Here is a 287506-nt window from a genome sequence, read left to right as displayed (position 1 = left end):
TGTAGTAGAAGAAATTACAGACCTTTCTCCAATGTCTAAAGCCAGTTTATTAACCAGAAGCACAATTTAAGGACTCTGTACTTCAAATAAATCAAATCCTTATAGTCTCTAATTTATACATAATCTTTCAGTTCCATTATTTTTCATTTCCAAAGATAATTTTTTTTAAATCCACTAGGCTATGTTTCCTACCTAAACTATATGTTCCATTAAAATAAAAGTATGGGGGTTGCTAAATGGGCCAAGATCCTCTCATGTTCTATCATGTATGTCATTAAAAATAATTTAGAAAGCAATGCCATGTTTATTATCAGATTATGTGTCTGTTATAAAAGATACATTGGAAAACCAGGTTAATCATATGTGGTTTGATTGAGAAATTCAATCTTGATGAAGTAAAAAAATTTAAATGTTTAATTTTTTTTCAGTAACTGCTACAAGGGAAATTTAATGCTTTTGCAGTCTAGACCAAAAACTACATCTAATTTTAAAGAATTCATTTAAGTAAATATATGGACATTTCATGTACGACTATTATTATGTTATTATTTTTATTGGGGGGATATTTGTTCAAAGCAACAACTCCAAATAGCCAAAAAGCTTCCCACATGCTCTTCTCTAAATTCCTGTTTTGTTTAATTATGACCCTGAGTTTAGAATTTAAAAGAAAAAGGGGAAAAGAGGGAGACCCTCCTCTGACTACAAGCACAATTAGCTGCCCATTAGCAGTTATGATCCCGGTCTTCTGCCTCTGATATCAGTGGCCTCTAATAACATGGGATGGGTTCACTCTGTGGCTTCAGCATGGGAAGAGTTTATGGTTCATCCTCATTCTTGCCTCTTTTACAACAGAACAACCCCCCAAAGTGGAAACCATGTCTTACTTCTGTCACTTCCAGCAATAACCCCCTCCAACTTATTCTCTGGGCTACTGTTTGACCGCACTGAGTTCTCTTTTAAGCTCTCTGAGAGTGACAGTGAACTAACTGGAGGACTGGTATTTTTATCATCTCTTACCCAGAAACACTGTTTCTTCTACCAGGTCTAACTGGTAGAACAAATGAAACAAATTTTCAAACAACAAAGTTTCAAACACACAAAACCTATCAAATGATTTGTTTGTTGCTTTGTTTTGATCTCAATAACTGTAGTTTTCATCTCTAGAAGTTAAATTTGGTTCTTTTATATATCTTCTATATTTCTACATAACTTTTTTTAACATGTGCGGTACAATTATAAAAGCTATTTTGACTTCCTTATCTTCTCATTCTAACATCTGTGCCAGTTTTGGGTCACTTTCAAGTGATTATTCTTATTATAGTTCATCTTTCCCTGTCCCTTTGTATGCCTGGTAATCTTTGGTTGGATGCCATAACTTATTAATTTTGCCTTGTAGTAGTGATGAATATTTTTGTATTTCTATAAATATTATTGAGTTTTGCTCTGGAACATAGTCAAGTTACTTGGAAAGGTTTTCACCTTTTTGTGTCTTGCCTTTAAGATTTGTTCTGCTCTCAAAAACTTCATTAGTTAAATGTTTTATATCTATTGTTTAGATGATGAAAATGAAATTCCTAGAGAAAATGTAAAAGCCATGTACCTGGCTGTGGTAGGATCTCAAAAATTATCATTGAATAATTTGAATTCATACCCCTCTGATTCTAAAAACACCATGGTGTCACGCTTCACAACGTTCCTCTGTTTTTAATTAACTCACTTATTAGCTAGATGAAAAGTCCCTCAAAAGTTTCTTAAATATAAAATTTAAATACTGTGCTAAAAAATATATATAATAGTTTTCTTACCACTGGCTCTAACAATTTACTCATCTAATTCAGGCTTTTCACTTAACAGTAATTATATATGGTTATAATATGTGAGAATATGCAACGAGAACTTACGTTGGAAAAATATCTGTTCTTACATTTCATATTATAAAAATGTTTTCACTGTACAGGAAAAGCCAGACATACTCTAAAATATTTATTTGCAGTAATGTCTTAGAGATATATTTTCCTTTAATAATTAATTAAACTAAGAACTGACAATAACATTGATTGAGAAGGAGTATAATTTTGAGGTTCCTGCCTCAGAAATGATGTTAATCTTCACGTTCACATTTCATGTAGTTTAGTTCAGAAAAAAGTTTTCATTTTCCCCTTTGTAACAAAAAGAATTCCCATTCTGCATTCAGAACAGTAACAGTAAAAAACAAAGGCCTACTTTATATAAAGTCAGAATTTATAAACACACACACCCATATATACATATATGTATGTGTGTGTGTGTGTGTGTATATATATATATATATAAAACTTCCTTATTCTTGTTTCCAAAATATTATTGTAAAGAAAATTATGACTTATGTGGTATTTATTCATGAATAAACTCTAATGGAGAGTTCTACTCCTCGTTTTTGTCCAGTGTATCAACCCATATATAAGTTATGGAAATCCCCATCTTATGAGGAAGAATCGGTCTCTCATTATAGAGATTGAAAATGCCAGCTACTTAATCTCTGAGTATCCTTTAAAGCCATAGGCTAGCATATGACCTTAGCTCTGACAATCAGTTATATCCATTCTGGAGACTGGACTAGAAGCTACTGACAAGAAGAAAAGACTGCTTAGAATATATTCTGGAAGTGGAAAGCACAAACTGTTTTCAGTATCCAGAACAAATGTATCAGTGATTCATATTACTGTATTTAGCATCCCCTATCATTGATATTTGTAGTTCTAGCTGAAGTGTCTCTGCCCAGTGACTCTTGCACTAGGTTGTTCCCTGGACCAATTCTACAGCATGATTCCTAGGCATAAGTTTAAACTTCCAAACACCAATCCTGGTTCTTGAATCTTTTATTTAGAGATTCCATAAACTGTCCAATATCTTTTTAATAGTTTATTTTCTACTTAATTAACCCAGAGTCATCGATTGCTCTAACATAAAAATTGATACCAGGAGAGATCAGAGACAACAGATCATTGAGGATATAGGGGAAATTGCCATCACTTATCTAGCCTGGTTGACACTGAAGACAGTAAATCCCTAGTTGGCAATAAGAAACAAATTGAGAAAAAATTATCCTTAGAGGCTCCTGGAACTTAAAGCCTACTAGTGACCTGACTAGGGAAAATCAAGTAGTAACTTACATGTGAAAGTATGAAGGTCCTGGGACTTCCCTGGTGGTGCAGTGGTTAGGAATCCACCTGACAGTGCAAGGGACACGGGTTCGAGCCCTGGTCCGGGAAGCATCTAAGCCCACGAGCCACAACTACTGAGCCCACGTGCCACAACTACTGAAGCCTATGAGCCTAGAGCCTGGGCTCTGCAACAAGAGAAGCCACCGCAATGAGAAGCCCGCACACTGCAATGAAGAGTAGCCCTCACTCGCCACAACTAGAGAAAGCCCGTGCGCAGCAACGAAGACCCAATGGAGCCAAAAATAAATAAATAAATTTATCTTTTAAAAAAGTATGAAGGCCCTGAATATTCCAAATCTGTAGGGTGTCATGGTTACTTCTAAGGGCACTGGGAGAGCATTCTTTCCCAATTGTGTATTCTTAGCTCCCTCGTCAAAGATCAGTTGGCTGTATATGCATATGTTTATTTCTAGTCTCTCTATTCTGTTCCATTCGTCTGTCTTTTTGCCAGTACCATGCTGTTTTGAGTACTGTAGGTTTGTAATATATTTTTTGAAATCAGAAACTCTTATGCCTCCAACTTTGTTCTTTCTCAGAACTGACAAATGGTGTTGGTGAAATTGGATATCCACATGCAAAAGAATGAAACTGGACTCTTGTATCATACACAAAAATCAACTCTAAATGGATTAAAGACTTAAAGATAAGCTCTGAAACTGTAAAACTCCTAGAAGAAAACATAGGGAAAAGATCCTTGACACTAATTTTGGCAATGATGTCCTATGTATATGACACCAAAAGCACAGGCAACAAAGCAAAAATGGGCAAGTAGAACTACATCAAACTAAAAACCCTCTGAACAGCAAAGGAAACAATCAACAAAATGAAAAGGCAGCCTATGGAATAGAAGAAAATACTTGCAAACCCTGTATCAGATAAGGGGTTAATATTCAAAATTTAGAAGAAACTCCTATGACATAATAGCAAAAAAACCCCCCAAATAACCCAATTTAAAAATGGGCAATGGGCTTGAACAGACATTTTTCCAAAGAAGATATATAAATGGTCAACAGATATATGAAAAGGTGCTTGACATCACTAATCATCAGGAAAATGTAAATCAAAACCACAATGAGGGAATTCCCTGGTGGTCCAGTGGTTAAAACTCTGTGCTTTCACTGCTGAGGGTGCAGGTTCAATCCCTGGTCAGGGAACTAAGATCCCACATGCCACACAGCACAGACCAAAACCCCCCCCAAAAAACAACAAAAGAAAACACACAATGAGATATCATCCTGAACCTGTTAGGATGGCTATTATAAAAATAAATAAAATAAAGTATTGGTAAGGATGTGGAGAAATTGGAACTAGTGGGTACTGTTGGTAAGAATGTAAAATGGTACAGTTGCTATGAAAAATAGTATGGAGGGGGGCTTCCCTGGTGGCGCAGTGGTTGAGAGTCCGCCTGCCGATGCAGGGGACACGGGTTCGTGCCCCGGTCCAGGAAGATCCCACATGCCGCGGAGCGGCTGGGCCCGTGAGCCATGGCCGCTGAGCCTGCGCGTCCGGAGCCTGTGCTCCGCAACGGGAGAGGCCACAACAGTGAGAGGCCCACGTAGCGCAAAAAAAAAAAAAAAAAAAAAAAAGTTTCCGGATCAACCTGAACCTGATCATTTGGGTAACCCTAAGGCAGGCAGCTCTTGCAGTGCTTGTTTTAGCCTTGTAAAAACCTGCTTATGTTTATCTTCCCAAGCAAAGGGTTCAGGAACTAAATCTTTAATAAGTTCATAGAGTGGAAGAGGTAACAGAAAAATTTGGAACCCAGAGCTTGCAATAACCAGCTAAACCTAGAAATCCACAATGCTAGCACTTAGTTGTGAGTCTAGGAAGTTCCTGTATCAGCCTAATTCTCTCTGGAGATAGCTGAATTCCTTCAGTGCTTAGATTACGTCCTAGGTAATGAACAGCGTCTACGGATAACTGTAATTTTTCCTTTGTGTTCTTTCTCAGCTAACTGTTGCAGCAAATAAATGGAATCTTTTATGAAAGCCTTATGGAATCTTTACAGTAGCTGAGTACAGCAGGAGGTTATCTCCATATGGTAAAAAGGCTGATTTCTCAGGGAACTAGAGGGTACTTAAATCTTGGTGAAGTACTTGGGAGGAAAAAAGAAGGGGTCCCAGTGAACCCTTGAGGCATAAAAGTGCAGGTATACTGTTGATTGTTCCAAGTAAAGGCATGTAGATATTGGCTGTTGGGCCTCCGGGATGCTGAAGAAAGGTGAACAAAGGTCTCCAACAGTAAACCATTGCAAGTCAGTTGAAGCTTGTGACAGAATGGTGGCTAGGTTTGGAACAACAGGAAAACAGGGAAAAACTATTTTTATTAACAGCTCCCAAGTCCTGGACAAATCGCCATCCTGCCAGGTTTCCAACCAGGCAAGATTGGCATGCTGCAGGGACGAGTACAGGAATGATTACCTCCTGGGCAATTAAGTCTTCTACAATAGCTATGAGACCTTGTATGACCGCAGGCTTTAATAGCTGTTGAGGAAACCTAGGGAGAGGTTTAGCTACATCTATCTGAATCTTTATAGGTTTGCATTTTTTTATTCTTCTGATGTTAACACTGTCAGAAGTAGCCCCCCAAATTGCAGGCATCTCCATCCAATTAGGGAACTTTTGTTGAACTTCCGCTTTTATGTCCAGGACAGATTGTAAGGAACATAAATGATCAGGTTCAGGCTGATCAGGAAATTTTAAGGTGAGATCTCCACTGGAGGCAAAATGTACCGACCCTTTTAAGTTAGAAAAGAGATCTCTACCGAATAGATTAACTGGGGCTATATTGCATAGGAAAAAGGAATCTTGGTTGAGATAAAAATTCTCTCTGAACTGTATTAGGTACTCCCACTATGGAAACATCCTCTTTACTCAGAGGGACCTGTTGTTCTTTGAGGGTGGGATTTAGAGTAGAAAGCACAGCTCTGGATAGGGCTAGGGGTAGGGTGTTAAAGGGTTAGGTAATTATGTCTACAGTTAGGGTTAGAGTTTAATGTAGATTTCAAAGTAAAATATGAGAGTGGGGTTTAAAGTAGAAAGCATAGCTCCAGTATCAACTAAAATTTGGCAGTTTTTCATTATATTTTCCTCTGGGCTGTTTAAGGTCATTGCTGGTAATAGTTGACCAGAGAACCTCTGGAGTTCTGCCAACTAGGGGAGAGGGTCATGGGGGGCCCTCCCTTTGAGACAGATATGAGAGCATTTGTGAAGAGTTTGCATAGGACCTTTGAGGACACCTCTTTTTCCAGTGTCCTCACTGATTACAAATGAAACATCAACTTTGGGTCATCGAATTGATCATGGACCCCTAGGAGGTTGTAATGGGGGAGGCCCAGGTGTTATTTTGTGTCTCTTGCCTTAGAGCTATTGTAACTGTAAGGCTAGGAGCTTGGTGGATTTCTGTTTGTGATCTTACTCCAGGGTCCTTTCAAAATGCTCCGCTATAGTCACGAGTTCAGTGAGGCCTAGAGCCTCCCACCCTCTTTTCTGCCCTTTTATCAATCCACTAATCTCAGAAGATAATCCATTTACAAAGAGGGCAGTTAAAGCAGGCTGAGTGGCCTTTTTATTCCTTGGAACACCAACTGCTGTAAAAAGAGAGCTGCCAAACTGGCTCTAAAGTCTTCCACAGATTCACCCCTCTTTTGTTTGTACGAGTGAATAATAGATCAATCATTATTAGGCCAATTAATAATAGACCAAGTGTGAGCAGGGAAGATTTTAGGAATAGCTTATAAAAGGTTAGTTGTTATTCTGCAAGCCTTTTTAGGTTGAGGATCTTGAATATCATCCTAGGGATTATGTCATTTTGCTTCCCACATCCATTCTGGGATTTCACCCAGTCCTACCAACATGTGTACAAGCGGATAAAGATCTAGCAGTTTGGGGACATACGCCCTGACAGTGACTCTAAATTCTTCAAAAAATGTTGGGGGTTCCTCCCTAGGTTTAGAGAGTTCTTTAACTACAGTTCTCAGTTCAATCTTTGACCAAGAGGTAAAGGACACCTGAGGGGGCTCACCTGCAACCTCAGGTAGTTTTACTTTAAATGGCAATTGTTAAATATTCTCTTTGGAATAGAAAAGTATTTCAGACAGAAAATGAGTAAAACAAGAGTACTCAGGTGAAAAAGGAAAGGGGGGGACAGTAGGAGTTAAATCTGCAGTCACATCCGTCCAGTGGTCTTTTGTTTCAGGTACCTTTTGTCTCTTTAATTTTGCATTAGCTTTTTGTTCTAAGTCTCTAAACGAAGCTATTTTGGAATCTTGAAACCTTCTGTAAACTTTTACATACCGAGTAAAGCAGGCATCTCATTCTCCCTGTGCAATCTGTGAACCCTTGCTCTCTAGTGTTTTCCTTAAATGAACAATCTTGTCTAACTGGAACATGCCCCACAATGACCACTGTAATTCTAGATCAATATTAGTATAATTTTGTCATCTTTCTAAATATCTACAACCTCCAGGACCATAGTTCTTAAATATAAAATAAGCAGGTGTGCCAGAAGCTGGCATTCTCAACTCTTTGGCGATAAAAGATCTCATTTCCTTAGCTTTGTCAACCCCAAAGAACACACAAGAAAACTGCGCCTTAATATATCAGCAGTAACAAAGAGATGTTACTATGTCCTGGACAAAAGAAGGCCTGGTATGCACCACCACCAATTCCCAGGGATCCTTGGACTGAGGACAAAGATCCAACCGGCAAAACCCAAGGAAGGGGGACTGCAAACTGATTCCAAACAAAATGGAGAACTATAGCCGCCACCAACAGCTCCAAGCATGGAAACTGGGGGCTGATTCCAAACAGATGGGCAAGTGCAGACTACACTGTCAGCAGTGCGCAGTGTGGAATCCGGGGAACAAATTAGGGGCTGTGGTTTACCACTCAAAAATACACTGGCAATCACCAAGAGATGTTACTGTGTCCTGGGAATTTCCATCTGAAAGGCTAGGGGTTTGGCCTCAGGGAGAATCCTCTACCAGCCAAACTGACCTGCCCTGTAAAGGAAAGCCAATTAGATTGGGAGCACAAACGCAAAGAGAATGGAGCTCAAACCAAGAGGAGCTTACCAACAACCTTCAGGAATGGCCAGAAAGACAGTGAACTCTAAGGAGTTGTGGGCACCACACCTGTTTCTCCTTGTCCCAAATGTTATCAGAAATTTGCTTCAGATCCCATCACTGCCACCAATATATTTACCTTTTTCTTTTTAAAAAGATAAGCATTTAATCATAAAATCATCTTGTTAGCAGTAGCAATCATAAGAGTGGATTTTAGAAAAGTGCACACACATATTTTTATACAGAACATTTCTGGAGGGATACATATTAAACTGTTAGTGGCCACCTCTGCATGCCACCAATGTATTAAAAAACAAAATTTAACTGAGTAAATTGGAAGATTTACTTTGAATTTTGAATAAATTGGCTTTATTAAACCATTCATGAATCAGGCAGCATCTCATCTGATAGAAAGGGAGATACTCCAACGGGTTACACAACATGGAAGGCTTTCTTTTTTTTTGGCCATGCCACATGGCATGTGGAAATCTTAGTTCCCCGACCAGGGATCGAACCCATGCCCCGTGCATTGGAAGCGTGGAGTCTTAGCTGCTGGACCACCAGGGAAGTCCCAGAAGGCTTGTATAGTAAGGAGGGTGGGACAAGGAAAGAAAGTCATCATCAAGGGAAAAAATGAAAGTTCACTGGAGGAAAGTAAAACTTCAGGTGACAATGGCGTCTCATTGGCTAAACTGCGGAATTTTCTATTAGCTATTTCTATTTTCTATATCTTGTTGCTGGCCAGGAAGGAAGTCTTCCCTCCTCCAGCTGGGGTAGTAAAGGGGTTGCACTTCCTCTTTGGGGTCAGTAAATGACCTCTTCCTGTGGGGGTAATTGATGATGAGGGACACGGCATGAGAGCTCCCTCTATGGGCCTTCCAGACTCCAATTCTAGTGGAGGCTTCCTTTTGTTAACATTCACAGCATGTTTTATTGGCAGGAGGAGTCACAATGAGAGAGAAAAGGCCACAAGACTCACCATAAAGAAGGCGCAGAAATGCTTGGGTGGCTCCAAGGGAGGCACAAGGTGGCTGTGGGGTCAGCTGGTGGCTACAGTGATCACATGGTTCCCTCTGATGGGTTTGCAGCTTGATGTAGAATAGTGAATAAAAGGGTCAGTTCATCCTGTCAGAGAAACATGAAACTGAGATAAGCTTCCCACTGCTAGAAGCATCTTGAGCCTTCAGAAAAGAACAGAGAACATGTCTAAAGGGTTTGGGAACATCAGAGCCATATCTCCTCAGAGTGGGACGCCCCAGGCTCTCCAGGTCTCAGTCCCCAACTCTCCCTCAGTGACAAAGCCTCCCTACCTCTGTCCTTGTAAGCTCAGTGATCCCTAGAGGTCCTGCCTATCCGTGAGGTCTTAGGTTTCCATGAGACAGGTTGGTTGAGACCTAGTGATACAGTTGACCAGCCTGATACGCAACAGTTCCCACCACCCTGGGGCAGTTGGGCTCAGGGACACATGGCTCTGGACCCCATGTGGAGGGTGTCCTTGTACGTCAGCTGTGCCACAGAAGAGCCAGTAACGCCTGTAGCTGTCCAACTGATTCTCAGGGGGTTTTCCTGGGAGAGCCCTTGGTCATCTGACCTCCTAGCCAGGAAGCCCCATGACTTTCTGATTGCTGCCTGTCACGCCAACAACACACCTGTGAAGGTTCTGCTCTGCATGGCCATCTGTCCACCAGGCCCCTCCTTCTAGGGACCCAGATGCTAGGACCACACAAATGCTGAAGGAGTGTCCACCTGACTAAGGTACAGACACCCCTGTATCCATATGCATGATTTCTACTGGGAATCAACAACATTTCTGGGGATTCTCTGGCCCTAAAGAACAGACCAACCTGATAGGAGCAATGCAATGATTCACAATTACCAGGGTCAATGCACATATACAAAGGCCCATAGCCCCAGATGCCCCACTCACAATTCACATAAGTGTCCCATACATACCCACCGATGCCCAAATATTCTTGCTTCATACATACATACATCCAAACATGCATATCAGTGGTACGCTGGCAAGTGATTGATAAAAAGCTCTCCGAGAAAGGCGGGAAAGACTTCACTTATGGTATCTACATGGTATAAATATTCCCAGCATGACCAATTTCAAGCTACCCACCTGACATCACTAAACACAGAGCTGGGAAGAGATATGCACCATTGACTCTCCCAAGATACTATGAACCAGTTCCAGCACATCCCATACCTTTTCCTGTGAATATGTGCACAGAATCCACTTACACCCCAAGTAGAACCCTCAACTCCCACCACAGATATATAACCAAAAAGATACCAGATATACATATGTGTTTGTACATATACATATATATATATATATATCCTGAACACACACGTGCATTTCTACCCTCACCCTGAATAAATACACAAACAGACCACCTCTTACTACCTAAATTTTTACAGATGAAACCTTACTCACCCTGAATATTCACATTCCACTCTTACAACTATATATACACACACAACATGGGCCTGAAAACAAACATGTGCAACCAATATGCCATCCAGATGTACACACTGAGTACCTAAACACACAGGCTCACCAAGTACACAACTGTCTCATGTGCAACCCCAAAAAAGACCCATATGCAATCCCACAGCCCTAAAATACATATACTCCAGGATTCCTGCACACACACATAACCTACACAGTCTACTTGTTTCCAAACACACAAACTAAACTCTCACATCTCGCAGAATACATACCCAAAAAGCCCCAGGATCTCAAAAACACACACAGACACAAATAACCTATACTTATCAAATACAGCTGACCCTTGAACAACTTGGGGGTTAGGGCGCCAACCCTCCATGCAGTGGCTCTGCATCCATGGATCCTGTAGTAGTCCTGTAGTATTTACCGAAAAAGAAATCCACTATAAGTGGACCCGTGTGGTTCAAACCCGTGTTGTTCAAGGGTCAACTGTACATATAAGTCCACCTCACTAATACTGAGAACACACATACAAGCAACACCACTAAATTCTTCAGGCATTACATTTTGAAATAGACACATAGAGGACTCTAATCCTCCTGATACACTCACAAATCACAAATACACACACCCACAAACTACTCATGAGTATACACCCCAAATGCTCAGACACACTCAAAACAGAAAAACACCGGCAACCTCTGCACTCTTACTAATATACATACACAATTCTCACACACCTATGGACACACACATGCAAATATTCCTAACCCCTGATCATATGGATCCCCTCCCAAACACTATACATTATGCTACCTCTTCAGAATACAAGCTCCCCACCACTACCCCAACATATAAACTGTATATGTGTGTGTGTATATATATATTTCTACCCTCACCCTGAATATATAGACAGACCACCTCTTACTCCTACCAAACACATGTATAAACACCCTAGCGTTCTCCAAAGAAATACACTTTGAATACTCCTAACAACTCCATACCTTATGATCAAACTTTGATAATGCATGCACCTGATGATGGACACGCACACGGCTTAGAATACACAAGTAAGATACATGGAAATATCTCCAGCAAACCATTTATGAAACAACTTCCATATATCAAATTATCCCTAGCTATCAGGAGCCAGCTCACACATATGCAAGTACTAACAAATACCCGTATCACATATTTCTAATACATATAAATGCAATTGTCCATCTTCCCTGTAGAAACATAGAACCCCCACCTCTCTATCAGATACACATATACTCACTTCCCAAAATACATAAGCCTAAGAGGCTCCTACTGAAAATTACAAATGCACAGCCTCAGCAAATATTCCTCCAAGTGGCCATGCCCCTTGAACACACACACAAACTCATTTAACACACAACTCTCCACAAGTCCCAAATAGAACCACAATTACCCAGTACACTACAAATAGGCAATAATGTCACCCTATACGCCCTTTGTTCCAAATACACACACAGTACCACACTACTGGCGTATACATAACCCCACATTCCCAACCTCTCACACAGAATTAACTCTGCCATCTTGCAGAATACAGGATCATACAAACACAACATACCTACACATTCAACATCCACCAGCCCCATAAAAGAGTCACAGACTTGCCCTCTACACATCCAAATATACATAGACAGCTCCTGAAAATGCACACCCACAAACACCCCATAACCATACAACATGCCCTGAATACACAAATGATCAGCCTACATTCCCCAAATATACAAAATAAACAGACTGGACACCCAAAGTAATATACACCATTACTTTTCCTGACATTGCCCTTATGCATATGCAGATAATCCTTCCAAATCCACCATGAGACACACACAAATCCCCAAATTCATGGGTGAAAAAAACACATGTAAACATATTCCCCAAACACCAAATTACAAACACCTAACCACCAACTCCTTGAGTATGCCTGCGTCACATCTCAACACCCTCCAAATACAACACTCACTCTTACACACTTTCACAAAAACACAGGCATGACCTCCCTTCAAACACAAATATCCACGGACAAAACCAACCCACATATTTGACTACATATCAGATTCCCACCAACCAATTAAATATGTACAGACCCCATCTATGCTTGCAAATCAATCATGATTTGACACCAGACTACAAATACATGTTTATTACCACATTCAGCAAAGTTGCTCGCATCACTGACAAAAGAATGCAGTTTGAACATAAGTGTTGACTGATGTTTTTATGATAAGAAGGAAGACACTAGTGAAACGATGAGTGTGTTCCTTCCATCTTCACTCATTTTCCAATCACCTGAGCTACACCTTCGGAACCAGATGAGGGTTTTCAACTCGCAAGAACTTCCCTCTAGCTTTTGTACTCTTCACAACGCGCAGACTAGAACGGCACCTGTTTAATAGCTCGCACACGCTATTTGCCCCCCACTGTAGGCCCCGCAATCACTGAACCCTTCATGCAGCCGGCTCCCCAGTGGTGTCAATAATCCTGGGGTAAACATCTCAAGGGAATCGAGCTCTATGGGGGCGTGAATCCACATTGTGGGGAGTCTCCTTACAGGGACAAGGGCACAAATAACCCACAGGGTGAACAACAGCGCAGAGCGGTGACACCTGAGGGGTGAAAAGTCCCCGTACCCCTTACCTCAGGATTCCTAGAATTGACTCTAGAGGCCGCCATGACACGCCCCTCCCCCGCCGGACAGCCATTGGGGCCCCACCCTCCGCGCTCGCGCATGCGCTCCTGTCTTCCGGAGCAAACTACCCCAACAGACGCCGGGAGCCATTGGAGGACGGCGGTCCGCTTGCCCGAGAGACCCGCCCCAGTGGGCGTGCGCAGGCATGCGCGGGCGTGCAGGCGCGGGGTGCGCGGGCCTCGGAGGTCTCTGCAGGAGAGGAGAGAAATGGAGGTTCGGGCACGCTGCGGAACTTCTCTGGCCACGCTCCTCGCCGGGAACCTTCGTGACGGTCTCTTCTTAAGACCAGCTCTTGTGAAATGTGCACTCGTGAGTTTTATATTGCACTCGTGAAACCCATGCACTTAGCTACAAAGAGTTCTGGAGAGCTCCGCTGTAAGCACAGTAGCCTCAAATTGGGGCAAGTACTTTCATGCCTTTTGGACTGCAGTTCCTTGGTTCTTGTTAATGCCTTTCAAAAAACAGTAGGTCCTTTTTCCTAGCACACCTGAAGTTTCCGTTAAAGAACAATGCTAGCAAAGAATTTCAGACCTGGGAAACACTCTTAAGATACTGTCTCCTGACTCGGTTCCTAGAGTTTTTCCAACGCATTTACTCTACTGCAATATTTTTTCTCAGTGTTCACAGGTGTTTCCTTTGTACGGTTTTGGTTTTTTTTTTTTTTTTTAATAATTTTGAGAAAGAGTTGACAATCTGGGCCAATTTCAACAGGTAGTATGGGAACAATTTGACTTTCCCTCCCTCCTTTTTTATAATATCTTGCAGAATTTCAGTTGACAATAAAAAAACAACAACAACAAAAATAGTAGCGGGATCAACTTACTGACCTGACTTTGTAATACTTCCCAAAGAAACTTCAATCATCAGATCCGCTTTCTGGTCAAATGCAAGATTAGAGCATTTCTCACTCAACAGGATGCCTCTGAAGACCCCTCACCTGTAACAGCACTAAGCGCCTCCAAGTGCAGACTTGAAAACTCCACAAGACACAAACATGGTATCTCTTCGTTTCTTTAATGTTTCGTGACTGAGTGGAAATGAACTGTCTTCTAAGTTTTGTGATGCATGTCCAGAGATGTTTTTTTGTCAGTAGTCAATGCCCGCCCCCAAATTCTGTGCAGGAATAGTCAGAGATCATGATCCAAAGGACTTTTAGATACTCCCTCCTGTGACTGGTCTTCCCAAATTAGATTTGGTCTAATTTGCTTATCTCTGTCTGTGGGGTGTAGGATTTTGAAGTATTACAAAAGTGATTGCAGAATTGGGACTGGCTAATTTTTGCACAGTGCAATTTTTGTATCAGTGGCCTTGAGAAGAGTCCTTCAAATACTGTATCAGAATTATGAGTGAGAATCTTGTAAATAATTGGTTGAATGACTGAACAAAGGGAGGAAGCAACAAGGAAGCCTGCCTTTCTCGAGTGCCTGGGTACAATATTTTGCCTCACCATTCCTCTAGTATGAAGTTATTGGTTGCAAATCATTTAAGTTTTCCTTCATTATAAAAGCTCCAGGGCTTCCCTGGTGGCGCAGTGGTTGAGAGTCCGCCTGCCGATGCAGGGGACACGGGTTCGTGCCCCGGTCTGGGAAGATCCCACATGCCGCGGAGCGGCTGGGCCCGTGAGCCATGGCCGCTGAGCCTGCGCGTCCGGAGCCTGTGCTCCGCAACAGGAGAGGCCACAACAGTGAGAGGCCCGCGTACCGCAAAAAAAAACCAAAACAAAAAACAAAAAACCTAGGTTGATGGATAAAGACGTGAAAGGAAAGGAAGGGGCTGTCATGGTCAACCTCGGTGCCGTGTATCAAAACAACAGTTTATAAACTGCCTAAAGAGGCACACGCCAATTGTGTTGCCACTGTGGGAGGTGGAAGGAACTTCCGGTTCTTGCCTACCTGCCAGATCCCTCGTGGAATGTCCCCCCGGCGCACGCCACCCCGACCCACGTGCCCTCTGCCCCTCCCCCACCGCAGAACGGTTCAGCCCGCATCTTCCTGTTTACTTTCAAACGTGTCCCTCGTTGACTTGGATCCCGAGCGTTTGCTGAAGCAGGTCGCTCTCTGGCTCCTGGTCTTGACTTTTCTCATTGAGGCTTCCAGGCAGCAGTAGTCCGTGCCCAAGCCTGCAGGATGGCTTCAATAGGAGGTAAGCCTATAGGCTGGGGGTGTGTTCTCAGAGACCCTGCCATCCTCACATCCTTCGGGTTCACACGTTACACTTAACTGTGGGCACATAGTTGGACTGAAGTAGAGGGAGAAGAGAGCACTGGACGCACAAAGGACATTTCACCTGGGGAGACTGGGGAGCCTGAAGAAACCTGAGACTGCCCTGGGGAGGAGGGGTCGTTGGAGGTGGATCAAGAGGAATTGCCCTGGCTATGGAGAAAGGATGGCAGCAGACAGTTTGATTCTTTCTAGAAGGGAGACAAGCCACTTTGAAACGTGTGTGTAAGGATGTGTGTGATGTCCTGGTGGTGACACAGGGAGGGTCATGAGGAAAGCCTAGAGCTGTATTGTGTTCCTGAGGCACCTGAAGCTTGCCTCACCATATCTTTCAAAGGGATTTAAACAGGAGCATACTGTATCTCAGGGGGCCGTGGGGAGAGATGGTCTTGGTGAGAAAACTATTCAATGGGGCTGTGTGTGGCCAGAGCTGCAGTGAAGTGTCCTCTCCGAGAGCTAGGCAGGGGGTTACTCTAACTGCCGCAGCCCACACCTGGTCCACTCCTCCCAGCCCAGAGCTCACTTCTCAGTTCAGGTAACTGTTGCCTTGGATTCAACAGGGGATGGGCAACCGTTACGTGTAACTTCAGGCAACAGAGGGCTCAGGTTCTGAGTTGCTCTGAATTGTTCTTCCTTTTGTGGAATGGCAGTACTTCAGACCTACTTCATCTTGTCCAGTATCTCATGGTGGACCCTCAGGCTGCCTTGAGAGGAAGAGTTTGTTCCTATTTCATGTCACTCCTTCATGGACAGGGAACAGATGTGGAGTGGGGTTGGTTCGGGTGGAATGTCTATGAAGGCTGCTTCCTCTTTTCAAGGGGGAAGGAGTGTAGCCCAGGATCAGGCAGATGATCTTCTGTGTTACTGTTAAACGTCCTATGACATCTGTTCTGGTTCGTTAGGTGCACCGTGGTGTGTACCTTGTTCTCCTGAACGGGGATGTGTTTCAGACAACTTGATCACCATGGCATCTGGCTTATGCCTGCATCTCAGATTGTCTCTCCGTTATTGGGAGCTGGAAGGGAAAGGACCACAGGCGGTCTGTACTCCCACGACCAATGTAACATGACAATTCCCTGGCCCTTGTTTAATCCTCTGCAGCCATCACTGGCTGTGAAATGACAGAATCTAAGGGACACGTGCCTACTTCTGAGACCACCCCAAGCCCCTAGGAACAGAACTCCTGACTGATGACAGTGACTCTGGGCACTGGGGAGGGGGTGGCAGGACCTGGCCCATGTTACGTATCTGCTGTGGGTTGTTCTGAGATGCAGGTGCTTTCTGGGCCAGTGTCATGGGTTTGTATCAGGATTCCATTAGAGATATTTTCCAGCATTTTGTTTTGTTTTGTGAGGCTAGGAAAGAAAGAGGGGGTTTATACTGAGCATCAGGAAAAGGAGGACTGAGGAGGAGGTGGGGCCCTAATATTTCACACAGTGCCTGTCCACAAAGGGCCTTTGGGGGCCTAGAACTTACCTTGCAGAAGGCCCCTACCTGCTAGTACGCCGGCCGAGGGGCATTTCTCACAGAGCGGATGTCCACACAGCTCCAGGTCTTGGGAGACAGCCTGTGAGGCTTAGGTGCCAGGGTGTGCCTTAGGGAGGCTCTCCAAGTGAGTTCTTGCTGAGGCAATTTCTTCTTGGCAGGCAGGGGTCAGGGAGCTTGGTGGATGGGCGTGGGGTCACCAGTGGAATAATTCTCAACTGGAGGTCAGGGCATGAAAATCACTTGAAGACATTTGCACGCTGCAGTTTCCCCTGTCCAAGTGTCTCTCATCTGTGATTTACACTCTGATGCCGCAGAAAGCCTCAGTCCCACTTGCCCATTCTCCTCCTCCATTCACTCCTTTCCTTTGCCTCAACAGCATCTGCAGTGCTGGGAACGGATGTCCCCATGAACCCCGGTGCCTCCTTGTCTACTTTCATGGCAGTGTCCTTTCCTCCACCCATTCCTGGCGCCCAGCACCGGCCCCCCTGGGAGCAGCACCTGCCACCTCTCATCGCCCCCGCATTCCCTCCTGGCAGCGGCCTGCTGCTGCCGGCTTTCCCCAGGATGCCTTTGGTGGCTAACGGTGGCTGTGGCCCCCGTGCCCCTGGGGCTTGCAACTTCACTGTCCGAGTCAGGTCACAAGGGAGGCCAGTGCAGGCCCCCCAGACTCCGACGTTTATCGTTCCTCAGGGCCCCCTCAACTGGAGCGCTCCAGGGGCCCTCAGCGGGAGTGCTGCATGTCCTGCACCCATATTCTTAGCCACCCCTGCGATGGAGACCATTGTGACTGCTCCAGCTGTTGGAGTTACTCAGGCTGGCAGGGGAGGCTGGACCCCAGGCTTTCCTCCTCAAGCTCCACCACCAGCTGCCCAGATGGCCCCTAACATTCGCCCGGTGAACTCTGGGCCATGGCCACACGGCACTTCCAGGGAGGGCAGCCTGGACACCAACCAGCCCTACGCCTCGCAGGAGGACTGCTCGAACCACCAGAGCGTGTACAGTAACTTCCGACGGTGGCAGCGCCTCAAGCCACTGGCCCGGAGACACCTTCCCCAGAGTCCTGATGCGGAAGCTCTTTCCTGCTTTCTCATGTGAGTGAACGCTCCGGGGGTCGTGAGCTTATCGGAGCTCTTAGATAAAGAGGAACTGGGGATGGACTCGCAGGTTAGGTTTCTAGGGATCCTGGAAGCAAGGTGTGAGGGCGATGTCCATGCCATGGGAAGGCACATTGTCGGCCATACGGGCGAGCCTGCCAGTCCCTGACATCATGACTGAAATGTGCCTTATCTCGACTGACCCCACCCCCCTGTGAGTCTAGCCAGCTTGTTCTTCCATGATTCTCAATGTCATATGGCCTGACGACTTGCAGTCAGAGAGGGTCGTGGTGTACGTTGAGGAGCCAAGGAGTGGATGCCACACTCTCCTGTGCTGCCGTCTCCTTTCATACAGGACTTGAGTGTACATGGCCGGGGGAGGTCACTTCGGAGGAGGGGGAGGAGGGCGGGGCCCCGGAGTGTGCTTAATGCACGCCTGGACTTCGTTGTTGTGGAGACTTCCAGTAGGAACAGGGTGATGGTAGAGCTCTCCTAAGGGCGTGGGCTCTCTCCCGCTAGATTTGTGAGCCTGGCAGGCATTTCCATCCTAAACCTGCGGTCCCTCGTAAAAAGGGGACAATCACACTTCACTCAGAGGACCGTGCAGAAGACTCCTTGGGCTAATCTATGAAGTGTGAGCAGATTGCCTGGCACATGCCACGCCTCACTGATGATAGTGATTTTTATTATGAAAAGGCAGCCTTGAAGAGGAAAAGAGCTCCCCAAGGCACAGTGTCCCAGCTCTGGCCTGGGAGTGGATGGTCATCCTCGAGGGAGTGTGAGGCGGTGACAGCGGTAGCCGGGAAGGCTTGTCTCTGCCACGTCCCAGACACCTGCCTCTCACCCTCCTGTGGCTCAGTCATGCTGTGTTGAGTGATGTGTGGTCCACATTGGCGGGTGGGGTCAGGCAGGTGGGGGCTGGCCTGGGCACGGAGACTGACCCCGAGTGCTTACAGCCCAGCGCTTCGATCCCTGGCCCACCTGAAGCCGACCATGAAGCTGGAGGAGGGACTGTGCAGGGCCGTGCAGGAATGGCAGCACATTAGCAACTCTGACCGGATGATCTACTACGAGATGGCGCAAAAGTGAGTCAGCGTCCTGGGCCCAGGGGCTGCGTGGAGGGTGAGGCGAGTGGGTGAGGGCAGGGTCTGGCCGTGGGGGTGCTCATCAGAGAGGACAAAGGAGAAGGGCTGTCGCTCGGAACAGGGACCCCGCAGCCCAGAGGCCCTACAGTCCTCCAGAAACCCCTCCCTCACCTTGAGAGTTTGGGTCTTCTGTCCTTCCTCCACCAGGAGCTCTGCCCTCCCCTGACATGAAGGTCTCAGGACGGGGCAGGGTGAAGCTGTGAGTCCAGTAGGGGTCCAACTCCGGCCATATGGGCTGGGCCGGGGAAAGAGCTCCACCCGCCAGCCTGCTGCTTCCTTAATGGTGGCTGACGGCGGCCACTGACATAGATTTGGGACCCCCTCTCCTCATGAAAAGTGGCCTGAGTGGGTACCCTGGCATCCCTGAAGGGGCTGGGGAAGCCAGCTGTCGTCAGCCCAAAGGTCTCTGGCCCTTCCAGTGTTTGCTCCACGGTAATCCCCTTGGTTTAAGAAACAAAACCAAACAAACAAGCGCCTCTCAGAGGAAAGGAAGGCCTGTCCTCTAAGCTCAGCATCCACATCGTCCAGCTTGTCCTGAGCCCTGTCTCCAGGTCTATGTTCCAGGACTCTCAGTCCCAACCCAGGGTCCTGGATTCGGGCAAGGACCCCTGTGGGGAACACATGCCTGTTCCAGACTCTGGCTGTCAGCCCTTCATGTGGCTCTGGATGGGGGGCATGAGGAGGGTGCCCCCTGGGTCAGCCACGTGTCCCGTTGACCTGGTTCAATGCAGCGACCTGGCTCTATGCTGTTGAATGCTCTCCAGTGCTGGTGAGGCAGGAAGGGTCCCAGATCTTGTATCAGTTCCAGGAGCAGCTCTCTGCTGTGGACAGCACCTTGCAGGGCCTTGACAGCGCCAAGGCACATCCTCTCCCAATCCCTCATTCTTGGCTGCCTTTGTTGGGCTCCAGAACCCAGGCCATTTTCTCAGGGTGGCCTGTGCCTCCGTCACCCCCCAGGTTCACGGAATTTGAGGCCGAGGAGGAGATGCAGATTCAGCAGTTGCAGTGGATGCACTGCACGCAGGGCCTGCCTCCTCCAGCCCCACCGAAGCTGGATCCTCGGGGGCCCCCAGCCCCGAAAGTGGGCCTTCAGCCAGCCACCCAGGTTCCCACTGGAGTTGAACGCACAGGTAACAGGGGCCTAGGGTTGGCCACTGTTCCCATGTGGATCATTTTCCTTCAAGACAGGGGCACTGGTCTTTCAAGCAAAACAGCCACCGAGGCGGGGGGTGCGGGGGTGGGGTGTCAGATGCCCTTTGTCACTACGGGGTATTGACTTGGTCAATTTTGTAACTTCTCTCACACCTCCCTGTCAAAGGACTGCACACCAAGTCTGCCTAAGAAGTGGGCTTGATGGGGACACCCCTGGAAAATTGGAGGTTCCCCACTTCCTTACATGTGACTCTCTTAGATGCCCCCCTTACCTCCCCCCTCCAACTGTGCATGAGGTTTCAGGTGGCCCTGAACCCCCACACCCACATCAATGTCCCCCAACAATGCCCTCACCAGCGTGCGCTCGGTGGTCAGGAGGTGGACCGGGAGCCCCTCACCTTCCTTCCCTTCCTCCTGCTCTGCCTCAGCCTGTGCTCCCAGGATGTCCGGCCCCAGCGCCCAGCCCTCCCACCCGAAGCCACACAGGTCCCAGCGACCCCCGGAGCCCAAGGCACCCGAGGAGATTCCACCTGAGGCTGTGAGGGAGTATATGGACATCATGGAGGCGCTGGTGGGGCCCGTCCACTCAGCCACAGGCGACTCAGATGGAGAAAGGGGAGAGGACGGAAATGAGATGCAGCAGGAAGAGGACGGCACCTACTCGGACCCGGATCTCTTAAGCTACATTGACAAGCTGTGTTCCCAGGAGGACTTTGTCACCAAAGTAGGCTAGGCCTGGAGGCTGGGGTCTACAAGATGCCAGGGCATGGAACACTCAGCACCCAAGATCTGGGTTCTGCTCAGGCCGTTGGGACTTAAGCTCAGCTCCTTGTTCCTGAGCCTGGTGTTAGGGGAGGTTTACGCAGATGTTTGTGTGTATATGTTTGTGTCTATCTGTGTGTATGCCTTTGTGTCTGTGTTTGTGCCTCTGTATATGTGCTCTTTTGTGTGTGACTGTGTATGTGCATGTGTGCGTGTGCGTGTGCGTGTGTGTGTGCTGACCATCCCTGCCTTGTGGAGGAGAGTGGGGTGGGTCTCTGCTTTTCACTTTCCCTCCTGGTCTTCTTGCCTCACAGGCCACTCCTGGCCAAGGATGCTCACAGCCTCTTCTTTCTGTTCTAGGTGGAGGCAGTCATTCACCCTGGATTCCTGGCATATTTGCTTTCCCCAGACCCACAGCTGGATCTCTTGGCCCTGGAGAAGGAGCTGGAGCAGGAGGAAGGGCTCACCCCCGAAGAAGTGAGTCAGGGGAGGGAGAGGGACACTCAGGGAGCCAGGGGACCCCACGGGAGGGGGAACCCAGGTGATCCAGGGAACAGGGGAACCCAGATGACCCAGGGGAGCCAGAGGAGGGAGGGATCCCCGGTAGAACAGGGGACACAAGAGACACCCAGGAAGACCAGGGCACGGAGGGACCCCAGTGAACAGGGGAGAGGTAGGGCCCCAGAACAGGAGGGCCACATAGCACTGTCCATCCCTCCCCTGCCTGGGACGCCTGGCATGGGGAAGGGCCCGTTTTGGGGTGGGTGCAGTGCAGGGTGAAAGGAAGGAGAGGATGGGCATCCGGGAGGGGTGGGAAAGACACAAAGCTGGGAATCAGGTGCAGGAGGATGGCAGGACTGCCACAGTGTCTGTATTTGGATTCGAGTCCTGGGGTCGCCCGTCCCCTCCTCCCCCCCAGGGCCATTGTCCCACTGCCCAGTGCTCCTCCTCTCACACGTGTGTGTGGAGTCGTCACTGTCCTCCTCCCTCCTACCAGCTGGTGCAGAAACGACTCCTGGCCTTGAAAGAGGACGACGGTGTGCGGGCAGCCCCGAGTCAACAGTGCACCCGGAATGCGCTCAGGTCCTTCTGAGTCTGACGCCAGCCAAGGTGCCCACAGGCACGACCAAGACCCCCATCTAGGGGTCAGTGATGAAGCCTGCCCACCAGAGATTGATTCTGAGGCTCTTCATAGGCTCATCTAAACAGACACTGACCTGTGTAGGCCCAAAGTCTTTGTTCCCTGTCGAGGACATCAGGAGGTCTCTCCATTCCGGGCCGGACGGCCCTCCCCTCCCCAGGATCAAAGGCGCACTGGCCCTCTCCTGGGACCCAGGGATGCATCTCTTCTCAGAGAGGCCTCTCCTGTTCGGGAGGCCCGAGGGCCCAGGGACGGGTCCAGTGAGGACGAGGAGGAGCTCTCCAGCCTGGCCTTCCTCTCTGGCTCTCTGCAGAGCCTGCCGCCTTTCTGGCTGTCCCAGAGTCCTGTGCATGCCTCAGGCCTGGCCTCCCCTGGAGGTTGGGGGGCCCAGAGTGCTCCTTAGGCCCCCTCCTCTCAGAGAAGAGGCCTCAGCCCAGCTCCACCAGCCGCTCCCAAGTCGAGGAAGTGGGCTCTGTGTGGACGCCCAGCCGCTGCTGAGAAGCTGCCCATCCCCGGGGCTGGCCTCGGCGTCTCTGGGAGGCCAGCCTTGGCTCTGGGGCTGGCTCACCCCTCACAGACCAGAAAGAGAAAACGTGACCCGTTTGTCACAGAGAAGCGTGGGTGGAGGAAGAAGCAGCACTGCAGCCAGTAGGGAACAGCTGGGCCAGCCCTCCAGGGGAGCCTAGGGCTCCTCCTCCTCCCAGTGCTGATCCTGGATGATGTGGGGGGAAGGGAGGGTGGGCAGGACCACCAGGGTGGGGAGGGGGAGCGGGATTGTGGGGGGTTAGGGAGGTGGGGGAGGTGGGTGTGGCCAGGTGTGGGTGGGAGGAGGACCTTTGGAGTGATGTATGTAAATTGTGAACAAAGATCGTTTTCGTGGGAAATGCTCTCAGGCCACTGTCATCTTGTTGGTGTTGAGCTGCTCCACAGAGAGCGATCCTGAGAGGAAGGAAGGATGAGGGAGGTCACAGGAGCTCTGGATCTACAGGTGGCCACACCTTTCCTCCACATAGACAAGGACTCCTCAGGCTGCTCCTGGGAACGCACAGCTCTCACTTGCCCCAGGGACCCCCTCATCATGCCCTTCTCTAACGCCTGCTTGGCTAGGGCCCTTCTGGGGCACCTGTACCATCTGCTGCATCCCTGAACCTTCTGGGGAGGCAGAGCTGCTTTTGTGCCTTTCCGCCCTCTGGACACTCACCAGTTTCTAGGATGGAGCCTGGAGACAGCCCTTGTCATTATGGAGCTTCTCTCTGCTTCCCTGAAGTGGCCAGGCGACGGCGCTGGGATGACCCTCCGCTCATCCAGGGTTTCCTGTGTGGGTGGCCTGACCAGAGAGGAAAAATCTTGGCCATGGGGACAGGACTGTCTGCCTCATCGTAGCGGGAGCATCCTCTAGTCCCACTGGGATTATTGCAATGTGGAGAGTGGTGGAGGCCGCTACCTCTTAATCCTAATGAGGGTGCTACAAGGGGAATGGGTGTGGGGAAATTCATGGGGCACCCGTTAAAGGTGTGTATAAGGGAAAGGACAGTTGGGCCCCTTTGTGGAACTTGTGGGATTTCTGTGCAGCAGCATCTCGTTCAACTGAGGGAGGAGGACCCATCTGGCTGTGGCTGTGGGGACTGGCGTTAGGGGCCTACGGGTCTGCAAAGACACCCCAGAACTACTGTCCCTTCCCTTTCCACCCATGGCTGGACATGTGTGTGTATTGGTATCAACACTGGTTTGTATCCCCATAGAAAACAGATCCTCCTAACAAACTATGACCACGTTTCACAAGAACAGCTTGCTCACAGGGGCAGCAGGGGGTGGGAGAGGTGTCTGTGGCCCCAGATCTGAGTGGGAGCTGGGATCCATGCTGAGGAGTGTGGAGGCCTCAGTCACCGTCCTGTGGGTGCCGGCAGAGACTTCGAATCATCAGAGCAGGGGAAATGACCCGCTCATTAGAGTGAGAGGAGCAAACAACGAGGGGCAGGGAGTAGACCCCTGCTGTCTCCCAGAAGTGCCTCCCCTCCCAGTCTGCTTAGCCTCTGTCACAGCCTGTGCTGGCCCACCTCTGAAGCCCCTTCCTCCTAAAGCACTGAGATGCTCTGATCTTTTATGGACCGGCCCTGGGCCTCACCCCCCTTCCCTGCTGGCCAAAGGCTCTTCTCCTGCTTCTGAGTTCTGATTCCTTCCCCAGGACCCAGGGGTGTTAGGACAACAGAGACTCCCTGAACATGACCCCTACACCACCAGCATGCAATACTGGGGCCGCAGGCTTTCACAGGTGGCCTGACTCTCTGCTGGACCCTGCAAAGAGCCTGGAGAAGAAAGGGGCTCATGTCTCTCCACCTCCACAGAATCTGTAGGTCAGCCTCACAGGTCCTTCTCTGTCCAGGTGGGCAGCACATATGTGCTCCCAGCCCTCCCTGACCCTTTGTGAAAGAAAGTTTTTGCAGCTTAGTAGTCTGATAGTAGTCAAGGTGTCTCAGGGCTTGTTCCTTTTGAAGCCCTACAGGAGAATCTGTTTCCTTTCCCTTTCTGTCTTCTAGAAGCTGCCTGCATTCCTTGGAATTAGTCCCTTCTTCCATCTTCAAAGTGCATCACTTTAATCTCTGCTTCCCTCATCACATGGTCTCTCCAACTCTGACTCTTCCTGTGGCCCTCCTATACAGCTCTTTGTGTTTATATATAGCCCACCCCCAAAATTTATGATCATCTTTTCATCTCAAGATTTTTTACTTAGTCACAGCTGCAAAGTCCATTTTTCCATACAAGGTAACATTCACATATTGTTATAGGAGGGGTTAAACACGGACGTTTTTGAGGAACCATAATTTACCCTACTAGAAGAAATCCACAAGAATACCTACCATCAGAATCCACATGAATAATAGACTATGACCAGGTGGAATTTATTCCAGGGATGCAAGCCTTGTTCAATGGTAAAAAATCATCAATGTAATCTACCATATTGAGTCTAAAGAAGAAACACATACTGTCACACCAATTAATACAGAACAGGCATTTAACGAGATTCAACACCCCTTCACATTAAAAATGCTCAGAAAACTAGGAATAGAAGGTCACTACCTCAACCTAATAAAGAACATCTACAAAAAACCTACTTCTAACATCACATGAAATGGTGAAAGAATGAATGCTTTTCCCTGAGTTCAAAAACAAGGTTAGAATGTCCACTCTTATCTTAGTTTTCAACTTAGCACTTTAGATTCTAGTTAGTGTAGTACAGCAAGAAAAGGAAAAAAAGAGGCATACATATTAGAAAAGAAGAAATATAACTGTCATTATTTACAGATGACATAATTGTCTACATAGAAAATTCCAAGGAATGTATAAGTAGACTCATAATAAATTATAATAACTTGCTTTAGCAGGATCTCAGAATATAAAATCAATACATAAACATTAATACACAACATTGATCATATTTCCATATACTAGTAACAAACTGAACGATTGAAAACCAAAATTTAAAACATATTAAATAGGTTCCAGTTCAAGATGGCAACAGACGAAGATCCTGAACCCACCTCCTCCCACAAACACACCAAATCTACAGCTACATATGGAAAAATTTCCTCTGAAGAAAACTAAAAGATGGTGGAGCAACCCCTTCACAGCAGGAAAACCAGAGGGAAACCACATCAGAACAGGTAGGAAAGGCTGAGACACAATTTTGCCATAAACCCCATCCTTGGTGTGGAGACACACAATTAGGAAGGAACTCAAAACCTGGAGCTTCTTCCTGAGAGGTGAAGGGTTTGGACCCCACATTGGGCACTCCAAATTTTAAGGCTGGCACCTGAGAGATAGACCGCCAAAACATGTGACTTTGAAGACCAACAAGGCACATCCCATGAGACCCACAGGACTGTGGTGAACTGAGGAACAGCTCTTAAAGGGCCTGTGCACAGACTCACCTGCCCGAGGGCCAAGTGCAGAAGCAGCCCTTTGAAAAGCACTCTGACTTTTTGTGAAAGAGATTCACTTCCCAATTTTAAAGCATTAATCTGAGAAACAGGGGCCTGCTGGAATACTCCCCAGGGACAGAGGCTGGCGGGTGCCATCTTCCTGCGCTCTCTCTGCCTTGATAAAACTGAAAGGTGCCATCTTTTTTCCCCTTTTTCCTTTCCTGCAGGTGACAACTTTGTGCTCCAGCCATCTGGCTCCTTCTTCCCTGCTCTTCCTCTGTCTTGCTATGTATATTATTTTTTCCTTCTTCTTTTTCTTTTTTTCTTTTCCCTCTTTCCCTTTATTCAAATGGTGTCATCTTTGCACTCTTCCCACCGCCTCACTCCAGCCAGTAAGCATCATCTTCACACTTTCCTTCTGATGTGCTCCAGAGAGCCAGAATCTCCAAGACGGGAGATCCCGTTTTTGTGGCCTCCACTCAGGGGATGCTCCTTGATCACCTGGCTCTGGAGGCCAGCAGGGATTTCTTTTCTGGGTCCCATGGGACTGTAACAATTGGAGAGACAGTTCTTTGCAGGATACCACCCCAGGATGTACCATTACAAATTAGACTGAGACACAGCCCCAGCCTTTACATGAAAAAGGCCTATTTGCTAGTAGGGACAAGACTTAAGAGCAGGCTTCAGGTTCAGCACACATCTAGAGGCTACGGATGTGCTCTCAGGGAAGGTAGCCTGGGGGTACCATCTTTCCACCCTCACTGTGCCTTACTACAGTTCACTGGTATCTCCCAGAATGGAGCTTGTACACTTATCTGAAGCACTGTTTTCTTGTGACTGCTCCCCAGGGAACACCTTCAGGTTGCTTGCTTCTGGGGCCCAGCAGGGCTTACACTTGCAATCTCACAAGACTGAATATGTTTGCATTCTTTAAAAGCTGTTACCAAATTTTCTGGCTTCCTATCAACCTGAATCTAGGTGCTGCCTGAGATCCTCCCCTTTGGGATGCTTATTTGTCTTGGCACACCCTCAACTGCTGGGATGGTGTGCCATGTCTATTAAAAATAAACTGCTTAGACAATCACAAAGGTTTGAAAGGCAACCAAGAGTAGACAGGGTTAAATGACAAGGTTCATCTGTCACACAGCTCTTCAAGACTGGGAGATGTGGCTATTTCACTTAATGCATAGAAACCAACACAGAGAGTCAAGCAAAATGAAGAAAGAGAGGGCTATACTCCAAAAAAAGAACAAAATAAAACCTCAGGAAAAAATCTTAATGAAATGAACATAAGTAATTTACTTGATAAAGAGTTCAAAGTTATGGTCATAAAAATGCTCACTGAACTCAGAAGAAAATGGATGAAAACAGTGAGAACTTCAACGAAGAAACAGAAGATATAAGAAAGGTCCAAATAGAAGTCACAGAGCTGGAGAATGCAATAACTCAACTTAGAAATATAGTAGATGAAGCACAAGAAAGAATAGGTGAACTCAAAGACAGGTCAGAGGAACTCATCCAATCAGAGAATAAGGAAGAAAAAAGAATGAAAATAATGAATATAGCTTAAGGGATTTATGGCACATCAAATGGAATAACATTCACCTTATAGGGACTCCAGAAGGAGAAGAGAAAAGGGGGCAGAAAACATTCGTAGAAATAATATCTGAAAACTTTTCCTAACCTGGGGAAAGAAACAGACATCCAGATACAGGAAGCCCAGAGAGCTCCAAAGCAGATCAACCTAAAGAGATCCATACCAAGAAATATCAAAATTAAAATGTCAACGTTAAAGATAACAAGGGAATCTTAAAATCACCAAGAGAAATACAACTTGTTATATAACCTGTTATATACAACTTGTTATACAACTTGTTATATAACGGCATCAACCTAAAAAGCTTCTACACAGAAAAATAAACAATCAACAAAATGAAAGGGCAAGCTACAGAATGGGAGAAAATATTTGCAAATCATGTATGTGATAAGGTGTTAATATCCAAAATATATAAGGAACTCATACAATGGCTATATAGATATATAGATAGATATAGATGTATAGATATAGATATAGATAGATTTTCAAACAATTCAATTAAAACTTGGGCAGAAGAACTGAATAAAATTTTTTCCAATGAAGACATCCAAATCACAAACAGGTTCATGAGAAGATGATCTACATCACTAATCACCAGGGAAATGCAAATCAAAACTACAACAAGATATCACCTCAAAGAGACTAAGAGGTAACAAATGTTGACAAGGATGCAGAAAAGGAAACCCTTGTGCACTGTTGGTGGGCGTGTAAATTGGTACAGCCGCTATGGTAAACAATATGGAGTCTCCTCAAAAAATTAAAAAGAAAACTAGCATATATTAGCAATCCTGCTTTGGGTATATATATATCCAAAGAAAATGAAATCACTATTTCAAAGAGATATCTGCACTTGCACGTTCATTGCAGCATTATTCACAATTGCCAAGAAATGGAAACAACCAAAGTGTCCATACATGGATAAATGGATATAGAAGATGTGGTATGTACATTGATGGAATATTACTCAGCCATGAAAAAGAAGAAAATCCTGCCACTTGCAACATTTATGGATCCTTGGGGCATTATGATGAGTGAAATAAGTGAGAGAGAGAAAAATAAATACTGTATGATATAACTAAATTGTAGACTCTAAAACAGCCAAACCCAGAGAAACAGAGAATAGAATGGTTGTTGCCAGGGGTTGGGGTTGGGGGAAATGGGGAGATGTTGACCAAAGGGTAAAATATCCAGTTAGCAGATGAATTTCTGGGAATCTAATCTACAGCATGGTGATTGCAGTTAACAGAACTGTATTATATACTTTAAAGTTGCTAAGAGAGTAGATCTTAAATGTTCTCATGGAAAAAAAGAAATGGTATTTATGTGAGGTAATGGAGTTGTGTTAACTAGCTCCGCTGTGGTAATCATTTCACAACATGTAACATACCAACAAGTTGTACACCTTAAACTTACACAATGCCGTATGTCAATTACATCTCAATAAAGTTAGAAAAAATACAGAAAACAGACTGTTGCGCAACATTCAAGCAAAAATACTACTTTTGGACTGCTTTTTCTTGAATGTAGTCATTGTTCCTTCTTGAATCTGTTTTGTATCACATGATAGCAGACTCATACAGGCAGCTTACTTCTGATCAGGCACAGCCAAAAAGAAGCAACTGATGGTATATGGGAGTTTAGGGATAAGCTACGAGATTTCTCCCTTTCTTCCTCTACTTTGTGAAGATTCTCCAGCAGCAACTGTGTAACTTCCACGGCTCCAACTCCAATGAGACAGAACTGGTATGGTCTGCCATTGATGATCATTTAACTGGCCCTGGACTCCTTTACAACCCTCTCCTTAACTTTGCCTTTCCAGCATAGGGGTAAAAGTAAATTCCTGTTCCTACTAATCACTCCATTATCTAGGTGGCCCTTCTTTACTTCTCAGAAGTTTCATCACTGGTGTTCTTAATACCCTGTATTAAATTTATTTGCAAAGACTTGAAACAATTTCTATTTTATTTGTTATAGGCAAATACAGTATAATAAAATTTCCAAATATTAAAAAAATTAGAATAGACATGAAATCTCAAAATGGGGAAATATTAGCCACGTTTAGGAAGAAAATGTACTAATATTATTGGAGGAGAGAATTCAGGAATTGGAAGATAACACTAATGAGTTTGGAAGGTATAAGACTGTGGAGAAGTTTGAATGGTGGGCTTCATGCCACAGGAAATAGGGAGTGAGTCAAAGTTCTATAAAGATTGTGCTCACTTCAGCAGCACATATACAAAGTTTTATAAGATTAATCTGAAAGTGGTAGGCAGTTTGGAGTATGTGATGGAGTGATGTCAAAGAAAAATTGCACCAGATGGTTAAACAGGCAAGGAGTACTTTACTCAAGATGATTCTGTAATAGGGGAGAGAGACTGAACTCTGTTCTGCTGAAACAAAAGGCACGGAAGGCACGGAAGTTTTTAGATGCCAGGATGAGCTGTAGGAAAAATAGTAGAGGATGCTGGGGAAGAGGTTGGTCAATATAATTAGACCATCTCTGTTTGCTTTGGCTCTTATCAAAGTTAGGCTCCTATACTCCCCACAGAGACTGGGAACTAGGGGCAGTACCTTTCTTGAAGGTTATATTTCAAAGAGCTGACTCCCAGGTCCTTGAGAAAGACATTTCTGGGTTGGAAAATTATCAAGTGACTAGGAGAAAATTTACATCTCAAAGGGGCAGAGAAAGAATTTACAATTTCAAGTTTCTTAAAGTGAATGTTTTCAGAAAAGGGAGGTTAAGGGCCTATGGTAAAGAAAAAACCTGTCTGAAGTTTAGCCAACTGAGGGAAACATTAAGGCCATCTTGATCAGTAGTTAAAATTAGCATTACCTTCAGGAAGGTTATTTTATAAAGGCATGATCTATAGGAGTAAAGAAAAGCAATGCTTTAGAAACTTTATCAGAAGAATCAAAAGTAATTGTCTGCTAGTTAGATACAGGTCAGGAATAATGAGAAAGGGCAGTTACAAGGTAAACTCAACTAATGTTCTCTGTGTTGTAGCTTTAATAAGAGAGAGAGCCAATTGGATGGATTGCCCAATTAGAAATACTTCTTTATTTTCTAGTCATTATCAGTCAAGGATTAACAAACCTACTTTTATTAGATATACTTCTGTCTAGGGATTGAGAAATAATTTTTTAAACTTAATCACTACTTTATTTCTGTGAGATTTTTAAAAATATACTTTGGGGAAAAGTAACCGAAGAGTGATATAGCACTGAAACACTGAAGTGAATGACATAATAAGATCCTATCTTTCTCAATTTAAGGAGAAAAAAAGAAAGGGCAAAAGAAATGGGCAGAAAGTAAGTTGACCTACCAGTCATTGTGTCAAGTGTTTTCATATATTTATCTAATTTAATACTCACAAAACAATGAGACATAAGGAAGATATTTATCCCATTCCGTAGATGAAACTCTGTTTACAAAGTAATATATCAACCAATTGTAGAGCTGACCCTTGAGTTTAAGGCCTTACGTCTGTTGAAATGCAAGAGCCAAACCCTGCTAGTACAAGGTGCTTAGAATAGGTAGACTTCAGTGAGCAGGAAAATTAGAGCATGCGTGAACTGATGACAAGTTCTGCTGATCTAGTAGCTTTGTGAGATTTGTCTAGATTCAAAGGCCCTTGCTCTCCTAAACCATCAAATTATCGGTGGTCTCCTTCTTTTTTTTTTTTTTTTTTTTTTTTTTTTTTTTGCGGTATGCGGGCCTCTCACTGTTGTGGCCTCCCCCGTTGCGGAGCACAGGCTCCGGACGCGCAGGCTCCGGACGCGCAGGCTCAGCGGCCATGGCTCACGGGCCCAGCCGCTCCGCGGCACATGGGATCCTCCCAGACCGGGGCACGAACCCGTATCCCCTGCATCGGCAGGCGGACTCTCAACCACTTGCGCCACCAGGGAGGCCCCGGTGGTCTCCTTCTTAAACAACCAATATTTGCAGAGCTATTCAGACTTTGGGTCATGGTATTTTTTCAAGGATTAACTATTATCACTGGCTTTTCCAATTTTAACTTTAGAAAGTCCTTGCTTTTGTTGGAAGCAATGTTAAATTTTGATGCAGTTGTTTGCAGGGATGAAACTTGGTCGCCCTCTGGAGGCTATTCTCAGGTCTGACTACCATACCTTAATTTTGAGAAAGAAGTCAGGTCTTAACAATTTAACAACTCATTTTAAATGTGTGGAAATTATGTATATACATTATACTTTTTTTAGAAGCTACAGAAACACTGAGTTCAAAATGCTCAAAATATTTTAAAATGCTGAATTAAACGTTTTATGGCATAGCATGTTTTGAATTCCTGTTCTCCCTTTGGAAATGGAGATGGTCATCATTCCCCTTTTATCATGCAATATCTATAATGGGACTAAAACCGTTATTTTTCCTCCCTTATCATAGGAACCCATGGGCAATTAGTTCTATAAATTGAATGATAAAGCATATGACACAATACTATACACTCAATTACTACCAAGATCTTTCATTTTAGGTTTAAAAAAAAAATCTCTAAATTTCCAATTAAAAAATTTTTTTTCTTTCTCCCAGAGATAAAACATCGGAACTTACAAGAACCCTTAAAAACAGAATGGCTCAAAGGATAAAAATGTTTTGCTCCCTAATTCATTCTTTTTCAGTTTTCTTGTAGAAGGTGTATTATACCAGTTAGTGAAAATTATACAAGAAAAGTTCTTGCCATATACTGGTGACAGCTTTTCTACATAAAGTAAGCAGTTAAGGGGCTTCCCTGGTGGCACAGTGGTTAAGAATCCACCTGCCAATGCAGGGGACACGGGTTCCAGCCCTGGTTCCGGAAGATCCCACATGCCGCGTAGCAACTAAGCCCATGCGCCACAACTACTGAGCCTGCAATCTAGAGTCCGTGTGCCACAACTATTGAGCCTGCGCTCTAGAGCCCATGCGCCACAACTACTGAAGCCTGCGCACCTAGAGCCCATGCTCCGCAACGAGAAGCCACCGCAATGAGAAGCCCGCACACTGCAACGAAGAGTAGCCCCCACTCTCTGCAACTAGAGAAAGCTCACGTGCAGCAACGAAGACCCAACACACAGCCAAAAATAATAAATAAAATTTTTTTAAAAAGCAAGCAGTTATGAGCTGCTATAAACCTACTGTTTCTTCCCTTGATTTAAATGAATTTAATTCTTTAAATAACTGAGCAGGTAGAGAATTTAGACTCAGCCATTATTAGATGTACCTTATACAACCACAGTGGTATAAAAACCCTGTAACATGAAAGTGTTGTGGAGGTCCTTCTGGTCTTCTGAGACCGGGACACCCGTACCTTCATGTCCCATTTATAAATGGTCCTGTGTAATGTTTGGGATGCTGAAATATTTCATGAGATAGATACACCATGCGTATTATATGCCTTCCCTATATCTCTCTCAACTACATCCCTCTAATGAGTTGGTGCAGCTCCAAGGCTCTATCCAGTAACAAGGTAGTGTCAGGCAGTGCTTGTTGTACTCACTGGCTTTTAATCCTCCAACTGCCTTGTAATCTCCTCCTTCACACCTGGATGCTTAGAAATGGCATATTTCCTGAGGAAGAGGTTTCTAGGGAGTCCTGTATACTTGCTTGACATGGGGACAGGAGGATGGAGGAACAGAAGGGAAGATATTGGGAAGGTGAACGGGGTTTTTTTATATAAATTTTTATGCCATAAAAACTATAGGTACCAAGCAAAGCAATCAGGGAAATTTATATTCATGCATTAATTTACCACTTACAATGATGAGTAGATAGAGAACATTAGATAGATTAAGGAAGTATCTAGGAGGTAAAATGGATAAGACTGATAATGGATAGGATATAGTGGCTGATGTGAGAGGTTGAACTCAAGGATTATTGTTAGGTGCCTGGTTTATACAACTGGGTGAATGGTGTCACTACACGCTAAGACAAATGAAAATGAAGGAGGAGAGATTCGGCAGTTTAGGGAGACCATGAGTATTTAGCTTTATGTATATATATATATATATATATATATATATATTTTTTTTTTTTCCTTTTTGCGGTATGTGGGCCTCTCACTGATGTGGCCTCTCCCGTTGCGGAGCACAGGCTCCGGATGCGCAGGCCCAGCGGCCATGGCTCACGGGCCCAGCCGCTCTGCGGCATATGGGATCCTCCCAGACCGGGGCACGAACCCGCATCCCCTGCATCGGCAGGCGGACTCTTAACCACTTGCGCCACCAGGGAGGCCCTTTATGTATATTTTTAATGAACAGATTTAGATGTTAAATAGGCAACTGGATTTACAGAATTCAGATTAGAGGTCTCAGGTACACAAATGTCCAAACTTTATGGAGTTGATAACTGAAGCTGTGTGTTTCTGTGAAATCATATTACGAGTTCTAGAGTGAGAGGACATAATGGCCTAGAACCGAATTTTGAAGAATTTCAACATTTAATGTCTGAGGAGAAGGATATGTACCTGCAAAGAAGATAGAGAATGAACTGCCACAGAGATTAGAGGAAAACCAGAGGAGTTTTTGGGTCAAGGAAAACCAAGTCTCAAAGACAGAAGCTAATCCTACTTACAGGTCAAGTAACTAGGAGATAAAATTTTCACATCGCATCCATGGATTTGGAAATAAGTTATGAAGTAACTTTTTATTGGAGTAATTTGGGAGTGGGTTGAAGCATGAGAAGGAAGTAATAAAGTGAAGATATCAAATATAGATAAACATTTATAAACAGCTTTATGGAGGTACAACTGATGCACAAAAAATGGCACATGTTTAATGTACACTATTTGATGAGTTTGGACATATGCATAAACCCATGAGACAATTAACACAATCAAGGTAACAGACATATCTGTCCCCTCCAAAAGCTTCCTTGTGTCCCATTTTTTCTGTGTGTGGTAAGAACACTTAACATGAAATCGACCCTCTTAACTAATTTTAAGTGCTTAATACTATTGTTAACTACAGACACTCTTTGTACAGCAGATTTATCGAATTTATTCATCTCGTATAGCTGAAAATTCATACCTGTTGAACAACAGCTCCCCATTTCTCCCTTTCCCCAGCCCCTGGCAACCAACATTCTATTCTCTGCTTCCAGGAAGTCTGATTATTTTAGATACCTCATATAAATGGAATTATGCAGTATTTGTCCTTCTGTGACTGGCTTATTTACTCAGCGTATTGTCCTCCAGGCTCATCCCTGTTGCCACAATGGTAGAACCTCCTCCTTCTTTTTTTTTTTTTTCTTTTTGCGGTATGTGGGCCTCTCACTGTTGTGGCCTCTCCCGCTATTATAGCAAATGGTGGGGACATGGCCATTTAAGAACAGTGCAATAGCTGAATCACTTTGTTATACAGCAGAAACTAACACAACATTGTAAAGCAATTACACTCCAATAAAGATGTTTAAAAAAAAAGAATAGTGCAGAGAGAGAGAACGCACTGTAGAGAGTGGGAAATGATGGGTCCAGATTAATGTAGCAGAATTAAAGGGCAATATTAAAGGATCTTTTAGGTTAGTGATCATGAATTTATAAAGGAAACAATCTAAACTATTATACACTTTACTTGGGAAGACTTTGAAAGCTGGAGATCAAGAAAAGAGAAAGCAATGGTTTGGGTTGGTCCAGCATAATTAAAAGACACTGGAACGGGGTAGGGACAAACACACTATTAGATAATGGACATCGGAATGTAAGAGAGTAAGGAGAGATACAAAGGCAGTATCAGGAGAGAGCAAGGGAGTAAACAGACCTGCTTCAAAGTACTATCATAGTGGTGGGGTATTTGAACAAGTGAACTGGAATGTGAGAAGTTATTGAAAAGGGATGGCATATTTGTGTTAATAATTTTTAAAGACTATTTCTCTTTTTCCAGCTCTGATTTTTATTTTAGAGGACTGACTCCTGAAATCTCGGTTTCCCAGGATTCACTGACAACTAGCTTCCAGTTAATTTTGAGTAAAGGAAGGACTGGTGAGAGTTTGGAAGAAGGGGATAGGGGAGAACCCAGAACGACCTCTTTCTTTGAGTTGTACATACAACTGAGGCTTCGTCTCCCTCATGCGTCCAATTCCTCCTGCTCAAGGGCTTCTCCCTCCATGTTCCCAGCACCCACCAGCAGTCTCTACATTCATTACAGTTCTGCTTAGGGGATTCAGTCTTTCCAAACTCTAGGTTGCCTTCCTATTTCATTTGACTCCAGCTTTTATAACTTTTGAAACAAGCTCCTTTTATTAAAAACTACTTTCTAAACTTCCTGAAGCAGATTTCCTGTCCTGCATGAGTAATCCCAGGAAAAAGATGCTCAAGATGGGACTCTGGAATGAGGTTTTGAGCTTGAATGTACTAGTGACTCCATTGCCAATGCAAAGACAAGTGCTTCTTTCGAGTAGTGGAAGCAAGTAGTGGTTGAGAGTCTGCCTGCCGATGCAGGGGACACGGGTTCGTGCCCCGGTCTAGGAAGATCCCACATGCCGCGGAGTGGCTGGGCCCGTGAGCCATGGCCTCTGAGCCTGCGCGTCCAGAGCCTGTGCTCCGCAACGGGAGAGGCCACAACAGTGAGAGGCCCGCGTACCGAAAAAAAAAAAAAAAGACACAGACCTACTAGAGAATGGATTTGAGGATATGGGGAGGGGGAAGGGTAAGCTGTGATACACAACCAAATATAAGGTCGCTAGCTAGTGGGAAGCAGCCACATGGCACAGGGAGATCAGCTCGGTGCTTTGTGACCACCTAGAGGGGTGGGATAGGGAGGGTGGGAGGGAGGGAGACGCAAGAGGGAAGAGATATGGGAACATATGTACATGTATGACTGATTCGCTTTGTTATAAATCAGAGACTAACACACCATTGTAAAGCAATTATTTTCCAATAAAGATGTAAAAATAAAAAATAGAAATGGTTTAAAAAAGCAAGTAAATATCTATGTATTGCTAGAAAAGAGATAATTTAATGATGAGCTTTCTTTATTAGTCATATTTTATACTGTTAGAAGAATGAGACTGTCAACTGAATTCTGTCCCCCCAAAATTCATACATTCAAGCTCTAACAAAGTGATGGTATTTGGAGATGGGGCCTTTGGCAGGTAATTAGATTAAATGATGTCTTGAGGATTAGGCTCTATTAGTGCCCCTATAAGAAGAAACCAGAGAATGTTTTCTGTCTCTCTCCAACATGTGAGGACACAGTGAAAAGACAGTTGTCTGCAAGCCAGCAAGAGAGCCCTCACCAGGCACTGAATTGGCCAGCACCATGAGCTTAGACTTCCAAGCCTCTAGAACTGTGAGTTGTTAAAGTCACTAAGCCTATAGTATTATGTTATGGCACCTTGAGCTATAAGAGTACTAAATGGAAGAGACATGGAGGAACCCTAAACGCATATTGCTAAATGAAAGATGCCAACCTGAAATGGATACATACTGTATGATTTCGGCTATATGACATCCTGGAAAACGTAGGGCACTTAACCTATTCTGTATGATACTGTAATGGTCAATGCTTGTCATACATTCGTCAAAACCCATAGGATATACAACAGAGTAAACTGTAATGTAAACTATGGATATTAGTTAATAATAATGTATGAACATTGGCTCATCAATTGTAAAAAAATGCCCCACACTAATGCAAGACGTTAATAATACGGGAAACTGTGGTTTGGGGAATAGATGTGAGGGGGTGTATGGGAACTCTATACTCTGCTCAAAAATTCTCTTTAAACTTAAAACTACTGTAAATATAGTCTACCAATTTATTTAAACAAAATAAATCTAAGTTGCCTCATCATGTTGTGAGGTTATTAACCATCTTATAGTTTTTCTATTTTCTATTTCTAAAGACCTACTTCTTTAATGTTCATTTCTATCTTCTCTTATCCTTGTAAAAAATATATCAAATGTTTTGTATTATTTCACCTCCCAGCCTATTATCTTTTTAGTTATATGTCTTTCACAAACATTCATTAGAAACTACATTAGATATCCTTGACTTATTACACTCTATGCCCATTACTATTTTCACCACCTCCCTCGTAATGCTTGAACCTTGGCTATGACCCATGGTCACCTCTGGACAAATAGTTTCTGCTCTATTTTCTGTCTTCTGTCCTTCTGGGCCACTTCTGTCTACCATCATTACCCAAAGAACTGACTTTACAGATTCTATATGCCAGTGTGTAAGACTTGCAGTGTTTTAAGAAGTATCCCAACTTCATGATGATGATTTGGGGTCATTACTAAAGCATTCGGGATCATACATATTCTTTTAAGGTAGTTTTACAGGACAACGCACATTGGTATTTTTCTCCTATTAACAGAGTAGGAAATTGTGGGTTGATGTGCAGTTATTTCAATTAAGAAAGCAAGATATGAACACTGCTTCTCTGCTGGGGTACTTGGCACTGCTCTTTCTTGTGCTGGGACATATTTTGCGCCTTTACAGCCTTGCATCTAGGTGTCCTGATCAGACCAATGTTTGGCTTTATTGGATACGTTGACCAGTCTGATTGATATTCTGGTACATACAGGGTACTTGGTCATGGTTGCTCACCTCTGAACCTCAGCATCATCACCTGCAAAGTGCAACTAATAGCATATCCGCTTTGTGGGGTTTTTATGGATTTGGCAAGCGTCATAGTGCCTGGCACATGCTGGAGACTCAGGTGATGCAGTAATTACTCAAATGTGCATTTCCAATGGATCCCTCCCACCTGGACAGGGTGACTTAACAGCCTTGGGGGAGTAAGAGCAGGACAAACAGCAAGGGCAGCATGGGCCAAGGGAAGGAGGTGAGAACTGACATGCAGGGGGCCCTCTTGCTGGTATCACCAGAGGGCCCATAGTGAGCCAGGATGTGGGGAGAGACTGGCCGGTCAGTAAGACCAGGCCAAGAAAGGCCGTGTGAGGGGGCTTAGCTTTTACCTTGTGGTAGAGGCCATCCAAAGGAGAAAGTGGAAGAGGGGCAGGTATAGACTTCTCCCTTAGGAATTGTCCTCGGGGTCTGTTTATGTCCTGGCAGGGTGCATTCAACGAGTTGGCCTCTCCAGCACATTCTAGAGAGCACTGGCCATGTCTGACCTTCTGGAGATACAGCCCTGACCTCCTGGCCACCTCACTGAGGAGAGGGCTCATGGGGGAATCAGCTTCACTCTGCATCTGTCCACCAGTCCTGCACCCTGGACCCAGGACCACTCACTTCCAAGAGGCACACCCAGCTGCCAGAGGAAGTGACATTTCCTGACTCATCTGGCTAAGAATGAGCAGAGTATCACTGACCATTCCAGGGGAGTAGCTGCCACAGAAGATCAGGATGCGTACAAGCCATAGAAGATCAGAAGGAACAAAGGTCAGTCCACGTGGGAGTTCACATGGGCGCCTCACAGTCCCCAACAGGCCCTCGAGTTTCCCTTCCAGCCCAACACACACTCCACCTGCCCACAGTCGCCCGTGCCACCATCACACAGCCCCACAGAGCTCCAAACATCCTCAAACACACAAAGTCCCTACGTATAAGCAGATGCCTGACTGTGTGCCCAGAACCCTCCTGCTCCAATATACATGCACTACAAACCCCAATAAAATCACAGCCACGGTCTTGAATACAAAAACACACCCCCAACGGCCCCTGATAATCAAACACCTAAATCCTCATACCCCACAAAAATCCACCCAACCCCATATAACCCCTCAATGCAAACACACAAACCTTTCAACAATAGCCAAATATATTCAAACCAAACTCACATACTTCTTAATATAAGACACAACCCCCAAAATCCAAATAGAACACATACAGTCCCCACACAGCTGTCAACATCCGCGTATGTACAATGCCTCAGAAGCTGAGACAAACACAAAATACCATCAGAGAGACACAATGTTTCCAACCTTCTCCTATATACTCCCCCCAGAACACATCATGACCTCACACCCCCAATACAAACATACACCCATCTCCCTCTTGAGATACTATAAACAGCCTCTGTCATATCCCCTGATGATACACACACAGCTGGCAGCCCCAATTTACACTGACAACCCCAATCTCTGCAAATTCCTCCGCATCAAAAATACACTCCCTGAACTCTTACCCTACAGGATGAGCATGTGTATAACCCCTGCACTCTGAATACACACAGATCCAACACACAAAGCATTAAAATGCATACCCCTACCTCTTCTCAAATGCCTGCACACATAGCCTCAAAACACCCAGAAGCAGTCCACCACCCAGCCACACCATGCTACACCAACCGTACACTCACAAAGTCACTCATGCCCCTCATCTCTCCCCAGATCACACATACACAGTCTCTACACAGCTTTACTATTACCCCAAACCATCCTATACCCTAAACATACATCCAAGAGTTCCCCACACAGCCCTAACCGATGATAGAGGCAGCTCTACCAGGGGCATCATGGTACCCTGAACGGGCAAATGCCGCTGAGGTAAGTGCCTCCTATGTTGCTGCATTTCTTGCTGCTGTTGCAAATCATCCCTTGACCCCACCCAGGCTGACTGGGACACCCTAAACAGGAAGTGGCAGCATATGAGTCAGGGAAGAGGAAAACTCCCATTCCAGGTGTTCCCTGTCACCATCCATTGCACCGAAACATCGGATGACCAGCATGAACAAGAAACAGAGACGTGTAACTATACCATGATAGAAAGGCAAATTTTTCTAGAAAAAATTTGTCCAAGGGAAGGGGGAGAAGGGTGCTCCCCCTAATTATAAAGCCATGCTGTTACAATTCAAAGAAACGTCAGATACAGTCCAACAGGCGTGGGGCTGCATCCATGTTGTAGCTGGATATGAAAAAGATAATTTTTCTGAAGCCCCAAATCTCGCACGTGGGCCCCGCTGCCCCATTGGCCAGGAACCCAGCAGAGGACGCTTAAGGGATATAGGGACTTCTGGGACCCTTACCGGTCTCCACCAAGGGGTGGTGCCATCACACAGCTCCATCCTTCATGAGATGACTAACAGACCTCGCTGTATTGGCAGCTCTGGAGATCGGGGGTCCCTAATGACGTAAACTCGAGACCGCCCAAGCACACGTTAGAAATTTTTGCTCAGGCGCTGCAGACTCTTCAGGAGACTGGAGTGATGGGCAGCTGTCACCTCTCCGAATCCTGTACCCTGACCTCTGCCAAGGCCTGTGCCTTAGGGACCTGGCAGATCCCTGGAGCGTGGCCCTCCTCTGGGACACTTGCCCATATACTTCTCTAATTATCCGTGGGACACACATAAACAACTTTTCTTATGGCTCTCATTGGCAACTGGAGCTCAAATTACAGTGCCTCCTGGGAACCCCTCCAATTATAAGCAAGGGCCACACTTTAGATTACAAGGCATAGTAGTCAGGGGAGTAGAAAGCATTCAACTTCCATTGAATGTCACTACTGAAACCATCTTTATTAAAAATCTTTTAGGGGTGGTAGCCCCTCTGGCCCTACCCTTTCCCGTTACAGCTATGGATGCCTTGATATACTGCAACGCCATTTGGAACAAACCCAAATTCCTGGCCTTCCTGGTGGAAGCTGAAATTGGGAGCCCATAAGACTGCCACCTAAGACAGTAAATATCCCCCAATAACATGTATGACAGGGGGCTGTGGGATTGCAGCCCATAATTCAGAATTCATGAAAAAAAGAAGTCATTAAACACACCATTTCTCCTTTTCAATTTCCCCATTTGGCTGCTATTAAAGCCTGCTATTAATCAGTGGTGCCTTATAATCAACTACTGAAATATAAATGCTGATCCCCACTCTTAAGGCTCCCATTTCCAACATTGTCCAGTTCATTAAGGATATCCAAAGGGCTCCAGGGAATTACTTTGCTGTGACAATCTAGCTACTATGTTCTATTCAGTACCAGTTATTAAGGAGTCCCAGCTGCAGTCTACTTTTACTTCAGAAGGCACCCAGTATGTTTTAACCTGTCTGCCTACTGGCTATCTTAACAGCCCAGCTATTGCCCACAGTCTTTGCTGGCAAGACCTGGTGTCCCCTTGCACCGTCTGGCACTATACGGATGTTCTAATCCAGAGCCCCTCAGGAGACTGGTACACAAGGCCCTAACATGGTTGGTGACCCATCTATAACATACAGGTGGGCTATTTATTGCACCACATAAAATTCAAGGGCTGTCCACAACTATTAAATTTCTGGGCATTAACTGATCCTCTAAAAGCCAGGAAATTCCTCTTGCAGCTAAACCTCAGCTGTTAACTATTCAGCCCCCCAACACACTATAGCAAGCCCAACACGGCTTACTTAGGTCTCTCCACACTTTGGAGGCAACAAATACCACACTTGTCCATCATTCTTAGACCCATTTATGCAGCCACGTACAAACCCTCCATAGTTTACTGGCGGAGAGCTAAACAATAAGCTTTATAGCAGGCACAAAGCTCAATTAGTCAAGCTCTCCCCCTGGTTCCCCCTGGCTGCTCCTTCTGGGCTGAGAATGGACTATGTGTCCCGAAGCCTTTGGACTAACACAGCTCCTCCTAGCTGCCTGTGGGCTTCTGCACCAGACGGCTGCTCTCTACACCACTACCCCCGCTCAGAACCGATTTGGGAACTGGTTCGTTGGTTTTGGTCTTGGTTTTGTGTGCACTGATGCCAGAATTTGTTTGCGTCTTTTGCGTTTTGGTGTACAAAATGGGAAGTACAAAATGGGAAATACTCCATCTACCCTGAAGGAGAGCCCTTTGGGGCCTATAGTAGATAAATGGGTGTAACATAGCCCCGAGCCTAAGACTAAGAAAGACATGGTATACCATTGTAATAGGGTGCGGACCCAAAATGTAGGATCAGAAGGGCGGTAGCCCCTAAATGGCTCACTCAATTTTTATAGGATCTCGCTAAAGTTAGAAGTGTTTTGCAAAACAGCGAGCTGCACAGGCAGTTCTTCCAACTGCCCACCCTCCCCCCATGCCGCCATCATATTCACCACCTCCTGTTTCCCCTACCCACGGGGATCAAATAGAAGTTTCTGTGTTAACCTCCAGAGCACAGGAGCCTGATTTAGTATCACCATCTAAGACTCCACAGGCCACCCAATTTGAACCGGGAGCCACATCCACAGCAGGGCAAGTTCCCTTGTGCGGACATCCTATAAGAGGCCAGGGGACTCCCTTGGACTTGAGGCCTCCAATTCTAATTGCCCCACAGGAGCCCCAGGGAACTTTGACAGTGGGGAACGAGTTGATTGACTCTCCAATAGATACCACTCCCCAAACCCTCCCTGTTTATCTTAAGAGGCTTGTAAATATTAAACAAAGGGGAAACAAAGTCATCCTAGGAAAAACTTGCCTGTATCTTTGAGATGCAAATGTCCTTTCTGGTCTTCTCAGGAACTCTCATCTCTGCCATCTTTTTTTTTTTTTTTTTTTTTTTTTTTTTTTTTTTTTGCTGTACGCGGGCCTCTCACTGCTGTGGCCTCTCCCGTTGCGGAGCACAGGCTCCGGACACACAGGCCCCGCGGCCATGGCTCGCGGGCCCAGCCGCTCCGCGGCACGTGGGATCCTCCGGGATCGGGGCACGAACCCGTGTCCCCTGCATCGGCAGGCGGACTCTCAACCACTGCGCCACCAGGGAGGCCCTCTGCCATCTTTTTAAAATGCACCTTTTTGAAAGACGGTAAAGTAATTTAGAAACTGACTTATCAAGGATAAATAAAAAACCTAAGTGTCTTTTCTGTAAAAATTCAGCCATCTAGACAAGTGAGTTTGACTTGTTCCATCTGCCAGAAACCTAATTTGAATCCAACCTCTTTTTGTAAACTGGTGGGCTTCACATGGCTGTACCTGACTCTGCTGAAATTCTGAAATGACAACCATGACGTCTCTGTAGGTTTGTGTCCTTGTATGTGTCTTTGTCTTTGGATAACATTGCTGAGGTTGATTTGTGGATGAGCTCTATTTAATTGGCTTAAAGAAAAGTATGCACTTGCACACCAAACTATTCTAAATACAAGAGAAACTGAGCTAAATGAGCTTCAGGTTCATGTGAACTGGGAAATATTCAATATTAATTAAGACCTGGTATTAACGTTCATTTGTTGATCTAATTAATATAGACATACTGTCAGAGTCATCAACATTAAGTACAATACTTTTATTGTGCCTAGCTTTAGTATAAGCTAAATAAAATCTTGTTATATTTGTTGCAAATTTGTCAGCAAGGAAATAACTTGATGTGAAGAAACTTTTAAGGAAAGAAAATGCAAATGAGATAAGAGCTTTAGGTGAACTTTTAAAAATACTTCTCTTTTAGGAAGATCTATCTAAAATTAATCTCTCCAGATATTTGACCACTTGAAAGTCAGAATTGTGCTAAAGTAAGTGACAGAACGTTTATGGAAAGTGGACCCTGAAAAAAAGAGTTCTGTATGTGGTCAGGACTAAGTTTAAAATAAGTTTAATTGAGTAAATACATTTTAAAAGTAAGCTGGTGCACAACTTCAATTTCGCTTTTCTCTCTGTTAAGAAGACAAGGTTTCTTAAGATTTTAGACTGCCTTTGATACCAGATTTTAAGTTTTTCTACCTTTTAAGAGATCTGTTCTGTACTTGCCTTTGAAATCTTTTATTGTTACTTTGGCTAAGTGAATAACTATTGTTTCACAGTGACATGTGACCCTATCTGACTGTTTTAAACTCTTTTCTTATTTTTTGACAAAACTTCCCAAATCAAATTATAATGAAGTTCCTTTGACCTCTAGCTAACTTTGGGGTGCTTCAAAGGGCCCCTGAAACACCCCAAAGAGAGATATTAACTAATTAGGTTGAATTACACGGGAAGTGTTGTCAAGTAAGCAATAAATCTTCTTAGGTTCTATTGTATGCCAAATGACACAGGTATTCTACAGATTATATGGAGTTCCTAAAATTTGGTATGTCCTGGTAAAATGTTACCAGTCAGAATTCTCTTTATTATCTGAAAGTGTTGCATGTCACCGCAGTAACCACGTTACTTTGTCAGTTGCACTGTCATCAGATTTAAACGTGCCTTCTTAAGTCTTTCGCCATTGTACACAGGTATGGTTTCACTCTGATGCCTTTGCAAAAATGCTTCCTCTTCAAGAAGATTTATAGAAAGGACCTTTGGATAAATACAAGTTTCTGATTTTCAAACCATAAAGGTGAACTGGGTAAGAACTTGAAGAATTCTAATGGGAAACCTGATGGCTTCATAAAGCTGTTAACAAAAACGGTTAGTTGCACATGCCTGGGTAAAAGGGTTATAATTACGGTTATAATTTTGGTTATAATTTTTATGGTTTCTATCTGAAAAATGACTGTTTTAAATCTGTGTTTTCCAGGTGTAAGCAAAACGCTCTCCTTAAACTAATTATGACCTACAGTAACTTGTTAAGTTATACCCTTGTAAGCAGAATTGAAACATTTATCTTTTTCTCTCTACATGGGTGGTCCTGCCAGTAGCATATGCTTGTCTCGAAGATTAAGCCATGCATGTCTAAGTACGCACTGCTGGTACACTGAAACAGCGGATGGCTCACTAAATCAGTTATGGTACCTCTGGTCGCTCGCTATTGCAATTGGATTACAAGTAGTTATACTGATCATTGTTCTTTGTTTCCAGATTGTTTGCTCTTTGTGTCTCCCTGCTGTACTGTGTCTTCGTTAATGGTACTAGCTGCATTACTTATATCCTGTCTACTTTATAAGATTGGTGTCTCTTACAGTCTCTTACCCAGTATGTAACCAGGCCTCCAACAATACTTCAATGGCTAAACATCTTGAGGAAATAGACCACATTTATAACATGAAATAATTGTAATAGTGTGATTCTAGGTACAAGAGAAAGCAACAAGGGAAAATGTCTCCTGGATCATAATTAGATAGAGGATCCAGAAGATCTTTAATTATCAATAGGGCCTAATGCAAAAACTAGCACCTGGAGTGGCATATCAAGAATTCTCCCCCTGGGCTTCCCTGGTGGCGCAGTGGTTAAGAATCTGCCTGCCAATGCAGGGGACACAAGTTCGAGCCCTGGTCTGGGAAGATCCCACATGCCGCGGAGCAACTAAGCCCGTGAGCCACAACAACTGAGCCTGCGCGTCTGGAGCCTGTGCTCCACAACGGGAGAGGCCGTGACAGTGAGAGGTCCGCGCACCGCGATGAAGAGTGGCCTCCGCTCTCTGCAACTGGAGAAAGCCCTCGCACAGAAACGAAGACCCAACACAGCCAAAAATAAATAAATAAATTTATTTAAAAAAAAAAAAAAAAGAAGAATTCTCCCCTGACCTGGGATGAGCCTCCCAGCGCCATGGGACAAAATTTGATCCTGAAATGTCTCCCAAATATTGGTCAAAATCCTGACCAAGAGGAGAGGATCTGAGAAATGGAATATTTCCTCACACATCAGTCATTAGCGACTACAGCCCCCCAACGTGAGCCGGTGAGCCCTGACGAAACTCAGGATATGAGAATATAGGATACAGGCCCCGGAGAGCTGAGGTACATATCAAATGACTGACTTCGGTGAGCCCAGACTCTTGCATCTTCCCGTACACAGAAAACTGCTAAATTCCTTAACTTGAGATGCTGCCTCCCAGGCTTGAAGCCCTCAAAATTCCCATCAAAGAGATCGTAACTCTCAACTTTTAGGCTGAGAATATTTTTTTAAGGCTACAGGTGTAAAGGAGACACTTTCCAGAGAGGAACAAAAAAAACAAAAACCCAACGTTTGGAACATTGGCACCAATGGTGGACACTCCCGGAAAGATCCATCTGACGAAGCAATTAGAAGGGCCGTCACCCCCTTTTATCCACAAGACTGTGGGATGGACATTGACAGTAGGGAATTGTAACAGGGAAGAGCCAAATCGGACTCCACATGGGATCTGTTCCTTTTACTTTAACCTTTGCCTTCCGCTGCTTTTGTTCACTAAAAGGATACTGTCTGTACCTGTACATAATGGCCTGCCTCGGGGAACCCTGTCGCTCTGTCTGAATGTTAAACCAAAGTGCCTTTGTTCAGGGAAACATATGGACTCCTTCCACCTGTGGGTGGCTACAATTAAGAAGAAATTAACACATCTCCTCCCCGAGGCTGGCCATTCCAGGGGCTATTCACAAAACCTATGGCCTTCTTACTTTACCTCCTCATCTCCTCCCCGTCTCTGTATTATAAAAGAAACGGGCACCCAAACCCCGATAAGATGGTTATTTTGAGACTTTACTCTGCCATCTTGTCGGTCTGCTGGCTTTCCGAATAAAGTCATATTCCTTGCCTCAACACCTCATCTCCGATTTATGGCCTGTCGTGCGGCAAGCAGAGCAAGCTTGGACTTGGTAACATCTTTACTCAGGACACGGTATCACAAAATGGGACACTGTTTTCTGTTTGTTTGTTTTGTTTTTGTTTTGGGCCGCGCCATGTGGCTCGTGGGATCTTAGTTCCTCGACCAGAGATCCAACCCGCGCTCCCTGCAGTGGAAGCTCGGAGTCCTAACCAATGGACTTCCAGGGAATTCCCATGGGACACTGTTACCTGGCAGTCACGGCCCTCACCTTTGTGAAACAGAGGTAGTAGTGTAGCAGGATTGAGAACGTTGTAACGTTTAAAGATTAGGTGGTGAAAGCAGGATTTCACAGGAAGTTCATCTAGTGATACTTGCAGAGAAATGTTGTCAATTCAGCGTTAAGAAGACTGTGGACACTGTGAGGAGTTTGCAAATAAACTTCATTTTCTAGAGTCAAATCTGCCAAGGCTGCCACTAAATTTGCAGTTGTGGCTATAACCTTAAGACAACCGAGACAGGCAAAAGCAACTGAATCAAGTTGTATGCTATAACAGGCAATAGGTCTATGTTTACTACCATGCTCACACAGTTCTGCGCGGCCTGATTATGCCTTTCATGCACAAATAAAGTAAAAGGTTCTGAATAACCTAAAGTTAATCTATTAAGTAGAGATCTCTTTTCGCACTTAAAAGGGCTAATATACTTTGCCTCCAGTGGAGATCTCACCTTAAAGTATCCGGATCGGGCTTCCCTGGTGGCGCAGTGGTTGACAGTTCACCTGCCGATGCAGGGGACACGGGTTCGTGCCCGGGTCCGGGAGGGTCCCACATGCCGCAGAGTGGCTGGGCCCGTGAGCCATGGCCGCTGAGCCTGCGTGTCTGGAGCCTGTGCTCCGCAACGGGAGAGGCCACAACAGTGAGAGGCCCGCGTACCGCAGGAAAAAAAAAAAAAAAAAAAAAAAAAGTTTCCGGATCAACCTGAACCTGATCATTTGGGTAACCCTAAGGCAGGCAGCTCTTGCAGTGCTTGTTTTAGCCTTATAAAAACCTGCTTATGTTTATCTTCCCAAGCAAAGGGTTCAGGAACTAAATCTTTAATAAGTTCATAGAGTGGAAGAGGTAACAGAAAAATTTGGAACCCAGAGCTTGCAATAACCAGCTAAACCTAGAAATCCACAATGCTAGCACTTAGTTGTGAGTCTAGGAAGTTCCTGTATCAGCCTAATTCTCTCTGGAGATAGCTGAATTCCTTCAGTGCTTAGATTACGTCCTAGGTAATGAACAGCGTCTACGGATAACTGTAATTTTTCCTTTGTGTTCTTTCTCAGCTAACTGTTGCAGCAAATAAATGGAATCTTTTATGAAAGCCTTATGGAATCTTTACAGTAGCTGAGTACAGCAGGAGGTTATCTCCATATGGTAAAAAGGCTGATTTCTCAGGGAACTAGAGGGTACTTAAATCTTGGTGAAGTACTTGGGAGGAAAAAAGAAGGGGTCCCAGTGAACCCTTGAGGCATAAAAGTGCAGGTATACTGTTGATTGTTCCAAGTAAAGGCATGTAGATATTGGCTGTTGGGCCTCCGGGATGCTGAAGAAAGGTGAACAAAGGTCTCCAACAGTAAACCATTGCAAGTCAGTTGAAGCTTGTGACAGAACGGTGGCTAGGTTTGGAACAACAGGAAAACAGGGAAAAACTATTTTTATTAACAGCTCCCAAGTCCTGGACAAATCGCCATCCTGCCAGGTTTCCAACCAGGCAAGATTGGCATGCTGCCGGGACGAGTACAGGAATGATTACCTCCTGGGCAATTAAGTCTTCTACAATAGCTATGAGACCTTGTATGACCGCAGGCTTTAATAGCTGTTGAGGAAACCTAGGGAGAGGTTTAGCTACATCTATCTGAATCTTTATAGGTTTGCATTTTTTTATTCTTCTGATGTTAACACTGTCAGAAGTAGCCCCCCAAATTGCAGGCATCTCCATCCAATTAGGGAACTTTTGTTGAACTTCCGCTTTTATGTCCAGGACAGATTGTAAGGAACATAAATGATCAGGTTCAGGCTGATCAGGAAATTTTAAGGTGAGATCTCCACTGGAGGCGAAATGTACCGACCCTTTTAAGTTAGAAAAGAGATCTCTACCGAGTAGATTAACTGGGGCTATATTGCATAGCAAAAAGGAATCTTGGTTGAGATAAAAATTCTCTCTGAACTGTATTAGGTACTCCCACTATGGAAACATCCTCTTTACTCAGAGGGACCTGTTGTTCTTTGAGGGTGGGATTTAGAGTAGAAAGCACAGCTCTGGATAGGGCTAGGGGTAGGGTGTTAAAGGGTTAGGTAATTATGTTTACAGTTAGGGTTAGAGTTTAATGTAGATTTCAAAGTAAAATATGAGAGTGGGGTTTAAAGTAGAAAGCATAGCTCCAGTATCAACTAAAATTTGGCAGTTTTTCATTATATTTTCCTCTGGGCTGTTTAAGGTCATTGCTGGTAATAGTTGACCAGAGAACCTCTGGAGTTCTGCCAACTAGGGGAGAGGGTCATGGGGGGCCCTCCCTTTGAGACAGATATGAGAGCATTTGTGAAGAGTTTGCATAGGACCTTTGAGGACACCTCTTTTTCCAGTGTCCTCACTGATTACAAATGAAACATCAACTTTGGGTCATCGAATTGATCATGGACCCCTAGGAGGTTGTAATGGGGGAGGCCCAGGTGTTATTTTGTGTCTCTTGCCTTAGAGCTATTGTAACTGTAAGGCTAGGAGCTTGGTGGATTTCTGTTTGTGGTCTTACTCCAGGGTCCTTTCAAAATGCTCCGCTATAGTCACGAGTTCAGTGAGGCCTAGAGCCTCCCACCCTCTTTTCTGCCCTTTTATCAATCCACTAATCTCAGAAGATAATCCATTTACAAAGAGGGCAGTTAAAGCAGGCTGAGTGGCCTTTTTATTCCTTGGAACACCAACTGCTGTAAAAAGAGAGCTGCCAAACTGGCTCTAAAGTCTTCCACAGATTCACCCCTCTTTTGTTTGTACGAGTGAATAATAGATCAATCATTATTAGGCCAATTAATAATAGACCAAGTGTGAGCAGGGAAGATTTTAGGAATAGCTTATAAAAGGTTAGTTGTTATTCTGCAAGCCTTTTTAGGTTGAGGATCTTGAATATCATCCTAGGGATTATGTCATTTTGCTTCCCACATCCATTCTGGGATTTCACCCAGTCCTACCAACATGTGTACAAGCGGATAAAGATCTAGCAGTTTGGGGACATACGCCCTGACAGTGACTCTAAATTCTTCAAAAAATGTTGGGGGTTCCTCCCTAGGTTTAGAGAGTTCTTTAACTACAGTTCTCAGTTCAATCTTTGACCAAGAGGTAAAGGACACCTGAGGGGGCTCACCTGCAACCTCAGGTAGTTTTACTTTAAATGGCAATTGTTAAATATTCTCTTTGGAATAGAAAAGTATTTCAGACAGAAAATGAGTAAAACAAGAGTACTCAGGTGAAAAAGGAAAGGGGGGGACAGTAGGAGTTAAATCTGCAGTCACATCCGTCCAGTGGTCTTTTGTTTCAGGTACCTTTTGTCTCTTTAATTTTGCATTAGCTTTTTGTTCTAAGTCTCTAAACGAAGCTATTTTGGAATCTTGAAACCTTCTGTAAACTTTTACATACCGAGTAAAGCAGGCATCTCATTCTCCCTGTGCAATCTGTGAACCCTTGCTCTCTAGTGTTTTCCTTAAATGAACAATCTTGTCTAACTGGAACATGCCCCACAATGACCACTGTAATTCTAGATCAATATTAGTATAATTTTGTCATCTTTCTAAATATCTACAACCTCCAGGACCATAGTTCTTAAATATAAAATAAGCAGGTGTGCCAGAAGCTGGCATTCTCAACTCTTTGGTGATAAAAGATCTCATTTCCTTAGCTTTGTCAACCCAAAAGAACACACAAGAAAACTGCGCCTTAATATATCAGCAGTAACAAAGAGATGTTACTATGTCCTGGACAAAAGAAGGCCTGGTATGCACCACCACCAATTCCCAGGGATCCTTGGACTGAGGACAAAGATCCAACCGGCAAAACCCAAGGAAGGGGGACTGCAAACTGATTCCAAACAAAATGGAGAACTATAGCCGCCACCAACAGCTCCAAGCATGGAAACTGGGGGCTGATTCCAAACAGATGGGCGAGTGCAGACTACACTGTCAGCAGTGCGCAGTGTGGAGTCCAGGGAACAAATTAGGGGCTGTGGTTTACCACTCAAAAATACACTGGCAATCACCAAGAGATGTTACTGTGTCCTGGGAATGTCCATCTGAAAGGCTAGGGGTTTGGCCTCAGGGAGAATCCTCTACCAGCCAAACTGACCTGCCCTGTAAAGGAAAGCCAATTAGATTGGGAGCACAAACGCAAAGAGAATGGAGCTCAAACCAAGAGGAGCTTACCAACAACCTTCAGGAATGGCCAGAAAGACAGTGAACTCTAAGGAGTTGTGGGCACCACACCTGTTTCTCCTTGTCCCAAATGTTATCAGAAATTTGCTTCAGATCCCATCACTGCCACCAATATATTTACCTTTTTCTTTTTTAAAAGATAAGCATTTAATCATAAAATCATCTTGTTAGCAGTAGCAATCATAAGAGTGGATTTTAGAAAAGTGCACACACATATTTTTATACAGAACATTTCTGGAGGGATACATATTAAACTGTTAGTGGCCACCTCTGCATGCCACCAATGTATTAAAAAACAAAATTTAACTGAGTAAATTGGAAGATTTACTTTGAATTTTGAATAAATTGGCTTTATTAAACCATTCATGAATCAGGCAGCATCTCATCTGATAGAAAGGGAGATACTCCAACGGGTTACACAACATGGAAGGCTTTCTTTTTTTTTGGCCATGCCACATGGCATGTGGAAATCTTAGTTCCCCGACCAGGGATCGAACCCATGCCCCGTGCATTGGAAGCGTGGAGTCTTAGCTGCTGGACCACCAGGGAAGTCCCAGAAGGCTTGTATAGTAAGGAGGGTGGGACAAGGAAAGAAAGTCATCATCAAGGGAAAAAATGAAAGTTCACTGGAGGAAAGTAAAACTTCAGGTGACAATGGCGTCTCATTGGCTAAACTGCGGAATTTTCTATTAGCTATTTCTATTTTCTATATCTTGTTGCTGGCCAGGAAGGAAGTCTTCCCTCCTCCAGCTGGGGTAGTAAAGGGGTTGCACTTCCTCTTTGGGGTCAGTAAATGACCTCTTCCTGTGGGGGTAATTGATGATGAGGGACACGGCATGAGAGCTCCCTCTATGGGCCTTCCAGTCTCCAATTCTAGTGGAGGCTTCCTTTTGTTAACATTCACAGCATGTTTTATTGGCAGGAGGAGTCACAATGAGAGAGAAAAGGCCACAAGACTCACCATAAAGAAGGCGCAGAAATGCTTGGGTGGCTCCAAGGGAGGCACAAGGTGGCTGTGGGGTCAGCTGGTGGCTACAGTGATCACATGGTTCCCTCTGATGGGTTTGCAGCTTGATGTAGAATAGTGAATAAAAGGGTCAGTTCATCCTATCAGAGAAACATGAAACTGAGATAAGCTTCCCACTGCTAGAAGCATTTTGAGCCTTCAGAAAAGAACAGAGAACATGTCTAAAGGGTTTGGGAACATCAGAGCCATATCTCCTCAGAGTGGGACGCCCCAGGCTCTCCAGGTCTCAGTCCCCAACTCTCCCTCAGTGACAAAGCCTCCCTACCTCTGTCCTTGTAAGCTCAGTGATCCCTAGAGGTCCTGCCTATCCGTGAGGTCTTAGGTTTCCATGAGACAGGTTGGTTGAGACCTAGTGATACAGTTGACCAGCCTGATACGCAACAGTTCCCACCACCCTGGGGCAGTTGGGCTCAGGGACACATGGCTCTGGACCCCATGTGGAGGGTGTCCTTGTACGTCAGCTGTGCCACAGAAGAGCCAGTAACGCCTGTAGCTGTCCAACTGATTCTCAGGGGGTTTTCCTGGGAGAGCCCTTGGTCATCTGACCTCCTAGCCAGGAAGCCCCATGACTTTCTGATTGCTGCCTGTCACGCCAACAACACACCTGTGAAGGTTCTGCTCTGCATGGCCATCTGTCCACCAGGCCCCTCCTTCTAGGGACCCAGATGCTAGGACCACACAAATGCTGAAGGAGTGTCCACCTGACTAAGGTACAGACACCCCTGTATCCATATGCATGATTTCTACTGGGAATCAACAACATTTCTGGGGATTCTCTGGCCCTAAAGAACAGACCAACCTGATAGGAGCAATGCAATGATTCACAATTACCAGGGTCAATGCACATATACAAAGGCCCATAGCCCCAGATGCCCCACTCACAATTCACATAAGTGTCCCATACATACCCACCGATGCCCAAATATTCTTGCTTCATACATACATACATCCAAACATGCATATCAGTGGTACGCTGGCAAGTGATTGATAAAAAGCTCTCCGAGAAAGGCGGGAAAGACTTCACTTATGGTATCTACATGGTATAAATATTCCCAGCATGACCAATTTCAAGCTACCCACCTGACATCACTAAACACAGAGCTGGGAAGAGATATGCACCATTGACTCTCCCAAGATACTATGAACCAGTTCCAGCACATCCCATACCTTTTCCTGTGAATATGTGCACAGAATCCACTTACACCCCAAGTAGAACCCTCAACTCCCACCACAGATATATAACCAAAAAGATACCAGATATACATATGTGTTTGTACATATACATATATATATATATATATATATATATATATATATATATATCCTGAACACACACGTGCATTTCTACCCTCACCCTGAATAAATACACAAACAGACCACCTCTTACTACCTAAATTTTTACAGATGAAACCTTACTCACCCTGAATATTCACATTCCACTCTTACAACTATATATACACACACAACATGGGCCTGAAAACAAACATGTGCAACCAATATGCCATCCAGATGTACACACTGAGTACCTAAACACACAGGCTCACCAAGTACACAACTGTCTCATGTGCAACCCCAAAAAAGACCCATATGCAATCCCACAGCCCTAAAATACATATACTCCAGGATTCCTGCACACACACATAACCTACACAGTCTACTTGTTTCCAAACACACAAACTAAACTCTCACATCTCGCAGAATACATACCCAAAAAGCCCCAGGATCTCAAAAACACACACAGACACAAATAACCTATACTTATCAAATACAGCTGACCCTTGAACAACTTGGGGGTTAGGACGCCAACCCTCCATGCAGTGGCTCTGCATCCATGGATCCTGTAGTAGTCCTGTAGTATTTACCGAAAAAGAAATCCACTATAAGTGGACCCGTGTGGTTCAAACCCGTGTTGTTCAAGGGTCAACTGTACATATAAGTCCACCTCACTAATACTGAGAACACACATACAAGCAACACCACTAAATTCTTCAGGCATTACATTTTGAAATAGACACATAGAGGACTCTAATCCTCCTGATACACTCACAAATCACAAATACACACACCCACAAACTACTCATGAGTATACACCCCAAATGCTCAGACACACTCAAAACAGAAAAACACCGGCAACCTCTGCACTCTTACTAATATACATACACAATTCTCACACACCTATGGACACACACATGCAAATATTCCTAACCCCTGATCATACGGATCCCCTCCCAAACACTATACATTATGCTACCTCTTCAGAATACAAGCTCCCCACCACTACCCCAACATATAAACTGTATATGTGTGTGTGTATATATATATTTCTACCCTCACCCTGAATATATAGACAGACCACCTCTTACTCCTACCAAACACATGTATAAACACCCTAGCGTTCTCCAAAGAAATACACTTTGAATACTCCTAACAACTCCATACCTTATGATCAAACTTTGATAATGCATGCACCTGATGATGGACACGCACACGGCTTAGAATACACAAGTAAGATACATGGAAATATCTCCAGCAAACCATTTATGAAACAACTTCCATATATCAAATTATCCCTAGCTATCAGGAGCCAGCTCACACATATGCAAGTACTAACAAATACCCGTATCACACATTTCTAATACATATAAATGCAATTGTCCATCTTCCCTGTAGAAACATAGAACCCCCACCTCTCTATCAGATACACATATACTCACTTCCCCAAATACATAAGCCTAAGAGGCTCCTACTGAAAATTACAAATGCACAGCCTCAGCAAATATTCCTCCAAGTGGCCATGCCCCTTGAACACACACACAAACTCATTTAACACACAACTCTCCACAAGTCCCAAATAGAACCACAATTACCCAGTACACTACAAATAGGCAATAATGTCACCCTATACGCCCTTTGTTCCAAATACACACACAGTACCACACTACTGGCGTATACATAACCCCACATTCCCAACCTCTCACACAGAATTAACTCTGCCATCTTGCAGAATACAGGATCATACAAACACAACATACCTACACATTCAACATCCACCAGCCCCATAAAAGAGTCACAGACTTGCCCTCTACACATCCAAATATACATAGACAGCTCCTGAAAATGCACACCCACAAACACCCCATAACCATACAACATGCCCTGAATACACAAATGATCAGCCTACATTCCCCAAATATACAAAATAAACAGACTGGACACCCAAAGTAATATACACCATTACTTTTCCTGACATTGCCCTTATGCATATGCAGATAATCCTTCCAAATCCACCATGAGACACACACAAATCCCCAAATTCATGGGTGAAAAAAACACATGTAAACATATTCCCCAAACACCAAATTACAAACACCTAACCACCAACTCCTTGAGTATGCCTGCGTCACATCTCAACACCCTCCAAATACAACACTCACTCTTACACACTTTCACAAAAACACAGGCATGACCTCCCTTCAAACACAAATATCCACGGACAAAACCAACCCACATATTTGACTACATATCAGATTCCCACCAACCAATTAAATATGTACAGACCCCATCTATGCTTGCAAATCAATCATGATTTGACACCAGACTACAAATACATGTTTATTACCACATTCAGCAAAGTTGCTCGCATCACTGACAAAAGAATGCAGTTTGAACATAAGTGTTGACTGATGTTTTTATGATAAGAAGGAAGACACTAGTGAAACGATGAGTGTGTTCCTTCCATCTTCACTCATTTTCCAATCACCTGAGCTACACCTTCGGAACCAGATGAGGGTTTTCAACTCGCAAGAACTTCCCTCTAGCTTTTGTACTCTTCACAACGCGCAGACTAGAACGGCACCTGTTTAATAGCTCGCACACGCTATTTACCCCCCACTGTAGGCCCCGCAATCACTGAACCCTTCATGCAGCCGGCTCCCCAGTGGTGCCGATAATCCTGGGGTAAACATCTCAAGGGAATCGAGCTCTATGGGGGCGTGAATCCACATTGTGGGGAGTCTCCTTACAGGGACAAGGGCACAAATAACCCACAAGGTGAACAACAGCGCAGAGCGGTGACACCTGAGGGGTGAAAAGTCCCCGTACCCCTTACCTCAGGATTCCTAGAATTGACTCTAGAGGCCGCCATGACACGCCCCTCCCCCGCCGGACAGCCATTGGGGCCCCACCCTCCGCGCTCGCGCATGCGCTCCTGTCTTCCGGAGCAAACTACCCCAACAGACGCCGGGAGCCATTGGAGGACGGCGGTCCGCTTGCCCGAGAGACCCGCCCCAGTGGGCGTGCGCAGGCATGCGCGGGCGTGCAGGCGCGGGGTGCGCGGGCCTCGGAGGTCTCTGCAGGAGAGGAGAGAAATGGAGGTTCGGGCACGCTGCGGAACTTCTCTGGCGACGCTCCTCGCCGGGAACCTTCGTGACGGTCTCTTCTTAAGACCAGCTCTTGTGAAATGTGCACTCGTGAGTTTTATATTGCACTCGTGAAACCCATGCACTTAGCTACAAAGAGTTCTGGAGAGCTCCGCTGTAAGCACAGTAGCCTCAAATTGGGGCAAGTACTTTCATGCCTTTTGGACTGCAGTTCCTTGGTTCTTGTTAATGCCTTTCAAAAAACAGTAGGTCCTTTTTCCTAGCACACCTGAAGTTTCCGTTAAAGAACAATGCTAGCAAAGAATTTCAGACCTGGGAAACACTCTTAAGATACTGTCTCCTGACTCGGTTCCTAGAGTTTTTCCAACGCATTTACTCTACTGCAATATTTTTTCTCAGTGTTCACAGGTGTTTCCTTTGTACGGTTTTGGGTTTTTTTTTTTTTAATAATTTTGAGAAAGAGTTGACAATCTGGGCCAATTTCAACAGGTAGTATGGGAACAATTTGACTTTCCCTCCCTCCTTTTTTATAATATCTTGCAGAATTTCAGTTGACAATAAAAAAACAACAACAACAAAAATAGTAGCGGGATCAACTTACTGACCTGACTTTGTAATACTTCCCAAAGAAACTTCAATCATCAGATCCGCTTTCTGGTCAAATGCAAGATTAGAGCATTTCTCACTCAACAGGATGCCTCTGAAGACCCCTCACCTGTAACAGCACTAAGCGCCTCCAAGTGCAGACTTGAAAACTCCACAAGACACAAACATGGTATCTCTTCGTTTCTTTAATGTTTCGTGATTGAGTGGAAATGAACTGTCTTCTAAGTTTTGTGATGCATGTCCAGAGATGTTTTTTTGTCAGTAGTCAATGCCCGCCCCCAAATTCTGTGCAGGAATAGTCAGAGATCATGATCCAAAGGACTTTTAGATACTCCCTCCTGTGACTGGTCTTCCCAAATTAGATTTGGTCTAATTTGCTTATCTCTGTCTGTGGGGTGTAGGATTTTGAAGTATTACAAAAGTGATTGCAGAATTGGGACTGGCTAATTTTTGCACAGTGCAATTTTTGTATCAGTGGCCTTGAGAAGAGTCCTTCAAATACTGTATCAGAATTATGAGTGAGAATCTTGTAAATAATTGGTTGAATGACTGAACAAAGGGAGGAAGCAACAAGGAAGCCTGCCTTTCTCGAGTGCCTGGGTACAATATTTTGCCTCACCATTCCTCTAGTATGAAGTTATTGGTTGCAAATCATTTAAGTTTTCCTTCATTATAAAAGCTCCAGGGCTTCCCTGGTGGCGCAGTGGTTGAGAGTCCGCCTGCCGATGCAGGGGACACGGGTTCGTGCCCCGGTCTGGGAAGATCCCACATGCCGCGGAGCGGCTGGGCCCGTGAGCCATGGCCGCTGAGCCTGCGCGTCCGGAGCCTGTGCTCCGCAACAGGAGAGGCCACAACAGTGAGAGGCCCGCGTACCGCAAAAAAAAAACCAAAACAAAAAACAAAAAACCTAGGTTGATGGATAAAGACGTGAAAGGAAAGGAAGGGGCTGTCATGGTCAACCTCGGTGCCGTGTATCAAAACAACAGTTTATAAACTGCCTAAAGAGGCACACGCCAATTGTGTTGCCACTGTGGGAGGTGGAAGGAACTTCCGGTTCTTGCCTACCTGCCAGATCCCTCGTGGAATGTCCCCCCGGCGCACGCCACCCCGACCCACGTGCCCTCTGCCCCTCCCCCACCGCAGAACGGTTCAGCCCGCATCTTCCTGTTTACTTTCAAACGTGTCCCTCGTTGACTTGGATCCCGAGCGTTTGCTGAAGCAGGTCGCTCTCTGGCTCCTGGTCTTGACTTTTCTCATTGAGGCTTCCAGGCAGCAGTAGTCCGTGCCCAAGCCTGCAGGATGACTTCAATAGGAGGTAAGTCTATAGGCTGGGGGTGTGTTCTCAGAGACCCTGCCATCCTCACATCCTTCGGGTTCACACGTTACACTTAACTGTGGGCACATAGTTGGACTGAAGTAGAGGGAGAAGAGAGCACTGGACGCACAAAGGACATTTCACCTGGGGAGACTGGGGAGCCTGAAGAAACCTGAGACTGCCCTGGGGAGGAGGGGTCGTTGGAGGTGGATCAAGAGGAATTGCCCTGGCTATGGAGAAAGGATGGCAGCAGACAGTTTGATTCTTTCTAGAAGGGAGACAAGCCACTTTGAAACGTGTGTGTAAGGATGTGTGTGATGTCCTGGTGGTGACACAGGGAGGGTCATGAGGAAAGCCTAGAGCTGTATTGTGTTCCTGAGGCACCTGAAGCTTGCCTCACCATATCTTTCAAAGGGATTTAAACAGGAGCATACTGTATCTCAGGGGGCCGTGGGGAGAGATGGTCTTGGTGAGAAAACTATTCAATGGGGCTGTGTGTGGCCAGAGCTGCAGTGAAGTGTCCTCTCCGAGAGCTAGGCAGGGGGTTACTCTAACTGCCGCAGCCCACACCTGGTCCACTCCTCCCAGCCCAGAGCTCACTTCTCAGTTCAGGTAACTGTTGCCTTGGATTCAACAGGGGATGGGCAACCGTTACGTGTAACTTCAGGCAACAGAGGGCTCAGGTTCTGAGTTGCTCTGAATTGTTCTTCCTTTTGTGGAATGGCAGTACTTCAGACCTACTTCATCTTGTCCAGTATCTCATGGTGGACCCTCAGGCTGCCTTGAGAGGAAGAGTTTGTTCCTATTTCATGTCACTCCTTCATGGACAGGGAACAGATGTGGAGTGGGGTTGGTTCGGGTGGAATGTCTATGAAGGCTGCTTCCTCTTTTCAAGGGGGAAGGAGTGTAGCCCAGGATCAGGCAGATGATCTTCTGTGTTACTGTTAAACGTCCTATGACATCTGTTCTGGTTCGTTAGGTGCACCGTGGTGTGTACCTTGTTCTCCTGAACGGGGATGTGTTTCAGACAACTTGATCACCATGGCATCTGGCTTATGCCTGCATCTCAGATTGTCTCTCCGTTATTGGGAGCTGGAAGGGAAAGGACCACAGGCGGTCTGTACTCCCACGACCAATGTAACATGACAATTCCCTGGCCCTTGTTTAATCCTCTGCAGCCATCACTGGCTGTGAAATGACAGAATCTAAGGGACACGTGCCTACTTCTGAGACCACCCCAAGCCCCTAGGAACAGAACTCCTGACTGATGACAGTGACTCTGGGCACTGGGGAGGGGGTGGCAGGACCTGGCCCATGTTACGTATCTGCTGTGGGTTGTTCTGAGATGCAGGTGCTTTCTGGGCCAGTGTCATGGGTTTGTATCAGGATTCCATTAGAGATATTTTCCAGCATTTTGTTTTGTTTTGTGAGGCTAGGAAAGAAAGAGGGGGTTTATACTGAGCATCAGGAAAAGGAGGACTGAGGAGGAGGTGGGGCCCTAATATTTCACACAGTGCCTGTCCACAAAGGGCCTTTGGGGGCCTAGAACTTACCTTGCAGAAGGCCCCTACCTGCTAGTATGCCGGCCGAGGGGCATTTCTCACAGAGCGGATGTCCACACAGCTCCAGGTCTTGGGAGACAGCCTGTGAGGCTTAGGTGCCAGGGTGTGCCTTAGGGAGGCTCTCCAAGTGAGTTCTTGCTGAGGCAATTTCTTCTTGGCAGGCAGGGGTCAGGGAGCTTGGTGGATGGGCGTGGGGTCACCAGTGGAATAATTCTCAACTGGAGGTCAGGGCATGAAAATCACTTGAAGACATTTGCACGCTGCAGTTTCCCCTGTCCAAGTGTCTCTCATCTGTGATTTACACTCTGATGCCGCAGAAAGCCTCAGTCCCACTTGCCCATTCTCCTCCTCCATTCACTCCTTTCCTTTGCCTCAACAGCATCTGCAGTGCTGGGAACGGATGTCCCCATGAACCCCGGTGCCTCCTTGTCTACTTTCACGGCAGTGTCCTTTCCTCCACCCATTCCTGGCGCCCAGCACCGGCCCCCCTGGGAGCAGCACCTGCCACCTCTCATCGCCCCCGCATTCCCTCCTGGCAGCGGCCTGCTGCTGCCGGCTTTCCCCAGGATGCCTTTGGTGGCTAACGGTGGCTGTGGCCCCCGTGCCCCTGGGGCTTGCAACTTCACTGTCCGAGTCAGGTCACAAGGGAGGCCAGTGCAGGCCCCCCAGACTCCGACGTTTATCGTTCCTCAGGGCCCCCTCAACTGGAGCGCTCCAGGGGCCCTCAGCGGGAGTGCTGCATGTCCTGCACCCATATTCTTAGCCACCCCTGCGATGGAGACCATTGTGACTGCTCCAGCTGTTGGAGTTACTCAGGCTGGCAGGGGAGGCTGGACCCCAGGCTTTCCTCCTCAAGCTCCACCACCAGCTGCCCAGATGGCCCCTAACATTCGCCCGGTGAACTCTGGGCCATGGCCACACGGCACTTCCAGGGAGGGCAGCCTGGACACCAACCAGCCCTACGCCTCGCAGGAGGACTGCTCGAACCACCAGAGCGTGTACAGTAACTTCCGACGGTGGCAGCGCCTCAAGCCACTGGCCCGGAGACACCTTCCCCAGAGTCCTGATGCGGAAGCTCTTTCCTGCTTTCTCATGTGAGTGAACGCTCCGGGGGTCGTGAGCTTATCGGAGCTCTTAGATAAAGAGGAACTGGGGATGGACTCGCAGGTTAGGTTTCTAGGGATCCTGGAAGCAAGGTGTGAGGGCGATGTCCATGCCATGGGAAGGCACATTGTCGGCCATACGGGCGAGCCTGCCAGTCCCTGACATCATGACTGAAATGTGCCTTATCTCGACTGACCCCACCCCCCTGTGAGGCTAGCCAGCTTGTTCTTCCATGATTCTCAATGTCATATGGCCTGACGACTTGCAGTCAGAGAGGGTCGTGGTGTACGTTGAGGAGCCAAGGAGTGGATGCCACACTCTCCTGTGCTGCCGTCTCCTTTCATACAGGACTTGAGTGTACATGGCCGGGGGAGGTCACTTCGGAGGAGGGGGAGGAGGGCGGGGCCCCGGAGTGTGCTTAATGCACGCCTGGACTTCGTTGTTGTGGAGACTTCCAGTAGGAACAGGGTGATGGTAGAGCTCTCCTAAGGGCGTGGGCTCTCTCCCGCTAGATTTGTGAGCCTGGCAGGCATTTCCATCCTAAACCTGCGGTCCCTCGTAAAAAGGGGACAATCACACTTCACTCAGAGGACCGTGCAGAAGACTCCTTGGGCTAATCTATGAAGTGTGAGCAGATTGCCTGGCACATGCCACGCCTCACTGATGATAGTGATTTTTATTATGAAAAGGCAGCCTTGAAGAGGAAAAGAGCTCCCCAAGGCACAGTGTCCCAGCTCTGGCCTGGGAGTGGATGGTCATCCTCGAGGGAGTGTGAGGCGGTGACGGCCGTAGCCGGGAAGGCTTGTCTCTGCCACGTCCCAGACACCTGCCTCTCACCCTCCTGTGGCTCAGTCATGCTGTGTTGAGTGATGTGTGGTCCACATTGGCGGGTGGGGTCAGGCAGGTGGGGGCTGACCTGGGCACGGAGACTGACCCCGAGTGCTTACAGCCCAGCGCTTCGATCCCTGGCCCACCTGAAGCCGACCATGAAGCTGGAGGAGGGACTGTGCAGGGCCGTGCAGGAATGGCAGCACATTAGCAACTCTGACCGGATGATCTACTACGAGATGGCGCAAAAGTGAGTCAGCGTCCTGGGCCCAGGGGCTGCGTGGAGGGTGAGGCGAGTGGGTGAGGGCAGGGTCTGGCCGTGGGGGTGCTCATCAGAGAGGACAAAGGAGAAGGGCTGTCGCTCGGAACAGGGACCCCGCAGCCCAGAGGCCCTACAGTCCTCCAGAAACCCCTCCCTCACCTTGAGAGTTTGGGTCTTCTGTCCTTCCTCCACCAGGAGCTCTGCCCTCCCCTGACATGAAGGTCTCAGGACGGGGCAGGGTGAAGCTGTGAGTCCAGTAGGGGTCCAACTCCGGCCATATGGGCTGGGCCGGGGAAAGAGCTCCACCCGCCAGCCTGCTGCTTCCTTCATGGTGGCTGACGGCGGCCACTGACATAGATTTGGGACCCCCTCTCCTCATGAAAAGTGGCCTGAGTGGGTACCCTGGCATCCCTGAAGGGGCTGGGGAAGCCAGCTGTCGTCAGCCCAAAGGTCTCTGGCCCTTCCAGTGTTTGCTCCACGGTAATCCCCTTGGTTTAAGAAACAAAACCAAACAAACAAGCGCCTCTCAGAGGAAAGGAAGGCCTGTCCTCTAAGCTCAGCATCCACATCGTCCAGCTTGTCCTGAGCCCTGTCTCCAGGTCTATGTTCCAGGACTCTCAGTCGCAACCCAGGGTCCTGGATTCGGGCAAGGACCCCTGTGGGGAACACATGCCTGTTCCAGACTCTGGCTGTCAGCCCTTCATGTGGCTCTGGATGGGGGGCATGAGGAGGGTGCCCCCTGGGTCAGCCACGTGTCCCGTTGACCTGGTTCAATGCAGCGACCTGGCTCTATGCTGTTGAATGCTCTCCAGTGCTGGTGAGGCAGGAAGGGTCCCAGATCTTGTATCAGTTCCAGGAGCAGCTCTCTGCTGTGGACAGCACCTTGCAGGGCCTTGACAGCGCCAAGGCACATCCTCTCCCAATCCCTCATTCTTGGCTGCCTTTGTTGGGCTCCAGAACCCAGGCCATTTTCTCAGGGTGGCCTGTGCCTCCGTCACCCCCCAGGTTCACGGAATTTGAGGCCGAGGAGGAGATGCAGATTCAGCAGTTGCAGTGGATGCACTGCACGCAGGGCCTGCCTCCTCCAGCCCCACCGAAGCTGGATCCTCGGGGGCCCCCAGCCCCGAAAGTGGGCCTTCAGCCAGCCACCCAGGTTCCCACTGGAGTTGAACGCACAGGTAACAGGGGCCTAGGGTTGGCCACTGTTCCCATGTGGATCATTTTCCTTCAAGACAGGGGCACTGGTCTTTCAAGCAAAACAGCCACCGAGGCGGGGGGTGCGGGGGTGGGGTGTCAGATGCCCTTTGTCACTACGGGGTATTGACTTGGTCAGTTTTGTAACTTCTCTCACACCTCCCTGTCAAAGGACTGCACACCAAGTCTGCCTAAGAAGTGGGCTTGATGGGGACACCCCTGGAAAATTGGAGGTTCCCCACTTCCTTACATGTGACTCTCTTAGATGCCCCCCTTACCTCCCCCCTCCAACTGTGCATGAGGTTTCAGGTGGCCCTGAACCCCCACACCCACATCAATGTCCCCCAACAATGCCCTCACCAGCGTGCGCTCGGTGGTCAGGAGGTGGACCGGGAGCCCCTCACCTTCCTTCCCTTCCTCCTGCTCTGCCTCAGCCTGTGCTCCCAGGATGTCCAGCCCCAGCGCCCAGCCCTCCCACCCGAAGCCACACAGGTCCCAGCGACCCCCGGAGCCCAAGGCACCCGAGGAGATTCCACCTGAGGCTGTGAGGGAGTATATGGACATCATGGAGGCGCTGGTGGGGCCCGTCCACTCAGCCACAGGCGACTCAGATGGAGAAAGGGGAGAGGACGGAAATGAGATGCAGCAGGAAGAGGACGGCACCTACTCGGACCCGGATCTCTTAAGCTACATTGACAAGCTGTGTTCCCAGGAGGACTTTGTCACCAAAGTAGGCTAGGCCCGGAGGCTGGGGTCTACAAGATGCCAGGGCATGGAACACTCAGCACCCAAGATCTGGGTTCTGCTCAGGCCGTTGGGACTTAAGCTCAGCTCCTTGTTCCTGAGCCTGGTGTTAGGGGAGGTTTACGCAGATGTTTGTGTGTATATGTTTGTGTCTATCTGTGTGTATGCCTTTGTGTCTGTGTTTGTGCCTCTGTATATGTGCTCTTTTGTGTGTGACTGTGTATGTGCATGTGTGCGTGTGCGTGTGCGTGTGTGTGTGTGTGTGTGTGCTGACCATCCCTGCCTTGTGGAGGAGAGTGGGGTGGGTCTCTGCTTTTCACTTTCCCTCCTGGTCTTCTTGCCTCACAGGCCACTCCTGGCCAAGGATGCTCACAGCCTCTTCTTTCTGTTCTAGGTGGAGGCAGTCATTCACCCTGGATTCCTGGCATATTTGCTTTCCCCAGACCCACAGCTGGATCTCTTGGCCCTGGAGAAGGAGCTGGAGCAGGAGGAAGGGCTCACCCCCGAAGAAGTGAGTCAGGGGAGGGAGAGGGACACTCAGGGAGCCAGGGGACCCCACGGGAGGGGGAACCCAGGTGATCCAGGGAACAGGGGAACCCAGATGACCCAGGGGAGCCAGAGGAGGGAGGGATCCCCGGTAGAACAGGGGACACAAGAGACACCCAGGAAGACCAGGGCACGGAGGGACCCCAGTGAACAGGGGAGAGGTAGGGCCCCAGAACAGGAGGGCCACATAGCACTGTCCATCCCTCCCCTGCCTGGGACGCCTGGCATGGGGAAGGGCCCGTTTTGGGGTGGGTGCAGTGCAGGGTGAAAGGAAGGAGAGGATGGGCATCCGGGAGGGGTGGGAAAGACACAAAGCTGGGAATCAGGTGCAGGAGGATGGCAGGACTGCCACAGTGTCTGTATTTGGATTCGAGTCCTGGGGTCGCCCGTCCCCTCCTCCCCCCCAGGGCCATTGTCCCACTGCCCAGTGCTCCTCCTCTCACACGTGTGTGTGGAGTCGTCACTGTCCTCCTCCCTCCTACCAGCTGGTGCAGAAACGACTCCTGGCCTTGAAAGAGGACGACGGTGTGCGGGCAGCCCCGAGTCAACAGTGCACCCGGAATGCGCTCAGGTCCTTCTGAGTCTGACGCCAGCCAAGGTGCCCACAGGCACGACCAAGACCCCCATCTAGGGGTCAGTGATGAAGCCTGCCCACCAGAGATTGATTCTGAGGCTCTTCATAGGCTCATCCAAACAGACACTGACCTGTGTAGGCCCAAAGTCTTTGTTCCCTGTCGAGGACATCAGGAGGTCTCTCCATTCCGGGCCGGACGGCCCTCCCCTCCCCAGGATCAAAGGCGCACTGGCCCTCTCCTGGGACCCAGGGATGCATCTCTTCTCAGAGAGGCCTCTCCTGTTCGGGAGGCCCGAGGGCCCAGGGACGGGTCCAGTGAGGACGAGGAGGAGCTCTCCAGCCTGGCCTTCCTCTCTGGCTCTCTGCAGAGCCTGCCGCCTTTCTGGCTGTCCCAGAGTCCTGTGCATGCCTCAGGCCTGGCCTCCCCTGGAGGTTGGGGGGCCCAGAGTGCTCCTTAGGCCCCCTCCTCTCAGAGAAGAGGCCTCAGCCCAGCTCCACCAGCCGCTCCCAAGTCGAGGAAGTGGGCTCTGTGTGGACGCCCAGCCGCTGCTGAGAAGCTGCCCATCCCCGGGGCTGGCCTCGGCGTCTCTGGGAGGCCAGCCTTGGCTCTGGGGCTGGCTCACCCCTCACAGACCAGAAAGAGAAAACGTGACCCGTTTGTCACAGAGAAGCGTGGGTGGAGGAAGAAGCAGCACTGCAGCCAGTAGGGAACAGCTGGGCCAGCCCTCCAGGGGAGCCTAGGGCTCCTCCTCCTCCCAGTGCTGATCCTGGATGATGTGGGGGGAAGGGAGGGTGGGCAGGACCACCAGGGTGGGGAGGGGGAGCGGGATTGTGGGGGGTTAGGGAGGTGGGGGAGGTGGGTGTGGCCAGGTGTGGGTGGGAGGAGGACCTTTGGAGTGATGTATGTAAATTGTGAACAAAGATCGTTTTCGTGGGAAATGCTCTCAGGCCACTGTCATCTTGTTGGTGTTGAGCTGCTCCACAGAGAGCGATCCTGAGAGGAAGGAAGGATGAGGGAGGTCACAGGAGCTCTGGATCTACAGGTGGCCACACCTTTCCTCCACATAGACAAGGACTCCTCAGGCTGCTCCTGGGAACGCACAGCTCTCACTTGCCCCAGGGACCCCCTCATCATGCCCTTCTCTAACGCCTGCTTGGCTAGGGCCCTTCTGGGGCACCTGTACCATCTGCTGCATCCCTGAACCTTCTGGGGAGGCAGAGCTGCTTTTGTGCCTTTCCGCCCTCTGGACACTCACCAGTTTCTAGGATGGAGCCTGGAGACAGCCCTTGTCATTATGGAGCTTCTCTCTGCTTCCCTGAAGTGGCCAGGCGACGGCGCTGGGATGACCCTCCGCTCATCCAGGGTTTCCTGTGTGGGTGGCCTGACCAGAGAGGAAAAATCTTGGCCATGGGGACAGGACTGTCTGCCTCATCGTAGCGGGAGCATCCTCTAGTCCCACTGGGATTATTGCAATGTGGAGAGTGGTGGAGGCCGCTACCTCTTAATCCTAATGAGGGTGCTACAAGGGGAATGGGTGTGGGGAAATTCATGGGGCACCCGTTAAAGGTGTGTATAAGGGAAAGGACAGTTGGGCCCCTTTGTGGAACTTGTGGGATTTCTGTGCAGCAGCATCTCGTTCAACTGAGGGAGGAGGACCCATCTGGCTGTGGCTGTGGGGACTGGCGTTAGGGGCCTACGGGTCTGCAAAGACACCCCAGAACTACTGTCCCTTCCCTTTCCACCCATGGCTGGACATGTGTGTGTATTGGTATCAACACTGGTTTGTATCCCCATAGAAAACAGATCCTCCTAACAAACTATGACCACGTTTCACAAGAACAGCTTGCTCACAGGGGCAGCAGGGGGTGGGAGAGGTGTCTGTGGCCCCAGATCTGAGTGGGAGCTGGGATCCATGCTGAGGAGTGTGGAGGCCTCAGTCACCGTCCTGTGGGTGCCGGCAGAGACTTCGAATCATCAGAGCAGGGGAAATGACCCGCTCATTAGAGTGAGAGGAGCAAACAACGAGGGGCAGGGAGTAGACCCCTGCTGTCTCCCAGAAGTGCCTCCCCTCCCAGTCTGCTTAGCCTCTGTCACAGCCTGTGCTGGCCCACCTCTGAAGCCCCTTCCTCCTAAAGCACTGAGATGCTCTGATCTTTTATGGACCTGCCCTGGGCCTCACCCCCCTTCCCTGCTGGCCAAAGGCTCTTCTCCTGCTTCTGAATTCTGATTCCTTCCCCAGGACCCAGGCAGGTGTTAGGACAACAGAGACTCCCTGAACATGACCCCTACACCACCAGCATGCAATACTGGGGCCGCAGGCTTTCACAGGTGGCCTGACTCTCTGCTGGACCCTGCAAAGAGCCTGGAGAAGAAAGGGGCTCATGTCTCTCCACCTCCACAGAATCTGTAGGTCAGCCTCACAGGTCCTTCTCTGTCCAGGTGGGCAGCACATATGTGCTCCCAGCCCTCCCTGACCCTTTGTGAAAGAAAGTTTTTGCAGCTTAGTAGTCTGATAGTAGTCAAGGTGTCTCAGGGCTTGTTCCTTTTGAAGCCCTACAGGAGAATCTGTTTCCTTTCCCTTTCTGTCTTCTAGAAGCTGCCTGCATTCCTTGGAATTAGTCCCTTCTTCCATCTTCAAAGTGCATCACTTTAATCTCTGCTTCCCTCATCACATGGTCTCTCCAACTCTGACTCTTCCTGTGGCCCTCCTATACAGCTCTTTGTGTTTATATATAGCCCACCCCCAAAATTTATGATCATCTCTTCATCTCAAGATTTTTTACTTAGTCACAGCTGCAAAGTCCATTTTTCCATACAAGGTAACATTCACATATTGTTATAGGAGGGGTTAAACACGGACGTTTTTGAGGAACCATAATTTACCCTACTAGAAGAAATCCACAAGAATACCTACCATCAGAATCCACATGAATAATAGACTATGACCAGGTGGAATTTATTCCAGGGATGCAAGCCTTGTTCAATGGTAAAAAATCATCAATGTAATCTACCATATTGAGTCTAAAGAAGAAACACATACTGTCACACCAATTAATACAGAACAGGCATTTAACGAGATTCAACACCCCTTCACATTAAAAATGCTCAGAAAACTAGGAATAGAAGGTCACTACCTCAACCTAATAAAGAACATCTACAAAAAACCTACTTCTAACATCACATGAAATGGTGAAAGAATGAATGCTTTTCCCTGAGTTCAAAAACAAGGTTAGAATGTCCACTCTTATCTTAGTTTTCAACTTAGCACTTTAGATTCTAGTTAGTGTAGTACAGCAAGAAAAGGAAAAAAAGAGGCATACATATTAGAAAAGAAGAAATATAACTGTCATTATTTACAGATGACATAATTGTCTACATAGAAAATTCCAAGGAATGTATAAGTAGACTCATAATAAATTATAATAACTTGCTTTAGCAGGATCTCAGAATATAAAATCAATACATAAACATTAATACACAACATTGATCATATTTCCATATACTAGTAACAAACTGAACGATTGAAAACCAAAATTTAAAACATATTAAATAGGTTCCAGTTCAAGATGGCAACAGACGAAGATCCTGAACCCACCTCCTCCCACAAACACACCAAATCTACAGCTACATATGGAAAAATTTCCTCTGAAGAAAACTAAAAGATGGTGGAGCAACCCCTTCACAGCAGGAAAACCAGAGGGAAACCACATCAGAACAGGTAGGAAAGGCTGAGACACAATTTTGCCATAAACCCCATCCTTGGTGTGGAGACACACAATTAGGAAGGAACTCAAAACCTGGAGCTTCTTCCTGAGAGGTGAAGGGTTTGGACCCCACATTGGGCACTCCAAATTTTAAGGCTGGCACCTGAGAGATAGACCGCCAAAACATGTGACTTTGAAGACCAACAAGGCACATCCCATGAGACCCACAGGACTGTGGTGAACTGAGGAACAGCTCTTAAAGGGCCTGTGCACAGACTCACCTGCCCGAGGGCCAAGTGCAGAAGCAGCCCTTTGAAAAGCACTCTGACTTTTTGTGAAAGAGATTCACTTCCCAATTTTAAAGCATTAATCTGAGAAACAGGGGCCTGCTGGAATACTCCCCAGGGACAGAGGCTGGCGGGTGCCATCTTCCTGCGCTCTCTCTGCCTTGATAAAACTGAAAGGTGCCATCTTTTTTCCCCTTTTTCCTTTCCTGCAGGTGACAACTTTGTGCTCCAGCCATCTGGCTCCTTCTTCCCTGCTCTTCCTCTGTCTTGCTATGTATATATTTTTTCCTTCTTCTTTTTCTTTTTTTCTTTTCCCTCTTTCCCTTTATTCAAATGGTGTCATCTTTGCACTCTTCCCACCGCCTCACTCCAGCCAGTAAGCATCATCTTCACACTTTCCTTCTGATGTGCTCCAGAGAGCCAGAATCTCCAAGACGGGAGATCCCGTTTTTGTGGCCTCCACTCAGGGGATGCTCCTTGATCACCTGGCTCTGGAGGCCAGCAGGGATTTCTTTTCTGGGTCCCATGGGACTGTAACAATTGGAGAGACAGTTCTTTGCAGGATACCACCGCAGGATGTACCATTACAAATTAGACTGAGACACAGCCCCAGCCTTTACATGAAAAAGGCCTATTTGCTAGTAGGGACAAGACTTAAGAGCAGGCTTCAGGTTCAGCACACATCTAGAGGCTACGGATGTGCTCTCAGGGAAGGTAGCCTGGGGGTACCATCTTTCCACCCTCACTGTGCCTTACTACAGTTCACTGGTATCTCCCAGAATGGAGCTTGTACACTTATCTGAAGCACTGTTTTCTTGTGACTGCTCCCCAGGGAACACCTTCAGGTTGCTTGCTTCTGGGGCCCAGCAGGGCTTACACTTGCAATCTCACAAGACTGAATATGTTTGCATTCTTTAAAAGCTGTTACCAAATTTTCTGGCTTCCTATCAACCTGAATCTAGGTGCTGCCTGAGATCCTCCCCTTTGGGATGCTTATTTGTCTTGGCACACCCTCAACTGCTGGGATGGTGTGCCATGTCTATTAAAAATAAACTGCTTAGACAATCACAAAGGTTTGAAAGGCAACCAAGAGTAGACAGGGTTAAATGACAAGGTTCATCTGTCACACAGCTCTTCAAGACTGGGAGATGTGGCTATTTCACTTAATGCATAGAAACCAACACAGAGAGTCAAGCAAAATGAAGAAAGAGAGGACTATACTCCAAAAAAAGAACAAAATAAAACCTCAGGAAAAAATCTTAATGAAATGAACATAAGTAATTTACTTGATAAAGAGTTCAAAGTTATGGTCATAAAAATGCTCACTGAACTCAGAAGAAAATGGATGAAAACAGTGAGAACTTCAACGAAGAAACAGAAGATATAAGAAAGGTCCAAATAGAAGTCACAGAGCTGGAGAATGCAATAACTCAACTTAGAAATATAGTAGATGAAGCACAAGAAAGAATAGGTGAACTCAAAGACAGGTCAGAGGAACTCATCCAATCAGAGAATAAGGAAGAAAAAAGAATGAAAATAATGAATATAGCTTAAGGGATTTATGGCACATCAAATGGAATAACATTCACCTTATAGGGACTCCAGAAGGAGAAGAGAAAAGGGGGCAGAAAACATTCGTAGAAATAATATCTGAAAACTTTTCCTAACCTGGGGAAAGAAACAGACATCCAGATACAGGAAGCCCAGAGAGCTCCAAAGCAGATCAACCTAAAGAGATCCATACCAAGAAATATCAAAATTAAAATGTCAACGTTAAAGATAACAAGGGAATCTTAAAATCACCAAGAGAAATACAACTTGTTATATAACCTGTTATATACAACTTGTTATACAACTTGTTATATAACGGCATCAACCTAAAAAGCTTCTACACAGAAAAATAAACAATCAACAAAATGAAAGGGCAAGCTACAGAATGGGAGAAAATATTTGCAAATCATGTATGTGATAAGGTGTTAATATCCAAAATATATAAGGAACTCATACAATGGCTATATATATATATATATATATAGATATATATAGATATATAGATATAGATATAGATATAGATATAGATAGATTTCCAAACAATTCAATTAAAACTTGGGCAGAAGAACTGAATAAAATTTTTTCCAATGAAGACATCCAAATCACAAACAGGTTCATGAAAAGATGATCTACATCACTAATCACCAGGGAAATGCAAATCAAAACTACAACAAGATATCACCTCAAAGAGACTAAGAGGTAACAAATGTTGACAAGGATGCAGAAAAGGAAACCCTTGTGCACTGTTGGTGGGCGTGTAAATTGGTACAGCCGCTATGGTAAACAATATGGAGTCTCCTCAAAAAATTAAAAAGAAAACTAGCACATATTAGCAATCCTGCTTTGGGTATATATATATCCAAAGAAAATGAAATCACTATTTCAAAGAGATATCTGCACTTGCACGTTCATTGCAGCATTATTCACAATTGCCAAGAAATGGAAACAACCAAAGTGTCCATACATGGATAAATGGATATAGAAGATGTGGTATGTACATAGATGGAATATTATTCAGCCATGAAAAAGAAGAAAATCCTGCCACTTGCAACATTTATGGATCCTTGGGGCATTATGATGAGTGAAATAAGTGAGAGAGAGAAAAATAAATACTGTATGATATAACTAAATTGTAGACTCTAAAACAGCCAAACCCAGAGAAACAGAGAATAGAATGGTTGTTGCCAGGGGTTGGGGTTGGGGGAAATGGGGAGATGTTGACCAAAGGGTAAAATATCCAGTTAGCAGATGAATTTCTGGGAATCTAATCTACAGCATGGTGATTGCAGTTAACAGAACTGTATTATATACTTTAAAGTTGCTAAGAGAGTAGATCTTAAATGTTCTCATGGAAAAAAAGAAATGGTATTTATGTGAGGTAATGGAGTTGTGTTAACTAGCTCCGCTGTGGTAATCATTTCACAACATGTAACATACCAACAAGTTGTACACCTTAAACTTACACAATGCCGTATGTCAATTACATCTCAATAAAGTTAGAAAAAATACAGAAAACAGACTGTTGCGCAACATTCAAGCAAAAATACTAGTTTTGGACTCCTTTTTCTTGAATGTAGTCATTGTTCCTTCTTGAATCTGTTTTGTATCACATGATAGCAGACTCATACAGGCAGCTTACTTCTGATCAGGCACAGCCAAAAAGAAGCAACTGATGGTATATGGGAGTTTAGGGATAAGCTACGAGATTTCTCCCTTTCTTCCTCTACTTTGTGAAGATTCTCCAGCAGCAACTGTGTAACTTCCACGGCTCCAACTCCAATGAGACAGAACTGGTATGGTCTGCCATTGATGATCATTTAACCTGGCCCTGGACTCCTTTACAACCCTCTCCTTAACTTTGCCTTTCCAGCATAGGGGTAAAAGTAAATTCCTGTTCCTACTAATCACTCCATTATCTAGGTGGCCCTTCTTTACTTCTCAGAAGTTTCATCACTGGTGTTCTTAATACCCTGTACTAAATTTATTTGCTAAGATTTGAAACAATTTCTATTTTATTTGTTATAGGCAAATACAGTATAATAAAATTTCCAAGTATTAAAAAAATTAGAATAGACATGAAATCTCAAAATGGGGAAATATTAGCCACGTTTAGGAAGAAAATGTACTAATATTATTGGAGGAGAGAATTCAGGAATTGGAAGATAACACTAATGAGTTTGGAAGGTATAAGACTGTGGAGAAGTTTGAATGGTGGGCTTCATGCCACAGGAAATAGGGAGTGAGTCAAAGTTCTATAAAGATTGTGCTCACTTCAGCAGCACATATACAAAGTTTTATAAGATTAATCTGAAAGTGGTAGGCAGTTTGGAGTATGTGATGGAGTGATGTCAAAGAAAAATTGCACCAGATGGTTAAACAGGCAAGGAGTACTTTACTCAAGATGATTCTGTAATAGGGGAGAGAGACTGAACTCCGTTCTGCTGAAACAAAAGGCACGGAAGTTTTTAGATGCCAGGATGAGCTGTAGGAAAAATAGTAGAGGATGCTGGGGAAGAGGTTGGTCAATATAATTAGACCATCTCTGTTTGCTTTGGCTCTTATCAAAGTTAGGCTCCTATACTCCCCACAGAGACTGGGAACTAGGGGCAGTACCTTTCTTGAAGGTTATATTTCAAAGAGCTGACTCCCAGGTCCTTGAGAAAGACATTTCTGGGTTGGAAAATTATCAAGTGACTAGGAGAAAATTTACATCTCAAAGGGGCAGAGAAAGAATTTACAATTTCAAGTTTCTTAAAGTAAATGTTTTCAGAAAAGGGAGGTTAAGGGCCTATGGTAAAGAAAAAACCTGTCTGAAGTTTAGCCAAACTGAGGGAAACATTAAGGCCATCTTGATCAGTAGTTAAAATTAGCATTACCTTCAGGAAGGTTATTTTATAAAGGCATGATCTATAGGAGTAAAGAAAAGCAATGCTTTAGAAACTTTATCAGAAGAATCAAAAGTAATTGTCTGCTAGTTAGATACAGGTCAGGAATAATGAGAAAGGGCAGTTACGAGGTAAACTCAACTAATGTTCTCTGTGTTGTAGCGTAGAAAAAAAATAATCCATTGGTACACGGTGAGAGCCAATTGGATGGATTGCCCAATTAGAAATACTTCTTTATTTTCTAGTCATTATCAGTCAAGGATTAACAAACCTACTTTTATTAGATATACTTCTGTCTAGGGATTGAGAAATAATTTTTTAAACTTAATCACTACTTTATTTCTGTGAGATTTTTAAAAATATACTTTGGGGAAAAGTAACGGAAGAGTGATATAGCACTAAAACATTGAAGTGAATGACATAATAAGATCCTATCTTTCTCAATTTAAGGAGAAAAAAAGAAAGGGCAAAAGAAATGGGCAGAAAGTAAGTTGACCTACCAGTCATTGTGTCAAGTGTTTTCATATATTTATCTAATTTAATACTCACAAAACAATGAGACATAAGGAAGATATTTATCCCATTCCGTAGATGAAACTCTGTTTACAAAGTAATATATCAACCAATTGTAGAGCTGACCCTTGAGTTTAAGGCCTTACGTCTGTTGAAATGCAAGAGCCAAACCCTGCTAGTACAAGGTGCTTAGAATAGGTAGACTTCAGTGAGCAGGAAAACTAGAGCATGCGTGAACTGATGACAAGTTCTGCTGATCTAGTAGCTTTGTGAGATTTGTCTAGATTCAAAGGCCCTTGCTCTCCTAAACCATCAAATTATCGGTGGTCTCCTTCTTAAACAACCAATATTTGCAGAGCTATTCAGACTTTGGGTCATGGTATTTTTTCAAGGATTAACTATTATCACTGGCTTTTCCAATTTTAACTTTAGAAAGTCCTTGCTTTTGTTGGAAGCAATGTTAAATTTTGATGCAGTTGTTTGCAGGGATGAAACTTGGTCGCCCTCTGGAGGCTATTCTCAGGTCTGACTACCATACCTTAATTGTGAGAAAGAAGTCAGGTCTTAACAATTTAACAACTCATTTTAAATGTGTGGAAATTATGTATATACATTATACTTTTTTAGAAGCTACAGAAACACTGAGTTCAAAATGCTCAAAATATTTTAAAATGCTGAATTAAACGTTTTATGGCATAGCATGTTTTGAATTCCTGTTCTCCCTTTGGAAATGGAGATGGTCATCATTCCCCTTTTATCATGCAATATCTATAATGGGACTAAAACCGTTATTTTTCCTCCCTTATCATAGGAACCCATGGGCAATTAGTTCTATAAATTGAATGATAAAGCATATGACACAATACTATACACTCAATTACTACCAAGATCTTTCATTTTAGGTTTAAAAAAAAATCTCTAAATTTCCAATTAAAAAATTTTTTTTCTTTCTCCCAGAGATAAAACATTGGAACTTACAAGAACCCTTAAAAACAGAATGGCTCAAAGGATAAAAATGTTTTGCTCCCTAATTCATTCTTTTTCAGTTTTCTTGTAGAAGGTGTATTATACCAGTTAGTGAAAATTATACAAGGAAAGTTCTTGCCATATACTGGTGACAGCTTTTCTACATAAAGTAAGCAGTTAAGGGGCTTCCCTGGTGGCGCAGTGGTTAAGAATCCACCTGCCAATGCAGGGGACACGGGTTCCAGCCCTGGTTCCGGAAGATCCCACATGCCGCGTAGCAACTAAGCCCATGCGCCACAACTACTGAGCCTGCAATCTAGAGTCCGTGTGCCACAACTATTGAGCCTGTGCTCTAGAGCCCATGCGCCACAACTACTGAAGCCTGCGCACCTAGAGCCCATGCTCCGCAACGAGAAGCCACCGCAATGAGAAGCCCGCACACTGCAACGAAGAGTAGCCCCCACTCTCCGCAACTAGAGAAAGCTCACGTGCAGCAACGAAGACCCAACACACAGCCAAAAATAATAAATAAAATTTTTTTAAAAAGCAAGCAGTTATGAGCTGCTATAAACCTACTGTTTCTTCCCTTGATTTAAATGAATTTAATTCTTTAAATAACTGAGCAGGTAGAGAATTTAGACTCAGCCATTATTAGATGTACCTTATACAACCACAGTGGTATAAAAACCCTGTAACATGAAAGTGTTGTGGAGGTCCTTCTGGTCTTCTGAGACCGGGACACCCGTACCTTCATGTCCCATTTATAAATGGTCCTGTATAATGTTTGGGATGCTGAAATATTTCATGAGATAGATACACCATGCGTATTATATGCCTTCCCTATATCTCTCTCAACTACATCCCTCTAATGAGTTGGTGCAGCTCCAAGGCTCTATCCAGTAACAAGGTAGTGTCAGGCAGTGCTTGTTGTACTCACTGGCTTTTTTTTTTTTTTTTTTTTTTTTGTGGTACGCGGGCCTCTCACTGTTGTGGCCTCTCCCCTTGCAGAGCACAGGCTCCGGACGCACAGGCTCAGCAGCCATGGCTCACGGGCCCAGCCGCTCCGCGGCACGTGGGATCTTCCCGGACCGGGGCACGAACCCATGTCCCCTGCATCGGCAGGCGGATTCTCAACCACTGCGCCACCAGGGAAGCCCTACTCACTGGCTTTTAATCCTCCAACTGCCTTGTAATCTCCTCCTTCACACCTGGATGCTTAGAAATGGCATATTTCCTGAGGAAGAGGTTTCTAGGGAGTCCTGTATACTTGCTTGACATGGGGACAGGAGGATGGAGGAACAGAAGGGAAGATATTGGGAAGGTGAACGGGGTTTTTTTATATAAATTTTTATGCCATAAAAACTATAGGTACCAAGCAAAGCAATCAGGGAAATTTATATTCATGCATTAATTTACCACTTACAATGATGAGTAGATAGAGAACATTAGATAGATTAAGGAAGTATCTAGGAGGTAAAATGGATAAGACTGATAATGGATAGGATATAGTGGCTGATGTGAGAGGTTGAACTCAAGGATTATTGTTAGGTGCCTGGTTTATACAACTGGGTGAATGGTGTCACTACACGCTAAGACAAATGAAAATGAAGGAGGAGAGATTCGGCAGTTTAGGGAGACCATGAGTATTTAGCTTTATGTATATTTTTAATGAACAGATTTAGATGTTAAATAGGCAACTGGATTTACAGAATTCAGATTAGAGGTCTCAGGTACACAAATGTCCAAACTTTATGGAGTTGGTAACTGAAGCTGTGTGTTTCTGTGAAATCATATTACGAGTTCTAGAGTGAGAGGACATAATGGCCTAGAACCGAATTTTGAAGAATTTCAACATTTAATGTCTGAGGAGAAGGATATGTACCTGCAAAGAAGATAGAGAATGAACTGCCACAGAGATTAGAGGAAAACCAGAGGAGTTTTTGGGTCAAGGAAAACCAAGTCTCAAAGACAGAAGCAAATCCTACTTACAGGTCAAGTAACTGGGAGATAAAATTTTTACATCGCATCCATGGATTTGGAAATAAGTTATGAAGTAACTTTTTATTGGAGTAATTTGGGAGTGGGTTGAAGCATGAGAAGGAAGTAATAAAGTGAAGATATCAAATATAGATAAACATTTATAAACAGCTTTATGGAGGTACAACTGATGCACAAAAAATGACACATGTTTAATGTATACTATTTGATGAGTTTGGACATATGCATAAACCCATGAGACAATTAACACAATCAAGGTAATAGACATATCTGTCCCCTCCAAAAGCTTCCTTGTGTCCCATTTTTTCTGTGTGTGGTAAGAACACTTAACATGAAATCGACCCTCTTAACTAATTTTAAGTGCTAAACACTATTGTTAACTACAGACACTCTTTGTACAGCAGATTTATCGAATTTATTCATCTTGTATAGCTGAAAATTCATACCTGTTGAACAACAGCTCCCCATTTCTCCCTTTCCCCAGCCCCTGGCAACCAACATTCTATTCTCTGCTTCCAGGAAGTCTGATTATTTTAGATACCTCATATAAATGGAATTATGCAGTATTTGTCCTTCTGTGACTGGCTTATTTACTCAGCGTATTGTCCTCCAGGCTCATCCCTGTTGCCACAATGGTAGAACCTCCTTCTTCTTTTAAAGTTGAAAATATTCCGTTGTAAATATATACTACATTTTTTGAACCATGCCTCTGTCGATGGACATTTTGGGAAAAGCTTCTTGACATTGATCTTGGCAACGATTTATTGGCTATGACACCAAAAGCTCAGACCACAGAAGCAAAAATAGACAAGTAGAACTACATCAAAATAAAAAGCTCCTGCACAGCAAAGGAAACAACCAACAGAATGGAAAGGCAACTAATGGAATGGGAGAAAATATCTGCAAATCATATATCTGGTAAGGGGTAAATATCCAAAATTTGTAAGGAATTCCCACAACTAAGTAGCAAAAAAAACAAATAACTCGATTAAGAAATGGGCAAAGAACTTGAATATACATTTTCCAAAGAACACATACGAACGGCCAAAACGTATATGAAAAGGTACTCAGCATCACTAAGCATCAGGGCAATGCAAATCAAAATCACAAAGAGATATCACCTCACACCTGTTAGGATGGTTAGTATTAAAAATACAAAGGTAACAAGTACTGGGGAGAATATGGAGAAACTGGATCTCTTGTACACTGTTGGTGGGAATACAAAATGGTATATAGTCACTATGGAAAATAGTATGGAGGCTTCTCAAAAAATTAAAAATAGAACTACCATATGATTTAGCAATCCCACCTCTGAATGGATTTATGTATATATATATATATGTATATATATGCATGTGTGTGTGTATATATATATGTATAAGGGAACTGAAATCAGGATCTCAAAAAGATTGCACTCTCATGTTCACTGAAGCATTATTCACAATTGCCAAGATATAGAAAAACATTTTCAAGAATTATTTTAAAAACTGTGCCTTTGAAGAAGAGATAGTGTGGTAATTAGTAACAGAAGTCAGGTGGAGAAAGGTGAGTTTGGTTTTGCTTTTCTTTTTTGCTTTACTCTTCTTTATTATTTTTCCCAATTTGGAAGATTTTAGAATGTTTAAAAAAGATAGTGGAAAAGATCCAGATTAGAGAAGGTATTGAACAAAATAAGGATCCTTAGAGAGTGGAAGGTGACACAATCCAAATCACGAGTAAGGGAATTGGGTTTAGTAGGAATAGAGCTTCTGTTCTGTTAAATTACCAAAGGAGACAAAGATGGGAGCAGATGTAGTAATTCTATTATATTCATTAAGAGGAAAGTTCTCCTAATGTCTTTTCTTTTCTTTTCTGTGAATTAAAAGAGATTATCTCCTGCTATTATAGCAAATGGTGGGGACATGGCCATTTAAGAACAGTGCAATAGCTGAATCACTTTGTTATACAGCAGAAACTAACACAACATTGTAAAGCAATTACACTCCAATAAAGATGTTTAAAAAAAAAGAATAGTGCAGAGAGAGAGAACGCACTGTAGAGAGTGGGAAATGATGGGTCCAGATTAATGTAGCAGAATTAAAGGGCAATATTAAAGGATCTTTTAGGTTAGTGATCATGAATTTATAAAGGAAACAATCTAAACTATTATACACTTTACTTGGGAAGACTTTGAAAGCTGGAGATCAAGAAAAGAGAAAGCAATGGTTTGGGTTGGTCCAGCATAATTAAAAGACACTGGAACGGGGTAGGGACAAACACACTATTAGATAATGGACATCGGAATGTAAGAGAGTAAGGAGAGGTACAAAAGCAGTATCAGGAGAGAGCAAGGGAGTAAACAGACCTGCTTCAAAGTACTATCATAGTGGTGGGGCATTTGAACAAGTGAACTGGAATGTGAGAAGTTATTGAAAAGGGATGGCATATTTGTGTTAATAATTTTTAAAGACTATTTCTCTTTTTCCAGCTCTGATTTTTATTTTAGAGGACTGACTCCTGAAATCTCGGTTTCCCAGGATTCACTGACAACTAGCTTCCAATTAATTTTGAGTAAAGGAAGGACTGGTGAGAGTTTGGAAGAAGGGGATAGGGGAGAACCCAGAATGACCTCTTTCTTTGAGTTGTACATACAACTGAGGCTTCGTCTCCCTCATGCGCCCAATTCCTCCTGCTCAAGGGCTTCTCCCTCCATGTTCCCAGCACCCACCAGCAGTCTCTACATTCATTACAGTTCTGCTTAGGGGATTCAGTCTTTCCAAACTCTAGGTTGCCTTCCTATTTCATTTGACTCCAGCTTTTATAACCTTTGAAACAAGCTCCTTTTATTAAAAACTACTTTCTCAACTTCCTGAAGCAGATTTCCTGTCCTGCATGAGTAATCCCAGGAAAAAGATGCTCAAGATGGGACTCTGGAATGAGGTTTTGAGCTTGAATGTACTAGTGACTCCATTGCCAATGCAAAGACAAGTGCTTCTTTCGAATAGTGGAAGCAATAAAGAAATTACCAGCAATAAATTACCAGCAATATTTGCTTTGAACATATTGCCAATTGAAGACAATACTTTTACATGTCAAGTGGCAGCTGATTTTGTCTATTATGGCAGTAATAAATAAATAATTGTGTGGGTCAATGCTGCCTTAATGAGAACATTTGTGCATTCTCACAAGGTAAAGTTTCCTTCCCTGTCATTTTGATGACTGATAATACTACTGTAAACGTATCTGATTTTCTGAAGCTCAGAGGGTATTAATATGTTGGAGCACTAAGTAAACTTAAAGAAGTCATAAACAGCATTTATTACTTTGGTATATAAAAAAATAATGTCAAGATCATTCAAATCACACATTAAATTTGAGGTTTCTATTAGACATCTAAGTGAAGAGGTCCTGGAGGTAGTCAAATATGCATGCACATCTGGGATTCAGGGGAGAGTCCAGGTTGCCCAAATGGGAGTGGTCAGCATATGAATGAGACTGAATGAGATCACGACGTGTAAATACAGAGAAGGAGCCTGAGAACTGAACCCTGGGGGCTTGTAAATTTCAGGGGCTGGTGGGGGGGGGATGAGGAAGACCCAGCAAGGTGATGGAGAAAGAGAAGCCATTTGGGGAGCAGGAAAGCTGATATCTTCTCCCATTTACTGATCAATCCATCTCAGGAAAGGCAGGTTTACAAAGGGCTTAAGACTGAGGGTATTGGACTCAGTTGGATCTGGATTCAAATCTCCATCACAGTAAGTACAAAATGAGTTTAGACTTCATATATGCCACTGGAACTAGTATAGGACCTGGAGGGTATTTGTTCAGTAGTCACTGATTGCACATTACTGTACACTGGGCATATATTGAGTGGCAAGGGAGTTTATGAGAAAGAATAAAACAGAGGCCCTGGCCTCAGGGAGCTCAGAGTCCTGAGGGAAGGAGGAGTCCTAGAAGCCGATGATTGTCCATGACATCACAACATGATAAATTCCTGAATGAAAGTAAGAGCCATGCACCGAGAGAACAGAGGTGGAGTGATTAATCCAGCCTGCGATGGCCTGACTTAAATGTGATGGTTTTTTTTTTTTTCTCATTCACCTTTTATATGCCATTTTGCCCAAAAAATTCATGACTTTTCTGAGCACCACCAGTTAACCTACATGACAGTTTATGAGAATGCTTTTCTTTAGGAGAAAAGAAGTGGGGGAAAAAATCCTCAGGATATAGACTACGGTCCTACATTTAAACAAATGAAGTTAAGAATTACCATCTTGAATGAAAGTGAATCTATAATTGCCTCTTAGCTCACATTGACAGCAGCTGCTATGTTCTCCCACTTTGGACTGTTAGCAAATCACTCCCTGGTGTGGTTCTCCCATCACAGGCTTAACTGCCCAGCCTGTTACATCTGGTGTGGGAGGCTTCAGTGATCTTAATCTTTTTCCTTGGGCGCTGAGTTACCTTGCATTTTGGGGGCAGCTTTTCTTATTCAGATAGTGAAGCCCCAAGAATGTCAGCCTTTCCCATATTGAACAACCATACATTTCTCATGAAGAAGATTTCTAGCATCTTCTGGTGGTTTTTATTTCTCCTTGTTTTCCTCTCTGTGCATTTATTCTGACTAGAACTAAAAATTTTAGAAATAAAGTTTGCAGCTAAAGATGTCCTTCATGAGTTTACCATAAATTCTTGCACTGAAAATTCCACAAAGGCAGATTGCAAAGCTGCTTGTAAGTCAGTGTTGAAGGCGGACTACCTTCATTCTGCAGACTTAGAACTCCTCCAGCTCTGCCTGAAGAGGGGATTTTGGAGCCAGATGAATGTTTGGATCATTGTGTCCTCCAATCCTAAAGTAACTGTACTGTAGTCTCTTTGATGGCTGGGGTGGATGACAGTGAATGTATCTGGGACAAGGCAGGAAAAGAGATGAGGGCAGCATGGCTAAGTGTTGAGCACTGTCAGCTGGGATCCAAGGAGGACATTCTCTTCAACCAGCCAGGAATATACCCAGGAACCAGTGTTTGTTCTTCCCAAAATAAAAAGACCATGAAAACTCATTAAAAGAAAATAAAATTAGATAAGTGTGTAGCCCTGATTCAAAAGTGAAGATAACACTAGCTTTTTCTCTTAGAAAAGATAGTTAAGGTTTATTTCCCTCGAAGGGTATATATTATTTGAAGAATAACTGCTCTTCAAAGTTGTCCCTGTACTTCAGCCTTTAACTAAAGGGACCAAGTCTCTTTTAAAGTTGGAATGCCAATGACACTGAGTACAATGGACTGAATAATTGTGTCCCCACGCCCCATTGCCAAATTCATATGTCGAAATCCTAACCCCCAATGTGATGGTAGCAGGAGCTGGGGCCTCTGGAAAGTGATTTGGTCATGAGGGTGGAGCCCTCCTGAATGGGATTAGTGCCCTTATGAAAAGGACTCCAGAGAGCAATCTCGTCTCTTCCACCATGGGAGGACACAGCAAGAAGATGGCCTTCTAAGAACTTAGAAGTTGGTCTTCACCAGGCACCAAATCTTCTTAGAATTCCCAGCTTCCATAACTGTGAGAAATAAATATCTGTTGTTTATAAGCCACCCAGTCTATGGTACTTTGTTATAGCAGCCCAAATGGACTAACACACCAAGTTTCTCCATGAGTAGATTAGCAAGGAGTTCAGTGTTCCATCTGGTTTGGCCAAGTCTCTCAATGATGTTGACCCATCCGAAGGGTCAGTCCTGGTTACATTCATCAGCAGTCACTGCTGAAGCCTGGCTGTGCTCCAGGGGGCAAGAGCAGACATTCTCCCTAGCCCTCCCTGTGCCCTCTCCAACTCCCCCCAATTTGTTTTACTCAGTCTCAGGCATGCCACTAGCTCCCAGTGGTATAGCTCTTTAGGGTCCGAGTTCTTCACTTGATGAGTGCATGGCCATTTCCCTTGGCACACTCATAGTGTCAAGGCAGGTGGGTTGGAAGGAGGCTTCAGCATCAGCCTCATGCCGTTCCCAGAGCCAACTCACCCCTATGATGGGCTCCAGGCCCTAGGTCACTACTGTCTTACGGTGAGGGTCATTTCAATGGCCTTGTCACAGCTGTCTGTCATTTAGCCTTGTCAGGACCCCTCTAGTTCATCTGACATGTTCTGGTGACTCTGAATCTCAAAGAGACTAGATCTACAAAGCTCAGTGTGAGCCATTATTGTTGTTGAGCATCATTTGCTGTCTAAGCATAAGTTCCTATTAAAGTAAACTGAATGAAATGGAAAGGTGGGGAGGAGTTGACTCTGCCACTCATAGATGAGTGTGTGTGTATGTGTGTGTGTGTGTGTATGTTGTGGGGGGAGGAACAGTCTATAAAGACCTGAAAGCGCATTCTACTGAGGTCCAGGACTCTAATTTTCCTTCTTGTGATTTCCTAAGGGAATCTAGGGTAGGACAATACCAAGGTGTTGAAGACAGATTTGGGGTGACAGGGAAATTTTATAACCTCTAGCCGTCATCAGAGTCAACTGTCTAAAATTCTTGAACCTTCAGCCAGTTTGGGCAGAGGCCTTGCACTGCCAGTAGTAACAACATAGAGCAGTTCTGTAAGTTTTTACAATCACGTGACAGGCTAGATAAAAATCGTACAGTAGGTATGCCAGGAAACCCAGAGAGAGCTGCTAAGAGCCCTGGGAATCCAGAGAGAGGCAGACATGCTTCTTTGGTCTATCACAAACATCAATTTTTCACAACCCAATTAGCAATGCTGAGTATATCCTCTATGCTACACCTTTAGGGAATGGAATGCTCTGGCTCTTCCTGTGCAAGAGTTGATCACCTCCTTGGGGAAAGCAGAAGGATGCACTCCTAGAAATAAATAATTAAGACAACAGACTCTGGACAAGGCCCCTGGGCATGACCTTTAGCTACCCTGGTTACTACTGTATGACCAGCTACCTTCAGAAGGAAATGCTATATACCTCCCACATGGCCACTCTACATAGCAACAACCTGATTCCTGGCATTAAGGAAGAGTTTGCTCCTAGTGGTCAGGGCATTTGGGTTGAGAAGTGAGATGGCAGCAGCTGGCACCCCTTCTGTCCGTTCCAGAGACAGGGTAGACCTTTTACCAAAAGGCTTTACTCTAGGATTTACCATTCATCAAGAAGGCACAGACATCTCCCAGGAGAGGGTGGCTACTGTGCCTGGAGAGCCGGGTGCCTTGTTGTAGTGAAAAACCATCTGAACAAATAAAAAGACAAGGCTAAGTCAGGGTAGGTGGGAGCAGACACGGGCTGGCAGGGACATCTACCCTCATATTGGATTAGAAGAGGTTGGCCATCTCCTGCGAGAGTCAGGTAGGTATTTCTTACAAAAAGCAAAGTCCCCCAGTTTCTACAGGGCTATGAACAAAAGAGCTGTTAATTATGTTAATTACAATAACAGAGCACTTCAGTTCTCAGGAGAGCTTTTCATCTTCAAAGGGACTCCAGGACGGAGCATTACCGGTTGACATGAAAGTCTCTGGAGTTTCAGAACTGAAGTCTGAAGTCCGAGGGGCCCTAGCTGTGTGGGACAGGCAATGCCCAAGGAATTCTCTTGCTTCAGGGTGGGGAGCAGGTCAAGGCAGGGTTATGTGTCCAGATACTGGCCCTTGCCTCCCTGAAATTGGAGAGGCAGGGGGATGGAGTGTCAGCATCAATCCAGTTCAACCAAGTACTGCCCCCTATATTGGGGTTGCCAGATAAGTTCAGTTAAATTTGAATTTCAGATAAGCAAAAAGTTCACGGATGCACTAAACAATTATTTGTTGCACACACACACACACACACACACACAAACACACACACACACAGCCCCTGTGCAATCAGAAGCTGGGCTTCCTACCCAGAGACTCCTACCTGAGAGCTCAGTGAGTCGGGACGTGTTCCCCCAAAGCCACAGGGAACAGGTGCTCTCCAGACCTGCCCAGATCCAGTCTCTTTCCCGCCCTCCTGTAGGAATGTGAGAAAGTCCTCCTTTCAGGGACTCAGGACTGGGCTGCTGGGCAGACAGTCCAGCCTTCCCAACTCCCTTATTTGCCTTGGATTTGGGGATGAAACAACCTCAGGGATGGAATGTCTCAAGCTTCCCTTCCCTCCCCTCTTTCCTTCTCTACACACTGATATGCACCCCACCACTCTGTAGCTTAAGGGAGAAGAAGCCCGTGGCCACCCACCCACCCTCATCGTCCTGAACTGCTGGAATAGAAATTCCTCTGTGACAAAACCCAGGGAGAAATGGTCCCTGGGCTGAGATGAGCTTTCTGCCTAGGCGGTGGAATCCAGGCCACCGGGACGGGTCTGGGCCTGAGCTAGAAACGCCTCCAGTTTCCTAGGCTGGGCGGGAAGGGAAGACAAGCTGGCACTTGCCACAGCGCAGAATAGCAACTGGGAGTTGGCCATGCCTGCTCTGAAACAGCGAAACTCTTGGGGCCTCCAGACATTGAAGCACTTAGAGAGAGGTTCCCCGGCCCCTAAACCTCCAGATCCAGCCCCTGGGTTCAGTCAGTCAGGGTCAAGGACAGAGCAACTTGCCTTCTTCACGCCCCCAGGACAGACAGATGGTCATGCACATTCACATCCTGGGATATTACTTCAGGCCCGTGGGCAAGATTAACATTCCAAAGCTTGGGTTCCCCTCCATGACCTAATGCAAAGGACACAGGGGCAGGCAGATTGGGCCTGGCCAGCTTCCTACTCACCATTTACCAGCTGGTAATTTATCCATTTACCTTGGATAAGACTCTTTTAAAGATTAAATTTAAGAAAAATCCCCCGATGGACTTGAAAATAAATCCACTTAAGGAAAATGAATGTGTGCAAGATGAACTGACTGGCCAGCAAAGCCGTGCGTGGGGTTCTGGCACAGAAATCAGTGCACTGAGCCGTGACTGTGCCTTCAGATACAAGCTTCTGGAAAGAGTCCAGAAATTGGTAAATTACTCCCAGAATTGTAGAGAGGAACAACAGCTTTCCCCTGTGAATTGTAATAGTTGGCAAAACATGCTAGTGTTTCCTTCTCTCCTTATCCTTTCTGAATAAACTGAAAGTGTATGAATATATGAATAAAATGTGACACAGTTCATGGGCATCATTCAAATCATTCCCTGCCAATTATGGGAGTCTGTTGAACACTGAACAACAAATGTTTCTTGACTGACTAAACTATTGTCTGATTTGATGAAGGGAGGAAGAGAGGAAGAAAGAAGGAAAAGGAAGGAAGGATTGATTTTATGGCAACTGAGTAGATCTTAGCAGAAATCCTGACTCTGATTTTAGATGCCTCAAACATTGATATTCTATTTCCCCAAATCCCCCTTCACTGGCTCTATTGTTTTCCCACCTCCTTTCCTTTCTTTCTTGTTTTTAAATTAATTGATAACGGAGTACAGTTGCTTCACAATGTTGTGTTAGTTTCTGCTGTACAGCCCACCTCCTTTCATTTCTATGTATGCAGCAGCCATGAGCAGCTCTGCTAATAATGTTTGTAAAAGAGTGAACTAGATCAGAAAAAGCCTTGTAGCTACCTGGTACCCCTAGGGATTTAGTCATCCAGGATCCTGGACAGCAAGATCTGGTGGGTCCTTGTTTGGATTTGAAAGACCCAGAAGAAACTGCTACTGCTAGCAACTCAACGTTTTACAGATGTCACTGTGCTGGGGAGGGACAGGTGGTGAGTGGGCTGCCTCATCTCTGATTCCTAGGTCTGAATGAGATAAGAGAGGGAAAACAGTCCCAGAGAACGGCATCAGAAGTTTCCCAGGGGGGTGAAAATCAAGTGGAGCCACACACAGGACATCTGAGTTGTCCCCACATCCTGGATAGGGGATGGGGGTGGTGTAAGGGTCTGACGAAGAGCTGTTTCTACTCTTCTACTCTTAGTCTACCTTAATCCATCTTTCTTGCAAGACATTTTGCCTATTTCCAAGTTCAGAGATTTGAACTTGAACCTGAGTGTGGCCACTTCCCGTGTCATCTATTGTCCTCCATGAGCCTCAGTTTCCTCAAGCATACAATACGAATACTAATAACTAACACATACATGTACATTTAGCAAACATGTATGAACACCTACTGTGTGCCAGGCTCTGTGGCAAGCACTGAGAACACAGTGGAAATAAGACAAAGTCCCTGTCCTCCTGGAGCTTACTTATACTCCAGGCAGAAGCCCCCAGAGGGCAGCTCCTATGCGGCGTTTTATATACAATTAAAATTTTATACGTAATCAAAAATTTTTAAAAACTTGTTGCAAACATATAAAAAATTGGAAGATTTTATATAAAAATCTAGATTTCCCAGTGGCAAAACTGGGCCTGTCTTTCTGTACAGCAACCATCAGCCAGAACTCTGGCTGCTTCCTTTACAAGGAATGCATGCTTTCCAAGTAGACACAGTCCTCAACATTCCCGGACACTCTTACCTTGTTAAAGCTTAAACAATATTTTTGTTTACTTGTTTGTTTACCTAAAACCCTTCAATGTTCCCTCACTGTAAATAGGAGAAAGTCTAGCTCTTTGATATGACATTCCATTCAAGTCCTTCCAGATCTGTTTCCTGCCTAATGCATCCCTACAAATGCTACACACCAGTAAACTGCAGTTTCCTGACCCTCCCATGTGGTACCTCTGAACCTGTGCAGTGCTATTTTCTTTGCCTAAAACGTCCTTTGTTTCTGTTTTTCTATCCAGATAATTAATATTGACATTTAAGGGTCATCCTAAACACCTCCCTCTTCCTTTGTGCAGGCTTCCTGTGAGGAAATGCCCAGAGGGTCACATGGTCTGTAGACCCATAAAGATGCAAATGGTCCACTTGAGACCAAAAGGGAATCAAGTGTTCTTTATCTTATGGTTGGGCCCAGGGACCTTCCAGTTGGTGGCAACTTGTAAAAAGCCTCAGCTTTCCCAATAAGTGGGGACAAAATATAAACATTAAATGAAATCATGTCTGTAAGTGAAATTAGACAATATTTTTTAAAAAATTGAATGGAATTATTGATGCTGGATAAGTAGCAGCTATTATTCCAGTTGTTATTATTATTCGAAGTGGAGGCCACTTCATCAAGGATGATAGGTCGGCCACTGCCAAGTGTGTTCAGGGAACAAGAGTCTGTTAGGGCTACAGGGTAGCAGAATAGTAAGAGATGTGATTGGACAAACAGAAGAAGGCCAGCAAGGGGCCGTCCAACTCATCTCCCTGCTTGGCCATTTTCTCCTTTCTCTTTATTTTAAACACAGCAGCAAGAGTGATCCTGCAAAACAAGTCACCCCACGTCACTTTTCTGCTCAAAGACCCTAGTGGCCCCCTATCTCTATCAGAGTAAAAGCTGCAGCTATTAGATCTCAGATCTCACATCCCAACCCTCTCCCCTCTCTCCTCACTCTGCCAGACACTGGGCCTCATTCTGACCTCCCTGCTCATCCTTTAAAGTGTGCTCTTACCTCAGGGCCTTTGCACTTGCCAGTCTCTCTTTCTGGACCCATATTCTTTCTGCTATCCCCAGGGTTCCCTCCTTCATTTTCTTAGATCTTTACTTAGATGTCTTCTTCTTGCTGGTTAGTCTATCTAAAATTTTACTTCTCCCTCACCCCCTCCACTTCCTGACCTGTTGCCTTATTGCTCTTAGAACTTATCACCAACTAACATGCTTTAGTTGTCGTACTTGTTTATCTTGGTTATTGTCTATCTCCCCCACTAGAATATAAGCACTCTAAGAGCAGTTTTTATCTGTTTCTCATGCTCACTGCTGTATCCCCAGCACCTAGAACAGAGCCTGACCCATCGTAGACATGCAATAAACATTTGTTGGATGAGTGAATCAAGTTTCTTGATTCAATAAACATTGGGAAATCACAGAAGGTTTTTGGCCAGAAGAGTAAACCGATCAGAGCTCACAAAGGGGCTTAGGATAGATTAGGGTAGGGGATAGGATGGGGCCACAATAGTAGAAGGATACACGTGGGAAGGTTTAAACAGAGGGCTTCAGTGGGAATAAAAGAAAACAGTAGGAGGCTGTAAGTTTCATGAGGGCAGGGAGTTTGTCTGGCATATAAGAGGCACTGAATAAATATTTACTGAAGGAAGAATGAAGGAATGTTGCTTGTGTCTCATGTGGGATGGGCCCAGGGCTCTGGTTTGGGTCTGTCTTAGAAAAGATATAAATCCTTTTTGATCTTGACTCGGATGCGCTTGTGGTCAGGGGTTACACGAGATCAACACTGAACTCTTATATTTGTATGTACATCTTCCCTTTCTTCCTGGATTGGGTTAACCCTCCACGGCATGTAGTCACCTTGTAGGCCTCAGTTCAACTCAGACAAATTGGGATTCAGACTGTGGGAATTGAGGAGGGGGGTCGAGCCGTAGGTGTCTAGGAGCAGCATCCAGATCGAATGACCTGTTTGAATGCTATGCAACCAAAGTTTTAAGTGATGTGGAGAAGTTAGTGTGGAAGGCAGCCCATAGTGTGGAAAATCAGTGTGCCAGTCCAGAGCCACTCAAGAGAGAGGAAATCCCTGTGGACACCATCTTTACCTTTTCTGCAGAACGATAGGTAATGGAATAGGAGGCTAATCTAGGTTGAGGTTGTGTATGTGGACACTGTTAAGTGAAAGTTCCCACAGTGGAGGGGTGGAGGGATGGAGGGTACTTGGTCAAAGAACCTCTCATTCATGCCCTCCCTTGTCTACCTCTTTAGTTAGCTACCTCTCCTCAAAGGAATTACTCACTAGGCTCTGATATCCACACTTGGACCTTGCCCCTAATACAACCAACAGAAATGAGGTGCTTCACATTCTCCCTACCCCAAGAATAAATAATACAGTAACTCATTTCTGAACTCTTCAGGTTTTCATTAAACCAATGCCTGGTGACCAGAACTGTGCCAGATCCTTGCCTAAATATGGAAGGTGCAGCAGTTGAGAAAACATACATTTGCTGCTTCACTTATTTGTTGCTTTATGTATTTCATTGAATCCTTCTGTCAGTCCTGAGAAATAGGCAGTATCCTCATGCATGAGCTGAGTAAACTGAGGCCCAGCCAGCTCACACAGCTAGGAATTGAAAGGGGAAATCTGAGACAACTTGTGACTAATTCCAAAGCACACGTTGTTCTTCTGAGGACGTCAGTGCTGCCGCTATAAGTTACGTGTAGAACTAGGAACTGTTAGAACTAGAAGGTGATTGTGGCATTTGTTCAGCTCCTTCAGATAAAGGGGCTCAGGCTCAGACAGAGACGGTGACAAGCTCTGCTGTCACCAAGTACCGAAGAAAGATCTGACACCCAGGTCTCTCCTGAGTCCCAGGTGCTCTTGCTTCTTTCTTTAAAAAAAAATACTTATAATAATATTTTTCTTAAATTTTATATATATCTGCTTTAAAAATTAAATAGTACTGAAAGCTTTATAATCAAAATATCAGCCCTCCCCACTCCTTATTTTTGTTAACATAATATTTCATCTCCTAATATTTCCTGTTGAAATCTTTCATCCATCTTATCTCCTCGCCTGTGCTTTTGTCCTCTCTTAACCTTGTGGGTTAAAATCTTTTTTTTTTTTTTAATTCCTTCATTGTCATTTTACTGGAATGTCCTGGGGAGGGAGACACGATAAAACACATTTGGTCAATCAGTCTTACTGAACAGAAGTCCAGTTTTTCATCTCACTGACCCCCAATGATCCTGTATCCACAGATAACTCATTTTTCTGAAGTCAACACATTCTCCGTTGCTCGTGGAGATCACCCTGCCCCTAGCCCTGTGCCAGGAGCTCCTGACTTACAGGGGTTCCTGTCTGGCCTGTGCCTTGCTGCCCTCAAGGACTTGACTGAGGCCTGGAGAGAATGATTTACAGGAGGAAACAAAAAGCAGGTAATAGCAGTGAGAAGCCCTCCCATCCACACAGCACTTGTCCAATTTCAGAGAGCTTTCATATCCACGATCTCATATCATAGCCATAGATAATCAAAGGATAGGTAGTTTGGTGCTGACCAAAGTCAAAATCAGGACACTGCTCTGTCCCAACAGGGAAACATATTTGAAATCAGGACTATGAACCCTCACGTTCATGGTACTTGTAACTTCTTGTTTGGCTCTTTTATCTGCAGGTCCAGTGACAACTTTCTTTGCCAGGGGAGATGGAAGTGGGCTGTTAGATTGGTGCTGAAGGGAAGAAGTTTGGAGGGAGGGCCCCGGGTGGGCAGCGTACTTCCAAGGGAGTTACTGAGCCTTCTTTTTCCTCCTCCTCCTCTTATACAGATCCAAGTTTGGAATAAAGAAAGCTGCTTCTCTGAGAACACTTACCAGTGCTCAGCTTGGTCCAAGGATAAGAAGAGAGTCAGAAACAAGTAATTCTGAACACGTTAGTGGAGAATTCTCCTAAAGTCCCAAACCAAAGTCTGCTTCATTGTCTGGGTTGGAAAGTGAGATAGATTCATTTATGGATTTCTTCTGCAGCTTCCGTTGCAGAAAGCTCAGTGATTCTAGGATTTGGATTGCATTCTGGGATGCAGTCTATGGAGGGTAAGGGGACAGAGGAAGGGGCAACAGCAATGTGCACTACAATTTAGGTTGCTGTTCGGGCAATGTGTTAGGCCCATCGGTGGCCCCAGTACCTTGAAACACTTGATGGAGCCAGAGATAAGCCAGGGCCCAGAAAGGACTTGGGGTAGACCTGGTGGGTTCCAGAATTGCCTTCCAGAGGCTGGCTGGGGTCTGAGTTCCTCTGAGAGAGCACAGAATTGGATTGTTTAGCTTGAAGTCCCTACTCCTTCTTCAGGAGCTCCACTGACGTGCAGCCCAGTCTCTGAGATTATTTGCTGTCACTGATTCCAGGAACACTCTCCACTGTACCGAGCCATTGGGAAAGGTTCCAGTTGCCGTGCCCTCTACTCTGCCAAGAAGAGGGTGGGATTTCGGTCACATTTGGGCTTTGGGCTTTATTGTCCTATGTTTGATATTGCAGAGACCAAAGCCACAGGGTGGTGAAAAAGACCCCTCCTCACCAGGTAAGAGTTGCCTGGGAGCCAGAGAGGGAAATTCCCTGATTCCCTGTAGTTATGAATCACGGCCTCTGTGCTCAAACGTACATCCCACTGCCTGAAACTCAGACTCACAAGTGACTCAGTAATGCCTCACCTGAGCAGGGACGGAGGGCAAAATGCTGGGAACACTGCAGGCTCAAGCCACACTGGGGAAGTCTGAATCCCGTGAGAGCTCTTTTGAGAACATAGAAGAACTGATTCCTCTAGAGCCCTTGCAGAGACTCACAAGATGTTCTTATTCCTCAGACCAAGCAGATGAGGTATGTCTCAAGCAAAGGAGACTTCAGGGTAGCCTATTGCCAGCTCTCATCATTTGAAGAGCCAGGAGTTTCCTCCTGATCTCTACCTTAATTCCTCCTGCTTTATTCCCTTTCACTGATTCTTCAGTAGGGTGACACAGGAGTTGTTCACCATAATATCGACAGTGTCTAGATGCATGGGTAACTTAAAAAAAAAAAAAATTAACGACCAGTGCAGCACAGTCAGAATAGAGTCTGGCTGGGGTGCTGAACAGGGTCCAAGTGGGAAGAGCTCTGGGCTTGGGTTCTAGTCTTGGCTTTGTGGCTAATATGCGATGTGACCTGAAGCAAATCACTTGACCTCCTTGGGCCTCAGTTTTCTCACCTTTAAAAAAGGGATATTTGGACTAGAGGTTGCAAACTCATATGCCTACAGAATCGGGAAATTAAAGTAAATGAGTGAATCCAATAAGATGGGGTTGTCCTGACTGCTACCTGTAGACTCCCTCTAAATGGGCAGCTGCTGCCTGTTGGAAATGCTGACCTAGGCTGTCCAGAGCATTTGACTCTTCAAGAGATGCTAAGGATCTGGATGTTTATGTGAAATCTCCCAATGTTTAAAAAGCTGTGTGGGGGACTTCCCTCGTGGCACAGTGGTTGAGAATCCTCCTGCCAATGCAGGGGACACAGGTTCGAGCCCTGGTCCGGGAAGATCCCACATGTCGTGGAGCAACTAAGCCCTTGCACCACAGCAACTGAGCCCGCATGCTGCAACTACTGAGCCCGTGTGCTGCAACTACTGAAGCCCATGCACCTAGAGCCCGTGCTCTGTGACAAGAGAAGCCACCGCAATGAGAAGCCCATTCACCGCAACGAAGAGTAGCCCCCGCTTGCCGCAACTAGAGAAAGCCCACGCGCAGCAACGAAGACCCAATGTAGCCAAAAAATTTTTTAAAAAGTAAAAAAACAAAAAACGTGTGGGTCAAACAAACATCTCTAAGCCAGTTTCATCCCTAGGCTAGAGGATTTGAAGGGCCCTCCCAGCTCGAATTTTCTGATTCTAAACTCTGTGTCTTCCAGGGAATTCCCTGGTGGTCCAGTGGTTAGGATTTGGAGCTTTCACTGTTGTGGCCCCGGGGTTCAACCCCTGGTCAGGGAACTAAGATCCCACAAGCCACACAGAGCAGAAGAAAAAAAATGTGTCTTCCAAAGAAGATCACTAAGAAATCACCTTAGTTATGGTAATTTCAGCTACTGGAAAAGTGAATGTCCGTGTGTGCACTCATACTCGTATGCCATTGGGCTTTTGGCTCCCCTCAAATGACACTCTCCTGGTGGTCTTCCTCCATCACACACACCTGCAGTAGACTGTTTGCTTGGTCTCAGGAGCCCAGCCCTGGGCCTGATGGAAGATATGGCTTGTCCGGTGAGCTCATCAGCAGTAATAGGCTGGCTGTGCTGACGAGATAGCCCTTCCCTTCCCCTAAGTGAAGGGAAGAGTGGCCACAAGCAGTGACTGAGACAGAGGCTGCCTGAGTCAGGATCTGGGCCTTGCTGCCTTCCCAGGCCGTTGCTAGCTATGTCCCCAGGCTGGATTGGGACTAGGAATCAAGTCCACAGTATTACCAAATCTGGAGCTCTCCAACCCATCTGTATTAGTTTACTAGGGCTACTGCAAAAAAGTAGCACAGACTGGCTGGCTTAAACAACAGAAATTTATTGTCTTACAGTTCTGGAGGCTAGAAGTCCAAAATTAAGGTGTCTGTAATGTTGGTTCCTGCTGAGGACTTTGAGTGAGGAAAGGATCTGTCCCAGGCTTCTCTCCTTGGCTTGAAGATGGCTGTCTTCTCCCTGCGTCTCTTCACATCATCTTCCCTCAATGCCTATCTGTCTCTGTGTCCAAATTTCCTTTTTTTTTTAGAATGACACACGTTGTATTTGATTAGGGCGCACTCTAATGACTGCATTTCAACTTGCTTACCTCCGTGAAGACTTTATCTCCAAGCACGATCTCATTCTGAGATACTGCAGGTTATAGGACCTCAACATCTGAATTTGGGGGGGGACACAATTCAGTCATAAAACTACTCCATCACGGTCTCTCACACATTGCTTTAAACCCCCAAACCTAAGTACCCTGCTTATGCCCCTTCTTACCTGTGACAGCCTAGTGCTTCCACATCTCATGTGCTAGTACACAGCTCACCGTAAGCATGCACTTTACGTGGACCGGAGTTCTCTGCAGTGGGAAAGGTGAGAGAACTTTTATCAAGCACCTGTTAAGGGACATACAGGCCTTGGATTACAGGTAACAGTAGATGTCTGTTTCTTCCATGAGGCAATGCCAATATGGTACTTTTTATCCTCACACCAATAAAAATGGTATTTATACTGCACTTGGAAAGTGCCAAATACTGTTCCAAGCACTTTATATGAAGTAATTTTTTGAATGCCCACAACACGCCTTTGAGGTGGGTACTATTATTTACCTCCTTCTACAGATAAGAAACTGAGGCCCAGACAGCTTAAAAAACTTGCCCAAGTCTGTAGTAACTGGTGGAGTTGGATTTGAATCTCAGTAGTTGGCTCCAGAGGCCATGCTTTTAATCATTACCTGATAGTATTTGGAAAAGGCAGGACTATTATTCTCATTGACTAGATGAGGAAACTGAAACTGAGCAGCTAAGCAACTCACTCGGGGTCATAGGGGTAAAAGGCAGAGTGAAGGCAGAATTCCTGCCCTGTAAGCCACGGGTCTTCCCTCAGAAGGGACCAAGTGTCCCGAGTCCCTCCCTTCCCCATACCCCACTCCACTTATACAGGCCCACAGGTATTAGGGCCAACACAGAATCTCTAAATCCTTATTTGTAGTTAACTGTCTCCACATCGCAGCGGGATTATGGGGCATGAAGGAAGGGAGGCACCTTCTCGACTTAGATCTAAGTCTTTTCGACTTATTTTTCCTCCCAGTCGCTTCCAGTTCAGAAGACCACTAGCCCCAAGGGGTCAGGTCTAGACCCCAGTCCCGGAATTTTCTCAGCCCGGATTAGAAGCGGGGGAGGGCGGTGGGGAAGGGGCTGGTGGGGTGCTGGGCTGCCCAGGAACACGGAGTATCATATTTCTCGCAACCCGCCAATCCTGAACGCGGGGGGGCGTGGCCACACCTGGGAGGCGCGGCCGGACGGCAGATGGGTCCGCGGCGTCCCGAGGCGAGGCGCTGACGTGAGCTTGGCTCACCTGGGCGGGGAAGGTGAGGGCCGGTGTGGAACCGGGAGCGGAGCCTGCAGTCCCTACGTGCGCAGAGCCAGGTGTTGCTTGCCCAAGCGGCCGAGGAGAGCAGTGGCGACGGGTGATCCTAACTGGGGACTTGGTTCGGAGGGACGTTCGCTTCTGGCGGCCGGATTGAAGAAAGGTGGGGACGCCAACGTCTGGAGCCTCGCTTGAGGGAGGGAGGACACGCCCGCCGGTGAAGAAGCGTCCCCTCCAGAGTTTGTGGGGGTGAGGAAAGCTTGCTTAAGGACATCTGTTTGTTTGGGGATAGCCTGTAGGGCTGGGTGCCCATCGCTCTGCTTCAGGTAGCTTTCGGGCGGTCCTAGCCCGGGGCCGCTGGGCCCTTACCGACCCCCTACTTCTGTCGACTCCCTTTCCCTCCCGCCCAACTGGAGTGTGACGCTCTCGGGCCCCTACCCACCAGCCGTCGGGGAGCGCTAAGGCTCCTCCACCACGCTGGTCCTCCCAGCTCACGGCTCCGCAGGCCCCTGGATCCCGAAGAGGGGATTTCCCAGGCCGGCCGGCGCTTGCTCTTGGTGGGTGTTTTGGGAAATTGCGCGTCGGGCCGGCCAGTAAGTTTAGCCAGTTTGTTTCCTCTCCTGGGATTTGTTTAGCACAGTCAGGCCCCTGCCCTGGGCCTGAGAGACACCCGTGAATTTCCAAGTAGCGAAGCTACGTGCTGGCGAGGGCGGCGCCGGGCGTGGTTGCTCTGGGGGTGAGGCCCTCTTCGCCTGAAAGGGCTGGAGGGCTGGTATAGAGAAGTGGGGAAAGTCTTCCAGGCCTGACTGGAAAGCAGGCCCAGGGTGCCACTGTTTACAGGGAGCCTGCTGTGTGGTAAAGGGGTCATCCCTCCCCCAGCCCTGCTCTCTTGCTGTATGTCAGAAGTGGAAGCCAGGGAAGGGAGAGGAAGAAGGCGTTTGAGTAGGGGTTGGTGAAAGCTGATGCCGACCCAGGAGAGTAGTTTTCGATGTTTGTCTCCTGGGTGACAGCAGCACCTCTACCCTGTAGCTCCCTCTCCAGCCGCCAACTTCAATCAAGCAGGGAGGCAGGGTGTGGGAATTATGGCTAGAGGCCCAGAATTTACCCCTGAACAGGGCTAAACTAAACGGAGGAAAGACTGGGGAACGTGGAAGATGGCATTTCAGGTCTCTCCAGGAGGAAGGGAAAAAGCAGGACCACTCCGGAGGCCTGTCTGCAAGAAATGAGGGTGTGTGTTTTACTCTGAGCAAAACCATTGACGACTGAATCTTGGCTTTGGGGTGGCCGTGTTCCTGGAAACTAGTCTGGGCAGGGGCTGCAGAGATGGCAGTACAGGTGTTTGTAGGGGACCTGTTCCCTGGAATGGGGGTGTGAGATTGGGTGGTTTATGCCTTGGGGAGGTTGATAGTGTCCCTGCTCAGTGCCCAGTATGAGGGGAGTGGGGGGGTTAAATCTTTGTTCTTTGGCTAGTTGAATACCTGTTGGAGACACAGGCCTTGAATTTTGCTGTGATGGCAGCTAGAGATGCCAGAGCTGAGTTAAAGTAGGCTAAGCTTGTTCTGTGGGCATTGGGATTTGAGTGGTGAGAGTGTTCTGAAAGAGGACTCTGGTTTAGGTGTGTTTAAGGGTGGGTGTCATGCAGTCTCCTCCCTAACCACTTCGTTGGCCCTCCATGCTGCTTGGATCTTTGTTGATGTCTTTCATTTACTTTCTTGGTGTATAGAAGAAGGGAGGGACTTAGAAGGCTGGGTGCAGTGGCAGGATATGGTACAGCACACTCTGACTGAGCAGTGTTGGGTCCAGGCCCCAGATAAAACACTTTGCTGTGCCTCAGTTAACCCAGCTGTAAAATGGGGATGATAACAATGGGGATGATCATTTCATTATGAGGATGAAATCAGACACGTTAAACAAAAGCGCATGAAAAAACTGTTAAGCCTATGTAGGTAGAGGATTGTTGTTACCATGGTTTCATTAGCTGAAGGCCATCATCTTTTATATCTCCCAGTGACCAAGAAATGTCTTAGCTTCCTGTGGTTAAAAAAAATACTACTTGTAGTGTTTTGTTTTTAAGTTGTGAATCGACACACGGCATTGTAGGAAAATGTGAATCGTATATAAAAGTACTTAGGCACGTATAAAATTCACCCACAGTCCTATCACCAGGTAACCACTAAGAACTTCTTGTCGCATCGATGTATTATTTGTTTCCCTTTCAAAAATTCTCTGTGCTTATGTACACAAGTGCGCGTTCTGTTACAAGATGGAGATACTACTATACAGTCAATATTGTATGATGCCTTTTTCCCCCTTAAGTACATATTTAAACATTTTCCCAAATCCAGTAAAAATTCTTCAGATGCCTCGATGTTAATGGCTACTTGCTATTGCAACCTATGAATGTCTAATTAGATATTTTTCTCTGTGATCTTGGTTGCTTCCAAAGTTTGCCTCTCTGCCTGTTCTTATAGTCTTAGGTGCTGGGTGGCAGGTGGAGGAGATCTCGGTGGACTTTCAGAAGGTGGAGAGGGTTAGCTGTGATGGAGGTGGGGCATAGAGGAGGAGGAGGCTGGGGCAGCGTTGCTCCTGTGTACTGCCATCTTGGGAGAATGCTGAGAACACAGGGCTCTAGAACTTAGGCATCGACCTCTAAGGGTGGCTGCCTCTCCCTCCCCAGCACTCTGTGCAGTTCCTTGCGTTGGCCTGGTTGCCTTAATTTTTTTTGATGTGCTGTGGATCAACTAGGATAAGCCCTTTTCTTCAAAGCCCATGATCTGTCAAGAGGTGGATTTCACGTGTCTGCCAGGCCTCGACACAAGACTGACCAATATTGCAACAGAAATTCTCGAAAGCCCCTCACTAGGTGGACCAGTTTGCTGCCCATTTCCCTGTTCTCTTTGTTCTTCCCTTACCCCATCCCCCTTCCCCCAGGCCAGGACTGAGGAAGAGAAGGCTAGAACTTGCCCTGGGGAGAATATGCATTCCCTCCTCCTTATAAGGTAAATGTTCTCCATGGTTTGATAGCTTGACTCTGCAGTCCTACAGAGCAACCTACACTGAGGCCAAGAACATGGGGGTGGGGGGCACTTGAGTACGGAGTGCTACCTCACCTACCCACTGTGAGCTGCCCCCAGGGGGGAAGGTTTCAGTTGCAGAACTTGGTAATTGGGTCAGAAGGCTCAGGTGAGAGCAGGTCCTGCCTCGCTCTTAAAGTGCCAGTGACCGAGCTGGGTTTGAGTTTTCCCATTTGTTGGGAGCCTGGCTGGGGAGAGAAGTGGCCTTAGGACCCACCCCTTAAGCTAAGTTCCTCCGAGGGGGAGCCTTCGGGGGAGCCTTCGGCTGACTCAGCTGGTTTGGGTTCTGAACCGCGATCCAGGTGGGAATCTTTCTGGGTGGGAAGGTGACTTATTTATCTTCCTTTTCTCGGGTCAGTGGATGTTTGAGCAATTCCAATGTGGATTTCTTCAGGGAGTCTGATGAGAACATTGTGTTTAGTAACTAATGTCGCCCTTGTCACACAGTAGCTGACGGACACATATTTGTTGAATGAACGTCCTTTTGCAGGCCTGTCTTTCTCACCCGAAGTAAAAACAAAGAGAAATGAGAACGCCAAAAAATCTAAACACAACACCCCAGGCAAACACTTCTCCGGTAACTGCTTTTTCCTTTAGGCACCCAATCTGGGCAGGCCTTTGTTTCCCCGCTGTGAGCGCTGGCCGCTGCCACCAATGTTATCTGCTACGCTATGCCCTTTATGAGAATCAATTGCAGACTTTACCCAGGCTGGCTCCAGCAACCAATCAGTTCAATTCAGCCTCTGTGGGGAGGTAAACAGACCCAGGTGAGGAGGCTGTCCCAGCAGTACAGAGCTTGTCTTATGACTGGCTTTAGTACTCTATAGGGTTAGGAACTGTGGTATTTGATCATTCTAGGGCATCTTAGCTTTACCAGACTCAGATACAGGGCAGGGTTCTTACACTTTGTCTCCAGTGCTCCCAAGCCTTCTCCTAGACACTGGATTGTCGTGGGGATAACCAGCTCAGACCCCCACACCCCGCATTTTTGTTTTGTTTTGTTTTGTTTGGTGCAGAAACTTTGGGTGGCCCAGAGAAAGTTAAACTGACTTGAGGCCCAGCTCTCAGATCCCTGTGGATACACTGCCTGCCCATCTATGTAAGTGAGGACTTTGGAACCAGGGACCATCCCTCGCCTACTTCTCTCTCATCCTGATGGTATCATTTCTTACTAAAATATTCCCATTCACCTTAGTTGTCTAAAAAGAGAGCATGCTTCAAGTTCTTGCCTATATACCTGCTATTTCTGTAACTTTTTTCTTCCTTCTCCCGAGATGAGATTGAAAAGAGCAGTTTCTCTTCTCTTCCCTTGGTACTTGCGGAAGGACTGTTTTCCAGCAGGGATGACATCATCTCTTTATTTTTCTGCCTCAGGATTTAAATAGAAGAAATGTGATCTACTTACGTGATAAGTCTGATTTGGCTAGAGCATGAAAAATAAATGGCTTTGGAATAAGAATCAAAAGAACCTTTTAACCTGTTTTCTTTTCTTCCCCACCTGGCACAGTTTATTCCCATATTTAGTTTCTTTGCTGTAATCTAATGGAACTGTAGCTCTATCATATGGGAACAGTGGCTGGGACCTTTTCCCAGGGGCTGGCCTAATTCTCCTCTCCCCATTTCTTCCCCCTCCCCCCAACCCAGATCATGGCTCTCCACCCCCGCCGAGTTCGGCTGAAGCCCTGGTTGGTGGCCCAAGTGGATAGTGGCCTGTACCCTGGGCTCATCTGGCTACATAGGGACTCCAAACGCTTCCAGATTCCCTGGAAGCATGCCACCCGGCATAGCCCCCAACAAGAGGAGGAAAATACCATTTTCAAGGTAAAGGTATTCTTTTACCATCTGACATGAAGTGTTTTCCAGTTCTCTCAGACCTTTCTGGTTTTTTGTTTTTCTGTTTTCAATTTTGGCTTGAAGAAGGTACTATATCCAAAATGCTGATGCAGCACTTCCCTGGTGGCGCAGTGGTTGAGAGTCCACCTGCCGACGCAGGGGACACGGGTTCGTGCCCCGGTTCGGGAAGATCCCACATGCCGCGGAGCGGCTGGGCCCGTGAGCCATGGCCACTGAGCCTGCGCGTCCGGAGCCTGTGCTCCGCAACGGAAGAGGCCACAACAGTGAGAGGCCCGCATACCGCAAAAATTAAAATAATAAAAAATAAAAAAAACCCCAAAATGCTGATGCAGCAAAAAGAATGTTTATGATGGGGGAGGTGGGGGCAAACTTAGCAGGCATAGTAATTTCTCTTGTTGGGGCATGTCTGTTATGGTTGAGGCCATTTATTCTTTCCCATTGGTGAAAGCTACTCAACTCACATCCCAAGGGATCCCAGGTGTGATTGGCTAAACTCCTGTAAGTGTGTGTATGCTGTGTATGTTGTTCTAGAACTCCCAAGGATCAGCCAGCAATCAACCCTTCATTCGCTCAGGGCTCTTGCTCTGGCCCGGGAATGGCTGTCCAGATCAGGGCAGAACTCCTGAGTGTTCGCAGGCTCCTAACAGCCTGTAGAATGGGTGTCGAGGGCCCTTTGCAAGTTTTTCTTTTGATGTTAAAACCTTTTGCCCCATCCATAACCTCCGCTTAAAAATGAAAGGCGATTTAATTACAGGTTTTTATTCTACAAATATGTTTTCTTAACTGAAGAGTAGCTCTGATGTGAGAGTTATTTTGCTTCACTGAAACTAAGATTGAACCACGTGGCATTTCATAAAATGTCAGTGAGACCAAAGTCTAAGACAGAAGTAGGTGGGAAGCTCGTTGTGGGAAGGGGTATTATGTGGTTTGTAACTCCGGAGCCCATGCCTCTGCTCTAGACCAACTTCTCTGTGCTGGTCAGTCTTCCATCTCATGAGTAGCTTTAGTTCCTGCACTCCCAAGACACGGAGAAATGAGTTTGCCCATTTCTTCCCTGACTATAAGTTGGAAGTCAGAAGTGAAATCCAGTCCCTGCCCTGAGCCTCTCAAGATTGATGCTCCAGGTTCTTGCTGAGACTGGGCCAGGAAAGGTGGGCTCATACCTCAAAGGAGAGAGAGCCAACTTAGAGTTGTTTCCCACCCAACTCAGTTATATTGGGTGTAGAGATGAGAGGTAGAAGAAAAATTGGCCTGTGAATATTAGAAAGTAAATGAATGCTTTTAATGTAAACATTAAATAATGATATGAAAGTGGTAAGGAAAACATCTGTAAATCAGCACCAATTACTGGAGCTGGCATCAGAGGGGGATGGGCCTGCCCTGGCCCAGCTGGCCTCTCGCTGTGGCCTTGGTCTGAAACTGGACTTGCTGTTGAAGTGCCTGGTGGTGGCTGGCCATGTGGGAGGAGACTGGTTCCTGAAAGCTCCACTCGTGAGAATGTTCTGTATGCTCAGGGCTTGAGGAAAAATTGGCTGTGGGAAGCTGCTTTGTCCTACTTATATCTGTGTATCTGTTTGCAGAATGCTAAGGGAGGGCCTGGGTGTCAGGAGAAGAGTGAGGGTGCTTTCACAGATCCCAAGCTCTGACAGGCCTTTGGCAGGATATGGGGTGTGGGCCGTTCTGACTAGCATTAAGTGGGTGCCTGCTGCATACCCTAGGTCCATTATCTCATTTGCTTCTCGAGAACACTGTAAGGGGGGCGGCACCCTCATGTTACAGATGCAGAAGCTGAGTCTCAGGGGGGCTAAGTAACTTGCCCAAGTCACATAGCCAATAAGCGGTGGGGTTAGGGTTTGAACCCAGGCCTATCAGCTCCCCCATTATCAGACGGCCCCTTCTGACCAGGAGCTGGAAGACCTGGCTTCAGATCCTACTACCATCCCTTGCATGTGTGGTCTTGAACAAGTCACATAATCTCTTTGGGCTTTAGCTTCCCCTTCAGTAAAATGGGGCTAAAACCAGTCTTGCCTGCCCCACAGGATTGTTGTGAGAATTGAGTGAAATCAGTGTGTGGGAAGGGATTCGTAAATTGCCATGAAAATGCAGAGACTGTGTCCATTTTAGGAAGAGAAATAGGGACCTGCCCAGTGACCAGGATCTCAGAGGCAAGACGCAGAATGGGTTTGAATAAGGGATGTTTATAAAGCACAACGATTGTCATGTGGTGGGTACCACCCTCTGCTGCATCAGCCTCAGGTTCTCTGCATCATCTGAGTGGGCCCTGGGGAATGGCTGTGTTGTGAGCAGGATGTTAGTCTGGCTGCTCTCTGTGGAGGGGCAGGGATTCAGGGAGCCACAGAAATTTTGCAGACCTGTGCCAAAGTCAGCACAGCCCAAGCCAGCTGGATGGGGCCAGAGCGGGAGTGGGCACGGAGGATCAAGCAAAGAGAGGGGAAAACGTGAGGAGGCAGCAGCCAGGTACTGCCAGGGGCAACTGGAGACGTGCCTCTCCGACACTGGGGACTGATGAGGTTGAAATCCCCTGCAGGGGGTTGGATGGAATGGAGCCTGCTGAGTGCCCAAGGGCAGCAGCTTTGTCAAACTGCTTCATTCCATACTGCACACCAAGTGGAGGAGCCCCCAGGTCTGAGAAGATGGTAAGAAGAAATGAGTGCATTGGAGGAGAAGGATTTAGCTCGGCTGTTGAGAGAAGCTTCCTCATGATTGTGAGGCTCTGCAGGGATTGACTGAGGGAGACCAGAGAGCTCAAAGGATGGGGCCGGAAAAGTTCCATTTCGGCTTGAGGAAGTAGTCTAGTTCAGGAGCAGAGGCGGGGAGTTGGGACCGGACAAGCGATGTGCCCTGTCCACTTGAACAAGCTGCCGTGTGCTTCCTGACCTTGAGTCCTCTGCAAAAGACATCCCCCTTTTCTGCACCAGCACATACGTCACAGCCCTGAAGAAAGTGTAGACATCTGAGATACGTTAACAGTGGGGGAGAGCTGATATCCCGTGAACAGACACATAAATGCCCGTTAGACCTGGAAATTGAAAACCAGAGAGGCGGGGCCGCACTGGTCTTGGCCCAGGCCACCAGCCACTGGTGTTCCCAGCAAAATGTTCCCAATGTGGGAGTCTGAGGAAGCAGGGAAAGGCAGGTGGTGTGAGTTTATTAGGACTTGAGGCCCTCAGCCTCGCACTGAGGCCAGCTGAACCCCCAGAGCGTGCTTCCTGCCCTCCTATGGGCTGCTACTCCTAAAGGTACTTGGTTTCAACAGTTATTTGTGCATCAGATTAAAGACTGAAGGGAGAGGGAGCAGCAAGCCTAAATTCTTCATATCATACGCCACCTCCCTTTCTCGTCTTATTATATAAGCAATTCATGTGTAAAACAAATAAGGCAAACAAAACAAAACAAAACTACCTGAAATCTTGCTATCCAAAAGTTACCATTAGTATTTTGGTGTATACTTGTTCCAGAGTTTTCTTTATTTTCAACCCTTCATTAAGGCCATTGTAGTCTTGACAGATGATGCTGGCACAAGCACTTGAGATGAGGCTCCTCTTTTTAAAAGACTGTATTTGCATTTGGCTTAATTTCCCTCAGGCCCTGCCTTGCCTGGTCCCCAGCGTGGTGTTTTCTGCTGCAGTCTCTGTCAGTTGGAGTTGGGGTGATGGGGCGGTCAGGCAGGGCTGTGTGTATCTGTGTCTGTATGAGGGAGGGCGGGCACACTTTCAGTGTTTCCGGGCAACAAGCAGGCACTCACTGCAGTTTCCTATCCCTCAGGCCTGGGCTGTGGAGACAGGGAAGTACCAGGAAGGGGTGGACGACCCCGACCCAGCTAAATGGAAGGCCCAGCTCCGCTGTGCGCTCAACAAGAGCAGGGAATTCAACCTGATGTACGACGGCACCAAGGAGGTACCCATGAACCCAGTGAAGATATATCAAGTGTGTGACATCCCCCAGCCCCAGGGCTCTATCATTAACCCAGGTGAGGCCCCAGCTCCTGGGGAGAAGGTGGACAGTGTGCCAGGTTCTGGGCTGGGCCCTTAAAGCGATAGTCGACTTGAAAGTCGCCTCGCTTACAAAGTTGAAGACTGGTAAATAAAGCAAGAAATCCTGTCCCTAGAAAGAACCCAGAGAACAAAAGATACAAACTCAGCACAGTCTTCCTGCCCATGCACTGGAACAGTAAAGCATTAGAAAGAAGAGGGGGTATTGAGTTCTATAAAAAATAACTTCTCTTGGGACTCAACACTGAGAAGAGAGGCCAGGTAGTTTACAAGAAGGAGGGATTAAAACTTAGAAGGTCTGAGTTATAAACCTCTGTCTTTCCATCTCACTACTTGTGGGACATTGAATCAAGTCATTCAACCTTTTGAGCCTCAGCTTCTCTCACTATAAAATCTGGGTTCTCATCTTTCCTGCGTATTTCAAAGGCTGTTCTAAGAATCAATTGACATGACATTATGAAGGCTATTAAGTTCTCTTTATAAATGATGGGTAAGTGATCATTTAATTTGTATGGTATTTTTCCTAGGAGAATACCACCTGATCCCTATATTTACTCAATGTTTAGCAAGTTCCGACTAAGAACCAGATAATTTAGACTTGACCTGCAGTGAATCTAGTGAGGCTCTGCCATGAGGGAAGGGTCTGTCTTCACAGTAAGCTTATAAAGGAGAGAAGCTGTGCTCCTTGGGTCCTTAGAAGGGATGCGAATGTGCAGAAAGGGGTTTAGAGTAGGAATTAAAAGATTTCTAGGAGAAGGGAGTAGGGTCTGCAGCTCCTGGATAGGGGAGGGGATGAGAGCTTGCACTGGGGCTCCGTAGGAGGAGCTGGGAGTGGGGTGAACACCCTTGGTTCCCACTCTTTGGCATTGAGGGTGCACACTGAACCCAAGGAACCTCTGTGCTGGCAGTGCCTAGCTTGAACAGTGGGTCAGCTGCAGGGATGACAGTGCAATGTGAGCGTCTCACTTTTGACCTTTGTGTGTGTGTGTGTGTGTTTCTCGGGTAGGATCCACTGGATCTGCTCCTTGGGGTGAGAAAGATAATGATGTGGATGAAGAAGATGAGGAAGATGAGCTGGACCAGTCACAGCACCACGTTCCCATCCAGGACACCTTCCCCTTCCTGAACATCAATGGTGAGTGGGGTGGGGGGTGGGACAGAGGCATGGGGAGGATGTAAGGGGCTTTGATTTTGCAACCGTTGACACCATATCCACCATTGCCCTGGGAGCAGCGACCAGGCCCTGGGGCCAGGCTACCAGTCTGTTAGCAAGTAGGAGTCATAGGCAAAGGAACTCCGTAGGCATAGTTATCCCAGTGGGGTGGCTTCTAGGCAGAGAGAGCATCTTCTGAATCTTATGTGATAATTCAGAGAAATTAAAAAATTAAATTCCTTCTCAATCCCGCATACAAATACACAAGCTGTTATAAATGTTGCTGATTTCCTTCAGGCCAAGTGCAGGGATCATTTTCGTGAATTGTAGGCAAACTCTTCTGCTATTTCCCTCGGTACAAATTTTCTGTCACTGCCTTAACAGCCTCTGCTAAGGCTGTATCATGGGAAACTTGTGGCTCTACAGCTCTTAATACTAGGCTCTGATAAAATTTCTCTACTAGAGACTTTTATCTTTTTTTTAAATTGACTTTTTGAATCCAGCTTCTCAGGAAAGATGAGTTTACAGGTTGGAGGGTCACTGTGAGACAGAGCAGGTACTGCGTCTCCCATTGCACGTTCTGAGGACGCTCAGCCACAAGGTGAATTGCTCTTCCACAGCATCTTCACTTGAACTTTCCACTGACATGCTCCTAGTCATATGACTTGCATTCAGTTGAGTAGCTTTTCACTACTTTTCTAAGTTCCATCTGGCTGCTAGGGTCAAATGAGATACTTTTGCCACCTAGAAAATTTAGTATATCAAGATGATTCCTGTAGGATTTTGGAGTACCCTTCCCTAGGTGATGCCCCTTCTTCTGAGAATCAGGAAATGACTCTTATCTGTCTACTTGCCCTCCTTGACTTACCCTGTCATTTATAACCTTGCAACCAAGTGATGAGTAAAGACAACGATCATAGAGCTCTCTCAGGTTAATTTGCCACAGCTACATTCCCACTTGGTGCAATTTTAAGATTTGGACATTTGGAAATGTGAGATCCTTTCCCAAATCTTTGGCTCACTCATTCTGTCATTCTCACCCCTTAAAAGGATGCAACCCATTTCCAGGATCATGATTTCCCTTTTTTTTTTTTCATGTTTTTTTAAAGCTAATATTGTGTGTCCTTACGTTATGGGCCACCTTGGATCCTTTATGGAAACATGTGAACATATATTAAAAATAAAAAAGTAAAATGGGTACATAGATATAACCAGACTCGTACACAAAGGGTCAAAGAAACCTTAACCTCTGATTTCAGAGCTGTTGGGCAGAGGAAGAAGAATTGTTGAAGGATAGATGCTTAAAAGGTGAGGCTAGGGGGAAAAATCTGTAAACTTTGGAGTGAGCCAACTTTGACAATAGCAGGGATATAGGATGTGTTTTTCATTCTCTCTTTTAAAAGCTTTAACTGGATACTTTTGAATAAATAATACTCTTACATGGTTTAAAATTCATAATGGTACAAAAAGGAAATCAGCTGAAAGGTTTTCCTTCTAACCTGTCTGAACAGTTCCTTCCCTGGAAGAGAGACAGATCTTTCCAGGTTCTTGAGTATCCTTCCAGATGTTTCATGCATGTAAAAAAGTATGTGTTTGTTTTTAAAGGAATTTCTATACATTAACACTTACTCGAAGCTAATCAACCAATTTAGTTGAGTTCATTTTACGGAAGACAACCAGTTTCTGTTTAATTGCTGGGTTCCAATTTTGTAACAGGGGATCTCTCATTCATGCCTGTTCTAATTTAATCCCAGGGAGTGCCCACTTGTCTGTTAATCATCAGCAAATGCATGTTTTCAGAATTATGAGTTTATGAGAGAACTAATAAGATTAGGAAGCAGAAGCAGCAGAGCCTTATTTCTTTTGGTGTTTGTTGGGGGAATTACTGATGGGCTGCCACACGGAGTTGTGGTCCAGTGTTGGACCTTTTAGGTTTGAGAGCTTCGGAGCCAGGTGATATGCATGTGTGGTGCTCCTGCCTGCTCACCCACATCCTTCTGTTCTAGGTTCTCCCATAGCACCAGCCAGTGTGGGCAACTGCAGCCCCGAAGCAGTGTGGCCCAAAACAGAACCTCTGGAGATGGAAGTACCCCAGGCACCTATACAGCCTTTCTATAGCTCTCCAGAGCTGTGGATCAGCTCTCTCCCAAGTAAGTGAGCCTTGATTTTCTAGCTGGATCTTCAGCTCCTATTACAGTCCATTTCCTGCCCCACCTTCTGCCTCCATTTCTTTGCCATGTATAGAATAGTCCCCTAGGCAGCCTCTGTGTCTGGTTCCTGGCTGGCTGATGAGTCACCAGGAACTAAAGAAACATTAGCCCATACCTACTTGCCCATGGGGATGCTCTGATTGGTGCTGTGCAGCTCTAGGTTACTCACCTGTTAGGTGGGTGGAAGGCCTGGGTTTATCAGTTTGCCCAGGGGATTTGTGGGATGGGGAAGTTAATGACTGTGGATTTGGTCAAGGAGGCCCTTGGGTTTTGAGGGACTTTAGGACCCAGAGAAAATCTCTTTCAGAATTGGGTACACATTGATCTCAGTGAAGAATCATTGTCATTGCACCTCCCTTTCACACTACACATGGTAGGGGAGGTGCGGGGGGAGTACTAGCATTTTGTCCAAGAGGCTGATAGCTTTGATAAGACCTATAGGGTTCAATGAACACTTGCTGAGTGAAAATTTACTTTGTTGTAAACTGTGTCCTTCTGTAAACTTCTGTGATATATTATTAGAACATATCAACGGTGTGTGCTCATCTGTATAATTTTCAGAAATATGCCTTGGTATTTCTTATTGTTCCTCTGGTGTATTTAAACAGTGAGTCAAAAATGATACACAGGGCTTCCCTGGTGGCGCAGTGGTTCCGGGTCTGCCTGCCGATGCAGGGGATGCGGGTTCGTGCCCCGGTCCGGGAGGATCCCACGTGCCGTGGAGCGGCTGGGCCCGTGAGCCGTGGCCACTGAGCCTGTGAGTCCGGAGCCTGTGCTCCACAGCGGGAGAGGCCACAACAGTGAGAGGCCCGCGTACCGCAAAATAAAAAATAAAAAAATTTTTTTAAAAAAAGTTACATATTTTACTAAACACACAAAAATAATAATAATAAAGATATTTAGATTGTCAAAAGATTACATATTTTAACTTTTGGCATCATCTCATGGATGGAGAGGTTCCACATGTTTATTGGTCTTTTGAAGTGATAACTTTAAACATTTTTATCCTATAGATATACTTGTGAAATTATACCAGACAAAAACTCACTGAAAGCACTCCTTCATATTCATACAACTGCAGATCCAACTGAGGATCCATTACCTCCACCACTGACAGGTCACAAGGGCTAAAATAATAGTGACAGCTAACATGTACTGAGTACTATATAAGTGTTAGGTCATATAATCTTTAAATAATCCCATAGGGTAGGGATTATCATTATAGTCATTTCACAGAGGAAGAAACTGAGATGTAAAGAGGTTAAATAATTTACTAAACTGAAACAGGCAGTAAAGGTGAAGCCAGGCTTCCAACACAGGCAGGCCTACTTTGGAGCACCCTTGCTGCTCTATTGCCCTGGGCTGCCATTCAGGGCAAAACCCTTCAGAGTGAGCAACAGGACGTATCAGATATGATACATAAAGTAATCTTGTTCCAAAGTTGAAAGTTATCCCAGCTCTGAATTTATCATTGTAATCACAGAAAATTATAATATTATAAGTCATAGTTATTTTTATGTCTATTAAATGGTATTAACCAGTGGTTAATCATTATCCTGAGCAATGCTAGGGAGGCATGGCTGTCATTCAATAATAAGGAAATTATTAAACAGATCATAGCACACTCACATTATGAAAGATTGTGACAATACTAAAAAGTAAAAATGTGAAAAAAGGTAAAAACATGAAAACTACTTATAATACAGTATCAAGTGGAAAGAAAACACTTAACTGTAGATTCACAACACAAAATCTATATTTAAGAAGAAAAAGATGTGTGCATACAGGCAAAAACTAGAAGGGAATGTAAAAAATATGAAACTAATTTGTGTTTGGGTGGTAAGATGAGGTCTTTCTTTTTCTATTTTAAATATTCTTTTAAGGGTATCAGATTACCCCTTTATAGAACTGAAAAAAAAGAAAATGAAAGAAAATCTGAAGGCCCTCTGACCCATTTGTCCACCAAGCTGCTTTCATTATTGGTCTTCAGAGCCCTGGAATGCTCTCTGCAGAGCAGGCTGACAGCCATCTAACATGTCAGCGCTCTGGTGAGATCAGTCTGGGTTCATTTTACTGCATCAATTCAAATATTCTCTGTTATGGATAATAGATTGTGCTGAGTATAAAACAGATCTGAAAGGTTAGGGTAGAAATGTAGATGTAAGATGTATTGAAAAGGCTCTGGAGGACATTACAGTTTGGGAATGTGAGGCCATCTGTGAAATAATTGGTATTGTTTAACTGAAGCTGTGGCCAAAAAATGACAATTTAAACTAGGAAGGAAAATTGTCAGTTTCAGAAAGAGGATAACACTATCAAATAACCTAATCTTACCAGAGAGCAAACGTCTCTGGAATTACAGTGTTAGTGTGTACGGTTACCATGGTTGAGGTTCTTAGAATTCTTGGCTTCAGACAGTTAGTTACTGGCTCTGACGACCCAGGCTTGTGGACGTGAAGTAGAGTAAGTGGAAGCACGTTTTAAAGAATAGAAGCTTCATATTTTTAATTTCTTCTTTTTTTTTTTTTTTTTTTTTTTTTTTTTTTTTTTTTTTTTTTTTTTTTTGCGGTATGCGGGCCTCTCACTGTTGTGGCCTCTCCCGTTGCGGAGCACAGGCTCCGGACGCGCAGGCTCAGCGGCCATGGCTCACGGGCCCAGCCGCTCCGCGGCATATGGGATCCTCCCAGACCGGGGCACGAACCCGTATCCCCTGCATCGGCAGGCGGACTCTCAACCACTTGCGCCACCAGGAAGGCCCTAATTTCTTCTTAAGTGACTTTTGGTAGCTGGGTAATTTAGGTAAGTATATTGTTTTTAATAAATAAGGTGGCTTTTTAGTGATAAACTAGAAGTTCTCAGAGTCCTGTTATTGGACAACTCACCCTGGGGAGAGGAGGGCAGTGCTTTAATTGAACCCTAAAAAGCAGTAGTTTTTAAAGTTCAGAAAGGGGTATGGCATACCTAGGGGATAACTCATGATGACATTTGATTCAGAGATAAGCCTTATTTTGTATTCTGACAGGCCCAAAGGGACACAATCTGAAACAAAGTCTAAAGGGAGAAACTAAGTTGCTCTGAAGACTAACACCCAGTTTTTCCTTTTAGTCCAAACAGATTGGTTTCTGGGAGGCCCTCCTTTTCTGGCCTACCTTCTTCTTCGCTTTTCTATCTGTCCATTCTAACACACACACACACACACACACACACACACACACACACACACGCACGCACGCACGCACGCACACACCTTCCACCCCAGCCTCAGGTTTAAAGTTGCATTCTGTCTGGGCCCTTCCAGGTCAAAGCCAGTAAGATGGTCCTTCTCAGGAGCCTCAGATGAAAAGTAACCTGTTCCTTGCTCAGTGCTGAGACCCACAAGAATGGATCCACAGTTAGCTGTGCATTGGGGTTAAGCCTTTCAGATTCTTAGCATCTATACAATAGATGAATCTCATGCCAATATTGATCATCTCTCACAGCGTAACTTGGAGGTTTTAGTACAGTAAAAGGTCCTCTATCAACAATGATGACACAAAGCAACAAAAAAGAGGACTGAGACTTCTGTCCTGCCATGAATGTGAAGTTGTAACTCCACTGTTAGAGAAGCAAACTTGCAAATGGACAAGTTCAGAAGATATTTATCTTCTCCTGATGAGTTTAGACTGTATCACCTCTGAGAATGAATATTTGTCCTAGGGATGTTTGTATGGACATCCGATTAAACAGTTAGCAGCTAGACACTTGGAAGACTAAAGAGGAAAGTCTGCAAGTCTGCACTGGGGAAAATTTGAATGGGAACAGACTTAAGTATGCCCACCCTGAGCTGCTCTGCAGGACTTAGAGTTCCAAGCTCCCCTCACCAAACACCCCTGGTACCTTCGGCAAAATGTGGGTTGCCAAGGCCACCAGGTACTATTCTGTTGAATGTCTGTGAACTTACTGTAAAGTGAATAACTTAGACTTCAGGAAGGCATTGTTGAGAAAATACTGGAGGGGCAACTTCTTTTGAGCAAGGTTGCCATTTCCCCAAAAATGAATAAGGAGTCATCCAGTAGAGTGGAAAGGGGGAACAAGATTAGAACTAGTAGCACCCATAGGGGGCCCTTCATGGGTTAACTAGGGGTTAACTTCATAGTGCTGTTTCTTGGAGTATAGGAAAAGTCATACTAGCATACAGTTTAAAATTTTTTCTTTCATAATTGAGATTCCCGGTCATTACCCCAACCCTAAAATAAAATCTGATAATCCTATACCTCCCTGTGTGATGTTGTGAAGGGTAAAGCAACAGGGTTCTAAAGCATAGTGTTTCTTATCCTATATTCACCCCTTCATGGGAGCTCATAGAGGGCTCAGCATCTATCAAGGCGACCATATCCCAAAGTTCAGGATATGACCATCAACAAAGGGACCTGGAAATAGTGAGGAGAAGCACAGAATGCCAGCCAGTAAATGCCAGGTGGTCAACTCAACAGGGGCCTGAACTGAATCCTTCTCTTTACTAACCCACACTAGAGGAAGGGGACCCTCAGGTAGAGGCAGGCAGATGATTAGACTATCTATCTCTACTTGAGTCTAATTTGGTAAAGCAGAGTTTCTTAAATCCATCTTATCCAGATTTTCAAAACGCTAGCATAGTTACACAAATAACTCTAAATTTATTTTAGTTTCCATTGAATTATATTTACTTTCCATGTATCATTTATACATTTTTACAGATACGCTTTTGCTTTTTTCCATTGATTTGGCTTGCTAGTAGTTTATTTTACTGCTTCTGTTTTCTATTGGTATTTATAACTCTCTCCACAAACACACATGAGGACCAGTTCCTGAATTTATTTATGAATAAATAAATGAATTCTACTCTAAATTCCAACTTATCCTATTGCTTTCCCCTTTTATCTCCCTTTTATTCTTACCTCCTTTCTTTTTTTAGAAATTTATTTGAAAATAAATAAATGGCTAATTTGTTTTTAAACCCCCTTATTTAAGAAATGAAAATAGTTAAGACTATGCCTTGGCCATATCTCATAGATTTTGTTCTTAATATTCTCATTAGCATTGTTTTCAAGTCATTCTTAGTTACAGATTTGGTTTCCTCTATATTTCAAGAGCAAACCAGGAGGATTTTTTTCCCCAAGAGGTTGAAATATTTATTTCTTCCAACTTTTGCTGTTTCTATTTTTTTTTTTTTTTTTTTTTTTTTTTGCAGTACACGGGCCTCTCACTGTTGCGGCCTCTCCTGTTGCGGAGCACAGGCTCCGGATACGCAGGCTCCGGACACGCAGGCTCAGCGGCCATGGCTCACGGGCCCAGCCACTCCGCGGCATGTGAGATCTTCCCAGACCGGGGCACGAACCCGTGTCCCCTGCATCGGCAGGCAGGCTCTCAACCACTGCGCCACCAGGGAAGCCCTGCTATTTATTTCTAATTTTACTGTACTATGGTTAGAAAATCCTGCTGTAAGAGATAAAGTTGTTTTAATGTTTGCTTTTTTCTATATTCTTTTGTATGCATGAAATATAATAATTTTTATTGTAAAATATACGACATAAAGTTTAGAATTTTAACCATTTTTAACTGTACAGTTTAGTGGCACTACTTAAGTAATTCACATTGTTATGCAACCATCCACCATTATCCATCTCTGGAACTTTTTCATCATCCCAAACTGTGCTTTTGGTGTCACATTCAAGAAATCATTGCCAAATCCAATGTCCTGAAGATTTTGCCCTAAGTTTTCTTCTAAGAGTTTTATAGTTTTAGCTGTTACATTTAGGTCTTTGATCCGTTTTGAGTTCATTTTTATTTATGTGATAAGGGTCCAACATCATTCTTTTGAGGGTAATACATTTTTAAACGGAAAGCAAAGAATCAGAAAATATCAGCTCCAGAAGGGGCCCTCCCCATTTACGAATGAAGAAATTGGGATAGTAATAAAATAGTAAGCCAAGCTCACACAACTGATTGAGGGCAGCAGCAGACTAAAAGTCAAATCCTGTCTATTTTCAATGCATTACACTAGACTAATGTTTGCTTTTTTTTAATGACGCTTGCTTTATGATCAATACGGTGAATTTTTTGACACTTCATGGGCATTTGAAAATAAGGTACGTTCTCTGTATTCAGAGTTCTTTGTTTGTGTGTGTGTGTGTGTGTGTGTGTGTGTGTGTGTTTCTCTTTCTTTCTGTCCATATAGATAGATAGGTATGACAACCTTATTAATTGTATTATTCTCAGAACATAGTGTTAAGAGCTCAGGCTCTGATGCCAGGCGAACCTGTGTGACCTTGAGCTCACACTTGTAACCTCTCCAAACCCCAGTTAAAGTAGAGGTGGTATCCCATTGAATGCATAGCCCTAGAAGGGATTTCAATCTTCATACACATTTCTTTCTGACTTTCAGTGGAACCCAAATAGTTGGCCCACAGGAACTCCTATTACCGTCACCTGTCCTCTCTTATGCTCTAGCGCCCTAAACTCCCAGAACCTTCTCATACTTCTGTGCCCATAACATTCTCTTACTCTGCCATTTTGGTCTCCCCAGCCCCTCTGTCCTCATTCCCATTTCCATGTGCCAAGCTTCAGGAGCAGGACCTTGGGCTATTGTCTCTCATCCTGAGGGAATGTCGTTTCCCTTCAGTCCCAGTACTTGATAATCCATCCTCTTCATTTCCCCTGCCTCCTCCTGCTCTCTTCTCCTCAGAGAATGGAGGCAGTAGTAGGCACCCGAGAAGGTCGAGACATACTCCCAACCTCTTAATAATTGTTACCTTATCACAGCTATTGAAAAGTCTCATTACGTGCCTCACATGTGAAGTCTTAGACTTCATGGGAGCCACATAAATCACCCATTCAGACGCTGAATGGACCATTCAGACAAGATGAATTGCACAAAGGTTACAAAGCTACTCAGTCAACTTGTCCCAATCAGGTTCCCTCTCCACCATCTTATACTGAACTTCTTGAAAATTTCCTGACTATCACATTTGTAATAGTTTCTTTTTAATGCACACAGATAAGTTCCTTTTAGTTTTTCCCCACATTTCCTAGTTCAGTGGACTAGGAAATATTTTCATAAGATTCTGCCTGCTATTGCTCCCTGATTTCCCAGCCACCCAACCACCATCTTTTCACCTTCCCCTACCCCCTGTCCCCCGTCCCATTGCTTCAGAAAGGAGGAAATTCAGAGCTGACCTCATTCCAGAATTCTGAAAAAAAAAAAATACCAGTACTTTAGAAGAGCAAAAAGCCTTTACAACACCAGGATTGGGAAGAAGTAAAGTAAGAAAAGAGAAAATCCTTACACAGAGAACTACCTGATACACATGAAAACCTACACTGGAACCTCTCTTCTAGGTCAAAAAGGCCTTTTTTTCCCCTTCATAGAAACTGCAAGGTTTGACTCTGACCCAGAGACCCATCCTTGTCTAAGCTCGAAAGGGATTTTTGACTTGAAACTGCCCGAGAGCTCAGACCAATTGAAGAGCAAGAGAAAGGGTGGCTCGATGCCCGCTGGTGGGAGGAGCTCCTGAGCCCAGCCCTGAAGGCCTCAAGGGTTCAGGCGCCCCTCAGATCGCACCAGAGAGCAAGAGAGAGGAACTGGGGTGAGCAAGTATTGTGGTTTCCTGTTTCAGCAAGGCTGCTGTACAAAAAGAAAGACAGTACCGAGAAGGGAAATGCTAAGGGGGCCCAGAGCCATGGATTGAGAGCTTGCCCCATTAGAGACCAGAGCCGAGATCTGCCCAGGAGCTGGGATGCTTTCCTGAGCTGCTTGGGTTGGAGCCTGGGACCCAAGGTAACTGAGGAGGAGGCTTTTGTGTCCAGGTTGGGGACCTCCGATTCCGGGGTGGGGCAGAAGAGGCTCTGTCTGTCAGCTTCCCTGGTCTGAAGGTGGAGACACTGGAGTGGATGTTGTAGTTTAGAGTGTTGGGGGTTGGGTACACAGGAAAGTGTCCCGCGTTGGTCTCCAGAGGCACAGCTTCCATCACTCTCTGCTCCATCCATAAGATTAGATTAGCAGTGAGTCAGATGACTAAGGGTTCAGGCTCCCCAGTGATGGGGGTACATTTTACAGCTCCCTTCACAGCAGGGACCCCATAGCACCAAGCTGCCTGCCCAGCAGCTTGGGTGCAGGCCCTTCTCTCCTAGCTCACTCTGAGAGCTCTCGGCTAGGAAGTCCAGACCGTTCATTCATTCAGGAGGCCATTTATCACACACACAGCAGGGAATTAGGAGCAAAGACCGGGAAAGTCAGCAACAAAGCACTGTCAGGTGAGGCCAGCGCGCAGATCTCCCCCTGTGGCGGTGAGCACAGTCTCCCCCAGCCAATACCACCCTTTCCCAGAGCTCCAGCTGGGCCCTATCATGCTACCAAGGGCTGCCTGGGCAGTGGCCCAGTGACCTTTATTTGAAGCACATGGAGACCCGTTCCATTTTCTTCTAGAGTCCATCTCTGTCAGTCAGCCGTCCACATGGCTTCTTGTGTTTAAGCAAATCAGAATAACCAAGACCTCCCGGAAAGTTGGGTATGATTCTACCCAGGTGTGCCACACCAAATCCTACCCAGTGTGAGAGTCGGGGGGCCTGAGAACACTCACATCTCTGAGGAGACTTTCCCACTGCAACTCCGAGCTTGGGTAGCAAGGGCTAACGTCTGCCCCCCAGAAAACAGAGCAGGGCAGCCATGCGTTTCAGTGAACTAGAGTAGACACAGCCCACACACTTCTCTCTCCCTAACAGCCCTTTCTTCTTCACAGCAGGAGGCAGGAGGATTCACCACAATCAAGGGATCTGCCTAGTCTACAAAGCCTGAGGGATTACCTGGAACCAAACAGGGAGGGGACCTAGCGCCCCACATTTTAAAGGTGAGAAGCAGGCAGTCCTCTCTTCCTTGCCTTTCTGCCAGGCCTAACTGAGATGGCAGTTGTATCCAGACCACAGAGTAGTCCTTTCTCCCTGTAGCCTACACCCAGAAGTCAGATGAACAGAGCAACAGTAAATATGATTTCAACCAGGGACCAGCATCGCCTCCGTGGGGTAGACAGTGCCCCTTCAAAGAGAAAGGGGGCGGGGGAATTGGAGGATGAGGCATTCTCGGTCCTGGAGTGCTAGGTTAGCTCGGGACATTTGTCTTATAGCACTGAGTCTTCGATATCCAAGATCTGTAGGACAGGAGTGATAATAATCATATTATTCTAAAAAGCTAACATTTCTTGTGTGCTATGTCCCAGATGCTTGACATGCATTTTCTCTTTAATCCTCATAACCTTAGGAGGTAGGTTCCCACTTTATAAATGAGGAGACAGAGACATAGAGACAGTTAATAGCTTGTTCAAAAGCACGTGGGTAGTAGATGACAGGGCCAGGACAGGAGTCCACACAGTCTGAGTCCAGGGTCGGGGCACCTCGCCTCCCCCATTTACGGCAGAATAACTAGGGCCTATGGCTTAGGACACCACAAGTATAGATTCTGAAAGTGGAGTTTACCTGCACACCCAGTCCTACATAATTGAATATGAATCGGTCTCTCAGATCCTTTCCTAAGTTTTTAAACAAAGAAAGTGGCAGGTGAGAAGTGAGGGGACCCTACAGAGTAGGAGTGAGGAAAAAAGCCTAAAGAGAGGGGAGAAGCACCCAGGGATGAGACGAGCGGACAAGCATTGACAACTTAACAGTTCTGTTTGGGGTCAGCACTGCCCAAGACCAGAAGATGCCCCTCCAAGCCTGGAGAGTCAGGCATTGGAGAGCGAACAGGGTCTGACTGTGTCAGACTCCCTCTCAGGGTGTGATACGGCCCCACCCATGACCCCACCACCCCCATAAGGAGTCGTATGACCAGAGAGAGAGAAAGAGAGCAAGAATCCTGCAGAGAATTCCAGACTGATCCAGGAGGAGCAGGGAACTCCAATGAAAGGGCGGAGAGGCTGCTACCTGTTGGGTCTGTCTGACTATAAATAAACCCGAGGGGCCAGAGCCAGCAAATGCCTCCTGGTTGGTGAAGCTGAGAAATCCCTCCACTGACCTCCCCGGGAGCTAGATTCCCAGGGCGGTGGGTAGTGAGGCTGTGGGACAGAGAGAGGCGGCAGCTGTAAGGGGAAGTCCCCCTCCCTTCATCAGTCTCTGGGCTGACCCCAGGGACCAGAATTTCCAGTGCTCAGAATCCAGCTTAGCCATGTCCAGCCCCAACTCAGCCAAGCTACCAGAGGGTTCTAGGAGAATGAATAAATTTGCAGAAGGCAAGTGAGGGAGAGTAGGAAAGAGAGAGAAGGGCACAGAGAAGGCAGAAGAGGTGAGGGTGGGCTTATGTGAGTAGCAGGTAAGGCCACGTAGAGGGGCAGCAAGTGTGGCCTCTACTCCAAGTCTGGTTCCCTGGGGACCTTTGGTTACTATTTTTGTTTGTTTGCTTTGGTTTCCTTTTTCTTGGCAATAGCCTTATTTAGGTATAATCCACATTGTTGCTGGTTTCGTTGGCACAATCTGTGTCTGGGCTAAGGAAAGCAGACTTGGCACCATACTTAGCCCTAACAGGGAGGTGATTCTAAAAAAATGGAACCTGCCACTTGAAGAGATACTGAGCTGAAAGCTCTGAAATGAGTTTTGGTCAGTGATACTCAGCCAGTATGGATCTGGGTGGTCCTGTACCTCAGAGTCAGAGCCCAGTCCTTGGCTAGGAGTGGAGTGCCAAGGGACCAAGGTCAGGACTCCATGACTGTAGGCAATAGCGTGGGGTGTCCCTCCCGAACCATGCCCCGGACCAGGCTGGCAAGATAGCTGCTAAAGGCTAAGCAGAGGACAGTGAGTGCTGGCCATAGGACTGGTAGCACCTCGAGGGGTTTGGCTATCCCTCCAGGCCTTGAGAAAAGTTACTCACCTATGTTAGTAACAACTGGTCCAAGAGAGCAGTAAAGATTCTGGCTTTCCTTTTAGATTGGGGATCAGGGAGCCAGTTTAACTGGTTCTTTAGAAGTCCCTGGAAAAGAAACACAGCCCCATCTGCCCTCCAGAAGGCTAGAAGCTTTTAGTGATTTTTATCAATTATTTCTCACGTTCCCCTAACTTAGAGGCAGGGTGAGACGTTTGGTCAAGGAAGAAGTGGCAGCCAGAGGAATCTCGCCACTTTGCAGAAGGGGAGATGCAGGCCAGAGAAGAGCAGAAATTAGTCTAGAGGCTGAATCCAGAAGTCCTGAGTTCCCACATGACATCATCCCCTCTTCAGTTGTCAACCCACACATATGGGACGCTGTGATATTTCTGCCCCCTCGTCCAGGGAGATGGCCATTTTTCGGCCCATCTCCTGACCCCTCCTCTTCGCCTCCCTCTTGGCACTTGGCAGATCCGGGCAGCTATTCCAGGAACTGGAAGCCAAGCACAACAGGTCCTCACGAGGTCATCATGATCAACCCAGACCCTACGCCGGCCTCTGGCTTGGCCTGGTGGGCTGAGAGCTATGAGGCCAAGTGCGAGCGCTGGCAGGAGACCCGTGAGAGCCGCCGCTGCCGCCCCAATGTGACCACTTGCCGCCAGGTGGGGAAGGCGCTGAGAACCCAGCAGAGGGAACAGCTCCAGAGTGCACGACAACAGCAGTTTTTCAGGCAGAGGAACCTGAAGGTGGAAGAGAAAGGCAAGGCACAGAGCCCGCAGGCCAGGGAGCCAGGCCAGGCGACTGACCTCAAAGAGCCCTTGTCTTGGGCCAACAGGATTTCTTCCCCCAGACAGCAGGTGGGCCATGTCGAGGGACACACTTCTCTGGAGGGGATGGGTTGCAGCACCAAGGCAGGTGGGTGGGCTCAAGGTCACTAAGAAGTGATTTAAATGAAGTCCCTCCTTCCTCAGTCATCATAAAGTCTCCCTTAGCCACTTACTCAACAGATATTTTTGTTGTTGTGTTTTGGGGGTTTTTTTTGTTTAGCTATTTTTTTGTTTTGCACTTGCCTTTTAGGAGAAAAAAGAATCATTTAAAAACAATTCCATAGCTAATTCCTAGTATTAGTTCAAATTCAGTCTATCTAGACGTATCTTCTACAGCATTCATTCATCTGTCATTCAACATTCAATGAATGCTTACTGTAGGCCAGGGACACAGACCAATCTTCTTAACGTCTCCCTCAAATCTCTCTCTCTCTCTCACACACACACACACACACACACACTTCTCATCTCTATTCTTCTGTAAGGCTGCTGCATCATCCACCTTCTCTCTTTCTCTCGGGCCATCCCAATTCCAATATCATTCACCTATGGCCGCATCTGGCCCAGGAAGCCCTAGCTTCCCTAACTTCTCCAGGCCACCTCTGCTCTCTGTGGTTTTTATGAGGTTATAAATCCTCTAAGATCGTGTAACTTTTAGAGGGCACATTAGTCTGCCCTGGGAAGGAGCAGTGCTGGAAAAACCCAGGGTATGTTGAAATGAGCTCAGCCAGCAAACCATCTGTGTCTTCCTACCCACGTTGTGAGCATGTGGACAGCAGGAATGGGTCCTCCAGATTCCCTGGGAGTAACTGGTATTGTACTGTCCCCTGAATAGGTGCTCTGTTGGGCCTTCTGAACCAGTGCATATGTTATCCACAACAGGAGGTGCTGTTCAGAAAAATGATCCTTGAGCCCAGCTGTAAAATAAAACCAACTGTGTACTTTCTAAGGCAAGAAGGTTTCTATGTGCTTTCGTTGAAAAAATAATTTTAAGGAGAAAAAGAACAGAAAACACAGTTACCTAAAGAACTCTTCCTGAGTCTATCAGTTATTTAAGGTTTCTTGAGATTGAGTTAGTCTGCATGATTAGCTGCCACAGGCATTTCCTAGCCTTTTAGTGTTATGTTACAAACATAAAATTTTTTAGTTTGTAAGAAGAAAATATAAAAATAGCAGGCAAAATTGTGACAACTACTGCTGCATTCCTCCCTACAGCTGCCTAATTTACCTTCTCTTCACACAAAACCTCAACAATAGTCCAGCTGTTAATAAGAGGAAGGAAACCACCTCTACAATAGGACGGCACCTTGGACACCATCTACTCCAAGCTCCTCATTATACAACCAGGAGACTGAGACCAAGAAAAGGCAGGACCTGATCCCAGATCCCCTCACTCCCACCTCAGACCGGTTCTCTTTCCGGGATCAGGGACTCTAGAGAGTATTTGGAGACAAGCTCCGCTCCCCATTTGCCTGAACTGAGGAGGACCGATCCCACCAGCCAGGACAAGAAAGGGCAGGAGCAGGGATAACCTTGTAGCTTTGAAGGCTTGAATGGGGTCCTTTGGTTTTCTGGACCCGAAACAATCACTGGCTCATCTTTCTGCAATCAGCTGGAGAATCCTGTTCTAAGAGGCTCTCAGCATCCCCCACTTGCTTTCCAGGTGTCAGGGACCAGCTCCGAGGTCTTTGCAACCCAACACCATCCTGCCTCAGGCGCCTGGAGGGATCCGGCTGACCACCTCCCCGCCCAGGCTGGGGGCCTTCCACCACAGGACTCTCTCATCAAGAAGCCACCCAAACACCACCGTGGTAAGAGCAGGGCCTTCCTCACTCACTGGGCCAAGGCATTTCCACTCGCTGGCGGTGGAGAGTCCCTATCCCTCCCCACTTCCCTCACTGCCTCTCCCATGGGCTCTGAATCACCCTATCCCTATCCCTCAGGCACTCAGACAAAGGCAGAAGAAACACAGCCAACAATTAAGAATGACGCCAGTCAGCAAACCAAGTGAGTACCTTTCATGTTCCTGACCTCAACTCCTTCACAGCCCATCCATTCCTCTCTTCTAAGCTTTTACCTGAACCCTCCCCCAGAATGTGGAGAGGAGCACAAGGAACTTCCACATCCACCTTAATTAAGAAAAAGGAAGGTCTTTCCCCGGCTTCCCCATTGGCTCTTCAGAAGAGATCAGAGAAGGAATCAATACTCTGCCTCCTGACACTCTTATTTCTTTGATCCATTGTCATTTTTGTTTTTTGTTTTTTTCTTCTCTTCCAGTTATGGAGCTGCAGTTCTAGACACGGTAAGAAAATCCCCATGGTGAAGGTGTTGAGTCAGGTGGCATCTAAGCTCCTCCAAGGTCTGACATTCTGGAATTCCACGGTAAACTCAGCTGGGATGGAGGGGTACCCTCTTCCTGGATGAGCATAGACCTGGGGGCCTGGAAGGACCCTGAGCCAAGGAAGAAAGTTGACTCAGCACAAGCCAGTCCTGGCTCGGGTTCCATGTTCTAGGATTTCAGGGAACCTACAATCTTCTTAAATACCCTTTTTCTTTCTCTCTAGAAAATCATCCAGCTTTCTGAGTACCTCAAAGTAAGTAACATGTGAATTCTCCCCTCAGCTCCTCCATCCATCTGCTCCCTTCTCCTCCAACTTAATCTTACCCTCTTGCATTTTGCCCCCCAGGAGGCCCTACAGAGTGAGCTGGTTCTAAAACAGAAAATGATGATTCTCCAAGACCTACTGTGTGCCCTGATTCAGGCCTCTGACAGCTCTTGGAAGGTAAGGGAAATCTTTGCTTGAACAAAGTCATGGACTTCTATGTGTGCCTATCTCATTCTTCTTTCCATACCATCCCAGCAAGAGAAGGGGCTTTTTCGCTACTGAAGAGGCCGAAGGTGGGGGATGGTGCTAAGACCTAGAGGTCAAACATGTCACAGTAAATATATGGGGAAGCTTGGCTCAATCCAGGGTGGTCAGCTGAGGACACACCCATGGAAGACCCAGAACCAAAAGAGGCGAGAGTTTCCATTCTTTAATTTGTTGGAAGGAAGAAAGGACGGTCCCAATTCAGTTAATATTACTGACTGTGATAAATGCAACTATTTTCATATGGGATTCACACCAATATTTATTCCAAGTCATCCTACACCTACTAGTCAGCCCAGACATGAATGTCAAAGCGGGAAGGACCTTGGAGATTAGCTAATTTTCTCATTTTGCCAATGAGGAAACTGAGTGTCAGGGAGGTCAGGTGACTAGTCCACAGTCACACTGCTAGTCAGAGGCAGAACTGGAACTAAAATTCAGACCTCCTGATTTTAGTCCATTCATTCAACAAATATTCATAAGTCATGGTCTCTACACTGAGCCCTGGAAATGAGGTTAATTAGACAGGGTTCCTGATGCTAGAGAGCTTGCGGTTTTGTCAGGGAGACAGATGCCTAAACAACGCAGAGATGTGAGAAATAAATGTTTTCAGGATATGGTAGAATACAAGGAGGAATGAATGACTCCACAGAAGGGGAGAACCAGGGAAATATTTATAGTTATATTAGTATTTTCCAGGCAAATGTGGAAACAGGAACTATATTCTGGGCAGGGGATACAGCATAGGCAAAGAACCAGAGGCATGATATAGGCTAATGCAGTGGGTGTCCAGCTTTTTAATCTCAGGACCCCCTTATACTCTTTTAAAAAAATCATTAAAATCCAAAGAGCTTTTTATACTTACCACTTTGAAATGAAAACAGGAATCTTAAAATATGTATTAATTTTAAAATAACAATAGTAAATAGATTACATGTGAACCTAAATTATATATTTTTGTGAAAAATAAGTATTTTTTTAAAAAAGAGTGAGCGGAGTGGCATTGTTTTATGCTTTTTCAAATTTTTGTTTGGTTTTGTTTTTTGAGTTTTTTTAACATCTTTATTGGAGTATGATTACAGTGTTGTATTATTTTCTGCTGTATAACAAAGTGAATCAGCTATATGCATACATATATCCCCATATCCCCTCCCTCTTGCGCTTTCCTCCCTCCCTCCTTATCCCACTCCTCTAGGTGGTCGCAAAGCACCAAGCTGGCAAATCTTTTTAATGTCTGAACGGAAGACAGCTAGATTCTCATATTTGTGTCTGCATTCAGTCTGTTGTTAATACATTGTTTTGGTTGAAGCATATGAGGAAAATCCAGCCTCACACAGAAATGTAGTTGGAAAAGGGAAGACCTTGCAGATCCTGGATTCCCAGGGGTCCTTGGACCCCACATCGAAACCCCTAGACTTTAATGTTCAGGGAGCATAAGCAGTTTGATGCCACTGGAGCAGAAAGCCCCGGGTGCACAGAGAGAACACCCAACCTCCCAGCCTCCGTGAACATCTGACCTTACCACGTAGATGGCTGTGCTTAGACAGAGAGATGGGATGGGAGGACGTGGGACAAAACTAAGAAGTTTGCAGTGATGTCAAAGAGACTCCTAGGCTCAGCCCTCCCTCTTCATGTCGGTCACTGTATCCGGATTTAGGTGTTTATGTTCAGGGCTCCTGCTGGTTAAGGAAGTTGTTTTCATAGCCGAGTAGGAGCCTGAGACACACAGCTGTGCATGCCAGGTGGTTTCCGGTGCTGAACTAAACTGAGTTGTCTCACTCGTTTATTCAACAGACATCTGATAAGTTCCAACTATGTGCTGGCTTGGGTGCTCCAGGGACAGAGGTAGGGTCCTTTGTCTTTAGGAGTTCCAATAGCAGCCAGGAAGAGAGAGACAGGTCATAAATAACTCTACTGCAATGTGCTAAAGCTGCAACAGCACTTTCTACAAAGTGACACAGAGAAAAGAGAAGGGAGCAATTCTTCTGCCTGAGGTGGTATAGGGTAGACTCCAAAGGAAAGGGACCACTTTAGCGGGGTCTGGAAGGATTGAATAGGAGTTTACCAGTACAGAAGCAGGAATGATGAAGGGAAAGAAGAAGGAAAAGGGTGCTTACAGTAAAGGAATCAGAATGATTACAGGCCTAGTTGTAACAAAGCATAGGGTATAGCAGAGTGTGATGGAAATGAAGGGACTGTGTCAGAGTAGCTCCAAAGATAAGACCGAAAGGGCCTCAGATAGGTCTCTAGAATTATGGTGCTTAAACATTTTCTGTTGAATAGAGTATCTGAAACTTAAATAGTTATAGATTCCCTCTTAAAGGAAAAAGTATATATATATACATACATATATATATATATATATATACATACACACACACACACACACACACACACACACACACACACACACACACATATATATATATATATATATATATATATATATATATATATATATATATATATATAAAATGAGAATGCATGCCACCCCAGTTTAAGAAACACTGCCACAGTCAATAATCAGGGGAGCAGTGGGACCACGTTTTCCTCAGGTTTAAAGCCCAACACTTAGCAGTGTCCGGCCCATCCTGAGAAGGAACTTGTCCAGTAGCCGTGGAGTTGCACTCGCTTGGCAGCACGTGTACTAAGATAGCTGTGGTGGGACTTCCTTGGTGGTCCAGTGGTTAAGACTCCACGCTTTCAATGCTAGGGGTGCGGATTCGATCCTTAGTCAGGGAAGTAAGATCCCACGTGCCGTGCGGCGTGGCCAAGAAATAAATAAATAAGTGAAATGAAACGAAAAAGATAGCTGTAGAACTGAGTTGAAAGCGATTGATCAGATCTGTGTTTTATAAACCTTATAAAAGGTTCTCTGACAACAGTGAGGACCCTGGCTCCAAGTGGGTGTAGGGGTGGTGAAAGCTCTTGCAATACCGCAGGTAAGACACAATCAGAACTTGAATTACAGCCAGCGTGGTGGGAATGGGGAGGATTTATTAAGAGACATTTCCAAGGTAGACTCTGAGGGCAGTTTCGCTCCATGCTCCTGCGGGGGGCAGGAGTTCCTCCAGCTGTGGTTTTCTCCCTCCCTTCTCCCCCCACCCCCCCTCCCGCTAATATGAGCCCCTTTTGTCTTCTTCCTCCCCACCAACCCCTCAGCTTCCTGTTTTTAAGAAAAATAGTCTCAGATTTTTCAGTTAACAGCTCTTGCTTCGCCCAAAGCAAGACAATTCAACCCCCTACCCCTCCCTTGGAAAGCTCAACTTCAATGAAAGGACAGTCCCTGACTGCAGTACTTGGGGAAAGTAAGTGGAAGAATGTGGCCAGAACAGAGACTCCGATATTCAGCCAAGTTCAGGCCTTTATTTTTTTTCCATTTGGCCTCCTTAATTTGAATCTCCAACTTCACATGCAGAGAAGCTCACGACAAACTCTATCAGAACACCAGAGATCAGCTCCCTCTGTTGCCTCCACCTTCAAGCTGACTTTGGGCCTTTTGGATGTGACAGGCCCTGGGGCACAGCAGAGACTCCTGAGCTGGGTCCAAGCTTCAGAGCAGAAACAATTCCGGCAGTAGAGAAAGTGAGCCCTCAGTATGGGGCAATACAAACCCAGAGCAGGGCACACGTGGGTTTTAAGTTCTGCAAAGTGGAAATGAGATCTTAAGATGACAGCGCAGTGGGGGATTGGCTGTAGGCCCTAAGCAACCTCTAGTAGAGCAGAGAGATCAGAAGTGGGCTGGTGCTTCTGTGGTGAGGCGGTGGTGTTTCTGGAGAGCAGATCAGAGACAAGCCAAGCAGAAGCAGGAGCTGAAGCCCTCAGACCGGCACCGGGTGGGTATGGCCTCCACCTTGCTCCCTTTTACAAGCAGGGGCACTATGCTCTCTGAACCCTGGGTTCCTGGGATGCAACTGCGAAAAAAGGTCCACAATGGCCTGTAAAAGGTGCTTCTTTCCCCATACTGTACCACTGGGCTTCACGTAGGGAGAGCTGGGGCTCAGACCAGGAAACCACATGCCCCATTTGCAACAACTTGGCTGCAACTTTCCTGCCTGCCTTGGGGAGTCTGGGCAGGCAGAGCTGTGGATCACAGATGTTTTCAAGCCCCAGACTTGGGTGGCCCTTCGTCTCCACTGAAGGGGCTAGCCTGAATTGTCTTCTATTATAATGTGAATGGAAAAGTAATCTGGGGTGTGGCTAAAGCACAAAACCAGTTGGAAGAGGCAAAGACACTGGATAAAAACCATACTAAGGAAGGAGAAGGGAGCTACCCAGAAAGGGTAGAAGACTGGGGGAATTGTAAGAATATTGCCTTGGGCTTGTCTGTTTTCTTCTGAAACTACGGCAAGAAAAACTGTCAAACTTAGTGGGTTTGATTGCATCCTGCAAATTAAGAGTTTAGGCAAAGGAAAATACACAGAGTCAGACTCTCTGAACCCGGAGCTGCGGTACAGGTGGAGGGAGCTGATTTCAGGACTTGTGGATTAATAATGAACAGGCCATGCAGGGGAGTAACTTTTCCCAGTTACTCCGGAGCCCAGAACAGTGGAAGTCTTTGTCCATCTGTTCTATCTGTCCCAAAGCCCTGTGGTTATTGTAGATGCCAAATCCTGACTCTCGGCTCTCACACCAGACATTATGAAAGACATTAATAGCAGGAGGCACTTTGAAAAATTATTTTTGGCAAAGGCTTTTGCTTTTGCAAGGCCCCGCTGAGGAATACTGGAAGGAAAAAGGGTGGAGGCGCCTCCTGGCTCCCAGGGTTAGAAGAATTAGCCAAACAAGGTCAAAACAGGAGCTGTGAGATACCACTTCCTGCCTCTCCCAGGTGCCCTGAAACTCAGTGAGGGAGACAGACCTCAAAACAGAGGCTCGGGCTTCCCTGGTGGCGCAGTGGTTGAGAGTCCGCCTGCCGATGCAGGGGATGCGGGTTCGTGCCCCGGTCCGGGAGGTTCCCACATTCCACGGAGCGGCTAGGCCCGTGAGCCGTGGCCGCTGAGCCTGTGCGTCCGGAGCCTGGGCTCCACAACGGGAGAGGCCACAACGGTGAGAGGCCCGCGTACCGCAAAAACAAAAAAAAAAAAAAGAAGAAGAAGAAGAAAAGGAGAGCTTAGAAGCTTTCCTTCAAATGGGCCCTTGCTATGATACCCTGAGCCATTTGATACAAAACCCCAAGGTACACAGAAGACTTTGGGGGCCAGTCTGATTCTTCCTTCTCCTATTACAGAGAAAGAGGAAAACATCCTTTTCTTTCCAAACATCCATCATCTCTCCCCCTCCCTACCTCCTGAAAGAGCTCAAATCCACATACACTGTTTATTCTAAGCAGTAGGCTGGGAATACGGAACAAAACTCTTTGCATGCTATATTCTAGCCCAAGCTGTATTCTGGCTAACTCATCCCATTTGCTCCAGGGCCAGCTTAATGAAGACAAATTGAAGGGCAAACTGAGATCTTTGGAAAACCAGCTGTACACCTGTACCCAGGTAAGCATTCTGGAGGACACTTCTAGCCCAGGAATCTAGAATTAAGGGAGAGAATGCTTGAACCTCAAGCTTACTCTCTAGAAACATCACCTGCTAGAGATTAATGCACCCACCCTTACTCACCCAGTTCTGGCCTTTACCATTTTCACTTTGGTCTCCAATTCACCAAAACACTATCTGCATCCCCCTCTCCCTTTCTCCTGGTGTCCTTCACTTTGCACCCTAGGAAAGGAAGCCCAGCACTAAGCACTTTGCCAGCTCCGGGGGAACCTTGAGAATACCTGGAAACGTAGGGAGAGGCCGTTGCTAAAGATTAAGCTCACCTGGATAGAACTTCACAGGCCCTAATATTTGAACAGATGGGTTGGATATTACAATGAAGTCTCGCGAAACGATTTTCATCCCATGGGCAACTTTTATCTAGCAGCAATCCCTGGGAGAAAGTAAAAGACTGTGACTCCTGGCTTTCTGTGGCATTGTTATCCGGCTCCGGTAATCTCTTGATTGGCCTGATCTTGGATTATATGAGATAGAAAAAAGTCAGTTTTCACACTCGAGAAGTGATAGATTTCTGACAGGCGGAGAGATAAGTCAAGAGAACGTGATGGACCGGCCAGACTGCTCCCACTTGATGTTAGGAAGATAAGGTGGCCGTGTAGTTAGAATTCTGCAGGGGAACATAGTCTATATAGTCTATGGGTTTGCGGATCCACAACTTTTATTTTTTCAGTAATGCCAGCCAAGCTCATAAGAGACTGACATATAATCCAGAATGCCAGTCTACTCATTTTCAATGGGGGATAAAGCTGGTCAGTGACCAGCATGGTTAAGTCCAATAACCTGGACATAACCATTATGATCTCAACCAGTAACTCCTGTATCTGGTTTCTAATGACAATTCCAAGAACATAAGACCCACTCAACATTTAAATCCAAATTTTCAGATGACTCCAAAGCTAAATGGAAATGATTTGATATTGAACTCTAAATTTGCATTATCTAGACTATCTCTTACCCAGTTGGGTAACCCAGAATCGATAGTAAAAGGCTCCTGCTTTCCCCAAAATCACAGGGCATAAAAATGAAAAGCACTGGAAAGGCAAGACCCCCAGTGAGTTTGCAAAGCTGCTCTTGTGTCTTTTTCTTTTTGACCTTGAAGCCAGGAGAAATTCTAAAAATACAAATGTATTAATTTTTAAAACTTGACTTTACTGAATATTGTTCAGATCCCCAAGCCTACAAAAATAATTTTATTTTTTAAAAAATGCTCCCTGCCTCAAAGGAGTTTACAACCCCTTAAAGGAGACAGATGAGTCAATAGATTAGAAATATAGATACTATGTGAACACCAGTAAAACTGCCTAATCCATAAAGAGTCGGGGAGTAGGTATGGTTGGCCAAGTTTATCAGAATTTATGATTCTAGGGCTGAATCTTGAACATGGGTAGAAGTTAAGCAGGTGAAAAGTGTGGGTCACGATACTCTAAGCAGAAGAAGCTTTATGGGCAAAGGCAGAGGCTCAAAAGCACAGTGCTTAGGGGACCTACAAGCAGTTCAGCTTGCGTGGAGGCAGCATGAGATGAAAGTCTGGGCTTGTAAGTAGGAACCATGCCAAGGAGTTTGGACCTGATTCTTAGAACACTGAGAACCACTGAGAGATTTAAGCAGGTTGTGATGGGATCAGATTTAAGTTTTAGAAAGAACCCTCTAGCTGCAGGACTGAAAAGGGTTTGAAGGGAGGCAAGGCATGAAGATAATACATAGTCTCTATATAATCCATATAATAGTGTTACGAGGGTCTGAACTACGGAGGAGGCAGTAGGGATAGAGGATACAGGTCATGAGCTGTTAGAGACGTTGACTTGACAAAGCTTGATGATGAACTGATTCCTTGAAGAAGGTGAGAGAGAAATCAAGGATGATTCCCTGGTTTAGGGTTTGGGAGACTGGGTGGGTGGTGATGCTGGCCACTGAGATAGGAGCAGGTTTAGAAAGATGATTTCCCTTTGGAAATGTCGGATTTCAAAGGCCTGTGGAAGGCCTAGGGGAGAATGCCCGGCATGCCCAGGGCAGTTTTTTATCCCCACTCACCTCTCACATCACCTGAGGGACTCTCCCTGCCGGCCTCCAGCCTGGAAGAAGGTCCACCAGATTACTGACATCTCTGCCCTGTGGGCAAGGATCAATTTCTTTTCATTTCCGTATCCCTGCTCAGGCTTTAGCACACAGTAGATCAATGTGTATTTGTTGAATTGCCTCAAATTTACAGAAATACACTTCTTGGGGATTAAATAAGTTGCTATTAGAGATGGAAGACCAGAAAAACAGCTATGAGCAGAAGGCCAAGGAGACACTGCAGAAAGTGCTGGAGGAGAAAATGCGTGCAGAACAGCAACTGCAGAGCACACAGGTGTGGGGATGCTCCATAATCCTTGGGGCTGGGAACCCTGGGGCAGTCTGGGTGGCAAGGGAGCCAGCTGCACAACTCCCTGGAACCCCCAAGGCACCACCCTCTTCTCTGATCTCCCTCAGCGGTCCCTGGCTCTGGCCGAGCAGAAGTGTGAAGAGTGGAAGAGCCAGTACAAGGCTCTGAAGGAGGACTGCAGGACCCTGGGGACCCAGAACAGGGAGCTGGAGAGCCAGCTCCATGTGCTTCAGTCCAAACTGCAGGTACCAGGCCCTGGGGGTAGGGAGGTGGGGAGGGAAGGCAGCGTTTAGGGGAGGGAGGTGTTGACAGCAGTGATGAGAGAAGCTGCCGCTGGGCAGGGGGCCCCAAAGTTAATTTTGAGTTTAGCAAGGATATCTGCACTGCTCATGCAAATGACCTAAGTGTTCATTGAAATGACATCATCCAAATGCAAAGAGCTGGGCTGGAATAGTCATCAGCCTACTGTCATACCCCAACCCACTCTCTGCACCCCATCCCAGCAGGGCATCCAGTTCAGAAATGCCCACTACTGGGGCAGAATAAATGTCACCAGTTTACTTACAGTTTGAGTATCAACTAACACATCTTGCCAATGTGTTTTTTAAGCCATTACAGTAGACCCTTGGCATTCTCAAGGGTTCCATCATTTCCAATCCGTGTTTACCTTGGAGAAGTTCACTAACCTCCTAAGCCTCAGTTTCCACATCGGTAAAATGAGGATAATAATGGTACCTCTATCATAGGATTGTTGTGAGGATTAGGTGAGGAAATCCATGCAAAGCACTTAGCACAATGCCTCGCACATATAAGCTCTCAATAAATATTAGCTATTGTTTTTCGCAGATTTTACTTACTTGGTTTGGAATTTCGAGGACCCACCTCAAAAGTGTCTCTTTATACTTTTACTGAAGCTGGGATCTGAGAATCCTAGTGTGTGCCAGTTCTAGAAATAAGATCAATTAAGTGTGAAAGTTGTTTTTGTTTGATTTGTTATGTTTTTTAACAACCTAAACCTTGTGTGGCTCTAAGGTGAGCAGGGAGAAAGGGGAACATTTTGAGTGATTGTAAAGAATTTGTTGGGGGGATGGTGGTCCAGATATCAATGTGTTTGAGTTTTATATACAATATCCTATTATTAGCAATGAAGAAGAGTGCAACTCTAGTTCAAAGTCATTAAAAAGACATTTGTAATTCCCTTATTACCTCGAGCACTTTGTACTCATTGACATCATATTTGTTTATGAAGAATTAATGTGCCAAATGTAGGAAAAGGAAGAACAGATCAGACAGAGGAATGGGGGTTAAAAACATTTAAGATTCATCTATAGATTTCCTTTCAAATCTATTACAAAACAGAAACCTTAGAATTTATTTGCTTCTCGCTTTTTTTGCTTCTCACTTTTCATATTCTTATGTACAAGTTATTCTTATATTGTTCTTTAATTTTTTATTTTAAAAGGCAAAGAATTTCTCAAAGGACGTTAAAATTCTTTTTTTTTTTTTTTTTTTTTAAAAAAAAAGCCCATTTGATAAGAAACAGCAAGTGAGTCGTCTTATCACAGGAGGGAACCTTGCTGGGCGCTGCACGGCAGCCACATCTCACCCACTGTTCTCTTCCTCGAATCACCTACAAGGCAACTCTCCTGAAGGCCCTTTTCTTTTTAACCTTAATTCGTTGTGAAAAATGATCCCACCCGCCGCCTCCCCCCCCCGCCCCCCCCCACCCCAGATAGCGTGAGAATGAGAAGTAAAGACAAAGTGAAGACATCTAGAAAAGTGATGATTCAGTATTCCTTAATTTGGGCATTTACCCAAATGTATACCTTGTGAACATCAAAAATCGAATGCACTGTTTGCTATAAGCATGAGGAATAGAGCAAAGCGAAGAATTTTAAAACTTTTCCTATTTTTCCATTTCCCTAAGGCTCCTTCCAGCTCTAAAATTCCACAATTTTCTACACTTTTCCTCTTCCTTGGCATCTGCCCCCCACCTTCACCCTAGCACTGACCTGCTTGTGTCCACCCCTCCTCCTCCTTCCAGGGAGCAGACAGTAGAGACTTACAGATGAACCAGGCCCTACGGCTTCTGGAGAATGAGTGCCAGGAGCTGCAGGCCAAGACTGAACACCTGCAGGGGGACAGAGACCTGTGCAGCTCGGATACCCAGCACCTACAAGGTACCCTTCTCCTTGGAGGCCTCTGGCTGAAGGAGCCCAGAGAAAGGAAGCTGGGTGCAAATGCTTCAGTCTTTCACTTGTTCCTTTAGTTGACTTGGCGATTTCATTTGACTTTGAGAAAAAGTCCAGGCTGTTTTAATCATCCAAGACAAAGGATCCAGCCCATCCCTCTAAGCCAGAACACAGCAGTCACGTGTCAAGGCCGCATTCCTAATTTAAAGGGAAAGGTCAGTTGAAACACAAGGCATAGTGAAGGTTTCCCAGTCACAGCCTCTGTCAGCTGAGAGAGAACCAAATTATGTGCACATATAACCCTTAATTCAGCCCACTGTTGATGCAGATGAAATCCCAGGTAGTCGGGTTCTGGTTCACCTCTTCCAAACTGGGACAAGCAGAAGAAAGAGCAACTTCCACTTGACACTGGTCAGAGGCCATGGGCAAGACAGCATCTGTTACTAATTTCCAGCCTCAGGGGTGAGCTCATTAAGTCTTAGGTTCTTCTGTTTTGGTTTGCATTATTTCATTTTCAGATCAACTAAAGAGGTCAGAAGAGGAGAAACTTGCCCTGGTGACCAAAGTACAGCAGTTGCAGAGTAAGTCCCTTTTCCAGATTCTGAAAGTAGCACAGGTGGCTTTTTGGTGTCCTTGGGGCTCCTGCCCCACGAAAGGCACCCAAAGAAGGGATGGGGAGCCCGGTCCTTGGCATAGCCTCTACCTCTGCATTTTCAGACTCTCTTCTTGTGCAGTGAGGTGATTTACAGCTCTTCACAAGTTCCACATTAGCCTCTGGGTTTTTTTATTTCTACTTTTCTCCACCATGTTCTCTGACAACCACCTGCATTTCCCCCAGAACTGCAGATTTCAAAACGTGTCGAGTTTTATAACGTAGTTCTTATTTTATTTATTCTAATTTATTATGTACATATGTCACATAGACCTCTGTCACTAGGAATGGTTCAGAAAATAAGCTCACACTACCTATGCCTCAGTCCACTTCAAAATTACACGTTGAGGCCAAAGAAGAAAAGGGACGTCTCAGAAGAAAAGCAGGCAATTTCTGAAAAGCCGGAGAACCTGATTCAATTAATAGCTCTGCTGGTTGCCCAACACCTTAACCTCTGACACCCTGACAGGGAAGTTTCATGCAAACAGTAATGAATATGAAAACAGCAAGACAGCCACAGGGGTAAGGGAAAAAGAACACCAGCAGAAGCCGGGCTCCTACACAGTGGGAGCTGAATGGGCAAGTCACTTCAAAATCATGCCTTTATTTCTTCAATACATATTTATTGAGCCCCTACCAAGTGCCAGGCACCCTAGACACACACTGGGGATACAGTAATGAACAGAGCTGGCATGGTTTCTTCCCTAACAAAGCTTACATTCTAAGGAAACACTGCAGTGGACTACGGAGTTTCTAGGAACAAATATGTGTCAGGTATTAACAACGGCTACAGAGAACAAAATAAAGCAGGTTAAAGAGAAAATAGTTGCTATTTTACACAGGGTCATCTGGGGAAGTCTTTCTTCTAGGGTACCATTTAAGCAGAGACTTAAATGTACATTGTAGGAAAAGACATAAGGAGGGTGTGTTCATAACACAGCACCACAAACTGGGTGACTTAAAGAACAGACATTTACATTCTCATAGTGCTAGAGGCTGGAAGTCCAAAATCAAGGCATCAGGCAGGGTTGGTTCCTTCTGAGGGCTCTGGGGGAAGGATCTGTTCTAGACCGCTTTCCTTGTTTTGGAGATGGCTGTCTTGTCCATCTCTTCACACGTCTTCCATCCATCCACATCTGTGTCCAAATTTCCCCTTATAAGGACGTCAGTCATATTAGGTTAGGGCCCATTCTAATGTCCTATTTTAACTTGATTACCTCTGCAAAGAACCTGTCTCCAAATAGGGTCACATTCTGAAGTACTGGGAGTTAGGGCTTTGACATATGAATTTGTGGGGGGCAGCGGGGGGAGACACAATTCAACCAACTACAGATGGGAACACAATCATTAAGGTTCTAAGCAAAGTTCTGAAAGGATACTCTTCGCAGTAAATATGCTAGCACAGAAAAGTTCCTTGTGTTTTCCAACAGGTCTGCTTCAGAATCAATCCTTACAGCTTCAAGAACAGGAGAAACTCTTAACAAAGAAAGGTCAGCAAATTTATTTCCACAAATTCTAAGATACTGCCCTTTCCTTGTCCGCCTAGAGACAGAGGGATGGACTACATGACCTCTTGGAGTCCCACCCAGTTCTGGAAGTCTGTTAGGTCAGGGAGCTAGAGGACCATTTTAAGGACTCGTCACTGGCTCTGAGAATACTTTAGTTAGCCTCCTCTCCTGAGAGGTATATAAACTGTGAAAAGGATTTCTACTCCCTCTGAAAACATATGTCTGTATTGAATATTTCAATAAATTGATTTTGAACTCAGGGTTTTATGTTAATTTTTACCCTTAACTTTCCAAACCACATCCAGCTCCCCAAGTAGAAACCACGTCACATGCAACAGTCAACCTCACTCTGAGCCCTCAAGTCTGCTGCCCGAGCTTCCCGAGAATTCATCATACATCTGGAGGGGCAAAAGCTCCTCATTTATCCACTGCACATGGCCCTCTGTTTTGTCATCACAATCACTGGGTAAAATATAAAGAAAGAATTATTATGCCCACATAGGATGGATAAGAAAATGAAGGTAATTGAAGGTCTGTGGTCATACAAACTAAGGACACAGCTACGACAACAATCCAGAATTTCTGACTCCCAGTCCAGGGCTCTCTTCACCAAGATGTAGACTGTCAGGTGGCATTCTCATCTCACCATTTTGAACAAGGACAGAAGGAAAATGGAGTTATACTGAAGCATCCAGCAAACCTCCCAGCCTAAAAGATGTAACATGCAACCAAAGAAACTAAATTAATAAGTATTTTCTAAAAGAATCTGGCGTTAGACGGGACTAGAGATACAGAGAAAAGTAAAATGCCAACCTTGCCCTCAAGGGGCTCAAATTCCCGCTCTCTGTCCAGTCTGGGCAGGGTCCCAGTGGATGTTCTTTAAAGGTCAGAGAATTGCAATCCACACAGTCTGGCCAGGGACAGGCCCTTCCTTATTCCCTCCCGCCTAGGGGTTCTCTCAGTGTGTAGGGGCCATTCCTCAGAGGTATGGGCCTCACTATCACTGTGAATCTGGCTGATTTTTCAGATCAAGCTTTGCCTGGGTGGAGTCCAAAGCCCTCCCATAACGAAGTGGAGCCTGAGGGTCCAGGGAAGAAGGACTGGAATTTCAGAGACCAGCTCCAAAAGAAAACTTTGCAGCCCCTGGCCAAGGAAAAGGAGGTGAGATGGTGACCTCAGATAGTAAGGGGCTCATCCTACAGTGATAGGGAAACTGCTGGGAGGCAGCCAGACAACAGGCATTTCAGAGCTTAAGTTGTGATTGGATGCCTGCAGGTATTCATTTAGGCCTGAATAAAACATCTTTGCTTTCGGGTTAACTTGTCAATCTTTTCTCTTATTTATACCAGCCCTTATTCAAGGTTTTACTAAAGAGTTACTTTTCAGAAAGTCAAGCTAAACTCAAACACATTTAACAAACACATTAACTCCTCAAACTTTGTCCTACATTGAGTATCTTAAAACTTTATACAGTGTCTTTTAAATAACAAAACTCTTCCTATCTGTATACTCACAGAAATACGTAGCTCCAGAAGTGTTCACATGCAACTAGTCCCCAGCAAAGAGACTTGCACTAAGATCACTTCCAGGTTGTGTGTGCTATAGGAACTTCATTTTTGTGTGTCTCCGTTTACAAAGCACTGGCACATACAACTGTCACACATGTATAATATATAATAATATGCATTATGATCAATCATTTAAATGAACACATTACAAACAAACTAGGTGAGACAGTCAGAAGGCAAACTGAAAGCTCTGAGAAAAGCTGGGGAGGATGGAGGTAAAAATTCCAAATGAATGACAGGGTCACTTACACAGGGCCCTCTCCCCTACCTGGGCTCTGTCCCTGACGGAACTGTCTTGATGACCTTGGTGGTGTTCTCCCGCCCCCCCCCTCCATCCCCCCAACACAGTGCAGAGAACTGCATTCAGAATTAGACAACCTCAGTGATGAGTATCTCTCCTGCCTGCGTAAGCTGCAGCATTGTCGAGAAGAGCTGAACCAGAGCCAGCAGCTGCCTTCCAGAGTTAGAGGGTCTATCCTCCCAGACAGCCCTAGGTGATCGTGGGACGATTCCTCCTTTAGCCAAATCTTGCCCATAAAATTGTTCAGCCCCTGCCAACATCTGACCAGCCGGCCCCGTTCAGCTTGGTTTATACTGTGCTGAGAGTATAGCAACCATGTAAAGAAACACTGGCTCATGCCTCCAAGCCTAATTTTCATGGAACGCCTGAGCCTGAAGGGAAAAACTTACTGAAACGGTGTTCTTTTAGTCTATTATGGGCATAGTGGCAAGGACAGCGTGACGAGAAAAGGAATATAAACAGAGGACAATTTTGCTGAGTTATTTTCCACTTTTGATTATTCATATCAGTATTTAAGTACCTGGCCCCCGCTGGCTGTGGTTCGCTGGGCCAGCGGCCGTTGGAAAGTGGTTTTATCCCGAGGGAGGTGGCAAAGTGAGAGAGACAGATATAAAAAGCTTTTTGTCTGCCACCAACCCAAGGTTTTCCACTGGGCTAGAATGGGAAGAAGGAAGATTCTTTTTGCCTGCATCTTCTCTGACCAACCCATGGCCTCTTTCTCTTCTCTCCCGCCCCTGCTCACAAAGGCAATGTGGCCGAAGTTCCTGATGCTGATGGCACTGATGGCTATAGCAGTGGCAGTGTTCCTGGCCAATAAGGACCTCCTGAAGTTCTGGAGAACTGGTGACAGCTGCCTTGGGTGAAAATCAGAGGCAAGAAATTCAGTAAAAAACTCAGGTCTGGGTACTTTAATGTGTGGGTTTTTCCAACTCAACTGAGATTTCTGACCCTAGTTTTTTTTTAACCTGCTGTAAAAAAAACCAAATAAACTGGGGGGCTTCCCTGGTGGCGCAGTGGTTGAGAGTCCTCCTACCGATGCAGGGGACGCGGGTTCGTGCCCCGGTCCGGGAAGATCCCACATGCCGCGGAGCGGATGGGCCCGTGAGCCGTGGCCGCTGAGCCTGTGCGTCCGGAGCCTGTGCTCCGCAATGGGCGAGGCCACAATGGTGAGAGGCCCGCGTACTGCAAAAAAAATAAAAAATAAAATAAATAAACTTCACCTGATGGCCTCTGTTCCAAAGAACTCTGTTTATTCCTAAAGCATCCTGGTCTACTCTCCCTAGTCCAGTTCAGCATAAAAATGGCAAATTTATTACAGCATTCTTCCCTAGTGTCGAGATGCTTGGACCTGGCACTTGAGATGATTCCTATTTGCCATCTCTGACCTAGAGCTGATCATTTACCGAGCTCCTTCTACACAGGAAAAGAGTTAAAGTCAGAGGGCCACAGCCGGCAGTGTGACTATCTCAGAGGAGACGCTGAGGTCAGCGAAGTCATTCTGAGTCCTACATCGAGTTCTAAGGTCCTTCTCCCAAGTGTTTAGAATGTTCCTCAAGGATGGGAACAAGCTCTCTGGGACACTAAAGGAATAGAGCAAGACTGGTGGTTGACCACGTAGCCATGAGATCCGGGCAGTGAACACCCGTAGTGGAGTCTGGGCTAAGCAGTTGTCATCTCCCTGGTTCATGTGAAAAGTATAGGGGACAGGATAGCCCAGGAGGATCCCAAACACAGTACAGAGATTCCAGTCTGAGGAACGGAGCCTGCTGCAGGAGACTGCCAGGGATCGGTTCCTCCGTGGCCCCTGCAAATGTGTGATGATCTCAGCCACGAGGGCCTTTAAGTCCTGAAGCTGGTCCAGGGAGCAGATGGAAGGGTGAAGCTGAGAGCTGGAAACATCCACAAAGACTGTGGTACCAAGCAGCACCTGCTCCAAGTGCCGACACACATGCTCAGGAAGGACAATCAGGCTGTTTTCTCCAATCTCAAGGATGTGAAGTCCCTGGGTCGGGAAGCCCAGGCCCTGCAGCTCCTCCAGATAGCTCTGGAGCTCTGCTGCCCCTGCACAGTTGCAATCATAGAGCAGAGCTGGCTTCAGTCCCCTGGCCACAGCCAGCACCTCTCCGGCTAGATGAAGGCAGACAGCTCGTCTCTTTCCTATGCCCAGGGTCTGCTGAGCCGCTGCCACCAGCAGCTGAGGACTTGGTGCTGACATGGGATCTGGCAGCAACAGTAAGCATGGCCTCCTCAACTAGTCACATTTCCCTCCCCTGGGCTGCATCTCTGAGCTCCAGACACTTGAAGAAGGGCCTAAAAACAAAGCAGTAGCAGGGGATTATTAACACCAGCTAGTGACATACCAGGAAACCTGCCAACAACTTTCCCTTAAGTCTTACAGCATCTTCCAGAGGCCATTTCCCCCTCCCTCTGCTTTGGAATGCTAACCCAGCCCAGACAAGATGGGGTCACCGATGCTATCTGATTTTTTTGGTTGACTTGGCCTCCATTAGTCCCCAATTCATGTGTCTTTCTAGCCTACGGCTAGATTTATATTCTCTCGGGCTGAATTTTGCCTGTTTTAATTTATTTTCTCTGATTCAAACGTTAAGGAGTTTGGGGCAGAAAGGAAGCAGAGGAGTTTTTGGCAAAATCCTGAGCATTTCACCTAAAACTGCCCTCCGAGATAGAGTTCTAGGTTCCAAATGCACCGTTTTCACGGCCAACTCCCCCTTCTCTTCCCGCCAATAGTTGGAAGAAGAGCAATCTGATTAAACTAATATACACTAGAATGTGGACTACCAACCATCTCACCCTGAGACAGAAGAGTAAATAAATGAAATCGGGTAGAATTGCAAGAGGGTTGTATTTTAACTTCTGCTGGTCCCGCCTTCCCCTACTAGTGGACATCCACGGACCCTCGGACGATGGGCTCACCTCCACCCCTACACCGTTTCCTGAGCATAGTATCGTAATTTGTTAAATGAGGCAGAGGTCTCTCTCACACATACATACGTTCTTCTACTTCCGCTGCACGTTCAGGCTCAGCAACTCCTGCCACTTTCCTGCCCGCTGCCAAGAAAGCCGCTAGGCGCCCGCCCTCTGCCACACAACTGCCACACAACTGGAAATCCCACCGCGTGGGCAGGTCCTTTCATGCCGGCGGGGCCAGGGTCGGAGAAGTCGATCTATTGCGCATGCCCAACACGTCCCCCGTCCCGCCGCCTTCCTTGACGTCACCCAGTCCGCCCGCGCGCCTCGCGTTAGAACTACCCGCAGGGCAGCTCGGCTGAGTGCCGGAGGTCTGGGCGCCTGCGGCCCGGCCCCTTCCGGCCCCTTTCCATTCCTACGCAGATGCGGGCCGCACCCGGCTGCTTAGGAATGGAAAGAGGCGGGAGTGGAAGGAAAGAGGCGGGTGAAGCTAGTAGCCCGCCGCCGCCCTCCCTCGGCTCCGCCGCTTGCCCTCCTTCTGTGTTAAATTAAGTCCGGTGTCCCGTTTGACCCGGAAGGCAGAAGCAGGGCACTCGACGTAAAAACACGCTTTGATTTGTCTCTGGAGAAATGTACTTTCCCCTCCAAACGAAACTTATCTCAAGACAAGCGACGTGTTTTGCATAATACCCTCACCTGTGGGTGCTGGAAAGTTTTTTTTGTTTGTTTCTTACTTTGACCTACCTAAATCCTGAGAGGCTGAATTCCGAGAAGTGGGTGGACAGGTGTCCTGGCCAAAGTTTGTCATAGCTAAGCAGGGTGTGAAGTGCATGAGCATTCACGCCGAACAAATGTGTGCTAGGTATGCTTCTGGGCGCTGGAAGTATTACAGCGTAGAAAACAGACAAAAACCCCACCTTCTTGGAGCTCAAACTGAGGAATTCAGTTTGCTGACTTCACATGAGAAATGAGAGGCAGAGGTGCAGAAGCTTTTCAATCAGGTCATTAGGAAGAAAAAGTTAGTTCACTGAAAGGCTAACTACCAGTGATATGACCCATACCACGAAGGGAAAGAATTTCTTGAGAAAATTCGTATCTGAAGAGATAGCCCAAATTTATTGATACATGGGCAGGGCAGAGGCTAAGGGAACTGCAGTCACCTACACTGGAAGTTTCACTCCTGGCTGTACCTTGGTGGCATCTTCAGACTGTGAAAAGAGACCACTGTAGAGTAAAGGTGGGGCCAGCCTGGAAGGAGGTCCAGCTTGTAGGGGCTCCCACACTAACGTTCTTAGCTCAGAGGGAGTCAGAAGCAGAGCAGAAACTAATTTTAGAATTTTTTCCATCCCCATATTTACTTTATTTTCCCATGGTAGTTAGCAATCAGTTTCTGAAATGAAGGACGTATTGAGTTAATGCATTTATTCTAACAATAAATATTTGAGAACATACTATGTACCAGACCTTGTGCTAAGGGCTGACAGCAAAGTCCAAGACAAACAGTCCCTACCTCCAGCAAGTCTGTAGTCATGCAGGACACAAACTGAGCAATTACAAGGGAATTGATTATTCTGAAAGAGGAACTATAGGGTGCTATGGGAACATATAGCCAGGGACCTAATTATGTGGGCAAGGGACCAGTCCAGATCCAACATTTGCCCTCCCAATTTACACCTACAGCTAATCTAGTTTAGTGGGGTGGACAGTGAAGAAAATGAAAAGCTGGGGACACCACCTAACTCCCTTCCCAGTCTTAAGCAAGGTGAAGGCAAGGAAGTAGAAAACACCAAGGGAATGAGTGGTGTAGCCACCAAAGGAGATAGCAGACTGAGTCTCCAAGAAAGGACACCTGGCATCAGGACCAGAGACGGAGCACGGAGGGAGATCAGTGGAGAGCCCTGCATGCGCTCTCCCAGTGTTCTGAGAAGGATAAAGAACAAGGAAGAAACTACACTACTGGGTTAAGACCACATAAAAACACTCATCCATTCCTCTAACATATTCATCAGCTTTTCATTACAATCACATACTAAATGTTCAATCCTTCTTGGCACTTAAGAACACCGTTCTCTATACCCTTTGCCAGCTCACATTTTCTGGGCCCCCACCCAGGTGTACAGCCTGGCTGTTAGCGTCTCACAGAATAAGGGGAAGAGACCAGCCCAGATCCAGCAGTTGCCCTCCCAATGTATTTTCTGTGGATTCTTTTTAACTTTGAGCTATGCAGATACAGACAGAGGCAGCCAGACATCAAGACCAAATCCCTCACTTCACCCACTCAACACAATGCCCCCAAAATATAAAGTTCCTATACCTTGCATGTTTCTTGGTCTCTAGAAGCCCAACTTCTGCTCACAGCTGAGCCCCTGAGCACCCAGATTTCTCTTGGTCATGCTTTAGTAACAGCAGATTCTACTAGGTCCCTTAGAGAGAACACCCAGATTTCTCTTGGTCATGCTTTAGTAACAGCAGATACTCTAGGTCCCTTAGAGACCCTAAAACCACAGCTTAAGCTTTCTAAATAAGTAAGTCCCATTGCCACTTGTGATTGAGGGGCTTTTGAAATAAAGCTAGCACAACTTTACAGCTAGCTCAACTACAGTAGCAAGTAGGAGGTGGCTTGCTTTAAGGGTAGCAGACCAGACATGGACTTTCTTAATATGGCATGGCACACATAGGTATCAGTATTCAGGAGGGTTGGAACCTGCAACCAGGGATAAGCATCTTGTTTTCCATTTAGGTCCTGGAGTTTAAATTATGTATAATTTCATCCTAAAAAACAAAACAAACAAAAACAAAAGAGAGTCAACGGGTCAGGGACAGAGCGAACGTTAATAGATCCGACCGGTTTGTGGCAGCCATAGCTGCAATGTTCTACACCTTAATCTACACTCTTCACCTTAACTGTTCACACCCAGCTACCTCCACCAGGAAGGGAGACAAGCAGGTTTGTGCTAGGTGAGCCATTTCCAGAAAAGCACTGCTCGGCCCTTCTTCACCTCGACCTTTACACATTTAACACCCCCCTTTTCCCATCCACAAAATATCCAAATGACAGGAAGACTGTAAACATCTCCATACAAGGAGGAACTGTCCCTGTCTCCTCTGTGGTCACAGGAGTTGGTCCTGGATGCCCAGCTCACTCTCAGGTCTTCCTCAAGGAAGGGAAAAAAGAACAAGAGAGCTCTGTCCTCTCCAAAGGCTATCACTGAGTTATATACTGTCGTCTACCACACACATACAGTGGTACAGACATACCTCATTTTATTGTGTTTTGCTTTATTGCACTTTGCAGATACTGTGTTTTTTACAAATTGAAGATTTGTGGCAACCCTGCGTCAAGCAAGCCTATTGGCGCCATTTTTCCAACAGCATTTTTTCACTTCATGTCTGTGTGTGATGCTTTGGTAGTTCTCACAATACTTAAAACTTTTTTATTGTTATGTTTGTTATGGTGATCTGTGATCAGTGATCTTTGATGTAACTATTGCAAAAAGATTATGACTTGCTGAAGGCTCAGATGATGGTTACCATTTTTTAGCAATCAAGTATCTTTTTTTTAATTAATTAATTTATTATTTACTTTTGGCTGCGTTTGGTCTTTGTTGCTGTGCGCGGGCTTTCTCTAGTTGCAGCGAGCGGGGGCTACTCTTCATTGCAGTGCACAGGCTTCTCATTGCGGTGGCTTCTCTTGTTGTGGAGCGCAGGCTCTAGGCATGCGGGCTTCAGTAGTTGTGGCATGCGGGCTCAGTAGTTGTGGCTCGCGGGCTCTAGGGCGCAGCCTCAGTAGTGTGGCACACAGGCTTAGTTGCTCCGCGGCATGTGGGATCTTCCCAGACCAGGGCTCGAACCCATGTCCCCTGCATTGGCAGGCAGATTCTTAACCACTGCACCACGAGGGAAGTCCCCAAGTATTTTTAATTAAGGTATGCACATTTGTACTTTTAGACATAATGCTATTGCACACTTAACAGACTACAGTATAATGTAAACATAACTTTTATACGTACTGGGAAACCAAAAAATTTGTGTGACTTGCTTTATTGCAATATTCACTTTATTGCAGTGGTTTGGGAATAGCCCTGCAATATCTCCGAGGTATGCCCATATTTCAGTGGTGATAAGTTGAAAACCTGACAGCCAATTCTTCTACAGAATCCCTAAGCCTTCTACATCAACAGCTTCCCTTTAGAAGCTCAATTTGTGAGTTTTTACTCCACAGGCTTGGTGACTTTCAGACTTTGGCACCTATTTCTATTTAGATATCTAGCTTGGTTCCCAAGCAACCAGCCGGTGCCCCTCCCTCCCTCTTCCCCCATCAGGGAGCCAGCTTACTATACTAGCAGAACAGGTCAAACGGAGATCAATCCTGGACAAATCAGTGCTTGAGGGAACTTTAATGAAAGCAAAAAAAAAAAAAAAAAAAAAAAAATGGTGCAAGAACAAGGCAGAAATGTTCTGTTCCAGGCAGTTTTGCCTTGTACAAGTAGAATGAAGTCACTGAGTCAGAGTTTTAAAGCTGGCATTATTTCAGGCATCATTCCAGCTCCTTCATTTTATAGTAATGAATCTGAAGCCCAGAGGCTAAACGACTTGGTTCAAGGTCACACCACTGGAAGCAAAGCTGCAGCTAGAACCCTGGTGTCCAAACTCCCAGGCCAAATCTCCTTCTACTACATTACACTACCATGGGGAGGTTTAAAAAAGAAAGGGAAAGTATGAAGGGTGATTTTTCCATAAATTAAATCAACTTTAAAAGGCACATCTGGAGAGTCAGAGAGTACTAATATTGTTAGAAAGAAGAAAGGTTTAAAAGCTGGTTAAATCTAATTTTAAAAATCATATGTACAATATTGTAAAAAAGAGAAGGAAGACGGCATTCATGATTACTGGGCTGGCAGGGTAGGGGACAGTTGCATGCTGGGGGTGGGCTGCATAGGCTGCCAGCTTTCCTGGGTTTGCAGGATGCGGTACAGCTGCTTCAGCTGAGCAACAATGTTATCCTTGATGTCTGGCGTTGAGATCTGCAGGCGGACACTGCCACTGTCAAAGGATCGTGTGAAATCACCAGAAAACATCTCATAGATCATCCGAGCCACCACCGGAATGACCTGTTCAGGACACAGAGCACACAGCTATCCACTGAGGAAAGGGTATTTTTAAACAGCAGCAGGGGCCCAAGATTGAAGGCAGGACCAGTGAGGCTGTGGGGAAGCCCACCACTTTAATGTCTAGATACAGACTATGCCTTCATCTCTCTGGACCATCCTGCCAAGGTTCACTTTAGAATTTGGTTCAAATGAAGGTAAAGAACCTAGAAGTAGCATCACATCACATGCCTAAATAAATAACTGCTTATTTAGCAAGACTTTTATCCAAATTTCATCTACTGCCTGTCTTGATGCACAAATCCACAGCCAAACCCAAGTGGTCTTGCTGCCACTTTCCAGAATAAGAACACGTTCTTAAAAGTACCTCAAAAGGTTTTTCCAAAAGAGCTAGAAAGAGTCATATCCTATTAGGTTTCAGCAAGACTCTAATATTAGTCAGTAAGAGAATAAGGTCTCCCCTGAATCAGTCACTTGCTTTGAGGACACTGTTTTCTCCAGCCTGGTCCTACTGTACAATGTACAAAGCTCAAGTTGCTACATCTGATGGGATTAAAACCCGCAGAGGCTGATGGATCCTCACTCAGGGCTCAAGTCCAGACCTAGGGGCTAAAGCATTAATAAAAAGGCAAAGAGTTGCTGACACATTATTATCTCCTCACCTGAACCAAGATGAGTTTCCTTTCCTGAGGTTTCCCATCTGGCCATTCTTCCCCAAAGCATAAGTAGATCTCAAATGGTGGCTGTTTCTCTATCTGTCCTTTCTGGTGGGCAATGAGATCTGCAGAACACGGAAGAGCATGGAGTTTGGGGTACTGGGTCATTCCACACCTACTCAGTAAACACTTTCTTTTACACTGTCCAGAATAGTAGCCACTGGCCACATCATGTGGGTATTGAATTTAAATTCACTAAAATTAAGTAGTTCCTTAGTCACATTAGTTACATCTACATACTCAATAGCCACATGTGGCTAGTGGCTACCATACTGAACAATACAAATATAGAACATTTTCATCATTGCAGACAGTTCTACTGGACACCGCTTAAACCAGACTTAGGGTTCAAATCACATTGGAAAATTCACATCTCAGTGCTCTCCCTAAATATGTCTGCTTAAATTTGCCACGCAAATATGTCCCAAATGAGAAGAGTATATGTTTTGCGGATTATGATAAACAGGGTCACCTTCCAAAGTTAAGGATAAGCTGGTAGAATGTGGGGAGCAATAAGGCTGTCTCCTTCTTCTGCCAATAAAGGGGCCACAACCACCTAAAACTGGCTTCAAATGCATAGCTTTGGAGTGGAACACCCTTCTTTGTTGCCCAGGTCACTTTTATTTTTCAGAATCAAGGTCCCCTTCTACCTTGACTTCCTCCAGAAGAAACCGTTTGGTTAAGATCTTTGCAGAGCCAGGAAAGGGGGGCAGGAAGGAGGAAGACAGACTCGCAGGGAGCAGTTCCCACCATCAATCGTCTGAAAAAAGACTCACCACTAAGGAACGTTTCCAGACAAAACAGTTTGACCTTCTTTTGTCTCTCGATCAGGTTGGGGGCAACAAGCGATGGGGCACATGGCCCAGACCAGTACACCTTGCACTGGCACAGCCTGATGGCATAGATGGCATGACCGCTGACCTCCAGGATCAGTCCTCTGTCCATGACGTCTAGCAGCTTGCTGGTGAACAGCTTCTGCTTCTCATTGGTGATGTGCTCCGGACCTGGGAACTTGACCTGCTCCAGGCTGACGGGACCAAAGAGCTCCTCCTGGTCAGGCATGGGACCCAGGTCTCCATAGAAGAGCCGGCAGCCCTGGGGGTTGCTCACCGTCATGGTCTGTGCATACTCCTTCCCACGGTACTGAAATTTGATGTCCAGGTCAGTCACTGCAAGGTGAGGAGGGGGACAGTGAGAGTCCTGCTCTGCTGCTCTGCCCGTCCATCCCTAAGACTCATGCAATGCAAGTCCATCAAGATCAAGCCACCTTTCAACCAGCATTCAGGAAGGCCACTGCCATAGTTATCCTTCCTGCAACAAAGGGAGACATCAACATATCCCTGGAATATTCACTCAAAAGGCTGCCTTGAAGCAAATAGTTCAAATTCCATCTATACTATCACTGTTCAGTCACCACACCCTAACAGCTAGAATTTCTCCAACCAAAGTTCTGGGTCCCAGTCTCCCCATTTTGTACTGAGTCTTTACATCAATAGGCATTGGAAGGAGCTGAAAACTAAGGCAGCATCTGGTTTGTGTATCTTTTTTTTTTTTTTTGTGGTATGCAGGACTCTCATTGTGTCCTCTCCCGCTGCAGAGCACAGGCTCCGGACTCCCAGGCCCAGTGGCCACGGCTCACGGGCCCAGCCGCTCCACGGCACGTGGGATCCTCCCAGACCGGGGCACGAACCCACGTCCCCTGCATCGGCAGGCGGACCCCCAACCACTGCGCCACCAGGGAAGCCCTGTGTATCATTTTTGACTCACTGTTTAAATACACCAGAGGAACAATAAGAAATACCAAGGCATATTTCTGAAAATTACACAGATGAGCACACACCGTTGATATGTTCTAATAATATATCACAGAAGGACACAGTTCACAAAAAAGTAAATTTTCACTCAGCAAGTGTCCATTGAACCCTATAGGTCTTATCAAAGCTATCAGCCTCTTGGACAAAATGCTAGTACTCCCCCCGCACCTCCCCTACCATGTGTAGTGTGAAAGGGAGGTGCAATGACAATGATTCTTCACTGAGATCAATGTGTACCCAATTCTGAAAGAGATTTTCTCTGGGTCCTAAAGTCCCTCAAAACCCAAGGGCCTCCTTGACCAAATCCACAGTCATTAACTTCCCCATCCCACAAATCCCCTGGGCAAACTGATAAACCCAGGCCTTCCACCCACCTAACAGGTGAGTAACCTAGAGCTGCACAGCACCAATCAGAGCATCCCCATGGGCAAGTAGGTATGGGCTAATGTTTCTTTAGTTCCTGGTGACTCATCAGCCAGCCAGGAACCAGACACAGAGGTTGCCTGGGGGACTATTCTATACATGGCAAAGAAATGGAGGCAGAAGGTGGGGCAGGAAATGGACTGTAATAGGAGCTGAAGATCCAGCTAGAAAATCAAGGCTCACTTACTTGGGAGAGAGCTGATCCACAGCTCTGGAGAGCTATAGAAAGGCTGTATAGGTGCCTGGGGTACTTCCATCTCCAGAGGTTCCGTTTTGGGCCACACTGCTTCGGGGCTGCAGTTGCCCACACTGCAGTTGCCCACACTGGCTGGTGCTATGGGAGAACCTAGAACAGAAGGATGTGGGTGAGCAGGCAGGAGCACCACACATGCATATCACCTGGCTCCAAAGCTCTCAAACCTAAAAGGTCCAACACTGGACCACAACTCAGTGTGGTAGCCCATCAGTAATTCCCCCAACAAACACCAAAAGAAATAAGGCTCTGCTGCTTCTACTTCCTAATCTTATTAGTTCTCTCATAAACTCATAATTCTGAAAACATGCATTTGCTGATGATTAACAGACAAGTGGGCACTCCCTGGGGTTAAATTAGAACAAGCATGAATGAGAGATTCCCTGTTACAAAATTGGAACCCAGCAATTAAACAGAAACTGGTTGTCTTCCGTAAAATGAACTCAACTAAATTGGTTGATTAGCTTCGAGTAAGTGTTAATGTATAGAAATTCCTTTAAAAACAAACACATACTTTTTTACACGCATGAAACATCTGGAAGGATACTCAAGAACCTGGAAAGATCTGTCTCCCTTCCAGGGAAGGAACTGTTCAGACAGGTTAGAAGGAAAACCTTTCAGCTGATTTCCTTTTTGTACCATTATGAATTTTAAACCATGTAAGAGTATTATTTATTCAAAAGTATCCAGTTAAAGCTTTTAAAAGAGAGAATGAAAAACACATCCTATATCCCTGCTATTGTCAAAGTTGGCTCACTCCAAAGTTTACAGATTTTTCCCCCTAGCCTCACCTTTTAAGCATCTATCCTTCAACAATTCTTCTTCCTCTGCCCAACAGCTCTGAAATCACAGAGGTTAAGGTTTCTTTGACCCTTTGTGTACGAGTCTGGTTATATCTATGTACCCATTTTACTTTTTTATTTAATATATGTTCACATGTTTCCATAAAGGATCCAAGGTGGCTCATAACGTAAGGACACACAATATTAGCTTTAAAAAAACATGAAAAAAAAAAAAAAGGGAAATCATGATCCTGGAAATGGGTTGCATCCTTTTAAGGGGTGAGAATAACAGAATGAGTGAGCCAAAGATTTGGGAAAGGATCTCACATTTCCAAATGTCCAAATCTTAAAATTGCACCAAGTGGGAATGTAGCTGTGGCAATATTCACCTGAGAGAGCTCTATGATCGCTGTCTTTACTCATCACTTGGTTGCAAGGTTATAACTGACAGGGTAAGTCAAGGAGGGCAAGTAGACAGATAAGAGTCATTTCCTGATTCTCAAAAGAAGGGGCATCACCTAGGGAAGGGTACTCCAAAATCCTACAGGAATCATCTGGATATACTAAATTTTCTAGGTGGCAAAAGTATCTCATTTGACCCTAGCAGCCAGATGGAACTTTTCTAAAAGTAGTGAAAAGCTACTCAACTGAATGCAAGTCATATGACTAGGAGCATATCAGTGGACAGTTCAAGTGAAGATGCTGTGGAAGAGCAGTTCACCTTGTGGCTGAGCGTCCTCAGAACGTGCAATGGGAGACGCAGTACCTGCTCTGTCTCACAGTGACCCTCCAACCTGTAAACTCATCTTTCCTGGGAAGCGGAATTCAAAAAGTCAATTAAAAAAAAGATAAAAGTCTCTAGTAGAGAAATTTTATCAGAGCCTAGTATTAAGAGCTGTAGAGCCACAAGTTTCCCATGATACAGCCTTAGCAGAGGCTGTTAAGGCAGTGACAGAAAATTTGTACCGAGGGAAATAGCAGAAGAGTTTGCCTACAATTCACGAAAATGATCCCTGCACTTGGCCTGAAGGAAATCAGCAACATTTATAACAGCTTGTGTATTTGTATGCGGGATTGAGAAGGAATTTAATTTTTTAATTTCTCTGAATTATCACATAAGATTCAGAAGATGCTCTCTCTGCCTAGAAGCCACCCCACTGGGATAACTATGCCTACGGAGTTCCTTTGCCTAGGACTCCTACTTGCTAACAGACTGGCAGCCTGGCCCCAGGGCCTGGTCGCTGCTCCCAGGGCAACGGTGGATATGGTGTCAACGGTTGCAAAATCAAAGCCCCTTACATCCTCTCCATGCCTCTGTCCCACCCCCCACCCCACTCACCATTGATGTTCAGGAAGGGGAAGGTGTCCTGGATGGGAACGTGGTGCTGTGACTGGTCCAGCTCATCTTCCTCATCTTCTTCATCCACATCATTATCTTTCTCATCCCAAGGAGCAGATCCAGTGGATCCTACCCGAGAAACACACACACACACACACACACAAAGGTCAGAAGTGAGGCGCTCACGTTGCACTGTCATCCCTGCAGCTGACCCACTGTTCAAGCTAGGCACTGCCAGCACAGAGGTTCCTTGGGTTCAGTGTGCACCCTCAATGCCAAAGAGTGGGAACCAAGGGTGTTCACCCCACTCCCAGCTCCTCCTACGGAGCCCCAGTGCAAGCTCTCATCCCCTCCCCTATCCAGGAGCTGCAGACCCTACTCCCTTCTCCTAGAAATCTTTTAATTCCTATTCTAAACCCCTTCCGACACATTAGCATCCATTCTAACGACCCAAGGAGCACAGCTTCCCTCCTTTATAAGCTTACTGAGAAAACAGACCCTTCCCTCATGGCAGAGCCTCACTAGATTCACTGCAGGTCAAGTCTAAATTATCTGGCTCTTAGTCGGAACTTGCTAAACATTGAGTAAATATAGGGATCAGGTGGTATTCTCCTAGGAAAAATACCATACAAATTAAATGATCACTTACCCATCATTTATAAAGAGAACTTAATAGCCTTCATAATGTCATGTCAATTGATTCTTAGAACAGCCTTTGAAATACGCAGGAAAGATGAGAACCCAGATTTTATAGTGAGAGAAGCTGAGGCTCAAAAGGTTGAATGACTTGATTCAATGTCCCACAAGTAGTGAGATGGAAAGACCGAGGTTTATAACTCAGACCTTCTAAGTTTTAATCCCTCCTTCTTGTAAACTACCTGGCCTCTCTTCTCAGTGTTGAGTCCCAAGAGAAGTTATTTTTTATAGAACTCAATACCCCCTCTTCTTTCTAATGCTTTACTGTTCCAGTGCGTGGGCAGGAAGACTGTGCTGAGTTTGTATCTTTTGTTCTCTGGGTTCTTTCTAGGGACAGGATTTCTTGCTTTATTTACCAGTCTTCAACTTTGTAAGCGAGGCGACTTTCAAGTCGACTATCGCTTTAAGGGCCCAGCCCAGAACCTGGCACACTGTCCACCTTCTCCCCAGGAGCTGGGGCCTCACCTGGGTTAATGATAGAGCCCTGGGGCTGGGGGATGTCACACACTTGATATATCTTCACTGGGTTCATGGGTACCTCCTTGGTGCCGTCGTACATCAGGTTGAATTCCCTGCTCTTGTTGAGCGCACAGCGGAGCTGGGCCTTCCATTTAGCTGGGTCGGGGTCGTCCACCCCTTCCTGGTACTTCCCTGTCTCCACAGCCCAGGCCTGAGGGATAGGAAACTGCAGTGAGTGCCTGCTTGTTGCCCGGAAACACTGAAAGTGTGCCCGCCCTCCCTCATACAGACACAGATACACACAGCCCTGCCTGACCGCCCCATCACCCCAACTCCAACTGACAGAGACTGCAGCAGAAAACACCACGCTGGGGACCAGGCAAGGCAGGGCCTGAGGGAAATTAAGCCAAATGCAAATACAGTCTTTTAAAAAGAGGAGCCTCATCTCAAGTGCTTGTGCCAGCATCATCTGTCAAGACTACAATGGCCTTAATGAAGGGTTGAAAATAAAGAAAACTCTGGAACAAGTATACACCAAAATACTAATGGTAACTTTTGGATAGCAAGATTTCAGGTAGTTTTGTTTTGTTTTGTTTGCCTTATTTGTTTTACACATGAATTGCTTATATAATAAGACGAGAAAGGGAGGTGGCGTATGATATGAAGAATTTAGGCTTGCTGCTCCCTCTCCCTTCAGTCTTTAATCTGATGCACAAATAACTGTTGAAACCAAGTACCTTTAGGAGTAGCAGCCCATAGGAGGGCAGGAAGCACGCTCTGGGGGTTCAGCTGGCCTCAGTGCGAGGCTGAGGGCCTCAAGTCCTAATAAACTCACACCACCTGCCTTTCCCTGCTTCCTCAGACTCCCACATTGGGAACATTTTGCTGGGAACACCAGTGGCTGGTGGCCTGGGCCAAGACCAGTGCGGCCCCGCCTCTCTGGTTTTCAATTTCCAGGTCTAACGGGCATTTATGTGTCTGTTCACGGGATATCAGCTCTCCCCCACTGTTAACGTATCTCAGATGTCTACACTTTCTTCAGGGCTGTGACGTATGTGCTGGTGCAGAAAAGGGGGATGTCTTTTGCAGAGGACTCAAGGTCAGGAAGCACACGGCAGCTTGTTCAAGTGGACAGGGCACATCGCTTGTCCGGTCCCAACTCCCCGCCTCTGCTCCTGAACTAGACTACTTCCTCAAGCCGAAATGGAACTTTTCCGGCCCCATCCTTTGAGCTCTCTGGTCTCCCTCAGTCAATCCCTGCAGAGCCTCACAATCATGAGGAAGCTTCTCTCAACAGCCGAGCTAAATCCTTCTCCTCCAATGCACTCATTTCTTCTTACCATCTTCTCAGACCTGGGGGCTCCTCCACTTGGTGTGCAGTATGGAATGAAGCAGTTTGACAAAGCTGCTGCCCTTGGGCACTCAGCAGGCTCCATTCCATCCAACCCCCTGCAGGGGATTTCAACCTCATCAGTCCCCAGTGTCGGAGAGGCACGTCTCCAGTTGCCCCTGGCAGTACCTGGCTGCTGCCTCCTCACGTTTTCCCCTCTCTTTGCTTGATCCTCCGTGCCCACTCCCGCTCTGGCCCCATCCAGCTGGCTTGGGCTGTGCTGACTTTGGCACAGGTCTGCAAAATTTCTGTGGCTCCCTGAATCCCTGCCCCTCCACAGAGAGCAGCCAGACTAACATCCTGCTCACAACACAGCCATTCCCCAGGGCCCACTCAGATGATGCAGAGAACCTGAGGCTGATGCAGCAGAGGGTGGTACCCACCACATGACAATCGTTGTGCTTTATAAACATCCCTTATTCAAACCCATTCTGCGTCTTGCCTCTGAGATCCTGGTCACTGGGCAGGTCCCTATTTCTCTTCCTAAAATGGACACAGTCTCTGCATTTTCATGGCAATTTACGAATCCCTTCCCACACACTGATTTCACTCAATTCTCACAACAATCCTGTGGGGCAGGCAAGACTGGTTTTAGCCCCATTTTACTGAAGGGGAAGCTAAAGCCCAAAGAGATTATGTGACTTGTTCAAGACCACACATGCAAGGGATGGTAGTAGGATCTGAAGCCAGGTCTTCCAGCTCCTGGTCAGAAGGGGCCGTCTGATAATGGGGGAGCTGATAGGCCTGGGTTCAAACCCTAACCCCACCGCTTATTGGCTATGTGACTTGGGCAAGTTACTTAGCCCCCCTGAGACTCAGCTTCTGCATCTGTAACATGAGGGTGCCGCCCCCCTTACAGTGTTCTCGAGAAGCAAATGAGATAATGGACCTAGGGTATGCAGCAGGCACCCACTTAATGCTAGTCAGAACGGCCCACACCCCATATCCTGCCAAAGGCCTGTCAGAGCTTGGGATCTGTGAAAGCACCCTCACTCTTCTCCTGACACCCAGGCCCTCCCTTAGCATTCTGCAAACAGATACACAGATATAAGTAGGACAAAGCAGCTTCCCACAGCCAATTTTTCCTCAAGCCCTGAGCATACAGAACATTCTCACGAGTGGAGCTTTCAGGAACCAGTCTCCTCCCACATGGCCAGCCACCACCAGGCACTTCAACAGCAAGTCCAGTTTCAGACCAAGGCCACAGCGAGAGGCCAGCTGGGCCAGGGCAGGCCCATCCCCCTCTGATGCCAGCTCCAGTAGTTGGTGCTGATTTACAGATGTTTTCCTTACCACTTTCATATCATTATTTAATGTTTACATTAAAAGCATTCATTTACTTTCTAATATTCACAGGCCAATTTTTCTTCTACCTCTCATCTCTACACCCAATATAACTGAGTTGGGTGGGAAACAACTCTAAGTTGGCTCTCTCTCCTTTGAGGTATGAGCCCACCTTTCCTGGCCCAGTCTCAGCAAGAACCTGGAGCATCAATCTTGAGAGGCTCAGGGCAGGGACTGGATTTCACTTCTGACTTCCAACTTATAGTCAGGGAAGAAATGGGCAAACTCATTTCTCCGTGTCTTGGGAGTGCAGGAACTAAAGCTACTCATGAGATGGAAGACTGACCAGCACAGAGAAGTTGGTCTAGAGCAGAGGCATGGGCTCCGGAGTTACAAACCACATAATACCCCTTCCCACAACGAGCTTCCCACCTACTTCTGTCTTAGACTTTGGTCTCACTGACATTTTATGAAATGCCACGTGATTCAATGTTAGTTTCAGTGAAGCAAAATAACTCTCACATCAGAGCTACTCTTCAGTTAAGAAAACATATTTGTAGAATAAAAACCTGTAATTAAATCGCCTTTCATTTTTAAGCGGAGGTTATGGATGGGGCAAAAGGTTTTAACATCAAAAGAAAAACTTGCAAAGGGCCCTCGACACCCATTCTACAGGCTGTTAGGAGCCTGCGAACACTCAGGAGTTCTGCCCTGATCTGGACAGCCATTCCCGGGCCAGAGCAAGAGCCCTGAGCGAATGAAGGGTTGATTGCTGGCTGATCCTTGGGAGTTCTAGAACAACATACACAGCATACACACACTTACAGGAGTTTAGCCAATCACACCTGGGATCCCTTGGGATGTGAGTTGAGTAGCTTTCACCAATGGGAAAGAATAAATGGCCTCAACCATAACAGACATGCCCCAACAAGAGAAATTACTATGCCTGCTAAGTTTGCCCCCACCCCCCATCATAAACATTCTTTTTGTTGCATCAGCATTTTGGATCTAGTACCTTCTTCAAGCCAAAATTGAAAACAGAAGAACAAAAAACCAGAAGGGTGTGAGAGAACTGGAAAACACTTCAAGTCAGATGGTAAAAGAATACCTTTACCTTGAAAATGGTATTTTCCTCCTCTTGTTGGGGGCTATGCCGGGTGGCATGTTTCCAGGGAATCTGGAAGCGTTTGGAGTCCCTATGTAGCCAGATGAGCCCAGGGTACAGGCCACTATCCACTTGGGCCACCAACCAGGGCTTCAGCCGAACTCGGCGGGGGTGGAGAGCCATGATCTGGGTTGGGGGAAGGGGGAAGAAATGGGGAGAGGAGAATTAGGCCAGCCCCTGGGAAAAGGTCCCAGCCACTGTTCCCATATGATAGAGCTACAGTTCCATTAGATTACAGCAAAGAAACTAAATATGGGAATAAACTGTGCCAGGTGGGGAAGAAAAGAAAACAGGTTAAAAGGTTCTTTTGATTCTTATTCCAAAGCCATTTATTTTTCATGCTCTAGCCAAATCAGACTTATCACGTAAGTAGATCACATTTCTTCTATTTAAATCCTGAGGCAGAAAAATAAAGAGATGATGTCATCCCTGCTGGAAAACAGTCCTTCCGCAAGTACCAAGGGAAGAGAAGAGAAACTGCTCTTTTCAATCTCATCTCGGGAGAAGGAAGAAAAAAGTTACAGAAATAGCAGGTATATAGGCAAGAACTTGAAGCATGCTCTCTTTTTAGACAACTAAGGTGAATGGGAATATTTTAGTAAGAAATGACACCATCAGGATGAGAGAGAAGTAGGCGAGGGATGGTCCCTGGTTCCAAAGTCCTCACTTACATAGATGGGCAGGCAGTGTATCCACAGGGATCTGAGAGCTGGGCCTCAAGTCAGTTTAACTTTCTCTGGGCCACCCAAAGTTTCTGCACCAAACAAAACAAAACAAAAATGCGGGGTGTGGGGGTCTGAGCTGGTTATCCCCACGACAATCCAGTGTCTAGGAGAAGGCTTGGGAGCACTGGAGACAAAGTGTAACAACCCTGCCCTGTATCTGAGTCTGGTAAAGCTAAGATGCCCTAGAATGATCAAATACCACAGTTCCTAACCCTATAGAGTACTAAAGCCAGTCATAAGACAAGCTCTGTACTGCTGGGACAGCCTCCTCACCTGGGTCTGTTTACCTCCCCACAGAGGCTGAATTGAACTGATTGGTTGCTGGAGCCAGCCTGGGTAAAGTCTGCAATTGATTCTCATAAAGGGCATAGCGTAGCAGATAACATTGGTGGCAGCGGCCAGCGCTCACAGCGGGGAAACAAAGGCCTGCCCAGATTGGGTGCCTAAAGGAAAAAGCAGTTACCGGAGAAGTGTTTGCCTGGGGTGTTGTGTTTAGATTTTTTGGCGTTCTCATTTCTCTTTGTTTTTACTTCGGGTGAGAAAGACAGGCCTGCAAAAGGACGTTCATTCAACAAATATTTGTCCGTCAGCTACTGTGTGACAAGGGCGACATTAGTTACTAAACACAATGTTCTCATCAGACTCCCTGAAGAAATCCACATTGGAATTGCTCAAACATCCACTGACCCGAGAAAAGGAAGATAAATAAGTCACCTTCCCACCCAGAAAGATTCCCACCTGGATCGCGGTTCAGAACCCAAACCAGCTGAGTCAGCCGAAGGCTCCCCCGAAGGCTCCCCCTCGGAGGAACTTAGCTTAAGGGGTGGGTCCTAAGGCCACTTCTCTCCCCAGCCAGGCTCCCAACAAATGGGAAAACTCAAACCCAGCTCGGTCACTGGCACTTTAAGAGCGAGGCAGGACCTGCTCTCACCTGAGCCTTCTGACCCAATTACCAAGTTCTGCAACTGAAACCTTCCCCCCTGGGAGCAGCTCACAGTGGGTAGGTGAGGTAGCACTCGGTACTCAAGTGCCCCCCACCCCCATGTTCTTGGCCTCGGTGTAGGTTGCTCTGTAGGACTGCAGAGTCAAGCTATCAAACCATGGAGAACATTTACCTTATAAGGAGGAGGGAATGCATATTCTCCCCAGGGCAAGTTCTAGCCTTCTCTTCCTCAGTCCTGGCCTGGGGGAAGGGGGATGGGGTAAGGGAAGAACAAAGAGAACAGGGAAATGGGCAGCAAACTGGTCCACCTAGTGAGGGGCTTTCGAGAATTTCTGTTGCAATATTGGTCAGTCTTGCTTCGAGGCCTGGCAGACACGTGAAATCCACCTCTTGACAGATCATGGGCTTTGAAGAAAAGGGCTTATCCTAGTTGATCCACAGCACATCAAAAAAAATTAAGGCAACCAGGCCAACGCAAGGAACTGCACAGAGTGCTGGGGAGGGAGAGGCAGCCACCCTTAGAGGTCGATGCCTAAGTTCTAGAGCCCTGTGTTCTCAGCATTCTCCCAAGATGGCAGTACACAGGAGCAACGCTGCCCCAGCCTCCTCCTCCTCTATGCCCCACCTCCATCACAGCTAACCCTCTCCACCTTCTGAAAGTCCACCGAGATCTCCTCCACCTGCCACCCAGCACCTAAGACTATAAGAACAGGCAGAGAGGCAAACTTTGGAAGCAACCAAGATCACAGAGAAAAATATCTAATTAGACATTCATAGGTTGCAATAGCAAGTAGCCATTAACATCGAGGCATCTGAAGAATTTTTACTGGATTTGGGAAAATGTTTAAATATGTACTTAAGGGGGAAAAAGGCATCATACAATATTGACTGTATAGTAGTATCTCCATCTTGTAACAGAACGCGCACTTGTGTACATAAGCACAGAGAATTTTTGAAAGGGAAACAAATAATACATCGATGCGACAAGAAGTTCTTAGTGGTTACCTGGTGATAGGACTGTGGGTGAATTTTATACGTGCCTAAGTACTTTTATATACGATTCACATTTTCCTACAATGCCGTGTGTCGATTCACAACTTAAAAACAAAACACTACAAGTAGTATTTTTTTTAACCACAGGAAGCTAAGACATTTCTTGGTCACTGGGAGATATAAAAGATGATGGCCTTCAGCTAATGAAACCATGGTAACAACAATCCTCTACCTACATAGGCTTAACAGTTTTTTCATGCGCTTTTGTTTAACGTGTCTGATTTCATCCTCATAATGAAATGATCATCCCCATTGTTATCATCCCCATTTTACAGCTGGGTTAACTGAGGCACAGCAAAGTGTTTTATCTGGGGCCTGGACCCAACACTGCTCAGTCAGAGTGTGCTGTACCATATCCTGCCACTGCACCCAGCCTTCTAAGTCCCTCCCTTCTTCAATACACCAAGAAAGTAAATGAAAGACATCAACAAAGATCCAAGCAGCATGGAGGGCCAACGAAGTGGTTAGGGAGGAGACTGCATGACACCCACCCTTAAACACACCTAAACCAGAGTCCTCTTTCAGAACACTCTCACCACCCAAATCCCAATGCCCACAGAACAAGCTTAGCCTACTTTAACTCAGCTCTGGCATCTCTAGCTGCCATCACAGCAAAATTCAAGGCCTGTGTCTCCAACAGGTATTCAACTAGCCAAAGAACAAAGATTTAACCCCCCCACTCCCCTCATACTGGGCACTGAGCAGGGACACTATCAACCTCCCCAAGGCATAAACCATCCAATCTCACACCCCCATTCCAGGGAACAGGTCCCCTACAAACACCTGTACTGCCATCTCTGCAGCCCCTGCCCAGACTAGTTTCCAGGAACACGGCCACCCCAAAGCCAAGATTCAGTCGTCAGTGGTTTTGCTCAGAGTAAAACACACACCCTCATTTCTTGCAGACAGGCCTCCGGAGTGGTCCTGCTTTTTCCCTTCCTCCTGGAGAGACCTGAAATGCCATCTTCCACGTTCCCCAGTCTTTCCTCCGTTTAGTTTAGCCCTGTTCAGGGGTAAATTCTGGGCCTCTAGCCATAATTCCCACACCCTGCCTCCCTGCTTGATTGAAGTTGGCGGCTGGAGAGGGAGCTACAGGGTAGAGGTGCTGCTGTCACCCAGGAGACAAACATCGAAAACTACTCTCCTGGGTCGGCATCAGCTTTCACCAACCCCTACTCAAACGCCTTCTTCCTCTCCCCTGGCTTCCACTTCTGACATACAGCAAGAGAGCAGGGCTGGGGGAGGGATGACCCCTTTACCACACAGCAGGCTCCCTGTAAACAGTGGCACCCTGGGCCTGCTTTCCAGTCAGGCCTGGAAGACTTTCCCCACTTCTCTATACCAGCCCTCCAGCCCTTTCAGGCGAAGAGGGCCTCACCCCCAGAGCAACCACGCCCGGCGCCGCCCTCGCCAGCACGTAGCTTCGCTACTTGGAAATTCACGGGTGTCTCTCAGGCCCAGGGCAGGGGCCTGACTGTGCTAAACAAATCCCAGGAGAGGAAACAAACTGGCTAAACTTACTGGCCGGCCCGACGCGCAATTTCCCAAAACACCCACCAAGAGCAAGCGCCGGCCGGCCTGGGAAATCCCCTCTTCGGGATCCAGGGGCCTGCGGAGCCGTGAGCTGGGAGGACCAGCGTGGTGGAGGAGCCTTAGCGCTCCCCGACGGCTGGTGGGTAGGGGCCCGAGAGCGTCACACTCCAGTTGGGCGGGAGGGAAAGGGAGTCGACAGAAGTAGGGGGTCGGTAAGGGCCCAGCGGCCCCGGGCTAGGACCGCCCGAAAGCTACCTGAAGCAGAGAGATGGGCACCCAACCCTACAGGCTATCCCCAAACAAACAGATGTCCTTAAGCAAGCTTTCCTCACCCCCACAAACTCTGGAGGGGACGCTTCTTCACCGGCGGGCGTGTCCTCCCTCCCTCAAGCGAGGCTCCAGACGTTGGCGTCCCCACCTTTCTTCAATCCGGCCGCCAGAAGCGAACGTCCCTCCGAACCAAGTCCCCAGTTAGGATCACCCGTCGCCACTGCTCTCCTCGGCCGCTTGGGCAAGCAACACCTGGCTCTGCGCACGTAGGGACTGCAGGCTCCGCTCCCGGTTCCACACCGGCCCTCACCTTCCCCGCCCAGGTGAGCCAAGCTCACGTCAGCGCCTCGCCTCGGGACGCCGCGGACCCATCTGCCGTCCGGCCGCGCCTCCCAGGTGTGGCCACGCCCCCCCGCGTTCAGGATTGGCGGGTTGCGAGAAATATGATACTCCGTGTTCCTGGGCAGCCCAGCACCCCACCAGCCCCTTCCCCACCGCCCTCCCCCGCTTCTAATCCGGGCTGAGAAAATTCCGGGACTGGGGTCTAGACCTGACCCCTTGGGGCTAGTGGTCTTCTGAACTGGAAGCGACTGGGAGGAAAAATAAGTCGAAAAGACTTAGATCTAAGTCGAGAAGGTGCCTCCCTTCCTTCATGCCCCATAATCCCGCTGCGATGTGGAGACAGTTAACTACAAATAAGGATTTAGAGATTCTGTGTTGGCCCTAATACCTGTGGGCCTGTATAAGTGGAGTGGGGTATGGGGAAGGGAGGGACTCGGGACACTTGGTCCCTTCTGAGGGAAGACCCGTGGCTTACAGGGCAGGAATTCTGCCTTCACTCTGCCTTTTACCCCTATGACCCCGAGTGAGTTGCTTAGCTGCTCAGTTTCAGTTTCCTCATCTAGTCAATGAGAATAATAGTCCTGCCTTTTCCAAATACTATCAGGTAATGATTAAAAGCATGGCCTCTGGAGCCAACTACTGAGATTCAAATCCAACTCCACCAGTTACTACAGACTTGGGCAAGTTTTTTAAGCTGTCTGGGCCTCAGTTTCTTATCTGTAGAAGGAGGTAAATAATAGTACCCACCTCAAAGGCGTGTTGTGGGCATTCAAAAAATTACTTCATATAAAGTGCTTGGAACAGTATTTGGCACTTTCCAAGTGCAGTATAAATACCATTTTTATTGGTGTGAGGATAAAAAGTACCATATTGGCATTGCCTCATGGAAGAAACAGACATCTACTGTTACCTGTAATCCAAGGCCTGTATGTCCCTTAACAGGTGCTTGATAAAAGTTCTCTCACCTTTCCCACTGCAGAGAACTCCGGTCCACGTAAAGTGCATGCTTATGGTGAGCTGTGTACTAGCACATGAGATGTGGAAGCACTAGGCTGTCACAGGTAAGAAGGGGCATAAGCAGGGTACTTAGGTTTTGGGGTTTAAAGCAATGTGTGAGAGACCGTGATGGAGTAGTTTTATGACTGAATTGTGTCCCCCCCAAATTCAGATGTTGAGGTCCTATAACCTGCAGTATCTCAGAATGAGATCGTGCTTGGAGATAAAGTCTTCACGGAGGTAAGCAAGTTGAAATGCAGTCATTAGAGTGAGCCCTAATCAAATACAACGTGTGTCATTCTAAAAAAAAAAAAGGAAATTTGGACACAGAGACAGATAGGCATTGAGGGAAGATGATGTGAAGAGACGCAGGGAGAAGACAGCCATCTTCAAGCCAAGGAGAGAAGCCTGGGACAGATCCTTTCCTCACTCAAAGTCCTCAGCAGGAACCAACATTACAGACACCTTAATTTTGGACTTCTAGCCTCCAGAACTGTAAGACAATAAATTTCTGTTGTTTAAGCCAGCCAGTCTGTGCTACTTTTTTGCAGTAGCCCTAGTAAACTAATACAGATGGGTTGGAGAGCTCCAGATTTGGTAATACTGTGGACTTGATTCCTAGTCCCAATTCAGCCTGGGGACATAGCTAGCAACGGCCTGGGAAGGCAGCAAGGCCCAGGTCCTGACTCAGGCAGCCTCTGTCTCAGTCACTGCTTGTGGCCACTCTTCCCTTCACTTAGGGGAAGGGAAGGGCTATCTCGTCAGCACAGCCAGCCTATTACTGCTGATGAGCTCACCGGACAAGCCATATCTTCCATCAGGCCCAGGGCTGGGCTCCTGAGACCAAGCAAACAGTCTACTGCAGGTGTGTGTGATGGAGGAAGACCACCAGGAGAGTGTCATTTGAGGGGAGCCAAAAGCCCAATGGCATACGAGTATGAGTGCACACACGGACATTCACTTTTCCAGTAGCTGAAATTACCATAACTAAGGTGATTTCTTAGTGATCTTCTTTGGAAGACACATTTTTTTTCTTCTGCTCTGTGTGGCTTGTGGGATCTTAGTTCCCTGACCAGGGGTTGAACCCCGGGGCCACAACAGTGAAAGCTCCAAATCCTAACCACTGGACCACCAGGGAATTCCCTGGAAGACACAGAGTTTAGAATCAGAAAATTCGAGCTGGAAGGGCCCTTCAAATCCTCTAGCCTAGGGATGAAACTGGCTTAGAGATGTTTGTTTGACCCACACGTTTTTTGGTTTTTTACTTTTTAAAAAAATTTTTGGCTACATTGGGTCTTCGTTGCTGCGCCTGGGCTTTCTCTAGTTGCGGCAAGCGGGGGCTACTCTTCGTTGCGGTGAATGGGCTTCTCATTGCGGTGGCTTCTCTTGTCACAGAGCACGGGCTCTAGGTGCATGGGCTTCAGTAGTTGCAGCACACGGGCTCAGTAGTTGCAGCATGCGGGCTCAGTTGTTGTGGTGCAAGGGCTTAGTTGCTCCACGGCATGTGGGATCTTCCCGGACCAGGGCTCGAACCTGTGTCCTCTGCATTGGCAGGTGGATTCTCAACCACTGTGCCATGAGGGAAGTCCCCCACACAGTTTTTTAAACATTGGGAGATTTCACATAAACATCCAGGTCCTTAGCATCTCTTGAAGAGTCAAATGCTCTGGACAGCCTAGGTCAGCATTTCCAACAGGCAGCAGCTGCCCATTTAGAGGGAGTCTACAGGTAGCAGTCCGGACAACCCCATCTTATTGGATTCACTCATTTACTTTAATTTCCCGATTCTGTAGGCATATGAGTTTGCAACCTCTAGTCCAAATATCCCTTTTTTAAAGGTGAGAAAACTGAGGCCCAAGGAGGTCAAGTGATTTGCTTAAGGTCACATCACAAATTAGCCACAAAGCCAAGACTAGAACCCAAGCCCAGAGCTCTTCTCACTTGGACCCTGTTCAGCACCCCAGCCAGACTCTATTCTGACTGTGCTGCACTGGTCGTTAATTTTTTTTTTTTAAGTTACGCATGCATCTAGACACTGTCGATATTATGGTGAACAACTCCTGTGTCACCCTACTGAAGAATCAGTGAAAGGGAATAAAGCAGGAGGAATTAAGGTAGAGATCAGGAGGAAACTCCTGGCTCTTCAAATGATGAGAGCTGGCAATAGGCTACCCTGAAGTCTCCTTTGCTTGAGACATACCTTATCTGCTTGGTCTGAGGAATAAGAACATCTTGTGAGTCTCTGCAAGGGCTCTAGAGGAATCAGTTCTTCTATGTTCTCAAAAGAGCTCTCACGGGATTCAGACTTCCCCAGTGTGGCTTGAACCTGCAGTGTTCCCAGCATTTTGCCCTCCGTCCCTGCTCAGGTGAGGCATTACTGAGTCACTTGTGAGTCTGAGTTTCAGGCAGTGGGATGTACGTTTGAGCACAGAGGCCGTGATTCATAACTACAGGGAATCAGGGAATTTCCCTCTCTGGCTCCCAGGCAACTCTTACCTGGTGAGGAGGGGTCTTTTTCACCACCCTGTGGCTTTGGTCTCTGCAATATCAAACATAGGACAATAAAGCCCAAAGCCCAAATGTGACCCAAATCCCACCCTCTTCTTGGCAGAGTAGAGGGCATGGCAACTGGAACCTTTCCCAGTGGCTCGGTACAGTGGAGAGTGTTCTTGGAATCAGTGACAGCAAATAATCTCAGAGACTGGGCTGCACGTCAGTGGAGCTCCTGAAGAAGGGGTAGGGACTTCAAGCTAAACAATCCAATTCTGTGCTCTCTCAGAGGAACTCAGACCCCAGCCAGCCTCTGGAAGGCAATTCTGGAGCCCACCAGGTCTACCCCAAGTCCTTTCTGGGCCCTGGCTTATCTCTGGCTCCATCAAGTGTTTCAAGGTACTGGGGCCACCGAAGGGCCTAACACATTGCCCGAACAGCAACCTAAATTGTAGTGCACATTGTTGTTGCCCCTTCCTCTGTCCCCTTACCCTCCATAGACTGCATCCCAGAATGCAATCCAAATCCTAGAATCACTGAGCTTTCTGCAACGGAAGCTGCAGAAGAAATCCATAAATGAATCTATCTCACTTTCCAACCCAGACAACGAAACAGACTTTGGTTTGGGACTTTAGGAGAATTCTCCACTAACGTGTTCAGAATTACTTGCTTCTGACTCTCTTCTTATCCTTGGACCAAGCTGAGCACTGGTAAGTGTTCTCAGAGAAGCAGCTTTCTTTATTCCAAACTTGGATCTGTATAAGAGGAGGAGGAGGAAAAAGAAGGCTCAGTAACTCCCTTGGAAGTACGCTGCCCACCCGGGGCCCTCCCTCCAAACTTCTTCCCTTCAGCACCAATCTAACAGCCCACTTCCATCTCCCCTGGCAAAGAAAGTTGTCACTGGACCTGCAGATAAAAGAGCCAAACAAGAAGTTACAAGTACCATGAACGTGAGGGTTCATAGTCCTGATTTCAAATATGTTTCCCTGTTGGGACAGAGCAGTGTCCTGATTTTGACTTTGGTCAGCACCAAACTACCTATCCTTTGATTATCTATGGCTATGATATGAGATCGTGGATATGAAAGCTCTCTGAAATTGGACAAGTGCTGTGTGGATGGGAGGGCTTCTCACTGCTATTACCTGCTTTTTGTTTCCTCCTGTAAATCATTCTCTCCAGGCCTCAGTCAAGTCCTTGAGGGCAGCAAGGCACAGGCCAGACAGGAACCCCTGTAAGTCAGGAGCTCCTGGCACAGGGCTAGGGGCAGGGTGATCTCCACGAGCAACGGAGAATGTGTTGACTTCAGAAAAATGAGTTATCTGTGGATACAGGATCATTGGGGGTCAGTGAGACGAAAAACTGGACTTCTGTTCAGTAAGACTGATTGACCAAATGTGTTTTATCGTGTCTCCCTCCCCAGGCCATTCCAGTAAAATGACAATGACGGAATTAAAAAAAAAAAAAGATTTTAACCCACAAGGTTAAGAGAGGACAAAAGCACAGGCGAGGAGATAAGATGGATGAAAGATTTCAACAGGAAATACTAGGAGATGAAATATTATGTTAACAAAACTAAGGAGTGGGGAGGGCTGATATTTTGATTATAAAGCTTTCAGTACTATTTAATTTTTAAAGCAGATATATATAAAATTTAAGAAAAATATTATTTTAAGTATTTTTTTTTTTAAAGAAAGAAGCAAGAGCACCTGGGACTCAGGAGAGACCTGGGTGTCAGATCTTTCTTCGGTACTTGGTGACAGCAGAGCTTGCCACCGTCTCTGTCTGAGCCTGAGCCCCTTTATCTGAAGGAGCTGAACCACTGCCACAACCACCTTCTAGTTCTAACAGTTCCTAGTTCTACACGTAACTTATAGCGGCAGCACTGACGTCCTCAGAAGAACAACGTGTGCTTTGGAATTAGTCACAAGTTGTCTCAGATTTCCCCTCTTTCAATTCCTAGCTGTGTGAGCTGGCTGGGCCTCAGTTTACTCAGCTCATGCATGAGGATACTGCCTATTTCTCAGGACTGACAGAAGGATTCAATGAAATACGTAAAGCAACAAATAAGTGAAGCAGCAAATGTATGTTTTCTCAACTGCTGCACCTCCCATATTTAGGCAAGGATCTGGCACAGTTCTGGTCACCAGGCATTGGTTTAATGAAAACCTGAAGAGTTCAGAAATGAGTTACTGTATTATTTATTCTTGGGGTAGGGAGAATGCGAAGCACCTCATTTCTGTTGGTTGTATTAGGGGCAAGGTCCAAGTGTGGATATCAGAGACTAGTGAGTAATTCCTTTGAGGAGAGGTAGCTAACTAAAGAGGTAGACAAGGGAGGGCATGAATGAGAGGTTCTTTGACCAAGTACCCTCCATCCCTCCACCCCTCCACTGTTGGAACTTTCTCTTAGCAGTGTCCACATACACAACCTCAACCTAGATTAGCCTCCTATTCCATTACCTATCATTCTGCAGAAAAGGTAAAGATGGTGTCCACAGGGATTTCCTCTCTCTTGAGTGGCTCTGGACTGGCACACTGATTTTCCACACTATGGGCTGCCTTCCACACTAACTTCTCCACATCACTTAAAACTTTGGTTGCATAGCATTCAAATAGGTCATTCGATCTGGATGCTGCTCCTAGACACCTACGGCTCGACCCCCCTCCTCAATTCCCACAGTCTGAATCCCAATTTGTCTGAGTTGAACTGAGGCCTACAAGGTGACTACATGCCGTGGAGGGTTAACCCAATCCAGGAAGAAAGGGAAGATGTACATACAGATATAAGAGTTCAGTGTTGATCTCGTGTAATCCCTGACCACTGAGCGCATCCGAGTCAAGATCAAAAAGGATTTATATCTTTTCTAAGACAGACCCAAACCAGAGCCCTGGGCCCATCCCACATGAGACACAAGCAACATTCCTTCATTCTTCCTTCAGTAAATATTTATTCAGCGCCTCTTATATGCCAGACAAACTCCCTGCCCTCATGAAACTTACTGCCTCCTACTGTTTTCTTTTATTCCCACTGAAGCCCTCTGTTTAAACCTTCCCACGTGTATCCTTCTACTATTGTGGCCCCATCCTATCCCCTACCCTAATCTATCCTAAGCCCCTTTGTGAGCTCTGATCGGTTTACTCTTCTGGCCAAAAACCTTCTGTGATTTCCCAATGTTTATTGAATCAAGAAACTTGATTCACTCATCCAACAAATGTTTATTGCATGTCTACGATGGGTCAGGCTCTGTTCTAGGTGCTGGGGATACAGCAGTGAGCATGAGAAACAGATAAAAACTTCTGCTCTTAGAGTGCTTATATTCTAGTGGGGGAGATAGACGATATCCAAGATAAACAAGTACGACAAGTAAAGCATGTTAGTTGGTGATAAGTTCTAAGAGCAATAAGGCAACAGGTCAGGAAGTGGAGGGGGTGAGGGAGAAGTAAAATTTTAGATAGACTAACCAGCAAGAAGAAGACATCTAAGTAAAGATCTAAGAAAATGAAGGAGGGAACCCTGGGGATAGCAGAGGGAATATGGGTCCAGAAAGAGAGGCTGGCAAGTGCAAAGGCCCTGAGGTAAGAGCACACTTTAAAGGATGAGCAGGGAGGTCAGAATGAGGCCCAGTGTCTGGCAGAATGAGGAGAGAGGGGAGAGGGTTGGGATGTGAGATCTGAGATCTAATAGCTGCAGCTTTTACTCTGATAGAGATAGGGGGCCCCTAGGGGTTTTGAGCAGAAAAGTGACGTGGGGTGACTTGTTCTGCAGGATCACTCTGGCTGCTGTGTTTAAAATAAAGAGAGAGCTTCCCTGGTGGCGCAGTGGTTGAGAGTCCGCCTGCTGATGCAGGGGACACGGGTTCGTGCCCCCGCCCGGGAAGATCCCACATGCCACGGAGGGGCAGGTCCTGTGAGATATGGCCGCTGAGCCTGCACGTCCGGAGCATGTGCTCCACAGCGGGAGAGGCCACAGCAGTGAGAGTCCTGCATACCGCAAAAAAATAAAAATAAAATAATAATAATAATAATAATATAAAATAAAATAAAGAGAAAGGAGAAAATGGCCAAGCAGGGAGATGAGTTGGACGGCCCCTTGCTGGCCCTCTTCTGTTTGTCCAATCACATCTCTTACTATTCTGCTACCCTGTAGCCCTAACAGACTCTTCTTCCCTGAACACACTTGGCAGCGGCTGACCTATCATCCTTGATGAAGTGGCCTCCACTTCGAATAATAATAACAACTGGAATAATAACTGCTACTTATCCAGCATCAATAATTCCATTCAATTTTTTAAAAAGTATTATCTAATTTCACTTACAGACATGATTTCATTTAATGTTTATATTTTGTCCCCACTTATTGGGAAAGCTGAGGCTTTTTACAAGTTGCCACCAATTGGAAGGTCCCTGGGCCCAACCATAAGATAAAGAACACTTGATTCCCTTTTGGTCTCAAGTGGACCATTTGCACCTTTATGGGTCTCCAGACCATGTGACCCTCTGGGCATTTCCTCACAGGAAGCCTGCACAAAGGGAGAGGGAGGTGTTTAGGATGACCCTTAAATGTCAATATTAATTATCTGGAGAGAAAAGCAGAAACAAAGGACATTTTAGGCAAAGAAAATAGCACTGCACAGGTTCAGAGGTACCACATGGGAGGGTCAGGAAACTGCAGTTTACTGGTATGTAGCATTTATAGGATGCATTAGGCAGGAAACAGATCTGGAAGGACTTGAATGGAATGTCATATCAAAGAGCTAGACTTTCTCCTATTTACAGTGAGGGAACATTGAAGGGTTTTAGGTAAACAAACAAGTAAACAAAAATATTGTTTAAGCTTTAACAAGGTTAGAGTGTCCGGGAATGTTGAGGACTGTGTCTACATGGAAAGCATGCATTCCTTGTAAAGGAAGCAGCCAGAGTTCTGGCTGATGGTTGCTGTACAGAAAGACAGGCCCAGTTTTGCCACTGGGAAATCTAGATTTTTATATAAAATCTTCCAATTTTTTATATGTTTGCAACAAGTTTTTAAAAATTTTTGATTACGTATAAAATTTTAATTGTATATAAAACGCCGCATAGGAGCTGCCCTCTGGGGGCTTCTGCCTGGAGTATAAGTAAGCTCCAGGAGGACAGGGACTTTGTCTTATTTCCACTGTGTTCTCAGTGCTTGCCACAGAGCCTGGCACACAGTAGGTGTTCATGCATGTTTGCTAAATGTACATGTATGTGTTAGTTATTAGTATTCGTATTGTATGCTTGAGGAAACTGAGGCTCATGGGGAACAATAGATGACACGGGAAGTGGCCACACTCGGGTTCAAGTTCAAATCTCTGAACTTGGGAATAGACAAAATGTCTTGCAAGAAAGATGGATTAAAGTAGACTAAGAGTAGAAGAGTAGAAACAGCTCTTCGTCAGACCCTTACACCACCCCTATCCCCTATCCAGGATGTGGGGACAGCTCAGATGTCCTGTGTGTGGCTCCACTTGATTTTCAACCCCCTGGGAAACTTCTGATGCCGTTCTCTGGGACTGTTTTCCCTCTCTTATCTCATTCAGACCTAGGAATCGGAGATGAGGCAGCCCACTCAGCACCTGTCCCTCCCCAGCACAGTGACATCTGTAAAACGTTGAGTTGCTAGCAGTAGCAGTTTCTTCTGGGTCTTTCAAATCCAAACAAGGACCCACCAGATCTTGCTGTCCAGGATCCTGGATGACTAAATCCCTAGGGGTACCAGGTAGCTACAAGGCTTTTTCTGATCTAGTTCACTCTTTTTTTTTTTTTTTTCTTTTTGCGGTATGCGGGCCTCTCACTGTTGTGGCCTCTCCCGTTGCGGAGCACAGGCTCCGGATGCGCAGGCCCAGCGGCCATGGCTCACGGGCCCAGCAGCTCCGCGGCATATGGGATCCTCCCAGACCCGGGGAACGAACCCGTATCCCCTGCATCGGCAGGCGGACTCTCAACCACTTGCGCCACCAGGGAGGCCCTAGTTCACTCTTTTACAAACATTATTAGCAGAGCTGCTCATGGCTGCTGCATACATAGAAATGAAAGGAGGTGGGCTGTACAGCAGAAACGAACACAACATTGTGAAACAACTGTACTCCGTTATCAATTAATTTAAAAACAAGAAAGAAAGGAAAGGAGGTGGGAAAACAATAGAGCCAGTGAAGGGGGATTTGGGGAAATAGAATATCAGTGTTTGAGGCTTCTAAAATCAGAGTCAGGATTTCTGCTAAGATCTACTCAGTTGCCATAAAATCAGTCCTTCCTTCCTTTTCCTTCTTTCTTCCTCTCTTCCTCCCTTCATCAAATCAGACAATAGTTTAGTCAGTCAAGAAACATTTGTTGTTCAGTGTTCAACAGACTCCCATAATTGGCAGGGAATGATTTGAATGATGCCCATGAACTGTGTCACATTTTATTCATATATTCATACACTTTCAGTTTATTCAGAAAGGATAAGGAGAGAAGGAAACACTAGCATGTTTTGCCAACTATTACAATTCACAGGGGAAAGCTGTTGTTCCTCTCTACAATTCTGGGAGTAATTTACCAATTTCTGGACTCTTTCCAGAAGCTTGTATCTGAAGGCACAGTCACGGCTCAGTGCACTGATTTCTGTGCCAGAACCCCACGCACTGCATTGCTGGCCAGTCAGTTCATCTTGCACACATTCATTTTCCTTAAGTGGATTTATTTTCAAGTCCATCGGGGGATTTTTCTTAAATTTAATCTTTAAAAGAGTCTTATCCAAGGTAAATGGATAAATTACCAGCTGGTAAATGGTGAGTAGGAAGCTGGCCAGGCCCAATCTGCCTGCCCCTGTGTCCTTTGCATTAGGTCATGGAGGGGAACCCAAGCTTTGGAATGTTAATCTTGCCCACGGGCCTGAAGTAATATCCCAGGATGTGAATGTGCATGACCATCTGTCTGTCCTGGGGGCGTGAAGAAGGCAAGTTGCTCTGTCCTTGACCCTGACTGACTGAACCCAGGGGCTGGATCTGGAGGTTTAGGGGCCGGGGAACCTCTCTCTAAGTGCTTCAATGTCTGGAGGCCCCAAGAGTTTCGCTGTTTCAGAGCAGGCATGGCCAACTCCCAGTTGCTATTCTGCGCTGTGGCAAGTGCCAGCTTGTCTTCCCTTCCCGCCCAGCCTGGGAAACTGGAGGCGTTTCTAGCTCAGGCCCAGACCCGTCCCGGTGGCCTGGATTCCACCGCCTAGGCAGAAAGCTCATCTCAGCCCAGGGACCATTTCTCCCTGGGTTTTGTCACAGAGGAATTTCTATTCCAGCAGTTCAGGGCGATGGGGGTGGGTGGGTGGCCACGGGCTTCTTCTCCCTTAAGCTACAGAGTGGTGGGGTGCGTATCAGTGTGTAGAGAAGGAAAGAGGGGAGGGAAGGGAAGCTTGAGACATTCCATCCCTGAGGTTGTTTCATCCCCAAATCCAAGGCAAATAAGGGAGTTGGGAAGGCTGGACTGTCTGCCCAGCAGTCAGTCCTGAGTCTCTGAAAGGAGGACTTTCTCACATTCCTACAGGAGGGTGGGAAAGAGACTGGGTCTGGGCAGGTCTGGAGAGCACCTGTTCCCTGTGGCTTTGGGGGAACACGTCCCGACTCGCTGAGCTCTCAGGTAGGAGTCTGGGTAGGAAGCCCAGCCTCTGATTGCGCAGGGGCTGTGTGTGTGTGTGTGTGTGTGTGTGTGTGTGTGTGTGTGTGCGTGCGTGCGTGCAACAAATAATTGTTTAGTGCATCCGTGAACTTTTTGCTTATCTGAAATTCAAATTTAACTGAACTTATCTGGCAACCCCAATATAGGGGGCAGTACTTGGTTGAACTGGATTGAGGCTGACACTCCATCCCCCTGCCTCTCCAATTTCAGGGAGGCAAGGGCCAGTATCTGGACACATAACCCTGCCTTGACCTGCTCCCCACCCTGAAGCAAGAGAATTCCTTGGGCATTGCCTGTCCCACACAGCTAGGGCCCCTCGGACTTCAGACTTCAGTTCTGAAACTCCAGAGACTTTCATGTCAACCGGTAATGCTCCGTCCTGGAGTCCCTTTGAAGATGAAAAGCTCCCCTGAGAACTGAAGTGCTCTGTTATTGTAATTAACATAATTAACAGCACTTTTGCTCATAGCCCTGTAGGAAACTGGGGGACTTTGCTTTTTGTAAGAAATACCTACCTGACTCTCCCAGGAGATGGCCATCCTCTTCTAATCCAATATGAGGGTAGATGTCCCTGCCAGCCCGTGTCTGCTCCCACCTACCCTGACTTAGCCTTGTCTTTTTATTTGTTCAGATGGTTTTTCACTACAACAAGGCACCCGGCTCTCCAGGCCCAGTAGCCACCCTCTCCTGGGAGATGTCTGTGCCTTCTTGATGAATGGTAAAGCCTGGAGTAAAGCCTTTTGGTAAATGGTCTACCCTGGCTCTGGAACGGACAGAAGGGGTGCCAGCTGCTGCCATCTCACTTCTCAACCCAAATGCCCTGACCACTAGGAGCAAACTCTTCCTTAATGCCAGGAATCAGGTTGTTGCTATGTAGAGTGGCCATGTGGGAGGTATATAGCATTTCCTTCTGAAGGTAGCTGGTCATACAGTGGTAACCAGGGTAGCTAAAGGTCATGCCCAGGGGCCTTGTCCAGAGTCTGTTGTCTTAATTATTTATTTCTAGGAGTGCATCCTTCTGCTTTCCCCAAGGAGGCGATCAACTCTTGCACAGGAAGAGCCAGTGTATTCCATTCCCTAAAGGTGTAGCGTAGAGGAGATACTCAGCATTGCTAATTGGGTTGTGAAAAATTGATGTTTGTGATAGACCAAAGAAGCATGTCTGCCTCTCTCTGGATTCCCAGGGCTCTTAGCAGCTCTCTCTGGGTTTCCTGGCATACCTACTGTACGATTTTTATCTGGCCTGTCACGTGATTGTAAAAACTTACAGAAGTGTTCTATGTTGTTACTACTGGCAGTGCAAGGCCTCTGTCCAAACTGTCTGAAGGTTCAAGAATTTTAGACAGTTGACTCTGATGACGGCTAGAGGTTATAAAATTTCCCTGTCACCCCAAATCTGTCTTCAACACCTTGGTATTGTCCTACCCTAGATTCTCTTAGGAAATCACAAGAAGGAAAATTAGAGTCCTGGACCTCAGTAGAATGCGCTTTCAGGTCTTTAGAGCCTGTTCCTCCCCCCACAACACACACACACACACACACACACACACACACACACACACTCATCTGCGAGTGGCAGAGTCAACTCCTCCCCACCTTCCTATTTCATTCAGTTTAATTTAATAGGAACTTATGCTTAGACAGCAAATGATGCTCAACAACAATAATGGCTCACACTGAGCTTTGTAGATCTAGTCTCTTTGAGATTCAGAGTCACCAGAACATGTCAGATGAACTAGAGGGGTCCTGACAAGGCTCAATGACAGACAGTTGTGACAAGGCCACTGAAATGACCTTCACCGTAAGACAGTAGTGACCTAGGGCCTGGAGCCCATCATAGGGGTGAGTTGGCTCTGGGAACGGCATGAGGATGATGCTGAAGCCTCCTTCCAACCCACCTGCCTTGACACTATGGGTGTGCCAAGGGAAATGGCCATGCACTCATCAAGTGAAGAACTCGGACCCTAAAGAGCTATACCACTGGGAGCTAGTGGCATGCCTGAGACTGAGTATAACAAATTGGTGGGAGTTGGGGAGGGCACAGGGAGGGCTGGGGAGAATGTCTGCTCTTGCCCCCTGGAGCACAGCCAGGCTTCAGCAGTGACTGCTGATGAATGTAACCAGGACTGACCCTTTGGACTGGGTCAACATCATTGAGAGACTTGACCAAACCAGGAGGAAGACTGAACTCCTTGCTAATCTACTCATGGAGAAACTTGGTGTCTTAGTCCATTTGGGCTGCTATAACAAAGTACCATAGACTGGGTGGCTTATAAACAACAGATATTTATTTCTCACAATTATGGAGGCTAGGAATTCCAAGAAGATTTGGTGCCTGGTGAAGACCAACTTCTAAGTTCTTAGAAGGCCATCTTCTTGCTGTGTCCTCCCATGGTGGAAGAGACGGGGTTGCTCTCTGGAGTCCTTTTCATAAGGGCACTAATCCCATTCATGAGGGCTCCACCCTCATGACCAAATCACTTTCCAGAGGCCCCAGCTCCTGCTACCATCACATTGGGGGTTAGGATTTTGACATATGAATTTGGCAATGGGGCGTGGGGACACAAATATTCAGTCCATTGTACTCAGTGTCGTTGGGATTCCAACTTTAAAAGAGACTTGGTCCCTTTAGTTAAAGACTGAAGTACAGGGACAACTTTGAAGAGCAGTTATTCTTCAAATAATATATACCCTTCGAGGGAAATAAACCTTCACTGTATTTTCTAAGAGAAAAAGCTAGTGTTTTCTTCATTTTTGAATCAGGGCTACACCCTTGTCTAATTTTATTTTCTTTTAATGAGTCTTCATGGTCTTTTTGTTTTGGAAAGAACAAACACTGGTTCCTGGGTATATTCCTGGCTGGTTGAAGAGAATGTCCTCCTTGGATCCCAGCTGACAGTGCTCAACACTTAGCCATGCTGCCCTCATCTCTTTTCCTGCCTTGTCCCAGATACATTCACTGTCATCCACCCCAGCCATCAAAGAGACTACAGTACAGTTACTTTAGGATTGGAGGACACAATGATCCAAACATTCATCTGGCTCCAAAATCCCCTCTTCAGGCAGAGCTGGAGGAGTTCTAAGTCTGCAGAATGAAGGTAGTCCGCCTTCAACACTGACTTACAAGCAGCTTTGCAATCTGCCTTTGTGGAATTTTCAGTGCAAGAATTTATGGTAAACTCATGAAGGACATCTTTAGCTGCAAACTTTATTTCTAAAATTTTTAGTTCTAGTCAGAATAAATGCACAGAGAGGAAAACAAGGAGAAATAAAAACCACCAGAAGATGCTAGAAATCTTCTTCATGAGAAATGTATGGTTGTTCAATATGGGAAAGGCTGACATTCTTGGGGCTTCACTATCTGAACAAGAAAAGCTGCCCCCAAAATGCAAGGTAACTCAGCGCCCAAGGAAAAAGATTAAGATCACTGAAGCCTCCCACACCAGATGTAACAGGCTGGGCAGTTAAGCCTGTGATGGGAGAACCACACCAGGGAGTGATTTGCTAACAGTCCAAAGTGGGAGAACATAGCAGCTGCTGTCAATGTGAGCTAAGAGGCAATTATAGATTCACTTTCATTCAAGATGGTAATTCTTAACTTCATTTTTTAAAATGTAGGACCGTAGTCTATATCCTGAGGATTTTTTCCCCCACTTTTTTTCTCCTAAAGAAAAGCATTCTCATAAACTGTCATGTAGGTTAACTGGTGGTGCTCAGAAAAGTCATGAATTTTATGGGCAAAGTGGCATGTAAAAGGTGAATGAGAAAAAAAAAACAAACCATCACATTTAAGTCAGGCCATCGCAGGCTGGATTAATCACTCCACCTCTGTTCTCTCGGTGCATGGCTCTTACTTTCATTCAGGAATTTATCATGTTGTGATGTCATGGACAATCATCGGCTTCTAGGACTCCTCCTTCCCTCAGGACTCTGAGCTCCCTGAGGCCAGGGCCTCTGTTTTATTCTTTCTCATAAACTCCCTTGCCACTCAATATATGCCCAGTGTACAGTAATGTGCAATCAGTGATTACTGAACAAATACCCTCCAGGTCCTATACTAGTTCCAGTGGCATATATGAAGTCTAAACTCATTTTGTACTTACTGTGATGGAGATTTGAATCCAGATCCAACTGAGTCCAATACCCTCAGTCTTAAGCCCTTTGTAAACCTGCCTTTCCTGAGATGGATTGATCAGTAAATGGGAGAAGATATCAGCTTTCCTGCTCCCCAAATGGCTTCTCCTTTTCCATCACCTTGCTGGGTCTTCCTCATCACCCCCCCACCAGCCCCTGAAATTTACAAGCCCCCAGGGTTCAGTTCTCAGGCTCCTTCTCTGTATTTACACGTCGTGATCTCATTCAGTCTCATTCATATGCTGACCACTCCCATTTGGGCATCCTGGACTCTCCCCTGAATCCCAGATGTGCATGCATATTTGACTACCTCCAGGACCTCTTCACTTAGATGTCTAATAGAAACCTCAAATTTAATGTGTGATTTGAATGATCTTGACATTATTTTTTTTTGATATACCAAAGTGATAAATGCTGTTTATGACTTCTTTAAGTTTACATAGTGCTCCAACATATTAATACCCTCTGAGCTTCAAAAATCCAAATACATTTACAGTAGTATTATCAGTCATCAAAATGACAGGGAAGGAAACTTTACCTTGTGAGAATGCACAAATGTTCTCATTAAGGCAGCATTGACCCAGACGATCATTTAGTGTCTGTCAAGATGGATAAAAGGGTCTCTGAGCCACAGGAACGGAGGGAAAACAGAAGCAGTTAACAGCGATGGGGAGCAGGGCCCATTAGCTTGGCCCCTATGATCCCCTCATGTTGTATCCACGCCCCACACAGGAACTAGCATGGATGGCGTGGATTTCACAAAGTGAATTCACTCCAGTCTCAACTGAGAATAATTCTATCAGGAGAGACTTGAAAGACTAGTTTCAAGAAATATTGAGAAGTGGGAGGAAGCCTTTGGTAAAAACAGGAAAAAGGGCTTCCCTGGTGGCGCAGTGGTTGAGAGTCTGCCTGCCGATGCAGGCGACGCGGGTTCGTGCCCCAGTCCAGGAAGATCCCACGTGCCGCGAAGCGGCTGGGCCCGTGAGCCATGGCCGCTGAGCCTGCGCGTCCGGAGCCTGTGCTCCGTAACGGGAGAGGCCACAACAGTGAGAGGCCCGCGTACGGAAAAAAAAAAAAAAAAGAAAAAGTCTCCGAAGTCTTTTGGAGGTGGGCAGCATCAGTAGCGAATCGGCTGCTCCAGGAAGGCGTCGGAAAGGAAGATTTAATGTCCTTGTCACCCGTACAGACATCACCGTGATTTCGCTGAAGTCCAAATTGCTTCACATAACCCCCTTGCTTGAAATCCTTTAAGGGTTCCTCACCTTACATCGGATTGGGCCTCAATGCCCCAGCAAGGCATGCAAGGCCTTTAGTGGGCTGACTCCTCACCTGTCCGTCTCTCCAACCTCTCTACTCCCAGCCACCCACCTCAGCAACAGGGTCCACAGACAGTTCTCCAAACACATCTTTCCACCTTGCTCATGCTATTCCCTCTCCCTGGCACCTTCTTTCCCAGGAAACCCTGACTCAGTGCATCCTCTGTGCAACTCCCCATGACCTTTCCTCTCTCCTCCACAGCAAGAGGAGCTTCTTTATCTTCTGGGTTCCTAAAACCCTTTGTAGACACCCTCCTAATCTAGCCCATGACAACATAATTATTTGTTAATTGCTTTGTCTCCCCCAACTAGACTACGAGGTCTTTCAAGGGGAAAGCCTGATGTCTGAGCTTTTTAAATCATTACTGCCTAACATTATGACAGGAACATGGTAACTGTTTAGAAGATGTTTGATGAATGAATGAAGGTTTGCCTGCTAAGCCTCTGCCAGAAAAATGTGAAAAACAGAATGTAGTTACACCAACATTCCACTAGAGAGAGGGAGGTAAAACTTTATCCCCTCTAGTGTAGCATTTTAGCCTTGTTCTCAGTCAGATGAATATAATCTGATAAAATATTTCAGTTTTAGGCTAGGCCTAATATAAAACAACCTCTGATAAGCTTGAGGAAACATAATTATTACAGGTCACTCTATGCCAGGCTCTGGGTTTGACAATGGATAGTTCTTCTGGGTACAGATGAATAGAAAGTGTAGGCACTATATATAATAGTGTTTTACATTTTCAAGTTATGTAGAGTGCATTGAAATGCACTACAAAGCTTTTCTCTTTTCAGACATAATCTCGTTATCTAAAACATGCTCCACCTAGAAAGCTCATTGCTCCTTACACAATAAGCGCTGTGGAATCCGATGACTACCCAGCTCTCTAGTTTCCTGTTGCCCTATATCCCTCATACCCTGTCTTGAACACACACACATGCTGTTCATGAAGTCAGCTGAAACAACTCATACCGCCTAAAATCTAGAATCTAGATTAATCTCAAGTTCAATACCGATGTTCAATGAACGTGACAGGCTGACAAATGCTCAAAGGCAGCAGATGACCTTCCCCCCCGGCCCCCAACCCCCAGCAGCACCAAAACCCTGACTGAGCTGCTTCCTTAGCACCCAGCATCTATCAGTTTAGCATTTATCACAGTGTATCGTAATAGTCTGCATACTTATCCATACCTGGATGAGGCTGAGAGCTCCTTGAAGAGGCTGGAATGGATCTTATTCTTTCCCCCAGCCTCAGCTACTAGCACAGCACCTGGCACATGGTGTTTCGTACCTTTTTTTTTAATGAATAAACAAGCTCATTTCATTATACAGGTAGCGAGAGACTGATTTCTGCCAGCACTCTCAGGAAGAGGCTGGATGGCTTTGGGGTGTATACAGACATGTATGCATACATGTGGTGGAGGAGACTGTCTGATTTGAGGATCTAGGAGGAGACAGATGTGTGGGTGCACACACCTTCCCCAGAATCTTCCCAAATCAGTAGCTGAGGTGTCGGAGCTTTCATAATTAGAGAGTCATACCTTTGGATTATTTATGGCTCCCTGTCAACATATCTTGAACACATGTGCCTTTGTTACCATTTATATTATCATATAAATTTCAAAACTCAAACTTCCCCAGCATCTGATCTGTATCCTCAAATTGTGCTCCTTCCCCACCTTCCCATGCCTGCTCTGTTGAGAATCTCAGATAGACTCCTGTTTACTTTCTGTGGTTTGTATTAGGACATAGTTTGTCTTTTCAAATACATCACTATATGTCAAATAAGCTCTTTCCAATCATGTACACCATAATATTTGCAAGGGATTAAAACACATCAATTTGTATAATTCCATGAGTTCATAATGATACTAAAAATTAAAAAAAAAAACTTGACTGGTCAACAATAGAAGATCCAGTGAATTGACTCCTTGTGTTGAAAATTAGTAAATGAAGGGAGAGAATCAAGCATTTCTTCTGCTTTTCCTATACAAACAGTACCGCTGGGTAAGCAAAATTTAGGGGAAGGAAAAGCTTGCTTTCATAGAAATAGTCCAGCAAGTAAGTGAAGAAGAAATGATAGAATTAGAATATCACCTCATGATAGAATTAGAATGTGACCTCTAATGAATTCACGAATTTAGACATTGACTACCAATGACTGGTAACATCACAAAATGAAAGACAACCAGACGGTATACGCCTCCTGATGGAAGTATAAAATATCAGCTATAATGAAATCTGATCAAAGTTCTAAATCCCACAATGTATTCGTGAGAAACACAGAGAACAGCAGAACATGTTCAACTAACAGTGTAAAAAAAAAAAAGAAAAAAAAAAAGATGACATTTATGAGACAATCAGAAATCTGAATACTGACTGGTTACATGATGATATTAAATAATTGTTATCATTTTTTTTTTAGGTGAAATAGTGCCATTGTAGCTATGTTAAAGAAAGAACCCTTATCTTTTAGATATTTAGAAATAAATATTTACAGATAAAATAATACAATGTCTGGGATTTGCTTCAAAAATAATACAGGGGCGGGAGTTAGGGGTAGTGGGTGGGCATATAAATGAAACAAGATGGCCTTGCATTGAAGCCGAGGGATGGGAACATGGGAGTGTATTATACTGTTTTGTCTACTTTTGTATATACTTGAAATTGTCCAAAGAAAAAGTTTTTAATAAAGAAAAACGAACACTTTTCTGAATATTCTGACCATCTTGTCTTAAGGGACAGCCACCCCCCTCCCACCCCTTGAGATCGTTATCCTAGGGAGTCTCCCGGAATTGAAAATACCCAAGGAACATTAATTCATCAGCCTCTCTTTACAAACTAGTCTAAAAGATTATTTCCTGGATTGTTTTTACCCCTGAAAATACTGAGTCCCTGAGGGCAAAGGGCAAAGAAAACCCTGCAGGAGGGAAAAGGAAGGGCTGAGCGTGAGAAGAAGAAAGGGAAGAACAAATTTTGCCTTTATTACAATTTTCCCAGGGCCTTCACTAGTTGGCACATGCATCTTCTTTGTGTGGGTTTTACCAAGAGAACTTTCACTGGAGGCATGAAAAATATGTTGAAATTCCGAACTCTCAGGTTAAAATTTCACAAGGCATCCCCTTTTATGTTGTCAAAGGCTAATATAAATATTTTCAGAAGCGGGCTCAGTGAGCCAATGATGAGACCACTTGGGTGGAGCTAGGGCACAGTTGTGTCTGAACCTGGGAACAGTCTAGACCTGTCCATAGGACTACAATGCCATGGAAAGCAGGAGAGAGTAAAGAGTCACATCAAGTGCTCAAGAGTATAGCTTTTTAGAGCAGATCTCTGGAAGAACACCAAGAAACTGGTTGCCTCTGGGGAGGGAAGCTGGGGCACTTGGAATAGGGTGGGAGGAGACAAAACATTGTATGACTGTATTGTCATAGCCAGGTTATACTGTGGTTAGTGCCTTAGTATGTATGATGAGATTTGCAAGCAGCCTCTTGTTTAGGTAAGTGACTGTACTTTTTATGTTGAAATGAGACAGAAGACAGATGTGTGTTTGTTTCTGGGTTCCTTGGCTGGGCCACCTGCTGGCACTACCTGCTGTTTGCATATTTTCTTGATCCTCCCTCCCCTTGTCTCCCTCCCCCACCCTAAGCTCCCAGCATCTAATTAGGAGTAGATGGTCCCCAGAAGGACAAAACTAGGATTTGAAATAGTTGTAGTGCGACGTGTATAGGTGTGACATGGTATTGGAGAAAGGTCCAATTCTCTCACAGACGCTCGTCTAATAGGAGAGGCAGTGAACACTATTTTTGATGGCTCCTATTTTAGCTTAAATATTCAGGTGAATTCTGTGGTTTATGATTGACATTGTAAGTTACTATTAGAAACAAAGTGTCTCTGTGTTTATCCTGTGGTTTATTGTTTTGTTTTGTTTTTCCGGTACGCGGGCCCCTCACTGTTGTGGCCTCTCCCGTTGCGGAGCCCAGGCTCCGGACTCGCGGGCTCAGCGGCCATGGCTCACGGGCTTCGCCACTCCGCGGCATGTGGGATCTTCCCAGACCTGGGGCACGAACCCGTGTCCCCTGCATCGGCAGGCGGACTCTCAACCACTGCGCCACCAGGGAAGCCCTATCCTGTGGGTTTTTTTTTTTTTTTTTTTTTTTTTTTTTTTGCGGTATGCGGGCCTCTCACTGTTGTGGCCTCCCCCGTTGCGGAGCACAGGCTCCGGACGCGCAGGCTCAGCGGCCATGGCTCACGGGCCCAGCCGCTCCGCGGCATATGGGATCCTCCCAGACCGGGGCACGAACCCATATCCCCTGCATCGGCAGGCGGACTCTCAACCACTTGCGCCACCAGGGAGGCCCTATCCTGTGGTTTTTAAGTATCCCTGCACACTCTGCCTGTCTCTAGAGTATTAAGTCCAGTTGCCCTGTTTGTACCTCTTTGTTTATTGAGGTTATTATTTACTTGCATTAAAATGTACCAATTTCAAAGGTACAGTGTGATTAATTTTGGTAATTGTATACAAGGTGTAACCACCACCACGACCCAGATATAGAAAAGTTACTTACCCTTTAAAAGTTTTCCATCCCAATTTGCCCCAACTCAGTTTTGAGACACTTGATTGAGTTTTACTGCTTTCTCTAACATCGACTCTCCGGGTGATTTAGGAAAGTCACTTTACCTCTCTGGATGTGTTTTTGCTTTTATAACATGAAAAATGCCAGAACAGATGTGTTACCAAGGGCCCTTGCAATCCTTTCAGAAAATGAGGGGGTAGGGTAAGGGCGGGAATCTCAGCCTTGCGTCCCCATTCTTCACATGGCACACGCATGTGGCAGATCCTAGTGGGAAAAGCCTGTGGTCGCATCAGAGAGAATGAGGTTTCCATCTCCTCTTTTGCTAGTGTGTATGTAACCTTTTGTAAGCTTCAGCTTTCTCATCTCCAATATCAGGCTTATTAACAAGGCCTACTTGTTCACTGTTGTTGTGAGGATGAATTGAGATGCACCGGCAGCCTTAAATGTTAGTTGGTATTTGTATTATGGCATAATATAAAGGCACTGCATTCAACCATCTTAGTTACTACACGTTTATGCAGGCTGATTCTCACAGCCAGAACAGACGCACAAAGTACACCCACCCATTTACCCACCTGGGGAAGCCCAAAGCCTCCCTGCCTGCCTTCCTTACGGGGCTCAGAGAAAAGCTGCGCAGGCGTGCATGTGCTTCCAAAGAGCCTCGCTAGGGGGCGGAATGGGAAGCAGGAAGTTCTAACGCCTGTCGTACAAGCGCGACGTAAAGCGGGTCTGCTTTATGGCACCCTGCTTCCGCCGTAAAGCGCCGTTGGCACGCCTGCGTGAGTGGGTTGACGAGACTACTTCCAGGTGAAAAACGCGACTCTTGGAGGTTGGCTGACTTGACGTCTTCCCATGGGCAAACACGGGAGCCGGAGCCGGAGCCAGAGCCAGCTGCTCAGCTCCCTAACTAAAAAGCAGAAGAAGCATCTAAGTGTTTTCGGCGAGCAGCATCCCTTCTATGACAGATATGGAGAGGCAAGGCTGGGACCGGCGCTGCCGGCGTCCTTTCCCGGTGGGAGCCCGCGTGTCCGCGCGTTTGGTCCGCCGGTGCCCCGGGGGTAGTGACAGGGCAGCTCCCGCCGCGTCCCACGCTGCCCCGGCGCCGGCCTAGCTCGCCCGGGGATCCTGGCGGCTTCCCGCCTGAGATGGGGTTCTTCACCGGTCTTCCTACCCTTTGTTGAGCCTGTAGTTTTATGCTAGACGGCACGCCTCCTGTGTGGCGACTGGGCAGAGATTTTATAAGCTTGTTTTCGTTTGATATGTTTTTAAAGAATTGCTTGGGGGCTTCCCTGGTGGCGCAGTGGTTAAGAATCCGCCTGCCAACGGAGGGGACAGGGGTTCGAGCCCTGGTCCGGGAAGATCCCACATGCCGCGGTGCAAGTAAGCCCGTGCGCCACAACTATTGAGCCTGCACTCTAGAGCCCGCGAGCCACAACTACTGATCCAGGGTGGTGCAACTACTGATGCCCGCGAGCCTAGAGCCCCTGCTCCGCAACAAGAGAAGCCACCGCTCGCCGCAACTAGAGAAAGCCCGGGCGCAGCAACGAAGACCCATAGCAGGCAAAAATAAAGAAATTAAATAAGTTAAAAAAAATAAAAAAAGAATTGCTTGGGACCCTCGACATCACCTATCTATTCAATGACCATGAGGAAACTAATGTTTGGGTAGTTGTGGGTTCCTCTATAAGTGTCCAGACTCTCAGTGATGATCTTAGTGCTCATCCCACCCCCTTTGGGCTGCTTTATCAACCGTTAGAGGGATAGTCTACTTAAGAAATTTGCTAGAAAAGGTGAACCCCGAGGGCTTTTATTTGCCAAAATTTCCCATCTTTTGGATGAGAGCCTGTTACTGTGTGACTGTAGTATTTGTCATGTGGTCTTGTTAGACTTTTTCATTCGTCTCTTATTATCTATTTGGCATATCCTTCCAAAACCTGTGCAAATGCATATGGAGTTTTTACTTGACACTAGATATAATGTATTTATACCGGTATAGTCTGCCATGTTCATTTAAAGTTGTATCATTAGACTTTTCCTAATTGCTACATACTAGTAGTTAAAGTTTAACATTGCCTGTTTCTTCTCAGGGTTCCCAGAAAGGAAGCAAAACCACAGACTTGTCAACTGGTAATGCTTTATACCTTCTTTATGATAGTAGATTCTGGACTGTTACTTTTAAGATTATATATGGTAATAAAGTTTGGCTACATTTCCACTCTTTTTGATTTTAGATGTAAGCTATATTTTAGTAATATTGCTTAGTTTTAAGTGCAGATGTCTGTTAAAATGCCATTGTGATAACTAATATAGAGTATGAAACTGTCCTGAGAGATTAGCCTGTTAGAACCTGTTAAGGAGGCTTCCCAGAGGGCTCTTGGTGAATTCTAAGAGGGAATGTCATGTTTGCTTAACATAAAATAGAGTGCAAAATCATCAAAGGTCTTATTATTTTATTACTACAGACTCAGAAATAAAGTACACTTTTTTGTTGTAAGTTTTCCTGTTGCTCCTTTAAAGGTGCCAAATGTCTGACACATAGGTTAGATCGCCTTATAACCTAAAGCTCCATGTGTTTAGTTTGCTGTCTTCCCATGTGGAACGTTAGCAGTTCAAAGAAGAGGAAGCGCTTCTAGAATCATAGCTAGATTAGCTGTTTTAAACAAATTTGGTGCTAGGTTTGGTTGAATAGATAGGATTGCATATTTGCAGAAAAGCTAGTTTTTATTTAGAAAAGTCTGAACTTGGTTCCACTGTGGGCCTGATGATAGTCGTGGGGTAGCAACAAGAACAATATAATTTTTGTTTTTAAAATCCCCATTTTCCTTTTAGTCAGAGAGTTTATAGGTACTTCAAGTTCTGAAAGTGAAGCATAGAGTGAACCAGAACAAGTTTCTGGTTACAACAGACTACTTGCCACATTAAAGGATGTTTCCAAGGAAGATGAGGAGGAGGACGAGGAAGAAGACAGTGTTATAGATGAGACAGAAAGGAATCTTGAAGATGGCGATAGTGACGACATTGTGGAGGAAGAGATGGCAGTAGAGTCTACTGACATGCGGAAGAGTAAGTGCCTTTGATGTGGGTTTATCATCTTCGCAGGGACCACAGACAGATTGCCCCAGGGGCAGGGTGCCTTGTACCATAGAGCTGGGTGAAAGCACATGGATTCAAAGCAGAGATTCTTAACATTGTTGGGCTCTGTGATATCTTCAGGAATCTGATGAAAACACAGGACTCTCTGGCCATAAAAATGCAGAAATGACATTTTTGCTTAAGATTTCCAGGATTTCATCAATCCTACTTCAAATTCCCCTGATTGAGAGGAAAGGGAACATAATTCTGTTTTTGTAATGGTCTCAGTTTATGAAAGAGATGATTGTTCCTGCCTTAGAGGCACCAAGTTTAATGGAAGATAGACATAAAATATACAAAACTTTTCAAGCATCAAATCTGAATGGAACGGATAAATATAAGGTGTTAAAGAGATGCAAAGTGGTCACATGCTGCCAGGGTACATGAGGGGAGGCTTCAGAGAAGAGCTGGGACTGAAAGCTTAAAGGAACTCTGTCTCACTCAGACATCTAGGTGACTTATTTTTTAAAAAATTATTATTAATTTATTTACTTTTGGCTGCATTGTGTCTTTGTTGCAGTGCGCCGACTTCTCACTGTGGTGGCTTCTCTTGTTGTGGAGCATGGGCTCTAGGCACGTGGGCTTCAGTAGTTGTGGCACACGGGCTCAGTAGTTGTGGCTCACGGGCTCTAGAGCACAGACTCTGTAGTTGTGGCGCACGGGCTTAGTTGCTCTGCGGCATGTGGGATCTTCCCAGACTAGGGCTTGAAACCACGTCCCCTGCGTTAGCAGGCGAATTCTTAAGCACTGTGCCACCAGGGAAGTCCCCATAGGTGACTTTTTAATTTAACTTTAAAATCAACTTGACTGAAGTATGAATTACATTCAACAAGGTGTACCCATTTTAAGTATGTAATTTGATAAGTTTTGACAAATGTGTATATCTATATTGTCATCGCCAAAGTCAAGATACAGAACACTTCCAATACCTGCAACAAGTTCCTTCTTGTCCTTTTACAGTCAGTTTCCCAGGCCTGGCATCAGGCAACCACTGACATGCTTTCTTTCACTATGTATTAGTGTTTCCTATTCTAGAAATTCATATGAATGGAAGCATACAATAAGTACCCTTTTGCATGTGGCTTCTTTGGCTCCTCATGTTGTTGTGACTCATCCGTGTAGTTCATATTAGTAATTCATTTCTTTTTGTTACTGGAATAGTAGTCCATTGTCTGGATATATCCGGGTAACTTTTTATATTCTATTATCTTAATGCCTATTTGCCTTACTGTATTTTTTTCTATACTTTAAGGTGTCACACACCATTCTTAGTATTTTCATTCATCACTTGTACTAGGATAAAAAAATCGTTGCCTCAGACTTAGGGATTTTTTAAATTTTGTTGGTTTTCCAGTTTTCTTTCATGTTTTAGGTTTTTAAAAATGAAAAGTTTGGTTTTTTAAATTATAAAAGTAATATATATTTACTGTAAAAATTTAAGAGGGTAATATAGTTAACGTATATCTCCTCCACCCTGGGATGAACACCTTTAACATTTTATAGAAACTTCCAGACTACTTTTTTATGGATATATGAGTGAATATATATTTGTGTGTATGTGCATAATGGCCTCATACATTTCTGTAAGTTAGTTTTTTCTTTAATAATATAATGTGTAACGGTGGGTTCACATTAGCTTGATCACATAGTATTCCATTGTAAATAATATGTGATAATTTAATTAGTACCCCTTCGATAGAAATGACAAAATCATTTTTTCTAGTTATTTGTTATATCAACGCTGATTTGAACATCTTTACATGTACCGGGTCAGCAGTCAAGCTGAATTTTGAAACTTATGTCTTCTACCTGAATTTGCTTAGAAGTAAATGATAGCCTAAGGAATTAGATTTCATTTGTCAACAAAAGTGTAATTATATTTATGAGTAGTAAATAATTTCACAAAATGTTTTATCAAAACTGCAGATGCGGCCTTACCTGCTAACCCTAAGGGAAAAGATGGGCATGGGCCACCTGGCACATCAGAGGAATCCCCAGAGGAGTTTACAGATGCAAAACATGAGTCACTCTTCAGCCTAGAAACCAACTTTCTCGAAGAGGAAAGAGGAGGCAACTGTTCTCTGAAAGCATCACAAGGTCAGAGCACAGCTCATGTTGTTTGAATTTCAGCTAGTGCTTAGTATGGGTGGTTGTGGTCTAATACCTGTTAAATCTCCTGTTATTGGAATGAGCAGTAATAGAAACAGGTAGTTTAACAGCTAGATGTAGAGCTGGAAAGAAATGCTTCTCCAAGATCTTTTGTGTTTTTCAGGGTTAGGCAGTGTTGCGAGTGGGCGCGGCTGTTCATGAGAACAAATAGTTGAAGAATGGTAGCAGAGAAGGCCAGTTCCTCAAAGCTCACGATCCACAGCTGGGGTCAGGGGAAGACCTCTAATTTTTTTCCCCAAGCAGGGAAGGGAGAGAAAGAGGAGAAAAGTACTTTGCATTTTTCTCTCTATCCTTCACTTGCTCTTCCTTACTGGAGCAGTAATTTTACAGATTTGTGAGACCTGGCAGTGGCTAATCTGATTGGTCCTTATTACCAGGAAGCACCTCAGAAGCCAGAAAGCTCCACCCTGTCTCCCCAGTCTCTCTCTTTATTTTTGGCTGCATTGGGTCTTTGTGGCAGTGCGTGGGCTTCTCACTGTGGTGGCTTCTCTTGTTGTGGAGCGCAGGCTCTAGGCACGTGGGCTTCAGCAGTTGTGACACGCAGGCTCAGCAGTTGTGACACACGGGCTCAGTAGTTGTGGCTCGCGGGCTCTAGAGCGCAGGCTCTGTAGTTGTGACACACGGGCTTAGTTGCGCCGCGGCATTGGCAGGCGGATTCTTTTTTTTTTTTTTTTTTTTTTTTGCGGTATGCGGGCCTCCCACTGTTGTGGCCTCTCCCGTTGCGGAGCACAGGCTCCAGACGCGCAGGCTCAGCGGCCATGGCTCACGGGCCCAGCCGCTCCGCGGCATGTGGGATCTTCCCAGACCGGGGCACGAACCCGTGTCCCCTGCATCGGCAGGCGGACTCTCAACCACTGCACCACCAGGGAAGCCCGGCAGGCGGATTCTTAACCACTGTGCCACTGGGGAAGTCCCCATAGGCGACTTTTTAATTTAACTTTAAAATCAACTTTATTGAGGTATGAATTACATTCAACAAGGTGTACCCATTTTAAGTATATAATTCGGTAAGTTTTGACAAATGTGTATATTTATATTGTCATCGCCAAAGTCAAGATACAGAACACTGGGCCATGCCTCTGTTCCCATGACTGTTACTTAGACAAGCCTGTGGTAGGCTGAGGCAGGGCTCTGCTGTCTCTGAGGTCCTGTGTCTTAGCCTGTGCCTGGGTGGGCACATCAGGTTGGTCTCATTCTGGGTCCTGACTGCCTTTTTTGGTCCCAGTGCCATTCTTCAACCAGCGGTGCCATTGAAGTTGAAATTTTAATCCTCATTTGGTTCTGTTAGCTATTCTAGACAAGAGGAAGAAGTAGCAGGTAGAATTTGGGCAAAAACCGCATTCTGAACTCAAAAAAAGTAAAAAAAAAAGAAACCCTGGAGGAAACATTAGGAGGCTTGACTGTCCTAAAGTTTCTCTGGTTGTTTGGTCTATACTGATATATTATCACCTAGAATTCTTATTTCCTGTTGTTCACCTTTATCTTAGGTCTTAATATAAGGTGCACTGCATTTGAAGTTTTACTACCTGGGTCCCTAAATGGGTCATTTAACTTTGCTTCTTACATGAGTGGGGCTGGAAGAGAAGGTTGGGTGGCCAGTGCAGACCCTGCCATTTTGATCATTTGTTCACCTCAGTTGAGTGTTGAGCATTTATATTTGTCTTCCAGTGCAGGTTAAATCAGACATGGAACCTGCCCTCAGGGATCCTGAAGTCTAGTTAGGTGAGGTAGGACATGCACATATATGTGTTGGTGTGGGTAACTGAGGGCAGGGTGGGGCGCTTGAGAGAAAGTGATGACTGTCTATAGGGGACCAGAGATGGCTTCTTTGGAGCCAGAACTGTGCCTGACACAGTAGGCTCTTGGGAAATAGTTATTTATTGTGAGTCAGGGGGTAACATTCAACGGATACTATTTGGATATATAGAAATGCGGTGAACAAGAGGATAGAATTTTCAGTTAAAGGAAGGAAAGCCACAGTGGCAGAAGAATTTGAGAGCCATGTAATTCATAAATTACATTAGAGAGGTAGGTTAGAGGTGCATGTTGAATTTCAGACTGAGAAGTTTCTTCAAAGGTTTTTGAGGTGGGGAATAATGTGATTAAAGAAATGCTTTAGGGAGATGGACCTGTCAGAAACTTTTAAGCTCTGGACTGGGATAAATGATGGGGAAAGTTGATGGGGAGAAAGATGAGTCAACATCATGAAAACAGGATGTCATTCACAGGGGAAGACTGGAAAATCCCTGTCATTTGCCCTAAGTGTTCTAATATTCTTTATTTCTGAATTAGATCCATTTGCACAACATGTAAACAAAGAACTGAAAGAAAAAGAAATCCAGGCTGTTGCCACAAATCCCAAAACTACCCACCAGCTAAAAGTAAGCATTGTTCCATCATCACAGTTACAAATGGAGAAAAGCAGTGGTCTTGGGTTTTAGTGGTCTCCCTGAATGTATGATACACACCCGTGGCAGATGGCTTGATAGGGAGCAAGACAGAGGAAGACTGGAAGAGCCCAATAAGGCACAGACATAGCTAGAAAAGGCACTGGGAAGCTGGAAGGTGGGGACCAATAAGATAAGAATGCTTTGGAGACAGGTACACCAGGGTTTAGACCAACGTCTGCAAGGGGCTATCTCATGACCTAAGGCAAGTTAATCTACCTTTTTAATCTTCACTGTTCTCATCTGTTAGAGGGGGACAGTAATGCCTGCATCAAAATAAAGTAATTTAGTTTATTGGAAGATATGTACGAAGTGTTCAGTCAAACAGTAGCTACTGCTGTTCATTTGTTTGAAATATCTGAGATAAGTTCACACCTAAATTATTCAGTATGGAGCAGTTTTTGCTTCTTTTTTCGGTGATTTTTTTTTTTTTTCACCACTGATGCTATTCATAAGAATTGGTCAGCCTTGTTTCATTGAAATTTTTATTGAGATAATAATTATAGATGCAGTTGTAAGAAATAATACAAAGGTATCCCATGTGCCCTTTGCCCGGTTTCCCCCAATGGTAGCATCTTACAAAACTGTAGTACAATATCACAAGTAGGAAATTTCCACTGATACAACCTACCTGTCTTATTCAGATTTCCTCACTTTTGCTCCTGCTCCTTTGTGTTATTTAGTTCTATACTGTTTTATCACGTGTAGGTTGCCCTGGCCACCACCACAGTCAACATACAGAGCATTTCCAGCACCATAAAGATCCCTCCTCTTCCCTGGTGCCATTTTATAACCACACCCACCTCCCTCCCCCCATTCCTAACCCTTGGTAACCACTAATCTGTTCTCCATTTCTATAATTTTGTTATTTCAAAAGCGTTATATAAATAAAATCATACAGGTTGGCTTTTTTCACGCAGCATAATTCCTTGGAGATTCATCCCAGTTGTTGGCATATATCAATAGTTAATTCTTTTTTTTTTTTTTTTTTTCTTTTTTTGCGGTATGCGGGCCTCTCACTGTTGTGGCCTCTCCCGTTGCGGAGCACAGGCTCCGGATGCGCAGGCCCAGCGGCCATGGCTCACGGGCCCAGCCGCTCCGCGGCATATGGGATCCTCCCAGACTGGGGCACGAACCCGTATCCCCTGCATTGGCAGGCAGACTCTCAACCACTGCGCCACCAGGGAGGCCCAGTTAATTCTTTTTTATTGCAGAGGTCATCCTTTCTTTATTGCTAAGATCAGCAGTTTTGTTACAGTGCAAAAATTCCCAGACTGGTATTCCACAAAATACTATTCTTTTCGATTCTAATATATGTCTCCAAAAAAAAAAAAAAAATCCAAAACAACAACAAAAACCTTGTTCCATGTCCAAGTAAATTTGGAAAACTCTGGGTCAAACGAAGTGGAACGGAGTCCTTGTTACAGGACTCAGCAGAACCTTTAGTGTCCGATCTGCATGTGACTCTCCCTGAGGGGGATTAGGTTTTGTGGTGGTTACCGAAGTTATTTGACCGTTGGGCCCCCTTTTCTTTTGTCTAGAGTAAATTTTGACTTCCTACAGTGTGGTCCACAGGACAGTTTGTGACCCACTGATCTAGTGAAGAGCTCACAAGGTTTCTAAAGTCAGAAATCTTGGGCTTTAACCCTTAGCTCTGTTCTCCTCTGTTTGTCTGAATCCTATAAGCTCTGAACCTCAGCATTTCCTAAACTGCAAGAAGAGCATTATAGTGTTTAGCTTGTAAGGTTGTTGTGAGGATAAAGTGAGAGGATCTGTAAGTTGTGAAAGGCCTTGGTAAATTATAAAGCACTATATGAATGTAAGGTACTATAATTCATTTCTAACTTAGTTCTTGATCATTTCTCCCACAGTGGCCCATCCTGGGCCAGCTTGTCTTTTCATCCAGGTTTCAACAGTTGGAAACCTTTAAACCCCCAAAGGACATTGACTTAAAGTCACTTCATCTCCAGAAGCCTCTGGAATCCACCTGGATCAAGACCAACAGCCAGTTCCTCTCTGGTCCCCCAAATTCAAGTAGCCCCTTCACACCCCTCCAGAAAGAGCTCTTCTTAATTATGAATTCTTACCGGGACCTGTTCTACCCAGAAAGGACTGCCCTGAAGAAAGGGGAAGAGATCCGCCACGTGTACTGCCTGCATGTGATAAATCACGTTCTCAAAGCCAATGCCCAGGTGCTTGCCAACAACAGCAGATGCTGAAGCCAGAAACTTGGGTTGGGTGATGATGATGACTTCAGGGACCAAGGGCTAACGAGGCCCAAGGTGAGTGGCAGCAGCAGAACTTTGCCCTCAAGGAGGCTGTAAGGCTCTAACATATGGGTCCTGGCACTTAGCAGGTTCTCAGATGGTTTAATGATTGGAATAATGAATGAGTCCAAGAATGAGCATATTAGATGGGCCAGGTAATGTCACAGCAGTGCTGCAGACAGCTCAGTGGACTGTCTCTAACAGCAGATCTAACTGGAAACTGGAGTAGTAGGTACCTCCATGATAATTCTCTCCTTAAAGATAAACCCTGATCCTACATAAGTAACACTCCACTATAAATCTCTTCTTTGTGATTGTCAGAGCTGGATGGGACCTTAAGGAGCCTTTTATTCAGTCCCTACATATTACACCTGTGGACAGAGACCCAGATTCGTAGAAGACCTTGTTAAAGAGAACCAGGGAAAAAGTAGCAGAGACAGGACTAGAACCAAGTATCCTCTTCACTAAGCCACATAAATATGTAAACCTTGGAAAACAAAATCCCTGTTTTTGCATTGTATCATTATTACTGCTTAAAGTGATGATTACATTTATGTGGCTCATAAGCCTAAGCTCCAGTGGATTGGGAGCTTAGATCGTTTAATTCTGTCTACATTTTTCATGATGTCCTGGAGCTAGATACTGTGCCACCCATACCCCCTTACCCCTTAGCCTCTGTGTCTGTATTGAAGAAGCCTCATCTTCTTAGATTCTTCTCATTGGGCTTAATAGGATTTTAGGATTTTGATACTGATATGGCTCTTAGAGATTTCTTAGTCCAACCCTCTTGTTTGATAGTTGGGGAAACCAAAGCCTAGACACTTACTTAGTGTGACAGCCGGGACAGTAACTTGGCCCTCTTCAAAACTGATCCATCATCCCTGCACTGTACCAAACTGAATCACTACACCCCTCTGGCTGTGCTGGTTGCCTTTCTGAGAAACTACCTCAGAATCTTGAACATCAGGGTAATAAGATTATCTGTTTCCATTTAGAATTGCAAAATAGAATATGAGGTAGATTACCCATGAATCACATTCAGAGTTTGGTGAATTGCCTGATCTGACTGGGGTTATATCCATTGATTGTATTGTTTACACAAGGGTAGTTAGAAGGTAATCATTTGTTAAGCATCTTCTAGTTTTTTTCCTCAACAGTTAAAATTAAGCACTTTTGGAAATGTTTGGAAAACTGAATCCTATATTTCTCATTGAAATATCATCTTATTTCAGAAATCCTTTATCAACATTTCTGAAAAATGTACTAGGAAATGTACTAGAAATGTAATGATGCTTTAGTCCTTTCCTTACCAGCTTTATTCTCAATACATCTAATTCATTTGTTCAGCATATTCCTTGGGTCTTACGGATCAAAATACTGAACTAAGTTCTGTGGGAGACAGAAATGAGTAACATTTCTTGTCCTCAAAGAGCTTTGTGTGTTTATGCCCTTGGGTTTTTGCTAATGGACACCTCTATTAACGGCATTGACTTACCTCAAAAGGTATTTCTGGGCTTCCCTGGTGGCGCAGTGGCTGAGAGTCCGCCTGCCGATGCAGGGGACACGGGTTCGTGCCCTGGTCCAGGAAGATCCCACATGCCACGGAGCGGCTGGGCCCATGAGCCATGGCCGCTGAGCCTGCGCGTCCGGAGCCTGTGCTCCACAGCAGGAGAGGCCACAACAGTGAGAGGCCCGCGTACCGCAAAAAAAAAAAAAAAAAAAAAATTCTACATTCTGCTTAAGAATTGCGCCCCCCACCCCAAGGAGCCATGAGATTGAAGTCCATAGGACATGGTGCTGTGGGTCGGAAAGATGCTCAGCCTTCAGTACTGAGCCAGGTCCTGTGTAAAGGGGGTGACACGGATGTGGTCCTTGGCCAGGGACTGTGGAACAGAGGGCTCCTTAAGTCCCCAGCAGGCTCACCTCAAGCTGTCCTTCCTTCCCCTTGCCCCTCCAAGGCTGCCCATCACTCCCTCCACAGGTGCTGATAGTGGTGCCATTCCGGGAAGCTGCTTTGTGGGTGGTACAGCTCTTCATCAGTCTTGAGGGCGACAGCAAGAAGAAAATAATTGTAAGCAACAAAAAGAGGTTTAATGGAGAGTATGGCTCAGATCCCAAGGAGAGACCACCCAACCTGAAGAGGCCTGAGGATTATGAAGCTGTATTTGTCGGCAACATCAATGACCACTTCAGGACTGGTAATTCCTCCTTGTCAAAACTGAGACCCTGAGGGACCTGAGGTGTGAGGTGCACATAGCTGGAAGCTAGAAGCCTGGAATTAGGCATTCTTTCAGAGGGTCTTCCTATTGTTCCTCTGGTGTCTTTAAACAGTGAGTCAAAAATGATACACAGGGCTTCCCTGGTGGCGCAGTGGTTGGGGGTCCGCCTGCCGATGCAGGGGACGTGGGTTCGTGCCCCGGTCTGGGAGGATCCCACGTGCCGTGGAGCGGCTGGGCCCGTGAGCCGTGGCCACTGGGCCTGGGAGTCCGGAGCCTGTGCTCTGCAGCGGGAGAGGACACAATGAGAGTCCTGCATACCACACAAAAAAAAAAAAAAGATACACAAACCAGATGCTGCCTTAGTTTTCAGCTCCTTCCAATGCCTATTGATGTAAAGACTCAGTACAAAATGGGGAGACCGGGACCCAGAACTTTGGTTGGAGAAATTCTAGCTGTTAGGGTGTGGTGACTGAACAGTGATAGTATAGATGGAATTTGAACTATTTGCTTCAAGGCAGCCTTTTGAGTGAATATTCCAGGGATATGTTGATGTCTCCCTTTGTTGCAGGAAGGATAACTATGGCAGTGGCCTTCCTGAATGCTGGTTGAAAGGTGGCTTGATCTTGATGGACTTGCATTGCATGAGTCTTAGGGATGGACGGGCAGAGCAGCAGAGCAGGACTCTCACTGTCCCCCTCCTCACCTTGCAGTGACTGACCTGGACATCAAATTTCAGTACCGTGGGAAGGAGTATGCACAGACCATGACGGTGAGCAACCCCCAGGGCTGCCGGCTCTTCTATGGAGACCTGGGTCCCATGCCTGACCAGGAGGAGCTCTTTGGTCCCGTCAGCCTGGAGCAGGTCAAGTTCCCAGGTCCGGAGCACATCACCAATGAGAAGCAGAAGCTGTTCACCAGCAAGCTGCTAGACGTCATGGACAGAGGACTGATCCTGGAGGTCAGCGGTCATGCCATCTATGCCATCAGGCTGTGCCAGTGCAAGGTGTACTGGTCTGGGCCATGTGCCCCATCGCTTGTTGCCCCCAACCTGATCGAGAGACAAAAGAAGGTCAAACTGTTTTGTCTGGAAACGTTCCTTAGTGGTGAGTCTTTTTTCAGACGATTGATGGTGGGAACTGCTCCCTGCGAGTCTGTCTTCCTCCTTCCTGCCCCCCTTTCCTGGCTCTGCAAAGATCTTAACCAAACGGTTTCTTCTGGAGGAAGTCAAGGTAGAAGGGGACCTTGATTCTGAAAAATAAAAGTGACCTGGGCAACAAAGAAGGGTGTTTCGCTCCAAAGCTATGCATTTGAAGCCAGTTTTAGGTGGTTGTGGCCCCTTTATTGGCAGAAGAAGGAGACAGCCTTATTGCTCCCCACATTCTACCAGCTTATCCTTAACTTTGGAAGGTGACCCTGTTTATCATAATCCGCAAAACATATACTCTTCTCATTTGGGACATATTTGCGTGGCAAATTTAAGCAGACATATTTAGGGAGAGCACTGAGATGTGAATTTTCCAATGTGATTTGAACCCTAAGTCTGGTTTAAGCGGTGTCCAGTAGAACTGTCTGCAATGATGAAAATGTTCTATATTTGTATTGTTCAGTATGGTAGCCACTAGCCACATGTGGCTATTGAGTATGTAGATGTAACTAATGTGACTAAGGAACTACTTAATTTTAGTGAATTTAAATTCAATACCCACATGATGTGGCCAGTGGCTACTATTCTGGACAGTGTAAAAGAAAGTGTTTACTGAGTAGGTGTGGAATGACCCAGTACCCCAAACTCCATGCTCTTCCGTGTTCTGCAGATCTCATTGCCCACCAGAAAGGACAGATAGAGAAACAGCCACCATTTGAGATCTACTTATGCTTTGGGGAAGAATGGCCAGATGGGAAACCTCAGGAAAGGAAACTCATCTTGGTTCAGGTGAGGAGATAATAATGTGTCAGCAACTCTTTGCCTTTTTATTAATGCTTTAGCCCCTAGGTCTGGACTTGAGCCCTGAGTGAGGATCCATCAGCCTCTGCGGGCTTTAATCCCATCAGATGTAGCAACTTGAGCTTTGTACATTGTACAGTAGGACCAGGCTGGAGAAAACAGTGTCCTCAAAGCAAGTGACTGATTCAGGGGAGACCTTATTCTCTTACTGACTAATATTAGAGTCTTGCTGAAACCTAATAGGATATGACTCTTTCTAGCTCTTTTGGAAAAACCTTTTGAGGTACTTTTAAGAACGTGTTCTTATTCTGGAAAGTGGCAGCAAGACCACTTGGGTTTGGCTGTGGATTTGTGCATCAAGACAGGCAGTAGATGAAATTTGGATAAAAGTCTTGCTAAATAAGCAGTTATTTATTTAGGCATGTGATGTGATGCTACTTCTAGGTTCTTTACCTTCATTTGAACCAAATTCTAAAGTGAACCTTGGCAGGATGGTCCAGAGAGATGAAGGCATAGTCTGTATCTAGACATTAAAGTGGTGGGCTTCCCCACAGCCTCACTGGTCCTGCCTTCAATCTTGGGCCCCTGCTGCTGTTTAAAAATACCCTTTCCTCAGTGGATAGCTGTGTGCTCTGTGTCCTGAACAGGTCATTCCGGTGGTGGCTCGGATGATCTATGAGATGTTTTCTGGTGATTTCACACGATCCTTTGACAGTGGCAGTGTCCGCCTGCAGATCTCAACGCCAGACATCAAGGATAACATTGTTGCTCAGCTGAAGCAGCTGTACCGCATCCTGCAAACCCAGGAAAGCTGGCAGCCTATGCAGCCCACCCCCAGCATGCAACTCTCCCCTACCCTGCCAGCCCAGTAATCATGAATGCCGTCTTCCTTCTCTTTTTTACAATATTGTACATATGATTTTTAAAATTAGATTTAACCAGCTTTTAAACCTTTCTTCTTTCTAACAATATTAGTACTCTCTGACTCTCCAGATGTGCCTTTTAAAGTTGATCTAATTTATGGAAAAATCACCCTTCATACTTTCCCTTTCTTTTTTAAACCTCCCCATGGTAGTGTAATGTAGTAGAAGGAGATTTGGCCTGGGAGTTTGGACACCAGGGTTCTAGCTGCAGCTTTGCTTCCAGTGGTGTGACCTTGAACCAAGTCGTTTAGCCTCTGGGCTTCAGATTCATTACTATAAAATGAAGGAGCTGGAATGATGCCTGAAATAATGCCAGCTTTAAAACTCTGACTCAGTGACTTCATTCTACTTGTACAAGGCAAAACTGCCTGGAACAGAACATTTCTGCCTTGTTCTTGCACCATTTTTTTTTTTTTTTTTTTTTTTTTTTGCTTTCATTAAAGTTCCCTCAAGCACTGATTTGTCCAGGATTGATCTCCGTTTGACCTGTTCTGCTAGTATAGTAAGCTGGCTCCCTGATGGGGGAAGAGGGAGGGAGGGGCACCGGCTGGTTGCTTGGGAACCAAGCTAGATATCTAAATAGAAATAGGTGCCAAAGTCTGAAAGTCACCAAGCCTGTGGAGTAAAAACTCACAAATTGAGCTTCTAAAGGGAAGCTGTTGATGTAGAAGGCTTAGGGATTCTGTAGAAGAATTGGCTGTCAGGTTTTCAACTTATCACCACTGAAATATGGGCATACCTCGGAGATATTGCAGGGCTATTCCCAAACCACTGCAATAAAGTGAATATTGCAATAAAGCAAGTCACACAAATTTTTTGGTTTCCCAGTACGTATAAAAGTTATGTTTACATTATACTGTAGTCTGTTAAGTGTGCAATAGCATTATGTCTAAAAGTACAAATGTGCATACCTTAATTAAAAATACTTGGGGACTTCCCTCGTGGTGCAGTGGTTAAGAATCTGCCTGCCAATGCAGGGGACATGGGTTCGAGCCCTGGTCTGGGAAGATCCCACATGCCGCGGAGCAACTAAGCCTGTGTGCCACACTACTGAGGCTGCGCCCTAGAGCCCGCGAGCCACAACTACTGAGCCCGCATGCCACAACTACTGAAGCCCGCATGCCTAGAGCCTGCGCTCCACAACAAGAGAAGCCACCGCAATGAGAAGCCTGTGCACTGCAATGAAGAGTAGCCCCCGCTCGCTGCAACTAGAGAAAGCCCGCGCACAGCAACAAAGACCAAACGCAGCCAAAAGTAAATAATAAATTAATTAATTAAAAAAAAGATAGACTTGATTGCTAAAAAATGGTAACCATCATCTGAGCCTTCAGCAAGTCATAATCTTTTTGCAATAGTTACATCAAAGATCACTGATCACAGATCACCATAACAAACATAACAATAAAAAAGTTTTAAGTATTGTGAGAACTACCAAAGCATCACACACAGACATGAAGTGAAAAAATGCTGTTGGAAAAATGGCGCCAATAGGCTTGCTTGACGCAGGGTTGCCACAAATCTTCAATTTGTAAAAAACACAGTATCTGCAAAGTGCAATAAAGCAAAACACAATAAAATGAGGTATGTCTGTACCACTGTATGTGTGTGGTAGACGACAGTATATAACTCAGTGATAGCCTTTGGAGAGGACAGAGCTCTCTTGTTCTTTTTTCCCTTCCTTGAGGAAGACCTGAGAGTGAGCTGGGCATCCAGGACCAACTCCTGTGACCACAGAGGAGACAGGGACAGTTCCTCCTTGTATGGAGATGTTTACAGTCTTCCTGTCATTTGGATATTTTGTGGATGGGAAAAGGGGGGTGTTAAATGTGTAAAGGTCGAGGTGAAGAAGGGCCGAGCAGTGCTTTTCTGGAAATGGCTCACCTAGCACAAACCTGCTTGTCTCCCTTCCTGGTGGAGGTAGCTGGGTGTGAACAGTTAAGGTGAAGAGTGTAGATTAAGGTGTAGAACATTGCAGCTATGGCTGCCACAAACCGGTCGGATCTATTAACGTTCGCTCTGTCCCTGACCCGTTGACTCTCTTTTGTTTTTGTTTGTTTTGTTTTTTAGGATGAGATTATACATAATTTAAACTCCAGGACCTAAATGGAAAACAAGATGCTTATCCCTGGTTGCAGGTTCCAACCCTCCTGAATACTGATACCTATGTGTGCCATGCCATATTAAGAAAGTCCATGTCTGGTCTGCTACCCTTAAAGCAAGCCACCTCCTACTTGCTACTGTAGTTGAGCTAGCTGTAAAGTTGTGCTAGCTTTATTTCAAAAGCCCCTCAATCACAAGTGGCAATGGGACTTATTTATTTAGAAAGCTTAAGCTGTGGTTTTAGGGTCTCTAAGGGACCTAGTAGTATCTGCTGTTACTAAAGCATGACCAAGAGAAATCTGGGTGTTCTCTCTAAGGGACCTAGTAGAATCTGCTGTTACTAAAGCATGACCAAGAGAAATCTGGGTGCTCAGGGGCTCAGCTGTGAGCAGAAGTTGGGCTTCTAGAGACCAAGAAACATGCAAGGTATAGGAACTTTATATTTTGGGGGCATTGTGTTGAGTGGGTGAAGTGAGGGATTTGGTCTTGATGTCTGGCTGCCTCTGTCTGTATCTGCATAGCTCAAAGTTAAAAAGAATCCACAGAAAATACATTGGGAGGGCAACTGCTGGATCTGGGCTGGTCTCTTCCCCTTATTCTGTGAGACGCTAACAGCCAGGCTGTACACCTGGGTGGGGGCCCAGAAAATGTGAGCTGGCAAAGGGTATAGAGAACGGTGTTCTTAAGTGCCAAGAAGGATTGAACATTTAGTATGTGATTGTAATGAAAAGCTGATGAATATGTTAGAGGAATGGATGAGTGTTTTTATGTGGTCTTAACCCAGTAGTGTAGTTTCTTCCTTGTTCTTTATCCTTCTCAGAACACTGGGAGAGCGCATGCAGGGCTCTCCACTGATCTCCCTCCGTGCTCCGTCTCTGGTCCTGATGCCAGGTGTCCTTTCTTGGAGACTCAGTCTGCTATCTCCTTTGGTGGCTACACCACTCATTCCCTTGGTGTTTTCTACTTCCTTGCCTTCACCTTGCTTAAGACTGGGAAGGGAGTTAGGTGGTGTCCCCAGCTTTTCATTTTCTTCACTGTCCACCCCACTAAACTAGATTAGCTGTAGGTGTAAATTGGGAGGGCAAATGTTGGATCTGGACTGGTCCCTTGCCCACATAATTAGGTCCCTGGCTATATGTTCCCATAGCACCCTATAGTTCCTCTTTCAGAATAATCAATTCCCTTGTAATTGCTCAGTTTGTGTCCTGCATGACTACAGACTTGCTGGAGGTAGGGACTGTTTGTCTTGGACTTTGCTGTCAGCCCTTAGCACAAGGTCTGGTACATAGTATGTTCTCAAATATTTATTGTTAGAATAAATGCATTAACTCAATACGTCCTTCATTTCAGAAACTGATTGCTAACTACCATGGGAAAATAAAGTAAATATGGGGATGGAAAAAATTCTAAAATTAGTTTCTGCTCTGCTTCTGACTCCCTCTGAGCTAAGAACGTTAGTGTGGGAGCCCCTACAAGCTGGACCTCCTTCCAGGCTGGCCCCACCTTTACTCTACAGTGGTCTCTTTTCACAGTCTGAAGATGCCACCAAGGTACAGCCAGGAGTGAAACTTCCAGTGTAGGTGACTGCAGTTCCCTTAGCCTCTGCCCTGCCCATGTATCAATAAATTTGGGCTATCTCTTCAGATACGAATTTTCTCAAGAAATTCTTTCCCTTCGTGGTATGGGTCATATCACTGGTAGTTAGCCTTTCAGTGAACTAACTTTTTCTTCCTAATGACCTGATTGAAAAGCTTCTGCACCTCTGCCTCTCATTTCTCATGTGAAGTCAGCAAACTGAATTCCTCAGTTTGAGCTCCAAGAAGGTGGGGTTTTTGTCTGTTTTCTACGCTGTAATACTTCCAGCGCCCAGAAGCATACCTAGCACACATTTGTTCGGCGTGAATGCTCATGCACTTCACACCCTGCTTAGCTATGACAAACTTTGGCCAGGACACCTGTCCACCCACTTCTCGGAATTCAGCCTCTCAGGATTTAGGTAGGTCAAAGTAAGAAACAAACAAAAAAAACTTTCCAGCACCCACAGGTGAGGGTATTATGCAAAACACGTCGCTTGTCTTGAGATAAGTTTCGTTTGGAGGGGAAAGTACATTTCTCCAGAGACAAATCAAAGCGTGTTTTTACGTCGAGTGCCCTGCTTCTGCCTTCCGGGTCAAACGGGACACCGGACTTAATTTAACACAGAAGGAGGGCAAGCGGCGGAGCCGAGGGAGGGCGGCGGCGGGCTACTAGCTTCACCCGCCTCTTTCCTTCCACTCCCGCCTCTTTCCATTCCTAAGCAGCCGGGTGCGGCCCGCATCTGCGTAGGAATGGAAAGGGGCCGGAAGGGGCCGGGCCGCAGGCGCCCAGACCTCCGGCACTCAGCCGGGCTGCCCTGCGGGTAGTTCTAACGCGAGGCGCGCGGGCGGACTGGGTGACGTCAAGGAAGGCGGCGGGACGGGGGACGTGTTGGGCATGCGCAATAGATCGACTTCTCCGACCCTGGCCCCGCCGGCATGAAAGGACCTGCCCACGCGGTGGGATTTCCAGTTGTGTGGCAGTTGTGTGGCAGAGGGCGGGCGCCTAGCGGCTTTCTTGGCAGCGGGCAGGAAAGTGGCAGGAGTTGCTGAGCCTGAACGTGCAGCGGAAGTAGAAGAACGTATGTATGTGTGAGAGAGACCTCTGCCTCATTTAACAAATTACGATACTATGCTCAGGAAACGGTGTAGGGGTGGAGGTGAGCCCATCGTCCGAGGGTCCGTGGATGTCCACTAGTAGGGGAAGGCGGGACCAGCAGAAGTTAAAATACAACCCTCTTGCAATTCTACCCGATTTCATTTATTTACTCTTCTGTCTCAGGGTGAGATGGTTGGTAGTCCACATTCTAGTGTATATTAGTTTAATCAGATTGCTCTTCTTCCAACTATTGGCGGGAAGAGAAGGGGGAGTTGGCCGTGAAAACGGTGCATTTGGAACCTAGAACTCTATCTCGGAGGGCAGTTTTAGGTGAAATGCTCAGGATTTTGCCAAAAACTCCTCTGCTTCCTTTCTGCCCCAAACTCCTTAACGTTTGAATCAGAGAAAATAAATTAAAACAGGCAAAATTCAGCCCGAGAGAATATAAATCTAGCCGTAGGCTAGAAAGACACATGAATTGGGGACTAATGGAGGCCAAGTCAACCAAAAAAATCAGATAGCATCGGTGACCCCATCTTGTCTGGGCTGGGTTAGCATTCCAAAGCAGAGGGAGGGGGAAATGGCCTCTGGAAGATGCTGTAAGACTTAAGGGAAAGTTGTTGGCAGGTTTCCTGGTATGTCACTAGCTGGTGTTAATAATCCCCTGCTACTGCTTTGTTTTTAGGCCCTTCTTCAAGTGTCTGGAGCTCAGAGATGCAGCCCAGGGGAGGGAAATGTGACTAGTTGAGGAGGCCATGCTTACTGTTGCTGCCAGATCCCATGTCAGCACCAAGTCCTCAGCTGCTGGTGGCAGCGGCTCAGCAGACCCTGGGCATAGGAAAGAGACGAGCTGTCTGCCTTCATCTAGCCGGAGAGGTGCTGGCTGTGGCCAGGGGACTGAAGCCAGCTCTGCTCTATGATTGCAACTGTGCAGGGGCAGCAGAGCTCCAGAGCTATCTGGAGGAGCTGCAGGGCCTGGGCTTCCCGACCCAGGGACTTCACATCCTTGAGATTGGAGAAAACAGCCTGATTGTCCTTCCTGAGCATGTGTGTCGGCACTTGGAGCAGGTGCTGCTTGGTACCACAGTCTTTGTGGATGTTTCCAGCTCTCAGCTTCACCCTTCCATCTGCTCCCTGGACCAGCTTCAGGACTTAAAGGCCCTCGTGGCTGAGATCATCACACATTTGCAGGGGCCACGGAGGAACCGATCCCTGGCAGTCTCCTGCAGCAGGCTCCGTTCCTCAGACTGGAATCTCTGTACTGTGTTTGGGATCCTCCTGGGCTATCCTGTCCCCTATACTTTTCACATGAACCAGGGAGATGACAACTGCTTAGCCCAGACTCCACTACGGGTGTTCACTGCCCGGATCTCATGGCTACGTGGTCAACCACCAGTCTTGCTCTATTCCTTTAGTGTCCCAGAGAGCTTGTTCCCATCCTTGAGGAACATTCTAAACACTTGGGAGAAGGACCTTAGAACTCGATGTAGGACTCAGAATGACTTCGCTGACCTCAGCGTCTCCTCTGAGATAGTCACACTGCCGGCTGTGGCCCTCTGACTTTAACTCTTTTCCTGTGTAGAAGGAGCTCGGTAAATGATCAGCTCTAGGTCAGAGATGGCAAATAGGAATCATCTCAAGTGCCAGTTCCAAGCATCTCGACACTAGGGAAGAATGCTGTAATAAATTGGCCATTTTTATGCTGAACTGGACTAGGGAGAGTAGACCAGGATGCTTTAGGAATAAACAGAGTTCTTTGGAACAGAGGCCATCAGGTGAAGTTTATTTATTTTATTTTTTATTTTTTTTGCAGTACGCGGGCCTCTCACCATTGTGGCCTCGCCCATTGCGGAGCACAGGCTCCGGACGCACAGGCTCAGCGGCCACGGCTCACGGGCCCATCCGCTCCGCGGCATGTGGGATCTTCCCGGACCGGGGCACGAACCCGCGTCCCCTGCATCGGTAGGAGGACTCTCAACCACTGCGCCACCAGGGAAGCCCCCCAGTTTATTTGGTTTTTTTTACAGCAGGTTAAAAAAAAACTAGGGTCAGAAATCTCAGTTGAGTTGGAAAAACCCACACATTAAAGTACCCAGACCTGAGTTTTTTACTGAATTTCTTGCCTCTGATTTTCACCCAAGGCAGCTGTCACCAGTTCTCCAGAACTTCAGGAGGTCCTTATTGGCCAGGAACACTGCCACTGCTATAGCCATCAGTGCCATCAGCATCAGGAACTTCGGCCACATTGCCTTTGTGAGCAGGGGCGGGAGAGAAGAGAAAGAGGCCATGGGTTGGTCAGAGAAGATGCAGGCAAAAAGAATCTTCCTTCTTCCCATTCTAGCCCAGTGGAAAACCTTGGGTTGGTGGCAGACAAAAAGCTTTTTATATCTGTCTCTCTCACTTTGCCACCTCCCTCAGGATAAAACCACTTTCCAACGGTCGCTGGCCCAGCGAACCACAGCCAGCGGGGGCCAGGTACTTAAATACTGATATGAATAATCAAAAGTGGAAAATAACTCAGCAAAATTGTCCTCTGTTTATATTCCTTTTCTCGTCACGCTGTCCTTGCCACTATGCCCATAATAGACTAAAAGAACACCGTTTCAGTAAGTTTTTCCCTTCAGGCTCAGGCGTTCCATGAAAATTAGGCTTAGAGGCATGAGCCAGTGTTTCTTTACATGGTTGCTATACTCTCAGCACAGTATAAACCAAGCTGAACGGGGCCGGCTGGTCAGATGTTGGCAGTGGCTGAACAATTTTATGGGCAAGATTTGGCTAAAGGAGGAATCGTCCCACGGTCACCTAGGGCTGTCTGGGAGGATAGACCCTCTAACTCTGGAAGGCAGCTGCTGGCTCTGGTTCAGCTCTTCTCGACAATGCTGCAGCTTACGCAGGCAGGAGAGATACTCATCACTGAGGTTGTCTAATTCTGAATGCAGTTCTCTGCACTGTGTTGGGGGGATGGAGGGGGGGGCGGGAGAACACCACCAAGGTCATCAAGACAGTTCCGTCAGGGACAGAGCCCAGGTAGGGGAGAGGGCCCTGTGTAAGTGACCCTGTCATTCATTTGGAATTTTTACCTCCATCCTCCCCAGCTTTTCTCAGAGCTTTCAGTTTGCCTTCTGACTGTCTCACCTAGTTTGTTTGTAATGTGTTCATTTAAATGATTGATCATAATGCATATTATTATATATTATACATGTGTGACAGTTGTATGTGCCAGTGCTTTGTAAACGGAGACACACAAAAATGAAGTTCCTATAGCACACACAACCTGGAAGTGATCTTAGTGCAAGTCTCTTTGCTGGGGACTAGTTGCATGTGAACACTTCTGGAGCTACGTATTTCTGTGAGTATACAGATAGGAAGAGTTTTGTTATTTAAAAGACACTGTATAAAGTTTTAAGATACTCAATGTAGGACAAAGTTTGAGGAGTTAATGTGTTTGTTAAATGTGTTTGAGTTTAGCTTGACTTTCTGAAAAGTAACTCTTTAGTAAAACCTTGAATAAGGGTTGGTATAAATAAGAGAAAAGATTGACAAGTTAACCCGAAAGCAAAGATGTTTTATTCAGGCCTAAATGAATACCTGCAGGCATCCAATCACAACTTAAGCTCTGAAATGCCTGTTGTCTGGCTGCCTCCCAGCAGTTTCCCTATCACTGTAGGATGAGCCCCTTACTATCTGAGGTCACCATCTCACCTCCTTTTCCTTGGCCAGGGGCTGCAAAGTTTTCTTTTGGAGCTGGTCTCTGAAATTCCAGTCCTTCTTCCCTGGACCCTCAGGCTCCACTTCGTTATGGGAGGGCTTTGGACTCCACCCAGGCAAAGCTTGATCTGAAAAATCAGCCAGATTCACAGTGATAGTGAGGCCCATACCTCTGAGGAATGGCCCCTACACACTGAGAGAACCCCTAGGCGGGAGGGAATAAGGAAGGGCCTGTCCCTGGCCAGACTGTGTGGATTGCAATTCTCTGACCTTTAAAGAACATCCACTGGGACCCTGCCCAGACTGGACAGAGAGCGGGAATTTGAGCCCCTTGAGGGCAAGGTTGGCATTTTACTTTTCTCTGTATCTCTAGTCCCGTCTAACGCCAGATTCTTTTAGAAAATACTTATTAATTTAGTTTCTTTGGTTGCATGTTACATCTTTTAGGCTGGGAGGTTTGCTGGATGCTTCAGTATAACTCCATTTTCCTTCTGTCCTTGTTCAAAATGGTGAGATGAGAATGCCACCTGACAGTCTACATCTTGGTGAAGAGAGCCCTGGACTGGGAGTCAGAAATTCTGGATTGTTGTCGTAGCTGTGTCCTTAGTTTGTATGACCACAGACCTTCAATTACCTTCATTTTCTTATCCATCCTATGTGGGCATAATAATTCTTTCTTTATATTTTACCCAGTGATTGTGATGACAAAACAGAGGGCCATGTGCAGTGGATAAATGAGGAGCTTTTGCCCCTCCAGATGTATGATGAATTCTCGGGAAGCTCGGGCAGCAGACTTGAGGGCTCAGAGTGAGGTTGACTGTTGCATGTGACGTGGTTTCTACTTGGGGAGCTGGATGTGGTTTGGAAAGTTAAGGGTAAAAATTAACATAAAACCCTGAGTTCAAAATCAATTTATTGAAATATTCAATACAGACATATGTTTTCAGAGGGAGTAGAAATCCTTTTCACAGTTTATATACCTCTCAGGAGAGGAGGCTAACTAAAGTATTCTCAGAGCCAGTGACGAGTCCTTAAAATGGTTGGTCCTCTAGCTCCCTGACCTAACAGACTTCCAGAACTGGGTGGGACTCCAAGAGGTCATGTAGTCCATCCCTCTGTCTCTAGGCGGACAAGGAAAGGGCAGTATCTTAGAATTTGTGGAAATAAATTTGCTGACCTTTCTTTGTTAAGAGTTTCTCCTGTTCTTGAAGCTGTAAGGATTGATTCTGAAGCAGACCTGTTGGAAAACACAAGGAACTTTTCTGTGCTAGCATATTTACTGCGAAGAGTATCCTTTCAGAACTTTGCTTAGAACCTTAATGATTGTGTTCCCATCTGTAGTTGGTTGAATTGTGTCTCCCCCCGCTGCCCCCCACAAATTCATATGTCAAAGCCCTAACTCCCAGTACTTCAGAATGTGACCCTATTTGGAGACAGGTTCTTTGCAGAGGTAATCAAGTTAAAATAGGACATTAGAATGGGCCCTAACCTAATATGACTGACGTCCTTATAAGAAGGGGAAATTTGGACACAGATGTGGATGGATGGAAGACGTGTGAAGAGATGGACAAGACAGCCATCTCCAAAACAAGGAAAGCGGTCTAGAACAGATCCTTCCCCCAGAGCCCTCAGAAGGAACCAACCCTGCCTGATGCCTTGATTTTGGACTTCCAGCCTCTAGCACTATGAGAATGTAAATGTCTGTTCTTTAAGTCACCCAGTTTGTGGTGCTGTGTTATGAACACACCCTCCTTATGTCTTTTCCTACAATGTACATTTAAGTCTCTGCTTAAATGGTACCCTAGAAGAAAGACTTCCCCAGATGACCCTGTGTAAAATAGCAACTATTTTCTCTTTAACCTGCTTTATTTTGTTCTCTGTAGCCGTTGTTAATACCTGACACATATTTGTTCCTAGAAACTCCGTAGTCCACTGCAGTGTTTCCTTAGAATGTAAGCTTTGTTAGGGAAGAAACCATGCCAGCTCTGTTCATTACTGTATCCCCAGTGTGTGTCTAGGGTGCCTGGCACTTGGTAGGGGCTCAATAAATATGTATTGAAGAAATAAAGGCATGATTTTGAAGTGACTTGCCCATTCAGCTCCCACTGTGTAGGAGCCCGGCTTCTGCTGGTGTTCTTTTTCCCTTACCCCTGTGGCTGTCTTGCTGTTTTCATATTCATTACTGTTTGCATGAAACTTCCCTGTCAGGGTGTCAGAGGTTAAGGTGTTGGGCAACCAGCAGAGCTATTAATTGAATCAGGTTCTCCGGCTTTTCAGAAATTGCCTGCTTTTCTTCTGAGACGTCCCTTTTCTTCTTTGGCCTCAACGTGTAATTTTGAAGTGGACTGAGGCATAGGTAGTGTGAGCTTATTTTCTGAACCATTCCTAGTGACAGAGGTCTATGTGACATATGTACATAATAAATTAGAATAAATAAAATAAGAACTACCTTATAAAACTCGACACGTTTTGAAATCTGCAGTTCTGGGGGAAATGCAGGTGGTTGTCAGAGAACATGGTGGAGAAAAGTAGAAATAAAAAAACCCAGAGGCTAATGTGGAACTTGTGAAGAGCTGTAAATCACCTCACTGCACAAGAAGAGAGTCTGAAAATGCAGAGGTAGAGGCTATGCCAAGGACCGGGCTCCCCATCCCTTCTTTGGGTGCCTTTCGTGGGGCAGGAGCCCCAAGGACACCAAAAAGCCACCTGTGCTACTTTCAGAATCTGGAAAAGGGACTTACTCTGCAACTGCTGTACTTTGGTCACCAGGGCAAGTTTCTCCTCCTCTGACCTCTTTAGTTGATCTGAAAATGAAATAATGCAAACCAAAACAGAAGAACCTAAGACTTAATGAGCTCACCCCTGAGGCTGGAAATTAGTAACAGATGCTGTCTTGCCCATGGCCTCTGACCAGTGTCAAGTGGAAGTTGCTCTTTCTTCTGCTTGTCCCAGTTTGGAAGAGGTGAACCAGAACCCGACTACCTGGGATTTCATCTGCATCAACAGTGGGCTGAATTAAGGGTTATATGTGCACATAATTTGGTTCTCTCTCAGCTGACAGAGGCTGTGACTGGGAAACCTTCACTATGCCTTGTGTTTCAACTGACCTTTCCCTTTAAATTAGGAATGCGGCCTTGACACGTGACTGCTGTGTTCTGGCTTAGAGGGATGGGCTGGATCCTTTGTCTTGGATGATTAAAACAGCCTGGACTTTTTCTCAAAGTCAAATGAAATCGCCAAGTCAACCAAAGGAACAAGTGAAAGACTGAAGCATTTGCACCCAGCTTCCTTTCTCTGGGCTCCTTCAGCCAGAGGCCTCCAAGGAGAAGGGTACCTTGTAGGTGCTGGGTATCCGAGCTGCACAGGTCTCTGTCCCCCTGCAGGTGTTCAGTCTTGGCCTGCAGCTCCTGGCACTCATTCTCCAGAAGCCATAGGGCCTGGTTCATCTGTAAGTCTCTACTGTCTGCTCCCTGGAAGGAGGAGGAGGGGTGGACACAAGCAGGTCAGTGCTAGGGTGAAGGTGGGGGGCAGATGCCAAGGAAGAGGAAAAGTGTAGAAAATTGTGGAATTTTAGAGCTGGAAGGAGCCTTAGGGAAATGGAAAAATAGGAAAAGTTTTAAAATTCTTCGCTTTGCTCTATTCCTCATGCTTATAGCAAACAGTGCATTCGATTTTTGATGTTCACAAGGTATACATTTGGGTAAATGCCCAAATTAAGGAATACTGAATCATCACTTTTCTAGATGTCTTCACTTTGTCTTTACTTCTCATTCTCACGCTATCTGGGGTGGGGGGGGCGGGTGGGGGGAGGCGGCGGGTGGGATCATTTTTCACAACGAATTAAGGTTAAAAAGAAAAGGGCCTTCAGGAGAGTTGCCTTGTAGGTGATTCGAGGAAGAGAACAGTGGGTGAGATGTGGCTGCCGTGCAGCGCCCAGCAAGGTTCCCTCCTGTGATAAGACGACTCACTTGCTGTTTCTTATCAAATGGGCTTTTTTTAAAAAAAAAAAAAAAAAAAAAAAAAAGAATTTTAACGTCCTTTGAGAAATTCTTTGCCTTTTAAAATAAAAAATTAAAGAACAATATAAGAATAACTTGTACATAAGAATATGAAAAGTGAGAAGCAAAAAAAGCGAGAAGCAAATAAATTCTAAGGTTTCTGTTTTGTAATAGATTTGAAAGGAAATCTATAGATGAATCTTAAATGTTTTTAACCCCCATTCCTCTGTCTGATCTGTTCTTCCTTTTCCTACATTTGGCACATTAATTCTTCATAAACAAATATGATGTCAATGAGTACAAAGTGCTCGAGGTAATAAGGGAATTACAAATGTCTTTTTAATGACTTTGAACTAGAGTTGCACTCTTCTTCATTGCTAATAATAGGATATTGTATATAAAACTCAAACATATTGATATCTGGACCACCATCCCCCCAACAAATTCTTTACAATCACTCAAAATGTTCCCCTTTCTCCCTGCTCACCTTAGAGCCACACAAGGTTTAGGTTGTTAAAAAACATAACAAATCAAACAAAAACAACTTTCACACTTAATTGATCTTATTTCTAGAACTGGCACACACTAGGATTCTCAGATCCCAGCTTCAGTAAAAGTATAAAGAGACACTTTTGAGGTGGGTCCTCGAAATTCCAAACCAAGTAAGTAAAATCTGCGAAAAACAATAGCTAATATTTATTGAGAGCTTATATGTGCGAGGCATTGTGCTAAGTGCTTTGCATGGATTTCCTCACCTAATCCTCACAACAATCCTATGATAGAGGTACCATTATTATCCTCATTTTACCGATGTGGAAACTGAGGCTTAGGAGGTTAGTGAACTTCTCCAAGGTAAACACGGATTGGAAATGATGGAACCCTTGAGAATGCCAAGGGTCTACTGTAATGGCTTAAAAAACACATTGGCAAGATGTGTTAGTTGATACTCAAACTGTAAGTAAACTGGTGACATTTATTCTGCCCCAGTAGTGGGCATTTCTGAACTGGATGCCCTGCTGGGATGGGGTGCAGAGAGTGGGTTGGGGTATGACAGTAGGCTGATGACTATTCCAGCCCAGCTCTTTGCATTTGGATGATGTCATTTCAATGAACACTTAGGTCATTTGCATGAGCAGTGCAGATATCCTTGCTAAACTCAAAATTAACTTTGGGGCCCCCTGCCCAGCGGCAGCTTCTCTCATCACTGCTGTCAACACCTCCCTCCCCTAAACGCTGCCTTCCCTCCCCACCTCCCTACCCCCAGGGCCTGGTACCTGCAGTTTGGACTGAAGCACATGGAGCTGGCTCTCCAGCTCCCTGTTCTGGGTCCCCAGGGTCCTGCAGTCCTCCTTCAGAGCCTTGTACTGGCTCTTCCACTCTTCACACTTCTGCTCGGCCAGAGCCAGGGACCGCTGAGGGAGATCAGAGGAGAAGGTGGTGCCTTGGGGGTTCCAGGGAGTTGTGCAGCTGGCTCCCTTGCCACCCAGACTGCCCCAGGGTTCCCAGCCCCAAGGATTATGGAGCATCCCCACACCTGTGTGCTCTGCAGTTGCTGTTCTGCACACATTTTCTCCTCCAGCACTTTCTGCAGTGTCTCCTTGGCCTTCTGCTCATAGCTGTTTTTCTGGTCTTCCATCTCTAATAGCAACTTATTTAATCCCCAAGAAGTGTATTTCTGTAAATTTGAGGCAATTCAACAAATACACATTGATCTACTGTGTGCTAAAGCCTGAGCAGGGATACAGAAATGAAAAGAAATTGATCCTTGCCCACAGGGCAGAGATGTCAGTAATCTGGTGGACCTTCTTCCAGGCTGGAGGCCGGCAGGGAAAGTCCCTCAGGTGATGTGAGAGGTGAGTGGGGATAAAAAACTGCCCTGGGCATGCCGGGCATTCTCCCCTAGGCCTTCCACAGGCCTTTGAAATCCGACATTTCCAAAGGGAAATCATCTTTCTAAACCTGCTCCTATCTCAGTGGCCAGCATCACCACCCACCCAGTCTCCCAAACCCTAAACCAGGGAATCATCCTTGATTTCTCTCTCACCTTCTTCAAGGAATCAGTTCATCATCAAGCTTTGTCAAGTCAACGTCTCTAACAGCTCATGACCTGTATCCTCTATCCCTACTGCCTCCTCAGTTCAGACCCTAGTAACACTATTATATGGATTATATAGAGACTATGTATTATCTTCATGCCTTGCCTCCCTTCAAACCCTTTTCAGTCCTGCAGCTAGAGGGTTCTTTCTAAAACTTAAATCTGATCCCATCACAACCTGCTTAAATCTCTCAGTGGTTCTCAGTGTTCTAAGAATCAGGTCCAAACTCCTTGGCATGGTTCCTACTTACAAGCCCAGACTTTCATCTCATGCTGCCTCCACGCAAGCTGAACTGCTTGTAGGTCCCCTAAGCACTGTGCTTTTGAGCCTCTGCCTTTGCCCATAAAGCTTCTTCTGCTTAGAGTATCGTGACCCACACTTTTTTTTTTTTTTTTTTTTTTTGCGGTATGCGGGCCTCTCACTGTTGTGGCCTCCCCCGTTGCGGAGCACAGGCTCCGGACGCGCAGGCTCCGGACGCGCAGGCTCAGCGGCCATGGCTCACGGGCCCAGCCGCTCCGCGGCATATGGGATCCTCCCAGACCGGGGCACGAACCCGTATCCCCTGCATCGGCAGGCGGACTCTCAACCACTTGCGCCACCAGGGAGGCCCCGTGACCCACACTTTTCACCTGCTTAACTTCTACCCATGTTCAAGATTCAGCCCTAGAATCATAAATTCTGATAAACTTGGCCAACCATACCTACTCCCCGACTCTTTATGGATTAGGCAGTTTTACTGGTGTTCACATAGTATCTATATTTCTAATCTATTGACTCATCTGTCTCCTTTAAGGGATTGTAAACTCCTTTGAGGCAGGGAGCATTTTTAAAAAAATAAAATTATTTTTGTAGGCTTGGGGATCTGAACAATATTCAGTAAAGTCAAGTTTTAAAAATTAATACATTTGTATTTTTAGAATTTCTCCTGGCTTCAAGGTCAAAAAGAAAAAGACACAAGAGCAGCTTTGCAAACTCACTGGGGGTCTTGCCTTTCCAGTGCTTTTCATTTTTATGCCCTGTGATTTTGGGGAAAGCAGGAGCCTTTTACTATCGATTCTGGGTTACCCAACTGGGTAAGAGATAGTCTAGATAATGCAAATTTAGAGTTCAATATCAAATCATTTCCATTTAGCTTTGGAGTCATCTGAAAATTTGGATTTAAATGTTGAGTGGGTCTTATGTTCTTGGAATTGTCATTAGAAACCAGATACAGGAGTTACTGGTTGAGATCATAATGGTTATGTCCAGGTTATTGGACTTAACCATGCTGGTCACTGACCAGCTTTATCCCCCATTGAAAATGAGTAGACTGGCATTCTGGATTATATGTCAGTCTCTTATGAGCTTGGCTGGCATTACTGAAAAAATAAAAGTTGTGGATCCGCAAACCCATAGACTATATAGACTATGTTCCCCTGCAGAATTCTAACTACATGGCCACCTTATCTTCCTAACATCAAGTGGGAGCAGTCTGGCCGGTCCATCACGTTCTCTTGACTTATCTCTCCGCCTGTCAGAAATCTATCACTTCTCGAGTGTGAAAACTGACTTTTTTCTATCTCATATAATCCAAGATCAGGCCAATCAAGAGATTACCGGAGCCGGCTAACAATGCCACAGAAAGCCAGGAGTCACAGTCTTTTACTTTCTCCCAGGGATTGCTGCTAGATAAAAGTTGCCCATGGGATGAAAATCGTTTCGCGAGACTTCATTGTAATATCCAACTCATCTGTTCAAATATTAGGGCCTGTGAAGTTCTATCCAGGTGAGCTTAATCTTTAGCAACGGCCTCTCCCTACGTTTCCAGGTATTCTCAAGGTTCCCCCGGAGCTGGCAAAGTGCTTAGTGCTGGGCTTCCTTTCCTAGGGTGCAAAGTGAAGGACACCAGGAGAAAGGGAGAGGGGGATGCAGATAGTGTTTTGGTGAATTGGAGACCAAAGTGAAAATGGTAAAGGCCAGAACTGGGTGAGTAGGGGTGGGTGCATTAATCTCTAGCAGGTGATGTTTCTAGAGAGTAAGCTTGAGGTTCAAGCATTCTCTCCCTTAATTCTAGATTCCTGGGCTAGAAGTGTCCTCCAGAATGCTTACCTGGGTACAGGTGTACAGCTGGTTTTCCAAAGATCTCAGTTTGCCCTTCAATTTGTCTTCATTAAGCTGGCCCTGGAGCAAATGGGATGAGTTAGCCAGAATACAGCTTGGGCTAGAATATAGCATGCAAAGAGTTTTGTTCCGTATTCCCAGCCTACTGCTTAGAATAAACAGTGTATGTGGATTTGAGCTCTTTCAGGAGGTAGGGAGGGGGAGAGATGATGGATGTTTGGAAAGAAAAGGATGTTTTCCTCTTTCTCTGTAATAGGAGAAGGAAGAATCAGACTGGCCCCCAAAGTCTTCTGTGTACCTTGGGGTTTTGTATCAAATGGCTCAGGGTATCATAGCAAGGGCCCATTTGAAGGAAAGCTTCTAAGCTCTCCTTTTCTTCTTCTTCTTCTTCTTTTTTTTTTTTTTTTTGCGGTATGCGGGCCTCTCACCGTTGTGGCCTCTCCCGTTGTGGAGCCCAGGCTCCGGACGCACAGGCTCAGCGGCCACGGCTCACGGGCCTAGCCGCTCCGTGGAATGTGGGAACCTCCCGGACCGGGGCACGAACCCGCATCCCCTGCATCGGCAGGCGGACTCTCAACCACTGCGCCACCAGGGAAGCCCCAGCCTCTGTTTTGAGGTCTGTCTCCCTCACTGAGTTTCAGGGCACCTGGGAGAGGCAGGAAGTGGTATCTCACAGCTCCTGTTTTGACCTTGTTTGGCTAATTCTTCTAACCCTGGGAGCCAGGAGGCGCCTCCACCCTTTTTCCTTCCAGTATTCCTCAGCGGGGCCTTGCAAAAGCAAAAGCCTTTGCCAAAAATAATTTTTCAAAGTGCCTCCTGCTATTAATGTCTTTCACAATGTCTGGTGTGAGAGCCGAGAGTCAGGATTTGGCATCTACAATAACCACAGGGCTTTGGGACAGATAGAACAGATGGACAAAGACTTCCACTGTTCTGGGCTCTGGAGTAACTGGGAAAAGTTACTCCCCTGCATGGCCTGTTCATTATTAATCCACAAGTCCTGAAATCAGCTCCCTCCACCTGTACCGCAGCTCCGGGTTCAGAGAGTCTGACTCTGTGTATTTTCCTTTGCCTAAACTCTTAATTTGCAGGATGCAATCAAACCCACTAAGTTTGACAGTTTTTCTTGCCGTAGTTTCAGAAGAAAACAGACAAGCCCAAGGCAATATTCTTACAATTCCCCCAGTCTTCTACCCTTTCTGGGTAGCTCCCTTCTCCTTCCTTAGTATGGTTTTTATCCAGTGTCTGCCTCTTCCAACTGGTTTTGTGCTTTAGCCACACCCCAGATTACTTTTCCATTCACATTATAATAGAAGACAATTCAGGCTAGCCCCTTCAGTGGAGACGAAGGGCCGCCCAAGTCTGGGGCTTGAAAACATCTGTGATCCACAGCTCTGCCTGCCCAGACTCCCCAAGGCAGGCAGGAAAGTTGCAGCCAAGTTGTTGCAAATGGGGCATGTGGTTTCCTGGTCTGAGCCCCAGCTCTCCCTACGTGAAGCCCAGTGGTACAGTATGGGGAAAGAAGCACCTTTTACAGGCCATTGTGGACCTTTTTTCGCAGTTGCATCCCAGGAACCCAGGGTTCAGAGAGCATAGTGCCCCTGCTTGTAAAAGGGAGCAAGGTGGAGGCCATACCCACCCGGTGCCGGTCTGAGGGCTTCAGCTCCTGCTTCTGCTTGGCTTGTCTCTGATCTGCTCTCCAGAAACACCACCGCCTCACCACAGAAGCACCAGCCCACTTCTGATCTCTCTGCTCTACTAGAGGTTGCTTAGGGCCTACAGCCAATCCCCCACTGCGCTGTCATCTTAAGATCTCATTTCCACTTTGCAGAACTTAAAACCCACGTGTGCCCTGCTCTGGGTTTGTATTGCCCCATACTGAGGGCTCACTTTCTCTACTGCCGGAATTGTTTCTGCTCTGAAGCTTGGACCCAGCTCAGGAGTCTCTGCTGTGCCCCAGGGCCTGTCACATCCAAAAGGCCCAAAGTCAGCTTGAAGGTGGAGGCAACAGAGGGAGCTGATCTCTGGTGTTCTGATAGAGTTTGTCGTGAGCTTCTCTGCATGTGAAGTTGGAGATTCAAATTAAGGAGGCCAAATGGAAAAAAAATAAAGGCCTGAACTTGGCTGAATATCGGAGTCTCTGTTCTGGCCACATTCTTTCACTTACTTTCCCCAAGTACTGCAGTCAGGGACTGTCCTTCCATTGAAGTTGAGCTTTCCAAGGGAGGGGTAGGGGGTTGAATTTTCTTGCTTTGGGGGAAGCAAGAGCTGTTAACTGAAAAATTGAGACTATTTTTCTTAAAAACAGGAAGCTGAGGGGTTGGTGGGGAGGAAGAAGACAAAAAGGGCTCATATTAGCGGGAGGGGGGGCGGGGGGAGAAGGGAGGGAGAAAACCACAGCTGGAGGAACTCCTGCCCCCCGCAGGAGCATGGAGCGAAACTGCCCTCAGAGTCTACCTTGGAAATGTCTCTTAATAAATCCTCCCCATTCCCACCACGCTGGCTGTAATTCAAGTTCTGATTGTGTCTTACCTGCGGTATTGCAAGAGCTTTCACCACCCCTACACCCACTCGGAGCCAGGGTCCTCACTGTTGTCAGAGAACCTTTTATAAGGTTTATAAAACACAGATCTGATCAATTGCTTTCAATTCAGTTCTACAGCTATCTTTTTCGTTTCATTTCACTTATTTATTTATTTCTTGGCCACGCCGCACGGCACGTGGGATCTTACTTCCCTGACTAGGGATCGAATCCGCACCCCTAGCATTGAAAGCGTGGAGTCTTAACCACTGGACCACCAAGGAAGTCCCACCACAGCTATCTTAGTACACGTGCTGCCAAGCGAGTGCAACTCCACGGCTACTGGACAAGTTCCTTCTCAGGATGGGCCGGACACTGCTAAGTGTAGGGCTTTAAACCTGAGGAAAACGTGGTCCCACTGCTCCCCTGATTATTGACTGTGGCAGTGTTTCTTAAACTGGGGTGGCATGCATTCTCATTTTATATATATATATATATATATATATATATATATATATATGTGTGTGTGTGTGTGTGTGTGTGTGTGTGTATGTATATATATATATATATATATATATATATATATGTATGTATATATATATACTTTTTCCTTTAAGAGGGAATCTATAACTATTTAAGTTTCAGATACTCTATTCAACAGAAAATGTTTAAGCACCATAATTCTAGAGACCTATCTGAGGCCCTTTCGGTCTTATCTTTGGAGCTACTCTGACACAGTCCCTTCATTTCCATCACACTCTGCTATACCCTATGCTTTGTTACAACTAGGCCTGTAATCATTCTGATTCCTTTACTGTAAGCACCCTTTTCCTTCTTCTTTCCCTTCATCATTCCTGCTTCTGTACTGGTAAACTCCTATTCAATCCTTCCAGACCCCGCTAAAGTGGTCCCTTTCCTTTCGAGTCTACCCTATACCACCTCAGGCAGAAGAATTGCTCCCTTCTCTTTTCTCTGTGTCACTTTGTAGAAAGTGCTGTTGCAGCTTTAGCACATTGCAGTAGAGTTATTTATGACCTGTCTCTCTCTTCCTGGCTGCTATTGGAACTCCTAAAGACAAAGGACCCTACCTCTGTCCCTGGAGCACCCAAGCCAGCACATAGTTGGAACTTATCAGATGTCTGTTGAATAAACGAGTGAGACAACTCAGTTTAGTTCAGCACCGGAAACCACCTGGCATGCACAGCTGTGTGTCTCAGGCTCCTACTCGGCTATGAAAACAACTTCCTTAACCAGCAGGAGCCCTGAACATAAACACCTAAATCCGGATACAGTGACCGACATGAAGAGGGAGGGCTGAGCCTAGGAGTCTCTTTGACATCACTGCAAACTTCTTAGTTTTGTCCCACGTCCTCCCATCCCATCTCTCTGTCTAAGCACAGCCATCTACGTGGTAAGGTCAGATGTTCACGGAGGCTGGGAGGTTGGGTGTTCTCTCTGTGCACCCGGGGCTTTCTGCTCCAGTGGCATCAAACTGCTTATGCTCCCTGAACATTAAAGTCTAGGGGTTTCGATGTGGGGTCCAAGGACCCCTGGGAATCCAGGATCTGCAAGGTCTTCCCTTTTCCAACTACATTTCTGTGTGAGGCTGGATTTTCCTCATATGCTTCAACCAAAACAATGTATTAACAACAGACTGAATGCAGACGCAAATATGAGAATCTAGCTGTCTTCCATTCAGACATTAAAAATATTTGCCAGCTTGGTGCTTTGCGACCACCTAGAGGAGTGGGATAAGGAGGGAGGGAGGAAAGCGCAAGAGGGAGGGGATATGGGGATATATGTATGCATATAGCTGATTCACTTTGTTATACAGCAGAAAATAATACAACACTGTAATCATACTCCAATAAAGATGTTAAAAAAACTCAAAAAACAAAACCAAACAAAAACTTGAAAAAGCATAAAACAATGCCACTCCTCTCACTCTTTTTAAAAAAAATACTTATTTTTCACAAAAATATATAATTTAGGTTCACATGTAATCTATTTACTATTGTTATTTTAAAATTAATACATATTTTAAGATTCCTGTTTTCATTTCAAAGTGGTAAGTATAAAAAGTTCTTTGGATTTTAATGATTTTTTTTAAAGAGTATAAGGGGGTCCTGAGATTAAAAAGCTGGACACCCACTGCATTAGCCTATATCATGCCTCTGGTTCTTTGCCTATGCTGTATCCCCTGCCCAGAATATAGTTCCTGTTTCCACATTTGCCTGGAAAATACTAATATAACTATAAATATTTCCCTGGTTCTCCCCTTCTGTGGAGTCATTCATTCCTCCTTGTATTCTACTATATCCTGAAAACATTTATTTCTCACATCTCTGTGTTGTTTAGGCATCTGTCTCCCTGACAAAACTGCAAGCTCTCTAGCATCAGGAACCCTGTCTAATTAACCTCATTTCCAGGGCTCAGTGTAGAGACCATGACTTATGAATATTTGTTGAATGAATGGACTAAAATCAGGAGGTCTGAATTTTAGTTCCAGTTCTGCCTCTGACTAGCAGTGTGACTGTGGACTAGTCACCTGACCTCCCTGACACTCAGTTTCCTCATTGGCAAAATGAGAAAATTAGCTAATCTCCAAGGTCCCTTCCCGCTTTGACATTCACGTCTGGGCTGACTAGTAGGTGTAGGATGACTTGGAATAAATATTGGTGTGAATCCCATATGAAAATAGTTGCATTTATCACAGTCAGTAATATTAACTGAATTGGGACCGTCCTTTCTTCCTTCCAACAAATTAAAGAATGGAAACTCTTGCCTCTTTTGGTTCTGGGTCTTCCATGGGTGTGTCCTCAGCTGACCACCCTGGATTGAGCCAAGCTTCCCCATATATTTACTGTGACATGTTTGACCTCTAGGTCTTAGCACCATCCCCCACCTTCGGCCTCTTCAGTAGCGAAAAAGCCCCTTCTCTTGCTGGGATGGTATGGAAAGAAGAATGAGATAAGCACACATAGAAGTCCATGACTTTGTTCAAGCAAAGATTTCCCTTACCTTCCAAGAGCTGTCAGAGGCCTGAATCAGGGCACACAGTAGGTCTTGGAGAATCATCATTTTCTGTTTTAGAACCAGCTCACTCTGTAGGGCCTCCTGGGGGGCAAAATGCAAGAGGGTAAGATTAAGTTGGAGGAGAAGGGAGCAGATGGATGGAGGAGCTGAGGGGAGAATTCACATGTTACTTACTTTGAGGTACTCAGAAAGCTGGATGATTTTCTAGAGAGAAAGAAAAAGGGTATTTAAGAAGATTGTAGGTTCCCTGAAATCCTAGAACATGGAACCCGAGCCAGGATTGGCTTGTGCTGAGTCAACTTTCTTCCTTGGCTCAGGGTCCTTCCAGGCCCCCAGGTCTATGCTCATCCAGGAAGAGGGTACCCCTTCATCCCAGCTGAGTTTACCGTGGAATTCCAGAATGTCAGACCTTGGAGGAGCTTAGATGCCACCTGACTCAACACCTTCACCATGGGGATTTTCTTACCGTGTCTAGAACTGCAGCTCCATAACTGGAAGAGAAGAAAAAAACAAAAAACAAAAATGACAATGGATCAAAGAAATAAGAGTGTCAGGAGGCAGAGTATTGATTCCTTCTCTGATCTCTTCTGAAGAGCCAATGGGGAAGCCGGGGGAAGGCCTTCCTTTTTCTTAATTAAGGTGGATGTGGAAATTCCTTGTGCTCCTCTCCACATTCTGGGGGAGGGTTCAGGTAAAAGCTTAGAAGAGAGGAATGGATGGGCTGTGAAGGAGTTGAGGTCAGGAACATGAAAGGTACTCACTTGGTTTGCTGACTGGCGTCATTCTTAATTGTTGGCTGTGTTTCTTCTGCCTTTGTCTGAGTGCCTGAGGGATAGGGATAGGGTGATTCAGAGCCCATGGGAGAGGCAGTGAGGGAAGTGGGGAGGGATAGGGACTCTCCACCGCCAGCGAGTGGAAATGCCTCGGCCCAGTGAGTGAGGAAGGCCCTGCTCTTACCACGGTGGTGTTTGGGTGGCTTCTTGATGAGAGAGTCCTGTGGTGGAAGGCCCCCAGCCTGGGCGGGGAGGTGGTCAGCCGGATCCCTCCAGGCGCCTGAGGCAGGATGGTGTTGGGTTGCAAAGACCTCGGAGCTGGTCCCTGACACCTGGAAAGCAAGTGGGGGATGCTGAGAGCCTCTTAGAACAGGATTCTCCAGCTGATTGCAGAAAGATGAGCCAGTGATTGTTTCGGGTCCAGAAAACCAAAGGACCCCATTCAAGCCTTCAAAGCTACAAGGTTATCCCTGCTCCTGCCCTTTCTTGTCCTGGCTGGTGGGATCGGTCCTCCTCAGTTCAGGCAAATGGGGAGCGGAGCTTGTCTCCAAATACTCTCTAGAGTCCCTGATCCCGGAAAGAGAACCGGTCTGAGGTGGGAGTGAGGGGATCTGGGATCAGGTCCTGCCTTTTCTTGGTCTCAGTCTCCTGGTTGTATAATGAGGAGCTTGGAGTAGTTGGTGTCCAAGGTGCCGTCCTATTCTAGAGGTGGTTTCCTTCCTCTTATTAACAGCTGGACTATTGTTGAGGTTTTGTGTGAAGAGAAGGTAAATTAGGCAGCTGTAGGGAGGAATGCAGCAGTAGTTGTCACAATTTTGCCTGCTATTTTTATATTTTCTTCTTACAAACTAAAAAATTTTATGTTTGTAACATAACACTAAAAGGCTAGGAAATGCCTGTGGCAGCTAATCATGCAGACTAACTCAATCTCAAGAAACCTTAAATAACTGATAGACTCAGGAAGAGTTCTTTAGGTAACTGTGTTTTCTGTTCTTTTTCTCCTTAAAATTATTTTTTCAATGAAAGCACATAGAAACCTTCTTGCCTTAGAAAGTACACAGTTGGTTTTATTTTACAGCTGGGCTCAAGGATCATTTTTCTGAACAGCACCTCCTGTTGTGGATAACATATGCACTGGTTCAGAAGGCCCAACAGAGCACCTATTCAGGGGACAGTACAATACCAGTTACTCCCAGGGAATCCGGAGGACCCATCCCTGCTGTCCACATGCTCACAACGTGGATAGGAAGACACAGATGGTTTGCTGGCTGAGCTCATTTCAACATACCCTGGGTTTTGCCAGCACTGCTCCTTCCCAGGGCAGACTAATGTGCCCTCTAAAAGTTACACGATCTTAGAGGATTTATAACCTCATAAAAACCACAGAGAGCAGAGGTGGCCTGGAGAAGCTAGGGAAGCTAGGGCTTCCTGGGCCAGATGCGGCCTTAGGTGAACGATATTGGAATTGGGATGGCCTGAGAGAAAGAGAGAAGGTGGATGATGCAGCAGCCTTACAGAAGAATAGAGATGAGAAGTGTGTGTGTGTGTGTGTGTGTGTGTGTGAGAGAGAGAGATTTGAGGGAGACGTTAAGAAGATTGGTCTGTGTCCCTGGCCTACAGTAAGCATTCATTGAATGTTGAATGACAGATGAATGAATGCTGTAGAAGATACGTCTAGATAGACTGAATTTGAACTAATACTAGGAATTAGCTATGGAATTGTTTTTAAATGATTCTTTTTTCTCCTAAAAGGCAAGTGCAAAACAAAAAAATAGCTAAACAAAAAAAACCCCCAAAAACACAACAACAAAAATATCTGTTGAGTAAGTGGCTAAGGGAGACTTTATGATGACTGAGGAAGGAGGGACCTCATTTAAATCACTTCTTAGTGACCTTGAGCCCACCCACCTGCCTTGGTGCTGCACCCCATCCCCTCCAGAGAAGTGTGTCCCTCGACATGGCCCACCTGCTGTCTGGGGGAAGAAATCCTGTTGGCCCAAGACAAGGGCTCTTTGAGGTCAGTCGCCTGGCCTGGCTCCCTGGCCTGCGGGCTCTGTGCCTTGCCTTTCTCTTCCACCTTCAGGTTCCTCTGCCTGAAAAACTGCTGTTGTCGTGCCCTCTGGAGCTGTTCCCTCTGCTGGGTTCTCAGCGCCTTCCCCACCTGGCGACAAGTGGTCACATTGGGGCGGCAGCGGCGGCTCTCACGGGTCTCCTGCCAGCGCTCGCACTTGGCCTCGTAGCTCTCAGCCCACCAGGCCAAGCCAGAGGCCGGCGTAGGGTCTGCGTTGATCATGATGACCTCGTGAGCACCTGTTGTGCTTGGCTTCCAGTTCCTGGAATAGCTGCCCGGATCTGCCAAGTGCCAAGAGGGAGGCGAAGAGGAGGGGTCAGGAGATGGGCCGAAAAATGGCCATCTCCCTGGACGAGGGGGCAGAAATATCACAGCGTCCCATATGTGTGGGTTGACAACTGAAGAGGGGATGATGTCATGTGGGAACTCAGGACTTCTGGATTCAGCCTCTAGACTAATTTCTGCTCTTCTCTGGCCTGCATCTCCCCTTCTGCAAAGTGGCGAGATTCCTCTGGCTGCCACTTCTTCCTTGACCAAACGTCTCACCCTGCCTCTAAGTTAGGGGAACGTGAGAAATAATTGATAAAAATCACTAAAAGCTTCTAGCCTTCTGGAGGGCAGATGGGGCTGTGTTTCTTTTCCAGGGACTTCTAAAGAACCAGTTAAACTGGCTCCCTGATCCCCAATCTAAAAGGAAAGCCAGAATCTTTACTGCTCTCTTGGACCAGTTGTTACTAACATAGGTGAGTAACTTTTCTCAAGGCCTGGAGGGATAGCCAAACCCCTCGAGGTGCTACCAGTCCTATGGCCAGCACTCACTGTCCTCTGCTTAGCCTTTAGCAGCTATCTTGCCAGCCTGGTCCGGGGCATGGTTCGGGAGGGACACCCCACGCTATTGCCTACAGTCATGGAGTCCTGACCTTGGTCCCTTGGCACTCCACTCCTAGCCAAGGACTGGGCTCTGACTCTGAGGTACAGGACCACCCAGATCCATACTGGCTGAGTATCACTGACCAAAACTCATTTCAGAGCTTTCAGCTCAGTATCTCTTCAAGTGGCAGGTTCCATTTTTTTAGAATCACCTCCCTGTTAGGGCTAAGTATGGTGCCAAGTCTGCTTTCCTTAGCCCAGACACAGATCGTGCCATCGAAACCAGCAACGATGTGGATTATACCTAAATAAGGCTATTGCCAAGAAAAAGGAAACCAAAGCAAACAAACAAAAACAGTAACCAAAGGTCCCCAGGGAACCAGGCTTGGAGTAGAGGCCACACCTGCTGCCCCTCTACGTGGCCTTACCTGCTACTCACATAAGCCCACCCTCACCTCTTCTGCCTTCTCTGTGCCCTTCTCTCTCTTTCCTACTCTCCCTCACCTGTCTTCTGCAAATTTATTCATTCTCCTAGAACCCTCTGGTAGCTTGGCTGAGTTGGGGCTGGACATGGCTAAGCTGGATTCTGAGCACTGGAAATTCTGGTCCCTGGGGTCAGCCCAGAGACTGATGAAGGGAGGGGGACTTCCCCTTACAGCTGCCGCCTCTCTCTGTCCCACAGCCTCACTACCCACCGCCCTGGGAATCTAGCTCCCGGGGAGGTCAGTGGAGGGATTTCTCAGCTTCACCAACCAGGAGGCATTTGCTGGCTCTGGCCCCTCGGGTTTATTTATAGTCAGACAGACCCAACAGGTAGCAGCCTCTCCACCCTTTCATTGGAGTTCCCTGCTCCTCCTGGATCAGTCTGGAATTCTCTGCAGGATTCTTGCTCTCTTTCTCTCTCTCTGGTCATACGACTCCTTATGGGGGTGGTGGGGTCATGGGTGGGGCCGTATCACACCCTGAGAGGGAGTCTGACACAGTCAGACCCTGTTCGCTCTCCAATGCCTGACTCTCCAGGCTTGGAGGGGCATCTTCTGGTCTTGGGCAGTGCTGACCCCAAGCAGAACTGTTAAGTTGTCAATGCTTGTCCGCTCGTCTCATCCCTGGGTGCTTCTCCCCTCTCTTTAGGCTTTTCTCCTCACTCCTACTCTGTAGGGTCCCCTCACTTCTCACCTGCCACTTTCTTTGTTTAAAAACTTAGGAAAGGATCTGAGAGACCGATTCATATTCAATTATGTAGGACTGGGTGTGCAGGTAAACTCCACTTTCAGAATCTATACTTGTGGTGTCCTAAGCCATAGGCCCTAGTTATTCTGCCGTAAATGGGGGAGGCAAGGTGCCCCGACCCTGGACTCAGACTGTGTGGACTCCTGTCCTGGCCCTGTCATCTACTACCCACATGCTTTTGAACAAGCTATTAACTGTCTCTATGTCTCTGTCTCCTCATTTATAAAGTGGGAACCTACCTCCTAAGGTTATGAGGATTAAAGAGAAAATGCATGTCAAGCATCTGGGACATAGCACACAAGAAATGTTAGCTTTTTAGAATAATATGATTATTATCACTCCTGTCCTACAGATCTTGGATATCGAAGACTCAGTGCTATAAGACAAATGTCCCGAGCTAACCTAGCACTCCAGGACCGAGAATGCCTCATCCTCCAATTCCCCCGCTCCCTTTCTCTTTGAAGGGGCCCTGTCTACTCCACGGAGGCGATGCTGGTCCCTGGTTGAAACCATATTTACTGTTGCTCTGTTCATCTGACTTCTGGGTGTAGGCTACAGGGAGAAAGGACTACTCTGTGGTCTGGATACAACTGCCATCTCAGTTAGGCCTGGCAGAAAGGCAAGGAAGAGAGGACTGCCTGCTTCTCACCTTTAAAATGTGGGGCGCTAGGTCCCCTCCCTGTTTGGTTCCAGGTAATCCCTCAGGCTTTGTAGACTAGGCAGATCCCTTGATTGTGGAGAATCCTCCTGCCTCCTGCTGTGAAGAAGAAAGGGCTGTTAGGGAGAGAGAAGTGTGTGGGCTGTGTCTATGCTAGTTCACTGAAACGCATGGCTGCCCTGCTCTGTTTTCTGGGGGGGCAGACGTTAGCCCTTGCTACCCAAGCTCGGAGTTGCAGTGGGAAAGTCTCCTCAGAGATGTGAGTGTTCTCAGGCCCCCAGACTCTCACACTGGGTAGGATTTGGTGTGGCACACCTGGGTAGAATCATACCCAACTTTCCGGGAGGTCTTGGTTATTCTGATTTGCTTAAACACAAGAAGCCATGTGGACGGCTGACTGACAGAGATGGACTCTAGAAGAAAATGGAAGGGGTCCCCATGTGCTTCAAAGAAAGGTCACTGGGCCACTGCCCAGGCAGCCCTTGGTGGCATGACAGGGCCCAGCTGGAGCTCTGGGAAAGGGTGGTATTGGCTGGGGGAGACTGTGCTCACCGCCACAGGGGGAGATCTGGGTGCTGGCCTCACCTGACAGTGCTTTGTTGCTGACTTTCCCGGTCTTTGCTCCTAATTCCCTGCTGTGTGTGTGATAAATGGCCTCCTGCATGAATGAACGGTCTGGACTTCCTAGCCGAGAGCTCTCAGAGTGAGCTAGGAGAGAAGGGCCTGCACCCAAGCTGCTGGGCAGGCAGATTGGTGCTATGGGGTCCCTGCTGTGAAGGGAGCTGTAAAATGTACCCCCCCATTACTGGGGAGCCTGAACCCTTAGTCATCTGACTCACTGCTAATCTAATCTTATGGATGGAGCAGAGAGTGATGGAAGCTGTGCCTCTGGAGACCAATGCGGGACACTTTCCTGTGTACCCAACCCCCAACACTCTAAACTACAACATCCACTCCAGTGTCTCCACCTTCAGACCAGGGAAGCTGACAGACAGAGCCTCTTCTGCCCCACCCCGGAATCGGAGGTCCCCAACCTGGACACAAAAGCCTCCTCCTCAGTTACCTTGGGTCCCAGGCTCCAACCCAAGCAGCTCAGGAAAGCATCCCAGCTCCTGGGCAGATCTCGGCTCTGGTCTCTAATGGGGCAAGCTCTCAATCCATGGCTCTGGGCCCCCTTAGCATTTCCCTTCTCGGTACTGTCTTTCTTTTTGTACAGCAGCCTTGCTGAAACAGGAAACCACAATACTTGCTCACCCCAGTTCCTCTCTCTTGCTCTCTGGTGCGATCTGAGGGGCGCCTGAACCCTTGAGGCCTTCAGGGCTGGGCTCAGGAGCTCCTCCCACCAGCGGGCATCCCAGCCACCCTTTCTCTTGCTCTTCAATTGGTCTGAGCTCTCGGGCAGTTTCAAGTCAAAAATCCCTTTCGAGCTTAGACAAGGATGGGTCTCTGGGTCAGAGTCAAACCTTGCAGTTTCTATGAAGGGGAAAAAAAGGCCTTTTTGACCTAGAAGAGAGGTTCCAGTGTATGTTTTCATGTGTATCAGGTAGTTCTCTGTGTAAGGATTTTCTCTTTTCTTACTTTACTTCTTCCCAATCCTGGTGTTGTAAAGGCTTTTTGCTCTTCTAAAGTACTGGTATTTTTTTTTTTTCAGAATTCTGGAATGAGGTCAGCTCTGAATTTCCTCCTTTCTGAAGCAATGGGACGGGGGACAGGGGGTAGGGGAAGGTGAAAAGATGGTGGTTGGGTGGCTGGGAAATCAGGGAGCAATAGCAGGCAGAATCTTATGAAAATATTTCCTAGTCCACTGAACTAGGAAATGTGGGGAAAAACTAAAAGGAACTTATCTGTGTGCATTAAAAAGAAACTATTACAAATGTGATAGTCAGGAAATTTCCAAGAAGTTCAGTACAAGATGGTGGAGAGGGAACCGGATTGGGACAAGTTGACTGAGTAGCTTTGTAACCTTTGTGCGATTCATCTTGTCTGAATGGTCCATTCAGCGTCTGAATGGATGATTTATGTGGCTCCCATGAAGTCTAAGACTTCACATGTGAGGCACGTAATGAGACTTTTCAATAGCTGTGATAAGGTAACAATTATTAAGAGGTTGGGAGTATGTCTCGACCTTCTCGGGTGCCTACTACTGCCTCCATTCTCTGAGGAGAAGAGAGCAGGAGGAGGCAGGGGAAATGAAGAGGATGGCTTCTCAAGTACTGGGACTGAAGGGAAACGACATTCCCTCAGGATGAGAGACAATAGCCCAAGGTCCTGCGCCTGAAGCTTGGCACATGGAAATGGGAATGAGGACAGAGGGGCCGGGGAGCCCAAGATGGCAGAGTAAGAGAATGTTATGGGCACAGAAGTATGAGAAGGTTCTGGGAGTTTAGGGCGCTAGAGCATAAGAGAGGACAGGTGACGGTAATAGGAGTTCCTGTGGGCCAACTATTTGGGTTCCACTGAAAGTCAGAAAGAAATGTGTATGAAGATTGAAATCCCTTCTAGGGCTATGCATTCAATGGGATACCACCTCTACTTTAACTGGGGTTTGGAGAGGTTACAAGTGTGAGTTCAAGGTCACACAGGTTCGCCTGGCATCAGAGCCTGAGCTCTTAACACTATGTTCTGAGAATAATACAATTAATAAGGTTGCCATACCTATCTATCTATATGGACAGAAAGAAAGAGAAACACACACACACACACACACACACAGAGAACTCTGAATACAGAGAACGTACCTTATTTTCAAATGCCCATGAAGTGTCAAAAAATTCACCGTATTGATCATAAAGCAAGTGTCATTAAAAAAAAGCAAACATTAGTCTAGTGTAATGCATTGAAAATAGACAGGATTTGACTTTTAGTCTGCTGCTGCCCTCAATCAGTTGTGTGAGCTTGGCTTACTATTTTATTACTATCCCAATTTCTTCATTCGTAAATGGGGAGGGCCCCTTCTGGAGCTGATATTTTCTGATTCTTTGCTTTCTGTTTAAAAATGTATTACCCTCAAAAGAATGATGTCGGAACCTTATCACATAAATAAAAATGAACTCAAAACGGATCAAAGACCTAAATGTAACAGCTAAAACTATAAAACTCTTAGAAGAAAACTTAGGGCAAAATCTTCAGGACATTGGATTTGGCAATGATTTCTTGAATGTGACACCAAAAGCACAGTTTGGGATGATGAAAAAGTTCCAGAGATGGATAATGGTGGATGGTTGCATAACAATGTGAATTACTTAAGTAGTGCCACTAAACTGTACAGTTAAAAATGGTTAAAATTCTAAACTTTATGTCGTATATTTTACCACAAAAAAATTATTATATTTCATGCATACAAAAGAATATAGAAAAAAGCAAACATTAAAACAACTTTATCTCTTACAGCAGGATTTTCTAACCATAGTACAGTAAAATTAGAAATAAATAGCAGGGCTTCCCTGGTGGCGCAGTGGTTGAGAGCCTGCCTGCCGATGCAGGGGACACGGGTTCGTGCCCCGGTCTGGGAAGATCTCACATGCCGTGGAGTGGCTGGGCCCGTGAGCCATGACCGCTGAGCCTGCGTGTCCAGAGCCTGTGCTCTGCAACAGGAGAGGCCACAACAGTGAGAGGCCCGTGTACTGCAAAACAAAAACAAACAAACAAACAAAAAAATAGAAACAGTAAAAGTTGGAAGAAATAAATATTTCAAACTCTTGGGGAAAAAAATCCTCCTGATTTGTGCTTGAAATATAGAGGAAACCAAATCTGTAACTAAGAATGACTTGAAAACAATGCTAATGAGAATATTAAGAACAAAATCTATGAGATATGGCCAAGGCATAGTCTTAAATATTTTTGTATTCGTAGTCTTAAATATTTTCATTACGTAAATAAGGGGGTTTAAAAACAAATTAGCCATTTATTTATTTTCTTTTTTAGCTTTTTAAAAAAATTTTTTTATTTAACAAATTTAATCAGTTATACATATACATATGTTCCCATATCCCCTCCCTTTTGCGTCTCCCTCCCGCCCTCCCTATCCCACCCCTCCAGGCGGTCACAAAGCACTGAGTTGATCTCCCTGTGCTATGCGGCTGCTTCCCACTAGCTATCTGCCTTACGTTTGGTACTGTATATATGTCCATGCCGCTCTTTCGCTTTGTCACAGCTTACCCTTCCCCCTCCCCATATCCTCAAGTCCATTCTCTAGTAGATCTGTGTCTTTATTCCTGTCTTACCCCTATGTTTTTCATGGCTTTTTTTTCTTAAATTCCATATATATGTGTCAGCATACAGTATTTGTCTTTCTCTTTCTGACTTACTTCACTCTGTATGACAGACTCTAGGTCCATCCACCTCATTACAAATAGCTCAATTTCATTTCTTTTTATGGCTGAGTAATATTCCATTGTATATATGTGCCACATCTTCTTTATCCATTCTTCCAATGATGGACACTTAGGTTGTTTCCATCTCTGGGCTATTGTAAATAGGGCTGCTATGAACATTTTGGTACATGACTATTTTTGAATTATGGTTTTCTCAGGGTATATGCCCGGTAGTGGGATTGCTGGATCATATGGTAGTTCTATTTGTAGTTTTTTAAGGAACCTCCATACTGTTCTCCATAGTGGCTGTACCAATTCACATTCCCACTAGCAGTGCAAGAGTGTTCCCTTTTTTCCACACCCTCTCCAGCATTTATTGTTTCTAGATTTTTTGATGATGGCCATTCTGACTGGTGTGAGATGATATCTCATTGTAGTTTTGATTTGCATTTCTCTAATGAGTAAAGATGTTGAGCATCCTTTCATGTGTTTGTTGGCAGTCTGTATATCTTCTGTGGAGAAATGTCTATTTAGGTCTTCTGCCCATTTTTTGGATTGGGTTGTTTGTTTTTTTGTTATTGAGCTGCATGAGCTGCTTATAAATTTTGGCGATTAATCCTTTGTCAGTTGCTTCATTTGCAAATATTTTCTCCCATTCTGAGGGTTGTGTTTTGGTCTTGTTTATGGTTTCCTTTGCTGTGCAAAAGCTTTGAACTTTCATTAGGTCCCATGTGTTTATTTTTGTCTTTATTTTCATTACTCTAGGAGGTGGGTCAAAAAGGATCTTGCTGTGATTTATGTCATAGAGTGTTCTGCCTATGTTTTCCTCTAAGAGTTTGATAGCGTCTGGCCTTACATTTAGGTCTTTAATCCATTTTGAGCTTAGTTTTGTGTATGGTATTAGGGAGTGATCTAATCTCATACTTTTACATGTCCCTGTCCAGTTTTCCCAGCACCACTTATTGAAGAGACTGTCCTTTCTCCACTGTACATTCCTGCCTCCTTTATCAAAGATAAGGTGACCATATGTCCGTGGGTTTATCTCTGGGCTTTCTATCCTGTTCCATTGATCTATCTTTCTGTTTTTGTGCCAGTACCATACTGTCTTGATTACTGTAGCTTTGTAGTATAGTCTGAAGTCAGAGAGCCTGATTCCTTCAGCTCCATTTTCCGTTCTCAAGATTGCTTTGGCTGTTCAGGGTCTTTTGTGTTTCCATACAAATTGTGAAATTTTTTGTTCTAGTTCTGTGAAAAATGCCAGTGGTAGTTTGATAGGGATTGCATTGAATCTGTAGATTGCTTTGGGTAGTAGAGTCATTTTCACAATGTTGATTCTTTCAATCCAAGAACGTGGTACATCTCTCCATCTATTTGTATCATCTTTAATTTCTTTCATCAGTGTCTTATAATTTTTTGCATACAGGGTTTTTGTCTCCTTAGGTAGGTTTATTTCTAGATATTTTATTCTTTTTGTTGCAATGGTAAATGGGAGTGTTTCCTTGATTTCACTTTCAGATTTTTCATCATTAGTATATAGGAATGCCAGAGATTTCTGTGCATTAATTTTGTATCCTGCTACTTTACCAAATTCATTGATTAGCTCTAGTAGTTTTCTGGTAGCATCTTTAGGATTCTCTATGTATAGTATCATGTCATCTGCAAACAGTGACAGCTTTACATCCTCTTTTCTGATTTGGATTCCTTTTATTTCCTTTTCTTCTCTGATTGCTGTGGCTAAAACTTCCAAAACTATGTTGAATAAGAGTGGTGAGAATGGCAACCTTGTCTTGTTCCTGATCTTAGTGGAAATGGTTTCAGTTTTTCACCATTGAGGACGATGCTGGCTGTGGGTTTGTCATATATGGCCTTTATTATGTTGAGGAAAGTTCCCTCTATGCCTACTTTCTGCAGGGTTTTTATCATAAATGGGTGTTGAATTTTGTCGAAAGCTTTCTCTGCATCGATTGAGATGATCATATGGTTTTTCTCCTTCAATTTGTTAATATGGTGTATCACGTTGATTGATTTGCATATACTGAAGAATCCTTGCATTCCTGGAATAAACCCCACTTGATCATGGTGTATGATCCTTTTAATGTGCTGTTGGATTCTGTTTGCTAGTATTTTGTTGAGGATTTTTGCATCTATGTTCATCAGTGATATTGGCCTGTAGTTTTCTTTCTTTGTGACATCCTTGTCTGGTTTTGGTATCAAGGTGATGGTGGCCTCGTAGAATGAGTTTGGGAGTGTTCCTCCCTCTGCTATATTTTGGAAGAGTTTGACAAGGATAGGTGTTAGCTCTTCTCAAAATGCTTGATAGAATTCGCCTGTGAAGCCATCTGGTCCTGGGCTTTTGTTTGTTGGAAGATTTTTTATCACAGTTTCAATTTCAGTGCTTGTGATTGGGCTGTTCATATTTTCTATTTCTTCCTGAGTCAGTCTTGGCAGGTTGTGCATTTCTAAGAATTTGTCCATTTCTTCCACATTGTCCATTTTATTGGCATAGAGTTGCTTGTAATAATCTCTCATGATCTTTTATATTTCTGCAGTGTCAGTTGTTACTTCTCCTTTTTCATTCCTAATTCTATTGATTTGAGTCTTCTCACTTTTTTTCTTGATGAGTCTGGCTAATGGTTTATCAATTTTGTTTATCTTCTCAAAGAACCAGCTTTTAGTTTTATTGATCTTTGCTATCGTTTCCTTCATTTCTTTTTCATTTATTTCTGATCTGATTTTTATGATTTCTTTCCTTCTGCTAACTTTGGGATGTTTTTGTTCTTCTTTGTCTAATTGCTTTAGGTGCAAGGTTAGGTTGTTTATTCGAGATGTTTCCTGTTTCTTAAGGTAGGATTGTATTGCTATAAACTTCCCTCTTAGAACTGCTTTTGCTGCATCCCATAGGTTTTGGGTTGTCATGTCTCCATTGTCATTTGTTTCTAGGTATTTTTTAATTTCCTTTTTGATTTCTTCAGTGATCACTTTGTTATTAAGTAGTGTATTGTTTAGCCTCCATGTGTTTGTAGTTTTTACAGCTCTTTTCCTGTAATTGATATCTAGTCTCATAGCATTGTGGTCGGAAAAGATACTTGATACAATTTCAACTTTCTTAAATTTACCAAGGCTTGATTTGTGACCCAAGATATGATCTATCCTGGAGAATGTTCCATGAGCACTTGAGAAAAATGTGTATTCTGTTGTTTTTGGATGGAATGTCCTATAAATATCAATTAAGTCCATCTTGTTTAATGTATCATTTAAAGCTTGTGTTTCCTTATTTATTTTCGTTTTGGATGATCTGTCCATTGGTGAAAGTGGGGTGTTAAAGTCCCCTACTATGATTGTGTTACTGTCGATTTCCCCTTTTATGGCTGTTAGCGTTTGCCTTATGTATTGAGGTGCTCCTATGTTGGGTGCATAAATATTTACAATTGTTATATCTTCTTCTTGGATCGATCCCTTGATCATTAGGTAGTGTCCTTCTTTGTCTCTTCTAATAGTCTTTATTTTAAAGTCTATTTTGTCTGATATGAGAATTGCTACTCCAGTTTTCTTTTGGTTTCCATTTGCATGGAATATCTTTTTCCGTCCCCTTACTTTCAGTCTGTATGTGTCTCTAGGTCTGAAGTGGGTCTCTTGTAGACTGCATATATATGGGTCTTGTTTTTGTATCCATTCAGCCAATCTGTGTCTTTTGGTGGGAGCATTTCGTCCATTTACATTTAAGGTAATTATCGATATGTATGTTCCTATTCCCATTTTCTTAATTGTTTTGGGTTCATTATTGTAGGTCTTTTCCTTCTGTTGTGTTTCTTGCCTAGAGAAGTTCCTTTAGCATTTGTTGTAAAGCTGGTTTGGTGGTGCTGAACTCTCTCAGCTTTTGCTTGTCTGTAAACGTTTTAATTTCTCCATCAAATCTGAATGAGATCCTTGCTGGGTAGAGTAATCTTGGTTGCAGGTTTTTCCCTTTCATCACTTTAATTATGTCCTGCCACTCCCTTCTGGCTTGTAGAGTTTCTGCTGAGAGATCAGCTGTTATCCTGATGGGGATTCTCTTGTGTGTTATTTGTTGTTTTTCCCTTGCTGCTTTTAATATGATTTCTTTGTATTTAATTTTTGACAGTTTGATTAATATGTGTCTTGGCGTATTTCTCCTTGGATTTATTCTGTATGGGACTCTCTGTGCCTCCTGGACTTGATTAACTATTTCCTTTCCCATATTAGGGAAGTTTTCAACTATAATCTCTTCAAATATTTTCTCAGTCCCTTTCTTTTTCTCTTCTTCTTCTGGAACCCCTATAATTCGAATGTTGGTGCGTTTAATGTTGTCCCAGAGGTCTCTGAGACTGTCCTCTGTTCTTTTCATTCTTTTTTCTTTATTTTGCTCTGCATCAGTTATTTCCACTATTTTATCTTCCACCTCACTTATCCGTTCTTCTGCCTCAGTTATTCTGCTATTGATCCCATCTAGAGTATTTTTCATTTCATTTATTGTGTTTTTAATCGATGCTTGATTCATCTTTAGTTCTTCTAGGTCCTTGTTAACTGTTTCTTGCATTTTGTCTATTCTATTTCCAAGATTTTGGATCTTGGAAATAGAATCTTGGATCATCTTTACTATCATTATTCTGAATTCTTTTTCAGGTAGACTGCCTATTACCTCTTCATTTGTTAGGTCTGGTGGGTTTTTATCTTGCTCCTTCTCCTGCTGTGTGTTTTTCTGTCTTCTCATTTTGCTTATGTTACTGTGTTTGGGGTCTCCTTTTTGCAGGCTGCAGGTTCGTAGTTCCCGTTGTTTTTGGTGTCTGTCCCTAGTGGCTAAGGTTGGTTTAGTGGGTTGTGTAGGCTTCCTGGTGGAGGGGACTAGTGCTTGTGTTCTGGTGGATGAGGCTGGATCTTGTCTTTCTGGTGGGCAGGTCCACGTCTGGTGGTGTGTTTTGGGGTGTCTGCGGACTTTTTATGATTTTAGGCAACCTCTCTGCTAATGGGTGGCGTTGTGTTCCTGTCTTACTAGTTGTTTGGCATAGGGTGTCCAGCACTGTAGCTTGCTGGTCGTTGAGTGAAGCTGGGTGCTGGTGTTGAGATGGAGATCTCTGGAAGATTTTCGCCGTTTGATATTATGTGGAGCTGGGAGGTCTCTTGTGGACCAGTGTCCTGAAGTTGGCTCTCCCACCTCAGAGGCACAGCACTGACTCCTGGCTCCTCAATTTGGGATGATTTGTTGTCTTTTCGTGTATTCCACAGATGCAGGGTACATCAAGTTGATTGTGGAGCTTTAATCTGCTGCTTCTGAGGCTGCTGGGAGAGGCTTCCCTTTCTCTTCTTCGTTCCCAGAGCTCCCGGGTCTCAGCTTTGGATTTGGCCCCGCCTCTGCGTGTAGGTCGCCGGAGGGCGTCTGTTCTTCCGCTCAGACAGGACAGGGTTAAAGGAGCAGCCGCTTCGGGGACTCTGGCTCACTCAGGCCGGGGGGGAGGGAGGGGCAGGGAGTGTGGGGCGAGCCTGCAGCAGCAGAGGCCGGCGTGATGTTGCACCAGCCCGAGGCGCGCCGTGCCTTCTCCCAGGGAAGCCGTCTCTGGATCCCAGTACCCCGGCAGTGACGGACTGTACAGGCTCCTGGAAGGGCGGCGTGGACAGTGACCTGCGCTCGCACACCGGCCTCTTGGCGGCGGCAGCAGCAGCCCCAGCGTCCCACGCCCGTCTCTGGGCTCCGCGCTTTCAGCCACGGCTCGCGCCCGTCTGTCCATTTATTTATTTTCAAATAAATTTCTAAAAAAAGAAAGGAGGTAAGAATAAAAGGGAGATAAAAGGGGAAAGCAATAGAATAAATTGGAATTTAAAGTAGAATTCTTTTATTTATTCATAAATAAATTCAGGAACTGGTCCTCGTGTGTGTTTGTGGAGAGAGGTATAAATACCAATAGAAAACAAAAGCAGTAAAATAAACTACTAGCAAGCCAAATCAATGTAAAAAAGCAAAAACGTATCTGTAAAAATGTATAAATGATACATGGAAAGTAAATATAATTCAATGGAAACTAAAATAAATGTAGAGTTATTTGTGTAACTATGCTAGTGTTTTGAAAATCTGGATAAGATGGATTTAAGAAACTCTGCTTTACCAAATTAGACTCAAGTAGAGATAGATAGTGTAATCATCTGCCTGCCTCTACCTGAGGGTCCCCTTCCTCTAGTGTGGGTTAGTAAAGAGAAGGATTTAGATCAGGCCCCTGTTGAGTTGACCACCTGGCATTTACTGGCTGGCATTCTGTGCTTCTCCTCACTATTTCCAGGTCCCTTTGTTGATGGTCATGTCCTGAACTTTGGGATATGGTCGCCTTGATAGATGCTGAGCCCTCTATGAGCTCCCATGAAGGGGTGAATATAGGATAAGAAACACTATGCTTTAGAACCCTGTTGCTTTACCCTTCACAACATCACACAGGGAGGTATAGGATTATCAGATTTTATTTTAGGGTTGGGGTAATGACCGGGAATCTCAATTATGAAAGAAAAAATTTTAAACTGTATGCTAGTATGACTTTTCCTGTACTCCAAGAAACAGCACTATGAAGTTAACCCCTAGTTAACCCATGGAGGGGCCCCTATGGGTGCTATTAGTTCTAATCTTGTTCCCCCTTTCCACTCTACTGGATGACTCATTCATTTTTGGGGAAATGGCAACCTTGCTCAAAAGAAGTTGTCCCTCCAGTATTTTCTCAGCAATGCCTTCCTGAAGTCTAAGTTATTCACTTTACAATAAGTTCACAGACATTCAACAGAATAGTACCTGGTGGCCTTGGCAACCCACATTTTGCCGAAGGTACCAGGGGTGTTTGGTGAGGGGAGTTTGGAACTCTAAGTCCTGCAGAGCAGCTCAGGGTGGGCATACTTAAGTCTGTTCCCATTCAAGTTTTCCCCAGTGCAGACTTGCAGACTTTCCTCTTTAGTCTTCCCAGTGTCTAGCTGCTAACTGTTTAATCGGATGTCCATACAAACATCCCTAGGACAAGTATTCATTCTCAGAGGTGATACAGTCTAAACTCATCAGGAGAAGATAAATATCTTCTGAACTTGTCCATTTGCAAGTTTGCTTCTCTAACAGTGGAGTTACAACTTCACATTCATGGCAGGACAGAAGTCTCAGTCCTCTTTTTTGTTGCTTTGTGTCATCATTGTTGATAGAGGACCTTTTACTGTACTAAAACCTCCAAGTTACGCTGTGAGAGATGATCAGTATTGGCATGAGATTCATCTATTGTATAGACGCTAAGAATCTGAAAGGCTTAACCCCAATGCACAGCTAACTGTGGATCCATTCTTGTGGGTCTCAGCACTGAGCAAGGAACAGGTTACTTTTCATCTGAGGCTCCTGAGAAGGACCATCTCACTGGCTTTGACCTGGAAGGGCCCAGACAGGATGCAACTTTAAGCCTGAGGCTGGGGTGGAAGGTGTGTGCGTGTGTGTGTGTGCGTGTGTGTGTGTGTGTGTGTGTTAGAATGGACAGATAGAAAAGCGAAGATGGTAGGCCAGAAAAGGAGGGCCTCCTAGACACCATCTGTTTGGACTAAAAGGAAAAACTGGGTGTTAGTCTTCAGAGCAACTTAGTTTCTCCCTTTAGACTTTGTTTCAGATTGTGTCCCTTTGGGCCTGTCAGAATACAGAATAAGGCTTATCTCCGAATCAAATATCATCATGAGTTATCCCCTAGGTATGCCATACCCCTTTCTGAACTTTGAAAACTACTGCTTTTTAGGGTTCAATTAAAGCACTTCCCTCCTCTCCCCAGGGTGAGTTGTCCAAAAACAGGACTCTGAGAACTTCTAGTTTATCACTAAAAAGCCACCTTATTTATTAAAAACAATATACTTACCTAAATTACTCAGCTACCAAAAGTCACTTAAGAAGAAATTAAAAATATGAAGCTTCTATTCTTTAAAACGTGCTTTCACTTACTCTATTTCACGTCCACAAGCCTGTGTCGTCAGAGCCAGTAACTGTCTGAAGCCAAGAATTCTAAGAACCTCAACCATGGTAACCGTACACACTAACACTGTAATTCCAGAGACGTTTGCTCTCTGGTAAGATTAGGTTATTTGATAGTGTTATCCTCTTTCTGAAACTGACAATTTTCCTTCCTAGTTTAAATTGTCATTTTTTGGCCACAGCTTCAGTTAAACAATACCAATTATTTCACAGATGGCCTCACATTCCCAAACTGTAATGTCCTCCAGAGCCTTTTCAATACATCTTACATCTACATTTCTACCCTAACCTTTCAGTTCTGTTTTATACTCAGCACAATCTATTATCCATAACAGAGAATATTTGAATTGATGCAGTAAAATGAACCCAGACTGATCTCACCAGAGCGCTGACATGTTAGATGGCTGTCAGCCTGCTCTGCAGAGAGCATTCCAGGGCTCTGAAGACCAATAATGAAAGCAGCTTGGTGGAGAAATGGGTCAGAAGGCCTTCAGATTTTCTTTCATTTTCTTTTTTTTCAGTTCTATAAAGGGGTAATCTGATACCCTTAAAGGAATATTTAAAATAGAAAAAGAAAGACCTCATCTTACCACCCAAACACAAATTAGTTTAATATTTTTTACATTCCCTTCTAGTTTTTGCCTGTATGCACACATCTTTTTCTTCTTAAATATAGATTTTGTGTTGTGAATCTACAGTTAAGTGTTTTCTTTCCACTTGATACTGTATTATAAAGTTTTCATGTTTTTACCTTTTTTCACATTTTTACTTTTTAGTATTGTCACAATCTTTCATAATGTGAGTGTGCTACGATCTGTTCAATAATTTCCTTATTATTGAATGACAGCCATGCCTCCCTAGCATTGCTCAGGATAATGATTAACCACTGGTTAATACCATTTAATAGACATAAAAATAACTATGACTTATAATATTATAATTTTCTGTGATTACAATGATAAATTCAGAGCTGGGATAACTTTCAACTTTGGAACAAGATTACTTTATGTATCATATCTGATACGTCCTGTTGCTCACTCTGAAGGGTTTTGCCCTGAGTGGCAGCCCAGGGCAATAGAGCAGCAAGGGTGCTCCAAAGTAGGCCTGCCTGTGTTGGAAGCCTGGCTTCACCTTTACTGCCTGTTTCAGTTTAGTAAATTATTTAACCTCTTTACATCTCAGTTTCTTCCTCTGTAAAATGACTATAATGATAATCCCTACCCTATGGGATTATTTAAAGATTATATGACCTAACACTTATATAGTACTCAGTACATGTTAGCTGTCACTATTATTTTAGCCCTGTGACCTGTCAGTGGTGGAGGTAGTGGATCCTCAGTTGGATCTGCAGTTGTGTGAATATGAAGGAGTGGTTTCAGTGAGTTTTTGTCTGGTATAATTTCATAAATATATCTATAGGATAAAAATGTTTAAAGTTATCACTTCAAAAGACCAATAAACATGTGGAACCTCTCCATCCATGAGATGATGGCAAAAGTTAAAATATGTAATCTTTTGACAATCTAAATATCTTTATTATCATTATTTTTTGTGTGTTTAATAAAATATGTAACTTAAAAAAATTTTTTTTAATTTTTTATTTTGTGGTACGTGGGCCTCTCACTGTTGTGGCCTCTCCTGTTGTGGAGCACAGGCTCCGGACGCGCAGGCTCAGCGGCCATGTCTCACGGGCCCAGCCGCTCTGCGGCACGTGGGATCTTCCTGGACTGGGGCACGAACCCGTGTCCCCTGCATTGGCAGGCGGACCCCCAACCACTGCACCACCAGGGAAGCCCAAATATGTAACTTTTAAAACTCACTCAACGGACCAGGTTCTTTTAAGTATATGTGTTACACTACTCTGTGGAAGAAAAATATTTGATGTGCCTCATTGAGTGCCCCCCACATAAGTGTCTGGTAGGCCACTTAACTTCTATTTTTTATTGGACCAAATCAAATGTGTTCTGCCATAAATAATGGGAATCATAATAGCACCTATCTCATTTTGAGCACTAAGTGGGTTAATATTCATACAGTAGATTACTGTCTGAACATAGTGAGTATATGGAAATGTTGGCTAATAAATGAAGTTAAAAAATCATCCCAATGTGTTGATACTCTTTTTAGCTTTTGCATTACGTGATTGATAATTTGATTTATATGGAGATTATATGGAGGAACTTAATTTTATTTATATGGAGATTTTGGTCATTTCTAATTTTTAGCTTTTACTACAGTGCTGCCAGTGAGCACCTTCATGCATGCAGTTATGCGTTTTCTTCTTTTAAAATATATCCTTGAGGATGAACATCTCAGGAGTGGGTTTGCTGGAGCGGTTTCATGAAGACGTGGTTTCCTTCTGATGAGAAAGTTTTGCAGGAAGTGGGCCGGAAGGAGAAGAGCTAAGGTATAGGGCACTGCTGGAGATGGCAAAGTCAGGAGAGCTGCAGAGAGGTGAGGGTCCTCTTACCAGCATGATAGCTCAGTGCTGCTGGGTGTTGGCAAGGAGGCAAAACCAGGGTGGTGTGGTGAAAAGAGTAATCGTCTGGAATCTGGAGAAATGACTTTTACATCCATCTACGCCTCTCTCCTGAAATGCAAAGTTGTTTTGTCTCTGTGGGTCTCAGTTTCCCCTAAAGCCTTTCCCAGTATTAGGGTCTAAGAGTCCTCTATTTCTGAAATGTTAATTAAATACCTTATACATGCCAAGATCTGTGTTTGGTACTAGGGATGCAACAATGAGTAAAAGACAGTAAGTCCCTTGATGTAGTCATGTAAGACAATTTAAAAGGTAAATTTGGAGTTGGTAAACTCAAGTGATAGGCAAATACAGAAATTTATAGAAGCATGGGAGAGGGGTGGGAGAGTACGCATCCCAGCCTTGAGGGGTGGGCCCTGGCGGAAGGGGGCAAGTTTTCCTAGAGAGGGTAGTGGTTGAGCTGTGTCTTAAAGGGTGAGCAGGATTTAAGCAGACTGTGGGGAGAGTGAAGAGTGTCCGGGCAGAAGAGGTGGCCTGGGTAGAGGTACAGTGGGAATAGCAGGGTGCCTTCAGAGGGCCAGCGGTTCCGTGTGCTCAGGGAATCCAAAGCATGGCAGGTGACCTGAGGTGTGTCTGGGGAGGTGGCCGAGGTCCTTGCACATCACTGTAAAGAGTTTAGGTTTTCTATGTACCATTTTACCCAAGGATGGCTTTGGGTATATGCTAGCCTCCGCTTGCAGCCAAGACTCTGTCTTGATTTCCCCATACCTTGACATTTCTTTCCCCTGGAGGCTCAGAGCACCTTGCTTTTGAGGATGACCACTAGCTGTCGCTATTGAACAGATCTGGCTTCCCGCAGCTAAAGGCGAATGGCGGTGTCCTAGGTTGCTAGCTCCCGGCGGCCCTACCAGATGCTTGAGTGTGCCCCGCCTCCTCTGGGTCTGTTCATACGTCCTGAGAGGTGACTTACAGTAGGCACGCAGTGAGGAGGTGGTGGTAGCCCTTGAGCAGAACCTGGGCAAGCTGGGGGAAGGAATTGTGGTGAAGTGCGGTCCACCACACCACCGCAGTCAGCCACTGGGTGGCGCTGCCACCACTGACCGCAGAAAGGGAGGCCTGTGAAAAGGGTAAGTCTCTGAATAGGACTGCTTTGCTGCTTTGGGGTGGGGTAACTTTTGCGTCCACTCTGTTACCTGGAGTTCGGGTGCCACAGAACTGGTCAAGGACAGTGTGAGGGAAGCCTGGAAGCACACCGACCCAACAGTCCCAGATCAGCCAACACTGCCATTTTTCGGGTCCTTCAGGCCTCACCCCTGGTCGGCGTGTGTTTTTTGACTTGTCCCCAGTTTCCACCCTTTGGTTCCAGGTCCTGCAATGAGCCAATACCCCCTTCCCTTTGGCTTCTGTTTCCTTATTTTCCTTCCCGGTAACTCCCATCTCCAAAGCCTCCCCATTCAGCAGGTGTTCATCTGGGACTTTTCTTTTTTAGGAATCCATGTCCCCCTCTCCTTTTTCCTGTGGCATTGCTGTTCGCTGTGAGTCTGTGTCCTCACCCTGTGTGTTCGGATCTGTGCAGACTTAATTCTACTTCTCCTGGCTTTTTTGCCTCTGGGCGTTGTAGTTCTAAGCACTATTTTACCTAAAAAATTCTCTCTTTTCTTGTCTGCCTTTTCTTTGCACATTTGCCCTGTCTTCTTCCCTGTCTCCCATTCCCCCACCTATAAAAACCAGAGAATTTAGACATATTCTAAGTCTAACTAGAAAACTTGTGAGTCTAACAACTAGAGAAGTTAAAGGAGTTAAAGTCTAACAACTAGCGGGGGAGGATATAGCAAGTAAGGGGTATCCCGACTTTTCTTGGCATCCTTCATGAACTGGCGACCCTCTGGGGTGGGCTGGTGATCTAGGGGTGCTGAGAGGCTGACACTGAGGCAGACTTGCTGGAGACATTGTAAGGCAGCGCGGGTACTTACGTGTTTTCCTTTTCCCTTAATGCTGCAAGCTAGTTTGGTTCTCATACCTCCCTCGAGAAATTAAGGGATGCTTCTGGGACTTGATTAGCATATGTGTCCCCGTGCTCTGGGATGGGCACTAAAGAAGAAGAATGTGGGTTCTTGGCAAATTCCCTGGACAGCAGGCAATGCCAAAAGGGGTAAGGGTTCTGCCCAACATGTAGCAACCTCGGAGGGGAACAGGAGCACACTCTGAACCAAGGGAAGGTTAGGCCTGTAACTAAGGTCCCAAAGGACTGGTTAGTAGCATGACATATGCTGACTTCTTCCTCTCACACAACTTTGGAGCCTTAGTCTCCAAAGGGGATGTGTTGCAGGGACTACTGGGGTGTAGGGAGAAAAATATTAGAATTTCTCTTTATTTTTTTTATCTTGTCTTTTTAAGATTTCTATTTTTGCATATGTTTTGTGCTAGTAAATATTACATGCATATATTATATAAATAGTAGCTATACATCTATTAGAAATACATATGCCTAATCATTTTTTAATGATGAAGTGTGGGATCCAAAGTTTCAGAGATCACTGCTCTGGAGAAACTTTGGAGCTTGCCATGGACTCTAGCGGAGGCCTGTGGTGCTGGCCCAGAGCAGCCCAGCTGAGGAGAAAGGTCGAGCCTGTGTGGACAGACTTGGCGGCAAGGTGGGACTTAGTTGTCCTTGAGAGGGAGCTCTCCAGAAGCAGCAGCTGGATGACTGTCCCCCATGCCCATGTGAGTCACAGCCTTTGAGGTCACCTCAGGGTCCCCTGCTACCTGATATCTTAGGGCCTTTTATTACATTCTTTGCTGAGGAGAGGTTTCATAGTTTCTCAAAGGGAAATTTGAAAAGGTGAGAGGCCTGGGATATTCTCCAGCATGGGGGGAGCTGTGACTGATTAGGACTTTGCAGATGGTCAGTGGGAGGGGATCCTGTCACCATGGTTAGGAGCCTGGCATCTTAGGGACTGTGTCCTTCTGCTCTGACTGTATCTCAGACTTGTTTCCGAGGTGATTTACATTTGTGACAAATACTTGTGGTTGCCTAACGGAACCCCATTTTTGTTTGGGGTGGAAATGTGCTCAGCTGGAAATTCCATTTCTCAACCTCTCTTGAAGGGAGAGGTGGTCCCAAGATGGGACCCTAGCCCAGGGGATGTAAGCTGAAGTCCTGGCTGGGGCTTTCCCATTGGCTGTTTATTAGGGGTCAGAATCAGCTGGTGCACACATTTGGCCCTTCACATTTCTCTTTTTTTTTTTGGCATGATGCTGAAGGTGGGGCAGCTGTCTTGTGACCCCACCGTGACAAGGAGGAAGATGGATAATTGGAAATACAGAAGGAGCCTGGCTGCCGGAGGTGCTGGTCTGCTCTTCGCAGACTTCTTGTTATGGAAGGAAAAGAAATCTCTATTTGATTCAGCCATTGCAGGGGTTTTTCTGTTGCTCCCAGGGGAATGTAGTGCTAGCGAACATGAAGGTGGACTCAGGGCTCGCAGACACTTGGGTTAAGGCCATGACTTCATGCAAGATGCTGACGTACTTAGAGTTGAAGAACGTGAGCGTCCCCTGTCTCAGGGAGCCCTTGTTCCCTCTTCTTCTCCAGCAATAATGGAAACAAGCTGTCCTGTTACTTGCAAGTCCTTGGAAGAGGAGAGAGGCATTGAGCTGGCCCTTTAAGAATTACTAATTCTGTTAAGAATGTGGAAATTGAAAGTCAGGGTGAGTGCTGGAGCCGGCTGTGCAGGTTTGAGCGAACGGATGGTGCTTAGCTCCGCTAATACAAATTCAGTGGTGGCAACTGGTGGCTTCAAATTGGCCATGGTGAGAGTATTTGTATCATGGAAGTAGGCAAATATTACACATCAGGGCTTTTTTCTTTTTTTTTCTTTTCGGGAGAGCCAGTTGTTAAGTATTTACCAACACACCCTTGGAAAGACCACAAGTTTAGTTTACTAACTACCTTAATATTGTTTCATAGCTTCTCTGCTTTCCCCATGCTGTCTAATAAGTTATAAGTGAGCAGAATCAAGAAGCAGCTGATTTCTACTGAACTCAGGCTGAAGTCTTTTATGTATTTATTTTTAAAGATCCTTGAATTTTATTTACTTATTTATTTATTTGGCTGTGTCGGGTCTTAGTTGTGGCATGCAGGGTCTTTTGTTGTGCACGGCTCTAGGCATGGGCTTAGTTGCCCCGAGGCATGTGGGATCTTAGTTCCCCAACAGGGATCCAACCCACATCCTCTGCATTGGAAAGCGGGTTCTGAACGACTGAATCACGAGGGAAGTCCCAGACTGAAGTCTTATTATGTCTTTGGGCCTAAGGTGAGTCCTGAAAGTTCAGCCTGAAGGCAAAACTAATTTTAATCTGAATTTGGCTGTAAATTTGTCATCCAGTCGAGCCCCTGTCTTGGCATTCGTCTCCTTTCCACGTCATCAGCCTCCTGCCCCCATCCTGTCGACAATCTACAGAGCCTCAGCTCTTGCAAACCTGGCTTCTTGCCCCAGTTGTGCCACCCACAGAAGCCCCCGATTCTGGGTCTGGAACAGCAGTTTCTCACTTGCATCCACACACCTTATGATCTTCCTTATGAGCACACCACATGCTCTTCTTACGATGTGACATGACACCCCTCTATCAAGAGGTGGGGTCTGTATGTCCTGTCCTTGAAATGGGGTGGATCTTCATAAAACTGCTTCACTAATAGCATATGGTTGGTCGTAATGGGCAATACAGCTTCTGCCTGGCTCTGTCTCTCAGGACACATGCCTTTGGAGCCCGGAGCCACCATGTAAGAAGTCTGGCAGTCCTGAAGCTGCTGTTCTGAGAGACCACACGGAGAGGCCACAGAAAGCTAGAGATGCCCAAGGAGCCCTCAGCTGTTCCAGGCTCCAGCCAGCCCAGTCTTTCCAGTTCAGGCGCAGGCTGCATGTGCGATGGGGCCTGCAGATGATTTAGTGCCTGGCCTTTGAGCCAGCCCAGCTGTGCTGAGTGGAGCAGAAGTGAGCTGTCCCCCTCTGAGCCCTGCCCAGACTGCAGACTCATGAGTGAAGTAAATGTTTCTCCGAGGTACCGGAGATGAAGCCTTCACCGTATCTTTAGAGGGGGACACGCTTCAACCCACAACACTGCCATTGCAAGAAACACAGGTCTGCTCTTCAGAGGGAAGCCATTCCTAATTCTGTCAGGTCTGAGAAGAGTGCTTCATGCAAGTTAGCCTCCCCATTCCATACACTCACACTGACACTCACACTCACGTACGTGTGCACAAGCCTCCCATTATGTGTGTGTATATATATATATATATATATATATATATATATATATATAATATAAATATTATATATATAATTTTAACATAAATGGGATTATGTTATACACATTTGTTAACAACCTGTCTTATACACTTAACAGTATGTCCTGAAGGTCCTTCCATGTGAGTACGTTTAAATCTACCTCATACCTTGTTATCATGATATAGTGATTTCATAGTATTGATAGCCTGTGGGTAGATAGTAAAGTTGTTTTCAGTGTTTTGGTTAGGGTTAGCCCTAACCACAAATGTAATGTTTGGTGACTTTAAAATTTTCCTAACAGTTAGTACAGTCATTCCTTATGGTAAGAGAATATTTTTGTTAAAAAAATATTGCTGGGTGACCTCCAGGTGGAGTCATAATCCACTTTTCATGATAAATGGGGGAGCAGGAGGGTGGGGGCTGAGCGCTCTGGGGTCTGAGTCAGGGAAGACATGGAGCTGGGGAGGAAGCACTTTGAAAGAGACCTGGCCCAGGGGGGCCTTTTGAGTTAAGTGATGCCCACCCATGGAATGGAAACCCAGTCTTCCTTCCCCTCTCTGAAATATTAGGAAAAGGTGACATTGCTCACTAATACGTTCAGTGAGAGTGGAATTGCTTTTGGAATCCACAAAGGAATGCTGAATTTTCGTGTCACTGTGGGTGAAAACAGACATCCTTGCATATATATTTTTGAGCTCATTATGAAGTGAGCTAGGCAGGCCAGATTCTCTTACATGGAACTCATCCAATGACAAAAACCTTTGGACTGCTGGTATCACTGAAATTGGACCTTGCCTCTGGAGACAGTGGGCAGATATCTAGGGGTAGGGGAGCCAGGTAAGGAGCTGGGTTAGGGCCCCACCTGTGGGTGAGAGAAAGAGCTGAGTTTATTGCTCACTCAGGTAAGGGGAAGTACTACCTTGGATGGAGACTTAGCAGCCTTTCAGAATGGGGAGGGCAAAGTCGGGCTATTTATGAAGTGTTGGAGTCTAGTTTAAGGTGGGCTTTCAATGTGGTGGTTTGATTAGAATTGGGGAAGGATCGTGATGCAAACATTTCAGATTGGTGATGACAGGGTTTTGACATGAGGTTCCAAAGAGACTTGAAGAGTAATAGCCATTTGATGCTGTCTATTGAAAAGCTGAGCACTTTTAAATGGGTTTGCAACATTTATCTTCCTGGACAGAAATTGATTGGAATAGTAAGGTCATGCTGCTGAAGACAAAGGAATTGTAATGTCCAGGTTAGTGAAGACAGCAAATGACGAGGGTGTCAATGGTATTGGTTCTCAGACCTAATTTCTGAGATCATCCCCTTTGGATTCTGGGGAAAACCTCATGTAGTAAGACGTTTAACCTCTACCCAAGCAAATTCTAAGTCGCTTTGAATATTGTCCCCACCCTTCAGTTAAGGAATTATTGCACTCTATGTCATCAACAAAGTCTGTGAAGAGGGAGCCTCATTTCTACAGGAGACTGAGGAGTGTTAATCTGACTGGTCAGAAACCAAGACATCTACTAGACCTCATTTTACGTGTGTGTGTGTGTGTGTGTGTGTGTGTGTGTGTGTGTGTGTATTATGCTATATAGTTAGAAACCAGACTTCACGTTTTTGGTCCATTTTCTCACACACAGGTTCAGTCAGGTCTCTCCTGCTCCCTTTGCCCTGGACATAACCTGGGAAGGTCCATGTTATGGACTGAGAAAAGTCCAGCCATATTCACACTCCCAGATCCAGCTTCTTGTCCATGCGGCTGGCAGCTCAATGGACGCCAATTTGTTCTCCTGACCAGCCATTTAGATTAAGAAGCGAGAAAAGGAAATTTACCCTATACTTCCAGACCCATGTCTTGTGTCCCAGCATTACTTCCCATGGAAACTCTACATTTGGGAGTGTTGGGTTTGTGCTGGATATATACCATCTATCCCTCCAAACACTCTCCATCCTTTTCCACCCCGCTCTGTGTATGGGTAGGCTGACCTGTATGGTTTATATCAATCTACACTTTGCCCCTTTGTTCACCTAATAGAAAATACCAGCCAGAAACCAGAGGGAGGGAAGTGAATGAGGCTGGTATATTTTTTTCCCCAGATCCCTCCCCTGTGGTCCTTGATGGGCTGGTGGTATCCTTTAACTGAATGTCATAGCTCCTGTCACGTGGCACTCTGCAAACATTTCTTTCTATCTGGGCTTTTATAACAGTTCTCACCTCTTTTCCTGATGGTGGGCCTAGGGTTGGAAATAGCTGTAACTAACCCTGAGATGCTACATTACCTCTGTGATTTCCCTATAACCTTGCCCACACTTTTGTAAAAAATCTCCTTTTCATTAACCTCTACTAAAATTATCCAGTTTGCCACTCTTACCTGTTGGGGGACCTGGCCAATATAGGGCTTTGTTGAGTTATTAATATTTTGTTTCCTCTTTGGTTGTAGTCAAGTGATGCCTGGCAAGTGTTTGATAGATATTTGTTGAATGAATGAATGACTAAATGTGTGAGTGACAGGATTTGAACTCCAACCCCTGCTCTACAAACTTCTAATATACTACTGAGTGTTCACATGTAGAGTACAGTTGCTTGATGCACTCTGAGTACAATAAACAAGTGTAGGTTGTGTGGCTCCAGTTTCCAGGAACCTCCACTTCTCTGGATTTGCCCTGGTTGTTCATACCCAGATGTCCTCCTTCCCAGAGGAGCAGTATGAAATAATATAAAGAGTATCTGAAATATACAAAATGGTAAAGACACGATGTTCACTAAATGAAGAGTAGGATGATTTTTTTCAACTCAAAAAGAGATAAAAGGCCCATATCACAAAATAAGAAATGTACACTGCAAAACTTCGCATGTATAGGTTATGGTTTTAATGGAGCCGTACTGAATGAACTGAAGTTACGGCCATGAGGTATGAATTTATAAAGTTTATGTGACCTTTATTATAATTAATATTGACTAAGCATTATAACATTATTACATATGAGATCAATTTGATATAACTATCTTGTAATTATATCTGTTGTTACTATCAGTTTCACAATTGCTGGTTCATGACATTCGTACACTTTCTACTGTATAAGTGTTAGAGGAACTTCTTTAAATTTTGAGATGTGATATGTGACTTGCAACCCCCTGGGAACACCCATATCTCTCTGGGGAGATACCTTCATGATGGAGCTCATGTAAATATCAGGCAGAATTGTTCCAAGCCCCCTTATCATGCCTAGCCCTAAGGAAGTGCCTAGTTGTTTATAAATATTTCCATATTATAATTTCGTAAGGAGAGAAATTCCATGATCTTCCTCCCTGGATTTCCCAGCAGGAAAGGAGTCAAGACCGAACTGTCATAATACACTTCCTTTTGGCGCAGAGCTCCCCCTTTGATAATCTCCAGGGCACATTCTTCCTTTGGAGATGCTTCTGCATGGTATATCCCAGCAGTTCCTGTCATGGCTGTTTCTGTAGAACAAGAAGAGAAGAGTGGGGTTATCTAAGACTAGTACAGTCTACACAATAGAAGGCCTGCAGACACCAACAGCTTAGCTTTTAGGGGCTGTTGGCCAGTGCTTGCTCGGCAAGGTCCACGGGCCCTGGCAGGAATATGTGGAGAAGACTGGGTATGTTTAGGGCCTATTGGGCAAAGAGAGGCTTAGTGTTCATATGGGCCTCGTCTAAATGGATGAAGATTTGTGGAGGCAGCTGGAGGTTACTTGTTGGGAGATTTGAACCATGCTCCTCTCTTGGGTGTTTTGGCTCGAGTGAGGGAGTAATATGGGGGAGCAGAATGAGGATAGAGGTCATGTGATGGGAAGTGTCAGTGGGCAAAACCAGAGTGAGGTATGATAACGACTACTGATTTGTAAAAGGAAATGATGGACGAGAATCCAGACCTTTGCTCCCTTGTCAACACCAAGCACTTTCACTTAGAAGGAAACTATTGTTACCTGCTCTCTTCCTCCAGGTATTTGTGTCCTTCTTGCCCAGCTTCTCTCTCTCTCTCCATCCTTGTTTCACTGTGTTTCTTTGTCTTTCTCTCTCTCTCTCATTCTGTAACTACTACTCAATTTACTCAGTGACTCTTAAATAAAGTTTTCTTTTAAAAAAATTTTTAATTTTTATTTATTTATTTGGCTGCGTGGCATGCGGGATCTTTGTTCCGCAGCCAGGGACAGAACCCGCGCCCCCTGCAGTGGACATGTGGAGTCTTAACCACTGGACTGCAGGGAAGTCCCTTAAATAAAGTTTCCTTATCATACTTGCCACATGTTTTAGATAACCTTGCATTTGGACTTACAGAAAAGTCGTAAAAATGGTGCAAAGTTTTTCCTTATATCCTTCAATCACAACAACATAACCATTGTACGATTATCAACAATAGATATGATAGAATTGGAACAACCTTACTAATTAAACTGCAGGCTTTATTTTTTCACTAATATCCTTTATATAGTCCAGGATCTTATCCAGGATTTCACTTAGTAGTAATTTCTTCTTATGTTCCCTCTTATCTCTGACAGTTCCTCAGTCTTTCCTTGTCTCTCATGGCCCTGATGCTGTTGAAGAGTACTGTTCAATTGATTTGTGTAATGCCCCTCAATTTGGGTTTGTCCACTGTTCTTATAATTAGAATGAGGTTATGAATTTTTGGTAAGAATACCCCCCAAATGATACTGTGTCCTTCTCAGTGCATCATATCAAAGGGTTCATGATATCTAGGTCTTATTACTGGTATATTATTAAGGAAAACAAACTCACATTTGGTAAGTCTCACATAGGAAAATAATGGCCACTGAGTTGTCATGAGGACATAAGGTGTTCAGAATAGGGTCATATGATGAGTGTGGTGTCACTCAGCACACTTGGTGGTCAGAATGGAAAGAAGGGTCAAAGAGCAGTCAGAGGCTCCACTAATGACAGTGGAGCCCCCTCATTAAAGGGAGACTAGCGCTGTCACTGGTTTTCAGTGCATGACACATGACGATATCAGGGAGTTCAGCACCCTCTTTACCCACAATGGTAAGAAAGACAATCCATCTACAGGCCATTTATTCCAATCTCTTGACCTTACCTGTGTCTATGAGGCCAAGGATACAGAGGGTGATCGACACATTGACATTGGTCACTGCATATTCCACCCTGAGAGAGGAGAAGAACCCATCCAGAGCAAACTTGCTTGCAGAATAGGCAGCAATAAGTGGATTAGCTATTTTCCCTAAATGATATAGAGATGGGTTAACACGGGGACCTATTTCAACTCTGACAGAGCTGATCTGTGTTTTATCAGTAGCAGGCTTTGTAACCCCTGTGAAGTCCTTTTACCCTTTGAGTCTTAGTTTCTCTCTACTCCCCAAAGAGATTATTATGCTGTGTTGAATTTCTGAAAGACAAAAACATTAAGGTATCAAAGAAACTCTCTTTGATGAGACTGGGATGCAGTGTGGAGTGGGCTGCAGGAAAGCCTTTATTGAAGAGGGATTAGTTAGATTTTTAGTAAAGATGGTAAATAAGTGGATTATGAAAGAGCCATGTAATTCCACAGCTGCTAACTTTTCCACCTCTGACCCAAGAGCACTGGAAGGGTTTGGCAAGGGCTGTCTACACAGAGACCTATCACTGATTTACTTTCTATGCAAGGGGAATGAAAACTCCTGTCTTTGTTTTCTACTCCATATCACTTTTCTTACTTTCATCAGCCTGGTTAATTCTCACTCAGTTTTTTGGAGGATATGTGGACATATGCCTGATAGCATAACCTATTCATTATACCCTTTCCAAGAGGAGAGAGTAGTGGTGTCCTGAGACCTTAGACTCTTTGCTCAGCATTATTATAACAGCTACTTTAAAATTCTTGTCTGCTAATTCTAAAATCTGGGTCATTTTAGGACTGATATCCATTGATTGCCTTTCCCTCCTGAGTATGAGTCACATATTCCTATTCTTGGATGTGCAGTAATTTTTCATTGTATCCTTGGTATTGTAAGAGTCTCTGGATTCTGTCATATTCCTCCAAAGAGTATTCATTTTTATTTTTTATTTTTTGGTGGGCAGTTAACTTGGCTGAAACTCTGTGTCTCTTACAGTAGGTACCAGATGAAATCTCTGTTTAATTATTTGAATCTTAACTGGGCTTCTTGGTATCTACACTGCCCTGTGAGTATTTCAGGGGACAAATAGAGATTTGAGAAGGGTGTTTACATACAGAATTTGGTGCTCTTGCACCGTGGCTCTTTCCTTTCTGGGATGTCTCCCTTCACTTTCCAGCTGTTACAGAAACCCCAAACTCTTCTTTCTGCTTTTACAAGGTAGTAAGATGGCAGATTTCAATCCTAAAAATGACACTGATTGGGGTCTGCCCTTGAGCACAAGCTACAAAATTGGGAAACTCATCTAGTGTCATTTCCCTCTTTCAAGTGCCAACAACTCTCCAGTTTCTTCTTTTGATTCTTCTCTTCAGTGCTTTCAATGGTTGTTTTCTGTATTTTGTCCAAGTTTGTTATCTGGAGAAGATTGGTCTATTATGTATTACCCTGCCATTATTGGAATTGGAACCTCTGTGAGTTTTTAAAATATAATGAAGTTTCATTCCAAATCAATGAAGGAAGAATGATTTATTCAGTAAAGATGCTGGGAAAGTTGGTTAACTAATTGGAAAAAATTGTTAGCTCCTTACTTTATGTCATATATCAGAAAATGATACATGGAAAATTATACAGATGGTGTTGTCTACCCAATATCCATTTCCCTTTCTTTAATAAAAGAATCTAATTTTGTTCAGGATAGCAATGTATTCAGATAAAAATATTTACTTCTTCAAGGTTCCCTTGCTCTTTTGGGTAGTCATGTGATCTAAACCTGGCCAATGAGAAATCTAGCAGTTGGGGTCTCCAGGAAAGATATTGATTGCCTGATAAAATAGATGGATTCAGGTGACATGCAGCTTTTACATTTTGCCCTTTCACTTTATTTCTAAGTAGACTACAGATGTGATGCCTAAAATTGCAGTAGTCATTTACGAACTTGAGGAAAAGCTGTATATTAATTATATAATTAAGGGTTCTAGAACAAAAATGTGGAATGAGCTTAGATTCTTGAAGATATAGTAAGTCCATCAAACCAGCCCTGAACTTATTACCTGAGAAAAGGAAACCCCATTTAGTGTTAAGCCATTTTAAGTGCAGTTTTTGTTACATGTGCAGCAGAATGAATCTCCTGACTGATTAAAACATTCAACCATAGAAAGAGGATAATATAGGCAAACACTTACCAGATTCTTGTTTATGAAAAATCATTCCAACATAAAAGTAAAAAAAAATGTAAAGGCAAAGAATATTTTATTATACAAAATGTAAAATTTCTATATGTCAAAATGATAGCTATAATAATTTCACTATAAAGGTAAAGGGTAAATGATAAACTAGAAAATCATTTTCAACATATCAGTCAGACAAAAGCTTAATATCATCAATCTTTAGTATATAAAGAACTCTTAAAAATTCAAAAAATACAAACAAATCTCTGTAGGGAAACACTCCATCCTCAATCCTCAATCATGAGTTTTGGCTTGAGAAAACTCTGCAGTCAAGTTCCAGGAAGGGGTGTGTAACACAGGATGTCCAATCAGAGTTTCTGATACCCTGGGTTACTGACTAGTCTAAGGCTGGACCAAAGACCCAAGCAGGGCATCAAGATACATTGTTGTTGTTTAACAAGAAATCAGTTCCCTTTTCTTCCTCTGTATCAGAACCTCAACTGAATTCATGTTTCCACCTGTTGCAGAGACTGCAGTATTCTCTCCAAATATCTTCTGTCCCTCTTCCTTAGCAGTAGAATCCTGGATTTGTAGCTGGGCTCAGTTATCTGGAATAAAGTCCACATTTCTCAGCTTCTTTCAGCCAGATTGTGCCAAATGACTAAGTGCCATCCAATAAGTTGTACACAAAGGTGTGTCATGTGATTTCTGGGATATGTCCTTAAAGGAAGATATCAGTCTCTCCCTTCTCAATCCTTCCTCCTTCTTGGTTCCTGAAGGTTGACCCCAGAACTATCATGGACCTTGAAGTAGAAGCCATATGTTGAGAATGGCAGAGCATTTAGAGAAAAGGAAGGAACCTGGGTGACCATGGAGCTGCCATCCTAGCCCTATACTGCTTACCTCCAGACTTGATTTGCCTTTTAACTTATTACATCCACTGTTATTTTAGGTTTTCTGTCAGAGAGCTTCACCTAATCCATGTTGAGAGTCTCCTTCACTTTTATGTAGCCCATGTGCCAAAGGAAAGCTGATACCATCTCTAACTCTAGGGGTGGCTTGTATGATTTATTTAATACCAGCCTCCTTGCCCATGATTGTTACAGGAATGGGCACGGGGCCCAGTTTGGACCAATGAGACTCGTGCAGAATCTTGTTGGAGTGTCTGGGAAAGTGCTTTGTCCTTATGGGAGAGTTTCTTAAAGTAGAAATCCTATTTCTCTTCTGTTGGACATTTCCGTGTATGGATATGGGGGCTGAAATTGCTACATCTATCTCACTGTCAGCCTGAGGATGAAGCCGCACATGGAAGAGAGCAGAGCCAAGAGAGTCACGGGGACACTGAGCTTGAGCCAAGTCAGTTGCCTGCCCTGCATCTGGACTTCCAGTTATGTCAATAATTTTCCTGTTGTTTAAGTCAAAAATAGATCCAAGTTTTTTATAAGAATAGCATAATTGTCAAAACTATGAGTTCTCGAGTTAGATGACCTGGGTGTGAAATCCCAAGTATGCCATTTCTTAGCTGTAATACGTGGATAACAATATTACTAAGCTGAAGTAATCCATGTAATAGAGTTAGCACAAACTGACACTTAGTAAATGCTATTATTAGTAGTATTAGTATTTCAAATTGGTGAGAAAAGCATGAGCTGTTCAAAAAATCACGTTGGAACAAATAGCTAGCTATTTGGAGAAAAGAAAAATGCCATTCTAATAAATAAATTCAAATTATATTAGAGAATATATGTGGAAAATAAAATAATAAAATATGTGTGAATATATAACCTCAAGGTAAGAGATAGTTGCAGTACGAAGGCCTCTCACTGTTGTGGCCTCTCACATTGCGGGGCACAGGCTCTGGACGCGCAGGCTCAGCGGCCATGGCTCACAGGCCTAGCTGCTCCGCGGCATGTGGGATCTTCCCGGACCGGGGCACGAACCCGTGTCCCCTGCATCGGCAGGTGGACTCTCAACCACTGTGCCACCAGGGAAACCCCAAGAGATACTTTTTAAAGAATGAAATCAAAAGCATATGCTATAAAGGAAGAAATAAAGAGGTTTGAATATATGAGATTTAAAAAGCTTCAGTGTACTAGAAATGCTTGCCATTGCCTTCCTACACACATCCCCTTCAAAAAGATTTTGTCTTTCCATCTACAGAAGGTCGGGTCAGTGGTAGTTAATATGCACAATGGCTTGAACATGTATCATGGTGTCTCTCTCAAGAAACTGAAATAAGCAACAGCAGGGTTCTAATTAGCCCCTGTGGATTTTGAACTAAAACATCATGTAAGATTGGGACTGGGGTAGCCATTTCCAGTCATGGAAAAGGATAAGTAAACAGACAGACAAAATAAGCGGCCACATGGAGCAGACAAACAAAATAATCATAAAAGTTGGAGCTAAATAAGAGCTAACATTTACTAACATATATTTAGCTCTTATATACTAGTTTAAAGTCTAAAGGCTAAATAATTGCCTAAGGTTTCATGGTTAATGAGTTGGAGAACTAGGATTCAAATCAGCATTCAAACTTGACTCTAGTGGTCCACACTTTCAAGCACAAGGTGGTATTTCCTCTACATAAGTCATCGTTCTTTATATGAGTGTTTCTCAGGAGCCATGTGTCAAATCCAGCCATTCCTGAGTGGGTGAAGATTCTCTCTACTCGACAACTAAGCCCCAAATAGGCAAAATTTATGAAAAGCAGAAATATTTTCAGTTAAAAAAATTTTACTTATTTAATCTATTTATTTGGCTGCGTTGGGTCTTTGTTGCTGTGTGTGGGCTTTCTCTAGTTGTGGCGAGCGGAGGCTACTTTTGTTGCAGTGTGCAGGCTTCTCATTGTGGTGGCTTCTCTTGTTACGGAGCACGGGCTCTAGGCGTGCAGGCTTCAGTAGTTGTGGCACACGGGCTCAGTAGTTGTGGCTCGTGGGCTCTAGAGTGCAGGCTCAGTAGTTGTGGTGCACAGGCTTAGTTGCTCTGCAGCATGTGGGATCTTCCCGGAGCAGGGCTCGAAACCATGTCCCCTGCATTGGCAGGCAGATTCTTAACCACTGCACACCAGGGAAGTCCCAATATTTTCACTTTTAAGCTGACAGATGAGGGTACCTGTAAAAAGATGGGGCTAGTTACTCCTAGTCACTTTGTATTAGTTTCCTGGGGCTGCCATAACAAATTTCCACAAACTTAGAGGCTGAGACAGAGAAATTTATTCTCTCATAGTTCTGGAGGTTAGACGTCCCAAACCAAAGTATCAGCAGGGCCACATTCCCTCTAAAGACTTTAGTGGAGAAACCTTTCTTGTCTCCAAGCTTCTAATGTCTGCTCCTCATCTTTGGTGCTCCTTGGCTCGTAGATACATCAGTCTCTGCCTCCATCTTCAAAATTTTGTGTGTGTCTGTAGCTCTTTTTGTAAAATGTGTGGCTCTTTTTTTAAAAAGTGTTTTTGAATTTATTTTTGGCTGCGTTGGGTCTTTGTTGCTGTGTATGGGCTTCCTCTTGTTGCAGCGAGCAGGGGCTACTTTTTTTTGGGGGTGCACGGGCTTCTCACTGTGGTGGCTTCTCTTGTTGTGGAGCATGGGCTCTAGGTGTGCGGGCTTCAGTAGTTGTAGCACGTGGGCTCAGTAGTTGCGACATGCAGGCTCTAGAGTGCAGGCTCAGTAGTTGTGGCACTCGGGTTTAACTGTTCTGCAGCATGTGGATCTTCCTGGACCAGGGCTCGAACCCGTGTCCCCTGCATTGGTAGGCAGATTCTTAACCACTGAGCCACCAAGGAAGTCCTGCTCTTCTTATTAAGACACTTTTCATTGAATGTTGGCTCACCTAGATAATCTGAGATGATCTCATCTTGAGATCCTTAACTACATCTGCAAAGACCCTTTTCCATATAAACTCACATTCACAGATTCCAGGTGGACATATGCTTGGGGGTGGGTCACCCTTCAGCCCATTATACCATTCTAGATGATGATAAAGATATTGACTATGGCATTTCATAATATATATGTCCAGGTAGCAAGAAAAATGCAGAAGCAAGGGACCATGTGAACCCATAGTCTGCATTCTCATAGCAGTGATTTTTGTCCCACTAATGGAGCTTAGTGTATTCCGTTTTCTATTCTTGATTACCACTTAGGTAACGCTCAAAATAATAAAAAGGATTCTAAGTTGTTTGGCAGGAGAAAAGGGACAGATTTTTTTCATTGTTGTTGTTCCTGAGAGGAAGGTGAGAAAAGAGAGGAAGGGAAAGAGGAAGAAAGGAGAGGGGTACGGAAGGAGCCATGGCAGAAGAGTTTTTGAAAAATTCATCAGATAGCTGTATGGTTTCAAAAAACGTTTTAAATGGTGAAGAGAAATACTGAATTGACATAGAGATGGCCAACAGGCACATGAAAAAATGCTCAACATTGCTAATTATTAGAGAAATGCAAATCAAAACTACAATGAGGCACCGCTTCACACTGGTCAGAATGGCCATCATTAAAAAGTCTACAAATAATAAATGTTGGAGAGGGTGTGGAGGAAAGGGAACCCTCCTACCCTATTGGTGGAAATGTAAATTGGTACAGCCACTATGGAGAACAGTATGGAGGTTCCATAAAAACTAAAAATAGAGTTACCATGTGATCCTACAATCCTACTCCTGGGCATATATCCAGAGAAAACTCTAAGTTGAAAAGATACACACATGCCAATGTTCATTGCAGCACTATTTACAATAGCCAAGACATGGAATCACCTTAAGTGTCCATCGAGAGATGAATGGATAAAGACGTAGTACGTGTGTGTGTGTGTGTGTGTGTGTGTGTGTGTATATATATATATATGAAATATATATACATATAATGAAATATTACTCAGCCATAAAAAGAATGAAATAACGTGATTTGCAGCAACATGCAGGGACCTTGAGATTATCATACTAAGTGAAGTAAGTCAGACAAAGGTAAATATATGATATTGTATATATGTGGAATCTAAAAAAAATGCAGATGAACTAATTTACAAAGCAGAAATAGACACACAGACATAGAAAACTCATGGTTACCAAAGGGAAAAGGTGGGGAGGGATAAATTAGGAGTTTGGGATTAACATATACACACTACTATATATAAAATAAATAACCAAAAAAGACCTACTATAATACAGGGAACAATACTTGATATTTTGTAATAACTTATAATGGAAAAGAATCTGAAAAAGAATAGGTATATTATGTATAATTGAATCACTTTGCTGTACACCTGAAACTAACACACACACACACACACACACAAAATAGTGAACTATTAGACAAGGGTCAAGACTGAACAGACTACTGAAAGTTTTTCATCTTTATCATGAAAATTATGCATGAGGTACACTTTAACTTAACTACCTATAGGAACTGTCAGTTTTTCAGCTGAAGGCTGCAGCTGTCATTGACATTCATTATAACCATATTTCATTTCTTAAATTTTGTGACCTGCCACTGATCTGCAAACCTTTAGACCAGTAGTTCTCATATTTAATTCCCATAAGCACCATGTGTCAAGAACATGCAGTTTTGAACCCACCTCTTCTTCAGAGTCTTCTAGTTGATGTTTTGGGGTAGAGGCTGTGCTGAAGGGTTCAGTAGGAAAGAGGGTCATAAACCATATCTAGGATGGTTTTAAGGGTGGATATGGGAGCAGGGAAGGTATGGCGACATAAGCTTACTGAACCTGATCTAGGAACTTACAGGAGAAATGGAGGGGGAAGGTCTTTGGAAGGGGCTGAAGTCTCTCACAAAGATAATTGGATGAGCCGTCAGTAAATTATGAGTTGTTGGATCTCTTTAAAGCTCATACTAGTATGATCAGGGAAAACATCTGTCCCAAATCTAAAGTGGATATTCAGGTGAAGAAACATATTGGACTAACCAGGAAACTTCACCTGCAGGAGGTAAGTTCTGAACTCCGCTTGGATGAAAGAAAGTGCAGGAAGGGCCAGGTTGGTGGGGGAACCGTTTGTACAAAGACTAGAGGTGGGAATGAGTTAGTTACAATGAAAAGCCAATGGAACAAGAAAAATAACAACGAAGTTTATTATATTTTCTCCTCTGTAGAAGTATAGGCTTATAAGCACTTATCCAAAGCCTTTAGGGCCTGATGTGTTATGGAATTATTTTTGGAATTTAGAAGATGGTGTGAGGCTTATACAGCGTATTACATAACACTCCCAGTAGGGCCTGGGGAGGCATCCTGTAAGCAAACACATTATTATTTCTGCAATAAGATATTTGAAAGTTCACACAGAGATAAAGGCTTTAAGTAGCCTCACTTTAGTTCAAGTTAAATTAATTACAGTAAGTCCCCTACATACAAACGAGTTCTGTTCCAAGAGCGCGTTCCTAAGCCCACTTTGTTCGTAAGTCCAGCAAAATTAGCCTATGTACCCAACTAACACAATCGGCTATATAGTACTGTACTGTTATAGGTTTATAATACTTTTCACACAAATAATACATAAAAAACAAACAAACACAAAAAAACAAAGAAAACATTTTTAATCTTACAGTATAATACCTTGAAAGGTACAGTAGTACAATACAACAGCTGGCATACAGGGCTGGCATTGAGTGAACAGGCAAGAAGAGTTACTGACTGGAGGAGGGAGAGGAGGTGGGAGATGGTAGAGCTGAAGGAACGTCAGCAACAGGAGACGGAGGGCAAGCTGCCATTTCACTCATGCATGACTTTGATGGCACAGGTTCTGGCTCCTTGGTGGATTCAGTTCTATCTACCCTCTTGAAAAAATGATCCAGTGATGTCTGGGTAGTAGCTCTTTTTTTTCTTGTCATAGATGACATGGTGGCACTGGATTGCATTCTGAACGGCTGCTGCAACCTTCATGTACCGTTCTACATTCGGGTCCTGTGCCTCCAAAACTAACAGTGCCTCCTTAAATAAAGAAAATCCCCTTGCCACTTCCTGCATCGTGAATCTCTTTGGTTCTTCAGTTACTCTTTCTCTTGTCTCTCTTTGTCCTTTTTCTGGACCTTCAATACCATCAGGTCCTCATTAGTAAGCTCCTCGTGTTGCACATAAACCGTACTGTACAGTAAAGTACCCAAAAGCACAACCACTTGTAGAGGATGCATGTACGTAGCAATGTACACCAGACACGTGAAATAACATTCGAATGCATGTTCGCATCTTTGAAAGTTTGCAACTTGAAGGTTCATATGTAGAGGATTTACTTGCATATAGAATTAATTATTTTTTTAAAATCCTTGGTTTTCAGTGTTTTTTTTTTTTTCTTTTACCCCACACAGCTTTTTGGATTTTTGGAAATTGCAGATAAAGGATTGTAAACCAGTCTAGGCTGGCTAAAGGAAAGCTGAAACATATCAAAAAATAGAAAAAAGAGGAAAGAGGAGAAAACCTCCTAGGTTCTCACGATTCCAAACAATCTTGGTGCATTTCGTTAAAGTCTGTTTTCTCTTCACAGCACTATTCTTAATCATCTCCCCACATAATGCTAATTAGCTTGTGTGAGGAAACCTTTGCATTCTGCTCTAGGTAAAATATATTTCGAAGTTTCAGAGAACTGAAAAGGGCAAAAGCCCTCTAAAAACACAGACTTTTATTTTTCAAAAAGGATCTTTGAGCTAAGGGGCCCTGGTCAAAATGGAATAAATAATATGTAACAGGATGTTAAAATATGACTTTTCCTGCTCTAATTTCAGCTGAGGTTCAAAGACTGAGAACATAGTAAACAGCAAAAGCCTCCATATTCTGAAGGGAGGTTCCAGACTACCTGTGCACCTTATGTAAGATGTGGTAACACAAACAAACCCCCCCAAAACCCTAAAAATAAAATCTAGCTTGCAACACGTAGACCCTTAACCATCCCAAGGGAATGAAAAGGGACGAAGGTGAAGAGGTTGGAAAGGACAGGCATTAGGGAGAGGAAAAGAACAGTGTCTCAATGAGCTTCCAAGAAGAAGGGGTTAATCCACCTCATGGAAAACTTGTCCCCAGAAATTTGAGGGGCACTAAGGGCTGGGGTTTGACCCAACCTGAGAGGTGCTGGTTATGGGCAAGGCCACTGCAGAGCTAGTGCAAATTGTGTCCTATGTAAGGGAACTCTCCCTGTGGGGGGCCTGAAATCCAGCCCACACTCTGCTTGCCAACCTGCGGGTCTTGTCCCAGGGCTCATCCCTTCTCCCCTAGAGTCATTTCCAGTCCTGCCCAAAAGGACATCCCTATGTGATAAGTGTATTCGCCTGTACTCCCACTGTATTCTCAGAGTCTGAGGGAAATAACATAAGCAACTGCTGCCCAGCTCACAGGAAGAACTCTCAATATCCCAGCAAGGACCTCCAAAGAACCCATGAAAGCACCCAGTGGAAGAGTCAGGTGTGGTCATCCTCCCAGTCCAGAGAACATGAGCTTTCAACATGCACTGTGTCCAGAGGAGACTGATGCTGTAATAGCTGGGTACGAGCCAAGGAAGATCTTTCCTACCCTGAACTTTTCTTCCCTGCATCCTCCCTTTCCTTTTATAGGAGAGGCTAGAGGGAGCCTGATGAGTAGGGAGATGGGGAACAGGAGGAAAAGTTGAACACATGTCTCTTTCCTATCCCAGGTCTCCTATGACAACAGGTTCAAGCTTGATGAGGGGAGAAGCTTTACTTAAATTACAAATGAATGGACATTTTAATTACTGAAGTGAGACCTTTCCTGAGACTGGAGGCAGCTGTGGAGGATCTTTTATTATCCTAGAGTGTTGCCATCTGCCCTCAATCACATCCAGGTTCAGGGAAGAACTCACCCATAGAACAGGTATGAACAAAGAATAAGTTTGCTTTCTGATTGCACCTTACAAGATCCACCGTTCAACCACTGCTCATAAAAAATATGCCAGAATATGAACCTAATTAAATCAAATGAATAAATGAATGAATGAATAAATAAAACAAACAAACAAATAAATGAATAAACTGTTCTAATATGCATGACTCAGTCATGAAAGTGAAGGGATTAGAAGCCTGAGTGCTTTTGCTCAGGGTTAAGTTTTGGTTTACATAGGGAGAATGGAGCCCGCAGTGAGGTTTATCTTCTGGGAAGTTTTAGACCACAAAGAACAAGAGCTATGGCGATCATATTTTCTGAAGCAAAATATGGGACATGGAATCTGACAAGTAAGAGTGCAGACTTGGTGATAGATGGGACAGATTGCAATTAGCTCTGTCCCAGAAATGCAGGGAGTTAGTCACTGTAGAAACAGCAAGAGCCAGAGAGCTGGCAGATCAGCTGTGCGCTGGAGCTTGTTAGCTGAGCAGAGGTCAAAAGCAGGTCTCGGTGCTTTTGTTCATCCACTCCACACCCTCCATCCCCAACTGCTTTGCTGAGATTTTGAAATTATTTCCATTTCAAAGGCAGATTTTAAACTACTTTAATTGAGAACTCGGAAGAAAGTGCACAGGATTGCAAAGCTTCATTCCTGCACGCCCTTAGACTTTCAGAGTGACCCCAGGAAAATGTGCCACATCCTCTATTGAGCAAGCCCCAGCTTGAGGTTCATCAGGCCTCAAAGGCTGGGTCCTGCCCATTTTTTTCTAGCTCTTCCTAGAATATTTTTTCTCAGCTAGGACCCTCATGGTCTAAACTCTTTAGTTGTTTGGGTTGAGTTGGGTGCTAAAGATAAATCCATCTCTTTCCTCCAAGCTTTGGTAAACTGAGGTGTAGTCATAGGTATTGAGACAACCCACAATTATCCAATAATAATTGAAATAATGGGAATGGATGGGATTGTCCAGGGAGAGTATATCTGGGGGGAAAAGAGACACAAGGGCTTACAATGGAAAGAATCCTGAGGAAACCAACAAGAGAGAACTGAGACAGGCAGTCAGAGCAGCTAGAGGAAACCCAGGGAAGGATTTTGGCTGAAGACAAGGGAGTGTATGGTGTAGAATCAGCACAAAATCCTTCAGAGATGAGATAAAACCTGTAAAATTTCACAAGGCAACTTTGGCAAGAGCATTTCTGTTCAGGTACAGGACCTGGGAAATGTAGCTCTTCCTTAGATCCTTAGCGCATCTCCCAAGGCAAGAATAAAAGAATAGATTTTAAGAACACCCATAGTTGAAGGGTGGACCAAAACCAGTTCCACCAGCATCACCACATCTCCCACATGCAGCCTAAATAGCTGTATTTGGAGAGAGGAGAGTTGTCAGTGTCCTATGTGTTCATCCACCAGAGGTCAGTTCATCCACTAAGGGTCAGGTTCATCCACCAACGGTCAGGGGAGGCATTTGCATTGCCTTCATCTTAATCAGCATGAGAGGGACTTCAAGAGGATTTTTTGGAGACCTTTACAAGTATCCCTGGAGTTTGGGGATTGGTATTTGACACACACCTGGAAGTCTAAAGGCAAGAGGCAGGGCTGGAACTGCTGTAGCTTGAGAGTGAATCTGAGTGCATTGTGGGATCAAATATATCCACACACAGCAGTCTTCCCAGAGACCTGGGAAGTGTGAAGGGGGACTGGCTTGGGGTCACCTACTCAGGGATGGTGGGTGGACTGGGTCAAGAAGGCTGGATTTATTGAAGCCCTGGAGCAGAGGAGGACACTTAAAGGAGTGAGCTAGAGGGACCACTGTTCATGCCAAGGGGGTCTCTTTCAGGGGATCCCTGAGGAACCCATGATAAAGCCCCACAGAATCCACCCTCACTTCCTCCAAGTCAATAGAGCCCTAAGATGGGGATTCTTTTTTCTTTTGAAATAATTTCAGATCTATGGAGGAGTTGGAAGAATAGTACAAATGACACACCCCTCTTCCTGAACTATTTGAGAGTAATTGCTATAATTTAGGTAGTTGCTGACCTGATATCCCATTGCTCCTGAATATGTTAGCATGCATTTCCTACACGTAGGGACATTCTCCTACATAACCATCCAAATGAAGAAAGTAATTTATTAGTTTCTTAGAACTGTTGTAATACATTACAATAAGCTGGATGACTTAAGACAACAGAAATGTATTTTCTCACAGTTCTGAAGACCAGAAGTCTGAAATCAAAGTGTTGGCAAGGCTGCACTCTTTCCAAAGGCTCTAGAGGAGGGAGAATCTTCCTTTGCCTCTTCCAACTTCTAATGGCTGTCAGCATTCCTTACAGCGACAAACTCTGCCTCTATCTTCACACGGACCTCTCCTTGTTTCCTTCTGTCTTTGTCTTCTCTTCTGTCTCTTATAAGGACACTTGTCACTGGTTTTAGGGCCCACCCAGATAATCTTGGATGATATATTGCAAGATCCTTAACTTAATCACACCTTCAAAGGCCTTTTTTCCAAATAAGGTCATCTACACAAGTTCAGGGAGTTTGGATGTAGACATATCTTCTGAAGGCCACAATTCAACCTACTCCATCAACATTGATGTATCCATTTCATCTAGTCCAAAGACCCCATTCAAGTTTGTCACATGTCCCAATGATACTCTTTATAGAAAAGGATTCAGTCGAGGATCACATGTTGCATATGTGCATGACTCTTTAGCTTTCTTCAAGCTGGAACATTCTCTAGTCTTTCCTTGACTTTCATGACTTTGACACTGTTGAAGAGTATGCCAGTCATTTTATACTGGAGTTGGTTTATCCTGGATCATGAGAGCTGGTTGTGCAATTTTCATGAGTTTTGCAAGCAGGTTGATCTTGATATGGCTATCAAGAGATTATTTACACCATGGAAATGCTACAAAGCAGAGTTCTTAATGTTCCCCTTCTAAAGAGCTAGTTGGTAAACATTTACCAGCTCACTGCAGATGAATGTCCCTCAGTTTGGATTTCTCTGTTTCCTATGATTTGATTGGGGCATATATTTTTGGCAAAATCATACAAATAATTATCTTCTTTTCACACTGTATCCCCTAAAATTATACATGATTTCGGTTTATTCCATTACTGGCGATGTTAAGTAACTTCGATCATTTGATTCAGGTGGTGTCTGTCAGGTCTCTCCACTGTAAAATTACTCTTTTTTTCTTCTGTAATCAATAAGTATTTTGTAGGATGGTGCTTTTTTTTTGTTTTTTGGGTTTTTAAAAAAATATTTTAACCATTTTTAAGTCTACAGTTCAGTGGCATTAAGTTCATTCACATTGTTGTGCAACTATCACCACTTTTGATCTCCAGAGCTCTTTTCATCTTGCAAAATGGAAACTCTGTACCTATTAAACAATAACTCCCCATTCCCCCATCCCCTGAGTCTCTGGCAACCACCATTTTACTTTCTGTCTATGGTCTTGACTACTCTCAGTATCTCATATAAGTTTTTTTAATCTATTTATTTATTTTTTTTTGCGGTACGCGGGCCTCTCACTGCTGCGGCCTCTCCCACTGCGGAGCACAGGCTTCAGCCACGCAGGCTCAGCGGCCATGGCTCACGGGCCCAGCCACTCCGCGGCATGTGGGATCCTCCCGGACCGGGGCACGAACCCATGCTCCCTGCATCAGCAGGCGGACTCCCAACCACTGCGCCACCAGGGAAGCCCATCTCATATAAGTTTAATCATGCAGTATTTGTCTTTTTGTGACTGACTTACTTCACTTAGAATAATGTTCTCAGGCTTTATCCATGTTGTAGCATATATCAAAAATTCCTTTCTTTTTAAGGCTGAATTGTATATATGTACCACATTCAATTTGCTTATCTATTATCTGTTGATGGACAATTGGGTTGCTTCCATGTTTTAGCTATTGTGAATAATGCTGCCATGAATGTGAGAGTACAAAGATCTCTTCAAGACTCTGCTTTCTAAACATATTGAATCACTGTGTTGTACACCTGAAACTAATATAACATTGTAAAGTAACTATACTTCAACTTAAAAAAGGAAGGAAAAATGAAGAAAAGACTCTGCTTTCAATTCTTTTGAGTATATACCCAGGAGTGGAATTTCTGGATCATATGGCAATTCTATTTTTAATTTTTGGAGGAACCTCCATCTATTTTCCACAGCAGCTACACCATTCTACATTCCCACCAACAGTGTACAAGGGTTCCAATTTCTTCACATCCTTGTCAACAGTTATTTTTTGTTTTTGTTTTTGATATAGGCCATCCTAACAGTTGTGAGGTGATATCTTCTTGTGGTTTCAATTTGCATTTCTCTGATAATTAGTGACGTTGAGCATTTTTCATATACCTGTTGGCCATTTGTATGTCTTCTCTGGAGAAGTGCCTATTCAAGTCCTTTGCCCATTTTTCAATCAGGTTGTTTTTTTGTTTTTGGGTAGGGTTGTACTTTGAGACTATGTAAATACTATGTTTCTTATTAAACTTTTACCCACTAGGTTTAGCATCGATTTATGCTTCCTGGATAAATTATTACTATGATAGTTGCCAAATGGTGATTTTACTAATTTCATTATTCCATCTATATTTATCACTTGGCTTTTTATTGTATGGGAAAAGCTTCTTCTCTCCCCATTTATTTATTCATGTATTTATTTATATCACTTTGAATTCTTATTGTATGTAATGGTTTATAATCTGTTATTATCTTTACTGTTTATTTGAATGTCCCAGTGGTCCCAGATTTGGCTAGTGAGAGCCCATGAGAAGTTTCTGTGTTCTAGTAACGTGTCCCTGTTTTTCTTTGAGCAGTTCTTTACTTACAGCCACAACGAGATTTTCAGGTTCATCCTTCTGGCCATTGTCCTGGAATCAACCTTTTCTCCAGAAAGTCTTGGTTTCTTTTAGTGGAGAATGATATTTAGAAACTAAGATCTGGGTGCTAAGTGTGCTTCCAGGGCCTCTCAGATGATAGAGCTAGGGAATATATGCACTCATATATAGACACATATACCTATATTTCCCTATCTATCCATGTATATTAAAAACTATTGATTCACACCAACACCTCCAATTCCAATTAAACATCACTGGATTCATTCTAATTTTCTTATTTTCATATTTATAACTCCAAAAGTGAGAACCTAGCTTCTGTTATCCTCAATATATACTACTTATTTGATTAATGATCCTGTATGTGAGTATTCTTCCGTTGCTTCTGTGCCCTCTACATGGATGCCCTCTCCAGTGTACCTGGGCTCTGACACCCCCATGCCAGGCTACACAGATGCCCTCTTCACTCCACATTGGGCTGCCCAATTGCAGCCCCCTTGCACATACCCTCTTTGCCTCTCTTAGTTCTGGCACCCCATGCCAGATTATCCAAAGGCTATGCAAGCAACTCAGACATGTCTGCCACTGCCTACCTTGCTTCTAGCCTAACTCTGCCTTCCCTCAGCATGGCTTTGCTGATGAGACCTGAGTCAATGACTGTACCTCTCTAGGCTGGTCTTCATAAATAATTTGGGGGGTTGACTTATAAAATTCAGCTAAGCCAGTTAGACACCCCTTCTTTGGGGGGAAGTTTAGAGTTGGAAAATTGAGAGACCAAGAATGTTGGCAATGGGGTTGACGTCAAGAGTGCACTGAGAACTGTCATGCTGAGAAAGGACTGTAACAGCCAGATTGAACTCCATCCCAAATGAAGCAGAGCATAATAGGGAGAGAAGGAAGAGGAGCAGATGTGCTGAGGGAGGCTGGTATAACCTGACCATGTTACCTCTGGGATATCCCAGCTGCAGTTCCCCCAAGGCCAGTTGTCTCCCCAGGGATGGACTGAGACAGATGTGTGCCCAGTGTGGGCCAGTAATTTGGCAGCCCTTCAAATAATATTCTTTAAATATTGTTCACATTTAATTATTTAGTGAGTACAGGGAAAGACTAATTTTCTAATGCTATAAGTAAAGGATTTATTATATACACTTATTACATGGAAGTTCCTGAACCAGACAACTTCATGGGAAAATGTTAAATAATTTAAAACCCATATAATCAACTCAACTCTGCCATACATTAATCGGAATCTGACTTCAGGCACATGTCCATTGCCTATTTTCAGCATTGGTAGCTTTGCTTGTAGGTGCATAGACACGTTGAAAAGAATCCTACAACAAATGTTTTTGTGCATATATCTATGACCGGATTGATGATTATTCCTTGACAGATTCTTAACATTATATTTGCTGGGTAAAGTTGGAACCAAGAAGAACCCTGCAGACTCCACACTACCCCATGTACAAGAGCCCCTCTATGTCCCCTGCCTCTTGTTTGTAGGAAACCTGAAGTCTCCCAGGCCTCCTACAGTCACAAAAGAGCAGGCTCAAGAAGTCAAAGATTAGGACAATAGAGTCACAGACTCAGTGTCTGATGCACATTCCTGGGCTGTTTTTCAGATACTATAACTGCCACCAGAGAACATGACATATGCTGCTCCATCTTGCTCAGTACTAAATCTATGACTAATACAATTCCAAGAACTGGCCTCAAGAGAATGGGATTAACATTATTGTTCATAATGACCTATATCTTTGTGGTCATCAAAATAATTATAGCTTGCTCTGCCTGTATTTGTAAGTGGGCAATTAAAATTGTCAGCAAAGAGATGCTACAGACCCAGGCTGACATCTTCAACTCTGAAAATACGGCACCCTATGTGAGCATGAAGAAGTTACAGAAGATGGACCTTTGCTCTTAATCCCATAGAAATGGAATGACGTTGGACAGTGGGTAATTGAAAGTAGCTCTTTTGCCTCTTTCCTGTTTGCCCATTTCTGTTCCCCTCTAACCTTGAAAGAACCTAATTATAAGCATGAGATCACTAGACAATTTAAACTAACTTCTGACTTATGTGCTCCTGAATGCACACCATGCCTTGCCTAAGCTGTTGATTCTTTTCCTAGATTAAAAGAATTAAGAATGGAGAATTGGGCTTCCCTGGTGGTGCAGTGGTTGAGAGTCCACCTGCCGATGTAGGGGACACGGGTTCGTGCCCCGGTCCGGGAAGATCCCACATGCCGCGGAGCGCCTGGGCCCGTGAGCCATGGCCGCTGAGCCTGTGCGTCCGGAGCCTGTGCTCCGCAATGGGAGAGGCCACAACAGTGAGAGGCCTGCATACCGCCAAAAAAAAAAAAAAAAAAAGAATGGAGAATTAAGTGCTTAAAGGGTGACTAGCTCTCTACCCCCAATAACCCCTTTAGCAATCCTGCAGGCAGATCATGAGGGCAAGATAACATCTGAAGAGTCAGCCAGCCTGCATGCACGCAATGGAGAATGATGCAGAAGCCAACCTCCTGCCTCGATGATTCACTGGGATTCTTCCCCCTCTTTTTCCCTTTAAAAACTGTCATGGCTGAGCAGATTCTTTGGAGTTGGTCTCCGGACATGAGTCCACCTTCTCCCTAGATTGCTGGTTTTTCTGATTAAAGTAACTTTCCTTTCTACTGACACTTGCCTCTTGAATTACTGGCTTTTGAGTGGTGAGCAGCCGAACCTGAGTTCAGTAACAAAATGATGGGAACACATAAGGCTACATATTGAATATAGAATATTCATATTCTACATATAGAATGCATATTGCTAGATTGCTTTAGGTGAGATGAAAAATGAAGAACTAGACTTTTAAAAATCAATAGTGAAACCAGTTAAAATGAATAAAAGAACTATACCCTTTCCCACCATCTCACACCTACTTTGTGGAGTTAACAAAGTTTGCAACAATTTACAATGTTGTAGGCAAACAAAAGACCAAACCAAACAAGAAAAAACAATGCCTCCACCCGCTCCATGGTATTTAATAGTTTGAATTTGGTGTTTTAGTAGTTTCAGTCATTTGAATTTATTTGTTTACTTGTGAGATGGAGTACAATCTCTGTCGTCCTGAAGTCAGTCATCCTGAGAGGTGAAATATTTTGCTTTTGGTTACCATAAAGAACCTGATCCCTTACTTTTCTTTAACAAAGTTATTCTAACAAAATTCATACCAAGCTTGTTGTACAATAAGTAGTTCCAAAGTGTATAAAATGAAAGGTAAAAGACCCTTTCTTTAGACACAGTTGAGCTCATACTATATATACTGTTCTCTAAATTATTTTTCCTTGAACTTATGATTTTTATAGTCAGTATGCATAAAAATTTATGTAGTATTTCACCATTTAGAAACCTGTCCCTAGTGGTGGATATGTACGTTGTTTTTAGTGTTTTTATGACCACGAACAATTCAGTGGCAATCGGTTTGCACTGGAATGTGGGCTCCAAGGTGACAAGGGCTTGCCTTGTCATAGCGTCGGCATCTGGAACTGTGCCTGGCTCAGAGTGGACCCTCCATCATATCTTTTGAATAAATGAATGAACGTATTTGGGGAACATTTGTGCAAGTTTATCTGTAGAATACATTTCTCAGGTGTAAAGTGATGCTCTCTCTCCCCAACCTGTCCTCATTTTATTTAAAGATTTAAAAAATTTTTAGATGGTTTTATTTTTTAATGTTTATTATTATTATTTTTATTTTTTGGCTGTGCTGTGCAGCATGTGGGATCTTAGTTCCCCAACCAGGGATCGAACCCACACCTCCTGCAGTGGAAGCGTGGAGTCTTAACCACTGGACCACTGGGGAAATCCCCTGTCCTCATTTTGAAGTAGCTTAAGTGGATTTCTCCTCATTGAAATCAATGCTTATTTCAAGAGGAATCTTCCTTGGGTCAAGCTCAACCATCTAAAGCTATATAGTCACACCATGTCAAATTCACTTTTCACTTTATTAACTTTATATTTAGCTGTGTCTCAATGATATACCTTTGTCAAAGTTTGCAACAAGAAGCTGCATATGACATTGATTTGCTGTACATACTGTTAGAAAAATTTTGCTAACATCTCAATGGGCAAGAACATAGAAAAACAACTCACAGAATAGAAAATATAAATAACCTATAAACACATGAAAATTCATTCATTCATTAATTACCTGACTTTTATGAAATATCCACCATGTGCCAGGTGCTGTTGTAGGAAATAAGGAAATAAGTATAACCAAAAATAGAATACTACTAAGGGAAGAGAGAGATGAGCCCCCAGGGCAAACGGTTTGAGTTCGTTCCTTGTGGGCAAATACTCCGAAACGGGAATAACAGGGCAATTGAGAGAGGAGACTGGCACCTGCCCAGATAGAAGATGAGACCACATATTCCTCATTCTCGAAGTCAGAAGACCTCCCTGACTACACATGTGCAGAAAGGCTCCTTGGAGGTCAAAAAGGGAGTGATGCCAACTAATGCTCACTACCCATAGGCCTCTTCAGTAGAATCCATCTTAGCTAAGAGATGTGTGTGCACACATGGGAAAATCCTGAGCTATACCAAATACGGACTTTGAACCAGGCAAATCAGAATGACTGGCCAAAGGAAACTTGGAAGAAATGCACCATAAAAGTGATTCAAACTGCCACGAGGGCACGACTCTCTCTCTGAGCCTGCCCGTGTGTCTATCCACACGTACTCTTTTTTCCTCTTAATAAACACTTTACTTGTTTCACTACTTTCTGTCTTTGTGGGAATTCTTTGTCTGCAGAGCTGTAGGGCCAGGGCCTTGTCACTGATCACGGGTCTAGGGGCTAGGAATCAGTGCTCTCACCACCGAGACCCAACCTCAATCACTGGCCGGGAGCCAAAACCCTGCTTCAAGCTGCTGCAGGATGAGGCCACCCGAGATCACTACTGCTCTCAAGGGGACAGGGACCTCACATTCCATTTCATAAGTAAACAAAGAAATTCAAATTATAACCACTAAACGCCTTTCTCCTTTACTTACAAAATTGTCAATGGCTGAAAACTTTGTTAACTCTGCAAAGCAGGTGTGAGATGAACACTCATATGTATACTCAGGGTGGGAATGGGACATGATGTTCATATTCATTTAAACTGGTTTTTCTTTTTATATATTTAAAAAGTCAGGGCCTTTAGTTTTTATTTTATATAAAGCAATTCGGAAATATGTACCAACCTTAGAATTGGTTCCATCATTTCACCCAGTAAATCTAGTACTAAGAATTTATCAAGGAAATAATCATCAACCAGGCCACAGATTTATGTGCAAGATACTTGTTTAGAATTTTTAAAATACATTGAGAGTAACTGAAACCAAGTTCCCCTTAAACTGAGTTCCCCTGCTGAGTTAACAATCTTTCTATCCAAAACTTTATTCCCTTTCTTGTCCTACCCTTGTTCCCCTCAAGATTGAGGAACATCAAAGAAAAGGGGGGATTGAAACCAAGCATGACCCTGAGGGGCATTCCTGGGGCCTTGCGTGTCCCCCATTTCTTGTTTGAAGAAAAAAAGGTTTTCACCTCCTAGGCCTTCCCCAAGTTCCAAAGTGCAGACTCAAGCCATTAATGATTAGGACAAGAGTCACAGGACTCCTATTTCCTCCTGAAGGGATATAAATAATGATCTACTGCATATCTTTGAGTTGTTCTGCAGGAACCAAGCCCCTCACTCCGGTGGAGGATGATGACTACATGCTGACCACAAGCTCGTGGACCCCAGACTGTTGGAACCAGAAGGCTGATGATTGAGATCTCAGAAACATCACCCTGTTACCTCACAATCAACCAACCAGAAAAAGGTCCTCAAGCTGATCCTATGACCCTCTCCCCAGCACTGTCTTTAAAAACCCTTGTCTAAAAGCCAATGAAGAACATGTTCGATCCCTGGTCGGGGAACTAAGATACCGCATGCTGGCCAAAAAAAAAAAAAAAAAAAAAAAACCAATGAAGAGTTTGAGTCTTTTGAGCATGCACTGCCTGCTCTCCTTGCATGGGTGACCTGCAGTAAACACTGTACATTCCTTCACCACAACCTAGTGTCAGTAGATTGGCTTTGCTGTGAGACAGGTAAGTAGACTTGAGTTTGGTTCAGTAACATAACCTAAATATCTGGCAGTAGGAAAATAATTGTTCTGTATCTATATGGACCTAGAAGGAAATTTTCCAAAATATTGGCATGAATATGGATGATCTTTATTTTCAGCTTTGTGCTTCTCTTCATTTTTCCAATTTTCATAATGTGTGTGTATGTGTAGCTTTTATAATCACAGAAACATTTTTAAAAAGTTGTTAGGGGCCTTGCTAGTTCCATTATTTTGTGCCTTCAATTTATAATCTTTTATGAGAGGTTTATTTCAGAAAATATTGGCTTCCTGCAGTGCTTCCTTCTTTTGAATATAATCTTGTGTATATACTGATACTATTTTTTTTCTTTTTGTTAAGAAACTCAAGAGCCAAATTAGAAACTTAAGCACAGCTTCTATGTTGAGTTTAATTTTGGTGTTTTTATATTCTTCTTTTCTTAAGACCTAGTTTTTTATTTGGGTGTTTCCAAATAGAGTGTATTTGTTGTAAGCCTTTTGAAACTCCTTGGTGAGTGAATGTAAAGGCATGGATGATGGTAGAACCCTGCTATTTTTGTCAAGAACAGTACTTGAACAAAAATAATGGTCCAGCAGGGTTAAGGAGCCATGACTATTTAAGCTCTTCCCACCCACCCCTTTCAAGGGAGTAAACGGAGTAATGGTCACATAGATAGCATTACAGTGTTCTCAACCTGCACTAAATTGTCACTGTCATCAGCAGGGAGTCTTCTCTTCCCCTTTAAAATCTCCAGTCACCCCTCCTGGGGGGCAGATACAACACTGAACTCCAATGTCGAGTGCATCAAGTTGTTTCAATCCTCCAGATTCTGCCTGAGCCCAGTCTCTTGAATTTAGGTAACAACGACTCCTGAAATTTTTATGTCCAGGCTGTTGATTCTTACTCTGATCTCCTTTTTTTTTTTTTATGCTTTAACATTTTGTATTAATTTGTTTCTAATTACATACTTAGCACAGACAACTTGGAAAATATGTTTAAGAAAGGAAAATTTGTATAATTCCATCACCCAATATACATTTAACTCCAGTTACCTTCCAGTTTTTTTATATACATAAATATTTTGTTTATAAAAGTATGGCACACTGTTTTGTAGCATGATTTTTCTATTACAAATATTTTCCCAAGCAATGAGTGTTTTTATACAGCAATACATATACTAACATCCATTAATGAATGTACCAAAACATAGTAATCTCAATCCAAATCTATACACACACATGCCTCACCTCCCTGTGTTTCTCCCCACGCCCCTCCACACAGTCCAAATCTGCAGCACTCCCCCATCATGTAAATACCTGTATCCACATGCATACACTTCCACTTACCTTGGAAATTGTGGTCCCTGAAAATTACTTCTGAGGTAATCAGGTTTAAGGGTAAAGATTCATCTTTCTTAGAAAAATTAGGACAATTGGGTGAGGGATAAACTACCCCATTCTACTATATTTCTTATTCTCCTTTGCATCTTAGACCTTGGTTGCCACCCTCTCCCCTGCACTCAAGTTATATCCATAAACTAAGCATTGATCTATCTTTTAGGAAAAAGTGTGTGCCAGAGGCAAAGGTGGAGGATGAGATTAACACCTGTACATTCTTGTCTTTATGCAGAGCAGCATTTTGCATATTCCAAATCCTGTTAGTTGATCTGTGTAGTTGAGAAATCTGTTTTTTTTTTTTCCTCTTTGTAATGTAGAATTCTTGAAATAGGTTTGGACTGCACAGCCAACCCTCAACCAACAGTTTAAGGTCCAACAAATGACTTCATGCATTGGTTTGAGTTTTCCCACAAAAGCATTGTCTTACAAGGTATTTGCCTCTGGCTAGTCAGCTTATAATGAGCCTGAAATACTACACATTTGTATAAAAATAGTATGAAACAATGCTGGGAATGAGTAAACCAGGAAAGGAATACATTTGAATAAGACTTAAACTATAAAACTATATATATATATATATAATATATATTATTATATATATTAATATATAATAATATATATATTATATATATAATAATATATATAAAAGTTGATCTTTTTAAAAGAAGATTTACTTGGAGAAAAATGAATAGGTAACTGGAGACATTTAATGGAGCTTCCAAAGAGAGGTCTGAGCATTCAGAGGTTATTGGCAAGGCTCTTTCACTCCTTTTGATGTGTTTTTCACTTTGAATATTTAAAGAAACCCAGTGTTTTATTATGTCTAGTTTCACTTCAAAATAGACCCTGGGTTTTTCTTGATACAGACGAATCACCATCCTTACACTTGTACTGGCCCAGTGTGGTTGGCATTTGTACTATAATTGCTGTTGCTAGTATTTGTATCACCAATGAAGCTGGAAAAGAGAAATAGAGAGGAAGTAGGGTTTCTAAAGGTAACTTAGGACAATGTAGTAGGTAAGAGGAAACGTTTAAAGGAAGCTGGTGAGGACTGAAAAAGTCTTCATAGGAGGTGAGGTTAAATGGATCCTTAGAGGAAAAAAGGTGGGGCTGTTGGTAGGGGTGACAGGTTTGTCCATGATCCCCCTGAGGGGGAGTAAAGAAGGGGCAGAGAAGCAGTATTAGATGCTGGGTCCAGCTGTCATGTGTGTAACTACCATAGTTATGGGGTTCACAGAACCAGGGAATTCAAAACTGGAATGACTTTTCCTTTTCTAAAATTGACCCTAAGACAACCTTTTTGACTCATGGCAAATAAACTTTTTCCAGATGTTGTCAAATGTTCTCTGCCCAATCCAGTGATTTTTTTCAGGCAAATTGGAGTGTTAATCTTTCTGTCTCAGTTTGTTTCGCAAATACCATCTAGGTATTTTCTTCCCATTCTTTCTCTTACCCCACTGTCTCCTGCATCAGTGGAAGGGGTTTTGCTTTCATGATGGACCTGAATGTGAGAGAGATTGGGTCTGGGATATGTGTGTATGGTGTGAGGTACACATGTGGGGTGACCTAGAGGGAATACTGCCTCTGGTCTTATATGCATGGGTGATATGGGGGAGACTGTTAATAGTCAACATCAATGTCTTTTATAGAAATAGAACCCCTGATTTTCAGCTGGACACAAGTTCACCTTGAATAAAATCCACAACTGCAATCAGCTGTAGCAGAAGTATACGACATTCAAGTTGTATTCTTCTTTCTCCATTTTCTCTAGCTAGAATTCTGACATGATAATGAGCCACCTTGGACATACAGGTGAGGATAACACCCAGGGATGGTGGTTTTGTGATAGAAGGTTCCTAGATGATTCCATGGGGCAGAACTCCCATTGCAGCTCTAAACTGCTTACCCCAGGCTGTTTCATGAGAGAAAAATTAATTTCTATTTGTTTAAGCCGTTGTAAATGTAGGTTTTTTTGATAGTAGCTCAAAATATATCCAAACTAGCATGTGGAGGAAGGAGGGGAGACTAATCGATGTAACATATACATAGAAAGTTGAGCAGTAGGTGCCAGAAACAGTGTTGAGTGGTGGATGGATGTGGACTGTAAGGAAATTCCCAGAGGCAGCCATACTGTCTTTGATGATGCTAAAGAAATAGCTGAGGTTTTAAAGAACGTATTAAAAGTATGGGATTTCCATGTAACACAATACCTAGAAATGCACTGGGGATAAAAACAATTGCTGATTACTGCAATTCAATAAACCACTTAATTCAGTCCCTGGAAAGAATTATTAAAAAGCCATCTCAACACTCTTTTGCTGACCTTAGGATCAATCTGCGGTTTAGCATCCCATGTTTGTGGAATTCAGATTTTACGGAGGAAGGATTAAGGAACATATTTGCTGACTGTCTGAAAGAACATAGCTTATGTAAATCAACTATGCTTCAATTTAAAAAAGGATATAGCCTAGAGCAGAGAAATTCTTCAGTTAGGGAGAGAAGGCAAAGTGTTTGTACTTTGCCAATTCACAGACATGCTTCAAAGCAAACAGGCTGAACTTCTGGCTATACAAACAACAGACACGAAGTTTAGTAGTCCAGCTAGATTTCTACCTCCAAGAGTCCATAGAAATTACGAGGTGACATTTGGTAGCTGGAGAAGATGTGTGGAAGCAGAGGTTATCAGAATTTCATCACACCCTTGGACTTCTATAGTAACTCTGTTCCTTCTGAGGACATTTAGGCTGTAATGTTGTAAGGCTGTAAAACCCCCTTTGCCTAAAGTGGATATATTACTTATTCAACTGAGATCATTAAAGCCACCTACATCATGACTGATGCGAGGGTTTTGGCCAATGCCCTAGGATGGTTTGGGGATGTGCCCAGCACCCTCTCACTCAGTATGCATCCAGAAGCTCTCCCTTCCTTTCAGCCCAGAGACAGGCTGTGTCTGGGGAGGGGTAGGGGAGTCTGTGTTGTCCAGGAAGCACAGGGATGCATATCAATCACCCCGTTTGGCGGGTAGAACAGACACATTGCCCTTTTATCTAATCACTGATCACTATGTCCGTCCTGGAAGTAGAACTCTTTACAGCATAGATGGTGTTCTGAGTTACAGGAATAACTAATGTTTGTGAAGTACTTAAGAAATTACAAAGTCTTCTAGGTTATTTGTTTTTACATTGCTAGGAATCCCATGTAGATGGCTAATTTTCATCCTGGTGTTTGCATCTTCCAGGCACATCCTTCTAACTGACTAATCGACAAATACGTGTGGAAATTCTCTACTGGACCCATAATGAAATGGGCCTAGGCATCCCCCAAGCTGGAAACTCTCTGGCTTTTCACTGGTGATAACTTCGAATGCTGTCACCATCCAAAGCATAGGGGACTTCTCTTGATCACACAGAGTTCTCTTTATATTTCTCTGTACACACTCTCTCCCAACCCTGTTGGTGGATTAAAATGGACTTTTGATGTAGCAAGTTCAGATTTTGGAGAACATCCCAATATAGGCAGGTCTGTTATAGTATGGTGTGTTTGTTTTTGTTGTTCATTTCACTTTGGCTTGGCTCAACCCACTTATCAGACAACTGTATGTTGTTAAAACATTTCACCTCTCAGTTCTACCTTTGTATCAACTGACTTTACCAACCTAGAGCTCTTGGTCATGGAAGAAGCAAAATCTTGTTTATCTGTGATGACCAGGTCTCTCCCTGAAACCCAGGACAGGCTGTCCCTCCAGAAGCCTCTCGATGACCCTTTGGACTCCCATTTGTTGATCACAAACAACCAGGCAAGTTCAGGGAAGCACTCTGAACTGCTGCTCTTCCTCCGTTACTTCCAGGAATCTTGTAGTCTATCCATCCTGAACAAGCCCTCATTTTAATGGTCTCACTTGTTCCTAACACTGTGTCTTTTACTCAGCATGCATGCTTCTCGGTGAGTTTCCATACCCAAGGCTCTTATTCGTACATCTGCCTGTCCACGCATATGGGCAAGCTGTTAATCAGCTTTTGTTTAATATCACTGTGAGCATTTCAACTTCCAGTTTCCATTGTGTTACTTCTCAAGATGGAAACTGATAAAATGCATGTTCACTGCAGAGCCCCCAACACCATCCCCGGCACTTCTGCCACTCCTGCCTTCCACACTGGCCCCTGCCCCACTCACCAGCTATCGAGGAGACAACCACAATGCTCCCGTTGCTCTGCTTCAGCATGGGCATGGCGGCCCCGCTCAGGACCACATAACTCAGGAAGTTAACCTCCATGCTTTTGCGCACGTGGTCAATGTCATCAATAAATACAGTCATAGGATTGTTGCTGCTGGTGATGTGGTTGAGAATGAGCATGTCTAGTCCCCCTGTAAGAGACGGCTGTGTTGAGAGAAACCATCTGAGGTTGATACCTTCTTCCCTTCCTCCCCGTCTCAAAAGCTCCCTGGTGATCCCTAGGGCAAAGTCCAGAAGAGGAGAGAGAGAAGCTGTCTCACCCATGAGTTTTCCAGCTTTGGCAACAAATTGCTCTGCGAAGGTCATGTTCTCCATGGTGCCAGCAACGTAGTGCGCAGAGGATGCACCAAGCTCCAGGCAGTGGGATACCACCTGCAGAAGCACAGCGGCCATGGTGTCAATCTTGGCTGCAGACTTTTGGGGGGCAGTCTCTGACATAATGGGGGTTTAAATGAGAGGTTGCTCACAGCCCTGTTTTGGTAGGGGTGTGTGTGTGTATGTGTGTGTGTGTGTGTGTTGTTAAATGCAACGGACACAATATTAGTCCCCTGTTTGAAATACTGTCTGGAACAAGATAGGGTATAAATGGCTAAATCACTGTGCTGGAGTTTAAGTCTGTGCTCATGAGTTTCTGTAAACAGATGTTTCTGAACACATTATTGGTAGAGATGCTAGTTCCTGTGTGGGTAGCCCTAAGTTTGTGAATATTTGTGTATCCTTGTGTTTGTGAGTCTGAGTATATAAGAGAGCATGTGTCTGCATGGGTACCAGAGTATGAATTCATGAGTAGGTACTGGAATGTTGGTATCTGAGCACATATGTGTATGTCTGTGACTCCAAATGTGTGTGAATAGGCATGTCTATCTCATAGATAGAGATAGAGCCCAAGAACTTTGTGTCTAGATATGTATGCATGAGACTGAATACTTAAATGCATATTTTTATATTCTTGTGGATGTCTGGGTGTTTGAATCCTCTGTGTGTGTGTGTGTGTGTATATGCATCTATGTCTGAGTGTGCCAGTTCTGTGTGTTGGCATGTATATGTGAGCATACATAGGAATACATCTGGGCACGTGAGGGTACCTATGGCTGTGGGCACAGGACCCTCACCTTCTTTAGAGATTCTTCTGACCTCGCTGTCACTACCACATGGGCTCCCATTCTCGCCAGATGATAGGCCATCTCTCTTCCAATCCCCTTGCTGGCCCCTGTGACAATCACTCTTTTTCCTCGAAGCATCTCTGGGAAACCCCAAAAGAAAGTGAGGACCATAGCTGGCAGCAACATTCCTCCTCCCACTTTAGAGGTGGACAGCCTTATCTCAGTGTCTAAAGGTTATGAGCCCAGATCAACTCATCTCAAATTGCATAAATCAATGAAGGAACAGATCAACTCTTCCGTAAACATTCTCTGAAATGGGAGTTTGCTTTGGTTGCTCAAAACCAAGCCTTCCTGCTGTCCTTTTTTGAAAACCCCTATGGAAAGAGAATTCAGCTAAAACACTGGAGTTCCAGACATTTCTGGATTCATCCAGTTGCTCATCTGAAATAAAATTCAAAAAGTCATCAAAACAAATGTGCTCAGAGAGATTCCAGATATTTTCTCTCACTTCCATTTAGTCATCAACTCCAGAATTCTTTCTTGTTTCCCACTTATCCATCTCTCCACAGAGCCCAATTATCTGGCTAAGTTGTGAATTTTGGAATTACCCCATTTTTGGGTAAGATATCTGAAATTGCTTTTGATCAAAGGTGCCAAATAAAACATGGACTATTTGGTAATCTTTTAACGCGATGATTACCCCTCCCTACACCCCTATTAACCAGCCTGGGGCTGGAAGACATAGAAACACAGTCTCACCTCAGGGTCCCCTCTTGTCCAGCAACTTTGGGAATCAAGAACGCCTTTTTATCCTCAGAAACACTCTAGCCATCCCTGGGTTTTAAAATCTATTGCTCCAAAATTAGACACATTGGTACTTACCTGGTCTGAATTCTTCCTTCGCAGAATAGTAGTAGTAGGCCAAGAAGATCCCCAGAATGGGGAGGAGATATTTTTTCATAAAAGCCATCAGACAGGGACCTGGCCCAAGGAGCCCTGTAGGACACACAGAGAGAACCTACAGAGCTTTCTACAACCTCCTAGGCAGGCAGCGGCCTCTGAATTGTGACATCAGGGATGGGGGAGGCCGGTTTAGTCTCAGGCAGTCCTAGCCAATTTCCCTGTCAGAGCAGCAATTGGCTTTGGGTGGGATCCCATTCGTCCCTGGCAGTCTGTGTGGTGGATTTCATAATGGACAATGTTTACTCCATTTCATTGAGCAAGAAGAGACTTCCAGATGGCTAGGCTCATGATTGTATAGGACTGGATTCCTGAGCATCCCTACCCTGAGCCCGTCTTCCTCTTAATACCATTTACTCCAGGAATCAACGGCCTTTCAAAAGTGGTATATCAAAGGCAGAGAGAAAGTGTGCACGGGGCTTCTGGGGAAGTGTGAGTAATAGCAAAGAGAGCCAAAGTCAAGCAAGTCTCATTCTCAGCCCCACCTCCTAGTCGGAAACAATTAAAAATAACAGCACAAAACAGAAAAATAAGCTTAGTTAAAAAAAAAAAGTGCACATTTTGGAGAAAAAAAAAAGCAAAGAAGCCCTATAAATCCCACACTTAAGTTCAATGAACAATATTACAACATCAAAGGGGAATGCAAACCAGCCAGAACCCAGATGGCGGGAAACCCATGACTGGTCAAGACTCTCAGGCAAGTGCAATGGAATGTACACTTAACAGCAAATAAAGAAGAAATAATGAGTGCCAAGAAAAAAAGGCATTAAGCTGTTAAAGTAGGTCTTATAAGTGTGACAGAGGACCAAGAATGTGAAGAGGATGGTAGGAAGAGGGGACCTGATGTAGAATAAAAAAGCTTTGCATCGTTGAAGCAAAGCTATCCTGAAAAGCCCACATCCAGCTAAAAATTGATTTAGTAACAGTACAAGGACCGGGGTGGGGGAGAAACCCCTACTAATTTAGAATTTATCACAGAAATATAGAAATAACCACCTTGGTATGTCTGTAGCAAGAATTCATTAAGGATCAATCTTCAAAGAAAGAATTTAAGATATAGTATTGTTAAGTTTTTCAACTTAAAAACAACTAACCAAACCATACACATTACCCGATCACAGAGCAAATCCAGAATTCTGCAAGTTACCAGTGTAGCCAAGAAAATCATTTAGGTATGACAATAAGCATAGGTACCTGTGCTTTGGAGGAGGAATGTGGGTTGAGGGCGGGGGTTGGAGGTTTCACACAAGATTAAGAGAAATCAAATTATGACCCCAAGTACAGTATCTGGAAACACTCACTGAATTTTCACTTCAGAGCAAGGGAAAATAAGTTAAGACCCAGAGGAGATGAAATAATTTGTCAACAAAGGCCCACAGCTGTGAAGTTCACTTCCAGAAAACAATGCAGATTTGAGAATCGTTGAGGGCTAGATAGAGCTCAAGGTTCATGGAGGGCAAAATAGAAAACATGTTTTTTAAAAATCAAGTGGAAAATTACATTACATAGTGTCAGAACTACAAGATCTATATGCATAATTTTATAAAGGACTTTATGCCACCAAGATATGTGACACACTAGACTCCATTTTCATCTCTACAGGAAAAGGAATTTAAGTTGTATTTTCTTAATACTATACTATTAATAGAAAAAATATAGGAAACAATGAAAAATGACTTTCCAAGCTGATGATGCTAAAATGATAGAAAGAGGAACAGATTAGGGAAGTTTATTGCCTGACACACACACAAAAAGAATTTTAAAGTGCACTACAGAAAATATAAATGAAAAGAAAGCAAAAATAACAATGAGCAGGAGGAACTGTAGGTGACAGAACATAAAACAAACAAGTCAACTATTGCTCGTTGTTGGCTGAATTAAAAAACGAAGTCCAATACAGATGTAAAAAAAAAAAAATGAAGTCCTATGTTGTGCTGCCCCCAAAGACACATTTAAATGCAGACACATAAAAAAACCTGCAAACAGATTAATAATTAGATGGCCAAAGAGCTATCATGTTGGAAAATAAGCACACAGAGAGAGCATCCAAGAAAATAATTTTCATGGACTTTGATGAAATAATTTTTTTTATATCTTTTTTTTTTTGGCTGCGTGGCATGCGGGATCTTAGTTCCCCGACTAGGGATCGAACCCGAATCAGTGCCCCCTGCAGTGGAAGTGCGGAGTCTTAAACCCTGGACCACCAGGGAAGTCCCTGATGACATAATTTTTAATCAATAAAATGCATCAATGAGAATGAGGACACTGTGTAATGGTTGATGACATTCAATCTTAGAGGTTCTCAGAAGTTTTGGTCTCAGGATCCCTTTAACAATCTTAAAAATCATTGAGGATCTCAAAGAATTTTTGCATATGTGTTTTTACCTATTGACATGGATGTATTAGAAATTGACAGAGAATTTCTTTTTAGCTCAAGAATACATAAGCATCCGTGTATTAAGCTTTGTGTTATTACACATCCTGTAGGCTGGGGAAACGCATGAGAGAAGGAGAAGGAAAAAGGACAAATAATGTTGTAGTATGATTATGAAAGCAGTTTTGACTTTTCAAACTCCCAAGAGGGTCTCAGGGACCCAGGAGACCACACTTGAACCACATTATGTAATACACATGGATTCACTGTATGTCTATAGTTACATGCCTGGTTCTCTCATTAGCTTGTCAACTCGGACACGGACTATGTCTTTTTCATCTTTATCTCTCTCCATCTCCCTCTAGCTTTGCTCCAAAATAGGCATTCAGTGAACTTTTGCTGTTTTAGTGTTTCCGAGGCACTGCAGCGATGAGAAAATTGCTGTCTTTCTGGAGCCTGATTTAATCCGGGGAAGTCACTGAGATTTAGCATTCTGGCCAGATCTGATCAACCCCCGCCCCCTAATCCTCTTCTGGTGGTGCTCAACAAATTGAAAAAAAAAAAAGAAAGAAAAAAAGACAAAGGAAGTATGAACACTTCACCTAGCATTTGTTTGGACAAATTTTCACCAATCAAGTAAAGTTTCTTTCACTGCCATAACAACGAACTGAGCTGTTCATTCCTTCACGCTGTTCCTCCTTTGTAAGGCATTGACCACCTACATTGTAGAGCAGGGTTTCAGTGAAATGCCCTCAACATGACCTGGTCATTTTCAAAAACCCACGTAGCATGGGTCACTCTCAGCTGTAGGTGCATGGCTGAGCCCAGCCAGGAATTCTCTCCGACTTGATCAGCCCCACCTAAATAAACGGGGTCAAGAAAAGCGAGCCGGTGAGAAGATGTGCGGGGGTTGTTGAATGGGAAAGGGCCTCGGAGGGACGGACCAGATCTGGGAGGACTCACAGGAAGTGGCAAACACGTGAGGGGGAGCAGCCACAGGGGAATTCCTGTGCATTTGGCATAAAATGTAGATCATGCAAGGAGCACCTGCCATTTCTGAGGCAGCGGCATCTGGAGGGCTTTCTGGGACTGTTTGGTAGCTTTGTTAAGAAAGCTGTCTCTTCCTTGTGAAAACTAATCCTGCCCGTGGAACAGCGGGCAGACCTTGGAGTAAAAGGTGGGTGAACCCCCTCTGTTCCGAGGCTCTGCCTTCTCTGGGAAAATAGCACCAACAGGTTGAGACAGGAAAGGATCTTAGCATAATGTTAGAACGCATAAAATTCTCCCCTTTCCTTAATCCTCGCCCCCTGTTCCCCACCCCAATCCAGTTCCTCTGGTCCGATTGTTTTAAGAACTCCTCAGTCTGTGCCACGGCTGCCAAAATCTGTTTCTAGCCATGGAAACAACTGTAAAATGAAATTCATGAAATTCATTTTATGGCAAGACAAGAAAAATTTAAACAAAAAAATCTTCTCTACCCTTTGGCCTCCTTTCTCCTCCCACTGTGCATTGTATTTCTGTATTATGCATGGCTCAAACCTTCCCCATTGACAGAAATACCTGCTCAACCATAAGAGCGATGTTCTGCTAGCATCAATAAGACAATTCCTTAAAGACAACAGTCCTTCATGGTGCTTAGATGTGGATTATGTAAATTGTCAATAATCCGTCATTATACGTCAATAATACAGCCCTCTGTCTCAAAAAACTTATATAACTGTGGCTTGACTTCTAACGGGCAGAACAATTCTCAGAACTTTCTGAGATGCTCTTCCTGGGTTGTAACCCTCAAATTTGACTCAAATAAAAATTTCCTTTTCTTTCTTAGATCAACGGATTCATTTTTTGTCGACACAACTATCATTTTACGTCATTTTGTCTAATAACATGGATTCCCTCCCTCCCCTACCCTGTCCCCTTCAGGTGGGATTCTTAGGATGCCAGTGACTACAGCATTAGAGGGAGGCCACTTCCCTTTGGGGCGAAGTAGGGTTGCCACATTCAGCAAATAGAAAGACAGGACACCCAGTTAAATTTGAATTGCAGATAAACAACAAATGCTTTTTGAGGATTTATATAATCTCAACTATTGCATGGGATTATACGAACACTAAAACATTATTCATTGTTTATCTGCAATTCAGATTTAACTGGGTGCCCTGAGTTTTATCTGGCAACCCTGGAATTGGCACAGAACTTTGGGAACGCTGGGAAATTGTACCTTAGGTGTGGACAAAGCATCCTTGACCGTGGCTACTGATAGCAGAGGCGAGTACCTTCCCCGCAATGGAATCCAGCTGCCCGGCCACAGACAGCTCCCAAAGGGCTATAAGTAGCAAAGGAGGAAAAGGGTACACGCCACATGTTGGCTGAGTGACTTCATTTATTTAGGTTGTACTACCGATCGGATCCTATGACCTATGAAAGAACAAATGCGTTCCAAGTCCCAGTAGGCGCTAGACATGGCAATAAATGAAACGTGTAAAGTATTGTCAGTGCTGAGATGGAAGTCTACGGTGGGGAGTAAAGAAGGAAATAGCCCTTTCAAAGTGGGGGATGGGCAAGTAGGGCAGGCTTCAGAGGAGAGGTCAACCCTGATCCATATTGGAGCAAGAGCAGGAATACTCCAGGCAAGTGAAGAAGGGTAGGAGGGAGCATTGCTAGGGTTCCAGAGTGTGTGGGAGAGAGAGGAGGGTTGGTCTGTAGAACATTCCATGCAAAGGAAGCTGTGTGAGAAAATAGAAGGAGGTGTGGAAGAGAATGGAGTGTTTGGGAAACTGCAAACAATTCCACATGGCAGAATCACCGAATTTCAAGGGGTGGGGTTACGTGGGGCGACATCAGCCAGGAGAAGTAAGCAGGAACCACATCCTTGAGGGCCATACACATTTCCTGCTGGAATCTGTTGTTCTGGCATTTACTGCCAGACATGAAGCCTCTGCACCCTCATGCCTTCCCAGAACTCTGCCTGTTCGCTGGCCTTTTGCATCCCTCACAGCCTTATGCTGAAAATTCTGGATCCCCTGCCCACCTCGGGCTCATCAATCCAGCCCCCCTCCCTCCATCAACACTTCACTCTCCCAGTGCCACGCTGGGCCTGGCCTCATCCTCTGGCAGCTTGCAGCTCTGAAGCTTTGCTGAGCCATGTTCCTGGGCTCCCCAACCCATACGCAGGTAGATTTTCCTACCACGTCTTCCGCGTTTTGGTTCTGTTTACTTATCTGATGTCTCAGGAGCCCTTTCTGCTCTTGCCTCTCTCCCCTGCTCCCAAGCATCTTCTTCCCTTGGATTCTGTCCATATATAGTCTCTGGGCTTTCTTCCTACTCCTCAGACTACTTCCTCTTGGTGTTCTTTAGATTCTGTCCTCACTCTTTCCTCCGTTCTATCTTCTCTGGGCGATTTCCCTCATTCTCATGGTTCCAATGGCTATCTTTAAGTTGATGACTATTAAAAACCTCTATCTCCTGGGCCGCATTGTATCCTAAATTTCAGGCAGCATAATCACCTGTTTACTCCACCTCTCCCTCTTAATGCCTCCTAAACACCTCAAACTCAACATGCCGAAACTGCCCTGATTATTTTTTTTAACAGCTTTTGTGAAGTACTGTTTTTTTTTTTTTTTTTCCGGTACGCAGCCCTCTCACTGTTGCGGCCTCTCCCGTTGCGGAGCACAGGCTCCAGATGCGCAGGCTCAGTGGCCATGGCTCACGGGCCCAGCTGCTCCGCGGCATGTGGATCTTCCCGGACCGGGGCACGAACCCGTGTCCCCTGCATCGGCAGGTAGACTCTCAACCACCGCGCCACCAGGGAAGCCCAGTATCGTTTTTATACCAGAAGAGTATCTCGTGGTAAGTGTACAGTTCAATGGTTTTTAATAAATTTGCGGAGTTGGGAAACCAACACCACAATCCAATTTTACATTTCCGTCACCCGCCAAAGAGTCATCTTACCTATTTACAATTACTCCCTGTCCCCATCCCCAGACTTGGGCACCCAATAATCTAAGTTTCTGTCTCTCATTTTAGTGGAATCACATAATATGTGATCTTCTGAGCCTGATTTCTTTGACTTATCATGTTTTTGAGGTTCATCCGTATTGTAGCATGTATCAGTACTTTGTTCCTTTTTATTGCCAAATCATAGTCTGCTGTATGGATATACTACTTTTTGTTTATCCATTCACTAATTCACAGACATTTAGAATTTCCCACTTTTTCGCTATTACAAATAGTGCTTCTATGAACATTGGTGTGAAAGTCTTTGTGTGGCCTTGCTGGGTTGTGAGGTAAATTTATGTTTCTCTCTAAAGAAACTGCTAAACTGTTCTTCAATGACTTTGTGATTTATTTCAATCAAGGGCTTTACCATCCATCCAGTTAATGCTCCAGAACCTTGGAAGTCCTTCTTTACTCCTGCTTCCCCATCTCCCCACATTCCATTACTTACCAAGTCCAGGCAATTCTACCTCCTGGATATCTCTAGAACCATGTCCCAGTCCTCACCCTTGCTGTGAGTATCCTCACTCTTCTCTCTGCCTATCCCACCTTCTCCAATCCATTTATTTATTTATTTATTTGTTTTTATTATTTTTTTTTGCGGTACGCGGGCCTCTCACTTTTGTGGCCTCTCCCGTTGCGGAGCACAGGCTCCAGATGCGCAGGCTCAGCGGCCATGGCTCACGTGCCCAGCCGCTCCGCGGCATGTGAGATCTTCCCGGACCGGGGCACGAACCCGTGTCCCCTGCATTGGCAGGCGGACTCTCAACCACTGGGCCACCAGGGAAGCCCCATTTATTTATTTTTTAAAAAGACTGTGAAACATTTGATATGCACAAAACAATAGATGAAGCCATGAACAATTTAGGGGGCATGATAATGAAGCAAAAGCCTTGCTGGCCTACCAACCACCTTAAGACCTGACTGTTGCCAACACTGTGGAAGGGCCCTGTGGGCTTCAGTGCACCCAATTCTTCAATGACTCCTTATTGTTCTTAGAATAAAGTCCAAACACATTATTTTAGCTTTAACAAGCTCTTTGTAAGCTTTGAAATACGTTCCCAGGAACCTCTCACCACTCTACCCCCATTCCTTCTTATCCTTTAGGTTCTACCCATTGAAGTCTCCCTCCCTGCCCTCCCTTGGACATGTAACATATCCCCAAACACTGGGTATTTCTCTTATCATAGCTCCCGTCACTTTGTACTCACAGTTGCCCATTTGTCTGTTTTTCCCATTACACACAGGTCTGAGAGGGCAGAGGCTTGATCTATCTCACCAGTGTATCTCCCGTGCTTAGCACGGTGCTTGCACATGGTGCGAGCGCTAGAAAGCATTTTTGAGTGCTTAATGGAAACAGACTCTTATACATACAAATAAATATGTCTGATAGGTATTTGAAGGTCAGGAGAAATCTCTAGGCTAGAGATATTGATTTGGGAGAATGAAATCATATAAGTTAAAGTTAAAAGCAAACAGATGACACCCCCAGGGAGTGGGTGAAGGGCACAGTGGGATATCACAGAAGACGAGAACTGGTGGAGAGGAGCAAAGCAGGAACAGGCAGCCGGAGGGCCTGAGGCAACAGGTAACCTGGGGGAGGGGTGGGGGTGGGCGGAGGGTGGTCTCTACGAGATGTGAGAGGTCACAGCTTCTGAGAGGTCAAGGAGGATGAGAAGAGACCAAAATACATCGGGTCTGGAAATAGGAATCGCTGGAGTCCTGTCACAGTCGTGAAGGCACT

General features: G+C 45.0%; 8 protein-coding genes and 2 pseudogenes across 15 annotated transcripts; 6 read left to right on the top strand and 4 right to left on the bottom strand.

Annotated features, from left to right (window-relative positions):
* Positions 1-19245: 19245 nt before the first annotated feature.
* Positions 19246-23104, top strand: LOC132476274 (NUT family member 2G-like; annotated as a pseudogene).
* Positions 23105-62688: 39584 nt separating this feature from the next.
* On the top strand, positions 62689-66557 carry LOC132476269 (NUT family member 2G-like). Its single transcript, XM_060078101.1, is given in 6 exon segments — positions 62689-62780; positions 63798-63970; positions 64421-64716; positions 65125-65241; positions 65762-65847; positions 65990-66557. Coding segments are annotated over 6 exon segments (1332 nt in total).
* A 33320-nt stretch (positions 66558-99877) lies between these two features.
* LOC132484430 (interferon regulatory factor 6-like) lies at positions 99878-197169 on the top strand. The gene is made up of 8 exons (XM_060090950.1): positions 99878-99928; positions 100996-101172; positions 104992-105196; positions 106225-106353; positions 108378-108521; positions 194620-195012; positions 195724-195842; positions 196502-197169. The coding sequence occupies exons 1-8, from the start codon at positions 99878-99880 to the stop codon at positions 196724-196726; spliced, it is 1443 nt and encodes a 480-aa protein (XP_059946933.1). The 3' UTR covers positions 196727-197169.
* On the top strand, positions 119973-138146 carry LOC132484427 (TRAF3-interacting JNK-activating modulator-like). Of its 2 annotated transcripts, none has more exons than XM_060090948.1 (15): positions 119973-120239; positions 121933-122080; positions 122213-122276; positions 122547-122571; positions 122834-122863; positions 122957-123052; positions 128557-128628; positions 130898-131038; positions 131161-131298; positions 133098-133233; positions 133764-133826; positions 135328-135387; positions 136433-136566; positions 137322-137435; positions 138021-138146. In XM_060090948.1, exons 1-15 carry the CDS (start codon positions 119973-119975, stop codon positions 138135-138137), a joined length of 1605 nt encoding a protein of 534 aa, XP_059946931.1. In that variant the 3' UTR covers positions 138138-138146. The 2 variants fall into 2 exon arrangements, with proteins under 2 accessions (XP_059946931.1, XP_059946930.1); XM_060090947.1 differs by having other exon boundaries at positions 119973-120299.
* LOC132484432 (UPF0739 protein C1orf74 homolog) lies at positions 134180-140505 on the bottom strand. Of its 4 annotated transcripts, XR_009531191.1 has the most exons (3): positions 140287-140504; positions 135277-139584; positions 134180-135150 (listed from the first exon to the last, which is right to left on the bottom strand). XR_009531191.1 is itself a non-coding variant. In XM_060090953.1 (2 exons), the coding sequence occupies exon 2, from the start codon at positions 139487-139489 to the stop codon at positions 138710-138712; it is 780 nt and encodes a 259-aa protein (XP_059946936.1). In that variant the 5' UTR covers positions 139490-139584; positions 140283-140505; the 3' UTR covers positions 134180-138709. The 4 variants fall into 4 exon arrangements, 3 of the variants coding, with proteins under 3 accessions (XP_059946936.1, XP_059946935.1, XP_059946937.1); XM_060090953.1 differs by having other exon boundaries at positions 134180-139584; positions 140283-140505; XM_060090952.1 differs by having other exon boundaries at positions 134180-139584.
* LOC132484429 (interferon regulatory factor 6) lies at positions 144641-155757 on the bottom strand. The gene is made up of 7 exons (XM_060090949.1): positions 155581-155757; positions 151799-152003; positions 150638-150766; positions 148451-148609; positions 146803-147195; positions 145973-146091; positions 144641-145313 (listed from the first exon to the last, which is right to left on the bottom strand). The coding sequence occupies exons 1-7, from the start codon at positions 155752-155754 to the stop codon at positions 145089-145091; spliced, it is 1404 nt and encodes a 467-aa protein (XP_059946932.1). The 5' UTR covers positions 155755-155757; the 3' UTR covers positions 144641-145088.
* On the top strand, positions 182491-194525 carry LOC132484431 (U3 small nucleolar RNA-associated protein 25 homolog; annotated as a pseudogene).
* Positions 197170-201307: 4138 nt separating the features above from the next.
* Positions 201308-207632, top strand: LOC132484426 (UPF0739 protein C1orf74 homolog). Of its 4 annotated transcripts, XR_009531190.1 has the most exons (3): positions 201308-201533; positions 202236-206546; positions 206673-207632. XR_009531190.1 is itself a non-coding variant. In XM_060090944.1 (2 exons), exon 2 carries the CDS (start codon positions 202331-202333, stop codon positions 203108-203110), a length of 780 nt encoding a protein of 259 aa, XP_059946927.1. In that variant the 5' UTR covers positions 201308-201533; positions 202236-202330; the 3' UTR covers positions 203111-207632. The 4 variants fall into 4 exon arrangements, 3 of the variants coding, with proteins under 3 accessions (XP_059946927.1, XP_059946928.1, XP_059946929.1); XM_060090944.1 differs by having other exon boundaries at positions 202236-207632; XM_060090945.1 differs by having other exon boundaries at positions 201308-201537; positions 202236-207632.
* Positions 206407-222075, bottom strand: LOC132484425 (TRAF3-interacting JNK-activating modulator-like). The gene is made up of 12 exons (XM_060090943.1): positions 221749-222075; positions 219967-220114; positions 219771-219834; positions 219476-219500; positions 219184-219213; positions 218995-219090; positions 213441-213512; positions 210791-210931; positions 210531-210668; positions 208593-208728; positions 208000-208062; positions 206407-206495 (listed from the first exon to the last, which is right to left on the bottom strand). The coding sequence occupies exons 1-12, from the start codon at positions 222073-222075 to the stop codon at positions 206407-206409; spliced, it is 1329 nt and encodes a 442-aa protein (XP_059946926.1).
* A 25833-nt stretch (positions 222076-247908) lies between these two features.
* Positions 247909-279402, bottom strand: LOC132483161 (11-beta-hydroxysteroid dehydrogenase 1-like). Its single transcript, XM_060088409.1, has 6 exons — positions 279315-279402; positions 278442-278572; positions 277590-277701; positions 277269-277460; positions 249736-249879; positions 247909-248126 (listed from the first exon to the last, which is right to left on the bottom strand). Exons 1-6 carry the CDS (start codon positions 279400-279402, stop codon positions 247909-247911), a joined length of 885 nt encoding a protein of 294 aa, XP_059944392.1.
* Positions 279403-287506: the final 8104 nt, after the last annotated feature.

This window comes from Mesoplodon densirostris, chromosome 2 (genome assembly GCF_025265405.1).
Source record: "Mesoplodon densirostris isolate mMesDen1 chromosome 2, mMesDen1 primary haplotype, whole genome shotgun sequence".
Taxonomy (NCBI): Eukaryota; Metazoa; Chordata; class Mammalia; order Artiodactyla; family Ziphiidae; genus Mesoplodon; species Mesoplodon densirostris.
This window is presented reverse-complemented; position numbering and strand designations above follow the sequence as displayed.

What these genes read in the sequence shown, in the direction of transcription:
- LOC132484432 (XM_060090953.1), bottom strand. Translation starts at nt 139,489, where the DNA reads ATGTCAGCACCAAGTCCTCAGCTGCTGGTGGCAGCGGCTCAGCAGACC.
- LOC132484429 (XM_060090949.1), bottom strand. Translation starts at nt 155,754, where the DNA reads ATGGCTCTCCACCCCCGCCGAGTTCGGCTGAAGCCCTGGTTGGTGGCC. An exon ending in CCCCTTCCTGAACATCAATG is followed by an intron (nt 148,610 to 150,637) that starts GTGAGTGGGGTG and finishes CTTCTGTTCTAG; the next exon opens with GTTCTCCCATAGCACCAGCC. An exon ending in GTGGATCAGCTCTCTCCCAA is followed by an intron (nt 147,196 to 148,450) that starts GTAAGTGAGCCT and finishes CTCACCTTGCAG; the next exon opens with TGACTGACCTGGACATCAAA.
- LOC132484427 (XM_060090947.1), top strand. Translation starts at nt 119,973, where the DNA reads ATGATCAACCCAGACCCTACGCCGGCCTCTGGCTTGGCCTGGTGGGCT. An exon ending in GACGCCAGTCAGCAAACCAA is followed by an intron (nt 122,277 to 122,546) that starts GTGAGTACCTTT and finishes CTTCTCTTCCAG; the next exon opens with TTATGGAGCTGCAGTTCTAG. An exon ending in TGCTTCAGTCCAAACTGCAG is followed by an intron (nt 131,299 to 133,097) that starts GTACCAGGCCCT and finishes TCCTCCTTCCAG; the next exon opens with GGAGCAGACAGTAGAGACTT.
- LOC132484430 (XM_060090950.1), top strand. Translation starts at nt 99,878, where the DNA reads ATGAGAACGCCAAAAAATCTAAACACAACACCCCAGGCAAACACTTCT. An exon ending in AGGAAAATACCATTTTCAAG is followed by an intron (nt 101,173 to 104,991) that starts GTAAAGGTATTC and finishes CCTATCCCTCAG; the next exon opens with GCCTGGGCTGTGGAGACAGG. An exon ending in TCTGGAAACGTTCCTTAGTG is followed by an intron (nt 195,013 to 195,723) that starts GTGAGTCTTTTT and finishes CGTGTTCTGCAG; the next exon opens with ATCTCATTGCCCACCAGAAA.
- LOC132484425 (XM_060090943.1), bottom strand. Translation starts at nt 222,075, where the DNA reads ATGATCAACGCAGACCCTACGCCGGCCTCTGGCTTGGCCTGGTGGGCT. An exon ending in TTTCTTCCCCCAGACAGCAG is followed by an intron (nt 220,115 to 221,748) that starts GTGGGCCATGTC and finishes CTTGCTTTCCAG; the next exon opens with GTGTCAGGGACCAGCTCCGA. An exon ending in GAGCTGCAGTTCTAGACACG is followed by an intron (nt 219,214 to 219,475) that starts GTAAGAAAATCC and finishes CTTTCTCTCTAG; the next exon opens with AAAATCATCCAGCTTTCTGA.
- LOC132483161 (XM_060088409.1), bottom strand. Translation starts at nt 279,402, where the DNA reads ATGGCTTTTATGAAAAAATATCTCCTCCCCATTCTGGGGATCTTCTTG. An exon ending in GAAGGAAGAATTCAGACCAG is followed by an intron (nt 278,573 to 279,314) that starts GTAAGTACCAAT and finishes GGGGTTTCCCAG; the next exon opens with AGATGCTTCGAGGAAAAAGA. An exon ending in GGTTGTCTCCTCGATAGCTG is followed by an intron (nt 249,880 to 277,268) that starts GTGAGTGGGGCA and finishes TATATCATTTAG; the next exon opens with GGAAAATAGCTAATCCACTT.
- LOC132484426 (XM_060090944.1), top strand. Translation starts at nt 202,331, where the DNA reads ATGTCAGCACCAAGTCCTCAGCTGCTGGTGGCAGCGGCTCAGCAGACC.